Below are 277,305 nucleotides of genomic sequence, written 5' to 3' on the forward strand. Positions count from 1 at the left end.
ATTCTCCACTTCATGTAATGTTTCTGTGAGCCATGAAGGGGCTGTGAACATTTCTATTACAGAGCCTGGATGAAGCTGCCTTCTGAGAAGACGTTCAGAAGGCCTTGTGGCCGCCTTCAGTTCCACTGAAGAAATATGAAGCAACAGCCACCCTGAAATACCAGTTTCTGGATGTTGGAGAATAACCAGGAAAACATCTTTTTGGTACAAAACCAGCTGACAAACAAAAACTGATTATCTGAGCTCAAGTTTATTTATACTTCAGGCTTTTTGAAAGGTCTGTTCAATCTCTCAACTCAGTAAGTGGCTGATTGTCAAAGGATAAGCTTTTGAAGAAAGCCAGTTGGAAGGACATTGAACTCCTTACTTTGTGTGAAAGAAAATTGATTGTTCTGTTGCAGCATGAGATTTTTTGTTGTTGTTGTTGCTGATGTTCTGGAAATTCAGCCAGTTTAAGGTATATTACTTCATTTCAGTTCATGTTGTTAGTAGCTTGCACAAGCTACATTTTAATATATTACAATGTTGTTACCGTTAGATAAGGAGAACATTTTTAGAAAACCTAGAGGCTGGACACCTGGGAACAGGCTGTGCCCTGTTCTCATGACAAAAGCTGACATGTGCTTAGCTTTATCCTTTCCTTTCCTTTCCTTTCCTTTCCTTTCCTTTCCTTTCCTTTCCTTTCCTTTCCTTTCCTTTCCTTATTTATTGAAATACATTTTTGAGTGGACTTTAACTTCAATCTGTAACAGACTTGTTTTGGGAAGTCCTCCTTTAAGCACCTAAGATATTCCACAGATGATTTTAGGCATGTAATGATACCTAGCATTGCTATAAAAAGCATTTCGCGTTAGCAATCTCACTGGTCCAATCTTCTACTGAGTGATTCTTACAATGCAGCTTTTCACGTCACCTGAGATTTGACTTTTAGTTTTTTAACTGAGATTTCCAACTCTATTAGCCTGTGTTTAATTTCTGTTATGTTTAAGATGGCACCTGTTTGTCAGCCAGGGTCTTAGGATTCCAGAGAATTTAACTTTTTCTTGCTTTTCCCTACAGCTCCTTCATTCTTTAATATTTGTATTTTCTGTGTTTTACTTCATATGACTTGTTCAAGAGCAGATACGAAAACAGCTGTTTGCTAACAATCATAGTACTGTGTCTGAGCCTTTTAAGGACCAAATTCCAATCTCAGATACATGCATTTCAGTTCCTTCAAAACCAGTGAAATTGGCTCTCATAGACTCAGGAAAGGCTTTGTTCTAAACAAAGTAGGACAAAATGCCTGCAGCGGGGAAGAATGTTCACTGCTTATTTAGTTACAAAGTGAGGATACCTTAGAGGCTGTTGACCCTGAACACATGCCACTTAAAATCATTTCTTTTGAGGCTTGAGGGTAGGGGTTTGAGCACTGTGCAATTCAATCCAAGCAGAAAGCACAGGGGAAGAAAGTGTCTGGCAGGAAAATAATAGTTACAGAACAAATTTTTGTTTCCTCAATCTTACTCTGTAGGCACCTTGTCTAACCTCTGTAGTGGACAAGAGGCCTTTCATCACTAGTAGGCTTTACCCTCCTTTCTGGACTGATGCATTCTGTGGATCTGGACCATCCCAGGGTTCATACCTGGAAGAGAGAAGCTATCCAAAGCACAGAGCTGCCATATGGGGCTGCACAAACTTCTTTGGACATTTAGGGTGTGAAGAGTAACGATGTATCTGAAATTACATCAAAGGGGGTGGTTGAGACAGATGGAGATTAATTTTTTTCAGACTTCTCATACTGTCTTGTGCAATGCTTATTTGGTTCTCAAGCAGTTCACACTTGGGGTCTGTGCCCATTTTGGAGCTGACCAGGAGCAGAACTGGGGTGGGCACATAGACACTGGGCTTAGAGTCCTGATGCATTGATGTCCTGCTGCACCCACAGGAGAGAAAGCAAGTGTTGTAAAACTTTGAAAACCTGCCATTTTCCTAGCCAGAGTTTCCAGGTAGGTGCCCAAAATGAGAAAGGAATGCAAAATAGGAGCTACTGAGAAAATAGTTCTGTGTGCTGTGACCACAGAGGGGAGCATAGCAGAACCCAGAGAGGCTCTATCTCCTGACTGCCAGTGCCTTGCTGTGCTTGCTACCTTGCATGTGTGATGTGGAAGACATAAAGAAGATCTGCAAGAAATATTAGATAATAAAGCACCAGGAACAGATGGGTACACAGCTGATTTTATGGGACATTCTGAGACAAATTACTTCCAATTGTAAATGAAGTTTGTTAATGTACTTTAGAAACAAAATGTTTTCCCCTAATTTAATTTAGCCCACCAGGAAGAAAGCCAAAGATGTATAGAGTGTACAAATCTATTTCATTATCATGCACTGACTATGAAAATTTAAAAAGTCATTGTTATTAGATTAGGCACCAACATTATAGGATTTTCTCAGGACAAATTTGCTAGAAGCCACTGCTCTCTTAATTACAGCATAAAGTTAGTATATCAGCTTTGCTGTAGCATTACAATTTGATTGACCAGGAGTATCTCAGCAGGGAATTCAGTTTACCTCCTGAAAAAGGAAGCCACTCACCGAGCCAGTCACTCTCTCAAGCTATACACAGATTCACAGGTTGGTAGGGGTTGGAAGGGACCTCTGGAGATCATCTAGTCCAACCCCCCTGCTAGAGCAGGATCACCTAGAGCAGGCTGCGCAGGATTGCATCCAGGCAGGTTTTGAATATCTCCAGAGGAGACTCCACAACCTCTCTGGGCAGCCTGTTCAGTGCTCGGTCACCCTCAAAGTAAAGACTTTTTTTCTCATATTCAGGTGGAACTTCCTGTGTTCCATTTTGTGCCCATTGCCCCTTGTCCTGTTGCTGAGCACCACTGAAAAGAGCCTGGCCCCATCCTCTAGACATCCACCCTTTAGATATTTATAAGCATTGATGAGATCCCCTCTCAGTCTTCTCTTCTCCAGGCTAAACAGACTCAGCTCTCTCACCCTTAATGCACCCCAGGATACCGTTGGCCACGAGGGCACACTGCTGGCTCATGGAGAGCTTGTTGTCCACCAGGACTCCCAGGTCCTTCTCTGCAGCGCTGCTTCCCAGCAGGTCAACCCCTAACCTGGACTGGTGCCTGGAGTTGTTCTTCACTAGGTGCAGGACGCTACACTTGCCCTTACTGAATTTCATATGGTTCCTCTTTACCCAACTCTCCAGCCTGTCCAGGTCTCACCTCATGGCAGCGCAGCCTCCTGGTGTGTCGGCCACTCCTCCCAGTTCTGTATCATCAGCAAACTGGCTGAGGGTACACTCTGTCCCCTCGTCCAGGTCATTGATGAATATGTCGAATAAGACTGGACCAAACACTGACCCTTGGGGCACACCTCTAGCTACAGGCCTCCAACTAGAGTCTGCGCTTCTTATCACAACCCTGTGGGCTCTGCCATTCAGCCAGTTCTCCACCCACCTCACTGTCCACTCATCTGACCCACGCTTCATAAGCTTTCTAACAAGGATGTTATGAGAGGTGATGTCTACCTGAAGTCAAGGTAGACAACAGTGACTGCTCTCCCCTCATCCACCCAACTGGTTATGCCATCACAGAAGGCTATCAGATTGGTCAGGCATGGTTTCCCCATGGTGAATCCATGTTGACCACTCCCAATAACCACCTTCTCCTCCACATGCTCATTGATGACCCCCAGAATGAGCTGTTCCATCACCTTCCCAGGGATGGAAGTGAGACTGACTGGCCAGTAGTTTCCTGGGTTCTCCTTCTTGCCCTTTTTGAAGACCAGAGTAACATCATTGGTTTTCCTCCAGTCTTCAGGCACCTCTCCTGTTCTCCATGACCTTTTGAAGATGATTGAGAGTGGCCTAGCAATAACATCTGCCAGGTCCCTGAGCACTCGTGGGTGCATCTCATCAGGACCCATGGATTTGTGGGTGTGAAGTTTGCCTAGATGTTCTTTAACCCTATTTTACGATCTCTCCCTGTCCTTATCTTGATCCATGAGCCTTTCGTTATGTTTTCTCTTCCCTGTCTAGTTAAGGAAGTGGAGTGACAGAGCGGCTTTGGTGGGCACCTGGCCTCCAGCCAGGGTCAGCCCACCACAATTACATAAAAAAAAAAAAAGTGGAACTTCCTGCAATATCCACAACTTTCCTGATATTGTTTTTCTTTGCCTGTTGCCAAGAGAAGCAAGCACAGACCAGTGAATGTATGAGATGCAACAGTAGGTGTATATGTTTGTGCAGATATGTGGCATATACATCTATAGCTTATATACAACATATGCATGACATATACACTTATACAGATATAACATGCCTAGATGTTCTTTAACCCTATTTTACTCAACCAAGAGAAAGTCTTTCTTTTGCAAGACTTTCTCTCTTACTTCCAGGGTCTGGAATTCCTGAGGGCCGGCCTTAGCAGTAAAGACTGAAGCAAAGAAGGCATTCAGTAACTCTGCCTTGTCTGTATCCTCCATCACCAGAGCACCCACCTCAGTCAGCAGTGGGCCCATATTTTCCCTAGTCTTCCTTTTGCTGCTGCTGTATTTCAAAAAGCCCTTCTTGTTGTCCTTGACATCCCTTGCCCGACTTAATTCCAAGTGTGCCTTAGCCCTCATAGCATCCCTACATTATCTAACTACATCCCTATAGTCCTCCCAAGTGGCCACTCCCTTTTTCCACATTTGATAAACTTCCTTCTTCCCTCTGAGTTTTTCCAGGCACTCCTTGCTGATCCATGCAGGTCTCCCGCCTCCTTTGCTTGATTTCCTATTCTTTGGCATGCACTAATCTTGAGCTCAGAGGAAGTGGTGCTTGAATATTGACCAGCTCTCTTGGGCCCCCCTACCTTCTAGAGCCCTAACCCATGGGATTCTCCCAAGCAGGTCTTTGAAAAAGCCAAAGTTAGCTCTCCTGAAGTCTGGGGTTGTAGTCCTACTTATTGGCCTGCTCCTTCCACACAGGATCCTGAATTCCACCATTTCATGGTCACTGCAGCCAAGGCTGCCCCCAGCCTTCACATCCTCAACTAATCCTTCTTTGTTATTAGTACAAGATCCAGCAGCACACCTCTCCTTCTGGAGTTGTCCACCACCTGTGTCAAAAAGTTGTCATCAGTTGTCTGCAGGAACCTTCTCGACTGTGCAGGCCTGGCTCTGCGATTGCCCTTTTCCACTGCTGCTCTGGGAAGTGGAGTACACTCACCTTGTGTGTGTCAGAGCTGCCTGGCACCTCACACAGCCCGCCCTGCGGGCTCTGCACAGCCTCAGTCAGTGCCAGTGAGTGTCTGTGGGTGTGTGGGGTGGGCCTCTGAAAAGTGCTGACACAGCAGTTCACAGCAGTGGACACCAGCTCAGTGCGTAGTTCATTACGCCTTTGTGCAGCGATAAAAGTACACTGTGCGTGCAGTAATTTGGGTAGAGTAGCATATGCCATTATCAATGCCATGCAGTAATAATAATAATAATAATAATAATAATAATAATAATAATAATAGCCAAGAAGTATTTCTGGTTTTAAGGGTGTGGCAGTCAAACCCGGATTTTTCTGCCTGTGTATGACACAATATATCTGCATATATATCCATGTAGATGATAGTCTACAGAACCATTTCTGTCAGAGGTTTTGAATGACATTACACAGTTACCAGAATTTGGGTCATTTTTCAGCATCTATGTTGTACATTTATTTCATGTACATCTCTACATTAACGTGTATTTATATGGTATCAGTTGCTGTGGTGTATGTATGTATATATACATTCATGCACATACATATGTACATATAAATAGGTATGCATACGTATGTGTGTTATACGCTATTTAAACATCTATTTAAAATAAGTGAACAAGCATTCAACTTAGGCATATTTTAGTACAACAATGTCAACCTTAGCCTGATGAATTTCTGGCTGCTTGGAAAACACTTCTTCTCCCCCGTTAGTGCTTGCTCTGTAGTTGCTGTGCAGGCACTAACTTGGAGAGATTTATTGCAGGAAGGGAGGATGGATGACTGGAGTCTGATCATCCATCCTCTCAGATGGGTCACTGCCATATGCTCGGTCAGAGGTACTCCTCTGCTACAGATGTAGTGTGATTGCTTTTGATGCAAGATATTCTTGGTAACTCTGATGGTCCTTAGGCTTTCCAGATTCAAATGGAACCCATCTGGGAGCAGCCAGGGCTGACGATTTCTGCTCCAAATGGTGGGAGATGACCTATGCTGTGGAGCTGCTGCTCTCTGCTGTACCAGGCAGCGATCTCATCTGCAGATGTGGAGTATTCTTTTGATGAGGCTTTAGTTATACCCTGATGACCAGATGTGAAGGAACACCAGGCTAGCCTCTAAGTCTTCTGAAGCATTTACATTCTGGGTTTTGGTTTGGTTTTTGGGGGTTTTTTTGGTGGGTTTTTTTTTGTTTGTTTGGGTTTTGGTTTTTTTGTGGCTCCATTAAAGGTTTTAATAACATTTTCAGTTTTATACATATTTTACCTATGTGAATTCAAAATGAGAGCAACCCACTTATGTTCAGTGATGTTTCCGTGACCTGTGTAGGACTCTACACCTTGCTCTAAGGCTGTGTAGGTACTGTGCATTTCACAGAAAAGCATACCGAGAAGTTTTCTTGACTGTAACAGATATTTCTAAACTTTAACAGGTAGTATTTCTCATATGCCTCCTGTTGTAAAGACAGGCTCTTAGCTTCTTAACAGTACTTCTTATAGGCCTTGGAGGTGAATGAAAATTGCCACTATAATGTTAGAAATGGCTACAGTGCGACTTTTTATTACCTAACAGTTTGGGACTTAGGACATCTCAACACCTTGGATTTACAGGAAATTATATGTTCCCTGCAGAAGGTGGGAGTGGTTTTTTCCAGTAATTTTTAGGTTTGTAAGAAAGACAAAAAATCTAAGACTGATTCAGGGTACAACCCTGTCTCTCAAGCTTTGTGTATAAAGGAGGAGGAGGAGAAGTATTTCTGTTGTTTAATTGATCCATTGATCCACCTCTGTCTGAAGGTGCCCTGAAGCCTTTATGGCCATAGTGTCCCAGAGCAAATATGGCAATACCATATAGTAAGCACATTTTTTTTTTATTTTTTTTCCCCTTTTCTGGCGTTGCTGTTCTTTGCTTTCGTCAGTAGGTGGCAAACTTCACAAGCCGTAGCTGGCTGGATTGTTTTTATTTTTTTTTTCCAGGCCTTTATACCTCAAATAAAACGGCATGTGCTGGGAAAGCTTTGGACCTCATCCAAATAATATTTGCTTTCTTTCACATGCAAAAAAGGAGCCATTATTGCTCCTAATTCAATCATATTCTTTTCTGGACTGATCTATGAAAAGGATATAGCCGCTGAAATGGAGTATTTTGTTTACTTTCTGTGTGTAGTGCTCTTTGAGATTGTTGAGTAAACAACAGGGAAAATGCCCCTTTTTTGCTATTTAAAAAAGAAACAACTCACATCAACTCCATCCATGAAAGACAGGCCTGGTTTGTTCATACCATAGAACAATCATTAGTTAAAAAAAAGAAAAAGCACTGCCATTTCTTTCTTTATGATAAACATGCCATTTCTTTCTGTATAATAAAGATCCTCTGGAGCTACCATTAGTATCATTATTAAGTGCAGAAAGAGCACTTGGCATCTTCATACCATAGAAACAAGGATGACCTTCAAGAGACTTAAGAGGTCCTTCCAGCACATAACTAAAATCACTCCCATGTTTCAGCATCTGTATAATCTAATTTCAAGTAGTGATACAGAGTAAGTAGCTGAGTGGTACAGAGAGCAGGATCTGCCTTAGGATCCTAGCAGCTTTTCTTTTCACTCATGGGCTAGTGTCATTTCTACTAAGCATCGGTGGGCTTTGCAGAGGAACTGATGTCTCAGGAGACATTTGGAAGGAGACAAAATGAATGTCTGATGCACACGGGCATTAAGAAAAGAGTTTAAAGCATAAAAGGCTGTGGCAGGTTGGCCTGACTCTTATCAGAATCTCTAAATGGGTTTGTTATCACATTTACAGTATAAGACATTGTGCACTTAATTTCCTTATTATTTTGCATAGGTGCTTGTTTTGTAGTGTTTTTCACAGTAGGAAGAGAGTGAAGAAAACTGAAGAAAAAGAAACACAAGGAGCAACACAGATATTGTAGTTAGATATTTAGATTTGAAAAGAACTGGAGAGCTTCAGTAATTGGGAGGACAGTTCAGTTGAAACTGTTGTTGCAGCTGTTACGCTTAGTTTTAATGGTATTGTATTTAGACAAAGAACAAAGCCCCTCTATTCCACATAAAGTATTTTGTGGGAATGTTTCTGGGTCTGTGAAGGAAAGATTGCTTGCTCATTAGCAAGAATGAATGAAGTGTGTTGAGGGGGAAGATCGAAACCATTTTGACTGGTAAGGCACTGTTGTCTGAACTGGAATTTGCTCTTCTGAGTGGTCGCGATGACAAGCTGTGCATCCAGGGGCAGGTCGTTTCATTACTCTGTGCCTCTGTTTATTTGCACTGCCAGCCTTGAGGTCCTGAAACAATAATAACAGTTGAGTTAAAATCTAACATCTGTTTTTCGAGCTGGAGGCCCCAGTCCTGCAAGGTTCATCTAAACTGAGGAAAACACATTGGCTTTCTGTGGGACAACTCTGTTAATCCTCTCCTTACTCTGGGATCAAGTCTTTACTCTCCTTTGCACCTCCTGCCCCACCTCGTATTTCTTCATCCTCGCACCTGCATACTCAGTAAATCTGTTAACATAATCACCAGGTGTGATCATTTTCATGATACAATACCTTGTTTCCTGTTCCTCATTTCTGCTGTCCCTGCACTCTTGCTCTGCATGTTCCCATATAACCTGTTGAGCCTGTCTGAACTTGTATTCCTCTTAATCTTGTTATACCCCAAGGTTTAGGGTGAGAATTCCTCTCCATACTCTGGCCCTGTTGTGTCCTCCTCTTTTTTTCCATGTGCTCTCTGCATGCACCTACCCCCTCATTTTTTCATCTATGACCCCAGTTTGTGATGTGGCAGCCATCTTTCCTGGGGGAAAACTGGATCCTAATAAAGCAAAGCAAAACAGTAGGAGCTCATAGCCTTCCTGAGTAGGCATAGGCATCTTTAACTCAGCCCTGTTGGGGCTAAAATGTGAAACTAAGGCTCATTTCAGTAAGAGAAAAACAGACAAGTCCAGTGTAGCACTGGGAGGAAAATGTGCCCCTCCTAATAAGTAACAGGGGCTCAAAGCACAGCAATGGAGACAAGTTTTCAAATGGTAGTCCTCCAGGTCTGCCTCTGACTGTCCTTACAAGAAAAAAGAAAAAGTTTGAGCTTTATAACTCACCACCTGGGGGGGGGGGGGGGGGGGGGGGGGGGGGAAGTGGAGAGCAAAGGTGGTGCCTGCATATCATGGCTTGTCATATCTGCAAGCATCTGGGACATCAAGCCCGAGGGACACTGTGTCCTTACAGGGTGATCCCTGAAAGGGATCTTCCACAGCCAGGTGTGGAAGAAGAAAGAAGAAGGGGAACCATATCACCCCGACCTGGCTAATGCAGTCAGGTTGTCAGGCAAAATGAAGCAGATACTTAAAGCCATGAGGAAAAGGGACATCAAAACCAGAGAGCTGCAAAAAATGTTGGGAATGAAATTCAGGGAAGAGTGGAAGCAGATTGAGGTGCATGTGCCGAGCTGAGTGCAGGGCGAGAAACTGGTAAGGAGGCATGGCCGTTGTGGAGCTCTTGCAGAGGAGAACCATGTCCCTTGGGAAGCCAAGAGGTAAGTGTCTTGGGAAATACAGTGTGATTTATAGGGTGGAAGGAGATGGTGGGGATGGTGGGAAGGAAAGAGACTGAACATAGCTTAAAATATTTGCCTGAGGGTTTAGCTGAAATGTACTTACCTGGCCATTGATGTCTAACCAAAAGCGGTTGGCTTCTCTCCCTCTACACTCCTTGCAGACACACCCTGAGGCCTGGCCCAGGGTCCCTCTGACATGGCTGAGCCAAGGACGGCACTGAGTGGCAGCACAGCGGCCTACCCGAGCTCCACCATCATCACCACATGTACCCACGCCGGGCTGTGCACGTACACATTGCTGGGCAGTGGGCAGGAGCGAGGGGATCAACCCACCCAGGCTGCACCAGCACCGAAGTCCCATATCCCCTGCTGTAAGGGAGTATCAGGCTCCAAGGGTTTAGGTTTGCCCCTTCTCACATTAAAGCTGCTTGAGAAACCTTAAAAGTCTAAGAAAGGGGAGAGAAAATAAAAGTGTTGTAGCTTCTTCTTGCCTTTGCCATAGAAAGGATGAATTTTTCTCCATCTGCTATCCTAAAACAGGCAAACAGCTGGTCTGAGTCCAGCTCAGACATCTTTGCATGGTTACACAGCCTGGACACCTGTGATCTCTAGCCACACACATACCCTGGGCTTTTAGAAAGCAGCTGATTAATGAGCGCCTGCCTCTTCAGAAAAAGGGCTTTTAAATATTCCTAAAGGGGCAACATGGTGTCAAAAACATCTCAGGAAGAAAAGAATTACTTCTTCCACCATTTCATTTTAACTTCCCAAACAAAAAGTTAAAAAATCAACATGGGTAAATATTCAAGGAAAGTGCAGAATCGCACTGAGGAATTTCATGGGAATATATGGTAGCAATGAAAAGAAGACAGACCATTACCTGCTCTGCTGGCCAAGACAACCAGTACTTCACAAGGGGCTGACACAGCTGGGCCTCCCATCCCCTGTTGCACAGGCTTTGTGTTGACCTTTACAGCTACATCAACAGCACAGTCCCTCCATCTCCCCAGCCTGGGCCAGTCAGCTGAACAAATTGAAGCAATCTGTGCTGCCCTCATAGGTCAGTACCTCCTGCCTTTGCATCCCACCCTGGCTAAACCAGCTTGTTTACTAAATGCAAGAAAGCTTGAGAGAAACAAATGGGTGTTTACTGATGTCCTGTGAAATCTAATGGGCTCCCTGCTGGAGAAAGGAAAAGCTTAGCCAGGCTCCATGGGGGCCGAAGACAAAAATTGCAAGTAGCAATGCAGTAGAGACTTTCTCTGCCTATTTGTGGCCATGTGGTTTGCAGTATGTAATGTCACACACAATTGAAAAATACTGTAATCCACACTGATGCTGTATGATCTTTATGGATTTTGGCACCCGCGCGTTTTATCAAAACAGGTGATCAGGTTAAAAGTACATGTTGTGTTTGACACCTGTGGCTCAGCCTGTGTGCAGAAAATGCCCAATCCAGCAAAACCCACTCTGCTTTATGCCTTTCCTGAAGCTGCATACCAAATTGTCATTTGTGATTTACAGTCCTACTGTGACCATCTTTTCTGACCTGTATGCTTGGAAATGTCAGAAACAACAACGAAGGCAATGATTGTCCTTTTCAGTGGAATTATGAAGAATCAAATTGTTTACAAATTCATGTTTTGGCACAAAAAGGGAAAGTGTTTGTAAAACTTGTAACACTTCTTCCCTCATTTCACTATCTGCTTGGCCTCATGCTTGCACCTACTACACTGTTCTATCAGTATAGCTTTGCAGAAGAAAAAGGGCCTTAAGCAGATGCAATATGAAATCAAACTTTGTCTTCTCTTTTAACTGTCATTTTCTCTAATTGTTTATTTACTTATCCAGTCACTTGGGCTTCAAATTGTTCAAAAATATCTAGGATTTGCATTTTCTCCTGGGGATCAGTGATCTGCGTGAATTAAAAGAACTTCTGGAGCAAGACCCCACTTTGCTGCCAGAATGGCCATATGAATTCCCTATGGACTGGGGTCTTCGCAGGACACAACAGTTAAGCGAGGTTGACAAGAACCTCTTTTCATGGTGCAAAATTGTCCTGGCCTCCAGCCCCCACTTTCAGCTATTGTCTTTTCTTGGGATGGCCTGCAAGTTGCACTGCTGCAGGGGACATTACCTGTGAGTTGAAGTTGAGTGCTGGCAGGAGGAAATGTAGTAGTTACCATACCAGGATGATTCATTGTTAATTGTGGCAATGTAAAAAACAAACATGGAGGTCTAATACCAGCTGTAATTTTGGAGCAATTAAGGTGTGACAGCACCAATGAACTAGACAAAACAAGTAAGAACAGAGTCAAGCTAGGGAAGGTAGCTTAGCCAAGGAGAGTGCATTTCACGTTTCTAGTTTTCTGTCAGGAAAACTTGATCATTGGCTTTTTAAAAACATTGTTTTGGAGGAAGTAGAGAGCCTAATAGTCCAGTTATTCCCTCACCTTCTTCCTCATGTGAAGCATGAGGGGAATGAAATGGAAAAGATTAAAATAGACAGCAAAACATTAGTTCCTCCTTCAGTCTTACCAAAAAATGAGGGAGAAAACCCAGCTTGCTAAGGTCACTCTTGCTAATCTTCTTTTCACAAAAGCAACCTGCCCTGCTAGGTAAATGGATTAGGTCCCTGCAGTTCTTCTGCACAGCACAGCTGAGAATGAAACTTAGCTGAAGCATTTTGTTGCTTTTCTCTGCAGAATCATGAATTTTCCATGAGCTGCATTCAAACAATGCGTTTGAAGACTGTGGACAAATTCTGAGTTTGCGGTGCCCGTTAGGAGGCACCTCTCACACTGCTGCGCAAAGTGGAATGAAAGTTGCATAAAGTTCTGCGTTGAAAGACTATGAAATCCTAAAGTCAGGCAGGGAATTTTACTGCTAGTGAATGCCTATATGTGAGATGAAGGCAAACTGTCGATAATTTCTTGTGATGTTTAGCACATTAGTTCCACCAGTCAGTACATGCAGGCATGGCAGGAACAGCAAATCCTGCATGAAAACAAGTGAAAAGACAGAAAAATAACTTCGTTCTGATTTGTCTGAAATGCAGAGAAGATTAAAATGAGGAGGTACACAGCCCAGTTTGGTTTATTCCATCACTAAGGTACTCCCGTAAGAACTGTTTTCATGATTACACCTTCTCTGCCCCCTCATGGAGTTATGCCTTGGGTGGATTCAGCCCATCATGAATTTTTTTTCGGATTATTTCCCTTGGTTGTTCTGGTGCATCAGTAGACGAGCCGCTGTGAACACCCGAGCCTCTTTCCCTGGATAATCTACATAATTTTCTGTCAGTCCTCAGGAAGTGAGGCACAAGATGCCAGAACATACAATCTCATTTCTACAACAAAAGGCAGCTTCTGGCAAGAGCCGCAGAATCTTTTTTCTAGGGATCAAAAGTGGTGTGCTGATTTTTTTAGATACTGTCCATCCAATCTATAGATCTTGCCTACTGATTTTTTTTCCATCTTGCGTTTTACAGGCACAAAGGTTAGGGTTTACTACAGTGCAGAGATTTTAGGGACTGGAAGAAAACCCCTAGATATGAAAGAATCTGGGAGTTAGAAAACACATGATTGGAGTCAGAATTCTTCCCGCTCTCTATACGCACTGTTTGAACTTGGGCAAGTCAGTGTGCACCTTCCTATTCCTGTCTCTAAATGGGGATAAATGTAATCCATCTGTCGTGTTACTTGTTGAAATATTTTACATGAACTAAAGAGATATTTTCTCGGTTTAGGTTAACCACACCCATGTCTAGGGATCTACTCCTATCCTAAACTTGCTTCACTAAAATCAGAATGAACTACTATATTATTCAAAGCAATTGATTCCTCTGAAAGACACGTAACCTGGTCCTTCTTTTGATGGTGTAAATCCTTCAGAAAAAGTTGCCCAATGTAGAAAATGCAGAACGCAGAAAAGCCCTCATGCTGTGAGGTAATTGTCTTAGGATGAACCAGTTTCCAATTTGCTCTATGGTAATAGAGTAAGAAGAATGATCTCCTTAAGAAGATCCTTCTAGGAAAATGGGCTCCCACCCTTGAACTCATCACCTTTTCCTCTGTTTTACCTCCAGAATTATTTTTTTTTTGTTTTTCTAATAATTTCTTTCTCACTTCAATGCACTAGAAAGGGAAACTGTAGAAAATTACCTGGATTGTTTATGCACTTAGATGCCTCCTCAGGTTCCTGAACTTATTCTTGATTGTATCACTCTTTCCTCCAGATAAATCTTCTGTCCTTGCGGTAACGACGAGTGAGTGTTTTACCCCTTCTGATCATATCTCTGACTCTTGGCGTCAGTGAGGCAGAAAGCACAGGCTCGCTTTGCTTTGCTGAGAACTCCCCTCTGAACTGCTGAGTTGTACTTCAGAAAAACTGCCCACTCTTCCCATCTAATTGCTCCTTTTGACAACTTGTCTTGCAGCCATTGTCTTCTCCGTTTCATCTTCTGGTATCTATTTCTGACCCTAAAATTGACTAGTATGTACAAATCATAGCTCTGCCTTGCTCCCCCTGAAGCTGGTAGCTATGTAAAACAGCTGGTGGCTCAAAGGCAGGAAGAGCAGCCACCGGCTCTGTCCTTTCCAATGCCATACTCCTCGGCATGCCTGCGGCTTGTCATTCAGTGAAGTGGGACGTGTAAATGAGCCATTGTATCGTGGGCTTTACTTGCTCTGTCAGATCAGTTTTCCTCCCAGAAATGTAACATTTACCATCTTTCGTCTTGCTAGACTAGGGAGGGCTTCTAACTTCATCCTTTTTTGTCCTTTGCATTCTTTTTTGCTCCACAGCATATCAAAGTACTGACTGGACCTCAAACATCATCTGTGACTCCTTCACCACCATCATGACCACTCTAGCTTTGTCATTGGCCGTGCTGGCTTCTGCATATGTTGCCTTCGTATCCCCTCTCACCCTAACCGCATTGCTGTACTTTTTATCTCTCATCTTCACCAGTTTTCCTTTTTGCTGCATGAATTTAACCATGTGCCTCAGTTTTAAGGCTCTCCAGCAGTGCTGTTGGCTTTCTGTCAATGCCATCAGCTCCTGAGCAGAGCCTACAGGCTTGCCTGAGTGCCCTTTCATATGTTTTTTCACATAATTGTGTTTGGCTTAATAATGACAATCTTAAGCACAGAACACTCCCCTGCTTTAATCTTTGGTTATTGCTTTCCAAAGGCTCATTGAGGAATACCATCACATATCATTGCCTTCCTTAGTTAACAAACAAATTGAAATCTGGTAAAAAACATTAAGGGAACCCCCATTGTCTTTCTCCGCTTTGAGTACTGAATTGCTCTGTGCTTTTTCAGCTTTTGCTTGGCCTTCTTCTAATCCTTGCTCCCTGACCATTCTGTTTCAGCTTTGGGGCACTGTAAAATATCTGACAACAGAAGTGATGTGTCTGCTGTGTAAGAGGATCCTAGTCTCAGGAGTAGAAAAAAGCTCAAATATTCTCTTTGCAGAGCTTATAAAAACTGTCTGATGCCTTTTTGTGGAGTGTTTTGTATGGAATGTCTGAGGGACTCTCCCCGGCTCCAGACATTTTTAAATCTTTTGCTGTATTGTTTGGTTCATCACTGTGATTTTAACTTTGTATAATTCCTTGGGCTTCAGTCTCACAAGGTACTGATTATTCTGACTCCTGTTCAGACTGTATTTTCTTGGTGCTTGAGTATGGCTTTTTCTTTTCACTACTAATGAGTTACATCACTACATTTTCTTTAAATCCTTCTCCTTTGGTATGTAGATTAAATTAATGACTTTTTATTAATAAAAACATATTATCTTCTTTCATTTTTGTACTATGTGAATTATTTCCTGACTTTTAATGTGTCTTAAATCTTGGTGCTAGTGCAACAGAAAAAAGACCTCTGTACTTGCATGCATCAAATCCTTTTAGTATTTCAGTGGAATTAACCGTGTGGACTAAAAGCTCTAATGTAACCAGAATGTGTTTAAGGACTCAACCCTGCAAAACCCTTTCATTTTATCCTCACTTTAGGGATAGTCATGGGCATGGAGCAGCTTTCAGGTTGGTGCCCCAGTCAGTGAGTCCATTTCACAGGCTTCTAACCCTCAGTTTCACATTCTTGTGGTTTTGATATTTGCTTCTGTATGTCTTTAACACCTTCTCATATCCAAACCTTTCAAGGAAATATGTAAGGGTCTGCAAAAATGAACCCAAATGCTGCTGTATTGAAACACATTTTTGTTGACCTCTTTCACAGGACTGATTCTGCTGCCATTCCTGAGTGCTAAAAAATTGGAAACTGTGTTTGGTGTCCTGAGGTGTGATAACACAGCTGTTTAAACTTGGCCTGGGAGTGTAAGGAGGATAATTTTACTTTTTTATTTCCTCAATAATTATTCTAAATGGGAAGACACTAGGGACAGGAATGTACCATATGAAAGGATATGTGCAATGAGCTACAATCTTATTTTCTAAAAAGTTACCTCCTTACTTACTGTGTCTCACTACTTGCAGAAACTATTTGGAAGGCACCTGGCCAGTCATTTGCAAGCTGAAAGTGTGGCAAAGAATCGCTTTAGCTTTGTAAGCAAATGTAGTTGGTTATAGAGTAAGAATGAATTACTGATTCTTCTGGTGTCCTTTCTCCCATGTCCTCAGTTTCAATAAATATTTTCTGGTTAGTTTTGAATGAGAACACACAACTAGTGACAAAGATAACCACTGAGCTTTACAAGAACCTGTGCTGATAGCAAGGTCCTAGTTTTCAAGTCTTGCTCTTTCTTCTGTGGATGGTGAAGCACTGCAGTGAAAAACATTGGTCTTCCCATTTCACAGGTGGCGAAACTGAGGTACAAGAAGGAATGAGGTGAGCTGGTTAGGACTGACCAGCCACCTTGACATGATTACTTTCTAGTCATGCCTGCACCACAAGCGCTCTGTACCAGCAGAGTACAGGGCAGTCACAGCGAAAAGAAAGGGGGTTCAAGAGCCGAGACTGAACATAACCAGCTTAGAAAAGCTAGGCTGCCCTTGGGTTTTTAGTTTCTTCATGCAATGTAGTATTTACATGTTCTGTAACCTTTCAGATTCACGCCCAAGAATAACGCAGCTTTCCAGCTCCAGTCAGAGCTCAACCACTGCTGTAATCTCCTACGGCTGTGGTGAAGGGAATGGTGTACCTACCATAAACTAGAGAGCCAGCCTATATATTTAGCTAAAATCCCTAGCAAAGCTTCTCCGCTGCCTGCAAGTTGTTCTGTTTCAGCACAATATAAGTGCAAATTCATTAAAAAATGTGAAAAAATCTGGCCTTTTTCACTTTAAATCTTACAGAAAAGGTTGCAAAGTCTTATTCCATGTGTTCCCTGTATGTTCCACAGATTTCATGAACCAGAAACTGCTTTACAAAGGCATGTTCTTTAACAGTTAATTCTGGCCATATTTTTTTAATCAAGCATCTAGCAGAAGACCACACAGCGAGTTAAGCAATGCAATTTAAAGGGTAGTGATCGGGGTCCCCTAAAAACCAGTGAGACCTCAGAAATTAAAGCTGGCTAGAAAAAGGTCTTGGTAGCCCTGAATTGGCAGAGACCTCAGCTCAGGACTAATTCCCCATCTGCCTGCGGATGTAAAATTTGAAACCAGGTGAGCTCATCTTGCTGCTGTGCTGTGATCTTTTTGCACCAGCAACCCAAGTGTGGCATCAAGTGTGTCTCAGCATCAAGGACAGGCCTGGGGCAGTAGCAGGACTAGAAGCCCACGATCAGGGTGGAGGGGGTGCACAGTGGTCAGTGGCAATGACCTGCTCTGGTGTGGCTCCATTTGTTATCTGAATGTTGACTGTGATGCAAAAATTTAATATTTTCATTTATGTTTTAGTGATATCCCAGGTATTTGAGTCTCCTCTTCTGCTATATGTGTTACTGTCTGAGAGAATTGAGGTTAGTACTCTTATAAGCCTTCACTTGCAACAGCCTTTCACCAGCTGTGCTGTTGGTTTGAATATATGCCAAAGTAACATTCTTATTTTAGATATCTTTTAGAAGCTCTGATATGTTTTGTTCAGCTTATTGTGCTTTTTTTTTTTTTTTTAATGGTTAACCCTCATCACTCAGTTTATCTATTAGCTGTGCAATCTCTGCAGGTGCAGAGTAGCAATCAACTCATTGCCAATTTTCTCTGAGAAAATTTAGTATGCCTCCTGTCCTTTGCTGTGGCATTACTGGGCCTTCATGATCCGGTTTCCTCTCTCACTTGGATAACTGATCTGGCTACGCTGTTGGAATTTAAAGCAGAAAAGTACAATTGCAAGCAACTTATTGCTAGTCTGGTTGTAATTTCTCTTGCACTTTGTAGTTATTATTCATGGCTCAATTGTCTGCTCTTTATCCGTTAGTAATAGACATGTATCTTTCAGGTAATGAAACTATTCACAAGGCACCTGGCCAGTCATTTATAAGCTGAAAGGCTGGCAAAAAAAATTTTTAGCTGCCTGAGGAATTTGATTATTGAATTCTCTCTTCCAAAGACCAGAAAAAGTCGCTTTGCAGAAATTCTGTAGAGGAATCAGGAATCCTATACAGGCTTAGAAGGAATGTCACTAAATAGGTTTATATTCCCATAAAGGCCAGTAAATTCTCCACTGGGAGAGGTGTTCTAACAACTGTTTTTAATTTCCCTGGTATGGCTTTCTTCAACACACGTTCTGTAAAAATACTCAGTTTTCCATTGCTGAGTTGCATACTTTGGCGTTGACCTCTGTGGGACTTCTCTCCATCAGTTCTTGTGTCCTTTCTTAGGATTATTTAGACCATTTGAAATAATTATTTTTTAATTAGTAATTCTTCAAAATATATACAGTTATTCATGGAAACGCCTAGAGTCAATGTTACCTTTATAATAAGAAGTCTATTAGGGGTCACTACTTAAAAGGCAGACTTGTACAGATCCTCTTCTGGGAGAAACTGCAAAACTTGTGGTGGTGCATTATGGTATTAATTGGATTGACTTTGCTTCACTTTCAATTCTGGGAAGTTATTGCAAGAAATAACTTTGCAATTGTGGTTTCACAAATCAGCACTTGATATATGAGGTTTTTGTTGAAGCTTTTAACCTGTACACCTTGGTGAAATAAAATGTTTCATTATTATTCATCTTTCTGATTTTGGCCAGTATATTTTACTCTAAATTTGCCATGGAGAAAAAACACGCATCCAGTTGCCACAGTGCAGGATAATGTCTTCGTAAGGTTTGACTGCTTATAGTTGTCTGACCTCCTGCCATTGTGTTGCCTTAACTCCTCCTGGGATCTGACAAGAAAGAGAATATTTACAGCCTATAAGCTCTATATTTAGCCAGGGTTTGTCCTGTTCACCCATCAATTTTTGGTTTCTTGTCAAAATTACATTTTCTATTAAGCAGTCACAACTCAGTCATCCAAGAAGGTTGGCAACATCATCTTGCAGCTTTCACTCCCACAGTTCCCACTGTCTAGAGGTCTTGCTAGTTAGCTAATAAAATACCTTTTGGTCTGCAGAGTGGAGGAGGAGGAGGTCTTGTCGTTATTGTTCTTTCATTAGAGCATGTAGATGTTATTCTTTCACAGATTTTCCCAATTCCAGTGTTAGCTGGGAACTGCTGCCCTCTCTGTGGGAGTTCTCGCTTTGTTCATTGTATATGTCTGGCAATCGCTGCAACTGTACTGTAATCTTGTTTGGATTTGTTCCTCAGCTGATGAAATTTGTGATATATAGTGCAGCTTAGCCTTCCAACAGAGATACTTTTGCAGAAATTTTTATTTGCCCTATCAAAATTCATAGTATCTATAAACCAAGTAAAACACATCAATTCCAAGGTCTGTCACAAATAGGTGCCCTTTTTATGGCAGATACTTTGTGTGCTAATGACTTCAGATGATATGACAACTGGAGTTTTCAAGCAGAAATTTTCAGGAGAACAAGATTTCCAGTGGTAATTTCTTGGTTGTCGCTGAGTAAGCCCCAGATTGGACTTTTGGAGGTATTTCTGCACAACCTGTTATTCATGGCCTGGCCTGTGATACCCATCTGGAAAAGTTCAGAAATATTTAAGGCAATAATATTTATTCTTATTACAAAAATCAGGGTAATTTGAATCTATTTTAGGAAAACTATCAACCTTAACTAGTACTGAGCTCTATTTCAAGCCAAGTCTGGACTTGTCCACAAAACACAGAGCAAGAGTGGGGTGGGGTTGACATTCCAGGAATCTTCTCTTGCAGTTGCTTCCTGCTTCCTTCATGTTTCAGAGAAGCATTGGTCCAATGGCTGCGGCTCTGGCAGATGTACATGTCCTCAGAGAGGTTACATGATGGGTATATAAAAGACATAGTTCTCCGGTTGGTATGCAAAAGCATAACTTTCTGTAGTTATTTTTTTTTAGCTATGATTTTTGTCTATCAGTTTGGTTTTACTTATGATTAATGGATATCTTTTCAAAGTATACAAAACCTAGAGAATGAAGGTAAGCAGATTAACAAGAAATGGAGAAAGAAACTGCTGTTTCTTTCTAAAAGCAGCTTGAAGATGGAGATGATCAGATGAACACTGCCAAGAGCAGCTATATTTTCTGTTTTAAGTAATCCAGCTGCAATTTATTTGATTTTTTTTTTTAATCTTTTAATTTCAGAGAGTAGAGAAGGTTCCTAAGTGATGTGATGGAAAGTTACTGCAACTGGACAATGATATATTTATGTGACTTTGCCTTTTTTTTTTTTTTTTTAACCATCTCCAGATGTAAAATGTCCACATAAAAATGAAAAAAAAAAAATCAAAAAAGGCACAGGCTAAAGCTGTTCCTTCTATATTAGAGTAACCACTGCCACTAATAAAAAAAAGAACTAAATCCCTGTTATTAATGGCTTTATGGAGAACTACTATTTTTTTCTAATTTTCATCCTAAATATAATGGATCTGCATTGGATCTGTGCAGGATCTCCATTCCACGCTTTGCCTCCCACAGTGCCAAAACTGGATGCTGAGGAAAGAGGCTAGAAATAGAGGTGACTACATGACACATCAGCCTTTTTGTTTCCCTTCCTGCCCTCTATGCTGTCCAAGCATTTGATCTTTCCCATTCACATCTTGCTGAGCCAGAACTGGTTTCTGCGTACTTTGTAGCTCAGTGGATTTCTTCTCCATTAAACTGCATGGTGTCCCCTTCAAAGTATAGAAAATGTTACGGTCCATATTGCCCTGTGGAAGCTGTTGCACAGCATAACTACCTGGGCTTGCCAGTTTTACTTGCTGATACCCTGGTTCTTTCTGAAGGTGATAGGGGCTCACCTTTCTTCTTAGATGTATGTCTAGAAAAAACTGATTTTATTAGGATCTGTGCTGGTATATCAATCATTATTTCACCATGTAAAACTGAATTTTGTGTTTGTGTGAAGGGGTATGTGCGTATGATAGACACATCTGCTAGCCATATTTACTGAAGGGAAAGCCCAAAAGAGGGCCTTGTTATCTTTTGCTGAAAACTTTGACAGATTTTACCTGCTGAGTTTGATATTTTCAATAAATGTTACCTAAATTGGACTAAAGTTTTGTTAGGGTAGTGAGCTCCATCCACTGTGTCTTAGCCACTCCTGATTATGAGTTTAGGTCAAGTGCATTGTTTTAGCAATGCTTCTTCCTTTGAGAAGCTCTATTTGATCTGTTTCTTTGAGCAAAAAATGCTAAAGAGGGCAACTGTCAGTATGCTTAAACACTGGTTATGGAGTTACATCGCAGTGGTGTGTTTTCTTAGGGTTGATGCTGGCATGTGAACTAAAACTCCCTTATTGCCTATGCTACTTCTCTCTTCAACATTAGATAGGAGGTGCAGACTGGTTCCTATCTGAGTCTGTTCTCAGGCTGTATATGGACAATTGACAACTACAGATTCAAGCTTATATCTAGCAGCTCCCAAAGGCAATGTGGCCACGTGCTGCTTCTAAACTGACAACCATGGTATGCCTTGGAGTCCTTTTTTCTGGAAGACTTTGGAAGAATTTCCCCATGGATGGGAGTGCAAGGCACACTACAATAACCTTTTTCTTTTTTTTACTTTTTTTTTTTTTTTCTCCATTAGCTGTAATTTTCAGTTTCCAGATACAGTAAGAACTTTTGGGTTTATGTTACCTCTTGCCTGGTAAGATACTGCCTTTCCCTCCATTTGCCCTTCCCCAGGTGGAGCTGCCTGAAGTTTAATATTCCCTTCTCTGACATGCTTTTTCAAGAACTTTTTAAATGTGGAAGCCATATGTTCCATGTCACAGAGAAGACCATTAGCCAAGCCGAGCTGACTGCCAAGTGCCCTGGAGCCTGTGAGGTGCTGTGTCTCTGGAGATATTTTCCTTTTTCATCTTTTCAGTATCTCCCTGCATTTTGCAGGGATCTGGCTGTAACTTACAGCTGCTTTAACAAAGAGGACGTAACACAGCTGGAATTTCATCTTCAGCTGCTCTAGGAATAAATCACATCCTGGGCCCCCTTATCAGCACAACGCCATGAATGCTGTTACTGACACAGAACAAATTGCTTTACCACTGCACCAGACAAGCTGTGGGCAGCAATGTGAACCTGATATGCCCTTGCACAGTTCATGTTTGAAATCTCTCCAGTATGTATATAGATTCATCTGAATGGGGAAGACAAGACAGCCCTTGAGGACAATTTACTACTACTAGGTTGGGTTCACTCTGTAGTGTTATTAATGTTTCGTTTATTTTAAGTTTGGGAAAAAGAGGAATGAAATGCATCGGTTCAGAAGACTTATTTAATCATTCAGAATCATTGAATGTAGAATGTAGTAGGGTGTTTACTCAGGATTTTTTGTTACTAATGAGAAGTCTGTGTCAAATATTTTTAATGGTGATCAATTTTAGTGTTAGAATGGATAGTATTTGTTATTTTCCATTTTAGAAGAAGGTAATTCTGAGTCAGGATGAACTGGACTACTAAAACTCCCTGGCAACATCCCAACTATTTTGTTTCAAGAAAAAAATGCATTTCTGTACAAGTAGAAAGTTACTCTAACCATTTGACAAAGGTAGAAATAGTACTACATAAACCCCTTGGACAGGAGACTCACTGAAGACAATGAGACCCCCACATGAGCAAAGAAGTAGCTTAGCAGCTTTTGATGGCAGAATGTGGCCTTTGTGTTTGCCCCTGAATGGCGGTCTCCTCGGGGCAGGAACGTATCAGCTACTTAAAGGCACATCTCTGGTATTGATACTCTCTGATTTTACAGATTTTGAAATGTCTTCAATACATTTCCCAGTGACGAGTGAGAAGCTTCTGTTGCATTTCTTTTCTCCCCCTTTTAAGCATTAGTGGACTAAAAATGTGATGCATGGACATAAAAAGCAAATCTTTGCATGTGAATGGATTTCTCCATTGGCATGGAAAGCAGCTGTCTCCTCTGGAATTGATGTGAGAAGAGAAGAGAATTCATTGAGGAGAGAAGAGCAGACAATTCATTCCCTGTTCTGCTGCCTTTCTGAAGCTGGGCCCTGTAAGTCAGAGACTGCTGGGGGGGGCATGCCCCAGGAGCTTTGCATTGCCCCAGAAGCTTTGCATTTTTCCAACCCCAGACTCAGATCCAAACTCTGTGACTTGGACCTGTCACTGCTAGGAACCTCTGCTATTTCCATGGAAGACTAAAAAAAAATAATCCTTATGTCTGCATACTAAAAATGTTAATGTTTCAGAAGTGAGACAGCAGTGGATTTAGTAGAAAACCCGCTAGCCGTTATACCAGACTCCTGTTTAACTGTGACAGAGGTTTGAAAAGAGGCACGGTAATCCACGTAAGCCGATGGAGTCTAAGGATCCTCTTGCTGAGAGTGTCTAAGCACCAATATATATTGAATAGTACATGTATTGGCATTCATTACCTATTGAATAGCAGCTTCTGGCAACTCCAAGGTTGCAGCTTTGTCTCTCCATTACCTATGGCTTGCTTTTAATAAATAACAGTTTACGCAGGTATGTGTTCTATATTAACATACCTGTGTTCCTAATTGTATTCTGTAAGTCTGCCAAATATTTACTTGTAGTTAATCACTGTTGACTTCTCTTTCCTTTTAGTATTTCATTAACGTAGGATTAAAGATCAAGCTAATGCTGCCTGCTTAATGTCTAGCTGGGAGCACAGAATGTGGCTCAGGTTAATACATGTTGGGCCTTATTTTAACTTTATTCTATGCACAAAGCTCAGAATAAATATTGTTAAGCCTTATAGAACATGGAATTTTTTAAAGCACTTAAATGCTTGTTCAGGGCAAACCTTTAATTAATAAAGTGCAATGCACTGGAAATGATTAATAAGAGCCTTTACTTGGTATGTTTTCTGGCTATCTTGGGGGCTTAAGCATTTGTCAGAGGAAACACAGGAATTATTTTTTTTTCACTCTCCTAAGTCTCTGTATGCGGAGAGTTACACCAGAGATCCTAACACTCTTTCTTTGCTACTGTTACCAAATGTATGCCTTTGCATCCACCTCTGGAGAAAATGGTGAATGAGCAGCATGGTAAAAATGGCAGAGGGAAGTCATACACTGGACACTTTGGGAAACTGCACGTTCGGTCCCCCTGCGAAAATGCTAGTTTTCACTAAAACAATTGAGGTATATTAAGATATGATCTAAGGGAGACATGTCTGATATTCCATGGTTATCTATGACTTCTGAATAGTCTGGGACACACTATAATTATACTCTGCTAGCTGTCTGTGGTGAGAGAAGGTGTCAGTGCAGTTTGCGTAAATCTAGCTGCCTCTGGCTATGCTAATCATGGAGTAGTTTTATTAGCGCAGGCTAGACAACGTGACTTTTCACAGTTTGATGTTCTGGCAAGGTACGTCATGTAATGTGTTTAGACTTGATTTCTAAGAATATATCTCACAAGAGGTAGATATTGCAACCAGTACAATGTAGAGAGACCACAGTTCTGGAGAGGTCTAGCTATGGCCATCACACCAACTGGGTGTGATTTGGAAAATTGGGAGGACTTTTTTTGTATAACAGGAATGTAATGTTACATTTGCAGGAAATCGATTCAGCAAAATGCAAGGATTAATAGCATTGCTGCAAGTGAAATGTATGTGCTTTTCTGCCTACATCTAGGTTTGTCCCTCTGCTTGTTTTGCTCTAACTTCCAGGGCTATTGTAGAAATAATGAACTGAATCTAATGACTCCTTTAACTCTGGAAAAAAAAATCTGCCAGTGATTTTGAAAAAAAAGAAACAAAACTATGAAGGTACTTTGTTGAATGTTTTTCAAAGGCAAAATATGGTTGGGATGATTAGTCCATGTGAAACTTAAACTGGATATCCTATTAACAAGTGCTTTTTCTTCAAGAAGATACTGTGCATCTGTATTGAATTAACAGAGCTATCCTTCCTATTCTGTGGGAGGAGAGATCCATCCAGTGGTCAGAAATACAAAGGAGGACTATAAAAATGTTTACTTTATCATGTCATGTTATCAACATGTCACTTTATCAACCTACATTCTTCTTGATCCAAAACAAACATCTTCCAGTCAAGTCAGTTTTTGCATGTTCATGAGCAGCCATGCACTGAAAGGAGTTTATGCAGTGAAATCTGAGTGGTAAATATTTGATTGTTTTACATAGGAAACAAAAGCTTTGATGCTATCATTTTAACATCAGTTTGTGGTGGACCACAAAAGAGCTTTCAAATCAGGTTTTTAATTTATTTTTCAGCTTCCCTGGCTTTTAAAAAGAGCTGACCTCTTCTTCTCAATCATCTCTCCATTTTTAAGAGTCTCTTTCATTGTTTTCTTTCTTAAGAAGCATCAGGAGTAGTTGCTCTGCTTTGTGCTTGTTTTAGTGAAGGATTTCCTGGCCCAGGAGAATGCTCACGTGTGTGTTGTCAGCATGTATTCTTTGATAGGAAGACATTTCAAAGTGTTAGCCAAACCATTATTACAAATCAGGGTGAAAAGCTGTTAACAAAAGCTTAAAAAAACCTCCAACAATCTGAAAGGTTCCAAAAGTCTGTTTTTAACATGCTTTACCCCTGGGTATTTAGTTTCTTGACTTTAGTGAGAAAATAATTTTGCCAGTTCCTATGCACCTTAAAGCAATTTGTAGCAGCCAAGACCTGATGTTCTGTCCAAAGAGGAAAAGAATTTCTGCTGCAGTAGAACTCTTTCATCCCCAGTTTTTGTCTCCCTCATATACTTGCATCTTTGCAGAATTCTTTAAAGCAAATCCAAAACCTTCAACTTCCTATTCTTTTTTCACATCCCCCTAAAGGAAATGGGAATGGGAGGACAAGAGCAAAGCAGCAGGGAAAATAAGACTTCAAGCTAAAAAACAAAGTGCTACATTGACATTCCTAGAAAAAATATCCTAGAAAAAATATTCTGGGCTGGCCCCTGACCCCTGAGCTCTCCCTGCTCATGGTGAAAATTATGGGAAACACTTTTCTCATGGGGAAGGGGTAATTTTCTTCCAAAGTAAGCAAATGCTTCAGCAGTGTAACCAGCAAAGGGTTATCAAGCAGTGTTAGCGAAAGAAATGTGTTTCTTTGCAGTAAGTAGTGTTAAGTTTAATTTCCTAAGCAATTAAATTTTTTTACTGTTAAACTGTAAATGATGCAACAGGGGTCAACTCTGTTGACACATGCAGTTATTAGCAGTTTGGTTTTTTAGGGAACATTCCTGTCCTGCTCCTCCCACCACCCCATCTTTCAGAAATACACTTTTCAGTATACTAGCATCTCATTTTAGCAAGGCTGAGAATGACATGCTAATCAGTCATATGGATGGTAACACGGGCCTCCTAATGTTATGAATATATTTGCTACAGGAAGTGAAGAGGGATTGTTCTCATTATAGAATCAAAATATATTGTGCAAAGCCAGCATGAATAGTTATTCTGGCAGTTACTTTGTTTATAGAGGGTGATATACATGCTCCATATCCTGTCATCTCCAGTATTTGGCAGTGCTCTTAGCAAGAACTGGTTTGGTTAATCCAGCAGGATGCACACTTGGGGCCCTTTGCACTGTGGGTGTTCAAGAAGTCATGATCTCAGTTTCTGAAAGGAAAGCTGAAATAGGGGTGGTCCCTTAAAATACATTTAAAGACATTTCTTATATGCAATTTACTTCTGTTTACATGAGGTGCTATCTAGAGGATGCTAAGTATTTAAATATCACCGTTCATTTGTACTTACTGGTAAAAGCTGATTGTAACCATCTGTCATAAAATGGATTCAGAAAGGGATGACCTTTCTGGTTTCTAGTTCTTGCTCACCCGAGTTCAGCCTAGCAAAATAAGGGAGCAGTGGAAACACTGTTGTGTTGCTGGGTCCTGGCCGAAAGCTAGACAGCATCGGGCGGTTCCCTGAACAGGCAGTGCAAAACAAAGGCAGGCATTTCTGTTTGACAGTACTGTGCGGTTGCACCTAATTTTTTAATGCAATTAACAATCCATTTGGCAGGGTTTGTGCCCTGGCAGAATTTCTGCTTTGCTTGCAAAACAAAGTACTGCTAATAATGTTTCTATTGAATTTTCAACAAATTACGAGGCTTGGATCCCCTGATAAACTCTGAGTGGGCTCACTTCATTCCAGTGAGGCTCCATGCGAGTGCGTGGATACCCCAAGACAATGTTAATTCGTTGCAGACTACAGGCTGGACACTTGGCCTGCAGGGTAAGCAGCTGTTTGACTAGTGTTTAAAATGAAGGTAACTGAAGTTTCCTAAACAGAAATATTTTAGTTCTAATGCACATTGCCAGTAAATGGTTTGAAATGTACAGGCTATTAAAATGCTGTCTCTGATCTTGTTGTCAAGTCGCTGTTGCTGTGACACTGTCATCTGAAACCCTTAACACTTGGCGTCAGTAGTTTGGAGATGCCAGATGCTCAGCACCTCTGCAAATCAGTGTATCTCATGATGACATCCAAATGCAGGACTGCAAATTGCCATAGGCATGGGAGTTCCCTGGCCCTGTCTGGTACTGACAAGACTGAGGGGGATTCACTGTGTGAGACTCCTGCAAAGAGGAAGGTGCTGAAAATTGCCAGGAGATGTAATCCTCAGAGACTCCAGAGGATTACATCTATGACTTGTATGAAGACTGGGAACGAGAAAATGTGGGCTGAACATGGTAATACAGAACAGATAGGACATCAGTTTAAGTTAAGAATTGTTCTTATTATAACTTTAGTGAGACCTTCCCCCTCTCCTTTCTGCTTGAAACACAGTAACTTTCTGTTATTGGTACAACTTGTTTGAGCTACTCAAAATAAAAACTCTGAAAATAGAAGTCTAAAATATGTTTTGGCTGATGCTGTTGGTTTATACATAGATTTTTTAAAAAGTGATTAATCTAAAGGGTCTTTCGTCTATTTGATATGATTGTCTCCTCTGTATTCCATCAAAATCTATGAATCCTAAGGGGTAAAGCCTGGTCCTAAAGGATAAAAGTACTCATGTCCTTGTTCACAGCTCTCACTGGCTTCAGTGGAGATGGTCTTCCACTCCAAACCTGACCAGAACTCTGCAGTCTTGTGGCTTGCCCGCATCCCTGCTTATAACATTCCTGTTAAGTCTCTCAGCTGTTCCACATGTAAACCAGGTCAGCTTTGGAAATAAAGGCACAGTATTAGAGACAAAAAATATCAGCATTTTCACTCAGACAATTTCTTTTGTCTGGTATCTTGTTGGTCAGTATTCCACGTAGTGCTGGAGGAAAAAGGGAAAGGCAGGTGGGGGAAGTGAAGGGGATTTTCTGGCCAACACTATGTTAAATACTAATGTACAGTAATTACCAGGTTATTATTGATTCCCTCGTGTACAAATGACCCTTCTCTCCTCCAATAGGTTTTTTTTGGTTCTAAATGCCACACAGTTTTACTTTTTTTTTTTTTCAGAACAGATGTATAAGCAAGCTAGCAGCATATGTAAGTCATTGCCTTCTTCAGCCAGAAGCAGAACACCATATGCTTGCTTGTATGTCTGAGCTAAGTGTTTGAAGGATGAGGTTTAGCTGACACCTTAATTCTCTGTAAAAGTGCTATGGCAGGGCTGTGAATGTAGAGAGCAGGCTTGGTAAAAGGAAACACGCACTGTCAGCTGTTTCCTTACCCTCCCCACCCCAGTCAGACCTATCAGTTCACAGGGGACAGTTTTCCTCTCATACTGGGAAGCCAGACCAGCCCAGGCTGTACCTGAGGAAGGAGTACTGTTTACAGACATTCACAGTGACCAGGTCTGCTAAGGCTGGGATTCCTGCTGGCAGCCTGCTCCTCCACCTCAAGCTCCCCGAGGTCCCACCCAGCTCCCACCAGTTTGTATTTACCACCAGGCTTCAGCTCCTTGTGCGCCCAAAGCTGGTGCACCCACGTCGAGGTCCAGAGTCTTGCACTGTGGTGTTGTATGGCCACATGGTGTGGGGCCAATGCAGGAGAGTAGGTCTGTCCCATGCTGGTTTGTATGAGCTGAGTGCTGCTCTGGCAGCCATGATCTAGCTTTTGCTACGATATGCAAAGTGTCTTCCAACAGTGGCACCCAATGTTTCCTTCTGAAGTCATCGCTGGGGGGGGATGTATGCTACTGATGCATGCATTTGAGCTGAACAGTCAGTAGGAGAAGGATGCTTGAGCAACTTTTGGATGGCTTTTCCAGTAAACTTGTTTCCCATTTAAATGGATCCAACTGGGCAATCTCCTCACTTACAAACACATCTTCCCCCTCCTCAACATAGTAGCCATGCTCAAATGTCTCATGTTGCATGCCTGGAAACACAGAGAAGAGGGGTTTTTTAAAAAAAAAAGGGAGAACTTCTCTTGGGCTATGTTTTCAATCACATTTACTTCAATTACTTTTTTAGAAACCATTTTTTTCTGACTTTTCTTAGGATGAAAGAGCAATTAGCAGAATACAAGAGCCTCAAAGTAGTGAAATTCAGTATGTTATAAAGACCATGAGCCATATCTGTCACCACAGGTAAGAGGCCTTTGATACTGCCTGTGTAATTCCCTTCCATGTAATTACATATGTGACCTGAATCTATGATTTAAAAGGGTCAAACTGCAGTTTTTTGCTAGGTTTTTAATAGGGTTTTTGTTGTTGTCTGCATTGGTTGGTTTTAATAAAGCTACTGGCTGCAAGACTGAATACTTCAGTAACTTCCACTGATGAGGAGTTTGGCTTGTCTTGGTTCAAACTTTGAACATTAGTGAATAGAAGTTTGGTACACTTTATAATGGCGATCCTATGATGCAGATTTAAATTTCTGCTCTTCCCAAGCAATTTCAAGTGCAGCCTACACCCTTGATATTAAAACTTCCTTTTCTCCTTTCTTTTCTTTTCTTGTCTTCTTTTCTTCTCTTTTCTTTTCTCTTTTCTTTTCTTTTCTTTTCTTTTCTTTTCTTTTCTTTTCTTTTCTTTTCTTTTCTTTTCTTTTCTTTTCTTTTCTTTTCTTTTCTTTTCTGTTCTTTTCTTTTCTTTTCTTTTCTTTTCTTTTCTTTTCTTTTCTTTTCTTTTCTTTTCTTTCTTCTCTTCTCTTCTTTTTCAAAAGGGTATTTAACAAAATGTCTTCTTCAGTTTTTGAAGTCTCTTTAAATATCCAGTGATGTTGCTACAGGTGGTGACAGGCAAAACTGTTAGGAAGTGAGAGTTGTCAATTCTGATGTCTGCAGAGGAAAGTATTCTCTCTCCTCAAAACCTATAAACAGTTCCGTTTTATAGAACTTCCATCTCCCTGGGCACTGTCTTTGGTCTGGATGGCTAAAGAGCAAATCGTCCTGGAAATGAACCAACAATCAACCATTGGAAACTCTGTATATGCTCATAATATAATTTTTATTTTTTTTAAAGACTTTAATCATGCCAGAGCAAAGCCATTTCTGTGGATTGGAGTTGCCTGCTTTGAATAAAAGGTCAATTCATGCTGGTTTTCAGTTCTAAACCCTCAGGTGTTTTGACTGAATCCTGAAAACAGCCTGGTGGTTGTCTCAGTTCTTGTGCTGAAGTTGCTGAGGAATACTGAGGCCATCTCCTCTGCTGACCCTGCTTCAGGGCCAGTGACCTCTAAGCAAGAGTGGTCACAAGCTGCTGGGAGGTGGGGACAAATGGATGCCACGGCAGGTCTCAGTGAGTGCTAGTGTAATGCCTCAGCTCATTATATCTGCTTAAAGCAGGGTAAATCCTCTAGGGCAAAGCTCCATGCTGACATGGCCGCACATCAGCGGGTGCCAAGTGAACTCACTCAGCACCAGAAAGGGACTGTTTGCTTGGCATGGTGGTGCCCTGTAGGCAAAGCTTCCTTTGGGCTTGTGGACACAGATACCTCCAAATAACTGAACAGATTTGACCTTTAAGTAGGTTGTTATTTTGAGATCATTCAGTTCGACTCTGGACTCAGTCTGGGAAATGCCCTTTGCAAATGGTGTGAGGGATTGAGACGGGCGATGCAAATTTAGGTCCATACACCCTTTACATTCATAGTTGTGTCCCTGCACACTGCTACTGTTAAGGCTAAGCAGGTCTCTAATCACCCTCTGGTGACACCAGAGGAGATGCTTCCTCTTCTCTCTGTATGGATGGATAGATGAATAGAGTAATTGGATATTTCAGTCTAACACTGACACTTGAGATGTGCCCCCAACCCATCCTGTGAAATCCATACCAAGATGAGGTTGGATGAGACTTTGAGCAACCTGATCTAGTACAAGATGTCCCTGCCCATGGCAGGGGGTTTGGACTCAATGATATTTAAAGGATCGCTCCAAATCAAACCATTCTATGGTTCTATGAATCCATGAGGTTTGCTGGTGACCTTGAAATTTCACAGCTAGTGTAATTTCCGTGATCTAGTGCTCTCGCTATTTGAATCTAACCTTGACCTTTGGGAGGAGAAGGTCAGAAAATGGGAGAATTTTCTTTGTCACGTGTTGTCAATTTTCTGTGCTTCCACAACACCCAGCTCTCTCTGGAAACACCACTGTTTCTGGCCCATACACTGCAGTCCTCAAAAGACTTCCTTTGTGCTTTTTTTACTCAGACCTACTCTGTCTAATTTCAAATTCTGTTTGGACAAACAGAATTGGAAAAGTGAAACACAATTGAAAAGTGAAAAGACACTTCATGCTATCATTCACTGTAAAGAACCTCAGCTGAAATAGGTTGTAAACAAAGTTGATTTGTGTCCTTTAATATTTTTTTTTGTTTGTTTTACTGGACTCACCTTCTGGTGAGTGCAGGAGGAAACTGAATGACTTTTGACTCCTTGTCTAGTTGGAACTCTGAAGAAGAGGAACTAAAAAAAGAAACCAGAACTAGCAATAGATGTTGATTCAATTCAAGGAGAAGTCATCTGAGCATCCAAATTTTAGCACAGAGGTTTAGGAAAACTGAGATATTAGCTAACCACTTTACAAAGTAAAAATCCAGGAATGGCTCAAGTAAGAAACTGATACTGAGAATAAAAACTATGCACTTCCAGAAGAAATGTAAATAGAGCTACATCTAGTAATTTAAAGACTTGGGAAAAAAAAATATTTGAAAAAGGCAATGAAAGAGGAAGAGAAGTAAGAATTAGGATTATTTTAAAAAAACGCAAAAAACCCCAAAAAACCAAAAACCTACCAGCCACAGATGTGACTACATGCTAATTTTTTAGAAAAGTCTCTGTCCTTGTTAATTTGTCTAGGTGTTTTGTGACATGTGTTTTACAATTTCCTTTTCTAGAGATGGAAGATCATGAAGTTAACATACCTCAGAACACTTATTCAAGACCCTTTCTCAGGCATTCAGAAGTTCTTGCTTGAGAACTTTCTCCTTGCATTATCTACTGTCATCCTAAGAGCTACTCTAAAAATAAAAAAAGAGGAAAAAAATGAGTTCTTGCTTCCACTGACCTGACTTAATTGCATTACTTGTGTAATTTCTTATCAAATTCTTGCTGGGTTTTATCTGTCTGTACATCTGTGTCAGGCTGGGAAGAGTTTCTTTGGCCTCAGCAGATCACAGCTCAACACTAACATATGATTCAGTAAGAACACCAAAACAAATGTGTGCCTTGGGCTGTATGAGATAGAGCTCTAGGCCTTACATGGTGCCTGGGTTTCAGGCTCTCCTTTTCTAATGTAGCCTTTGTTCTGCACTCCTCTGCTTTTCTTTGTTGCTTTATCTTTCAGACTTCCCAGGTGACCCATTCTCTCCTACCTGCCTGCTTACTTCCCATCCTTGAGTCTGTGTCTGCCCAGACAACAGCGGATACTGCTTGGGCCATGGCTGGGCTTTGGTGTTAAAGAAAAAAGATCACAGGAATACCTGCATGTGAAGTGGGGATTTTCTGGAGAAGTCTGAACTTCACTTTTCCAGTTGATAATTTCATTCATTGTAAGCAAGGATCAGATCTGGCATTGTTACTATTAAAAAACCCACACCTTCCTAGATTTCCCTCTCTAGGTGCATGTAAGTGGGGCTTCCTGTATCTCAGAAGGCTCCTTCAATATTCTCTAACTGCCATCATAATAATACTGTGGCTGAATGCCAAGATATGAAAATTCTTCAGAAAATAATCTTTTTAGAGGATTATAGCAGATTAAAGCACCATCCTGTGCTTAAAGACTTCAGCATGCCTTCTGAACAGTTAGGGATTGCAATGGTTTCAGAATGTGTTGTCACACTTGTTAAAGCATTGCTGTAAGTAAAAATGTAGACTTCAGAGGGAAGGAAAATTCTTTATGAAGATAACATTCTTGGTTTTCAGTCTGGATGCTGTGTGTAGCACATGCAAGGATAAGCACAGGATAATCCTCAGGGCAGCGAGGAGAGCACTCAGCAAGCTCACTACCCTGGACTTCAGCAGAGCAGACTTTGGCCTCTTCAGGGATCTGCTTGGTAGAATACCATGGGACAAAGCCCTGGCAGGAAGAGGGGCCCAAGACAGCTGGCTAATATTCAAGGGTCACCTCCTCCAAGCTCAGGAGCAATGCATCCCAACAAAGAGGAAGTCAAGCAAAAATACCAAGAGGCTCCCGTGGATGAACAAGGAGATCCTGGGCAAAAAGTCAAACAAAAAAAGGAAGCCTACAGAGGGTGGAAGCAAGGGCAGGTAGCCTGGGAAGAATACAGAGAAACTGTCCAAGCAGCCAGGGAGCAGGTTAGGAAAGCCAAAGCCCTGACAGAAATTAGTCTGGCCAGGGATGTCAAGGACAACAAGAAAAACTTCTATAGGTATGTCAGGGATAAAAGGAGGATAAGAGAAAATGTGGGCCCCCTCTGCAATGAAATGGGTTACCTGGTTACCCAAGATATGGAGAAGGCTGAGGTACTCAACGACTTCTTTGCCTCAGTCTTCACTGGCAAATGCTTGAGCCACCCTGCCCAGGTCACAGAAGGCAGGGACTGGGAGAATGCAGAACCACCCACTGTAGGAGAAGATCAGGTTTGAGAATATCGAAGGAACCTGAAGGTGCACAAGCCCATGGGACCTGATGAGATGCATCTGCGGGTCTTGAGGGAACTGGTGGATGAAGTGGCCAGGCCACTCGCCATCATATCTGAGAAGTCCTGGCAGTCTGGCGAAGTTCTGGCTGACTGGAAGAGGGGGAACATAACCCCCATTTTTAAGAAGGGAAAAAAGGAAGACCCAGGGAACTACAGGCTGGTCAGCCTCACCTCCATGCCTGGCAAGATCACAGAGCAGCCCCTCCTGGAGACTATGCTCAGGCACATGGAAAATGACGAGGTGATTGGTGACAGCCAACACAGTTTTACTAGGGGCAAATCGTGCCTGAAAAACTTGGTGGCCTTCTATGATGGGGTTACAGCGTCTGTGGATAAGGGAAGGGCAACTGACGTCATCTACCTGGACTTGTGCAAGGCATTTGACACTGTCCCGCACAACATCCTTGTCTCTAAATTGGAGAGACATGGATTCGATGGATGGACCACGCAGTGGATAAGGAATTGGCTGGATGGTCACACTCAAAGGGTTGTGGTCAACGACTCAATGTCCAAGTGGAGAACGGTGAGGAGTAGTGTTCCTCAGGGGTCAGTACTGGGACTGGCACTGTTCAACACCTTTGTCGGTGACATGGACAATGGGGTTGAGTGCACCCTCAGCAAGTTTGCTGATGACACCAAGCTGTGTGGTGTGGTTGACATGCAGGAGGGAAAGGATGGCATCCAGAGGGACCTTGACAGGCTGGAGAGGTGGGCCTGTGCGAACTGCATGAAGTTCAACAAGGCCAAGTGCAAGGTCCTGCACGTGGGTTGGCGCAATCCCAAGCATGACTATAGGCTAGGCAAGGAACGGATTGAAAGCAGCCCTGAGGAGAAGGACTTGGGGGTATTGATTGATGAGAAGCTCAGCATGAGCCAGCAGTGTGCGCTTGCAGCCCAGAAAGCCAACCGTGTCCTGGGCTGCATCAAAAGAGGTGTGACCAGCAGGTCGAGGGAGGTGATCCTGCCCCTCTACTTCACTCTCATGAGACCCCACCTGGAGTACTGTGTCCAGCTCTGGGGGCTCCCGTACAAGAGAGACATGGAGCTGTTGCAGAGAGTCCGGAGGAGGGCCATGAAGCTGATCGGAGGGCTGGAGCACCTCTCCTGTGAGGACAGGCTGAGAGAGTTGGGGTTGTTCAGCCTGGAGAAGAGAAGGCTCCGGGGAGATCTAATTGTGGCCTTCCAGTACCTGAAGGGGCCTACAGGAAAGCTGGTGAGGGACTGTTTATCAGGCAGTGTAGTGGCAGGACAAGGGGTAATGGGTTTAAGCTGAAGGAGGGTTGATTTAGATTAGATATTAGAAAGAAATTCTTCCCTGTGACGGTGGTGAGGTACTGGAACAGGTTGCCCAGGGAGGTTGCGGATGCCCCATCCCTGGAAGTGTTTAAGACCAGGTTGGATGAGGCTTTGGGCAATGTGGTCTAGTGGAGGGTGTCCCTGCCCACAGCAGGGGGGTTGGAACTAGATGATCTTTGAGGTCCCTTCCAACCCAAACCATTCTGTGATTCTATGATTCTATGATTTCAGTATGCTATAACGTGTGGGTTTTCTGGAGCTGCTGGTTGAGGTCCGGAGTGGTGTTAGTTATGTGTTAGTCCTACCTGATTATGCTTCCGAGAAGCATTCTGCCTTTGCATAACTTGCAAGTTTCTGTGAAAGTGAAATGAGATGGATAATACTGTTGGGAAAACGTTTTTTTGCTGATCTTTCATAGTCAGTGGCAGTGTGAGCTAAACAAGGAAAGTTGTTTAAACTTTAGAAGCATTAACTGAGATGAAAATCTCAGCTGTGGTTTAAATCCATGTAAGCCAAAATAAAGGCCCTGCCCTCCAAAAGACTCAGTTTTCAAGACTCTGGGTAAAAATGTTCAGAGCCTCCTTAAGTTAACTTTGCTTGATCTCAATTAAAACAACTAAGGAAACTTTTCAGAGTGCACTGATATTATTTTAATGCCAATAAAGTAATATTCCTATAAGCCTTTTGGTTTGTAGTAAATTGGATAGTTAACTATGAGAACAATTCCCTATCTGCATTAACAGATCTGTGTGGTCTGGGGGTTTTGGTGGAATGATTGGGGCAGGAACAACAGACTTTAAAGAAAGGGAGGGAAAACATGGGCATTTTGAACACGCATTTTGAAGCCTAGTTGTTATAGGGAGTGGGCAGATTGCCAACATGCAACAGTACTTCATGTAGGGTTTTTTTTTTTTCGCCTGTGATACCTGACTATGTTTTGAACATATATTCTTTGCCTTTTCTCTCCTGTCCTTCTTGCTGTGAAAAAAATTTGCTTTTTCTATACCTTTTTAGGTACATTAAAGAATAGCCCAGCTCTTTTCAAGCTGGAATCTAGTTATTTGCTCTATTATGACGACTTTGCTGCTTCTCCAATTTCTGTCTCCAGCTGTGCCAAATTCATTACTTTTGTGGTGGTCAAGACCTATTTTTGCCCTCTGTGAGCATACAGGGTGTCTCAGGAAGGGATGGAAAAGGGTTCATCCTGGGCCTCATGTGTGACACCTATGTGACAGAGCAGACTGCCCACCTCGAAAGCTAGAAATGCTGATGGCTGTCTTAGCTGCTGCCAACTATTTCATACTATGCTACCTGAAGATTTGAAAAACCCAAACTGTATCTTTTTACCCTAGATAAGCAATGTACAACAGCAGCCTGGAAGGAAAATTAGATCAATCAATACCTTTACAGATGCTGGAGGCACAAGTACAAATACTCATAACAGTTTCTAGAATTGAAATTCTGTGATGACAAGCATGCCTTTTAATGCTGTAAAGAACATTGCTGTGCAAGAACAGTGGTAGTCTGAGTTTCTCCTCCTACCACATAGTTACGTATCTTTACTCTCCTGATCCAATGAGGGACAGGACAACTCTGATGGTCCCACAGTCCCACAATGCTGGTGGCCATGCACCCAGCAGCAAGGCTTCCTGGAGGGCATGGAGGGCTCTGCTGCCATGTGGCCAGCTCTGCCTAGTCCCTTTCACATCTCTGAAAAGAAAGCCATGGCTACGAAGAGGTGTTTTTATGATTTGCAGTATGTATGCTGATCCTTATGGTTGCACAATTTGAAGAAATCTTAGAAGTGGTGATGTGCTTTAGGTGTATTCAGGCCAAGGACTGCAGGGGCTGCCAAGATGCTGAAGTCCTTAGAGATGGCCATTTAGAGTTCCTCTGCAACAACTGAGGGTCTAGCCCAAGATACAAAGAATTTTGCGAAAAATCAAACTGTTTAAAAATAGAGAGAATAGCGACCAGTATAGATTTTTCAATGAAGCTACTCATTTTACTGAAAATGCTACTCAACTTTGTCTCAAACTTCCATTTCAGACAACATTCTGATTTTTGTATCCGCTTAACATAAAGTGTGCTGCCTTGTTGTTGGGCTTTTTTTTTTAGTTTCCTGAATGCCATTCTTAGCTTTATGTTTAGTGCCTCTTCTGCAGTCAAAAACTTAATAGTTTGTCTTTGTGATCAAGGGCTTTGCTATTACACATATTATGCATGGTTTTTTCCAATGAAGCAGCTAGCAGTGACACAGTGCATTTGATTTTCTGACAGCTGTGCTCCTTGTAAGACATTAATGCATTACAGTTATTTCTTTAAAAGTTGTGTGAGATTAATAAAGACTATAATGCTAACATTTGTTTCATCGCAATACATGGCTTCACTCCCTGGAGTTGTATCCAAACCTAAAGTGGATTATTTTTAGACTCATTGCTTAACATGACATGAGGCTCAGTTAATAGTTATTTCTTTTATTTATCTTCTGTGACGCAATGCTTTGTTTGCTTTCAATTGAAATATCAGACAACTTTTTTCACAAACACATAGTGCATATACTGAGTTACAATTACAAAAATACAGAGAAGATTTTAAAAAATTATGTCAGTTACTGACTAGGGATTCAACATGCACTTGATTTTTATTCCTCATGCCCTTTCCTATTGTATCTGAATACCTAATAGGTGATCACAATTCCCAGCCTTCTTGCCTGCAGGCTGTGCTCCATTTTTCTCATGGAGAAGCCAACGGAACCACACAACAACATTTTCAAATTTGCATTCCTGAGAATTTGAAAAATGTCCTGTACTAAACTATTAGAGTGACTATCTGTGAGACTTAACACTCTTGAAGAGCATTTACATTACTGTAGTTAATATTGGGTTTGGACTAGATGATCTTTGAAGGTCCCTTCCAACCCAAACTGTTCTGTGATTCTGTGATTTTGAACAAATATGGAAAGAGCTCCTAATGAGCCTATCTGCATCAAATGAAGAGAAATGTTAGTTGTGCCAGGATATACGGCATATAATTTCAGAAGAAACTCAACAAAAGCAAGTGATATGTCCTCATTTGATCACACGGGGCTTACTGTGATGATGACTTACGTGCTGTACCAGGCTTCCTGTAATAATCTCAGATGTTAAGGACACAGATATAGACACTTTGGGAGAGGAAAGGTATTTCCTTTGGGAGAGGTTTTGCAGGTATAAGTCAGATTTTGTAGAAATGCTGGTGTTACCCAATGAATGATTCATCTAGATTTACAGCTTTATTAAAAAAAAACACCTTTTATTTGCTGTAACATAGGCAAAAATAGCACTGTGGCTCTCTTTGTCTCCTTTGTTCTTTGCCAGAAGACTACACTATTTTAGAGAGCAATCTTAGTAAATATAAATGAAACATTTTCCATGATACGTGAAATAAATAGCATTGTTATTCTCTATAATATGTTCTAGATGAGAATCTCAGTGTTTTACAAGCATACACCTTGACTCCTTAAGAGCAATCATGCCTTCCTATAGCTTTGAAACAACTTAGGCATCAATGGATCAGATAACATGACTGAAGTGAGTGGAGTTTTCATTTGATAGGAAAACTCATTTGATAGCTGCTTTTCAGGAAGCTGGACTAAAGCTTTTGAGGTGAAACCAGTATCCAGGATTTCTAACTTCAGATGTTATGCTCCGTCTGGCAAGCATTTTGACATACTGGTATGTCTCTGCCATGTTCATGACCTGTTTGAAGTAAGTTGAAGGGCAGCTGTGCTTGTAGAGAGATTCTCCCTGCTACTTAACCAACAAACTAAACCTCTAAATGCAATTTGAGGAAGATAACAGTAATTTTTCTGCTGGTTTGAGGCTTTGCATTAGGGTAAATAGAGGCTTCCTCGTATTCAGTAAGTGGCTGTTGTCAGTGGATTGGATCTGGGTAGCGTCCCACATTCCCTGAAGATTAACAGTGTGCCTTTCTGTCACTTCAGTGGAGGTGTATGCAGGTTAAAACTCCCTTTAGGTTCTTTTTTCAAATAACACAGCAATGTCATGGTTCATAAATTAAGAGGTCAATTGTTTGTCACTGGATCTGAAAATATTTCCCTAAAGGTTAGGCCTCTGAGAGATACTTCAAAATGCTAGCAAGTTTCTATGACAGTGGTCCTTTGAAAAGAATGTTTTCTGATACTTACCAGGGAAGAAACATCAACAGTGTGATGCTTTATCATTTTGGACTCATTAATGTAGAAAGCCTTGCCATGCTCTTTGGAGCGTCTATAGACATTCCTACTGTTGATTACAGGGAGAGTTGAACCTATGTCACATAAAACTCAGCAGCACTGGTAAAATGTAATTTCCAGTCTTCTTCTTTCCCAAGAACGAGAATGGTTTTGTGGAATACAGCCAAAACCAATGCTCTGCACTCACGCAGCTGTACTACCAAATCTCAAGGGCTGCTTTGTCGTGTGCCCATGCTTGTTAAGGGGGTAGGTGTCATCTAAATCCAGATGTCCTGACTGCCAGGCCACAAACCGTGGGGTTCTTTATGAAAATCACCAAAACAACCAAATTACAAGGATATATATATAGGACATGTGTTACAAGGAGTCTGCAGATTGTAATGTCTCTGCATAGGCAACTCTATTCAGTTTGCTACTGCAGCAACTGTTCCAGAGCAGCACTGCTGCTCAAAGACTGTGGGTGAGTGAGGGTTTAACCAAGCAGAGAAGCTTTTTCTGGTCTCTTGTTCTTGGATGAGGCTTTTCAGTGCCTCAGATGTGGTAGACGAAATGGATGTACTCCCTGCAGCAAGGACCATGTCCTCTGTTGTGTTACATACATTAATTGTTTTGTACTGTGAAAACTGAGCATGGTTTTTGCTTGGTTGTACCTGATAACCAACAGATCCTCAGTCTTCTATGAGAGAATTCAGAGGAATATCTTGCGTAGTTCTTGCTTGGTAATGCTCCAGAAAATATTTTTGGATAAAGAGAGGAAATAACCAGCAGACCATTTCACTGTTAATTTCATTATTAACTTCTTGCTTGAAAACTCTAGGTTATTGTGGATGAAGATGACAGGCTGGAACAGCAGCATTACCCTCCTAGTTGTGGTGGCGGTGCACAGTGTTGCAAAGAAACTCTAGCCAGTGGCTCCAGCCACAAGTATGCCATAGTCCCAGATTATCCTTGTTTCTTTTGTAGGAAGTGTGCTGTTTTTCTGATGGCATGGACATGATTATCATGTTCTTATGAACTTGATTGTGGGAATCGCGAGGCAAGTTGCCATGCAAGCCTAGCAGGTTGACAGCCCCTTGCTGGGTCAGCTCTCTGCCAACATATCTACCCTTATTTTCCTGTTCGCTGCCTGACCTTGCATTGCTGATCTTGCATTTTCATGTTTAGGGAGAACATAACTTAGTGCACTCAGTGCCCCTCCCACATTTGAATCTTTATGGACAGAGTATATATAGGTTGGGGTAGGAAAAGAAGGTAGATTTAATACTTCCCCTTTTAAATATGATCTTTCACCCTGTTCTTCTCAGCCTGCATTAGAGGAGTGGACTGCTGCAGCCAGGTACTGTCACTCACAGAATAAAATTTCTGCCATGTAGTAAATGCCTGAGAAATAATTGTCTCTTTTTTCCCCCACAGTTCAGCAGATTTTCCTGTGTCCAGACTTCAGGGATGAGCATGAGTCTTTTGATAGTTCGAGAACCTCATCCTCCTTACAGGAATCTTGACTAAATGTGCAGATGACAGACAATGTGCAGTTCAGGCCATTGCTTATCAATGCAAGTTGAAATGAAAGAGAAGAGCTGGGGGTGTGTGTGTGGGTATGGGTGTGTGTGTGTTCTTGCCTGTTATGTGCCTCAGGTACTTTTTTTTTTTTCCCCAAACAAAAGCCTGGAAAGAAAGGAACTGATTATGACTATACCTTGTTAAAGAAAGCTTACAGAAAACAGTTGACTGATTACCTTCATATCAACAGTCTTGGCTGCATGAGTTTGGCTACTAATTAAGAAGGAATATATACTGTGCTTAAGTTTCAGTCACAGGAAACTGAACTAGTCAATTTCCTGTGTGGACAAACATTGAAATAAGAAGAGTGAGTATATGTACAAAAGGCATATATTCTTTTCAGTGCTCTGGCATTTCTCAAGAAAACTTTGGTGATTTTAGTTTATTCTTTAGATAATGTCACCTTGATAGCTTGCAAAAATTAATTGTAGTTAAGGAGTACAATAAGAAATGAGATGCCAAGTTCATTGCTGGGGTAATAAAACTGGCTTGAAAAGAGCTTCTGCAGTTATGTTATAGATTAATAGGTCAGCGACATTATACTTTGAAATAAGCCGCCACATTTTTAATCAGCCTGTAAGTACAGTTATGTTGATGATCCTAACCAGACCACTGTACAATACAAACAGGCCATTCATCATGGTGAATTAGAAGCTACATTGCAGCAAGCACAAGCACAAACACACAAGCTAACCCACCCACAGCCATGACTCAGAGGAGATAAGCACTTATTCCAAGTTTTTCTGAAACTTGATAAAATCTGAGGATTACTACAGGTCTGAAACCCAGGTCAGTATACCACTCTGATACTAGTATTGTACCTCAAGGAAATTTTTTTTTGCCTTGTGTTTTTTCATAAGCAAATATAGCCCAAATTGTATCATATTACAGATGGTGTAGTTTTGAGTTCATTTTCATTTTTAAGTCATGCCACAGGAACATCTGCTGGCTCTTTTCTTTCATACTATTGACTTCAGTTTTGCATTTCTATAGTGCAGTTTTGCTTCCATATGAAGGCGAAAGTCAGTGTGATTGTTCAAAAAGAGGCAAGAGGAGGCAGCATGCTACAGAATTACAGTCATGCTGGATTTGGCCCCTGCTTGCGGGGAACCTGAGAGTCTGTAGCTCTTCCCCTGCTGTCCCTCCTCCACTTGTAAGAATGCCTTGTGGCTTGGCTGAAAATCTGTTTGTCCCCTACGCTTAAAAATGCTTTTGGTCCCTGTGTTGAGATGGGCATAGGGTAGCCTGTCCCTGCATTGCCACTTTGCAATACAAACTCTGTGCTCTGAAAATGTGGGCTGTTGAGTTTGTTCCTCAGGACACACCAATGAGCCACTGTGGGGTAGCAAATTTTACGAAGACTCCCACTAGCCAGTCAAATCTGCAAATCTGATGTGAATCTCACGACAGAAGGCTGAAGAGATGTCTTGAATTCTACAAGGTGTTAAATAATTGGTGGGATTTGGCCTACACCCTTCCTCTTCCCTGCTGTTCTGAATGGAAAAAATATTTTTTTGAATACTCCTGGATTTTCCTTTGTTGCAACTGTAAGCAGTAAAATGAATATATGTGAATTTGAATATTTAATACTTTAACATGCAACAGGATTCTGAACAGCAGTTGACTGAACATTTCGGCTTGTAAAAAGTATATCACATTTATAAGTAGGCAATATGCATTACTATTAGATTAATGACTGACTTGATTTTAATTTCATCAGCCACCTTGAAACAAGCTTCACTCTTATGGAGGAAATGAATCACGTCTGTATTTCAATAAAGAGTCTTTTTCCCTTCTTATGGGGGAAAACTGATTGTTCTGAAAAGATTTTAGGTCATCTCTTTGTCTATGAATCTTTAACATATAAATGAGAGAGAGAGAGAGAGAGTTAGTTGAAGTAAATATACTAGCAGAAACGGGGAGAAAAAATGAGCAAACCTTATTAACAGGAGCTCAGTTTTCAGTCCAAACAGACTTAACTAGCAGAAGGGGAAAGGAAGATCTGGGGCTGGCTGCCAGAGAAGCATTGCTGAGTGTAAACACTCTAAAGGCATCTCAGAATGCCCTTATCATAGGGAGCTCCAAAGTGTTCGTACTCTGGGACTCTGCAGTCAGAAGTAGTCTTGCAAGCAAAGAGTGTTTATTGTGGATTTTTAGTACAGAGAAAACTACAGCCAAGCTGACCAGACAGACTGGAATTTCATCTATCTCTCCCCCCCACTTCCCCCCTCCCGCCCCGTCTTTCTCTCTGTCGTCCACTCATTGGATTTCTTCCTCTGCCAGCCTTTTAAACCAGGGATTACTGGGTCAGTGACATGCATTATTCCTTTTACTCTAGTATGATCTCATGTTCAACCTCCTGGAGAAACACTGCTACCTGTAAGTATTTGCTTCAAGTTTGTTGTATACACTGAATGCTGTTGTGTTTGTGGTTATAATAGTGTTTAACACCTTGTAATATTCAGTTTGCTGCTGAATGTTGCAGCAAAGAAGTGGGACAGTAATTTTTGTACTCAGGATAGATGAAAGCTCAGTTCTAACTTTGGAGGAAAACAGGCACTGGTTCTTGTCAGCAGTTTAGTAAAAGTTAACTTGGAAGTTAAGGATTCCAAGCAACTTGGTTTATTGTAATGTTCAAGTTGATATAGATTTCTCAAGTATGCTGGCTTGCTTCCATCAGCTCTAACAAAACTTTGTGGTTTTATCTTTTATAAAAGCTTGGAAGCACTAAGCAAGATTTCTTTTCTTAAAATTGTCTTTTTAGTAAGACACACTGGGAGAGAAAAATGTGATTAAAAGCACTGAGAAATATAAAGAATACTTTCAATATTAATACATCTTTAATGTATTTAATTTAGCTGGGAGAACTTGTTTTTTAAATGCATGTTTTAAAGTTGTAGACTTTTATTTTGCAGTAGGGATCTGTGAGAGTTTTCACATTTTCATGTACATTCAGACAGCTGACTTCAACTGAATTAGACAGATGTTCATTGGTCATATGTATGTGTAAATGTTTATATGTGTTTCTGAACACACACATATGTGCTTGCACAATTTTTACATTTCCTGCTGATTTCTGTGAATTTATCTAGAATTAAACTCTAAACCACCACCTTTCAGAGATTAGCTGCTGTCACTCTGTGTTGTGCTGAGACACTTCAACAAATCCTGTAGATAATTATACACAGCTTCTTGAAATGGTTATTAAAAGGGGATTTTGCAAGTTATGTTTTTGCTAGTTTGAGAGTTCTACTAGTTCATCATCTCAGCTAAGTCAGGACTGCACATCACCTTAGGCAAAATGCACCTCTGCCGTTGTCGTGTGTCCAAGGTGTCTGTGGGAGGTATTGGCACTGTAAATCACCACTTGCTTTCACAGTAAAAGAGCACACACATCTGTAGGAGTTGTCCCTTCTCTTTTCTCTTATTTGGGTGTTACTGCTGTCGCCCCACCAGCATTTTCTTCATGATTCTTCCCTAGGGTTTATTTTGCATGCAACACGACTGCACGCAGATCGTTTTGGCCTAGAGAATGAGGTGGTTTGGATCTGGGCATCTTTAGATTTTGAACTTTTTTCCCAGCATAGATCCCTGTTCTGTTAAGAATTAGGCAAGTATAAGGACAAATGATTAAACAAGTCTCTGAACAATGACTATATTTTTTAAATGAAAGTACCTCATACCTGTTCATTCATTAAATTCATTTACTGCTGTCCTTGAAGTATTCCTTTTAATATTAGTCTATGACAATACTAGTTACAGTACAAGTGATCTTAATAATACATGTCTATGATAATATTAGTTACAGTACAACAGGAATGAATTCATTCATGGGGAAAAGAGATGATCACTGACTTCATGAATCTAACAGTGATTCTAGATGGCAACAACAGTATGTGTAGTAAAAACAGCACATATAAAACCAGTATATGCTAGTCAAATAATGATACAATCTGCAATCTGCTTGACTGTACCTGTTGAGCATAAAGGGAGACTGAGCAGATCATTCATCACCCATACTTTAACTTTGCTTCTCTCATTTGTTGAGATTCTGTGGCAGTTGGTTGTGGACCCAGATTGATTTATCTCATGCTAATGGCTGTGTGGACTACAATTACTGCAGCTAGGGTGCCCATGCACAACTTCATGCTTTCACAACTGGCAACACAAGATCCTCAGGGATGATTCAGCTGCCTTTGTGCAGTTGGGTAAAAAAGGCTGAATAGACTACATTTGGGAAGTTGTTAAACCCTCCCTAATGAAATGTGTTATTTCTGTCTCTAGGTGTTATCATTGTGAAGGCTGAAACAGTTATTTAAAGAACTCTAGTAGCTGGCTGTGAAGATAAACAGTAGCTGGGTTGTGTTTGATTTTCTGACAAATGTTATCTAAAACCATTATGTGACTCCATGAGCTAACAGGTTGTTGCACTGTGCAGGCCTGCTGAATGTGTAAGGATATACCTTTATTCATGAAAATTGTTAACAAAAGAGGAACTATGGTTTCAGGGTTTTTTTAATGGATCTAGACTAATTTTGATGAGATGTACAACATCTAAGTAACTTACAGATTCATACATCTAAGCATACATCTAAGTAACTTACAGATTTCACAGAAGAACCTCAGATCACTTTTGATTTGTATGTAAGAAACATCAAACTCCTGGTGGAGACCCCTCACACACCTTTGGAAAACTAAATTTATGTCTGGGCTAAATCTTTCCCTTAGATAGCTACATAAACAGGAAGGAATTGCTTTCTGGAGGCACATCTTCTGCTCCCAGAATATAGCAGTAGTCTTGGCAAAAAGCTCAAACAAGTGTCTGAGTTTTACATATCTAAGGCGCAAAGAGATGAACCAAGCCAGAGTGTTTGTGGGAAAGTGTAAACCATACCATCTACCAGCTGTTAAAATTTAAGCATTCAAAAAAAATCTCTGTGTAGCATGTGCAGCAGATTGCAAGTCTTCTTTTGTTTAGCACTGAGAGGCAGCACACCTCCAGTGAGCTTGTTTTTGTGAAGTCTTTCTTCTCAAAAATTCAAAACCTTTGCCATTGCTCTCGAGGCTCATCAGCTCAAAGCTCAGCCCTCTCCCTCAGACTCAGTTAGCCAGCCAATCAACAGCAGTGCATTAAAAAGTTATTCTAAAACCACCAAAACCAAATTCTGCACTTCAGGTAGGTTTCTGCCTGTTAGGTGGAGTCTGCCAGAGATGGAAGTCCACTGCCATTTCATTGCTCTGTACTTCCATGTAGAGCAGGGTTGTTATCATATACAACTTACTGAATACATGAGCAGATGTGTAATACTATGGAGGGGTGCAATATGTCAGTGGTACTGCATTGCAGCACCACTACTGCAGAAGTATCAGACCTTGCAGTTCATGGTGTAATGAAACAATGTCATTGTTGGACAGCTGGCCACAGGTTCCTTGTCCCTGCCTCCTCACCTTGCTCTTCCTTGTGCAGGAGGCTTTTCCTGATCCTTTTTTATGGGTTTTGACACCGTCACATTTGTGGGTCAGAGATGCATTCAGTCTCTGGTAGAGCTGCTCTGCCATAAGTCAAGCTCATCTAGCACCTCGTGCATGAAATCTGACCATAGCATGGAAAAGCATGGGGGTCCAGAGCTGGCAGCCTTGTGTTGTCATGTTAGGTACTGAACGCAATGCTGTCATTTCTGTCTTCACTCGCCAAAGTTATGGATCAAGGTGAAGCTAACAATTTTGTTGTTGTAACACAAGCATGATGGTCACTGACTAATGCTAGGCTGCTTGCTGAGTTTCACTAGTTTCTTTTCTATCCATTACTAGTTACTTGCTAAAATGAAATGTCTTTTCAGAGTCAATAGTCTTGGGAGATTTCCTCTATCCACTACACTCCCTTCACCCACTCACAGTTTCCATTATTAGGAGTAGTTTTCATTTTTATTTTTGAGTCATTCTCTGGGTGGATTAGGGGAAGCCACACCATTACCCATGTGTTGCTATAGACTGCTTTTAAGAAGACCAGGTCTTATTTCCTCTCTGCAGTGCATATGAATATACTTGAAATAAAAAGGATGGCTAATGACTGTTTTCACTAGTTTTCCCCTAGTTTATATCCCTCCCCCACCCCTTAACTAAGAATATCCAGGATCCCTGTCTCCCTTCTCAAACAGGAAAAAGAGAAAAGAGAAATGAAATATGCTCCTGATCTTTACAATTGTGTCATGCTCTTAGGAGAGTACAAGTATGACATTAAATTACAAAACAATGACAGTAAAAAACTATAGTGGTTTGTGTTAACATTTACACCAAGAAGTAGCCTACTCCCTTTGCCAAAAAGCCAACCTTTTGCTGTACTTGAATAGTTCAAAGAAAATTTTCGGTGGGAATATCCAAACCTTCCCAAAAGTTAATTAATCCTGGAAATGGCAAAGAGGTTGATTCCGTTTGTGTTTCTGCTATGCTGGCTTGACTTTCCCTGCAAACATCTATCCCCTATATCTTTATACTCCCAAAAGGTAGATGGGAAATCAGTGAGTACTGATTCAGGAGGATGAGGGTCATCTGCAGGATAGCAACGTATGGATAGCATCAGTGGAAGAACCTCAGTGGAAGCTGGAGTGTTCTATGGACTTCCTCAGACAGCTGTCACAAAGACAATTATTTCTTTTTCAAAGTAGTTTTTGCATTGCACTCTGTTCCAATTCAGTGTTCGTGTCTGATAGAGAGGATGGCAGTTCCTATTTATGTAATGATCTTAAAGACACATAAAGGGCAACTAAGAGAAAAAAAAAAAAATCACTTCGTCTTTATCTTCTCAACTTCAGTTATATGAGACACTTTTCTGGGCTTAAAAGAGTAGAGGGTAAAGACATTTTCATTGGTGTTTTAAGGAGAAAATATTTACCTTTTCAGAAAATGCAGTTTAGCCATTAGTCTTATCATTATTAAAACAAAAGCCAAGACTTTATTTTATCTGCTTTTGCAGTTGTCTTCAGTAAAACAGGCATCTGCTAACAATGTGGTCTTGATCTCTATCTCAAAATGTAAAGTACTAACAATGTAAGCAGATCTATTTAACACTCAAAAGGGAGCAGTGCATTGTCTTCAAGATGGTCTTTAAGGGGCAACCACAATAAATAACTCCTTTTTGTTAATCTCAGTCTGGGACTATGACCTGCTCTGCCTTTGTAAAAGTATGTTGTGTCATGGTTGAAGGCCCAAGAAACGCTGTCGAAAAGAATAATTCAGTTTTCAGCCTTGCATTAAGCTGCAATACTTGGCATTACAGTGCAATAATGTTTATGGCATTATATTCAGATTTTTCTCCTCTACTACTGTCTGCCTTTGTGTAATGCCGAATATGTTTTCAGTCTTATATTGGCCTGTCAGCATAGGGGGATACTTCTGCACTCAGTTTCCACTACCCAATATCCTAAGCTTGGGTGAATCATAACTTATGACAACATATGACAGTGACAATATCACACTGAAAATGAACATTGAAGTCAGAAATAATCTCAATAAATTGAAACTGTAGTAGGTTTGAATCTGATAATCACACTTAAAATAGCTGTAATATGAAAGAGGGTAAAATGAAGAAAAAGTGGGGGGTTTGGGTTTTTTTCTACCTTATAGTATTCTGCTTTAATATAACAAAGCAGCAAAGGACAACAAAGAAATGTTAATAACCTGGATAATCTGATGTACTTCACATCCTTCATCTGTTTGCCCTGATGAAGAAAGGTCTATTCATTGACCATGCAATAAAACACTTGTTGTTTCCTTACTTTGCTAAAAAGTATACAGGATTTGTCAAAAAGTGCACAAGACTTGCATTCACAGACCAAAACAGAAAGGAAAAAAAGAAGGGAATTGTTACCAACCATTCTTTAACTCAGCAAATACCTTGCTGAACACTTATTTTCTACATGACCTGTAATCTTTGTTTGTAGTGCATTGAAAAAAACATTAAATAACAAACAGTCCAAGGGGTGCATGTGCTAATTGCACATTCTGAAGTGACAACCCCCTAATTTAATACCTCAGGATCCTTTCATTGCCCTGGGTTAAGTTTTAATTGCTGTAATAATATTGATCTTGTTTCCAAGAAATCGTGGAAGGCTGCTATTTGTTTTCTTTAATCCCATCCTCCTAAAAAAAAAAAAAAAAAAAAAAATGTTCTTTCTGTTTCTTGTAAACTTTTCTGGTTTCCATTAAAACAAATCAGTGCAGCTCCTAGCCCACAACAATCACCCTCCATAATCCCCTTCAAGCTTTGCAAAAGAAGAGGGCAATTTTGGATGCAATTGTTCAGTGAAATCTCCCAGGTAACCAGATATTTTGTCACAGATGGAGAAACTCTTAAGGTCTCATTCAAATCCCATCAAAGCCTTTGGATGTCATTGAGACTTGGATCAAGGTCACTAGTGATTACAGATTTTTTAGTCAGGTTTTACGTATTACAGCTGAGAGTTATTGGTGCTGTTTCTGATCTTTTTTCAATTGTTTTGCACTGGTAGATAGCTACATAAATAATTTGGATTAGTCTTTATTTATGTCACATTAGCCCTCCTCAGAATCAGACTCAGGGGTCTGTACCTTTATAACTTCTAAAAAAAGAAGTGATAGAAACCTTCCCATCAATTAATATTTTCATTCTTTGAAGTAAATTTCATTCATGCAGGACTTGTAATGACAAAAAAAAAATAAATTGAAGAACATCTAAAATAGCAGAGCCATTTGACATAGTTTGAGAGACATATCTGAGAGTTTCTACATGTACCTCTGCATGAGTCCTGCACAGATGTACGTTTTCTCCAGAGTCTGCTGTTGGAAAGACATCTAGCTTTCAATAACTCATGGATGCTCTTAGGGACTTAACACAGTTCTCCAGATTCCTGAAGCAATGAACAATTGAAAATTGGGAAGTTTTGTCAGATATTTTGTAATAAAGATTTGTCTACAGCAATGTTTGATTTCCTTTTAGATAGTTTTTCTTTCCTCTTCTGTTTTGGTTTGTGTTTGTGGTTTTTTTTTTATTTTTTGAGTATCTTGACAACCAGTTGTATTTGGTGAGCATGCTAATGTTTGTAATTGGCCGTCGCATCATTTCTAACAAACATGTGCACCAGCAGCCCTGAGGGAAAACTAGTTCTTCTGGCATTTGGAGGAAATTTTTAACAAACCACATCTGAAGTTTTCAGTAACTGTCCCCTGAATTGTCCCCAGTCTGGTCTGTCCCTCTGCTAACTCTTCAGAATCACATCCATGGCCTCTTCAGAGGTCCTTCCCCCCTCTGCCTTCTCCCCTAGGCTCATCTGAAGAGCAGGGCAAGGGTTTGCCAGCAGATGAAGAGCTTCTCAGAGTTCCCCTTGCTGAGTGTCCCTGGCACAATGCCTTGGACAAGTCTTCAGAGTGATGTCAAGGTACAAGAAGAATATGCATTCTCCAAATAAGCAGATGTATAGTCCTTTTCCACGCTCCCAAACCTCAGGGTGAGCTTGGTCAGTCTACCTCTAATTATAGGAAATGAGGTCTCTTTCTTTGTCGCCACATTTTTTATACCAATATGGCTTTATATTGGATCTCATGGGAATTACTGAACCCTGTTCGCAGGGTACAATGCAGTATTTTGCAAAAATACACCAGGTAATTAACTTGAGTCCTGGGAGCCAGATGTCTCTGTCATTTCAGCTTAGAGTCATCGTGTGATTTAGGGTGTAAAAGACCTCTGCAGGTAACTGCTCCCACTCCTTGCTATCCGCACAGCCAGCTTTTATGGCAAGTCCAGCTTCAAAGTTACATCAGGCTGCTCAGGCCCTGATTAGTTTGTTTCTAAATACCTCTGAGAACGGAGACTCCACAGCTCCTCTGGGAAACCCATTCTACTGACTATGCTCACTGTGGCTTTTCTTTTCCTAATATCTAATGTGACTTTTCCTTGTTGCAAATTTTGTGGGTTGCATCTTGTCCCTTCAAGTGTGCACCTCTAGGGTCTCTGTACTCTTCTGTTAGGTATCTAAAAACAGCAATAAGCCCTCTCTTCTTCAGGCTGAACAAACCCAGCTGTCTGGGCCTCTCCTCATAAATCATGTGCTCCATCCACACTGAGAGATAGCAACTAATATGTGATATATCATTGAACTGACATGGCTATTTTGCTTCTGGGAACGAAGCTGGTAGCTTTCTGTGAGCTTGTAGGCACCGGTTCAGGTGTTTTACCATATAGACAAACCCTTAAAAAGTCAATGAGGAAACAGCTCAGTTTAAAAACACTGATTCTCCTAACACACAGTTCATCAACACCGTTATTTCATTAAGCCTCCGAGTATATCTGAAATATTGTGGTGCATTTGGAATTAAATATTGCTTCAGTCATTTGTTCACTCTGGATACACAGGTGACACGCCAAGGAGTATCAGGGATTAATGAGGCTCAGCTGTGATATTAAGGGCAGAGAAGTAAGGAGGCTGTAAGGAAGTCCGAAGCAGCCACAAAATATGGCAGTGGCATCACCAGCAGCTGTCGGGCTGCTGAGAGCAGTGCACTGTCACTGTGGATCAGCGTAAATACCATGTAGCACACACACCACTTTGCTGAAGCAATGGCCTTCTTCACACAGAGCGGGGAATGCATTCACTCCAAAAGTGTTTCATTTTATTGCCATGATGTGCTGAAAGGATTTCTTGTTGTTTAATTTTGCTGTCATTTGATAAGTGCTTGAGAAAGCAAGTTTATACTTCTCAAGATCTTCACTTGGCCACATAAGGACACAGCCCTGCAGCTGTCGGCCCTGCAGCTGACAAGTAGGGGCTCATTGCTGGAACACAGGGGGCAAACACATTTACAGTGATACAGGAACAGTACCTGCAAGCAAGAGCAGTCAAAGCAAGACTGTAATACACAGTGACAGCATGGGACCAATTTTGTAGGAGAGAATGGCTCACTCACCCACCACGAAACTGGCCAAAATGCTTCTGGCTCCCCTTGGAGCCTTTTTTTTCCAAGTTTTTGATTCAGGGTAAGAAGAGGCAGCAAAGAAACCACCGCCTGTGTCTGAGGTTTATACCTGCACTCAGTGCTGGGGTTTATGGGGCAGGAACCAGAACACAGATCAACCTGGGCTTCATCAGAGTCAAAGTGCAGACATCTCTGCACCATCAACTCCGGCAGTGACTGTTGGAGAAAGACAGCTGGATTTCCCTTCTTGTAAGCACATCTGTAAGGTGTAAAGAGAACAATACACTTCCCGACCAGTGCCATTTCTGAACTGGTGATTAGGCTGTCTCTGACCTATAACTTGGTTTCATAGTAGATATCCAGGTGGGAGTGGAGAAAGTCAAAACTGTCCAAGTTTCAATTTTATAATTTCTCATAAGGCACCCAGTGCCCTGTGAATAAAGGCATTTTGCACTGAAAAATCAATGCCCCAGCCTGGTATTATGGAGCACAAAGTTGCTGGCATTGTCATGAGCTGTAAATTACCGGATCTATGCTTCAGAGTCATTGACTGCCTCTTAGCACTTTGACAGGTCTAGTTAGAGTCTAAAATTCTTAATTATTTTCTTCTTATATGAGCCCCTCTATTGCTTAAGAAGCCAGGTCTTCCCTGAAACTGGCTGTGACTTACTCACACATTGCTTCTTCATCAGGGGCTGGAATCAAAGGATTTAAAGTCCATTGCAGTCCCTGTGCCAGGGGCTTCCTGCTGGTCAGGGATCCTGGCATGCCTGAAGACAGAGGAGACATTAGGCAGATCATCTTCTTGAAACATATACCAAGGAAGTTATTTCACTTCCCTCAGCCCTATCTTCAATTTATTCAAGTAAGGAAGTAGGAAGAGGGCACAGCAATAGAGCAGATTTTCACTCAGAATATCTCTCCATGCTTTGGAACTGGTGAAGGAAACACAGATTTGATAAATGCTAGAAATCTGTGCGCTATGCGATAAATGCCAGTTAGATATTCAGGTTAAAATAGTGCACTTGCAAAACATACTTTATCACCTGGAGGCTGAAGTGTAATCTGTTTTCCTCTCCCTCTTTCCAAGTTTTCCTTTATAGGATTGCAGACTGTGTTTCAAAACTGTGAATTTTAGGAGGTGAAGTGCTGCCTCAGATGTGCTCATTTCAATGAAGTGCCATGCATACCCATCCCACTAGAAAGAAACAAAAATTACCAAGTACATTTACATATCTGGATTTTAGTAAAACCTGTCTGTATAAGTAAACTTTTTTAAAAATTAATTGAGATTTTGATTTGTTTCTGAAACATGTAAAAAAGCTTTCCTTTCCCTTTCCTCTGGCTAGAATTCTACATTTTCGCTCATATTTTGTTCAGATTGTTCTGGTCGCATAATTTTAAATTAAAATCAAAAGATTTTCAGTTAAAAAGCTAGAAAACCAGAGTTAAGATTGCGGTCCAGACTACATAGTCAGCATACATCTAACTTGAAACATATGTTAGTCCCAATGTCTTCAATCTTGAATCTGAGCTGAAGTGAGTGGATCTGTCTTGTGTTACTTTAGGAAGTGAATAATTTTAAAGAAATTCTTAACTGCTGTTTGTTGTTCAGTTACATGTAAAACTGGGCAGGTATGTGCATAGAACTGTAGGCTGTTCAGAAGGTCATCCTTCTGGAAACAGTAGAGTGAACACCTGTTAACAATAATGAAGGAAATAAAGACATACATCGATATGGTGTATTATGCATGTTCAGGAAAGCTCACTGTCGGTGGTAGTGTTGCGGTTAAATTACACTCTGCAAATAGGTAGTCAAGGCACTAAAAATTTACAAGAAACTGAAGGAATGTTGATGTTTTACTAGCTTGAAATTACTTATGATCTTTTAAAATTCAATTAAATCAATACCATTGCCTGTTCTTTGAGCCATAGATTCAGTTTACTTTGGAAGGTTGTAGAAATTAGGGTCTCATAAGGATTTCAATAGTACTTGTTCAATGTTAGAAGAACTATGCTTTTCTCATGAGTTATAAACATGAAAGATGAAGATTAACTGTAACTGGGGGCACGAGGGGTTTGTGTACTTTTATTTTCCATATTATCTTTTGTTCCTCATTTCTACTGAATTTACCTCAGAATGATTACTCTTTCTTTTTTTTTTTTTTGTGAAAAAGAAAAAAAATCATCTTTGTTGTGCTTGGCATAGTTACTCGCTGTAGCGGAAAGAGTAGAGAGGCACTGGCAAGGTATTTTAAACTAAAGGTTGAATATTTTCCCCACACATTCAATGGCAAAACAAAAATAGATTTAACCAAAGGCCAGTCTCCCTTTATCCGACTTCCAGATATATTGAATCTGGATGAATGCCTACTCCTACACTTTCAAATTACTTGGATGTTCATATCCTTTTAGTAATATCTACTTGGTCCAGCAGTAAAAAAGGCTGGTAGCAAAGGATCCTACACAGCAAGTGTTTGCATGTGCATACAGATCAAAGGTGCCTGGAATTCATATTGAGGGATAATCCATGGAGGTACATTGGTACATAGCTAATTTTCTGAGCAACTTAATAGCATTCAAAGGTGAAGTTAATCTGCTGCTTGAAATGAACTGCAACTGTAAGAAATGGTGAAAGTTTTTGTGTTTTAGGTTTTTTTCCCACCCAAATAGTTGCTCAATGCCTTATATCAATGCTCTTTCTCTCTCTCTTTTTTTTTTTTTTCCTGCAGGATTAACAAGCCTTAAAAGTACTCTGAGAACACATTCATCATTTTGTCAGCCTTGACCAATGAATTTTATAAAAAGCCAAGGATATTTTGAAAGGCCCCTGTCCAAATTTCAGTCAAGGGGTGCATCTTAATAGATACGTTGTTACCTGCGACTAACATTTTGGTCCTTCATTATATGGTGAAAATCTGCTGGTGGAGAAAGAGACGACTTCTTTTGTTAAGAACATTTTCACTGGTGGAAAAGAGCTGGCATCCCCTCACACTATGAAGCTCTTTGAGAAAAGCTGGTTGTTTCTACTGCTGCCTGTTGTACTAAGAGTTGACTGCTCCTCCTTTATTAGCGTCAACCTTGGTATGAAAGTGATGAAGGGACAGTCTGTCTTCCTGTCAGAAGATGACCTCAAGTTTTCCATCCCCAGAGAGGAGGATGCCTGCAAAATAGAAGTTGTGATTAATGAGCCAATAACACAGAGGGTTGGGACACTGACTCCACAGGTATTTGGGCTCCATTGTGCGGCTCTGAGTGTCCACATGTGCGCATGTGTGGGAGAAACTAGAAAGAGCTGCTTTATTGATTTTTTTTGGGGGGGGGGTGGGGGGGGTGGGGAGGGTAGTGACTAAAAGGCATGAAACTGAATGGCCTGTGAGATTCAGCTTTTTGCTAAAAGTAGCCACCTGACAGAGAACTGCAGACCTGAAATCCAAAAGCTGAGCTCAGTAACATGAGTGCATAAAAGGGAGTTTGGTCAGAGTTTCCTTTCACAAGTGGAGAACGGGCATTTCAAAACTTTCAGTTAGGAGATATCTTCCCGTTTCTCAGCCCCTTGTTTTTCTACCATGAGGTTAAGGCCCCTTGGGTAATGCATAGCCCGCTACAGCATTTTGCATTTTAGTCACGCAGCCACTACTTAGGGAGCAATTAAGAAAAAAACCACCGCATACAATAAGCACATTGTGTACACCATTGTTTGCTCTGCTCTGCAACAGCTAAATTGCTAGCAGATGGCAAATACATAAAAAAAAAGAAATGTTTTCTGTTAAAATTTCAAGCTTGTAGGAATAATGAAATCTATTTCACATATCACCGTTCTACTACTCATTTGCCTCACAAATCTCCCCACCTGAGTCATAGCAAGATAGGAGTTAGAAGTAATTGACATGAAGATGTAACAGTAGTGATAAAAGATGAATGGTTTTAAAATGAACCATAACCACAGAGTTTTTGTCTACTTTTGAAAAGTTTTGCTAATTGTACCATGCAGCATACACTTCTATATGTTTGTGTATGTGTGTATTGTTTTAAACATCCTCTCTGAGGTTTCTGGTGGTCTCTGTGAAGGTGCATGCAGGAGCACCAGTCTCAGTACATTTTTCAAAGCTTCTGGCTTGGTCATCATCATTGTTTTTGCAGACCACTGATGCTGAACCAGCACTCAGAGGAGCAGAGGCACACCAGGGAAAACAGGAGGTGATGAACAGGGCAATGTGTGATCTTCTTTAGAGACTGGCGCCGAGATGTGCAGTGCCTCTGCTGAGACTTCCCCAGGGTTTGATCTCTGTCAGCACAGGGGCTCTGACTGTAGTCCCCCCTCTCCACTTCCCCAGTCTACTTTGGCCCATGAGGAGAAAAAGAGAGACCTAGGTGTCTCCTGGCTGGCAAACCTCTTTTGTAGGTAAGCTGCATGGCTGAGTGTGTGACTTTGGTTTCGATTTCTGCCTCAGCCTCTACATGCAGGACCGAGATATTTTGAAAAAGCCACTTTGTCCTTTGTAACCTGACATGGTTCAAGCACGGGGTCAGAGGCAGTTTGCCATTGACCCCAGGAGATATGTACTCACCATACCTTGTTTTCCAAAATACCTAGGGTCCTTGCCTTTCCCCACTCCCAACCCCACCTCCATTAGGTGCCCATCCTTTCGTGGCCCCGATGTGAGCCCAGGCAGCTCAGCATGGCTCTTGGAGGCTGCAGGCACATCTCATGTGGAGGGGTGATCTCTGCTGGGCAGGTGGCCCTAGGGTACCAGGCTGGAGAGGGGCTCTGGCTGCTGCTGGTGCCCGGGATACTTCCCCTGGACGGCTCCTGGCCTGAGTGCCATCTCATTGGGAAAGGTGCCTTCTCCTCCTCTCTGCAGTCTGGGGAGGTGGGAGTACCAGAGACACACCACCACGCAGGGCCGCCCAGGGAGACTGCTGGTGAGACAGGCAGTCTGGTTATCTCAAGTCATATTTCCTTACTGGGAAAGAAAAAGATGGCATTTTTTAAGTTGAGGGCTTCCGTTTTAAATGACAAAATCCTGAGCCAGACACTGAAAAATGCTGCCTGAGCTTTCACCATTCCTGAAAAAAGGTGCTAGACACTGACCCTCCTGGTGCCACTCATGCTTTTTCTACCAGGAAATTCTGCAGCCAGAACATGTCTCTGGTCTGATCTGTTTTTCTGCCATTAAAGAGAGTAATGTCCTAGGAATGTATGACAATTTAATTATAAACTGTAATTGAAAAGCAGTTGAAGTAGAAAAAAACAAAGCTCGACAGTAATTAGGAAAAGATTTAGATCTCCTTTGTCTTACCCAGCACATTTATAGACAATTAGAGTTGCCTGTTCATATAAAAGGAAAACATATTAGGAAACATAAAACAGATGTTTCTTTTTGCAAAGCAGATTGTGTCTTATACATATATAAAATGACTGCCAGTCAGTGGTAACAGACCTTTGTGGAAAGGTCCTTCATTTTCCATCCCCTTGTTATCAATTGAGAGATGGAACTAATGATATCTTAGAAAGAAAGAAATTAATTCTTTGGTATGATAAACCATCTCCTCTGCTGTAGGCAGTCCCCTCTGATATCAACAAGGGTGCATCATCTGAGCAGTATCTCATTGTCAGGTGCACACCAGACCTACATGTCACCAAAAACTCTCCTGACTTTGAGGGCTCAACACTGATTTACATCGGTGAAGAATCTATCATCTTCAGTCTACAACATTAAACTACTGGAAGCTGTAATATGAGTGGCTTTTGTACACAATGTACTTTTTTTTTTTCTTTAACACACCACCTGACCCCTGTTAATTTTTTTCTTCTTTTTCTGTAACATATCACTTAGGACTGTCTAATTAATTAATCACCCTCCTTTATGTTAGCTTGTACTAAGAAAGAAAAGACACTAAGTAAGAAAAAGACATATTTGATGTTTGTTAAATACTGAAAACAATGAAACATATATTTTTGTCACATTTTAAAACAATAAACAACAGAATAGCCACAACATAGTCAAAACCTTCATCATATGAGAGCAATTTTGTTTTTCACAAACTGTTCTTGTGCTTCCTTTCTAAGCAGTCTCAGAAAAGAAAATCAATCATAATTTCCATAACACCATACGGATTATTCCAAGATTATTTTACCTAATAGGAAGCGTGGTAAATCCATGTATATGTATCTGATAATCAACTAACTCATTACTTTTAATTAAAAAAAAGACTTTGTACAATGTGCTTCTTGATGAAAGTTAAAAGCAGGCAATACATTTTAAAATCACTAGGAATATAGTACTATTACCGTATTACCACATAGCTTGAGCATCTGAGAATAACTTCAGTGGAAGTGGACACTGCCGGTAATAATGAAAGCTGCTGAATTATTTTCCATTATAGAAAGATGCAAGTTCTAATTCTGTGTAATGGCTAGAACGAAACAAAGGTCACTAGTTCTTTTATTTTTTAATGTAAATCCACAAAGTGGTCATAAGGCACTTCAGTTAACTATACATTAACAACTAATTTAGGAATTAAAATATTACTTTATTCTTACACTGAAAGTCAGAGTATCCAAAGACTCTCTGTATGCACTGCGCTTCCAGTCAGTGTTTCAGAACCCCGCTAAAACCCCCCTTCCATTTCACCACCCTCCAAAGTGGCTGGGGAGATGTAGGTAATTCAGGCAAGTCACTTAATTTTCATGATTCTTTTGGTGTATTTTAAGAAATGAATGGTAGTAAGAAATGACCTCTTCTTTCTGCAAAAAGATGTGGTTCGTCAGTCAGCTGCATATGCATATTAATCCTTATTAGTCATGGCCTCATCACGTCTATTAGTGAATGCTGAACAGATTTTACTTTAGTCCATAAAAGAACTAATAATGTGTGAATACTGCCCATAAAAACTGAATCAAAACCACATTTAGTTTCACAGCGAGACACTCAGGAAATGTAATAATTAGCTTTTGCTTTCTTCCTGACAAGAATATGCCTTGTCTCTCTGTAGGTATGAAACATGAGTATCCTCCATCTATGCATGGCCTGAATGGGGGTTCCCTGTTATCACAAGGATAGTATAAACATGGTCTTATCAATGCTAGGAGCTTTCAGCTGTTAAACTCTATAAAGAAAAACAGCTACATGGGAATTGCAATTTGCCAGACTTGCAAATAGGCGTATGCGAGAACATGAAAATCCTATGTCCCAGGATCCAAATCCCTGCTCCCAAGAATGGGTGTGTCAGAACTCTCCGAAGCAATCTTCCTTCCATTTGAGTCAGGCTTTTTTCCTGGTTGCCTTACTTTCACAAGTCAACAAACTGTTAAACTATCTGTCTTAGACAGTTAAACTGTGGCCAGCCATCTTTGCAAATTTGACCTGTATCAGGTGTGTCATAAAAATTAGTCTCTTTTGAATTAACTGGTGGACACAGTACAGAAATTCTGCTTGCTTTTATGATGTGGGATTATGCTGACATTGGGGCTGGGTGTTGGTATGGCACAGAGATGACATCTGATCTGGTAAAAGGCTACTGGTACAAAGTCAGTGTTCCAAAACCATGTAACAAATCTGAGCTAGCAAATTTTCCAACAGAAAAGTTTCGCAGGATCATGTTTTTGTGGTCCAATGGTAGCGGCCATAAGGAAGGACTTACTATATAATCAAGCTATCGCCATAAGCAACTTTAAAAGCTAATAAATCAAACATTACACTGCAGAAACTGCCAGGTTTTCAGTTCCACTGCAGTTCTCATGCTGCATGCAACTGCATCCGTAAGTCCACAGGCTGCAGTGGTAGAGAAGTGTGTGCTCAAACTCTGTTGTGCTGGACGAGGGACTTGGCAGCCTGAAACTATCATCACATTTATATGCCCATTCCCTTGCAGAATGCCAGCAGCCCCACATTAAAGTGGTTGCTCTGGCTGTCACTGGGAGGCCACAGGGCAGGTGAATAACTATTCATAGAAATAAACTACAGATTAAAAATTTCCTTAGTCTGCTGTATTCCTGACGGTCAGAGAGAAGTGGAACAGAAGCGTGAAGTTAACATTCTTGACAGTGTTGTGCTTGTCTATTCTTTCTCCCTCATAGGTTTTTGACTGTCACTTCCTTCCTAATGAAGTCAAATATACCCACAATGGCTGTCCAATTTTAGATGAAGACACAGTCATGCTTAGGCTGTACAGGTAAGCAGCAGTGGGAGACCACCCTTCATTGTTACCAGGAGAACGGCTGCCCTCAGGAAGAGCAAGCAGTCCATTTTTCGTGGTAAAAGCATGTTCTGCTATACGTATCATAACTACTTAGATCAAGTAGCAGCATCATTAGTCAACAAGTGACCATCTATTTAAGGAAACATTTGTCACAATATATTTCAGATACGCTCAAATAATGTGTGTGTTAGTATTAAGAAATATTATGTATTGCTTGTTTATTACAGAAACCCAGTGATTTTTCTTTTTTATTATTGAAAGTGACAACAGAGCTTTCAGAGCCCTGTATGTTCTGTGCTGTCCTGCTGATAGGGACACAGACCCTTGCATATACACAGCCAGTAACCTCTTCTTTCGCACAAACACCCTTTTTACAAGTATGAGGAAGTGGTCAGCAGTGTCTGGCACCTCATGGTCTCTGGCAACCTGGGGTTTGACGGCACACAAGAGAAAGGAGTTCAAGTAATTCGATTTAGAAGGTGAGGCCAATGCCAAACTCACAGAGTGACAGAAGATGGGATGAAGCATAATTAATTTCTTTCTATCACCTCCAGGTTTACAGAAACTGAAACGTTTGTAGAAACATTCACCCTCCATGTGCAGTTACTTGAGCCAGACTGTAACATCATCAAAATGCGCTCCCGTTCCCTGGAGGTCCCTGAGTACTATGGTCTGTCCAGCGTGATTGACAAGAATGTCCTCACTTTTGACTATGACAGGAAGATAAATCTGGATTGCACCATTTCCATAGCCTCTTCGGAAACGCACCTGCCTGCTCGTGGCCAGCTCATCACCAGGGAAGCACAGACAGAGCAGCTCCATGGAAATCGGCCACAGAGCTTCTTCCCTGGCCCTAGTATGATGTGCTTTAGTTGTTTGTATTAGCAGATTCAGTCTGCTGCAGTGGGTTGCTTCAGGCATGCTGGGTAAAAGTGGGTCATGTGAAGTTTAATGAACAGCTTGAGCTATCATGGAAACTGAAAGGGGCATGAAGTTTGTGTGGGTCACAATGCAGATCACAGATCTGGGTCAGTAATGCCCTGACTGGAGTCTGCTTTTGGCTTTTAGACCTGTGGACCAATGTGATGGCTTTGGAGTGCCAAGACTCAGTAGAAACAGCACAGGGAGTTGTTGAAGGCAACACCGACCCAAGAGACCAAGGGCGGTTGGAGTTGGAAGATGTCTGTTGAAAACAAAATCCTGTAGGAAAAGCTAAGTCAGAAAAGAAGTCCTAATTCTCATCACACTGGCTTTTATCAGGGTTGATTTAGCTATGCAGACAAGTTTCCTATGTCGATTTCTGCTCCAGTAACTGTCAGTATTGCTTCTGTTGGGTTACAGACCGCAGACTGGGCCAGCAGTGCAGAAACGGGAGCTGCGTGCTGGGACCGGGAGTCATTCACAACACAAAAATGAGCTGTGAAGAATTTCTGAGGATGGGGATTCGATATCAGCACCTTGACCCTCCCTCGCCTGACACTGATTATATTCCTGTGAGGCTGGATCTCACAGACAGCAGAAGCAAAACTCTGCACAAGGTAGATTTTTACTCAACTTTACAATGTCTGATTGACTTCCTGGTTTTAAAAAAAAATTAAATTCGTTGCTGCCTTTCACGTTTGAAGACAGATAGCGATCCTGAAAGTTTGTTCAGTTCTTACAACGTGTCCATCTGGGCAAGTGAAATGCATTATCCCCATGCCTCTATGCTTGGACCATTATGGCTACAGAGAAACACCTCTGGTTGTTTACTGGCAGGCATAAGTAGTTTACCCTGACAGCAAAATTAATTCTGGCATAATTCCACCTTTTTTACAGAGCATGAGCTGTACTGACTTCAATGTATATAGTAGTTAATAACTTAAGAACTGTGTGAACATAGTTAATAACAATTAATGGCTCGTGCATGTTTCTGTCAAGTAACGTTATTCATTAAACTCACATCAAATTAAACAAGTTGTTTCAGCCCAAAATTAAGGACACAAATAAGACCAGTGAACCAGGCAGATGTTTTCATAAAGTCTAAATATTTACTTTAGGCATTTTCTCATTAAAATCTTTCAATTTTCCTCTTCAAAATAATTATTGCTTTAACATGTACCCCAATTAGCTATGTGAAGGTAATGGCAATTGATTTTTTTGTTGTTTGCTTTGCTTTGTCCATTCACTTTTTTCTTTTTTTTCTTGTTGTAGACTGAGTATGCATGGCTCCCAGTTCAGATTAAAGGTGCTATTCCCAATCAAATACCCAAAGCTGCCCCAATGGCAAAGTTCATCCTGGAAGTAGATCAATTTATTTTAACCCCCCTTACAACTACAACTGTTGATGCTGAAGACAGCGAAACTCCAAAATCCCTGCTTGTATTCAACATTACCAAGCCACCTCTGCATGGCTTCATCACTCATCTGTCTGACCATACAAAAGCTGTTGGCTCCTTCACATGGAAAGATCTCAGTGACATGCTTATTGCTTATCAGCCTCCAAATAACAGCCATACAGAGAGGAGGAATTATGAGGTAACAGTGTAATGTATGAGCATTTGCTGGTTTTCACCTCCTTAAGATTCAGTAAGTTGTAAAAAATGCATTCATTTGTAATGGGTATTTTTCAGGGAAAAAAAAAAAAGAAATGTTAAGAAGTTTCTCTAACCATATGCAATGCAGAAGCAGAGGTAAAACCATTTACCTCTTTTTCTTATGATTTATCAGATTAACTGTCTAACAGAAATCAGGTATTTGTCGCTCCCTACTTAAGAATTTCTTTGCACTGAAAGATTTTTATCCCCTCTGCCTGAGAATATCTACAAAGGATTTTTTGGGTTTGGGGTTTTTGTTTTTTTTTTAAATAATGAAGAGAATAGGAGAATAACACCATTCATAGATCTAACCAAGAGCCTTTGGAAGGATCAGTGGTGCCTCTTCCACATAGCTTTGAACTCTATGTCACGGTACTGATCCCTGTGACCTGTGGACAGGTGACATTTAAAGCCATGAAAGGGCGACCAGTTAATGTCACGATTGCCATTTGACCTTGCACCCTACCTACTGCGGCAATGGTGGTACAAACAGGGACTCCCAACAGTTCCTGCTGGGAGGAGTAAAAGCATGGCACTAACATAGAGAACATGATGCAAACGATGAGAGCAGGCTGGTATCTGCAGGATCTGGAGTAAGTGAGTAAATAAACAGTGCTGATCTATGAGACCAAGGCTGCAGGAATAGGTTTACGTTTTACAGGAACGAAGAGAGCACCACTTCTACCTTTTCCATGTTGGCTGCTAGCGGTGCTTCTCCCTCCAGATCTGCCACAGTGCGCTGACGGTGAATGTCTCCTACTTTGAGTACAGTGTTACTTTATGTTTTCAGTAACTAGTACTGCTAGATATTTTGTGTAATTCAACAGTGTGCCAGCACTCTGAGAAATAAACAATAGTCTTAAAAAGGAGATATAAGAGGAAGATAAATGAATTAAAGGAGTACATAAATATGCTGACAGTTATAAAATAACTGATAGTTATAAAATAACTATCTGATGAGATAGTTATGCAATAACCCAAACAAAACAAAACAGTTGGTACTAAAGTAATGAAACTGAAGAAATAGAGCAAGGTAAGCTGGGGAAAACATGGAATGGAAAGCAGAGGAACAGTAACAGTAACTTTGGCACCTGATGCTGACAAGGCTTGTCTTTTTTTTAACCTTGACTGTCACGGGAATCTCCTTCCTTTCTGTTTCCTTACTAAGAGCATCAGTCATCCTACCAAACTGCCTGCTCCTCAAATGCCTCTTCTCTGCTTTCAGCATTGTTTGATCACAGGTTCAAGTATGTGACAACTCAAGAGTTTCACAATTTGAGAGTCTGACGTTTTCTTTATTTTATTTTTCTGTGCCACTCCATATCTTTTCTTTCTTTTTTTTTTTTGGTCCTATATATGTTAAAAGAATGGGAAATGCCCCTTCCCCTCTTATTACTACTATTAAAGAAGCCTTATGTTAATTGCTGAATTAATGGTGCCCCAAGCAACAGTGGAAATACTTGTCTTTCCCATTAATTTCCACATATTGCAAACTAGCTTTCTCAGAATTCACTGTAAAGAGCACAGAAGGCAGATTCTTAATTTAGTGCAGAACCTCAGAGGCTCTTTTTAGAAGCTAAATTGAGTTTCATTTGTCAACATATTATCAGAAGACTTTAAGATCTCAGGTAAAAACACACTATATGTGTTTTGAGGTACAGCTGGTTTTCGAGCACTTTTTTTTTCAATAACTAGTTTGTCTCTTTTCACAACAGGTGGAATTTGAGGTTCATGACTTCTACTTTGAAAGGAGTTTACCGATCACTGTGCATCTTTCTATCAGAACAACAGATACAAATGCTCCTCGGGTTTCATGGAATACAGGTGTAATCTCTTTTCCTCAGTTTATTTTGCTACAGAGTTTATAACGCTTTGACACAGACACTCGACAAAGCTCTAAAATTCAGATTTACACCTGGAATTTAAGGATCAATAAACTGAGGGAGTGTAAACCTAATTTCCCCCCTTTATTCATTTTAGGGGGAACATGTTATAACAAGTTGAAAAAATCTTAAGTTTTAACTGGAATGAAAAACAAAGAAAAAAGGGAGTTACAGAAAAATAAGGATTTATATATATAGCATTTTCTTCAAGAATGAACTGGACATTAAAAAGTCTAAATAGTAAAGACAAATATATGATGGAATAGGAGTAGTAGGGCAGTGTGTGGAAAAGACCAAGTCTTGTTGGTATTGTTTAAAGTGGAAGTCTGCAAAAAAGAACAACTAGAAAAAAAGGGCATGGTATACCACTAGCCATTTGAAGCCTGGAAACCTTACAGGGTTAAGGCTAATTCAAACAGATTTATAATGCCTGCATTGGAGAGGGGATGGGCTCTCCCATCTAGATTGAAATGTACATTGATATTTAATCTTCAAAAGGCAAAGGTATAAGCTCAAACAAGTTAACAGCACAGAAAGAGCAGTTTCCTCACAGTAGAAGAGGGAAGGAGCTGAGAAGGAGAGGCCTCACGTCTCACAGAGAAGCCTCACCTGAAATGACTGAGTAAAAAGGAGAGATACTGTCCTTTGTCATGAAGATCAATATATATTTTTAAATGCAGACTCAGTAAGGAAGCTAAGTGCCCAGTTTCAGACATTGTGAGATTGCAGTTGCAACGCTCCAGTTTGTGCAGATGTCCAGAAATGTGCCTAGTTGTCTATCAGATAATTGGGAACCAGAATACATTATTTCTCTGAAAAAAATTCCTCCGAGACAGTTGACTAAGGCAAGCATGTCAGAATAAAAGCTGATATCAAGCTTTTGTCTTGAAATGTCTGTCACAGGTAGGTATGTACATGAAATTAAACACGCTTTTTTTCCTGACTGCAAAAACCTTTAGAAAAGTTAGATGCTGACAGCCTTGTATGTTGCAGAAGCTTTGGTGAAACAACACTCTGCTCTTTGCAGGCCTCAACCTCCTGGAAGGGCAATCCCGACCGATCACATGGCAACACTTCCAAATTGTAGACAATGATGACATCCAAAATGTTCGCTTGGTCATAGTTGATGGCTTACAGCATGGGCGGATCACAGTGAGAGGTAAACCACTTCAACCTGAGGGCCTGTAAACATGATCTCTAGTGACGACTGGCTATGATAATGTCACCGTCAGTAAGACGTTGATAGAGTCTGCCGTATGTCATTCCCTGCTGTGGGCTGCCAGCATGAGACACATTCACAAGGGAATGAAGGTGTCGAAGGAAATACCTGGATGCACAGTAAAAAAATTAAAAATTCACAAGCTCATCAAGGAAGTTAGCTGCATCGCTTAGACACTTTTGCAAATAGGGTATTTATGCTGTCCACATCCTTGCATGGGACATACTTGCAAGTCTGGCAATTTGCCCACATGCTATTTTCATTAGAAAATTAAATTGGTTCTTAGCTCCTTCACCAGAGCTAAGAGGTGAATTCAGCCCATGTGAGCTAATGCAGCTAGTAACAGTGTGCAGCAGGCCTGATGCTGCCCTGTCTCACCAAGACTAAATGAGGATGGCCAACTCCCGGAGAGACGGTGCTGCGATGCCACTGCGAAAGAGAAACGCCAGCGTGACCGTATATTGCTCTGTGTCGCTCAAAGGAAACAAGAAAAACCGGGGCAGGAGAATGCATCTTCCGCAGGTTTCCCCTCCGGAGCGAAGAGCAAGACTCGCACCGGGGGAAGCGGTCACGGCCGCGCACCGACGGGCAGAAGCCGGGGCCCGGCTCTGCGCCCTGCGCCGGGCGCCCCGGCCGGCGGGAAGCGGCCGCTGCAGCGGGGGACAGGCTTGCCAGCGAGTTCTGCTCCCTCTGCTGACCGGCTTCCCCTGCTACAACCACGCCAGACGCGGGGATTAAAACAAACGTATTGAAAAATTCAGTACTTAAACTTTTACTTTCTTAACGTACGTTTAACATCCCAAAGCTGAAATGTTAAAGAAATCGGCTATGCTTTCATTGAGCAGGCGTGACCTAGGTGAAATGCAGTCATTATATTTTCACTTCTTACACTTTTGCTCGAAGATGCTAAGGAATGATGAGTGATTTTGATTTGTTGGCAAATAGAGACAACATTTGGATATGGTTGTTATTTACTGGAAGCTTTAAGGTTTATTTCAAAAAGTGGCAATTAAATTAGACTTCTAATTTGTTAGCCTTCTGCATTGTCAATATTACTCAATTGACAATGACTTGACCAAACTTGATAGGTAATTTTGCTTTGCAATCTCATGAGTCAGCACAGTGCTGCACTCTTTGGGGAAACGGTTAGTTAAAAAAAGTGACTCTGCTGTTGGTAGGGTGGAAAGATGCTGCCACTACAACTGCTGGATTTTTTGATAGTTAAATGTATTCATGTAAAATGCAAAGCCTAGAGACATAAAGCAAGTATTTCAAGAAAAGGGGAAGGTCGTATTTGGAATTTAGTGGAAACAGAAACTATTGAGAAGTATGCTTCATCTCAGGAAAACACTGCTAAGGAGTTCAGTGTCTGCACAATCATCCTGTGATGCTACAAGCAGAAACTCTGTGGTGTCAGCAATGTTAGATAGGCTCAGCCCTAGAGATGGTGACAGGGGGGTTGGAGTGGGGGTGGGGGGGGGGTGGGGGGGGTGGGGCCTGTGCAGCCAGCCAGGGAGTGGGCTGCAGGCTGTAGAGCAGCAAACCAGCTGTGCCTGCAGGAGCATGCAGAACCCAGGGCCCATCTCATGGCGGCAGTCCCATCCTTGCATGCAGCCTCCTGGGGTTTCTTAGCCTCCCGTGGGCCAGCCAGTGGTGGATATTTCTTCACCACTGACCATACCTTATTTGCTTTTACGTGTCTGCATAGGCACATGCAAAGGAAACCATCACCACAATTTTTGGCAATTGCCTTTTTTGTCTAGCAAGCACCAACTGACATTCAAACTTCGAAGGAAAGCTCAGGTTTAGCCCTCCAGCTGCACCGTACCTCCAATACTGCTGTCAAATGGTCTGAGTCAGTGGCAGGACTCCCATGAACTCTGGGGAACGGTGAACCAACCCAATGTTTTGAATGCTGTTTTGTTGGGTTTGATAAGGCCAGTACTTGAGCTAAAGGAAAGTCCTGAAAGAAACAGGGAGCTACATGTGGTGGTGTTCCCTGCCTTCTGTCACCTTCAGCAGGTTTCTGTTTGCTGGTGAGGCAGTTATTTCTCCATCCTAAAGTTTCCTTCCTTCAAGTAAGGAGCAAAGGGAGTGGGTGGGTGTCTCTGCTGATGTTACACAGCATGGAAAGCAAAAAAAAAAAAATTTCCTTGGAGACCCAGGGGGAGATCATCTCTTCCAGTACCAGTTTGCAGTTCTCAAAACATTTAACTTGCCTGAATACTTGTGTGTGTGCATAACGTGCCTAGTGAAGCAGAGGTATAAAATTGTGTTATAATAGACAGTAACCTCAATATGCAGAAAAAATCAAGACCCACAAATGTTATTTCTTACTTGCAATGAAATGCTGAGCTGTAATGATAAATCATATTATCTTTGATGCTTAAAATACATGTAAAATGTTCTGTTAAGAAAGTAGAGGTTGAAATTAAAGTAGAAACAGTTGCAGTTAAAAACCCTTGCTATCTCAAGTTATCTTTAGTGCAATGGACATTTGGAGGATTTTCTCTGCAACCATGGTTGTAAATTCTGCATTCTTATTAACTATTCCAACTTCTACAAACTTGTTTCCAGTAGGTGAAGTTACATTTGATTTTTCTGGTTAGAAATGCGTCCTCCTTCTCTCTCCCTTAATAACACTCATATTGGTGGAAGAATTCTCCTCTGGGCTCAGCTGCACGTTTTTGATGTGTTTTCTTCCACTGTTTTGGCAGGAGGGAAAGGATTCATGTTCACAGTCTCTGACATTCAGGCTGGAGTTGTTCACTACCATCATGATGACAGTGATTCTACTAAGGACTTTGTGGTATTTAGGATTTTCGATGGCCTCCACAGTATTCGGCATAAGTTTCCAATCAATATCCTCCCTAAAGATGACAGCCCTCCATTTCTTATCAGCAATATGGTCATTGAAGTTTATGAGGGACAGATGATCCTGATTCAGGGCTCCATGCTCCATGCTTCTGACATGGATTCCAGCGATGATTACATACTATTCAATATTACCAAGCCACCACAGGCTGGAGAAATCATGAAGAAACCAGGACCAAACTTGATAGGTAATGAAACCCATCCACAATAGCATGCTTTCTTCATCCCCTCCTTTTTTAACTACATTAAATGTTACAATTAGACAACTTATTTTGACTCAGGACAAGTCATGGCAAATTTGGACTTCTTTCAGTATAGTGTAAATCCCCATCTTTAATTAATGTTGGTCTCTGCACCAGGATAACTATACCTGTGAACACAATTTATCCCATAATTCTTCCATTCTGAGTCCATTTCCCTACTGTACTTTTCTCCTCCAGAAAAGTTGGGATAATCAGGAGTTATTTCATCTGCAAGGATCCCTGACAACTTCAAAGCTATCAGATGATGCTAATAACACTAAAAGAGGAAGAAAGATCTCCTTCCATTTAACAGATCTCAGAAAGTCCTGTGCAGAGGCTGCTAGTCCTGCAAATTCTTTTTTGTCCTCTGAACAGAGCTTTAGGCTATTTGCTGTGTTGCTTCATTTTTTTGAATGATCTTTAAGTGACATAGAAAAGAAGTTGATGATCTTCAGGATACGTGGAAGACAATGAGATAACATTCCAAAGGGCTTGCCCTAGTTAGGGTGAGAAAGACGACATTATGTTTTACCAGTTACTTACAAGGCTAATGGATAATTTTTATGAATTATTAAAATGATGCACTGTTCAATAGAAGATATATTCTTCAATTCAACAGGGTATTCTGTCAGCAGTTTTCTTCAGAGGGATCTATTTAATGGAATAATTTATTATCATCATTTGGGAGGAGAAATATTTGAAGATTCCCTTGAATTTGTGCTGTGTGATAGCCATGACCCTCCCAATCTCTCAAAGCCACAGGTATGAAACTGAAGCATCTTTGTCAAAGTCCTTTTTTCAAATGTCGAATGATTTTACACCTTCTGACAGACTTTCAAATCAAACTGGTATAGAACTTTTCTGTTTGCCATCACCATGGTCATCAGCACAAATAATGTTCTTCAGAGCTAGCTCTCGTTCTTGCTTTCCATGGGGTAATTCTCTCTGCCTGGCCACAGAGAGACAAGTCCGTTGCAATGACTTTTTCCTACACCGTAAAATGAAATGTTGAAAAGAAATTAGATTTGGAGATGGTACGAACAAACTGAACAGCCCTCCTGAAGTCAACTGAGAAGAGAGTATTTATTTCACCCAGTACTCCAACATACTGAATTTAATTTTGTTTTTAATTTAAAGGGAAATCACTACGATTCATAGGCTTTGCATTTAACTGTGGTATATCTCTATTTCTTGTGTGTTCATGATATGGCATGGCAGCCACATCCTGGATCTCATGTTCCAGTGATACACTTACCTTCTGTGTGTGCACGTTTGTGAACAGCTGCTTGGACACTCTCTTATGGAGAGGAATGGCTGCTGATTTTACTATCTTCCTGATTTCAGGTGATGATGGTGCACATTATCCCTGTGGACGACCAGCTACCAAGAGAAGCCCCAGGTGTGACCCGTCACCTGGTTGTTAAGGAGACTGAGATTGCTCACCTAACAAAGAAACATCTCCATTTCATAGATGTGGAAGAGCAAGACAGGGAACTCACATACACCATAACTACTTCCCCATTTTTCTCTTGCACGCACGGGTAGGTGTGACCTGCCATACCTTTCAGGTGGGCTTGTAAGAGGAGCAGCCGCAGTGGCAGTAGCATGCTTGTGTCTCAGGTTCTTCATCTGTTTGCTTAAAGTGCAGGTGACAATAGCTGGGTGCAGCTCTTCTGTTGACGAATAAGGGTGAGCTAGAGCTGAAACAAGAGAATAATATATAGAGCAATAAAAAAAAAAAAAAAGAAAAAGAAAAAGAGAAGCATAGTTTAGCAAGAAATAAGAAGGAGGAAAGCACCTGAAATCTTTTATTTTCTTTTGTTGGACTTGCATTTTACACTGGCCTGTGGGATCCTGTACAGCCTTGAACACAAGTCACAGCACCTCTCTTAACCGATAGAGTGGGGCTGATCTGGACCTGTCACAGACTGAGAAGATGAGATGCTACAGCTTTTTCTAGGATATATATTATTACCACCGCACTGTGAAAGACTCCTGGTCCTGGACCAGGAACCTGTGGAGCAGAACACAGGCAGAACAGGTTATGGGGGCAATAGGGGTATGGGATGGATAGGTGTAGTAGCAGTTTAAATGTCACTGATGCTCTTTCACCATTTGGTAAATTCATGACAGCATTGGCAACAATTTGCTAAATAGAAAAGTTTAAAATCCAGCCATTGTATGGTTTATCCTGAAGATCAACACTTTCAATTTTGACCTGGAGCAACAGAGGATCAGTACACAGCTGGGGGAAAAGGACATTTAGGCTGTTCCCCTATTCAGTCAAATAGCCACATGGTTATCCAGTTGGCTGGTTACTGCTGTTGGAAAGCTGGCTTGCTGTAAACTGGCTCATTTCAGAAGTTTAGAAGATGCACAATAACGAGAAATAATTTATTTTTCTACATAAAGATAAATGCAGGTGCGTAAGTAATAAGAATGTGATGGACTAGACTTGCAGGTGGTGTAAATGGTATCTGGGGTGTGCAGACACACACAAGTAGCAAACCCAGAGCATTCTTATAAGGTGTGCACTGATTTTTCATAGCCATCCTGAAAAATATTTCTTGTGGTCAGTCTTCTGTGATGATGTTTAAATGAATAACAGGGATAGAAAAAAGAAAACTGCTTTTCCTTTCAATGCAGTTGGGAGTGGGAGGTTAATTTGAAATGCAAGACTGAACTATGTGACTGTTTTTCCCGTTTTTCAGTATTGCTAACTGAAGTGTGACATATGTATTTTTGTACAGCCACTCAGATGCTGGGAAGCTGTTTATGGTGGACACCATCCCCAAGCTGGTCAAGGATCCTGCTGCTCTTGCACTGTGGTCATTTACTCAGGTTTGTTATGTTACCTGACACCATAAGCACTTCTAAACAATTTTTTAAAGTTACAAGCGTACAGCTTCTTTTTGATGGGAAAACAAGAGGTGAAAAATGAAGAGCAGTACTATCATGAGCTCTGCTTAGGAAACTGAAAACTTTGCTAATTCAATTCCAGCTTTTAGAACAAATTTCCATCATGCTTCAGTTCTGCAATATGTAAACACATCTCTCCTGAAACCAGCAGAGGCTGCAGTTGCTTAGGGTAGGCTGAATTTGGCTCCAGCATGATATCAAGAGGAAGGGAAAAATATACAAAATGTGGAAATGAGGCCTTGACAGTTTACTGCTTCTTCTCAGTGTCTCCACCAATAGATATGGTACAGGCTGGAACAGGCCTTTTTCAGGATTTTGTTCAGTTTTCATGCTTCTATAGTTTGACAGGTGTCATGAATATTCATAAAGTACCTTGGTTTAGATCCTGCTGTATGGCTAAGGCTGCATAATGGTGATTGTTGCAGTCCCACAATGAGAGCTCTTAGTCTATAAATCCTTAACTACATGCCTAATATGGGTGTCTGGATGCAAGATTTTGGTGATTATTTTAGTCTCTTTCACTGGCCTGCCCTCATCTGGGGAGGCAGAGTGTTCAGTTTATTCATACTGGTGAGGGCAAATTCAGCTGCAACGGGAGATGTTACACTAAAAGCTATGCTTTGATGAACTGTTTATTTTAAAGTCACAATTAGAAAAGGCTCTGGGACCAGTATTCTTAAAAGGCTTCATCAAGACAGTAAGGCTATTGCCTCTGTTATCACTTATAAACTGCGTCTGTATTTTTTGCTACAGGTTTGAGTATTTGAAACTGTACTTACCTGATTGGTAGCTAAAGATACATTTAATCAAGGTATTGACAGTAGCTAAAGAGTATGTGAAAAGTTTCTGGAATTAACTTTGACAGTTTGGATAACATCTAATCAGGAGATGAGAAAGGTCCCTAATGTCCTGAATTACGGTGACTCATATGATCTCTTCTTACATGTCCCCCTCTTCTTTTTGGCAGCATGCTGTGAACTATATGAAAGTTGCCTACATGCCGCCACTGCAGGACATTGGGCCTGAGCCTCAGCAAGTCCAGTTTATTTTTTCCATCAGCAATCAGCATGGTGGCACTTTGTATGGGATCTGCTTCAATATTACAATTCTTCCTGTGGATAATCAAGCCCCAGAGGTAGGGTGGTGGTGAAGGCGAGAGGGAAGGACTTGGAAATAGCTTTGGGTAGAAACTGAAATGTAGAGAGATGTCCTGATCTGACTGAAATAAAAAATAAACTTTCCATGCGATCAAGGTATCAATGTCTTGCATGTAGCCTGCATTGGGACTGAAGTGCAAGTCAAAGTCTGGTGAGTGTGCAAGGTGATTTTTTGTGCTAAATAAGCTGAGGGCTACCTTCCGTGTCTGAGTGGCTGTACAAAACTACGTATGTCACATCCTGGTGTGGCACGTCACTGCATCCCTCCTCTTTGTGTTGCCTGTTGCCTGTGAAGGCCAGGAGCCTCCATGAAGGGGATCAGGACAGGGCTGCGTGTATTAGGGCCTACTGTTAGTAAATTCCTTAGGTTTTCCTAACACAGCAGAAAAGAGTACAGCCTTCAGCATTTTGGTTTTTAAGGTGCCATATGTCCTCATACCGGAGCAAATTGACATTACCCTCACTGGTGTAAGTTTGGAGGTGCAGTAGAAAAGAGAGTTCAGCATTTCTCCTCCATGCAGGTTTTTACAAGCCATCTGAGAGTGGAAGAGGGTGGCCTGAGCCCTGTCACAGAGGGACACATTCTCATCTCTGACGTGGACACGAAACGGGAGCATCTCCTCCTCCTCCTGCAGAGACAGCCTCAGCATGGGGCGGTGGAGCTGGACGGCATTCCCATGAATGAAGGCGACAGGCTTTCCTGGGGGCACCTGCACACCCTGGCAGTCAGGTTAGAAGAGTGGCTGTCCTTTTGTCTTGCGGTGGCTGAGAATCCCAGTCGGATGAGTGAAAGCCCTGCGGTGAAGTGGTGCAAGGCGCAGAGGCTACAGCTAGCCATGCTCACCATAGCAGGGCTCTGGCAGAGCTGCTCCAGCCAAGATTGCTGGCTGAGCCTCAGGACCACAGTGGTCACGGTGGAAACTGAGCTGCTGTGTGGCCAAGAAGAGGGAGCTAGTGACCATGTCTGATGTAGACAGGTTTCTCGATAAAGGACTGCCCCATGCAGATGAGGCGGCAAATTCTGTATTCAGCCATGCACTTCCTTTGAAGAAGGCAATAGTTGCCAGCTTGCTTCTTTTAAGGAAGCCGTGTGTTTATTAAACTTGGTTAGTTTACGAGAAAATTTGTGTTAACACTGATTAACCTAGAGACAAAAAATTTGCCACTGTTTTTGTGGTGAGAACAAGACTTGACTTTCTCCATACACACAGAATTTGAGCTCCCTGGCTCTGTTTCCGTTAGTCAAAGAGGGCACTTACCACAGCGAGGACACACGTGTTCGGTAGACACTTCACAAGCAGCCAGAAAATAGATGATAAAGCCTCAGTGAAACCTTTTTTCTAGCTGATGTCTGGTTTATCTTGGGGGTTTTCTTCTTGTAGGAGACCCCACAAGCCCTCTGAAAACACTACAATCCAGAATCAGCAGTCTTAGATGGACATGCTTGCACGGGGATTGGCTTTTTATATTGGGAGGGATCCACATTGTCTGGCATGACCAGAAAGCACAGCTTCTTTGTTTGTGTGAAATTTTTTTTTTTTTTTTTTTTTTTTTTACACAGGTATCGGCATGATGGCTCTGAGACACTCACTGATGATGTCCTTTTTGCAGCCACAGATGGCATCCACTTTGTAGAGTTCATTCTGCAGATCAAGGTCAGTGTGTTGCATATGTCTCAGAGCAATTCTGAAGAAGAGTGCGAAACTTGACTTCTGAAACTCTTTGCATTCCCTTGGAAACTGGAAGATAATTGACTTGTTAGGCTTCCATTTGGACCTTAGCTTTCAGGTTTATGTGGCAAATTTGAGAGGATATTTGGCTTGTACTAGCTGAAAGGCATCTGTACTTGCTCCAGCTTGGGTTCTTCTGTCTGGAATTCTTCTCTCTGTACTTAAATATGGAAGTGAGGGTTTTTTTCTCAAGCTATAATTGTCTGGTTTGGTTTACTTTTGTCTTTGGATTTTAAGAGTGACCCTAATTCCACTAGTTTAATTTTGTTCATAGAGAGAGCTCAGCGTACTCTGACACTGACACCGTACTGCTGGTTTGGGCTGGAAAACAATGTATTAGAATAACAGTTTTCCACTGAAATGAAAAATAAAAGATCTTATATTATTTTCCTGATTAGGTGTTGCCTGTGAATGATGAACCACCTGTTATGCGAACAGGCCTTGTTCCCGTGCTCCACTGCCTGGAGGGTGAAGAAGCGGTCCTCTCCTCAAAGTACATTTATGCCACAGACGCAGACAGTGATGACATGAAACTGATGTTTACACTGGCTCGCCAGCCCTACCACGGGGTAGTGAGGAAAGCTGGCATCGCTGTGGATCGTTTCTCCCAAGCTGATGTCATCTCTGGTTTCGTCACGTATAAGCACACTAGTAAGTGAGTTAAGGACAGACTGGAAGGTGGTCAGAGAGTTTTTGGCAGAAAATCTTAACCTGAACCCATATAATCTTTGCAGAAGCTCAGCAGGAACTGCTGAGAAACCACATATGTTGTGATTAGGGAAAGAAGTAAGCTGGCTTCAAAAAAGGGCTGATGATACACAGCTAGCAAATGTTTTAATGTGTTCTCCAAATCCCTGTTCGAACAGAAAATTATGTTAGAACAAGTACATGAAAGCATCATAATCCTGGAGGATCTCTCATTGTTGCTGGTAAAATATCTTGGGCTTTTTTGGCAAAATTACTATTAAATTAGGTACAAAATTGAGTCTTTTTATTTGTTCCAAGACATTAAAAAAAAAAGTTGACCTTCTTCCATAGTCACGTTTACATAAAATAATGTAACACTGTAAATGAGGATGCCAAGTTTTAATAGAAAACTGCTAACAACCTGAGGTACTTCTTGCTTGCCTCTCCAATCTAGATGGATATCCACTTTTGGACAGTTTATAGTTTTTCTGTACTACAGGATAAATGTTGTTCAGAATTTCTTCAAGAGAATCACAGTGCTAAAATGATGTTATTTTGTGGTTTTATCTTTAGAATAAAAAAAATACTTTTTTTTTCCCTTTTTAATTACTCGCAGAAATCAAGGGCTAGTTAACCCCCTTTCCTACTTAATTTTGTCCTTTCATTAACGTTAGGAGTTTTCTTTTCTACATCTCTGATGACAGCCTTAGTCTTTTTTTTTTTTTTTTTTTTTTTTTTCCCCAAAGGCTCTGGTTTTCTGTGTAATTAGTCTGTAATTTTTTGCGAGCATGGAGAATATTTGTGATATTTTCAGGCTTGGCACTGTCTGAAATGAACAGCTGGTATTTGAGAAGAGAAGGAAGTACTTGATTATGGCCACCCATAACAAACTTTTCTTCAGCATCCTAAAGATACCAGAAACATTATTTCAATGGCAGTGTTTTGCAGAAGCAATGAAGGACAGAAGCTGACCTTCAAGGGTGCAGTGCCTCTGTTTTTCATTCCAAATTTAAATGTGCTGCTGCCAGTAGATATCACAAGAGAGGGTGGGAGTCACTGCCTTTCCTTTTCAGGCAGCTTATTAGTAATATCTTGCAGCAATGCAGGACACAGGCTGGCAGAAGTGCTGAGAACTGGAATATACTCAGCCACAGATGCTTCCTGCAAGGGGTGGCAGCTCCCAGTCCTGTGCTGTTATCAGCCCACATTTTGAACATGATTACATATAGGAATAATATGCAGTATAGTAACAAAGCACAATCCTTGTTAGAGTCCATTTGGTAGTGGTAAGGGGCATATGCATTTCTTGGTATGCAAAAATGTTTTCTTCTGGAAGAGCATGGATATTACCAGTTGTCATAGAGAGTATATATACAAAAGAAAGACCTTTCTCTACATTCTTCAAGAGGGAATGCAGAAAAAAACCCTCTCTTTCTGCTCAAATGTACATTTTGCACATGCCTTGGTGCACAAAGAACAGAACAATATGGATTATTAGCAATTTTATTATAATTACAATATAATAACATTGCAATAATAATAACTATTAATAATACTAACTTAGTAATATACTTTTCTATATCCTTTTATTCTAGAATAGAAATAAGTTGGTTAAAATTATTACAAACCACAAACCATATCCCAAAATAAACAGGACTCCCACCAGCCAGAATTAAGAGTTCTAGTAATTTTGCTGTTGTTTTGTTCTTCTGGCTTTGAATACTGCAGACTGTTCTTGCAGGATACAAAATTATTCTTCATGAAGTTTTGGTAAAACATTTATTCTGAACTGCAACATTTTTTCCAGGTGGGGAGATTGGCCTGACTGCTTTCACTGACATCTTAACCTTCATTGTCTCTGATGGTGAGGCTGGCCTAGATGTGAAAGACTGCTGTTATGATGGACCTCTTCCTCCTCCAGTTCCTCTTCATGATCCATTTCCAGTATACGACCTTAACATCACTATACTTCCAGTGGACAACCAGCCTCCATCAATTGCAACCGGTGAAAGCTTCCTCTCACTATAGCATTATGATGTGGGCTATGCAGTACCGTAATGGCTAAAGAGTCAGGGGTTTTGTTTGTTTGTTTGTTTGTTTGTTTAGCATCAGAAAGAGTCAGCTGAAATCAGCATACAGAAGTTTTGATCAGAATTTCCATCTTTTTTTTTTTTCTTTTGCTAGTACAGTGCAGGCACCAAATTCAGCTGCAGGTGCAAGTATGAGTAACTGCTTGTGGCTCTTCAGCTGCATGTTTAAATTATATGTTTAGAGATGAGAGTGCTCAAATCCGCTTTCCTCCATCTATACACGACCATTGCTGCATATGTAAGCTATGTCTGAGTAAAAGTGATTGATATCTTGTCCCTGAACTGAACCTAGGTCCAGACAATGTCAGGTTTACACAATGCAAAAACATAAACATCAATATCTATCTATATTTGCATGTAAAGTATACAACACAAATTTAGACTCTGTCCCTCATATGGAGGGAGAGAATCTTTTATTACCTACATTTAACTGTTAGTGAATAAAGACAAATATAGGCTATATATGTAACCGATCAAATTAAAAGATGTAAAGCCACAATTTCACTAGTACTCATCAGGATCAAAAATACTCAGTTAAAATGGAAATAGTGTTGGTAATGTACATTTAGTCCAACTACAGCCCATTGTGTGAAATTGCCATTTATTTCCTGGGCTTTGGACAAGGTTTGTAGTATACATATTAAAGGTATGCTTTCTGTATGCTTGTCTTTTTCAATGACATGTGTTTGTAAGCATCACTTATCTCAGAGAGTTTTTAAGCATGTGTATGAGTAGTTTTGTAATTTGCAGGCTCTCACCCAAGTAATGTTATGGAAATGAAGCATTGTCCCAGCAGGGAAATTAAGCAGTGATGCATGAAAAATTGTTCATTATGAGCAATTCATAACAGCTCTCATGTAATTAATGTTCTAACAAACAGAGGTAACAACTGATTTTGAGCAGCACATAAGCCATACCTAATAACTTACTAGTAAAATAATTTCATGATCCCTTTCCTCTGTACATGATGGCAAAAGTAGAGTTGATGGTGTAAGCAGAAAAAAAAACCCCAACCCTAAAGCAAAACCCCTCAGTAACTCAGTATTTGTTCTCTTTCCCCCCTTAGTTATTATTTCAATTCTTGTTAACAAAAACAACAGTAAAATGAGCTAAATGAGCTTATCATATTGTTTGTGTGCAGGTGCAAGGTTTGTGGTGGAGGAGGGCTCCTCAGCAGCCCTTACCACCAACCATTTGTTTGCCACTGACCCTGACACCACTGCAGATGACTTAGAGTTTGTTTTGGTTTCTCCTCCCCAGTTTGGTTACATTGAAAATATACTGCCTTCTCCTGGGTTTGAGAAGAGCAACATTGGTATAAGTATTGGTAAGTCTTAACGAGGTATAGTAATCAAGCAGATGACATCCAGAGGGCTTGTGGAGGGCTGCGCGGTGGGCTCCGGCGAAGTAGCTGCAGGTGTGTGCAATAACATCGGCATTATTGAGGAAGGCAGGTGCTGGCAAAGGAAGAGCGATGGGACTGTGTGGGAGGAGTTCAAAGGGAGACTGCAGCTCTGCAAATGTGAAGAACTGGCACTTGAAGTAAACAAGCCAATCCTTGTTTTATGCATTCCAGCTGCAATCTATTAGAAGTGGGGATAGGAGACATTAATCTGCTCTCTCTGTCTCCCCCTTCACCCTCCCATGCAAGACTCATGCGCTTCCCTTCACTGATACTTCTGGCAATTAAATGCTGTAGCTGGGAATTTGAAAAACCTGGGTCCTGTGCTAGTTTCCAAGGCAAAGTTACAAAAGTGAGAAAGATGGTGGTTGACTTTGATCTCTTCCCTTGTCTACCTTCAAACACTGTAAGGCAGTTTCATTCTCAGCAGAACAGACTGTGGTGAGTTCTGTATTTTTACCAGCTTTTACCAGCGTCTCCAGCTGAACACCCAGAATCACTGAGCCTTTTGGTCCTCATTTTCCTGGTCTGTCAGTCAAATAACAATCCATGTCATTACTTCAATCTCAGATCTTTTCCTACCTGTTATTTGGGTGTTATTATTTGTGCTCAGTTCTGCAGACTGAACTGAGAATTATGAAGTTATGCGGTCCCACAAGAAACGGAAGGATGCATTTTTATTTCAGGGGAAGGAAATGTGTCTTGCAGTAATGTGCAGTGTAACTCTTTCAGCCACAAAATGACTGAGAACTTATAAAATCCAAGTTATTTGTTCTTTGAAGAAAGACATAGTTTCAGATTCTTTTATGATACATAAGACCGGAAGGCAGGAAAAGATTGTGCTAACTCATCATCTCTTTAAAATCCCTAGCTTCATTTCAGCTGAAGCACCTGAAAGCCCTGAACATAAACTATGTACAAGCCAGGCACGCGCGAATGGAGCCAACAGCAGATCACTTTGTACTTTATGTCACTGATGGGCTGCATCGCTCAGCAGAGACTCCATTTTTCGTGCTGATCAACCCAACCAATGATGAAGTCCCAGAATTCATAGCAAGGAATATTACTGTAAGAAAAGAATCAAAATGCCTGCCACAGAATTATTTTATACCAGAAAACACTCCTTAATATAAATAAGAACATTGTTCTGACACCTGTTCCTCTGCATCTTTCCCTTACTTTGTGTACTTCAGCCTAGTTCAGGAAACAGCTCAGTTAAATCCCATGTAAACCTGTAAGACACGAGCTTCAGTGGGACTGGAACAGTGCCCAGCTCTGTTTGGTAACTTGCAGTCAAGTAAAAAAAAGGCTCAAATCTTGAAGCAAATGAGTCATCTAGAAAGCAGAAGGGTCTTTATGTTTCTTCCAGTTTCTCAAGAGCTTTTATAATATTTTGGCAGAACTTTTTTATGTTCCTAGCATAGACTCTCCCCTCTTTGAAGACTGCTTTTAATATAAATAATAATTCTGTGACCACCATGCTAGGGCAGCGTAAACTTATCTTACTGTAAAGTAAAAAGTGCATGTATGTGTATAAATTTATTTCCATCCATATTTTTTTTATATATATATATATATGTCTTTAAAGACTTTCTTCTCTGCGCATTCCCTAGCACTTAATATGAAGTTTGCTTACCTAACAGCGTTTCTATTAATTGGGGCAGATACGTACTCCTTATATCACCTTCTCTTTTCATCACTGTAACCATTTACTACTCTATGTCTCTTAACTGTGTTGAAATCAGAAGCTGGTTCAAAAGCTACTGGGAAATGGGTGGAGGAAACAAAGAGATACATTCATACACTAAAATAGCCTATTTATGAAGCCATGTTAAATTCTGTAATTTCTTTTTTTTCTTTCATGTTTAGGTTCATGAGGGTGAGATGAAAGAGCTGGATCTCTCTGTTATCAATGCGGTTGATCTAGATGTGCCTCAAGACCATTTGGTATTTGGGGTTGTGCAGAGGCCTTGGTACGGGTTCCTTATTAATGGACTTCATGGCTATGATATTCTACACTATAAACAGTTAATAAACCACGATCACCACAGCCATGAGCTGTTTGTTCATGACTTTTCCATGGAGCAACTGAAGAATGGTAGGTACAGCATTCTTCTGACGTTGGTTTTTCATTTCTTTAATAAGGCAAGGTGGCACAGTAAGAAACCTTCACCACTTATTTATTCACTTGCCTTCTGTGTATTTCCAAGACAATGTTTAGGAATAGAAGTTAACCTAATGCTAATGCTGTCTATTGATTTTAGGAATTGTCAAGAAAATCACCCTGAGAGGCCTACATGTCTGATTGGTAGTAATATGACTAGGGAGGCCATCTGCCCTGATAAAAAAAAGGAAGTTTGTAACACATCAGCAAACAGATTTCAAAATGTTTGACAGCACCTAGAACAGAGAGAGACTTACTTAAAACCACATTAACTGATCATGGGATTAAATATTGCTCTAAATGATCACAGAATTATGGAACCATAGAATGGTTTGCATTGGAAGGGACCTCAAAGACCATCTAGTTCCCACCCCCCTGCCATGGGCAGGGACACCCTCCACTAGACCAGGTTGCCCAAAGCCCCATCCAACCTAGCCCTGAACACTTCCAGGGATGGGGCAGCCGCAGCTTCTCTGGGCAACCTGTTCCAGTGTCTTGCCACTCTTATTGTAAAATATTTTTTCCTTATGTCCAATGTAAACCTACCCTCTTTCAGTTTAAACCCTTGGCTCTTGTCCTGTCACTACAGGCATTAGTAAAACATCTATATTCATTTTTCCTATAAGCCTCCTTTATATATTGAAAGGCTGCAACATATACCTTTATCATACCTTCATATGCCAGTGATAAAGGTGTGAACTGGGGCTCTATAGCTTAGCAAGATTAGTTAACCTGATAGGGCAAGAGGAAATGGCCTCAAGTTGTGCCAGGGGAGGTTTAGATTGGATATTAGGAAAAATTTCTTCACCAAAAGGGTTATCAATCACTGGAAGAGGCTGCCCGGGGAAGCGGTTGAGTCACCATCCCTGGAGGTATTTAAAAGACAGGTAGATGTGGTGCTTAGGGACATGGTTTAGCGGTGGCCTTGGCAGTGCTGGATTAATGATTGGACTTGATGATCTTAAAGGTCTTTTCCAACCAAAACAATTTTATGATTCTATTCTATGATTCTAACCTGCTTTGCAGCAGCAAAGCTCTTTCAAGTACATGTGTACATGTATTCAAAAAGTACATTTAACACTGCCAAGAATAGGGTGGATTTTTCCAGTTAGTGAAATATGGGATCTATCAATATAAAGAGGGAGATGAATTCAATCCTGTCACTCAGGTTGCAGTTCAGCCCTCAAAACCTGAGGAAAAATTTTTCTTCTCTCTGCCTATCTAATATGAAACTTCAGAAATATCATGTCCCCACCTTCATCAGCCTTCCCAAGTCGTGTTTTTGACTCTCTTCCAATTGCTTGAGTTTTCCCTTTTCCTGTCCACAATGCTGACCAAGCCACCTCCAGCCCAGATCTTCTGATTGTCCATAGTCATAGCCACGAGGTCAGCTGTCCTCTCCAAGGCTTGTTTAAAGCTCCCTGAGGATTATTTAAGGCACAGAAAAGTGTTGCCTGATAGCCTCACCCTTTCTATGGTCCCTGTTAAAATAAATTGGAGAGAGGAGAGGAGAGGAGAGGAAATGCACCTTTTTCAGACCAACAGAGACCCTTTTGTGAAGGAAATCACTTCTTATTCAGGTCAGGCTGGTGTTTTGAGTCAATAGTATGTTGTTAGATTAATGAACAGCAGTAGTTTGCCAAGCTCATCTTTTGGTAGCTGAAAAAAACTTGCTGTGACCAGAGCACATGTGAAGAGGAGATGGAGGAAGGGTGATAGAAGCAGAGTGAAATGATGTGAGAGATTTTGCAGGAGTCAGATTTATTTGTTCTTTCCATTTGTCCATCTTTCCCTCTCTCTTTTTCTTCCTGATCCCCTCCTCCCCCTCTCCTCCCCGCCCCCCCGCCCCCCCCAGGAATGAAGCTGATGTACATGCATGACAATTCGGAAAACCTCACTGACAGCTTTAAAATCCAGCTATCAGATGGGAAACATAAAGTCCTCAGAACCATTTCAGTAAAGGTCATTCCAGTTAATGATGAGAAACCAGTGCTGAGCAAGTAAGCCACATGTTCCTATCTCTGTCAGAGGGATGAGTTCAGACAAAATGATCCCAAAGTGACCAAAACAGCAAATCGGTGACTGATGGGGAGAGTATGCCATAACTAGTCATAGACTAATGTCAATACAGATGTTTCCAGGTAGGTCTTTACCAGCCTGTTTAACAGAAACAGTTTCAGTGAAAGAAGGGCATGCTTTAATGTTGCTCAATATTAAAAGAATAGAGAAAAAGAAGGGGGGGGGGGGGGGACACGGGACGACATGCTTGTTTTGTCTTTCACAACTTACTTCAAGATGTTTACCAAGACCCCTGGTTTTGCAGACCCCTGCTGGCCACTGACCACCATGGTTTTGACTGAGTTACTTTGCTTTCCCCTTCCCTGGGGCAACTGCTGGTCTAAAACACCTCTCTGAAAGCAGCTCTGGATTTTGGCATGAGAGAATCCACAAAGTTGATGCATCTTTGCCTCATGGGGGAAAGCTTTTCAGCTTAAGGATTCTCTTACTTTCTATTACAAAACTCTACTGCTCAGCCATGATCCAGCTTCTGAAAAGGTGCACGCTAACTTCCCTTACAGTTCAAAGCTAGGAGTCATAAATAAATCAGACGTGGTCAGAAATTGCCTGGCAGATCATTTGCAGATAGGCAGCTGGCTGCGAGAGAGCTGAACCTCCTGGACATTTTAACAAGGAGCTCGTCCCCTGGGATCCCCAATTTTTTAGCTGATGACCTGCCCTAGAACATCAGGGCCTTCATCCTCCTGGCTGCTTTCCAGCCCCAGGCAGACAGATGGGGACTTGGGGGCCCGAAGGCTTTGGGGGGATAGCTCTGAACCTCTAAAGTTTGCATTTCAGAAATGACTCGCTGCCTGTTAAGCAGGCTGCCACTAAAGTGGGAATTTCTGATGCCTCAGTATATTCATCCTAGCTTCCAATCAGACCTACATTTCCCATTGCAGTGAATTTTGCATGTTTTGTTTACCATGTAGGGAGCTTCCTGCATTAAAAAATGTTAGTTTTATAGTTGAAAGATTATCAAAAACCCCATAAGGCCAAGAAGAAAGTTCATTTCTAGTTTAAATAAAGCATATAGTTTATGTATTCATATAATGTACTGATAATTACTGATAATTGCCTATTTGTTCCTCACATGGTAAAGCTTGGTATGTCATTTTCCATCCTTTCTCTCTAAAGGATGACGATGGAGTGCAAGAAATCAAGTGTTTTTAGCTTTGTCCAGCTGGATCCAGAAACCGTTGCTGCCTTGGCTGGTGATGTTAGATGTCACCATTTGTCATTCCTGTGATGAACAGTAGCACATAGTGAGCCATCTACTTGCAAAATAGCTGTTTCATTATAAGAAGTAACTGCTTCTTGCCTGTTACTCTTCCACGGAGATGCAGTATGCTGCCAGAGGTTAAGCAGTAGTGCTTTAAGGAAACATGTTCCATGTGGCATGGAAGTGGTTTAGCTGCCACTTTCAGTCACCACGTCTTTGCTTTGGGGTAGGAGCTCCTTTATGCCACTGCAGGGTTTTACAGATGAACATTTGACAATACCTGTAAGCTTTTTTCTCAGCTTTTGATCTGGGGGCACCTTTCTACCCCAGGGACTTTCAGGTCTCATCTCCATTAGCTATGGTCAACAGACTGAAGAATCTGGGATGGGATGTTTCTGGCTAGCAAACAGTGGCTCTTATTCACAGTGATTGCCAAAACCTCAATCTGCCACCTCTTGGATTGCATCCTGTAGCAAGGAGTGCCCTTGGGGAATGTAAGGCCCTCACACATTCCCCTTGAAAGCTTCTCAAGATGATACATGTGGGTGCTAGAAGGACTTAACCAACTAACTGCTATTGGGATTAGACAGCGTTCATGGTGTAGCTAAACGTGTTTATCTTCACTTATTTTTTTGTTTGAATCTTCTCTCCCTGGCTCATACAGTCTTTGGGTCAGAGACCTGGTCTTTTTGTTTGCATAATCCCAGCATGTTTATTGCTTGTATGAGCAAATCATTAAGCTTGCTTGATCTGTCATTAATATGACTTGATACACTTTGTCATATGACTCCATTTTATTTTCTTCTCATTTTGCCAAACATGAAATTTCTATGCCTCATATCCATATCAGTTTGAATATGAAACTTCAGGGAAAAAATATCCACTCTTTCTGAGAATAATAAATGTATTTTCCAAAATCACTAAATAATTGTGACAATGTCTTCTCTGGAAATCTCTGGAAATCTCTGGAAATCAGTTGTCACTCTACTTTGGAGCAGGCATTTGCAGCTTGGCAAAGGAAAAGGCTGTTAAATGAAGAATGTGTCTTTGGCAATTCTTGTAAAAATCTACCTCTCTTTGGCCTTTGAAATAGCATGACTTGCACATGCTCAGTTGCGCCCAGCCAGAGCTTAGCTGCCCAAATGCCTAAGGAGTCTGTCCTTGTCCAACCTGCTCCATGGCCCCTGGTCAGATTAGCTTGAGCAGGTCCCAGCCCTGGAGTGACTGAACATGCTGAATCCTCTCCAACCCCCTTGAAACTTTTGTGTAGTCTAATAATGCTGTTTGTGTGCTACATTACATTGTGAAAATGTAAGACAGCTAACAGCAAAATAATAACACAGGGTGTGCAGAGGCAAACTGGAGGATGATTACTAGTTCAGAATGGAAACAGAGGAGACACGATCTGAGAATCATCCTGGACCAAGACTCTGCATGAATTTCACACAATGTGGGATTTTTTTTCCCCAGAGTGGCCTCAAATTTTATTTGTGGCTAGTGATGGCCATTTCTGCCAAGGAATGAGTAGCCTTAACCTACTTTTCTGAATGAAGAACCCAGGAAAATTCTGCAATAGGGAGCATAGAGAAGAAGCCAGTTAGGTCTTTGTAATGTCTCTTAAAGATTAAGGTGAGCAATGACAGATTCATCATATGAAAGACAGTCTTTTCTCTAATGAACAATCAGTTCATTAGAGTCAGTATTGCTATGGTCTATAGTAGCAGTATCATATAATACAGCCTATTTGTTTACATCATTCTCTTTTTATAAATTGTATGAAGGTAAGCAGAATAAGGCCCAGAGGAAGAAGACAGATGTGGTAAATCCCAGGTTGTTGCAGGTATCTGCTTTGTTGTTTTTCACCATTGTAAGGAGAAGCTGGTCTACCCTATTTGCTTTTTTCTGTTTTGAACTGAAATAGGCACCCTCCTTCCATTCTTTCTGCAGTTGTCACTTCTGTCAGCTTCTGGGTAATCCATATTCCTGGCAGAGAAATTATGTGTTGGAAAGGTTACTTCTCTTCTTTTGTATCAATACATGACTTTCAATTTTTGCAGGAAGGATGATATAGAGGTGAACATGGGTGAAACTCGAATCATTTCTAGTGCTGTTCTGTCAGCGGAAGATAAAGATACCCCCAGGGAGAGAATTTACTACTTATTTGAAAGACTTCCAGAAAATGGTCAGCTTCAGCTCAAGGTTAGCCTTTGTACTTCAACAAAAAGCAGGCATGCAAAGAACTCTCTCTTTTTAGGGTAGAATGAAGATCATCTTCCTTTTCTCCCAAATGTCTGTCATGTTTTGAAGTAGATGGCTATGGCCAGTTTGATTGTTGAAAGAGTGTTTGAACCAAACAATGATGCTGTCCCAGAGGCTTTGACACCAAAGGCCAGATTCTCAACAGGAGGAGAGGGAGGGTGAAAACATGGCAGATCATCTGAGGCGACAATGGAGAGAGATGCTGGGAGAATCAGCCCATGGAGGGGAAAAACCAAGCTGGGAGGGTGTGTGTGGGGAAGTCCTTGATCAAAAAAAAAGTGACAAGCCATTAATTCAGTTACTTCAGGATTCAGAAAGAATGGATGGATATGTGTGTGAAAGAGTGAATAATAAATAATGAGATAGAAGAAAGTATGGGGGGAAGGAAGGGGAAAAAGAAAGAAGATGGAAAGGATATAGCAAGGTGAAAGGCAGAAAATAAGATTAAAAATGGAAGGAAAGATGACTGTCTATTGACCAAAGGTAAGCCACAGGAACAAAGATAGAAAAAATGCCTCTTTTTAATTGCATGCGTATATAAAAGGAAAAGAAAATCAGTTTCTAAGACCTGTGAGCCTGGAAATTATTTTGATGCTGGATCCCTGCAAGAATCTGTGGATCATGTCAGACTTGTGAATTAAAGGGGTCCTGCACACTGGGATGAGAGACAGCTACTGGCTGGAGTCTGAGAGTTTGAACATATAGGGTTACCATGTGTATTTGAGCTGTCCATCCTTGATAACCTTTGCTCCAAAGCTAGTGACACTGTTATTGCAGGCTAAATGTCAAATACACAGTCCAGTATAGGGTACTATGCTACCTTCAGAAAAACTGGAAATTTTATTTGGCGATTCACAGTTTTCCATGAGAAGACCTCTGGGGCTCTAAAATTCTGTGCTTCCATGAAGTTCTCCATAGGCTTATTTGTGATATCCCTTTAGGTATGGTGTCAGATAGAATCAAGAGCAGCTTTGTGAAATCAAAAAATCAAAAGCTGGGTCAGGAACCATTTCATTTTCATCTTGTTGGTGTCCTATTGAAAAGCGTGCAGAAAGGTATTTCCTGGAGTAAAAGTGGCTAAATTCCATTTATTCAATTTTATTCATGATCACTGTATCTTCTCCAGCCTTATAGCTGCTTGGGAACAACTCCAGCTATTTACTGCCCTTCAAAACATAGTATGAGGAAAGAGTCTACAGCTTAAAAGGGCAGATGGGTACCTGCTGCTAACAGTCTTGATAACTGCAAAGAAACACAATTAACTGGGGAAGATGCATGGGAGACTATCTGTTTAATGAAGGATTTTTATTCTTTGTAGGTAGGCCAAGGCTGGATGACTCTCCAAACAGGAATGAAGTGCACTCAGGAAGAACTGGATATGAACCTTGTGAGATATGTCCATACGGGAGCTGTAGGGTCCAAAAACCAAGACAGCTTCACATTTTATCTGTGGGATGGGTACAACAGATCCCCAGCTATGGACTTCTACATAAATATCAAGGACATGGAAAAGGGTAAAGATCTGCTAGACTTGACATTTTACAGTGCCTGTTTCTGAAACAAAGATGATCTGAGTTCATGTCCCAATCCTTCCCTGAACACTATATAGGCCCTTGGCAAGTCTCCCTGGATTTCACTGCTGGCCAGAGCCCTGATGTTCCTGCTGGTGAAGAAATGGCCTGGGATTTGAAAAGGCTCTGCCTAAGGCAATGTGCTACACCTTGCCTCCCAGGACTCCCAGCTACTTTTCAAAGAGAGTTGAAAATATCCTTCTGAAAAAAAGACTTTTCAAGAACAGCTCTGTCTCCCAGGTTTAGTGTCTCTTCCTTTATTGCATTGCTATTAGAAACCTAATAGAAACCTAAATTAGACCAAGTTAACCTAACACTTCTAAGATTGGAACAAGGGTTCAGAGAGGTTGTGCTGTCTCCATCCTTGGCAGTTTTCAAGCCTCGATGGGACAAAGCTCTGATCAGCCTCTTATGGCTGATCTCATGGCTGACCCTGCTTTGAGCTGAAGGTTGGACTAGAGTCATCCTGAAGTCCCTTCCAGCCTGAATTTCCCTATAATCCTACAGTCCTGTGATTCTTCTGCTGGTGATGGCTTGCTTGTGGCTAAATAATGCATGAGAGATCAACTTACAATACGACTATTTTAGTGTTTTTTTTGTCTATCCCACAGGAGACATTGCTGTTTTCATAAAACCTCTTAGAGTGCCAAAAGGGGATCGAGGCTATATTACAACCAATGTCCTCCTTGCACTGGATGGTAGTGACAAGCCAGAGGAGCTCCTCTATGTGATAACCTCCCCACCCCAGTACGGACGAATAGAGTATGTCAGCTACCCTGGCATCCCCATTACAAGCTTCAGTCAAATGGATGTAGCAAGACAGATAGTTTGCTATGTTCACAACACAAAAACAGTCGTTCCTGAAGATACATTCAGGTAAGGCGTAACACCTCACTCCCCAAACTTCTCCCTTTAGATTTCTTGGGTATTTAAAAAAAAAAAAACAACAAACCACAACACAAAACAAACAGAAAAACAAAATACAAGGTATTAAAAACAGGTGGAAGCTCTATGGGAATTGTCAATATTTATATAGCAAAGATATTTCTACTATAATACACATAGTTATGACTGCTTTGGTGATAAACGCATTTTCTAACTGATGCTGAAACTGTAGCCAGAGCCACATTCACTCAATGATACTAGCTTCAATAATATTAGAGCACCCAAACATGCACAGCTGTTAAGATTTAAGTGGGTGAGAAGGACTAGGAACACACTTTGTGGAATTTTTCCTTTGGCTTCTTGCTACAGCTGGATGTATTAAAACTGGTCCATCCAGGTATTAAATAACTGCTTTCTTGCCTAATCTTATTTATCTTATTCATTCAGTTCCACACTTTTTGAAGCCACAAGTAGTTCTTGAACATACTGAAAAACAGTCCACTTACTTACTTACTTACCTATTCTGACACCGCAATAGTTTGGAAATTTGTGCAGACAATTGGATTTGGGGGGGTAAACCTGGTTACTTACAAGCCTAGTTCAGCAGCCTAGTGATATTTAAGTTTGCTTTCACTTGGTTCTGAACCTTCTCCTTAGGCCAACTTAGACTAGGTATACTCCTAAAGTGAATATTTCCTTATTTTCTTCTTTAATGAATTTCCCTTGGTTAAAGAGTGGAATGATGTAATGAGTTATCATCAGGTAAAGACAGAATAGATGTATTGTTGCTCAAAGTCTCAGGGACAGTTTTGTAAAAGAGCAAATTCAGGAAAAAAAGTGCTCAGAAAAAAGGAAAATATTTCTAAAGGAAGAATGCTAACTTCTTGCTATCATTGGCTATTTCCTCAGAAAACAGCTTTTGACAGAAAATGGACTTTCTCTAAAATTCAAATTTTTCACACAAAAATAAAAGCTTGTTGGTTTTTCATTTGTGACTACAAAAAATAAAGGATTTAGCTCCTAAGAGTTGCAATTCAGAAAAGACGCCTTTTTACACTCCCTTCTGACTAGATTCCTGATCTTAATTGCATTTTCCATGATGCGTGATGAAGATTCAAGGACATGTTATGTCATCCAGTTTGAGAGCTTTTTTGCAGGGGAGTCAAGCGAGTGGGTCATGTGTGACATTATCTAGAGTTAAGCCAAAAGTAATTTTTGGACTTTCCTCAGTTGAGACATTTTAAACTATCCCTTCCACTAAATTCAATGTGGTAGAAAGTCTAGTTAAGAGATTTGTCTGATCCACTTGTAATCATGACAGAAAAAGTGAACAAATATTCTCTGGCTTTATGTTTCTCAATTGTGAAACACTATGACCCAAACTGGAATTAGCTTAGACAAGTAAGGTTGCAGTCATGCCAGCCCTAGGTTGGGCAGTGTAGGAGTGGAGTGCATCAGGATGACTTCTACACCACACTAATAAAAGCAGACCAAACAATTCTAGGGAAAGAGTGCATGTGGATAACCCCAATGTCTTCTGTTTCGGCCAATGGATAAGAACCAAACTAGAAAGTCAGCCTTATCAAAGTAATGTTATGATGCTTTAATAAATATTGATATTCAATAACTATTTTAATCACAATAATTCATGCTCCTTGATGTTATCATTTGGAAAAGAATTTGAGTTTGTGTAGACATATAAATATTGTGGCAGAATATTATTATTATTATTATTATTATTTAAACAAGGAATGGTTACGTTAATTATATGGGTAAATGCGGTGGGGGGGAGGGAGATTAACTGATCAGATTTTTACTTTCCACTGAAGTATTTCCTTCAGACATAAATTTGCCTGTATTGTTTGGTGCTGCTGGCCTGGAAGAAAGATTTGGCAGTGCTTGTTTGGACAGATGACTTCAAGTGATTAGCAACCTGACATCAGATGCTGGCAGCAGGATACTAAAAGAACATGCTAATGTCCTCCATTTTGACACGCTGGCTCGATTTTGTAATGAGCTGGCACTATTTATGATTCCATTTTTATCTTCTAAATGCCATGACAGATGGTAGGTCCTACAGCCAACTCTGTTGCCATCAAACTGCAGAAAGCATGAAATGTTGGTAATGGTGAAATCCAACCATGCAACATGTCTTCCTAGCTGTGCCTGAGAGTTGTCCCCTAAATTTCATCAGAGTGAGGAGAATATTGGCTGGTCTCCATTCCTAAGGAAACTATGAAGCAGCCATAAACCAGAAATAAACAACCAAAATCTCCTAAAGTACTGGAAAAAAGGATGTTTTGGACACAGGCAGTTTCATCACCTGTGAAATCAAGTGTGCACAACATTTGCATTGTAAATTTCAGTCTGATGTATATAACAAGGAGGTTTGCTCCTAGCTGGTATTCTGTAGAAGACTGGATGAATCTTCAGTTTCATGAACAGAATTATCTAAGTCTTTCACTTAAATATTGTTTGAGACACCATGTAAATGATTTTACAGGCAATCAAAGAACCATAGAAAACTCACGTCCACTGCAATCTTCCAGACTTTTTGAGAGATGATTAAGATCTTGACTGAACAAGTTTTGCCTTTTTTTTTTTCTCCCTTAGCATAGTATTTATCATCATTATTCTTGTTCTGTATTTGATTTCAGCTAGGTCACTAATAGCACAACCCTTTTACCATTGGCACAATAGCATTAGGTCAGTGCAGACAGATGTCTCTAGGCTCCCAGCTGGGAATACCATCCTCAGTAAACATATTTCTAACTGTTATATAGTCCCTGGTCTGCCTGTGCTCATTCCCATCTGTTTCATGGCATACTGCCAGCTTACAAGTTGATCAAGCCCTAATCATCCAGCATTGGTGAAGGCAGTGAGGAGTTTTAGATGGAGTCTGTGTGACACAGTAAGCTACTCCATGGCCTACTGAAGGTCACTTACATTCAAGGCACAAAACAATAGGCCAGGTTCTGACCCTGTAATTATTTAAATACTTCTTTGAGGTCTGTAGTCAAGAGAGCTAGAGGAGGCAGATAATCTATATGTCAGTAAGTCCTCATTTCACTTACATATGGTAGAAGCATGCTAGGTTGAAAGCAGCCAGCTAGGCTGGCCCTCATGTTGTCTGAAACAACTGTCCTGCGATACTGTCCCATACAAGATCAAGTGCATAAGTGTAACTGTACATGCATTCAAAGCGCTGGGCATGGAAGGGTGGGGGGAAAAGGAACGTCAGGGAATGTGCATAGTCCACCACAAGCTAATTGCTTTTCAAAGCAGACTCTGATCCAGCTCAGGCAGAACAAATCTGGGTGAAAACCACCCTCCAAGATTCTTTTGCATATGCTATGCAGCAAAACCATAGAAACTTCTGTGGAAAGAAAGGTAACTCTTATGTACTATACGGTGATGGGACACAAAGGACTGTGAGACATTTTCAAAGCAACTTTTAGTTTCGTATACCTTCAAGAGTTTTTTTTACAGGAATGATAATGTGGAATATAATTGCTTTCAGAAAAAAAAAATACTTAAAGTAATAATCTTGACAATGAAAGCTAGGATTAATTTTGAAGGGTAAAAGATTGGTTTTCTCTTTATTTTTATCCACAACTAAATTCAATAATAAATTTCTGCAGAACATGCTATCACTTGTACAGCAAATGCCCATACTCAGCTGGTAGGCTTCCAATAGATTTTCTCTCCAGCCTAGGGCACCTTTATCTTTCTGTTGTCTAGGAAAGGAAAATTAACTGTAGAGTATAATCAAATCTTCAGTATAACTAAAAAAATATTACTGCTTCAGAGACAACTATAAGAAACCATGCTGCTGTTAACAGAAATTCCCAGCATGGAATAGGAACTTTGCAGAATGGATCCTTTAATAAACACACAGTATGGACATCTCTATTTTTTAAATTACCCTAGCAACTTGTATAATTCTGCCCAATATCTCCCAAAGAATCGTAGTATGTCAGTGAAACCTTACTTGAGTTTTGTAAAGAAACATAAATCAGTTCCTCTGAATATACAGAAATTTACAGATACGGTTATTACCTAAACAAACCCACAAAGTGAGCTGAGGATGGATCTTTTTCCAGCTTGCTTTTTTAGGTAGTTTTGGGACTATTGGGTACAAAAGCCTTGTAAAAGTGAACAGAAAAAACCCAACATTGTCCAGGCAGACCATGTACTTTACACACCTCTTTCTGTAAGTTGAGACAAAGCCAGAACTTTCACTGGCAGTTGCTACTGCCAGGTAACCAAGTGAAGATACACTTAAGGATGTGTACAAATGTGTATGTATGCCAGAGGGTGCAATAAGCCCCCCCCAGCCAGTCCACAATTTTAGATCTGCTCCATCTGTATCTGAGCTAGAAGGTTAGATCAGCTCTGTTATAACTGCTGAGCCTGATGGGTACTTCCTCAAAGCCATTCCTCTGGCATCTACTCAGATTCCTGCAGATGAATCGTAACTCTTGTTGTATACCTGGCCATCTGCCTTCATGCTATTAAGTTATACATCCACCTCACTCATAGTCTGGGTTTGAGCTCAAACCAGCTCTACTACTTTTGCAGTATCAACACAGGCAAGTCCTGTAGTAAAGGTGTGTATTATCATTTCATTTCAGTACATGGTGAATCAAGAACACATGCTGAAGACTACCTTGCCTCTCTTTGCCAGATTCATCATCAGCAATGGACTGAGGACTAAGCATGGGACATTCATGATCTCCTTGGAGGCAGTCGACCAGGCTTTGCCCACACTATCTAGGAACATGGGGTTAAGATTAGTGGAAGGTGCTATAGCACTCCTTTCTCCTGATGTCCTGCAGCTTTCAGACCCAGACACCGCCAAAGAAAACCTTACCTTCCTCTTGGCTCAGCTTCCCCAACACGGTCATCTCTATTACCGAGGGGCGGTGCTACTGCAGTACAATTTCACCCAGCAAGATGTGGACAACAGGGATGTTGCATACAAGCACCGAGGTGGGGATTCCCAGATTGACAGATTTACATTTGTTGCAACAGACAGGACTAATCAAGGATTCATCGTGAATGGGAGGGTGCAGAACGAGCCAGTGGCATTCACCATTCAGGCAAGTGTGACCACAGGCTACTTAAAAGAGGTATATAGCATGATAAGGTGGAAAATGTAGTAATTTTGATGACAACTGGTACTTGCTGCAGTCTATGATTTAACTGAGGTATTTACCAGCTAAAATGTTCACTTTCTGTGTTCTGTGAATAATTAATCTGGAGAATTAACTACTTGCCACAACGCATTACTCAGGCCAAGAATTTTATAGAGTGCAAAGAGAAGACAGACATCCTGCTTTCTTATATGAATATAAGCAAGTATATAGCTATATACTTAATACTTGCTAAAATATTTTACATGGAAATCTCAACCCTAAAGTTGAGCCCAGCTGTGGGGAGGAATTAACTTCCTCCTGCTCTGCTTTCGCACTTGGTACCTGACCCACTGATTTGCATGTGAGAGATACCAGGATGACTGCTGATTTTCATGTCAAAGAAATCTTGAATTACAGCCACTTCACTCCCACAACTGGATAGCCTGTCTTCCTTCTGGGAGCCTTTGTTGCATGCCTGCTCTGATTCTTCCTTCCTTTACTAGGATCCTTCTGTTCACTTCCCATTTCTCTCATTTTCAGTTTCTTCCCACTGTATCACAGGCTCAGGTGCCTTTGCTATGACTTCTTGTACATATCTCTCAGTATAAAAGCAGGCCTGGTTGCATTGCATGTCGAACTTCTGTATGTTTCAAAACACTGATACTAACGAAGAGGATCCTAACTTTTTCTGATGACAAAGCCTGAAGTTATATGATGAGTGAGGAGTGCTATTTCAGCAGAAGCTGAGATATGGAAACAGCAACAACAGTTGTGGAGTGTTAGAAGAATCATCAGAAGTGGTGAAAGGTGGCACAGATTTGCAGTGACATATTGGCCAGGTCTATGACTGTGATTATCATAATCCTTAGGTTTTCATGCTTGCTATTGTAAAACAGATTTGAGAAATCTTTGCTGGAGTTTTCATTTGCTATGATAAAAACCTTACATCAAAAAGGAGGAGTATGGGGAGTGTGGGACACCAGGGCAGAGGTACACAGAATCCGTGTTCCCCTCCCCGGTGTGTTGTATCCCACTGCATGCAGGAAGCGACTGGGCAATCAGGGCCTGGAAACCTCTCATGGGAAGTAATACTTAACTGGAGATCAACCATCTCCTGGAGTAGACTACGAATCAAAGCGGCTATTGCCATCCTGGGCAGGCAACTATGCTTTTAGCAAAAGTAGGATAGAGAATATCCTGATGCTGCAAAAGGAATATACCTTTGTCTAACTTTGTTTTAGGTGGATCATTTGGACAACATGGCACCAAAAATTATTCATCTCCATTGCTTTTCTGATGTGGAACTGCTGAAGAATGGTAATTACGGGATCTATATTACTGCCAGGTCCCTGAAGGCATCTGACCCCAATACAGAAGATGACAACATAATTTTCAAGATTTTACGAGGCCCTCATTATGGCTACCTGGAAAATATAACAACAGGTGCTGTCTTCTATAATCTCTGCATTTTGGGATGTACCAGACCAGATTCCAAAACCTACCCTGTTAATGTTTGCTTGATAGAGGAAATCAAAATTTCTCAGCAATCTTTGGGCAAGGTTTGAATGTAGTAAGAAAACTTCTACACTAAATCCTGAGTCTTATGCTCATCATGAATCCTCAAAGAGTTGAGATGGTTGTTAATAGCTGCCATTGAGAAACTATATTTGCTTGTGTCAAGAAAAAAAAGTAAATTAATATTGAACTTGGCCATTTGATAAACATGTCATGTGGTCAGAAATTGGCTGGGGCTTATAACGAGCTGGGATGTTGCTGTTTAGCTATAAAACCAGGTTTCTGTAAAATCAAATTTTCTACATGTTGAACGCAAAGAAAAGTTGAAAACAGTCTATATGAGCTATGTGGTTCTTATTAACAAGCTTTTGATTCACCTGAATGTTTCTCTTCTTTCCCAGGTGGATTTATTTGGGAAGGGTTTAGCCAAAAGGATTTAAACAGCAAAATCATACTTTATGTCATCAATCCTTCGCAGGAAGTGAATTCAGACAACATAGAGTTTCAGGTCACAGATGCCAGTGGAAACTCAGCGGTGCCCCAAAGGTATCTCTCACCCTCAGTGGTGTGTGCCACGGTGCACTGTGTGCGCTGCTCCCCGGGGCAAACGAACCCGTGCTGGGCTTGAAGCTGTGCAGGCGTGAACATCGCTATGACCCAAACTGCCATTTCTTTTCTTGAACAGTAGAGAAGGTTTCTTCCCCTCAGGGAGACACAATACAAAGGGCTAGCTCCAGGTTAGACTGGAGCACAGTTCTGAAGGGCCTTCAGGGCCTCACAGAAAAACATAATGGAGTTTCCTCCAAGTGGCAGTTGGGCATTTGGAGATCTGAGATACTGGGTGCTGAGGGACGGGACTGCGGATTCATGTACATGGCCCTGCAGCTGGAGGTCACTCTTGCCCTGTGTCGATGGCAATGCTTTTTTCACAAGCTTGAGATGACAATGGAGGAGATGCCCTCAAACAGTAAAAGCTATGAGAGCCATACTTCTGCAGAAGAGCATTGAAAGAAGGTGGAGGGCACACAGCATCTTCTTTGTCATCCACTGTCAAAATTTCCTTGTGGCATATGATAAACCTAATGTACAAAATTTAGAGACTGGGCTATCATCTGAACTGTGCTTTGATGATGAAGGCCAAAAGCAGGAACAGCTCTACAGCAGGGGCAACATTTCTCTTTTTAGCTCTATTTATTTCCCCTTCTCTTTAGCCCTATTTCTGAAAATAGGGCTAAATGTTCAACCAATTTATTTAATCACAAGTAGTCGAGAAAAATAACGCTACTTTCCTGGGATAAACTAGCTACTCACAAACGAGGACCCATGGTGAGGGAAAAGGGGCAGAGGAGTGCTCTGGAGAGAGGATGGGGACGGAGCAGAACTGGAGACATCGTTTCGGCAGTTACGCGCTGTGCCAAAAGATGTCCCCACACGCAAACGCATCTGAACGCAGCCAGCCTGAGCGCTTCCCCAGCTGCGCTGTGCGGGCTCGCAGCTGTGCTGAGAGTAAAATCACCATGAAAACGCTGCCTCTCCTCGTGGGAAAGAGTGCCTTCTAGTACATAAATAGCAATGCGTAACACAGCTTTACGAAGAGAGCAAAGAGAAAGCACTTTTTGTATGGAAAATATGAGTTTCAGAGAAGTAGAATTTATCTGGACCTCAGAACAAAGGGGAATTTGGCTTTTAAGGAAAAATAATATTTTTAATATTGGACTTAAAAGCTTGTGAGAGGTGTTTTTTTAAAAAAAAAAAAAAAACCCAACAACTTATCACCTAATGGTCACTGGTTCAAAAGACAAGTTTGATTTCCATGTTGAAATTATTAATTTGAATCCCAGCTTTTATCTGAATACTGCTAGACTACATTTGGCACATGCATCCTCTTTAGCTAAAAGAAAGCAAATGAGTTTCTAAATGGGTTGCCCGCACCATCAGTATCACAGGATACAGGAGGAAACTTCCACTGGTGTTAGAGCTAGTCAACCCTGAAAGGTTGTTTTAGAAATGTTAAAATTGTTTTGTAAGTAGCACAGCTCATTTTCCTTCTTTCTGCTCTCTTTCAGCTCTCTCTGGCACACACTAATTTTTATCACAGCTTTTAAAAAAGCAAGATGTTTATTGGCTATCTTGTGCAGCTCACGATCCTCCAAGGTTCGGTCACATCCCCAAACAATTCTAAAATTCAGTGTATGAGACGCCTGGACTCAGCCCCTTCTATGGCTGAAGAGTGCAGTACACAGAGTATTAAAGTAAGAGGAGCGGGGAGAGCACTCACACGGAGGCGGTGAAGTCCTAGTGTGTGCCCTACACGCTAGCGGAGGTTAGAGGATAGATGAAGGAAGGTGGGAAGAAAGGAGGATATTGTAGAGAAAATACCAGGGAGTGAGAGTAAAATAAAACTACAGGGCTAATGTGAAACAGGAAGAAACAGTGATAGCTTCTCTTGGACTATTTGGTGTTATTTATGGATGAACTCTGCTCTTCTCAAAGTTGCTGCAGAACCCCTCTGCTTCTGAAACAAGATTTAGGCTTGCTTTGGGCTAGACCGGGGCTCGACTGGAAGATTTATTAACCGCCTCTCCCTCTTTCTAATCAGCCAAATCACACAAAAGTGTTGATTGGGAAACAAAGACTCAATGTGTGTATCGGCTCCTCACTGAACCTGGGAGCAGCAGGGGGTGGAGGCAGCAGGGGAGGTGGCTCTGCTTCACATGGGCTTTCCTTCCTCTCCCACAGGCTGGAGCTACGGTGGTCTCGGATTGAAATGCAACAGACGGAATACGAAGTGTGTGAGAGCGTGGGGGTGGTGTCTCTGAAAATCACCAGGGCAGGACACTCTGCAGAGTCTGCCTTTATTGCTGTGAAGGTAAAGATAAAAGCCAAGCTCCTAACTGGAAACTTAATAATAAGTAGTGGAGCCCATTAGTTTCTTCCTCAGACTTAAAAGGTATTTCAGTAATCAGCAAGGAGGCCATGCACTTCAAACCAGGCTTACTGGGACATTGGCCTTGCTAGTACCGATAGTTGAAAAATTTCTGACAAAACTTAATGTGTTTTAAGTAGAAATGCTGATTAACCAAAACTGGAATGTTTTGGAGCAGTTTTGATGACTATCTGTGACAGAGCAGGCAGTTTCCTCTGGCAGTTTCCTACTGTGCTCAGAAGCTGGGTTTCCAGGGTTTGCCACTTTAAAATCCAGGCTTTGGGCAACTGGGGCCTTGGGACTTCTCATGTCCCTGCTCAGGCTGGAAGCGCCCAGGAGCTATGAGAGCTTCAACCCCACAGTCACAGCAGCTTCCTCCATTTCTTATACACTCCCCCCAGACCCCACCACCCCTGTCGTGGTTTTACCCCCGCTGGCAGCTGAGCACCACGCAGCCGCTCGTTCACTCCCCCCCCCATCGGGATGGGGGAGAGAATTGGAAAAATTAGAGTGAGAAAACTCGTGGGTTGAGATAAAGACAGTTTAATAGGTAAAGTAAAAGCCGCGCGCACAAGCAAAGCAAAGCAAGGAATTCATTCACCACTTCCCATGGGCAGGCAGGTGTTCAGCCATCTCCAGGACAGCAGGGCTCCATCACGCGTAATGGTTACTTGGGAAGACAAACGCCATTGCTACGAACGCCGCCGCCCCCCCCCCCCCCCCCCCCCCCCCCCTTCCCCCAAGCTCCTTATAAACTGAGCATGACGTCATATGGTATGGAATATCCCTTTGGTCAGTTTGGGTCACCTGTCCTGTCTGTGTCCCCTCCCAACTCCTTGTGCACCCCCAGCCATCCCGCTGGCAGGGCAGTGCAAGAAGCAGAAAAGGCCTTGGCCCTGTGTAAACACTGCTCAACAATAAGTCCATAGAACAAAAACATCTCTATATTATCAATGCTGTCTCCAGCACAAATCCAAAACGTATCCCCACACTAGCTACTATGAAGAAAATCAATCCTCTCAGCTGAAACCAGGACAACCCCACACCCCACCATCAGCCTAGGAAAAAGCCCAAGGAGTCCACTACATTTTCAGTAACAGTCTCTGTCTTATGTTAAAAAAAAAAAAATTAGACTGAAAGCTGCATGTTATAATTTTGTAAAACAGGTTTTGTACAACTTGCCTTCACAAATTTTATCTTTCCTTATAAAGTGGAAATTCCACAATTTTACCAGCTCCCCTTGCTAGAAAAATACTAAAAGTCTCCCTCACAGTTTCTCAGGATTACAGCCCTAACTGGAAACATAGTTTTGATTTTTCTTTCACTGAAGTCAGTGGGAATTTTGCTATTCACTTCATCGAGGGCCATCCCGCCCTATCCTTCAGTGACTCAACTCTGGTAGTCACTTGGCTACAAAGACCAGTGAAATTGAGCCCAGCATTAAGAACACAGTGTGCAAGCTGGTGTCCTCTGCTGGTCTCCTATGAAATTTCAGGGAGTCACTGGAGTGCCCATACTTCATATGTAGAGGTTCATGCCTATCCCAACGAGTCTTTGGGGCTGACAGACAGATCTGTGTGCAAACACTTCTTCCAAGACCTCAGAAAGGGCTAAATGGGCAAACATGCCCAGGCTGCTGTTGCTCTTCCAGGATGCCATGATGTGCCTGTCCGGAAGTCAGGTACGGCTGGGTTCACAGTGAACAGAAGTGCTGTCTGATGCTGTCACGTAGCAATTTGAGAGGAGACAAGGCAAAATTTTAAGACAAGCAAGTTTTTTTGATTATGAGTTTTAAACCATGAGCAAGGACAGAACGACAGTTGCACGTTGCAATGTTTATTCTTTAGGTCTTCATCTCTTTTTTCACCCTAAGCACATGTATGGGTGGGCATGTCTTTTTGAGACCCATGGAGAGGCACACAGTAGCTTCAGCACACAGCAGAATGTAGTGGTTTGGTGAAAGAGGTCACAACATGGCATTTACTGTTTGATTTCTTCTAAGGTCAATGAAATATCTGCTATGCTGGGAAAGGACTTTACAGTGACTCCCTCCAAGCTTCTTCAGTTTGATCCAGGTATGAACCGGTGCACTGAATAATTTTAAAATTAATTAATTGATTTTGAATGTGTAAACTCTCATTTTGGAAAATGAAACCTGTTATGTATCTGTAGTTAGAGGAGCTGAATAGATTAAAGACACTTGATCTCATTTTCTGGAAGTGCAGTGGGCTTCCTTTGTGAATTAGTATCCTTACCACTCAGGATGAGATGGCGTACATCAGTTTAAATATCAAAAGTGCTGAAATGTTGTCTCCTAATCTCCCTCCAGCTAGGCTGGGGAGGACTCACCCTGAGCTGATCTGTGAGATGCTCTAAAGATTTAAGACATAATAGGTAAAGCTCAGGAAGCTGTTCAAATGTAGGCAAAACTGAGTACAACTTAAGTTGTGTAAGGCATTCAAGACCAGAAAGGTGCAAAAGAACCTGAAAATTTTCAGACCTCATCTCTGCTTGCACGGTAATCATAACAGCAGTCTGACCTTGGCTGAGGTTGTAAATAGCAAGAAATTATAGTAACTGTATTATCAAAGGAGCTTGGTTTTTTTGTTGTTGGGGGAGAATGAATAGTAAAATTAAATACAAATGTGAAGATACTGGAAAAAAAGCTTCCTCTGTTCTGCACAATTTATTATTATTATGCTTTGATTATCTCCCTGGGTCTAGGGAAAAAAACAGTCTCGGTGACAGTTTCACAATTTACCATTCAGAAATTCAGCTTCACCTGAAAAACTCATTTTTTCTCATATGAATAGAGTATCTGGGAATGAAAACCCATTTGCTATCATAATCACTTTCTTTGCATACATAAGTCTCAGGTTTTTTGGAACACAGCCTGTTGGCATAGTCCAGGATTTATTTGAGTTTAGAAAATGGGGTCTGCGCAGGCCTCCCAGGATGTTGCCTGCAATGCCAACAGAGACTGCCAGCAGTAAGATTTCAGTGGCAGAAAGTCACAATGACTACAGAGGAGACAAAATTTATAATCTGTGAAAGGCTGAAATAAATGGCATGTATATGATGGTTAAAATTAGTGTAAGTGCTTATCTGTATTTGAAAAACAGATATGGGGAACATAATAAGTCAGTTCCAGCCAAAGCCTGGGGTTTTTTACTTTAGGACTTAAGATTTTTATTTTGGAATAAAAAAAGCATTGCATGCTACAGAAATTATGTAGCTTTGCATCCACGGATGAATTCATATACATCCCTTGGCTATCCCATAGGAAAACTTGTAGCTTTAAGTTCAGAGTCACAAATCTGATTATTTTGGAAATCTGCCACTACAGCCCATCTTGAGAAAGGCAAATTTTATGTAAAGGTGTAGAATGAGCAATTGCTGGTTAGTTTTCAGACGTAGATAAGGGAGGACACCCAGTAAGCAGCAGTGAAAAAAAAACTGTGTGGAAGGGTGGAAATCTGCCCTAATTTCCAGTGTTTCTGGAACACACATGAAACTTCTGAAAGCAATGAGCCTCTCTCTCAGACCCTTCATCTAGCATTAGTTTTTTTTTTTTTTTTTAGTTTTATATTAGGAGATGGAAGAAAGATCTGAGAGATCAGTGTAAAAGAGTCCTTCATACTGTGCTGACCCAGGATTCCAGCTCTTTCCTCTAATGTAATATACAGTCAAGCTTACCACCCTCTGGACTGAAATGGCTAGAGTTTGTTGCAAAGAGATTTTTAGTGCAAGACGCTTTACTAGAATTTTCTTTTTCTGCTGGTCCATGCAGATGCTCCAAGTATGGGACAGTTTGGAGTTGCTGTTATTGTCTTTCTGAATATGGTAGTAAGCCATGTGAAAATTAACTGTGGACGTGGGCAGGAGAGATGCGCACTGTTCCTCTTTTCTTGCCCAGCTTCTCAGTTAAACCAGCTGAGCTCCCTCACACAGTCTTTTTTGGGTGGCTCTCTTCAAAAGTCCTTTGCTTAGGCTTAACCTTAGGGAAGGACCCTCCAAACTATTACATTCAAGGCATCCATTTCTTAGTTCTAGATTCAAGATGTTTGATATTTATTAATTAGTGGTATTTGCTAATTATTTAGTGAGGCTGACAGGTTTGTTTTAAAAACAAACCTCAACTATGCTAATTGAGTGGACTGATTGGCACATGAGACTGCAAACAATAAACTGCAGCACATGAAGACCCTATCCAACTTCATGGGTCTGTTTGTATAGACAGCTTCTCTTAGCTAAATGATTCATACTGGAAAGGAACAAGGAAATAGAGGTTATGCAGTGTCATAAGGATATAGAATTTTTTTTTTTTTACAGTGTTGCACATTTAATCTTTGATATTCATTTTGGATGTTAGCACTGACTTTGCGATGCAGAAACAGTTCACAAGATGTTTTGTTGACAACAATGTGTATGTTGAGATCTGTTTCTGTCCTGCTACCTGCCTCTGACTTTTCCTGAATAAATTTTGCCTTTTGGGTAATAACCAGCCTAGTCCTTTAGCTTGGAATGATCTTTTTCATTCCTGTAATACAAGCCTGAAGTTACCCAGTAAAAGCAAGTTACGAAGTAAAAGTTTTGTAACCAGGTATAAAATCTGCCTAAAAGATTGTACTTCAATCAAACATAGTCTTTGATCCATTTGCAGGTATTTTAAAATAACTGTTCCACCTCTAAAAGTAAGGTTTCAAGATTTAAAGCATATGACACATTTTCTCCTGAAAATTGCAATGGAAGTCCTAAATCTGTGTATTTTAGTGTCATTTTGCACATCTACAAGCAGCTTTTTGTTACAGCATGTGCACTTGAACTGATTCATCATTGCACAGGAACAAATTCGAACTTAATGTTATTTGGCAGAACAGCAGGAGTCCAGTCAGTAGGAGCACAATAGCATACACCAGCTACTCCATTCTAGCTGCAGACATGTTAATTAATATATTTCTTTGACACCCCGATTGATTGAAATAGCACTTAAAGAGTAATTAAAATGTTTATTTCTGTTAGGAATGTCAACCAAGACGTGGAATATAGCAATTACCTATGACGGATTAGAGGAAGATGATGAAGTCTTTGAAGTAGTTCTGAACTCCCCTGTGAATGCTGTTCTTGGCACTCGGACAAAAGCTGTAGTGAAAATTTTGGACTCAAAAGGAGGTATTCTCTTTTGATCTTCATCATTAAGAAGGTGGGACAATCTTGGCTTCGTAGCTACTTATTTTCAAGCACAAGTTGTTCCTAACACTCACCTTCAGATCAAAATGCTTAATTTCTTTTTGGAGAAAACAGGCTTGACGGTTGCAGACCCTTTATTGCCTCACACAGTCACATGCATCCTCTTAGGAAACACAGCATGGAGAAAGCAACAAGTACAAAATGAGAGGGGTGCAAGGAAATAAACCACTTTTCATAACAACATGAGTTCAGTTCTCATTTATTAAAGTGGGAAAAAATGTTCCTAGGTCCATTAGAATTTTTTTCCCCAATTATTGTTTAACAGTTATTACAGACCTCTGAAAAAGATTTATTTTCTTCTCAAAAAAGAAACCTAACAACTAAACCCAGCTCTTAGCAATACATTTTCTAATGCTTAGCAAGCACCATCCACAACATTACAGCACGCAGCAGTGATGATTACAGAGTTTAGGCTTTTATGTCTGCATTATTATTGTGTTTTTCAGTGATCAAATGTGGTGTGCCTAAAATTGTACAAAAAAAGAAGCAACTGCAGAAAAACAGAAATAGCTAGCAAAGCAGCTGAGTTCTCTGAAAGCTGAAGAATGTTTTTTCTTCTGGTGCTTAGTGAAACAATATTTTAAATACCTCTGTTTCAATGAATTAGGCTTCATTTTACAAAAATTCCTTTTAAAATTTCAGATCTGTTTTCTCTTTAACATTCATAATGTGACTGAAGAGTTAATTGACACAACTGCTTTGTAGGAACAATAGTGTCCTGGATTTCTGAAGAGAAAATTGTCTGGGCATGATAGAAATATCACCAACGTTAGTTAAAACTACCTGTCTATCCATGACCAAAAAACCAGCACTCCAAACTTCAATCTATGCATGAAAACAGGTATTGTCAGCAGATGCTTGACTGAAATTCTGATCTGTGGGTAGACAGATGCGTTACGTATAAAAGCACACATATACAGGTAGTAGTTGCAGTCATAATCATAGCAAACCCCACAAATGAGGATGACTGAACAAACAGCAAATCAACCACATCAAGTGATAGAATCATCCAACTTTTAATGACAAGCTGTTTATGTGCCCATGTCAACGTGACCAGTTATCTGCTCATGCAGTTAGAACTGACCATCTGCCATTTTTATTGCTTTCAGGTCAGTGCAGCTATTCCCATTCTTCTGGCCAAAGCAAGCACGACTTCTGGGGGAGAGGCATGCTGTTTCCAGTTTCCTCAGGCTCCTCATCACCTTCCAGGCCTGGCAATACTCCCTTGGAAGGGATCCCACCGCATCCTTCCAAAGGGATGAGAGAGCACGGAGGGGACTCACGGCAGGAGCACAGCTTGGCGAATCGGTCAAGAACCAGGCTGAGAGTGACTGGAAATGGCAGAATAGTAAGAGACTTCTGTAGTGCAGTGATGGACTGATTTGTGAATTTACTGGGATGTGATTTCTTCATTTAGTTGTCATAATTTTCTAGTGATCCTACCTGACCATACAATTACCATAAACTACCTGGGTTTTCTCTGAGTCAGACCTGAGAGCTATTTAAAAATACTGCAAGGAAAAAAAAAAAAAAACCAAACAATAAAAAATTCCTGATTTTGAAGTTCCATGTATGCAAGAGAAGAAGAAAAAGAGTTGGGGAAGGAAACATGCATCAAGTAACTTCAGCAATTAGGCAGCTTCTAATCTTGTCTAAATTATGGGTTAGCTAGAAGGAAGAAGTCACTAGAGCCAGACAAGTGTACAGAAGCTGTGCACCTGGTCCTGAAGTTTAAAAGCTGAAAATACTGTTAGCTTAAACAGGGAACAGCTACTTAAAACTTGCCCATTGATTTTCCTGCTTAAACTACATTGGTTTAGTTAGGTGGTTTAGTAACGCTCCACTATTGTAATCTTAAAAGTTAATGGAACCTGTTTATAAACACACTTGTGTGATTTTTAATGGCTGTGTTCAGAGGTGATTGGTTTCCATTCTGAAAGAGAAAGAATTAAAACCAAGGTATGTTCTGCATAATTTGTAACCTAGGTCTTGTAGTAAATCTTACATAAAGTCTTTTTGTTTCTATAATGCATGAATATGCCCATCTCATTCTGCTTTTCTACCTTTTTCAGGTTCATCCTTCATCTGTATTTAGAAATGGAACTGATGTGGTTTTCAAAGTAAGAGCATTATGAGTATTGCTCAGATATTTCTACGATTTCTTTCTGATTCTGTTCTTTCCAGGCTTTATCACTCTTAATATAACATTATGACCAATACTTTCTTTTTCTATGTATCTTTCTTTTTCTTTGGTGTCACTTTCCTTTGATTTGCAACAAGTTTTTTTTGTTTTGGGTTTTGGGGTTTTTTTTAGTTTATTTAAGAGTTCCTTGTATGTGCTAACCCTCTCTTTTCCGTCTCTGGTTCTCCTTGTGTGTGTGATATGGTAAAACAAAGTATCACGGGATGGTATCACTCAAAGTAGAGAATGACACCTCATCAGCTAAAGCAAACAAGAAGGCTGAAGTGTCAGTAACTAGCCAAGCACAACCACAGATAAATGTCGTCTCCTCTAGGAAGACAGAAATCCCACAAGCTGATAAGGCAGAACTAGCATCTGAACCAAGCTCAAGACATCAGGTATGAAACCTTTTGTTTCATAGGCATTTTCACCATCTGTTTTCAGTCATGCTGTTTTCCAACATGATTTAACACCTCTGAGATCTGCAGCCTAACCCTTCCCACTCCAAAGCTGAGTTTAACCAATACACAGATAAATTAACCAGTCAGCCCTTGAAGAGTTTTCATGGCATTAAGTTTTAATGTAAGACCTATTTAATCTGTTTCATGTAGCTTCTTTGTTTTGTGTAATTATTTTCCTTCAAATGTTCAAGTGACATTTCTCTTTCCAGGACTTTTACTCTTTCCCAAAGGCCTGTACACCAGATTTAAAGGGGCTCTTACATTATGAAGAAAGCACTCAAAAGTTATTTCAGTGTGATGGGATGATATGGAAATTCTGGAATTCCCAAAGCAAGGTAAAAATGTCACCATGAGTATGCATCTAAATCAGAGCACAGAATCACTCAATGGAGAATGAGACTCTCAAGCAAAGGACCTTCCTCTAACAACTATTGACTTGTACAGGGAATAAAGGAGTTGTTCAGAGCCAGGTTAGCTGTCAGCAGAAAAAAGGTTCCTAGAGACACGATGAGGGCTTGATTGCTGGGGTTGCCTTTCCAGCTGCTTCTGGACGAACTACGGGAGCACTGATGTCTTGGTGCTCATGGGGATGTGGGCATGAGACAGTCAGTGAATGAAGGCTGTGACAGAACGAGCAGGAGTTACTAAAATTTGCTCACTTAGGTATTCTGTAAACATACCTCCCTTCCACCACGTAAGATACCATGCTGAATTTTGTTGCACTGCATTTCCTACACAGACTGCAGGAGACAGAAAATGGTGTACAAACTAATGTGATCTCTTAAGATGATTTTTGGAACTCAAACCTCACATCATCTTTAAAGCTGATCATTATAAATTGTAGGCTCCTCTTGCATGCATTTATTTCTTTGCATCTCATAAGCAATGCTGTACCTTTATTGACACACACTAAAGTTTATGTTCAATTTAATTCTGGGGAGGCCACAAGCAGCACCTCCAGCCTTCAGCCTGATTATTAGTGCACTGACCTAGATCACTGTGAGCAGGAGTCTGTTTTGCCTCTTCCTCTTTTATTTCAGGAGGTAAGCACGAAGAAATGTCCCTCCGGATGGAGTCATCACGAGGGCAGCTGCTACTTCCTGGTAGTGAATCACAAGGTCACCTGGAACGGTGCTGCTCGGGCTTGCAGAGAACAGTAAGAGACTTTTCCAAGTGAATGTGTTTGCTGTGTACTGCTGTTGCCCTGAGCTGAATGCTGCTCTCAAGGCCGAGTTCATTCGGATAAGCCCCACTGCAGTTGCCCTGGCACAGCTCCCCCAAAAAATAGAACAAGCCCTGAGATTCAGACCCAGTGGAGGACAGAAATATCATTAGTCTCATAATGTTTCAGGTGGTGATGTGAGCTTATTCACAACATGAATTCTCAAAGCTGTCCATCTGCAGCGAGGATGCTTTCCTAATGGGAGAGTTAGTTTGGGAGAAGAGAAATAGAGCAAAGATAGTCTTTCATCCTCTCTGACCCACCGCTTCCTTGGCTTTACCTTCACTTCATATAGCTACAGTACAATGTTGCCAGCTCCTCTCTGTCTCACCATATTCTTCTGAAGATGAAGCTCTTCAGATTCTGTAACTTGAAAACTTCAATTTAGCAGTAAATTTCTGACGTTTAAGGATAAATAAAAGCTAATAAATAAAAATAATAGTTGTCTCAAAATAGGAGACAAACAGAAAACCCACCAGTCTTGCTCTTTGGAGGCCTGCTTTGGTTTTAGGTGTGATAGCTTAGGACTGGAAGAAATGCTAGCCATGGTATGTTCTGGACCTTGTGTTGAATTGTGAGTACCACATTGAAGACCAAGGTGAATAATAGGAAGGGCTTTAACAGACCTCTCCATTAGTCCATGAAATTGAAACAGCGGAGAGTTTGAGATGAAAAAAAACAGAATATATTCCATAAGTGGTTGAAGGACATGCAGGAAACATGAAACATGGACAAGCATGCATAACAAACCTTGATTCATTCCTGTCAGTTATGCCAGATTATGTTGTCTTGGTAACACACAAAAGGAAAGGTTTGATTCTAATACCTCCCAGCTGATGGAAGTTATTCTTTACTAAAATGCAAGTATTACCTGCTCTTGTGAGCTCTCTACAAATTTCACATTGTTAATTGGTTTACTTAAAATTTCACCTGAAATGGTTTTCTATCACCTGCTTTTATTTTGTTACTTGTCCAAACAAAGCTGTAAGTTGTGAATATTCTATCTTTTTTAATTATTACTATTATTATTATTATTTCTGAAGGCTTCAACATTGAATTGATCCCTTGGGAACATACGTTACTCTGCTGGGAGGTGTTCCCCATTTCCTAGAAGAGTGTGCTCCCGGTGACCCATATAATTTGTAGGTGGTAACTTCTTGCTGAAGGCTGTAGTGTGCAATGTAGATGATAAACTGAATAACAGTAGATTAATAAGAGTGTTAAAAACCTCCACAAAAAGTCAAGGCATATTACTGAATCCACAAGCAAATGTATCTTAGGGCAGCGACGATTCATTTAATGTCAGGCTACCACAGACTAAGGAAGCTTTATCTTGGTAAATGAAGTACTTCTGGCCTCCATCTGGAAACGATCTACAAAAGTACAACCCCAGGCACACACTTAAAAGTGGTACAAGAAGATAACTTAATAAATTTTATTTTGTGCTTTTGCCCAGCTCCCCCTCAGCAATCACCACCACCAACTGTGGTATTTGAGTTATTAAGACTTCTACTGTTGACATTTAAATAGCTGATATATTCAACAAGAAAATAAAATCAGCATAGAGATCAGTCCTCAGTTTTTTAATAGATCAAACAAACATTAGATATTAAATGAAAACCTTAGAATTGACTTTCAGTAAATCTGAAAAAATGTCACTGAAAAATAAGAATCATTTTTATTGCTACAAAAATGGCATTATTTTAACCTTCAATTTTCTTGCTAGACTTTTTCTATTATACAGAAGAGGAAAAAAGCACAAGTGTTGTTAAAGTTGTTTCAGTAACAGTCTCCAACTAACCAGCCTCCTAACCTCTTGGAGAAAACAGTGTTATCCTGAGATGATGGACTTGAGACCAAGCTATACAAAAAAGACATGGATGGGCTGGAAAGGGTTCAAAGAAGGGCCACAAAGATGATGAAAGGACTGGGAAGCCTGCCATATGAGGAAAGGCTGACAGAATCAGGTTTATTCAGCCTTGAGAAAAGAAGGGTTAGGTGTGACCTCGTTGCTATGTTCCAGTACTTAAAGGGTGGCTACAAAGAAGATGGAGACTCTCTTTTTATAGGGTAATGAGTACAAGTTACTCCTGGGGAGACTTTGATTGGACACAAGAGGAAAACTTTTCACAATGAGAACAATCAGCCATTGGAATAATCTCCCCAGGGAAGTGGTGGATTCCCCAACATCGGAGACTTTTAAGCTTCGACTGGACAGGGTGCTGCGCCATCTTGTCTAGACTGTGCTTTTGCATGGTTGGACCAGATGATCCTTGAGGTTCCCTTCCAACCTGGTATTCTATGATTCTATTCCATCAAAGCAACACTACCAGTTTATTGCAGAAGCAAAGACATAACTATATGTACATGGGCTTATGCAAACCTATTTGGGCTTCTATTGAGCTTTGACATACCTTGGATCGATTTGTTCCAGGTGGCATACCAACCTTTTCTTCAGTTTCCATGTACAGTGACAGAAGCAGACACAAAAATGTGCTTGTCTTGATACAAGTTGCTATATGCCTCAGTGATAGTGTGGGTGGAAAAAATCTCAGCTAATTGCTGTGAAAATCTTGCACCATTTCTAACCCTTCTCCAATACATAGGAGGGAAAGGTGGTTTAAGAACTCATTTCTCTATCTTTGTTTTATATGCATGAAGAGGCCCTTGGCAACGTGAAGCGAAGCATCTGGGGGATATTACAGCTGAGTGACCCCACAGCAGCCTGATCTAGCAGCAATTTTGGTGATTTATGTAACAGTTCTTGTTTATCCCATAGTAACATGCCCTCCCCAAGGGTCAGTGCAGCAGGACTCACTTGCACGTGACATGGTTTCACTGCTGCCACTGCAGGAACTCTCCCTGGATAGACAGAACCCACAGTTGCATCTTTTGCTTTGTTAGTCAGATTATACCTTCACCTTCTTGAAGTTGAACATTTAATTACATCTTAAATATGGTCAGATTTCAGATCTTTTACTGCCAGCTTTGTAAGGCAGGGCCCGTTATTTTGTTTGGTGTTTGTACATTAGCAGCAGGTGGCCTCAGTCCTTGGGAATCACAGGCAGAACCACACCTAAAATAATAGGTTAGATCCTTCATGACGGCTCAGTGCAAAGCAGGATAGGCCCTGCTGCCCTCCTCTCCTAATGCTGTGCTAGTTCTCTAAGTGACTGCTTTAACTGATATTATTGCTAGTGACTTCAGCATAGGGATTCAGGTACCTAGAGACTTTCAACTGATGCTCCTGTAAACTCTGCATCATGTCTGCAAGCCTCATCTGAACGTTTTGAATACCACGAGGCATTGTAAGCAACACTAGACACCCGTTTCAAGGCACCAGGATTACTCCCTAGGTGATCAAACAAAAGCCTGGGATAAGCAGAGCCTCTCAGTCACTCCCCACCTTCACCATCAGTACAGGACCTGGATTTACGACAGCAGTTCAAATTAAATGTCCTCCTGTGCTGCGGAGACCTTCATAGCTAGCCAAGTGTGCTTTTCCTGAAGTTAAATTTATTGGAATGGTACAAAACTCCTTTAAATGTATTGGATAATTTAATGTAAACTGAGCAAAGTCTTTGTGCTAAGTGTTTTGCATATAATACTTCAAGGTCAGTGGCTACCCAAAATACTTCCTTTATGCTCTAAGATGATGGATGCTCTTGACTTGATAGTAAAAATTCTGGAGCACACCGGAATAATTTCAAATAATTTAGCACATAATATTTTAGGAATTAGTAAATTAGGAATAATTTAGCACAGAAATTAGTGATGTGTATGGTTTTTGGAGGGGGTTGGGGTTTTTTTGTTTGTTTGTTTTTCAAAAAGGCATTATGACCCCTTCTCTAGAGTCATTTAAATTAGGAAGTTGTAGATTTACATAACTCCATAAATAACATTATCTTGTAATTTCCTGTGTCTGGCGCTCTGCCTAGAGGCACAGTTAGAAATATCATCGTAAATGGTATGTTCCTTCAGGACTGTTCTCATTTCCCTACAATACATCAAAACCCCTGACTAGGTGTAGCAATTAGAACAGTTGTTCTCTCTTCAGTCATGTGTGTGTCTCAGGTTGTATTTAGAAAGCATTCCTATGGATAAAAGATTAGATAACATTATTATCGCACTGCTTTCCTTTCACAGTGCTGAAGTCTCTCCCTGGTACTTGGAGTGAAGTAAAAGTCTGAAACTGTTATTGCTCAGACCACCCCTGTATGTCATAAACAATATAGAAGTTACTGATACACATTGATCCTTTTTGTGTTCACATTTTTTAAAACAATTGAAACAAGACGAATAAGCTATGCTTACTTAAAGTAAGTTCCAGGGCTTTGATTGTCCTGAAGCAGAAGCCAGACAAAATACCCTATTTTTGTTATTCCTCAGCTAGTGGTGATACCACAGCAACTGCTGCCCAAATGTCTTCTTAGCCCTGCATCTGGTCAGTGGCCACCCACAGTCACTGTGAGGAGGAATGGCATCCTGCCTCTGAGTCAGTTGCCCTGGGGGGGACACCCTGAATAAACTGATCCTGCTTTCCTTCACTTTTTGTCTGAGGAAGCAGATGGAGTGCAAAACTTTCCAAGAGCTTTTGTCAGTGTAACAGCTTCGTTCCTGGTTCATTGCAGATTTGGTGGATGGTAGATGGGCTCAGAAGTGTGGAAGCGTGTCAACCTTGGGACATACAGGCACCAACACCATGCACTAAACTTTACCGTGATGAGAAGCACAGTCAAAGCCTCTGTGCTGGCAGCTTACAGTGTGAAGTTTTGGGAGCCTGTGCCATAAGCGGGTGCACGATCCCAACACCTACCAGACAGCTGCTAACCACTTGGTGCTGGTACAGTCTGCCATTTATAAATTCGTGATCAATGTTTCTGAGGCCATTCTGCCACACCTCTACCAGAGGTGCACAGATGTTAATGAGATCCTTTACGCTTTGTTCTCAGGTGGTCTCTGAACTTAGGGGGCCCTTGATGGGACCTATGGTACTGTGTGGTGCTCAGTCTAGGGCAGCCATGATTACGCAGGCTGTGAGGGCTAACACTCAGCTCTCCTGCAGGCCTTGGCAGACCCACCGTGCAAAGCGGAGCAGACGGCGAATACCCTGCCGCTTTGGTTGACTGCAGGGACAATGGAGGAGGCCTTTGCAGCAGGACATTCCCATCAGCATTACAATGAATGTGTTCTGTACCATGCCCCTGTGCGCCTAGATTAAGGAACAGTCCAGATTTTGTGCAGTAGGGACCGTGCAGAATATTGTGGGCTACTACTTTAAATTCCTCCTGATGTAAAATTTGCCTGCTTCCCTATCATCTTGTGTGGCATTCTGATATGGCATCCATGGGATTGGTACTGTTAGAAGAGATAGAAGGCAACAAACAGGAATGGAGCTCCAGGCATGGGTCTCTAACTGGGCAGCAGGCTTGGTGGTGGGCTTGTACTCCAAGATCTGTTCATGGTCTCCACATGGATTCAAGTCTGCCATCCCATTCTTGAGGTCTGGGTGTTGTCCCAGCTCTTAAAGAAGACAGTCTTTATCTCTTTTGGAGCAACACTGATCTGTCTCCATTATCTGGCAACAGTCATGACTTTATCAAAATCCTTATTTGCCATTAACTTATTCTGCTGCTAGAAAAGTTTTTGGCTTTCTTAAAACATGTTTTGATGAGTAGTGTTGTTTGCTTGGGCTCTATCAAGCATCACCCAGGACATCCTGGGAGGCTGAAGGGGCTGGTGTCACTGTTAGACTGACTGGCAGTCAGAAATCTGGGACAACAGAAATGACAGAGGCTTAGCACCAGAGGGAAGGCAACGGCAGGTGTGACAGGTAAAAAGATGATATATCAAGGCAGGCAAAAAGATGGGTAAGTAGGAAAGTGGAGCCACTGATGGCTGGCAAATGTGAAGGATGCCATTGGTCTCTTAATGCTTCAGGATTTAGCCTGATCTCTAAATGAGCACCAGCAGCCAGCTGGTGGTCGCACGCTTAGTACTAGTTGGAAGACTTCACAGCGGCAAGGCCACTCAGTGGCAAGGGTTTGCAAGTCGTCCTTTGGGGTTGGCATAGTTTAAGTACAAACACAGAGCAGAGCTTATGCATTGGCTTCATTCTGAAATAGGCTGGTTAATACACACCGCAACTGCTTTCCAATCTGAACTAAATGCACAGTCATTGCAGACAACCCAACATTACCTCGCAGAACCACAGTACCACTCTAAGCCAGACCCCTAAATTACATCCACTTAGTTCTTTTTTGAAACATGGCCAACATCATAACTGTAGTATTCAAAGATTTGGTTTGGTCAGAACAGCATTTTAAAAAGACACAGTCTGCTCTACTACCAAATGGGTGAAGCTCTATCTTTCAGCAGCTTGGATTTTAGTGCATGCAGATTACTTTTTTAAAGAAAAGTGTGTGTCAACAATTGTGTCAATGGTTTAAAACACAGTTTGTGAGTATGAGGTACACGTTTCCTGTGTACATTTCTTTCAGTTGCCCAGCTGATTTAATTTTTCTGTTAGAAAAATCAGACTGGGACTTCGGTTCCTCTCCAAGTGATCCAGAATTTTAGGACTTTATTCTTTCATGCCAGTAAGTACCAGTTTTCCTGTGAAAAGTTATTGATACGCTTTATATTAGAATCAGTGCCCCTTGTTGATAAGTCGATAGGAGCTGTCTGTCACTCTGTGGAATGCTAATTACTCTGTCCTTTCTCCTTGAGCCTAGATACCTGGGGAGTCTGGCAAGTGCGGCTAATGAACAACACATGCAGTGGCTGTGGGACTTCAGTGGGAGGAAGCCCTTTTGGATAGGCAAGTACAGCGGCTGCCTGGTCCCTCCAAGGGAGGTTCCTGTGCACCTGGGAAAGCAGAAACTGCCACAGCAATTCCAGCCCAGTTTTCAAACCTTGCATTATCCTCAACTTTCTGCTGCTTTTAGTATTTCAGAGCAAGGCATAAACTGAAAGCCATAATCTACCTGGCTAATTTTATAAGTCTTTATCAAAAAAGAAGAGTTTATCATGCCTATCGCTGGATTGTTTTTGAAACCTTGAAATCTTTCTCATTTTAATACTAGCTAGTAAAATTAGTTCTGATGGAGCTCCTACTCTTCTGTTTATCTCACCTTTCTTTTGACTGTTACTTGATTTATCTGTAATTTATCTTTTTACTTCACTTGACTTTATTTTACTTTAAATAAATATTTATGTTACTGCTAACTTAAGGGTGTCATCTTGTATCAGAAATCTTATGAATTAATTAGATGATCAGCTAAAGAAGATTTCATCACATCATTTTAGATTTAGCTGTCTATTTCTTATTCTGCACCTCTGATCTCCTTAGTGTTGTGGTTTAACCTCAGCTGGCAACTAAGCACCACACAGGCTCAGATGGGCCTTCTCTGGACCCCCTGAGCCCTTCCTGGGAATGAGTGCCTGAGCTCATGGACTAGTGCTATTGCTTTCTTCTGACCCCTCTTGTTTCTGCTACACTGTCCATATTTTAGGTTCTATTTTCCAATTGAGAACTGCAATTTTCAGCTCTTAGTAATTTTCTGAGATGGATTTACTAGCTATTCTAAATTAACTTTAAAAACTACAGTTAGTTTGGGATCATGTTTAATTGTATCATGATTCTGTTAACCTGAGAGGAATAAAACCCTCTGATAAGAATAAAGACTACAAGGCCATTTTCTGATGGTCTTGTCAATTTTCTGATCTTGGTTTCTTCTAGAAGACAGGTCATGTCTGGAAATATGCCACCCATGTTGGTCTTAGTAACTCAGAGGCTAAATGAAAAGATGTGTTTTACGTTGTATTAATTAACAAAACCTAATTGTACAACTGTTAATCTCAACAGTGTAAACAAGGTCTACAAAGATCTGCAGGATTTTATTTTCAGAAGGAATCTGAAGGCATCTGAGGCTGTCCAAACTTGAATACAACGTTCTGCATGGAGTCTTAAATATCAGAAGAGAAATTTGGGAGATGACAGACATGCAATAGATAGAAACAGAGAGAACATTTTAGATAGGCAATAATGCAGAGAAGTATATTTTCCCTTATTCATATGGCACTAATTGTGATTCAGATGGCCTTATGAAATATTAAACTGTATTTTACTTGTATTCTTCCAGATGGGTTTTTTCTCTCAGCACAATATTATATGTGTTTTTTTAACAAAGAGATAGAACAACATGTTTGTGTTGGCATCAGGCTCCAGAGATGATAAATATCACTGATTTGGTCTTAACCAATTTCACACAGGCTTGAATGACCAAGTCAATCCTGGACATTGGGAGTGGAATGGAGGAGAACCTGTAACCTACATGAATTGGAGAAGAGGCTCCTACCACTTTCCAAAGAGAGGAAGAAATTGCGTATTGGTGCAGAAGCGAGGAAAATGGCAAGCAACTGACTGCAGGAAGGCCAAATGGAACAGCTATATATGTTCACGAAAGCTGTAAAGCATGGAGGATCCCTGTGAAAGCACGTGGACATTCGTGTTGTTTCAGTCTTATTTATCTGCAGACACGTGAGGGTGTGCAGTTAGAAAAGTGTCCTAATTATCGGCAAGGTTTATTTTATATGCTGCCAGAGATGCAGGTGTGTTGGACTCTAACCAAGGAATAGAGGTCAGTTGCAAAGATTAAGTCCATATTAAGGTTTTGAACTCTCCCCAAATCTATCACTTGCTTGTATGTATTTTTACACCAAAGAGCTAGGCCTAAAGGCTTTTATCACATTTCTGTGTAAAAATACGATTTTATTTTTTTTTAAAGAAAGCAGCACATCAGTTGATTTGCTTCACGCTTAAGGAGGGGTTGTGAATTGGCTGTTGCTTTGATTTATTTGCAGTAGAAACTGTAGTTTTACCCTGCAGTCACAAAAACAGGAAGACTGCCTGGGGTGGAAATGAGGGTAGACTCTGCTGGCTACAAACAGGTCCTCTTGGGTGACAAGGGGAGGGACATTATGTCAGGAGACTGCGGCTTCTTTGGTGGAAGTACAATGTCTTATGAAAATACCAACGGCAAGTTTTAGTGACAGAGGAGCCAAGCCTTGTATTTCTTTTTCTGCCTCCCAAGGCCAGCAGATCCTGGCCTAATGAATCTGCTCACACCGTGCTGCATATTGGTTCACATTCCTACCAAGATTGTTCAATGTGTTTTGGAGTTGCAGAACGGTGCTGTAATTTTTAGTGTAATTAAATAATGGGACCTCTTCAATCTAATGCTACATCAAAGGATGATTTACACAAAAAAATTTAATACTGAAGCTTAATCCTAGAATATTATCTTGGGATATTCAGTGATACATGAACATCAATAGGATTTACATGTGTGTATAAACCAATGTAATCGTGAGACATATTTTGTACTAAAGCAGCTATGGCTTTTGAAAAGTATTAATCTAAGTACTTATTAGGGCTTAGAGGCTTTTAAAAATAATAATTAAAAATCCAGATTTAGTTCTGAGAAAGGCTTAAAAATCAGCATTTAATAGGAAAAAAAAGCTGTCCATAACTTAATTTTAACTAATTTAAATATATGCTGTTGCAGAGTTACCATTTGATAACATTACAGTAAATTAATATTTTGACCCGTCAAAAATCTTGCTTTAAGATCTTCTTACTGCTGGCCTTAAAATAAATGAAAAAAAGAAACAAGTCATAATCTTCCTAAAAAAATATAGTAAAAATTAAAGCTCTTCTCAAACCCTCCCTCTGCCCATGATGAGTGTGTGACAGTTGGCGTGGCACTGGGTAGGCTGAATTTGCCCTGTACCTTACGAACTCTCATCCCTCCCATCTGCCTGCCTGCTGCCAGCAATTGATTCTCCCTTTGCCCCCAATCAGCTCATCTACCCAGCCTCTGCACCGATTGCATCTGTACGCTATTTGCACCAGAGGCACAAAACCTCCCTCTGGGATTCCTCACAGCAATTTCTCAGTCCTGCGAGGGGCGGATGCAGCTGAATCACATCTCCTCTCTGGGCCGAGGGACACCGTTTCCAGAATTATTTATCCCTTCTCCTTGCCTTTGGCATACACAGGTTATTTATCCTTCCTCCTTGCCGGTGACATGTTAAATGAATATGCATGTGACTAGCTGGACAGTCTTTGTATACAGAAGAGAACCTTTCTGAGAGCACTGTTGCAGATAAGCAGAAGTGCATTGCAAAAATACAGAAAAATACTGTGGACAGAACCTCCTCACCCTTATTGTTGGTATCAACAGATACAGACAAAAATATTTCCAGGATTTCTTTTTTTTTTTTTTGGGGGGTGGGGGGTGGGGTGGGTCATGGCAATCTTTATGCCAAGCTTCCAGATACTAACACTTTTGCTTAAGGAATTTTCTAGATCAACATAAATAGGCTAATTGTTTCAACCAAGTACCCTTGAGTGCCCATCTAGACCTGTTTTTATTTCTGATAGTTTTCACAGCAAAAAAAATTAGGATCTAAAAAAGCACTCTTGGGATCTCTTGCTGTTGTGTCGTGATATTGCAGGAAAAATTGACTAAGAGAACTTGGTTAGACATAAACATAAACCTTTATTTTTTAGGGCCTTCTTTTTATAAAAACTGCTTAGTTTATTGGTGCTGTCTTGATAAAGCCTGTTCAGATTATTTAAATACCTCTCTTAATTACTTAATAAATGAATGACATCAACAGAGAGAAAATTCTGACCAATGTGCTTGTTACTTGATCAGTAACTAATAAATGCCTGGTCTAAGACAACAGTGATCTCAGAGGTTTCCTTTTGTGTATCTCATCTGAACTACTTTAAAGTGATTGAAGAGTATGAAGATTTCAGTACACAATAGACTGTTAGTGGTGCAAAGTGTGTATGTTTACTGGTTTCATTAGATCTAAAACAATACACAAATGAAGCTAAAATTCTTATATTGCAATGCAAGGATATTTCTGCCCTGAAAAGGCTGCTGAACTGTTTTTCAATACAATGAACTGTTCCAAACATTTATTCATAAGTTTTAATTGTTCTGTCCTTAAAAATGAAGTATTTTTTCACCGATTTTTACAGCTTTTATTAGAATATCGGAGTTCAAAGAATACAACATACTCAAACCAGGGAAAATACAAGTAAATCACTTTTTCTATTGCCATAGGAAGTTGTCTCTGAGGGGTTTAGTAAAGAAAGGGCCTAAAATCCTGAGAAGTTATTGGGAATTTTTCTGGTTTTCAGTAATTTTGAATTAGACTCTGTGTAAACTCAGGGGAAAACCAGTATTCAGAGGATCAGCAGCAGCAGGGGAATTTCAAGAGGCTGAAAGTAAGAACAAGGAACGTGTAAATTCCTATGGATGCCTCACTTTCTGGATAAACAAGGGATTTATTTCTGTAGAACTATCCACATACCTTTCAAAGCAACAGAACCAAGATGCAGCAGCTCAGTGAAAAGAACCCAGCAGTTAGCCTAGCTTTCTATACAGGGATGGGAAACATGAGCTCTTTTTATGCCTGTTGCTTTTAACCACCATCTTCCCCTGTCAAGTATCTTTTAAATCTGTTGACCAATTTCAAACAAATTTGACAGAGAAGTAGTTGACTCAAAGACAATGAAAAATTATGAAAAAAAAATTATGAAAAAAAAAGTTATGAAAAAAATTGATAGGTAGCTGACCACCGGAGCACTTCTTCCAAACCAAAATACTCTAAAACATTTATGTTGTTATTAACTTCATGGAGATCAAGTTTTTAATCTAAAAAAAACAGAAAAGTTTTCCAGATATCTTTTGTACACACTGAAACCTACTGAATGTTTTAAAGTCTTTATTCGCTCATTCTAAAATTATAAAAATAGCTTTGAGAGAATTATATAATTCAGTGAATACTGTAATTTGACTTTATTTACATCACAAGACTGGTGCTATTGTAATTCTTGTATTCAGAACACAATATATATTGTTATGTTTAACTTTGTAATGTGTGTTAATAATAAAAACTGCAACATATTTTGGTGAATATGCATTTCTTCAGTTTCATAATCTCACAAAAGCTTTTTCTCTAGTGATAGAAAATATAGTGATGGGCATAGTAGAAATGCACTTATAGTTAAGCATAATATATTTCCTGTTTACTCTGTGAAGTTTCTGAATTCTGCTTCTGTTCATGCTCTGCATGAGGCTATTCCTGAATTAATATTATAAGGACATTTGTATCATAAGCAAACCATTTTTAAAAGAGAAAATACTGTTCATTTTAAGAAATAAATTTAAGAAAAGTTACAGATCTGCAAGGAACTATACAAGAGGAAACATGACTTCAAGAAAGATTTCAATTAAAAATTGAATTTTAATATGATTCTTGATTTAAAGGAGAATGTGAAAAAAATGTCATTGTCCCTCAGTAACCTCAGTCATCTTCATGGAAGAGATGCAGAAGTCAGTTCTCCTCTCTTATCACCCGTTAAGAAGATACGCTGCTTGTAATATGAAGTCTGCTACTCTAATTCCATTGCTTAACTACCATCCTCTACATCAGTACACAAGCAATACAAGTTTAGAAGACAAGAACACAACAGGGTTCATTTGTTTATTTTTATAGCATATTAATAACATTTTTTATGTTTTATAACATATTAAAAATGTTTCTTTTTAATAAATATTTTTATTATTTGAGATAATGTATTGTTTTCAGTCAGAAGTAGTCCTAAAGAATAGGAAGCTGAAGTACTGGATATAAACACAGTAAGCAAAAGAATATAATTTTATTCATACAGATGAATTTTTCAGGTAAGTCTAGATATATTTTTACTTTAATAAACACTTATTTGCATCTTCTTTCTTGGATTATGTTACAAACATTTTCTTGGTGTTGTCAAACAACTGGTCTCTCAAATTATTGATGGCAATCTAAGAAAGACGTGTCTTCCTCAAGACTGAAATGTCTCTTTGCCCAGATTCTTCCCTAGCTCACTGTCCCACAGCTTAACAACTTGAAGCAATCATCAAGCACAAACCCAACATAGCTCCTCAGGCTGGGTTTGGAATTAGGCAGTACATATGTGCCAGTACCATTCAGGAGATGCTTCAGGAGGTGGACACCTGTCCAAAACCTACCAGCCTGAGAATTATAATAGAGATAAAACCATCATGTGTACCTACCTACAGCCATGAGAACATGGGCCAATACACATGAAAGGACATTTATCTTAGCCCTGCTGAACACACACTCGAACGTTTTCAAGTGTGAGCATCTACATTTTGGCAGCAGTTTGAAACTTGAGACTGTTCTCAGTTCTGCTGCTACAGCATAGAGGAAAGAAACAGAGAAATGTGAAAAGGAAGGTATAAATGAGTGAAGAAAGAAACAATGCAACAGAGGACTTGAAACTGAATAGCAAAGGGGGGAATTAATGATGTACAGTACCTGAGGTTGAAGGTACAAAACTAGACAGATTTATTGTCTGTTCTGTCATATCATACCTTCTAAAAAGCCTTTTGGTATCATAATTATAACTTTCCCATGAGGCTTGTATGTGAGCTGTTTCCCCGAAACTCAGTAAAACAAAGACCGCAGATGGCTTTCTTTGATAAGTACAATAATTGGAGAATAAACCGCATAGTGCTAATTCATTAGTTCTAAGGTCTTCATATGGGTTCTGTAAAAGATATATCTGTCTAAGATAAGTTTGTCTACATAGGATGTGTTCGGAAAATGATAGGATATTGAATTGGGCCGTAATATATAAAATCCATTTTAATGATTTAATCATCAATCATGCTATGATGAGACTATTTAGCTCAACAGAAGGCAAGTAATTCAAGCACTGCCTAAGAATTATTTTTAGGCATCAATTGGCAGTGTAACTAATTACTCAGTTTATGTCCATAATGACTGAATAAACTTAGGCTCTGAAACAAATTAATAATACCACTTTGCATTTGCATAGCACTTGTCATCTATAGACCTGACAGTTTTAAAAGGATCGGCAAACATTCACGGTGACTATTTCTAGTAAAAACAGAATGTCCCGAACAAATTGCTACTATGAAGGCAAATCAAAGCCTGCTTGAAAGACACCGCTGCATTTAGCCGCAAGATTTAACAAACAAAATACAGTGAAAACATGAGCTGTGCTTATATGAAAGGGTAATCAGGGAGGAAAACAATTTTTTATAAAAGATACAGCATTGCTTTTTGTAGAAATCTGTGAATAGCTGTTATTTGGAACATAATGATTATGTGCCCGGTCCAATCTCTGTTGTCAATTATTAGTCTATGCAGATGATGTCACCGCAAAGAGACTTATAAATACCGACTATTTTTAATTTTGGAATGATCCTCCAAACTCGCTGTCTGAGCTGGGATGCCTGCCCGTAATGTAGGCAGGCTCCTGGCTGAGCTGAGAGGCTGAGCACAGATCTGCTACCTGTGCACAGTGATGCAGGCAGCTGACTCCAAAACAGATTCAGACAATATGTAAATGTAGAACAAAATGCGCCTGGATGTACCAGGTCCCATTTCTTACCAGCTTTGTCTCTTGGAAGGCAGCTTACTACATGAAGGAACACTATTCAACTGGCCTGGCAGAACCAGAGCTGGCATGCTGCTTTCGGCTCTCAGCAGCACTTAGTTAAAACCATCCAAGAAAACCCAGGAACTAGAACTGGCTTGACCTCGAGGAGAAGAGAGCTGTTTTCTGCCTTTGGATTGTGGAGTGGCTTGTGGAGTGACTTGCTGACACTGCTTTGCTTCAGCCTTTGTTCCTACCCTTCTGTAAATAGTACTTTGTGTTTTTACATCTGAAGCCCTCTAAGGCAGGCCTTTTTACTTGCTGTATGTTACGCGATGGAACAGTATATAGCATGAAAGCATGAGAACAGAGAAAAGGCACTTCCTGGCAAAAAAGTGAAAAATAGCTGAAACAGATAAAAGCAAACAGAAAGAACGCTTCTGTTGTGTTGCTATAATGATCCAGATGGAATAATCTTTACAATGTTTTACTTAGCTTTATATTTTTAAATTCTGAAGCAAAGATCTGCAAAAATTTATGTTGCTTCAAACAGTCAAATCTCATGTTTGAAAGACATTGCCAAATGTGTCAGACCCCTCTGTGTCAATATAATACAACATAATACAATATAATACATAGGTCTGAGTATCAACCCAGTCTTGTAACTCTCTGAGTAACTATGATAGAGGAAAAACAGAAGGAAAACTCAAAATGTGATGTCCTTATCTTTGCTGAATAATTTTGAATAACTACTACCAACATGCACCAGATACAAGGAATTTTAGTTGCAAAGGTCAACTGCTTCAGTTCAGCTTTTTTGGCCAAGATAGGATGTGAGGATTCAAATTGAACTTCTAGGCTACTTAATTATCTACCAGCAAATTAATCCTCTTGGTTCATTGTTGCTCAACCCTAATGCTGCACACATGCTGTGTAAATATGATGCAAGAACTTTTTGCATGCCCACCTCACAGCTTATCTTGTTGCAGATGCCAGTATTTTCTATGATGTCACTCCTGATTAATTGTGGGAGAATCTGCCCTCCTAGGGCACACTTGAGACTTCAGGAAGGCACCAAACCAGGGGCAGAATTCAATTGCCTTTGGCTGAAATTACAGAGCAATAAAGCTTGTGCTTGGCAGCTGTGCTTCCCTTAATGAGATCATCCTACTGAGTTCAAATACACTCTAATGTTGGTGTGTGAACCCTGTTCTTGCTGGAGCTTCATGCACTTCTGTCTCAGGATGGGCCTCAAAATTAGAACAAATTTTAACTCAAGTCAATTACGCAGTATGGAAAAGCTCTACATCTCCACTAACTTTGTGCTGAAGTTTTAAGTTGGTGCCTCACAAGGATGTTGCTAGGCAAGCAGTTTAGTTTGACTATCAGGCAATAAACTAACTTCCTGGAAATGAAAGTCAAGTAACTACATGCATACATCTAGTAGAGACCACCTAAATTTTCAAGAATAATGAACAGATTATCTACAAATCTAAGAGTCTATTGATAGACTTTTTCTGGTAGAAACAGGAGTGTGTAAAGATTAGAGTACCTAAATGGCAAATTATCTGAAGCAGAATTTCCTTTTAGTATTTTCAGATTAGGATCAATGTTTGCAATGTTTATTGAAAATACCTTTTCCTTCTTCCAAAACTTTCCTCTACGTGATGTTCTATCAGATTTTCTTACGTGTTTCATAGCATGGTGATTTTGCAAAAGACGCCTCCAGTTTGGGGTCTAGTAGTCTTTAGACACATTTCTGTTGAGACATTGATTTCTAGAATAATAAAATATGTCAGTTCTAACATGTTTTGCTTAAATCCTCGTTTTGTTTACCAGCTTTATAGGATGCCTGTAATGGCTTTTGTGCCTGAACAGGATGTACAGTGTTAGTTAAACTTTGAGAATCTGGGGCATGGAGTTTCTTCACACTGGGACCTTTTATTCTGGCTAGTGATATGTCTGCACTCTAGCAGCTGCAAACCTGCTGTGAAGTTGGTGAAGCAAGGGCTGGTGCTCTCTGCCAGATTCGTCGGGGTGTGTGAGCACCAGTCTACCAGTTTGCAGAGGTGCTGCTGCAGGCCTTGGGTCATATCCCAAATCTGAAAGACTAAAATTAGACTCAACTTTTGAAAACATGGGCTGATTTGATTTCTCCAGATCCAGCTCCATGTTTTAGCAAGCTTGAATCAGCTTGCATTTTCCTGTTGTGATGAAATAACACTCTCTGTTTTGACAGTCTCTGGCTTTGTGGAATGGAAAGTCAAAACAAACAATGAAGACCACATTAAACATGCTAATACACAACCTCAAATGTTTCCTTAATTCCTAGGCCTAAACTAGACAGCTTATCCAAACATTTCCTCCTGTTGATTCTTTCTGTCCCTCACACCATCCTGGGTTACTAGATTTTAGATAGGAACTTCTAATACACATAATTCAGATTGAAAGCAGAGTTTCATTAACACAAACTCCCCTATCATAATTGTAATCTACACTAAATGCATGCAATTAGCCACACCATGGCCTCCCCTGAGCCCTCCCCTCCTCTGCACACAGACAGCAGCCATAAGCTAACTCCAGGCTCTCATATAAAGCTGGCATGCTACGTTCACTGCAATCGCTGCAGGTCTACAGGGTTCACTTTAAAGGATCATGTCACTGCTTCTCCTTCAGCTGTTAATGCTCTCATGTCTTGCAGCCACAGAGCCACAGGGAGATTCACCGCAAAGGAAAAGCGGAAGGCCATTTCAGCACCTTTTCTATCAGGACAAAAATCTGCTTGAAACTCAGAGTTTTCGTAAGCTGGTAGGGGAAAATCTAGTAGGTGTTGAGGAAACCCCGGGAGAACCAAGCTTTTTTGTAGCAATTCCCCAGACGGCACCTGAAAGTGAGAAGCAAGAAGAGAAGAAAATGTCTAGATTTATCCTTCCCAATGCACAACTCCATGCAGACAAAGACCTGAGAACCTGGGCAGCACCCAGAGAGATCTCTCATGTGGAAAACTTCTCTCCATCCCACTATTCCAGCAAGAGACAGTCTGAACCTTCCTACAGAAAAGATGCCAAGAAATTTTGGGACCACTTCATGTTAAAGAAAAATTCAGCATCTGAAGAGGTTGTCCTGCCAATCAAGACCAATGAAATGCACCAAGAAAACTGCAGAACCCTGCCTTTTTCCCAGGTAAGAACAGGTGTCCAAGATCAATAAACATGTCCTTTCCCCTGCCTCCTGTAATCAGCAACTAAAGACACATGGGCTATTTCATTTCCTAAGTCAAAGGCTGCTTCAGAACACTCACACATGATAAGCAGCTGAAAAACATTGCTGAAATAGGCTGAAAAAGCTTTAGTCTGATGAGGCAAACAGCTAAATTGCAGCACTGGATTTTCAGACAGGTGTTTATTCTTTTTATGCAAAGATGTTCTGAGCTAGCCTGAACAAGCAGGGCAGTAGTGAGTAACTACCTATTCAATGAATATACATCTAAACAGTTTGTATACATGAATTATATATATATATATTTACATATATATATATATGCACATATACAAAGAATCCCGGGGCAAGTATTTACAGGAGAAGCTGGTTGTTTTCTTACAGCTAAGCAAGGATTCCTTTCTGCTATATTAATTGGAAGACTGATGCATATATCTAATTCTGCGCTAAAAATGCTAGAGAACTGGTAAATTGTCCCATGCACATTCTGTCATATTGTAACATCAAGACAAACAAACAGTGCAGATAAAAGTGCTGTATTCCTCATAAGGCAACATCTGTTGTCAGTGCTTCTATTATACCAGTCCATCAAGGACCATGATTTTTCACATCCCTCACTAAATTTATTTCACTGGCAGACATACGTAAATATAGATGTGGCCTAGAAACTTGTACTATTTTGGGTTTTGTGCCATGTAATATGGCAAGCTTATTCCAGGATGGCTGCAATTATGCCAATATAAAAGTGCTAACTTCAGTCTAGCTTTTTATGGCTTGCGAGTTGACATAGGCTCTCCTGATACAAGGAACTGTTATTCTTGCAAACCAAGAGATTACAGAACTTCCATTGCACTTTTAAGATTTTAATTTAAACAGATCCTGCTAAAGGACATTATGCTTCTTCCACATGGAGACAAATCTTCAAGGTTACAGTTGAGTGGTTTATGTACAAGAACATTGGGCCAAAATGATGTTTTAAGTCCTGCTTAGCTGTAAGACTGCTTAACTGTGTCAGAAATTTGGAACTCAAAGACCAATTAAAAGGTAAATATGACAAACCCACCTATTGGATATTCTCCATCAGTTTATAAAGGCTCTGACTGAAGCAGATTTTGCCTTTGTTGTTCAATCTAAGAATTGCCCATAGGAGCATTAAAGTTGAAAAAGCTCTTATGTTTTACTGCTTGCTTGACATAAAAAATGAACATGTTTAAAGTAAATGTTCTGGGAAGAAAAAAATATAGTATTTTGGGGTTTTTGTTTTGCCTTCATGCTTTCTAGTGAAGTCCATGGACTACTCATGTACCAGAAACTGCAAACTGCTTTCTGTTTCAGGGTGTTACTCATGAGAGCTGTGAGAAGGTGATGGTGCAAAATAATCTATGTTTTGGAAAATGTAGTTCCTTTCATGTTCCTGGTCCAGAAGATCATCTTTATACCTTTTGTTCTCATTGCTTGCCCAGCAAGTTCTCCATGAAGCGCCTGAATCTCAACTGCACCAGTTCTGTCCCAGTGGTCAAAGAAGTCATGATTGTAGAAGAGTGTAAATGTGAGACTCAGAGGATTAAAAACCCTGTGATTGGATCTCTACTCTCAGACTTGCACACAAATGTACATGAGCACAATTAGCCTCTGTAAAGTACCTCTTAACTCCTTGATCATAAGAATTTGCCAATGAAAAAGAACAAAAACCAAGCTGGTACACAAAAATATTAAAGATGTAGACCTTCTACTTGAACTGCTTCAACAATAACTTTACCTAAAATATAACAGATGTTTCCTTGCAACTGTTAAAGAAATGGAGATGAGATTACTGACCTTATGTGTAGAGTTATTACTTTAATAAGGGAAACCTTAAAAGAATTTTCCACCCTTCCATCCTGTTTCTAGGATGCTAGTAAACAACAGCTGAAGAACTAGCATGATTTATCTGTGCAAAAATCTAATGCATTGGTTGGTTTACACTGCCTTTGCTTGCAGGGATTGCCAGTATAGCTCTACTGGCAATAGAGATGAGGCTTTAGTCTCTTCCTTACAAAAACAAGTCTACTTTTACATCAAGATAGTGGCTGGAGAGTGCAAAATATATATGGATGTAAGGCAGATAGAAAGCTGTGACTGGTTAAAGTAATTCTGATTGCTCCCAGCTGGAGTTCAGTTCCCAGTGAAAACTAATATACCTCACAATTTACACAATTAGTGGTTGCAAAGGATATTTTGCCATAGAAACCACTTACTCTCCTTCTACAGTCTGGCATTTGCTCTACACTTTATTTTTATTGAAAGTGTTACATAGTAGAAGGAGGAGAAAAAAGAAAAAAAAAGGTATAGTCCCATGGAAAACATCATAAATGAATGGATTGTTATTATTATTATTATTATTAAAGTTCACTGTGGAAAGACAATGAATGTTTTCCAGTCTGATGAATTTTAACATTGTCAGTGACTCCACAATAAATTTTAAGTAATGTTCTCAACACCTGAACTAAAGCAGAAAGCATTTGTGTGATAGAAAACCTGCAGAAGGATTTTATCAGCATGGCAATACCTGTAGAGCTTTATAGGAAGAGCTGAGAAACCTCTCTGCTAGAAAAGGTCTGAGTCTAATGCTAGCCAACCCAGCACCAGTGGCTGCCAGTCGAACTGCTGGCTTCTCTGCTCTCTCCAGCTGCTTCTCCCTGGATCTGTCTTGCAGACCTGGCACACCAGACAGTAATCAGCTTCCAGCAACTAGACATCAGCCTATTTCTAACCCAGCTCCTTCAGCCTTCTGGGAATCCGCTTCACTGCTATTGCCAGTCTCTCAGACCTGGGCCCTTGTTATTAAACTATCCACAGGTCTTTTTGGGGGTATTGGAAATCAGTATTGATATAGCTGGTCAGTTAAAGGGTTGGGTAAATGACTCCTTGGATTTGAACTGCACTGTTATCAGAAATGTCTTGATATCCTGTCAAAAAATATGTTCAGCATGGCTTTGGAATGCAAGGCCCATGTTTAATATTTACTGAAAACCACATCTGCATGATATTCTGATACTGGATCTGAACTGCTGCAATAGCTGTTTGTTTCTGCAGGTCACTGGCAGTGAGCAAACTCAAGATTAGTATATAGTTATCTTTCATTAGATATAAACCTGTTTTTAAATAATAAAAATTGTGTACTAAAACTGAACAAAGCCTTCTCTCCATCCCTTTACGCTAAGGACTGATGTGCAAACTGTCTATGGCTGTTTTTATGTTATGGCATGATATATGATGTCATTCCAAGTAACGAGCTATTAAGGTCTTATTGTCCCTGTATGGAATGCAATCAAGGAAATTCTTATTTTAACTTAATATTTATTCTAGCTTTATAATGCTGATCGATATTCTCAGGATGCTAGTGAAATGAACTAGTACTCAGATTCAGAAATTTACCTTCACATGTTAGGCTGCATTAAGCATGGACGAACTCAGGTTATGACCAAAGAAAGAAAAGCTTTTCTAACAGGCAAAGCAGCACCAGCTAGCAACCGTATAGTTCAGAGAACAAAGTAATTCTTTATGGCTTGTGTTTTTTTCAGTAGAGACTCGTCCCCACTGGGCATGTCCAATTACACAGTCAGCCCTAACGACTGGTGCTTTGTTAAAGCACGCTGTATGCAAGTGGAAAGGCTAAGAAATAACTCCCTGCCTTACCATAAGGTTCAAACCTCAGCACCTTATTGAACCTTTGTGAGTTATTGTGTGTTATTATCCATGTTCATTTTTAATCAAGCCCGAGGAAGAAAAGCACACAAAGCATCAAAGTTCCCAACCTTTTTCTTTTTATTGCCAACTTTATTTTTTAATCTGAAAATGCTAAATCTTCTAAGACTTCTAACCACTGATGTTTTTAAGCTTTCTGAATATTTAAGAATGAATGCCTGCATTTTCTTTTTTTTCTTAAATGCAAGTATGTTTTAGGTTTGATACTTGCAGAGAACAGCTTGAAGGTAGGACCCATCTACACTCCCAGTAAGATCACAAGTCAATTAAAAAGAAAAATCTTCCAGTCTAGTAATTTTGATACAACTGACCTAAACTGTGACTTTTGCACATAAGGGTAGCAGAACTGAATCTATATTGTGGACTGTATTCAGCCTAATTTTTAAAGCCCCCTCTGCATGCTGAAGCATTATTGCAGTCAAAGAAGGCTATTCATGTAAGGAGTTTGCAGGACCAGATTCTTAGTGTGAATTTGCACAGCTTAAAAGTAGGTGAAAAGAGGTAATGACAGCTGTAGTAATTGCTAATTAGATTAGTGCTTTAGGTTTTTTTGATGAATGTTAATTAACCCAGCAATGACTGGTTGCATGTAATTAGCACAGTATTCTGCAAAATCAAGAATGTGTTAATTGGATCAGATTTCTCAGCCTTTAAAAATTCCATATTAGGAATAAATTGTGTCCAGGGGCTAATGGGATTTTGCTCTCTCTGCACAGCTATGATGGTCTCTACTAGTATAATGATGTAGGTCAGAAAGGTGAGGGGTGTGATCAATATCACTATATGGATGTTTCCAGTAGTAATACCATTAGAGCAGCAAACCTGCATGACTTTAATTAAGTTGTGTCCATTCAGAGGTTGCATGCTTTCTGTATTGAAAGCTTTTCCATTGTAACTATGCTTACAGTGGCAGTGCTGATAAAGTGATCTCTTCAATTTCAGAGCCCTCCTTGTGCAAACCCATGCTACAGAACAAGACTAAGCCATAGTTTCAGAGCTCTGAAAATTCAGCTCAGTCCCAAGTACAGTTTGTACATTTCTGCCATTTTTTGACCTAATGCCTCTTTTCCAAATGGCTGTGAACTGCCTTGAAAATAATTGAGAGAACTGTTGTTTATTCTAATTGCTTAAGCAAAATAAATCTTCAGTACAGGCTATTCTCTTAAGTAAGGATTTTATGTAACTGGCTTTAATGCCTGTAATTACATCAAACACTAGAGGGTAGCTCTTACTGAATTCTGTGCAACCATATATTTCAGGAAAAAGCCTCTGAAGTTGCACTCAGTACTTCATGCTGTGCTTACCACTTTGCTCACCATTTATGAAATATTCACAGCTAACCTCATGGCTGTCAGCTAACAAGCTTTAGCATGTTTTACTGACAGGTGGCGAATTCTCCTGCAGTACTTTCTCCAAAATGTACTAGCTCCTCGCTGCAACAGCAAGATGATGATTCTCTACTCGGGGAGAAGCCCCCTGCCAGTTGGTACAGCTGCATAATCACATCATGCCTGGGAGCGTGTGCGGTGCAGGAGGGCACACATGAAGATGTGTTGGGTTGAGACTACCGCAGGTCCTCTGTCAGGCAGCTTGCCAGTGGAAAAGGAAACACTGATAGTGAATAACAAATATTTTTCCTGTGCTGTTTTGCTAAATCTAACTCCTTGAATATCTGGTATGCAGCCACCAACTTCAGCTCCCCTGAAATCTCTCCCTGACAGCTATGCACACTCCCTATGGTCAGATGAGAAAGAACAGGGATGAGAAACTCTGTGGTTGGCCTGCTGCAAGAATATTGATTAAAATGTTAATTGTCCACACTGAGAACAAAATCATCCTGTTTACACCGTCTCCCACTCTATGGCACCAGCAAAATGCACTTCAACTTGAAAAACAGAAAATGGACCAGAAGATGATATAATAATAATAATAATAATGATAATAATAATATAAAAATGTCAGGGCCAGCCTTATGCTTCTCTAAGGCCTTTTTGGAGGTCTTTCCATTTTGTTGGTTTAGGGTATTGCTACTACCAGCCATTGAGTCTGATGTTGTGCTCGTGGCTGCAGCCTGCAGTCAGGGTGTTCAAATGCAGCAGGCATGTACCTAAGCTGCCTTTTTGAACAAGGCAGTATCTCAGCTTAATCCTCTGCTGAAGCTGGTTCAAACTCACCTCACACTGCAACAGATACGGAAACATCCAGGCAGTCTGTTGCCCTGCCTGGACTTCAGACAGCAGCTCCTGGAGGGAGAGAGGCCTTAGAAGAGCTAATGCTAGGACATCTGCAGCTGGACTTTATCTGAGCAGAGCTCCTCATAGCACTGAAGTGCCTTGGACGAAAATTAACTCCCTAAATTAGACTACTGCCTGGTCTAGCTGAGACCCATGTAACCTACCTGGGCTGGGGATCGGTAGATTTCACCATGCCTACTATGGAGGCAGACAGGTCAGAAAACATACCTTGCCTTTGATTTTTCTGGTGAGTATGTCAGAGGGAAAACGGAGCCTGAGAGACATATTCCTTTACTTAAACATCTATTGCCTCATCCTCAGTATGTGAAGTTGTGTCTGACAAAACTTCTGGGCCAGAACAAGTTTTGTTTCAGCGCAGCATGTCATTAACACAGACCTCCATCTTCATGACATGAAGAATTTTGCTCCCATTCTAGAGTTAACAAGTGTCTCCTATGTACATCAGTAAGGTTTACAAGGAAGCGAGCAATGCAATGATGCTGCAGGAAAGCAGTGGCAGTAACAAACTGCACAATTTAGAAGGACCCAGGAAGATGAGTACTGTTGAGAAGGCTGATTTCTCAACCCAGGACATACTGGTGCACAGACAGCGCTCCTTCTGCACATTGATCACGGGGCACAATTGGACTTGAAATTAATCCTGGAAAACAGTTTCATGAGGCAAAGGGCTTGTAAGCAGTGCATACCTCTCTCTTGCATGTGCTCTCCATAACAGAGCATCAGCTGTTACTGCACATGGCTTGATTTTAGCGTGCTGATTTAATATTTACAGAGTGCCAATAAAATGTATATGATGACAGCTGGTGGCTCCTGTGGTAATTTATAAACAGCAACAACAACACAACACAGACATCAGAAACTCCAAGAGGAATTCTACACTATTGTGCAATATTCAGCACTGAAGAATGTGGGTATTTTTCTAATTTTTCAGACTTTTAATAATCTTTGTGTAATACACCCATGTTGGACTTTATGTAAAGTCTGTATTATGCAAAGTTAGTATTTCCCCTAGGTATTTTTTTTCCTTCAGAATGGAGTTCACCAGAAAGACTTGTTATCTGTCTATCTGGATTTGATACTCTGGCAGAAGCGTCAGGGAATTTCTATAGTCTGAGCCTTTGCAAATTCAGTTGGGAAGTCCAGCACGATTGCCTGGTTTTCCTCCTGCACTGTGCTTCCCCCAGAGAAATATTAACAAATGGGAGCTGCTGCGCTGATGACTGAGTCAGAACAGAGTACTGCCCTTGTTCTACAACCTATGTTTACTCTGCAAATCTAACACGAGTAGAAAAAAATAAAATACAATCTGCCTGACAAGACTACAGATCTAATGACTGGCCTACTAATGACACTGTACCACTACAGAAATTCAAATAGCTGGTATTTGACTAGAAGATGACATTATTGCCTGATTCTTTTCCATTCTACAAGAAACCTTCATCGATCATACCATCCCTCTTTGTTTATCTTTCCATTTTATTTCCCAGTTCCTTGGTTTCCTTTCCACTCCTTGGTTGGTTTCGGGGGTGGTTTTTTTATCTACATTTGTTCTTCAAATCAGTAGAAAGTTTTCACAAACAGCTTATTATGTCTTTTACATATAGGCAGAAATTCATATGTGAAATTTGTCGTGGAATAGAGGCAGAGGTTGTTTTTTATTACAGCCATTTCAGTGATTCCTGTCCCCATGTTTTTTAATAGTCCAATTAATATACCTATTATTTTCAGTGTTACCTGTTCCTAGGGACATATATATGTTGTTGTTGAGGAAGCACTATCTTCTGATTTACCTGGAACGTGCTTCATTCTCTTTCCAGACAACCTCCAGTTCCTGCTAAGAATATGTATTTTCAGGTCAGAGGAACTTTAGCTTGAAATGTTAACAATTGCCCTGTATAACAGAAGACTGCGGAGACTGAAAAATAAATCAGGACAAGGTCTAAAAGCATTGACAAAAGCTTGAAATCCACTTAAACGCTAAACTAACTAAACTAACTAAAGAGAGTTTGGGTACTCTCTTTTCAGAATAACCATATTATAATTAAGTTTTAGGAAGAATGTTATCAGTAATAAAGAAGAGTTTTCTGTATCAGTGGTGATCACCATATTACTCTTCATCCATTTCATCCATCATTGTGTAGGAAAAATGCTCCAGGGCAAGAGCCCATCAATTTACAGTGGGAACCATGCCACTCAGACAGATGGGGATACCTTTAGGTAGCCAAAAGATCATGTATGTGCATCAGCAATGGGTGCTCAAGGCACGATTCCCAGCTGGGAACACTGAAAATGCTGTCTGTTACAAGCTGTCTGTGGCTCTCAGCCACTGATAATCCCTTGCGGGCCAGAATTATCTTTTAAAAACAAAGATTGGCTTCCATGGCCATGTAAGGGCCCTCTGAGCAAGGGGCACAGCACAGCAGGGGACCCAGGTGTCACAAAAATTTTGCAACTGGCCTGTGCTGACCCAGGAGAGAGGCTAAGATGCAAGTATAGAATTACAAAAGTAATTCTCTATTCATGCGCATGAGGTGTCCCATTCCAACTGGGGCACACCAAATGCGGTTTTACACAGGGTTCCTATACCTTTCAAGCGGTCAGGTACATGATTTGACCACTCAGTACTTAACACACACATATTACTATTTTGAAAAATAACTATAATTGCATGGTGCCATCATCCATCGGCTTCTTTTGTGATCTAGGAGTCCTTGAAGTTGGTCTTGCTACAGTTACTTACCTATGATGCCAGGTAACAGGAGAGTTTCACAGAGCTGTTGGAGGGGCTGGGATGCTGGTGTTGTCTTGGTAGTCCAGGGGCATCCTTTCTTCTTTGTGGATGGCTTTAAGATTCCAAGAAACAAAAGGTTCTTGTCTTTAAGGTGGAAGCTGTCCTTCTCCTTGCAGTGAGCTGGTGCCTTTCAGTTATGCAGACTTAAACTATGATTATGCTGAATACAAGGTAAAATATGTATCTCTTAAGAAAGCTAATACGATTTCATAGTATGAATAAAGTTCATACAATTTCATACTATGAAGATGAATTGGTAAAATAGTTAGGGAATGAGATTCTCCTGACAGGAGCCTGGAGACTGAGGCAGAGACCTTGTCTGCAGTGCTTATGGGTTTGTGCTCTGGGGTTGTTCAGCCTGGAGAAGAGAATGTTCTTGGGAGATCTAATTGTGGCTTACCAGTACCTGAAGGGGCCTACAGGAAAGATGGTGAGGGACTGTTTATCAGGGAGTGTAGGGACAGGACAAGGGGTAATGGGTTTAAGCTGAAGGAGGGTCGGTTTAGATTGGATATTCGGAATAAATTCTTTAGAGTGGCGAGGCACAGGAACAGGTTGCCCAGAGAAGCTGTGGATGCCCCCTCCCTGGAAGCGTTCAAGACCAGGCTGGATGGGGCTTTGGGCAACGTGGTCTAGTGGAGGGTGTCCCTGCCCATGACAGGGGGGTTGGAACTAGATGGGCTTTAAGGTCCCTTCCAGCCCAAACCAGTCTGTGATTTAGTGTTTTGCCAGGAATTGCACAGGGGCACTGCACAGATGGAAAGGACTCGTCTTGACTAGCACCTGCACTCAGGAGCGGGCCTGCGCCAGGCTTCTCCCAACACCGGAGAAAAATGGGTGCGTGCTAAAATGTGGATAAGGCAAACCGGTTTCCAACAGGCTCCTGCCAGGCAGAGACCGCCCGTCCAGCATGGCTCCTCCCGCCTGCGCAGGTAAGGCAAGGTGCAGAAATGTGACATGCCCGCCGTGCGGGTGACTCCAGCAGTACGAGGCAGGACGGCCCGGTTCCCCTGCGGAGCCGGCGAGGCGAACTGGTTGCGGGGTGCTGCGCCAAGCCGACCCCCCCCTCCCCGCCGTTCTCCATCACGGCCTCCGGCCCCCCCCGCCTCCCTTCTGCTCTCAGCGCGCACGCGCGGGCTCCACCGGCGGAAGCGGAAGGTGCCGCTACGGCGGTGGCGGCGGCAGGGGTTGGGAGCGTGCGGGCGCGCGTGCTACCGCCACCGGGGTGGTCCCCGCGGTTGCTATGGAGCGCGGGGGAGAGGGAGGTGCGTGACCGCGGCCCCTCCCTTCTCCTCGTGGCCTCGCCCAACGGTTGGTTTCGCCTCGTGCCCCGGGGAGGGGGGCGGCGGGGGGGAGGGGCTGTGCGGCCATCGGGGCGCCGCCGAGCCGGGGGGGGAGAGTGAGGGGGGGCCTTGGCGAGGGCACCCCCTCAGTGGGTGCCGTGAGGGGCAGCCCTGTGGCCAGGCCTCTGCGGCAGGCTGGGGCCCGAGCGCCGGTCTCGAGTCAGGGACTCGATGGAGGGGCCGCTGCCGCCCTTCCCGCGGCGACCGGATGGATGGAGAGCGCCGGCTGCCCCTCGGGGCGCGGCTGGCGCGGTCCTGGGAAGGCTGACGGGTGGTAGGCTTTCTGCAGGGTGCCTGGGGGCCTCCGTGTCACCAGTCTTGGGCGTCAGCTTTGCCTGTGTTAAATCCGCCTTACCAGTCTTGGGCGTCAGCTTTGCCTGCGTTAACTTTGACTTCAGGAGTGCCATTCTCTGTCTAGAGAGTTGGGGAAGGGAAATCCTCTGCAAACTTAACGAATTAATTATCTCCTTATCTACAAAATAAAGAAATATTGTTGTCATTTTTCTGAGGCTCCACAATGCTGGGTTTTTTTGCTAAATGGTGAGGGCATTTGCTGCTTTTGTGGTGGTAATGGAAAAGTTGCGTGGGTTTTGTTGGCTATGCGCTCCAGCAACACAGCACAAGGAAATACAACGCCCTCTGACCTATCTTAGTTTCACACTTTCGCTTTCCAGCTCCAGTAGTTAGTGAAATGAAACTGTAGGTTTTCATTCCCTTCGCGCTGAGGATCCAAATGGTTATGTGCTTAAGTAGCATATGTTATCTGTCTACGAGTGGCTGTTTGGTCAGCAGTAGGTGAAGATAGTTTTCATGGATTTGCGATCCATGAGGATATAGTGTGTATACATTAATAACAAGCCACATCCCAGTCCAAGCCGGTGTGCCCTCTTTCGTGAATGCAGTCGTTGTTTACAGGTACGCCTTTCAAGATCCTATCTGTAGAAAAGAATTGGGTGGGAATGTCTTGCCAACCTTAACCAACTTGTCAAGAGCCACATAAGAACTGTGTAGTGGTGCCATCTCTGCTAACAACCACCTATTGTATAAACATGTGCAATGTCAGGTACATGGTGTTTTGTCATGGCAGAAATACGCTGCTGCTTGTAATAACTGGTTATCCAGATACTAGTTTTGATAAACAGAAGAGCTGCAAAAGGCACAATGGTAATTCTGTTCTGACACTTGATAACCACATAAGTGACTTCTTGAAAACGTAGTTGAGAGTAATTTAGTTGCTTGGTTCAAGTCCACTTTTTTTTTTTTCTTGGCAAAGTGTATTTTTAGTTTTACATCAGTAATTTTTGGCAGTAATTGTTAAGATTTCAGGAACGTCACAAATCTGAAACTGCAGCTGGATCCACAAATTGACAGAGGCTGTTGCTTGTTATGGCCTTGCCTTGGCTATCACAAATATTATAGCAAATGTATTTCTTGTGTTTCTACTCTCCGTTCCTTTGTCTGTCTAAATTGCTTAGAATACAGCCTTTTTAGAAAGTGGTGTTTTTCTCACTCTAGAACTGTATTTTATAGAGCATAGTATTATTCAGTTTGTGTGGAGTCTTAAAATTGTGTTTCACAGTGATCAATACTATGAATTATTGATCTCCGTCATTCTGGACTTATTTAAGCATTTGTGAAAAAAGTTCTGGAATTCATATTTCACAATTTTTACTTTTCTTACTGAAGTAGAAGTCCAGGGCTAAAGTGAGGCAGAATGTATAGGATCTTGTTTTCTAGTTATGTATCAATCCAACAGCCATAGAAGTGCAAGGAGCAGGACATCACCAGAGCTGGTTGTCATACTTCGTAGGGTGAGAAATTGAGTAGTGCTTGTACTGGGTTTATTTATGAAACAGTCTTTTCTAAGTATGTTTTGGGACAATCATCAGGCAAAGTTGTATACGTTTTCTGAAGTTTGCATTCAAATGAGCCTATTAAAACAATCTGTATTTCATGTTAACCTCTCCGGTTAGTGCAAAGCTTTCTCATTTCTGGGAAGTGACTTTCTGCCTGCCTCACTCATTCTGTGGTCTCATTATAGAGTGGTTGGCACATCAGAAGTCATACTGGAGGTGATTGTAATGAACAAATACTGAGTTTATGATACCATTAATTGAATTGGGCAGAAAGAAAACGGTTAGGAAAAAATGCTGTTCAGGCAGCTTAAGGTAAAAGTATTTTTTGGAAGTGCAAGAGCAATTCTTAATCATGTAGGAAAGACTCAGTCACGTTTTGGCAAATCTGAAGCTTTTCACAGCCACAGCTACCATTTGTTTTCAAATGCTTTGTGTTTGAGATGTTTATTTAGAAAAAAATTGCTATAAATTATGGTAAAAGAGAAGAAAACTACAACACCTCTAACATTAGTGTTGTGTGGTTTATCCTAAATTATTTAGTTGGAAAATTTTCACGGATATAAATCACTTAATTGTTTCTTTTAAACTGATTTGTTGTAAACCTGCTTTTTCCTCTACATGTTGTAGTTCTTATCAGAAATAATGCATCCTAAAGAACAGAATTATTTGAGATCAGTCTTCCTTTCTTTGACATTGTATTTGGAAAAGTAAATATAGATTTTTAAAGTGTCTAAAAAGAGACTAAAAATTCACCTTGTCTGTGAGTTAAATTAGAATCTAGTGCTTCCTACCTAATCATCAGAATGTGCCCGTGTAGGTTTTCATTATTTTGTCCCTCTCCCCACATATATAAATAAGCTACATAAACAAAGAGGGAGAGGGGAGAAAGCTCACTTTACTGGAGGAAGTCAATATATTAACATTGTTTATGCAGTATACTGACGAAAGTATAATGAACAAATATAAAAATTTATTGTTATAATAGGCATGCAGGAAGCAGATGTATCACAATTTGAAGTAACTGAAATGCACTGACAGTAGTTTTATATAGACCTTTTTCTCAACACTTCCATCCTTTTAAATCTATATTAAAATTGTGAAATGGTCTAGAATCAAAATTTGAGGAACGTGAGTTAGAATCGGCATGTCAGTTCAGACATGAGAGGTAAAGGATCTGGCTATCTGTGAATAGCTTGAGAGGAAGCTCTACTCGGTGGGGTGAGATAGGAAGAACAGAATAGAAAGTAGTCTATTATATGCTGCCTTTCAAAGCAGTGATGATGATTGCTTGAGTATTACACTCTTTTCTGTTTCTTTCAGAAAAGATACAGAAGAAGATGGTGAAAAATTTCTTGAGTATGGGACCTTTTTTTGCATAGTTCCAACTTAATTGTGGAACTTAACACCAAAGGTATGGGTTTTGGGGTGTGTATTTGGTTTTGGTTTGGGTTTTTTTAATTATTAAAGTGAATAATGTCATGCAAGCCAAAGTTAGTCATTGAGTTGTAAAAATTCGGGATATATTTCCATCATAGGCATTCTTATTGTTTTCTCCAGAATCTCTCTCACTAGTTATTGCTCACACATTATACTTAGTAGGTCACTCGGAAACAAGTATGTCAGTACTTATCTCTCTGTTTTATTTCTTGAGCTGTTATTTCCCCTTCTGAGGAAGCACTGTGAAGTCATGGAATCTCTGCTGCTCTGGTAAGATGGAAAACAGATGGATTCCTCAGCAGTCAGCAGTGTTTCTAGCTGCCTCTGTTATTTTTGGCCTCTGTGTTTCTGTCAGTCTGCATGATTTCCCCTTAATAAATCCATGCTGACTACTCGCAATCACTTTCTTGTCCTTCATGTGTTTGGAAACAGTTTCCAGGATTATTGGCTCCACCTTCCCAGGGGTCAGGGTGAGGCTAACAGGCCTGTAGTTGCCTGGATCCTCCTCCTTGCCCTTGAAAACAGGGTTGACACTTTCTTGAGTCCTCTGGAACCTCGCCCATCAGCTTAAAACATTCAAGCATAATTGAGAGTAGCTTCACAATAACAGGGCCAGCTCTCTCAGCACTCATGGTGGCATCTCCTCAAGTCCCCTGGAACTGTTATGTCCAGTTTGTTTAAACATTGCTTAATGTGATCCTCCCTTGCTCAGTCTTTATTGCTCCAGGCTATCCCACTGGTCTCAAGGGCCTGGGATTACAGAAAGCAGGTCTTACCTGTAAAGAGCAAGGTGAAGAAGGTGCTTTGACCTTTTTAGTATCTTTTCACCTTTCGCGCCATTCAGCAACAGGCCTACATTTCCTGTAGCCTTCCTTACGCTGCTCATGTACATGTACAAGACTTTTCTTTTGACCTTCATATCCCTCACCAGATTCAACTCCAGGTCGACTTTGGCTTTCCTAACCTCATCCCTATACACCCAAGTGGTGTTTTTGTGTCAAGTGTGTGCACACACTTGATGTGGCCCCACTTCACCTCTGTTTTGTTGATGATCTCTATTGTCCACATCATAGGTCACCACCTCCATCTCCCATCATTCCTAGTTTAAACCTTCCCTCAGCGGGTTCACCAGCCTGTTGGCAAAGGTGCTTTTTCTGCACATAGTGTCAAGTGGATCCTCCCCCCCCCAGTCCTATGCATGTAAAAGCTGAGTTCCAGCTTTTGACGCAAGCTGTAAAATGCAAGCTGGTTCCTTTCTTGTTGGCATGTGGGATCTGTCTGCTCCTCAAGATCTTCCCCTTCACCAGCAGGATGAAGGAGACACCACCTGGTCCCTAGGCCCTGGCCCTCATACTCCAAGCCACATAGTCATGCTTGATGCACTCCTGGTCTCCCCTGGCCATATCCATGGTGCCCATATGGAAGAGCAGCTGAGGGTAATAGTAGACTGCTACCAGCCTCAGTAAGAAGAGCCTGTCCATGCTATCCAGGAGCCAAGCCCCTGGCAAACAGGAAACCTTGCCAGGTGGCAGGTTGGGCTGGCAGAGACACCTCTGTCCCAACAGCAGGGAGTTTCCCACCACTGTTCTTGCCCCATCCTGCCTTCACTGCCACTGGCAGGCACAGCCAGCTTGGGCACAGCCAGCTTGGAGGCTGCATTGGGCAGAGCTCCCTGTCTTTGCCTGCTGCCGGGGCTCAGAACCTGCTCTGGAGATCAGAGCTGCAAGCGGAGCAGGAACCGTCGTCCTGGTGCCGGAGCTCACAAGCGACCAGGCTTTGCCCAGCTCAGCATCTCCATGCCCAGCCTGACAAGCTAAGGCTCTGCCTGCACCTCCTTGGTGCAGTAAGGGTGCAGGTTCCTGTAGCTGCAGGGTCTTGGAGGAGATCTGGTCCATCTCCTTGTCAGCATCCCTGGTGATGTACAGTCTGCTCACCTCCTCCCACAGCTTCTCTGCTCAGTGAGACACATCCTCCAGCTGTGCACGCTTAGAAGAATATAGAATGGTTTTTAGTTCTAAACCTGCTGGTTGCCAAAGATAACTTACAACAGAGGCACAGTAAGAACTGGCAGATTCAGGAGCGTAATATTACATCATTTATATGTCTAGAAACTGTACATATGTGTGTAGTATATTAATACCAGGTATGCAACAGACTATGGTGCATGCATGCTACACAGACTAAAAGTAGAAGAATAGTAAATGTAGGCCCAAATAGTTTTTATGGTTATCATGAACTTAAAAAAAGTTTTAAGGGCACGACAGCTGTATTCAGTATACAACATAGGTTTACAAAACAAGCGTTAGCAAATTTGATGCATTTTTAGGATAAAAATAAGCACTTAATAGCTATACTTGAATAGGCCCTCTTGTACTAGAAGACAGCAAACAAAGGGTTATGATAAAGAGTGCATAGGAGAAGTGTGGAAAAAATTCAGATAGCTTATTTGGGTCTGATTTTGATTAGACATTTAGGCAAAAAAACCCCACCAAGACATTAATGAAATTTGCGGATAATTTTAAGCAGAAAAAATGTGAATTGAAGTGAGAATAGACAAACATGAAACAAGTAAGCAAAACCCCTGGAAGCAGAGATCTCTAACTGATAAACAAGGTAAAATTTCAATGTAACAAGTAGAAGCTAAAAGGAATGGAAGGAAATCCATCTGGAATGTACAAGTTCCCTGAAGCCCAGAAATCAGGGAAAACAGTGGGTAGGAGAGTAGCTTGGGGTTTATGGGTTGCAATATTAAGATGCTTACATGAAGGCAGCCTGCCAAAACAAGTAACAATAGTAATCCTTCCCTTGAAGGTCTTGCTGAATAATGCTTCTGACTTCTAGTGCCTCATTTTTGTGAAGATCAGTTTATGAAGCTCTGAAGTTCACACTGTAGGACTTGGTGGGTTTTCTTCAGTCTAAACTGAAAGGAACCTAGCACGCAACTATCAGAATGGAAACCTTCATGTTTTAAGCGAGTCATGATTAATAGAAAATTTACTATTGTATGATACCTCTTAATGATCTACATGAAAGATTTTAGGGTACTGTGGTTCCTTTCTCTATTGGTTTGCTATAAATGGCATGAAGGAGGTTTTTTTAACCAGAGAAAAATGACAAATTCCTTAGGGAAGCTTGTGGAAATTTTAGCATACAAGCTTTTCAGAAATAATCTTGAAATGTAGTTGGGAGACTGTGATAGGTAGGTGGGATGAATCCTTGTATAACATAAATAATTTCATGTATTTCTTGTTTGCTTTGCAACGTTTCTATTTTGATGGGAGACTTCTTTAATGTTTATATGCTTTGCTGCTGCCAGCTGGCTGACTGTTCCTTGGTTATCTATTACTTAATAGTTTTTTCAGGTACTTGTTTTAGTTGCATCTGGATGATAATGTTACTTTTTAGTGAGATGTAACTAGTTAATGAAATCATAAAATGTTACTCTTCCTCGTACCTGAAAAATGTATGTGAAATGTCTCTAAGTTTTCATTTAAATCCTTAAAGCAATAGCTGACAGACTGGGGGTTTTTTTCCTATTTGAATATATGTGGAACCCTGTAGGTTACTAGTTAATTTACTGTTTTCTTTTTCTTTTTTTTTTTTTTTTCATTATCTCACTAGGATAATCTTTTCTTCCTGGGTCGTGACAGATCATTACCTGTTTGTGTTCAATGGGACGACGAATTCACTTTGTTGTTGACCCTCAGGGCTGGTGCTGCATGGGCTTGATTATCTTCGTCTGGCTGTACAATACTATCTTCATTCCAAAAGTCATCCTTTTTCCTCACTATGAAGAAGGACATATTTCAGCCATGGCAATTTTGTGTAAGTCAATTTAACTTAGCCCTTTTTTCTACTAGTAAAAATAGTATCTTTGGGCAGTAGTTAACATATATGAGAAAGGTCAAGAAAATAAAAAATAAGATGAAGGATAAGGTAAAGGATAAGAGTACTAGGATGCATGCTACATTTTTGTGTTCTAAGAAGTTGAGACACTTTATTCATTTCAGAGGTGTTAGGTAAAACTTGTTTGTGTAGAAACTGGGGAAGAGCATTAATATGGCTTTCCGATCCTGTAGCTAGAACTTGGTGACAGAATTTCATGCCCACAGCTCTTAGTGCTTGTCAGAATTTGGTGTGGAAGTACTGATGGTTGACAAACTGAGTTTGGCCAGTTTTGTCGTATGTGAGCTAATGTGAATTATGCACATAGGTTTTGCTGGGGAAAAGGCATGAATTTTAAGTGGAACGAGCTTTACAGTGAAGATGGACCATTGGGAATGTCCTTTCACATAGAGACTCTGAGGTGTAGAATTATTGGTGCTTGTTTGGTAAAACAGTGGAGGAACTTCCTAAATGCAGTGGTAAGGTCATAGTGGCATCCTGCTGGTGCTATCAAAACAGTGTTCTCTAGTACCTTTTCCTCCTGCTTTTTCAGACTGGGGACTACTTAATATTGTATGCTGTACAGTACCAAAAATATGTCTGGAATTGAATGAGAAGGCTGAGTAATTTCAAACTCAGTGCTGGAGCATCTATATTTTTGATGCAGTGTATAGTAGATATTTTGTACATCTGAAAAAGACTAACAAATGCTTATTTATTTTTTCAGGTTATTACTTCTGCTCATTGTTTTGTATAGCTTCATTACTAAGAGCCTCAGTAGCTGATCCAGGAAAGCTACCTGAAAACCCAAAGATACCAATTACAGGTACATTAAGTTGCTTCCATGTAATTGAAAAAAAATTATTTTATTGTCCTCAAAATAATTAGGAATCAATTCGATTTTGTGAGATTTGACGGAAACCATGAGCTGTCTCTGCTGAAGGATATATTGTGAATGAAATTAAAATTGGTATGTCACTGTCTTTAAATTGTAAATTTCTAGAACTTTCCCTTGTGTAGACTCAAAACTTCTTTTTCAAAACTTGTTCTGCTAGGAAATTTTTCCATGGGAAGATTTTTGTACATTCTAGGCTTTCAAACATATTGCATATACTTCTAACTTGATAATATTTAATAAAAAATGTTTAGAGGTAGTTAGTCATTAAAATTCTACTTTTTCTGATTAAATTTGCAAGATGTTAAAAGTGATGGTAGAAGGTACTCTTCTTCGGGATTTTACCTGTGCATTTTTTACAACTTTTTTTTCAGTGACTTATGTTTGTGTGGGCTGTTAACCAATGAAGTGTGATGCTAATTACATTGTGTTGCTGCAGAATAGCAACTTAACATGTTGAGAATTCCCTTCTGTCCTTATGAATTTATCCCACAATTCCTGTATGGTGTCCAATGCTCCAGAAATTGGAGGAAATTTGAAACCTTGATAATTCTCCACAGAGAAAGCCAATATTTTTATGAACTGTTTGATACTATTAAGGTGTTTTTCTAATGCATAGAGCTTTTACATAGCAGGTTAGAGTGGAGTAGGGCTATTAAACAGCATGAGCTTTGTCATGTTAACAGTAAGTACTTTTTGAATGTAGAAAATGTATCAAATGCAGCAAGGGGTGAATATTTCAGTCTTGTCTTGCAACGTGGTGGATGCCAGGAGTAACATTTTGCACTGACTTCCTGATGTTAGTGACAATCTGGGGTGATGCGTTTAGAAACATGATCTGTTTAGCCTCAGCACTGATGTTACAATGTGCACGAAGGAGGCAGCAGTAGGAAGAAGGGATTCAGATGTGAATTGCAGAAAATCTCATGTCTGTGTTCTTTCTGTTACTGGTAACTGAGCTTTTGACCCAGCAAAATGAAAGGTCTCTCAGACTTGGGTTGTTGCTGCAGGAAGAACAACATGGATTCTGCAACCTGAACTGGAGAATGAAAATCACATTTATGACTGAATGTTCATTTACCTGCAAAATACCAGGATCACTACAAATTCCCTTTGTGCACAAATGTTTCTTTCTCTTTTAAGGGATGCCTTTGAATAGCTCTCCAATCTCTTCATGCTCCATTCATTTCATATGGCAATGATACTTTATAGATACTTCTGAAGATGGAACGCTTGGGCTTGACTGTGACAGTGATTTGGTGTGTGCTATATGAGGGGTTTTGTACTTTCTAAAGTAGCACTTCAATTCTCCGGTATTCTCTAGGTTGACAGGAAGATACATTTTTGCATGGTATAAATTGTATTCAAAAATGAGGTTGGGATGTTTCTGAACTCTGCTGGTAGCTACCCTATTAGGGAGTGACACCTTTGTGACACTGGATTTATAGGAACAGATTGTAAATCAGTTTCCATCTGGCATTATTACTAGTTTAATAATCTCAGATATTGGGTTTCTTTAGTTCCACTGTCCAAATGTTATTTTGCAGCAAGACATGATTAAAGCTGCCAGCAGGTGGCTCAGAAGTGCTGAATTTATTTTGCTTACATAGGGACAATGCTTTACTGAATAAAATTTCAGAATGCCCTCTAAAAATTAAGCTTATTTTTTTTCCACTGGGATTTAAGAAATTTATTTGCATCAAAAAAGTTCTATTTAGGTAGAAACAACCAGTCAAAGTATTTAAGATTCTCCATCATGCACCTATTTTTTTTAAAGACGGAAAACATATACTTCTGTGAATGGAGGTATTAACAGTGTTGGTATGATTTGTTTCCCATGTGAAGATGAAATTTCTGAATATATAATTTGAATTCTCATATTCAAAGGCTTCCCTAATTTGGGTGGCGCAATTTGAGATAATAGCTAAGCTGAGCAATAGCAACTCCTGGTAGTTTCAGCTACTCAGTATGTCTGGAGATCACCTTAAAGAATCTCACATTGGGCATCCAAACATACAAGCCTATCTTCTATCTGTTCTTTGGTTGCCGTATGTGTAAAATTGCATGTTGTGAGAAGTATGTCTTAAAATGCTTTGAGATGGAAGATGCTCCTGAAGCGTTCGTTGTGTGTTTTATTTTGGTTAGCTAGCTTTGACAAATTCGAATAGCAGTGTTTCCTCAGGAGGTTTTGGAATCAATGGGAGGAAGATTGTATGATGGTTGTGTCTAGCAGATACATTTTTTCACAGCAGACATATAAGAAAATAATTGAAATATGTGACAGCTTTTGTGCTGTAATAATTACTCCCTAGAAATACAATAGAAGGAGAGAGGATTTTGGAGAAGAAAACTGGCACAGAGTGCCAGTAGTATCTTCCAGTTTAATTAAGGTGACAATGGCGAAAAAAGTTTTTTATATGCTGCTAACCCTTCGCAGATCGTAGTAAGAATTTTTTTTCTCCTTGAATCACTAGCATATTGATTCACCATGGGTGTGCTGTACTGAGTTTAAACCTCTCAAATCTGTCTTTACTTTTTCACCTAGAAAGAGAATATTGGGAACTATGTAACAAATGCAATATGATGAGACCAAAGCGTTCACACCATTGTAGTCGTTGTGGACATTGTGTGAGGAGGATGGATCACCACTGTCCATGGTAAGACTAGGACATTTGTTCTAAGAATCTACTATTGCTTCAGTGAAGCATTTCAAAGTTCATGATCTTGACTATTGCTCATTTGTCATATTTCTTTCCCAGTAGTGCTTAATCATTTAGGCATGTAGAGCAGGGAAGAAACAGGTTTGAGACTTTCTTATGTCTACAAGTAAAACTGACAGTAAGAACTGTTGCAGTGTAACATCTAATCATAGTCAATCTGTTGTATGCCATATAGTTTTAGAACATTCATATATTTTGTTTAAAGAATTGGAATTTTTACTCCTAAAACTGATCCCAACGTAATTAATTTGCACATGGCAAATTTATTTCATTTGTTGCCATTTAGTTTCTGATGCTGGAAAAAAAAATAGTGAGAAATTAAACAGTATTTGCGTTTCTTGGATTGAAGTAAAAGGTTACCATTTCACTATAGGAGGGGGTGCTCTTTATAATAATAAAATTAGGTCATGGCTTTTAGACAGTTTTTGGGTTTTAGTTTACTGAATGGCTGTGCTGAGTAGAAAATGTTGACTCATACCATGCCCCACTTGTCATAGCCTCTCTGATTTTGTAGTGAAATTGCTTGTTTTACTATTCTCTGACTGGTTTCAGTCAAAATGAACTAATCTGGCTAAAATTCTCTATGTAAACTGGTTTTTAGTACTTTAAAATGAAAATAAACATTCCTGTCAGTAGTTCTGAGGTATCATTTCCAGCAAGACAGCAATGATGAACTGCAGAGGACAGAATTGACAACAGAATCCTCCTATGTTGATTTAGCCATTTTTCAAATACCCTTTTTGTCAATTGTTACTTCAGCAAATAATGCCAGCATAGTGCTTTTGTCATTACGGCTTAGTTTGGTACTGATGTCTGTGCCAATGCCTCATGAAATTGCACCCCAACCACATTTTTTGCATCGATATAACTTATGTGAAGCAGACTAGACCTAGATTTCAAAGGTTTTGAATCTTGTACTTAATATTTCTAGAATCCTTGTAATTCCTTTACTCCTGTTGGAGTATGCAGAAGGAGTTTCTGAACAGAGATGCCTGTTCTGTCTTCTGTGTCTTAGGTTCCTTCCCAGTTCATGCTTATTTGTCATTGGGGTACCCTGTGATCACATTTATTTCAAACCATTCATTTGCATTTCCAGTTTTGGGATGCCACATTGTTCACAATCAGTATTATCTTTAGCAGAAGATAATACGTATTACTGTGGAATTTTGCAGAGTTTTAAAAAATAATTTGGTTACTTGAGTATTACTTAAAATTGTAGTACTATCTTTGCTACATAAAGATACAGAGAAATATGTCTCCTATTCTAAGCAGTAATCTCAGTAATGCATCCTACACTTCAAGTGGCAGTGTAAGGAAACCACTCCTTACAGTAACTGCCATCTCTGACATAGAGACCATCACTTTAAGAATGGTGTGGTTACTCAGTAGTTCTTAAATAAATAGCTCCATAAATAATCAAATTCTCTTATTCACATTATCATAACTACAGTGTTTAAGTCTTTATATTTCTGTCTTTATATATACTTTGTTTCTTTGCAGGATTAATAATTGTGTTGGTGAAGACAATCATTGGCTGTTTTTACAGCTGTGTTTCTACACTCAGATCCTTAGTTCCTATACACTGATACTTGATTTCTGCCATTATTACTACTTTTTGCCTCTGAAAAAAGAAAACTGGGTAAGAATCTGTTTTCTCTACAAAGTGAATAAATATCTAGTAATGCAACATAACTTAATTTGATGTTTAGTTACTACATGTTTCTGCTGGCTTGCTTGTTGACAGTGAAGAGGTTGGAACTAGATGATTTTTAAGGTCCTTTCCAATCCAAACCATTCTATGATTCTATGTGTGTTATCAAGTGAGCAAACTGATTTATGGTAAGTAACAAAATACTCTTCTTAAAGGGTATATGATTTCTATGTGTTAAAAACAGGTTAGTTTTCTTAGGAATCTAGGAAAGGATGACAGAACCAGTTAGGTTCCTTTAGAAGTGATTAGTGAATACTGGGAAGAAGCAAGGAAACTACTTTACGTGTATTCAAATTTCTTTCTGCTTTCTCCAAAGTAAATTTATGCAGAGTATATATTTTCTATCCTAAGTCCCTATTTAAAAATGCTGATATCACCAGAAAAAGAAGAAAAAGCATACTATCATTCTGAAATAAGAAAAATATACATTGGTTTTGAAGCAGTATTTTGTGTTGCTTTGAAAATGTCGTTTGGGTTAAGGGAGAATTAAGTTTGGTTTGTTTTACTTGGACTCTATGCCATTACCATATTTCAACATCTTGTCATTGGGAAAATGCAGTTGAACACTTAAACAGAAAAAATAGACCTACACATTGGAATAGAGTAAAAAATTATGGAATTTCTTCCATTATGGAATTGAAGTTGTAAAGTCTCTGTGGTGCTCATTTATGTCTATTATCTGTAATGTTCAGAATATTCAAGAGGTTTGCTTGAAAGTTGCTGAATGCTTGAAAGTCCTAGAAGAGCAAAGCTGATACTATTTCTTTTGAAGCACATGATATGAGATCTTGCTCATAAAGAAACATAAAAACTTCTACCCAAAATCTGAAATGGACCTTGTATTTGTACTGGACTATAACAAATACAAGCGCACTAAAGAGAAAAACCTAGAAAACAAGTTTAAGATATATTTACAATTAGAAAACATTCCAGATGTCCTAAGTGAAGAGACTAAGACCATCCCAGAAATTAGTAGTGTACTCTAAATTTTGTTGAGATTTTTTCCAAGTACTGAAATGCTGCAGATTTTTTATTCCACATTGATGTGACACCCCAACATACTCTCTGCTGGTGATGTTGCACTGATCTTTCAAGGCTACTGGAGACTGGCCTTTGGTTATGGGTAAGGCAAGGCCCGTTCTCCATTTTGTTGAACAACTGAAGTTCGTTATATGATTTTATATCCTAAAAGGTATAAAATAAGAATATGAAACTTCCTGTAAAATTCTGCTTCTGGAAAAGAATGGGGCATAGCCTTCCCAGCTTCGTATTTGATCCCATATCAGTACGCAGTGGATGTGATGTTCCCAAGAAAGCGTATGTGAAAATGATGTGTCAAAGGAGAGCTGAAAATGTAGGAAGACTGTACTCCTTGGATCATCCAGAATTGATAAAAGGGTTATATTCAAGTTGATATATACCAACTTTTTATTATATGGACTGTACCAAAGTTGAGGATTTTTGCAAATCTTTCTTAAAATAATTTCTATTCTAAAGGAATTTAATTTTTTATTTTTTTAACCTTTATGAATATTTCCATTTAAATGGTTTAAGGGACTCTATAAATATGGAAAAGACAACAATTTGCTGTCTGCTTGGAGCATCTTTCGATAGACACTGCCCTGTAAACTGAGCCAAGCTTATAAAATGGCATAGTCACATTTTTCACTTTCTATCCAGTTTGTTGCAGATGGGCTTTCCGTATTCACCTTTTTTTGACAGGCATTGTGAGATTTGAGGGAGCTATTTTTATTTGTTGTAGCTGCATTCAAGTTAAAAAGTATATGAAATTGCAATCTTTCTGTATTAGTGAAGAAGTCTGTTGTCTAAGTAAAATTTCTTATGAATGTGTTACATTTTGGGTTTTTGGAAAGTTAATGTTTTTGAAAGGTAACTAAATGTAAATGCCTTTGCTTCTAGTTTCAGTAGCTTTGTAAAGTTCTTTGCAATTTCTAGACTCAATTAAACCCACTACATTTCTGGACAGAGTAACCTTATACTTTCTGTATTCTGAAGGCTTCCCGTGCACAGGGTTGACAGGAGGTTCAAGCGCAGAGGCTTCTCAGTGATACTGATCTGAATACTGGATGGGGTATTGCAATGCTTCCAGAAAAAGTGTTATTTTCCAAAGATAAAATCTTTTATGAAATTGGTGGTGCTTCTCTAATAGTGTAGTTTCATGATAGATTATTTCCTTTTTATCATGAGAGTCTGCTGAATGTTGTAACTTACTTTAAGTAACTACACTGTGTCTAGGTAATAAACCCAAGTTGTGTTTGTTAGCCTTGCTTTTTAAAAGCAGTATGAAAGGGAACCAAATTATTTGCCTGGAGATGGTCTGTGCAAGAGAGGAAAAGGGAAATCATATTTATTTCAGACAATTTACAACCTCTAAAGAGGTAATAATAAATAGTTATTAATAATAGTTCAAGAAATTAATACATGTAAAACTTTGTTCTTGATGGTTTAACTGGGCTAATTTCAAGTCTTTTGGAGAGAGGCCTACTTTTCATATCTACTCTTTAGAAGATGTGACAGGTTAGGAGGCAGAATACCTATGCAGTAATTATTTTAACCCGGTTTAATGTAGTTGCCTGAAGGTTCTCATGTTTGGCTGCCTAAATTTACACAGTGTCATAGAAAAAACAGAGTACTTTGTTCTGATTAGTTTTGTTTTGTATTAGCTGGGGGTTTTGGCTTTATCAATTTGCATATGTGGACACTTCAAATGACTCTCTTCCTTTTGAAAAACTGGATCTGTGTTATAGTATATAACATTTTGTGCCCCCAATATGTTTATACTGTATAGAAAAACTTAGTAGGCACAGTAGGTCTGGTCTGTTCCGAGCTTAGTTAAGTCTAGTATTACACTCAGTAGCATTTAGCTTTCTCAGGTTTTTCAGCTGCAGGATCGGGGGGCACACACTGAAGTACAGAAAACTAAGAATAATTTGTCTGGGTGTCTAGTCAATATATCTGCCTGGAAGATGACATCAAAGCCCCATTAAGCTGATTTTTTAAAGTGGTGCTAAGAGTATAATGCCATAGAACTTTGTGCCACAGAATAATTTGTCAGAATTACGTAATTTTGACATCAAATGAACAGGACCAGTGAGAAGATTTGCTTATTATTAGTTAGGTTTTTAGGCAAGCATCCTGCAAGATTCTTTTAGTCTTTGTATCAATTAAAGCTGAAGTACCACAACATTGCAGAGACCACAGTACCTTCTGTCTTTCACGGAAGTGCTATTCTTTGTCAAAATTTTTCCTGTAACCTGCAGCTTACATTGGCTGAATTGACAGGGGCTAGTGTTTAGCACAGATTCAAAAAAATGGATAATTTTTTCTAAACAGCCATCTGGAATTAGCTTACTTCCTGCTCATTAAAAATACTTGTGAATTTTTTGGTGCTATGCCCTCATCTTAATTTTTATTCTTTGGATTTAAAATAGTACATAACACAGAAGCTGTAGAATTAAAATTGCTTTTAATGTATTATGAAATAATAATTTTATCACTGTACTCATTAATGCATTATGAAAATATGAACACTGTATGCATGTTAGTATTTCCTTCTGAATGAAAATTTGTGGGTTTATTTTTAAAGGGTTAAGTAAGAAAAACCTGAACATTTTTAATTACGTAAGGTAAGGGTGATAGCTTTCAAGCCTATGGAGGAAGCTATTTTCGATAGACATACAATCTTTCAGCTTCAGGTCTTACAGCAGAAAATTGCTTCATAGTATTCTTGGCTCTTGGAATTGATATGCTGTCAGAAAGATGGTTTGTGGTTATTGCTTCTGTTTGTCCAGCAGGAGGAGTACAATTACTGCTAGAAATGAAGGAAATGTTAATTAAATTGTCTATGTGAGCTCTTAGCAGAGAAAAAAAAATATATATACTTTGAATAAAACAGCATATGAGTTCCTCTGCTAGCTTTGGTGATTTTCAGAGGCTAGGACTGGAACGTTCTTAATTTTGCATCTTCATTAAAAACATCAAGGTCCGGAAGTCTGTATCTTTTAGGAAGTATTCAGTCTTGTGGATAGTGAGATGAGAAAAATAAATACTAGTCTTCTCATGACTACATAGTTGCTCTCTACATGGCTGTGTTAGCAGAGATTCTAGACACAGCTGCTGAAGTAGAAGCAAAAATAAATGCTTTGGCAGTATATTTTACCTGATTCATAGAAGGCTTTTAATCTTTTCAGCAAAAGAAGTTTTGCTGATACATTCTATTTGCTAGACATGTTTTCTTAGAATGATTGTCATAGCAGAAACTACTGAAGTATAAAAACCTAAACCCCTGTGTGCTGGTTTAGTTGTATTTTGTTGCTGGTTCTGCAGTTATCCCTTGTATATTATGAAAATATTGTTACTTAGTGAATTTTTAAAATATTCTGAGCTCTATTGGTGGAGCGAGGAGGAAACATCATGGAGAGCCTGCTCTATCTGGGACTCAGCTTTCTCAATTCCAAATAAAAGGTGTTGGGAAAGATTCATTAGACTTTGTAAGAAGATTATTTACAGCAATATTTATTTTCATATTATGTATTAACTAATATTAATTAAAATCTGGAAATATGTCTCATGCAAAGTTGATTTGTATTGTAAAGAGAATCTAAAGGAAACCTCTTCTCTTAGGATCATGAAATGACCTACAGGATGTGCAAGTTTTTAAAAAAATGAAAGTACATTAAAATTTTCCTTCTCGCTGCTCTGCAAAACTGACCTAACCCTGCTTTCCTCCTGTATAAATATAAGGGAATGTATATGAATATTGAATTAAGCTTAGAAAGTAAATACATAGTCTGCAGAGAAAAGATGGGAACGGCTGAGGGGATAACATTTTGTTTAAACTTAATGTATTGATAGTGTCATGTGAAGGTTGTATGGCCTTTTCTTAAAATCTGTTCTAGTCTGAAATTATTTCAGAATGCTCATTTTGGATTGAACTCTGTGTAGACAATAATTTTTGGAATCGAGTGCTATTCCCATTTTCACCTTAAACCAAATCAGTCATGAATCAGACTTTGGAAAATTACTCTTTTAGTAGACCTGAAATATTCCTGAATCATAAAGTGCTTTACATAAACATTGGTTGTTATTAATAATAAATATCTCTACAAAAGGGCTTATTAGAATGCAGCTTGTGTTATGTGAATTAATTTTTTTTATTTTTTTTTTTAACATGAGTGAATTTTCTCCCTTGTACCTCTCCACCCTCTTTCTTCCTGCTAAACCTGCAGTGTGTATTTTTTACTTGGCTTTTTTGAATCCGACAGCCTGGCTTTGTTCTGTATTCTACACTGTTTTTATGATAGCCAAGTTGATAGACTGACTTCATCACCAGACTGGAACAGACATCCTGAGGATTTGCAACTGAGAATAGACAAGCAGGTTAGCATGTGTTACATGAGGTATCCCTTCCCCAAGAGAAAGATGAAGTAGCTTAATATATTTTGTTAGTATATTAATTTCTGTGTTTATCATATTTCAGTAAAGAATCAAGATTGAATAAATGAATTCTCGCATTGTAAATGATAATTTTATGAAGGTTGTTTTTCACTTTGTCTCTTCTGGAACATACACAATAGTCCCACATTGGTCCTGCTGAAGGCTCTGTCCTCTGTACAGAATGTGCTATTTTTAAACCAATACTGTAAGCCCTTGAAAATAATAATCCAACATTGCAAATGGCAGTGACCCATTAAAGGTTTTCATGATTTTTTATTGTTGTTAGCAGGGTAAAAACAAAGTTGAATTTGGAACTGGTGGTCATATCATTGATTTTGCTCTTGACCTGGACACATCATTGGTTTTGACCTCTCTCCTGTATGATAGCTATAATAGCTGTTTTCCTAATCCATGGTAAAGATTAGGATCCATGTAGGGATCATCCATAACAGTTGAATCTCACAAATGAAGACATGGCATGTGTTCTGCCATGGGGTTGGAGAGGTCTCATGTGAATTTGTCTCGGAGATTGGCTTTCTGTGGAATGTTTTGGTATTGCCTGTTAAGATAAAGATGCCAGATCTCATGGTTTTTAATCCATTCCTCAACTTACTCAACAGACCTACACTTTGTTTCTTATTTTGTGACAAATTTCTATTGTTCACATTTCTATCCATTTTTATAAGTAGCCAAGAATCTTTGCAGTTTGACTGGATGGATAGAAGTAGTCGCTAAAGGGAACTTAAAACCCTTTAGAATAGGCAACAACACAGGGAGGGTACATCTGAGCTGTGTAGGAAATGCTAACTAGAATGACAAGGGTGGCAATCCATGTGAACTGAAGTTTTGACAGAGCAGTTAGGCTATTTGACAGAGCAGTTAGGCTATGATGTTGACAAATGTAGAGGAGAAAGGGGCTACCAAGGCCACAGGTGTCAGCCTGACCCAACAAAGAAGAAAGCTGCTGTCGTGCCATAAGAGAGAGTTGATGCATTGGTGCATAGGTTATACTTTGTGGCTCCATCTGTGTAGTTCTTTCTCTTAGCACAGTGTGATTTGGGGGAGGGGGGGACAGTCTGTGTCAGTACTTGCACTGCAATTGGTGAGTCCTAAATGGTGTTTGAACAAGAGGATCTGTTCAAAGTACATTGATAGAGGGATTGATTAATTACTGACTAGTCTTCAAGGTTGATTTATTATAGTTTGGGGTTTTGTAGATAGGAAAAATGTTTTTGTCAGTTCTGAGAAGGAATAATAAAACCAAATAGGGTTGAGCTTTTATGTAAAGCAGCAACATCCTAAATATATAATTATTATTGTTATTACTGTGACCTAAATGGATTTTTTAATGTTTGGGTTTTTTTTTCTATTTTCATGGAGTCACAGGTTTCTATTTCAATGCAGAATTGTGAAAGCAGTTCTGTTATTAAAGTCTGATTATCAAAAGCCTCTATTCCTGCATAAACTTTGGTTTTCTCTAGGAAAATGCTATTCTGTTTGTACAGATTGCTAGGTGAGGGTCCAGTGTTGATTGCCTCAGAGACTTTGATTCTCATAGAGTTGTGTAACAGCTGGAGGAAGCACTGGTGATGTCACATCTTCTCAGTAGTAATTCAGCAACCCCCAGTCCTTTGCAGTAGATGCTTTCATCTTTTAGGGAGGGAGTAAGGAAGGAAAGACAGAGTAGTATTCCTTCATCTTCACTTTAGTATGAAAGGTCTTTCCTTTACTGTACCTCTAGTTTTAACATGGGTTAGAAGGGCCAAATGCAAAATGCAACCTGTCTTCTTTACTCTAGGATTTTCTGTGGTCATGTATTGGGTGATGTCTTTTTTTCCTGCTGAAGATGGTGCTCAAGAGAAGCTCTTCTAATAAGAGTATTGGGGGGGATGCTAAGAGCTGTGTTATAAATTTTTTTCTAATGGGGGAGTGTGATGCTGGGTCCAGAATATGACTTCACTGTTGGCACTCTTCTCTTATATCTCACTGTTTTCTGTCAAGTTGAGTTTGAGTACGTTAAAATGTTTCTGAAATAATAAAAAACCATACCTATGAAGATATGAAGAGAAAGTATTTTTCAGCTAGTAGAACTTGTGACTTACCTTGCTTTTCTTTAAAGCTTTTGTGGGCTGGTGGAAACAGGAAAATGATTAGGATGAACGTTTTTATTTTGAGTTAATTTAACTTTGAATTAACTCATTAACTGAGTAAAAATTTTTTTTTTTTTAAAGGAAATGAAGTGTATATTTTCTAGCAGCAAGAAAGGCCAATCCTAACAAGAGCTGGCCTACCAGATCAGAAACGACTGGTGGGGTTTGCTTTTTTATTTTAGCTGCTTAACTAGTGATTTGTACTTGTTCATTAAATACTGACTTTCTTCACAGCTTTAGTAGCCAGTATAAACTTTTTTCCTGGGTTTATAGTTTAAACCTTCATGGAAATAATTTAAATCTAAAATTGGACTTTTTTGCTAAATACAATTTGTTTTTAACTATTCTCTGTTTAATTAAAACATATTATTCCTGAATCTAAGAATTCTTCTTCCTTAAGTCCTACTAGTTGAATGTAAAGAAGGGGAGTTCAAAAGTAGTATTGGTTTTTGGTTTTGTGGTTTTGGGTTTTTTTTTCATTCAGTTCACTTTTATGTTCTGGTTGTAATTTAAAGTTTACTTGAAAGGTTTTAATAGTTTCCTGCTGTGATCTGGCTTTTCTAAGTGGAAAAACAGATGTGTACATTCAAAAGACAGCCTTGAGAACATAATCGTAACTTATAAATAAGAGAATGAGTGTGTTAACTCATTATCAAAGGGTAAGATGGGGTGTGAACTTGCAGTACATCTACAGTAACTGCCATGTACAAATGTTTTCCCGTGATAAAAATAAGGTGTTTTATCCTTTGAAAAAGATCTATAAAATTCTCTTACACTTTTCGTATTTTCTACTGGGTGAGAACAGGCTTTCCAGAGCAGCTAATACAGTAAATTCATATCCTTGTGTACCATGAGGCAACTTATATTATAATCCAAAGTTATAGTAATCCACTTAAGACCAAAATTTTAAAAATGAAGATAAGTTTATGCTGGATAATAGTCAGTGAGACCAATCCAATAGAGATACTTGGATTTTGTAGGTACGATCTTTAAGTCAAGCTAGGAATGTTGTTATTTTTATTACAGAAGAGGTGATGTTAAAATGAAATTTACTGTGGCTGGGAGCCAAGATATAGGAGTCTTATAAATCAGACTGTTTAACAGAATGGTTTTCCTATGTTTTGGAGCCTGTGTGTAGCAATCTGGCACAGCTTGAGATGGAAGATTCAGGAGTAACCCATTTGAGCTCGATCTATTCCCAAACTTTAAATACCTGAATGACGTTTTTTAACAATCTGGCAAAAAAGCCCAACTGTTTACATGTATAAATAAAAGATTACTGGTTTATAATTTTAGCACCTAAATGTATTGATGATTTGCAATGTAGATCAAAAATCCAATATTTGCCTTTAGCTGTACTTCTTCAGGAACAGCTCTTATTTAGTATTTCCACTCAGTTCAAACACTTAAATGAATTTGTAAGTGCTAAAGTCTCTCTCTTCTTTCTGTCTTGTTCTAGGATGTTTTTGTATTTAGGCATGAACTTGCTGTCCTAAGAATATCTGCCTTCATGGGTCTAATAATATTAGGTGGAATAAGTGGACTCTTTTACACTCAGCTAATGGGTATTTTCACTGTAAGTATCTAATTTTAGAAGTATATATTAGTTTTGTTTTCAGTAACATTAATAAAAGCAGAAGGGCAGATCGCATTTAAGGCAAGAACAGAGAAACACTTGCACTATGAGGCAGCTATTTGGTATGTGTTCTGTCAAGACTCTTGTCTCCAAGAAAATCTTAAGAAGCTCTTCTAACAAAGAAATGTCTAATAATTCACCCATCCAGGCAATTTCCTAATTGGTATTAGTAAATATATTGTCCTGGAATTGTGGAGTATACAAGGTATGTATTTGTGAGTTTTGATTTTTGTTTTTATTTTAATCTCTTACATGCCCTGGTCTCAATTATACTTTGTGACGGCAAGACCCACTGATAATTCATACATTCTGAGAACACAGAGTTTTTGTTAAGTATTTTAGTAATTATGCTTACTTTCATATCTCTGCAGTTACAAAACTGTGGAATGGAATAATGTACAATTTACAGTCTAAATGCATATTCTGTATTGAGAGGTACAGAAAAAATCCTCTGCATGGAAAAATTTTCCAGTTAAATTAATATGGTAACATAACAAATGTCTACAAAATATTTATTTATTTTTGTTGCTGTAAGATCCTCTCATGTACATTAGAAGTTAACCACTGCAGTAAATTTTTTAAAGTTATCTTGAGAATCCATAGAAGTGTTTGAAGTACTGCAGTGTTGAACAGAGGGAGTACATTAGTTGGATCTGTACATGTCTGAAAGGGTGTATGATCTGGGCTGCAAAACTTTTAAAGACAATAATATACAAGATTACAGCATCTTTGTGACTACAACTGATTGAGATCTGCCTGAGATTTAGTTCTGGGATTATGAGGGTTTACACAGTATTAACCTTTATAGGTGCATAATGGAAAACCTCCTAACTGTATTATGTAATTCCTTTGTATGGAATAAAGGACAAAAATTACTGTATAGTTTTTCCTTCTTAACATAATAATATTGCTTATTGTTTTTCTTGTATTACCTTTACACAAGTTCACTGCCTTCTGCTCTTTGTGTGACTGTAGCTATGCTGTGTATTATTTTTGCCATCCTCCAGCTGCCCTACCAGACTGCTCTCTGCACTTTCTGTCAACCCCCAGGTCTACAGATTTACCTTTGCGCCCCTTTACTGCGTGCCTGATTTCTGTTTCAAGGTCTTGCTAATAGGTTCTCACCTCCCTGTTTAAATGCTGGCACAAACCTTTGTGTCTGCATGCTCTAGAGTTGGGATTTTTTTCAAACCTGATACTCTGCCTTGCTGGGTATCTAGCTGAAGAGGTGCAGACATCTAAATTATGCTCACCTTTACTCCCAGTAGTGGGAGAGACAGAAACTGAGGGACACTTAGAGTTCAGATGCTGAAACATGGCTGGCTTTTTAGTCTCTGTTAAATGGATATATGAGAAGGAACAAAAAGCTATGTGATTGGTACTGCACTAAACCACAGAAATGGTACAGAAGAAAACAAGGAACAAAAATGAAGTCTACCATTTTGTTCTGTGTGCTGCCAGAAGCTGGACTAAATTGTGGCAGTGGCCATCAGCTTCCATTCAGATACTATTAGTATACATGAAATAAAACCACTCAGACTGAGCCTGATTCTGTCAGATACACCTGAAACTTGGGACATTTCTTTTCTGACACACAATACTAATTATGCTGCCTCTGCAACACGCTTGAATTCCCAGTATATTCTTTCACTGTTGTGAGCCTTAACGCTGTCAGGCGACTACCACCACTGCAAACTCTTACAAAGCGCTGTAAAGCCCCTTTATTCTATGTCAATTGTATAAAACACTGAGAAGTACATCCCATTGCACTTACTGAGCTGGCCACTACCCTGGAACAGATGTGGGCTAATAGCATTTTCAAGTCCAACCTCCTTTTATGTGCTCAAATTGTAATTCTGTGGATCGCTGAGCTGCAGTATGCCTGGATACTGTCTTTTGTCCTCTGTGCCAAACTTGGTGAAACAAACACACCACAGTAATTGAGGATATGGATGGACTATGAGGGGCAGATGCTAGAAAGTAAACATCTTCAGCATTAGGATGTCTCACTGCACCCTGCCTGTAGCAGAGGGGCTATTGTGCTTGCCTCATACGGACAAGGTTTCAGGTTTGGGATTGTTGGGTTGGGATTGCTGGGAAAGTAGAAAGTCTTTACTGGGATCTCCGAACTCTTAATTCATTCACACCATGTGGATGCTGTAGCATTGACTCATTGAAGAACATAGGTCATCTAGTCCATCCCCTGCTCAAAGCATTTCCATACCAGCAGCACAATCACTGCATTCTTTTTCATTCCTTTCTTCCTGGGTATAGAATTGGCAAGAATAAACAATACAGTCATTTTGAGGAAATCTGCTTGGGAACAACTAGTCAGACTTCAAACGAACAAAGCCAAATCTGTTTGGTGAGGTCATGCTTGGTCTGCAAGTTGTGTCAGAAAATCTCTCTATACAAATGGGGTTTGATTGTCAGCATTGTAGTGTGGGGATTTGCTTCCTCCACAAGCACTTACAGCTTTGGCTAGCCAATGGAAAAGGCAGAGGAGAGGGCAGCAGGTGAGTGAGTGGTTTCTCTGCAGGCTTCCCAAAAGCATTCCGATGATGCATAGAATAGGGGAAAAAAAATGGGTATACCCGCTCACAGTGGTGAGCGCACAGCGTGGAAGACATTCAAGTCCTGTAGAAGCAATGAACTGTAATCACTAAAAGACAGTGATGTTCCTACCATGTACTGTGCTGGAATTACTGTTCAGCATCTAACCTTCCTGTATAAGCTAAGCAAATTGTATCTGAAATGAGCTCTTCTTAAAATAATGAATTAATGATACTAATCTTAATTTAGTATAAGGTACACATCAAAATTTATTTCACAGCAGAGCACAATCATTGAAGTGTAATAGGGCAGGCTTGAGGTTAATTTAGAAGAAACTCAAACACCTGAAGGCATGGATATGCACAGTTAAAGCATTCATGTTGTATTAATTGCTGCATAGCTGCTATTGAGAGCATTAATTTCAGTGATTGCTGAAACTGCCCAGAGATGTGTGCAAGAGAGTGGACAAGAGCATAAGCCTTTTGGAAAAGGTGAAGCAGAGCAGCTCTTGCTTGTGCTTGTACAGGAAAATAGATAACAAACATTTTCCTAGTTCATGCTCCATGCTTGTGTTTGCAGTTTAACATCAAACCAAGATTAGTTCCACAGCTGCTGGATAAGAGTTATTTTTAAATAATAGAGACAATCAGCAATGCAGCTCTGTGATCTGAACTTTGACTGATACATACTTTGACTGATAGCATACATATATATATATGCTAAATGAGTCCAGCAAGTTCAGATTTGTTGTTATTTATATTTCAAATGCTGCCAAAATTGTATTTTTCGAAAGAAAAACTCAAGATTTATCAAACTTTGGCTGTTTTGTAGCAAAACTTCCTGATTCTCTAAGAGGTAAACTTGCTTGACTGTCATTATATAGTTTTTCCAGAAACCAAGCCAATAGTTTCTGTCTCATCTAAGTAATGTAAAGCTAAGGCTAACTTTTTCCAGGAATATTGGACGTGCAGATTAAAAAAATCCCCAGTTCTCTGTCTTTCAGTATCTTCTACATACACAGAATGTGCTCTGCTTACTGTCAGTCTCACGGAAGCAAGTTGGGAGAATGAAACTGCAGAGTTGCTCATCCTCCTTTAGCACCATCAGCAATAAGGAACTACGACCTGAAATGGCAACTTTGTGCTTCATTATTTATGGTTAATTTCCACAATCTGATGGCTCTGCTCAAATGTAAATGATTGGAATGTAGCATGGATTATGAAGCCTGATAGGTCCTCTAGGTCAGAGCACTCGTGCTGATTCTTCATATTTACAGAAGTTTATCCTTTTGCCACTGCAGGAAGATAGATAACGTTGAATGTATGGAATTGATTTGCATTACGTGACCTTTGTATACAGCATTTTCATAAGCAGAGTTGCTCTTTACTACAGTTGATGTGAGTGGTAGCTTGAAAGCCATAAGAACAAGCAGAAGTTTGTAATAGGATTTTAAGGGGAAATACTGGTATTTTCTCCTCTTTGATAATTTTTTTCAGAAGTCAAAAAATGTTGTCCAACTGAATATGTAAAGGACAGGATATATCTGATACACTCCAGCATGTTTTTCTGTAACAGAGCAGTAGCTAAAACAGGAAAGCAAAGCAGCACATTATGAAGTGCAGGTGAAATACTCTGCTGTGTGTGCTGGCATTTTCCAAAATTGAGTGGTGATGTGCAGTTGACTGATGTTCTGTGCCTATCATTGCATTAACTCTCATTGGATATTACAGTAGATGCATTATGTAGAAGTTCTTTAAAAAATGCATGTAATCTGCTGTTACCCTGTTTCATGTGTGTTCAACACATATTAAGATACTTGGAAAATATATGCTCTCTGGTAAAAACGAAAACTTTGTAACTTGTGTATGCAAATTTGACTTGTACACAGAGAGTGTTATTAAGGCTGTACTGCTCGACAAGGTGATTAACAGACCAAGTTACCTAACATGCAGTAATTTCTCTGGGTAGGTTTTCCACCTCTCTTACTGTGGTATCACCGTTAGGGTATCATTAGCACAAGGCTATATCTCATCTGAAGGTCCAGGGAGCCAAAGAGCAAGGGAGGTGACTTCCTGCAATGAGAGGAGAACAGCTGGTTGGCAAAAACTGTCCTTAGAGGAACTTTTGACATGATTGTTCTGATGAAGAGGGGAGCAGCTGAGGTGGCCTCTGTATACGGGATTAGTGCTTTCTCCCTAGAAACTAACATATGTGAAACACACTTCTAGCAGAGGGGGCACATGGCTCTTTTCATCCTCCTTCTCCAATTGCTTTCCCCAAGCTCTGTTTGCCTGTACTCTCATTATCATCCTGAATTTTAACACCTCTTCCAGCATGTACCTGAGATTGCCCTTGGAGAACTGTTATTTGGATTCTTTGGAAATAGAGATTTCTCTTTAATAAGTTTTCTGTAATTCAGAAGTCTTAGAAATAGGGAGAAATTTAAGATCCTAATTCAGGAACTCTAGAATCCTAAGAAGAGACTTTCTTAAAATCTCAGCATATCTATTAGTCTTCTTATAATTTTCATGTTTGTAGAGAACTGGGTGGAATAAACCAGTTTCAGCCATGAAGAAAGCACTGTCTGGCATAATTTCCAAAATGATCATGCATTATTATATTGAACCCCTGCATATCTTCCATGCCTAGTGCTTGCTTTTCCAGTCCTCTATCCCCTGTCATTGCTTGTAGTGCAAATTTGAATTTTACATTCCTTAACTGGAAATGAGCTCGTATTCTTAAATTCCCAGGCAGCATGATGTTTTTAATGACTTTGCTGAAGAAGTAAAAGCAAGCTTAGCATAAAACAGTAAGTAAAAAAACAAAACCAAACACAACCAAAAAAGATTGTTGTCAGTTGCATCCTCAAAAAACTAAATGTTCTCCTATTGAGAATAATTTCATTTTTTTTTAAAGTTATTTGTACCCCTTACTTCAGACTGTTTCTAGGTGCTTCTACTCCGCAAGCAATTACTCCTCTTTTGCCTCAACCACTGCAGGATTAGAAGATAGTTCTAGTATACACACTTTCAAACTCCATGAAGGTAGGGAGGTGTTTTTTTTTATTTGGGGGTTTGTCATAAATAGAAAAAAACCCACTCTTTATAGATAAATTATTATTTTGCTCGAGATGATAGTTCCATTTCAGAAAGTTTTAAAATTTTCCACAGAAAACCCATCCAAAACATACACTGTCTTGTGCAACTACTGGCTGTACCTATTAATGACATTGTATTGCAATGGCAAATGCAAAGTTTATCTAGAAAAGAATATTTTCCACTTAACCTAGTAGAAAATCTTGAAGAGCACATATCTGTATTACTCAGTTTTATTTGCAATTACTTTTTTTTTTCTGTAGGTGTCCTCATATCAAATAATAAAATTTCATTGGAAGCTAAATCAAATGGTATCCAGAAACTTGCTTGCTTTCTCAAGACATATTTTCTTGACGTGTTTTTTAAGAAGTCCTCTCTCATTTGATACTTTTACATGTAACAGACACTTGTTTTCCTAAAAAATATATTTATTCATTTATTCATAGGAAAAGGCATAAATTCACCTAGGAAGAAAAAAGTCTCTTTTTATCAACCACAGATTGCTTCTGATTTATGATTGTAGAAGGTAAAAAGCTGTGATTCAGGCTTTTTTAAAAAGGTGGAACTTTCAGGATGCTTGTGTGTATATTAGTACAAGACTAGCCCTGGCATTTGCATTTCTCTCATTCATGTTCCATTTTTTGCTTTAAGAAAGTACTTCTGTATGTATTTCATGTCAGTTCAACAGTTAAATGATGTTAAAACCCAGTTTTTCTGTTTATATAGTAAGATGCTGACATCAGTTATGTTTGATCTACAAGGCATGACTGTGGAACCAGTAATAAATAATATGGCATGCTTTTTTAAACAATGGCTCATCTGATTATTTTTATACTTGTTCCTGTATAGTAAGGTTTTAAATTGCACCAGACACTACTAAGAAGTGTTCAATTTGTTGACCTTTTTTAAGGCTGGTACCTTTTGCATATGTGATGTTTTCTTCTTCTCAAGATCTGTGGTGTTCTTTATTTTGTTGGCTGCCACCTGTCTGAAGCAATCAGCCACTTCTTTCTCTTCCTATGTACAAAAGGAAAATCCCGTCTTCCCATGGATGGTGGAAGGTAACAGGATAATCAGTTCAGCAGTGATCCTCTGATGTCATTGTGGGAGCCCTGTAAAAGCGGATTATCTGTGACCCAGATAAAATAATTAGAAATTACTTGGACACTTACAAATAACCGATCTACTAATCTCATTTCCAAAGTTAAAAAAGGCCTGTCTCTCAACGTAACACTACCAGATGTTTCAGTTAAACAGCATCCTTTGCAGAGACTAATCTGAACCCTAATTTTAAGGGATTACTTTTGATTGTTTTTTATTTCAAACACTAAACGGTTTGTGTTTTCATTTTTCCATATGTTCAAACAAAGTATATAGAATTAAAGACATCTTCTTCATTTTTCCAATATAGTCCATCAGATACGATTTTATGTGATTTTTTGTATGTTAGTATTGCAGATAAAAAGTTTTCATTATAATTATTTAGTAATTGCCTCTCTGGGGCAGAACTATGTAATGGATGGGCTTTTATAAATTTAATAGATACCATGTGGTCTCTGTGCAAGGTAGTGGATGTATTATCATAAACTAAGTGGACAGTGACTTTATTAATTTAATTAATGCTGTCGGGGTTTCCTGTTAATTAACTGTTTGAATGGTGTACAGTGATATGCCAATATCCTGGTGCATCGGTGCTGTGTGAATGTGGTAGAGAGAAATTTCCCTTTATTTGCTTTGGGGAAGATGGAAGGGAAAATAGTTTAACAGCTGGTGTTCAACAGTCTGTCTGGTGCACAATATGATGCCTACCACGTAAATTTTTCCCCTTAGAAGCATTTAAAAATGTTCATATTTGTTAAATGCTATGTTTTATTATTGTTGCAGCTTTTCTCCTTTTCACCTTCAAGTAGCAAACATATTTCACTAGCTATTTTTTGTTGTTCTTGTAAACAGATCCGTCTCCACAAGAAAGTCTTGAGCTTACTAATTCATACATTTTAACTGTTTTGCTTAGTGTGACTGATACGTACAGTGAGCATGTATTAAGGAACATTATTAATTTTGCTCAGGGCTTCTTTTCAAGAGGACAAAAACTTCCTTTTAAGGAAATTGGAAAAAGATGGAAATCGTACAAATTAATTTTATGATATATTTATCCCAAAGGAATATTTTTCAAGCAATTACTTTTCTTTAGGAGTATCATTTCATTTACTAGTATAATGCAAAAATGAAATGCAACCAACAAAAATGCCAGTGAAAAATTTAAAATTTTGTGTAGTCAGTAAGTCAGATAAAATTTTACAAAAGTTGAAATGCAAAATAATTAAAAAGTAAGTACAGTTATTCTAATAATAAAACCAAAGGCTTTTTAATTCTTTGCATATATTTTAGTGTTGATCCATTGCTGTTTTAATATACAGAGTGCCCAAGTGATCTAGTTGTGCTAAAATGCTTTTTGTCTGTAAAAATAAGTATCTCATTATTAAAAATATTTGTAATCATATCTTTAATCAGATAATCTATTAAATACTGGTTTGATTAGTGAAATACTAAGGGCTTTTCCTGTTTTTTCAAACATGGCAGAAATGTAATCAAGGAACTATTAATCCTCATAATTAAGTTTAGTACAGAAGAAATTAGTATTGGAAGGGGAAATCAGGATTCCCAGGCAAACATATTCTTTACCTGGCTATAATAAAATGTAAGATATAAATTAATTGCAGAGGGAGAGCAAAAGGCATATAAAATATAAACCCAAATACCAATTTGAAATTAGAGATGTAACAGAAAATAAATTCATGTTAACTTTGTCTGTCTGTATGTTTCCCATTATTCTTATCCCATTCCTTTTTCCTGTCTCTACCTTTAATCCACCTATAGGTAAATCTCCTATTAGAAGACTGCATAAAGTCCTATAAATTAAATTGTCAGGAATTAGTGATGTCCTGGTCTTTGAATGGGATTTTGTTAACTGTGTAAAGTCTTTTGTATATTTACCTTATTTTTCTCAAATAGACTAGCAATTAAACTGGTTTAACATTTTTAATTGATGTATCCTGACAGTCTTAATCACCTATCTACCATCAAAATCAAATTTTAGTTTATTTTTAAAAAAAAAACTCATTCATGAGCTATTTAAAATGTAATAATAAATTCAAGTGTAAGACACACAAAGTGACAAAAGATCATTTAGATCACTACATGGTGTTCGGTAAAGTGGGAATACTTTTATTGAATTTAATTATTTACAATATTTTTAAGGAAAAAGCTAAGTTGGAAAATTTAGTCAAATTTTATACTGTGCAGAGAGTGAAAAATATTGTGCCAAATCACAAAATATTGTGCCTGTTCATCACTCAAGGAAGAAGTCCTTTTAGAACTCCATTATTTTTCTAAATAGTAAAGGAAGTACCTTTAACCAGTTGAAAATAAGCAACTATAATAATGGTATTTGAGTGTTCTGGTGGCTGAGTACATTTTGTTTGAGTGTTGTGTGTTAAATTTAGCCATCAGACCATTAAAATGGCTTCTGTGTGAGAAAAGTCAACAGCTAGCCTTCCTGAGTATTTTTTGCTTAATATTTTTGTCTTAAGAAGGTACTGGTGTCAAGAAAAATAATACGGTTTGTCATGCTTCTTGCTGTAGCATGCAGCTATCTGTACCTAACACATCATGGATTTTAACTGAAGAGATCTGTTTGTATCAGCTTCTTTGTAGATGTGTTCCTAATTTGTTATCAGATGTTTTCTTTCATTGAATCATTTTCCAATATCTGACAAATACATTGGAAATCTATTTAACTAAATTCATCACAGCATTGAAGAGTGTAGGAGTATTCCCTAGATATAAGATAGTGTAGCTTCATTTTTGATTTTGCATACAATTATCTGGTTTAGGGATTTAAAGTTAAAACTGAACTAGCAATTTTCAGACTGAATCTAATTGTAATTGATAAAATTAATCATATTATTTTATGTGAGAAGTCTAGATTAAGAAAAAAAGGTAAAAAGTGGCCAAATGTAAACCAAAAATGTAATTAATGCCAAAAAGGAAAATTTCTGAAATATGAAGTATTCTTTCTGTGAGATGTTCAGTATTTTATATTCTTCAGTTGCTCACCTGCCATTTACATACACACAATGAAAGGATGTAAGGTAGAAGGAATGAAAAAAATCTATTGTTCAGATAGAGGATATGTTGTCTTGCGCTTTTGGATAACAGCAATGGCTGCAAATCCAGAAAGGCTTGCAGGTTTTGTTTGTTTTTTCTCTTTCTGCTTTATCATACTTGCCTGCTGGTCCTTATATACTGAGTATTTGAAAATACTTTATTAAGAAAGTGTGGTGTAATGCTTACATTCTTCTATTGCAAGTATTAAATAGAGCTGTGTTGATTACACGTCACTTTAAGCAAACAGAAGAAAAATTGAACCAGAGGTTGCGGCTGTGTGCTTTGGAGTTAGTTCTGTAAGTTACAAATTACAGCTTCTCCTTTGGAAAACATGAATCAGTAAGAGGAAAATATTGTTTCCATGTACTTCTTCCATGATAAATTAGTTTATGATGAATCCCATCCTATAGCACAGTTTGTTAAACAGTGCATGTGATCTTTTTTCAAAAAACTTTTTTCAGGCAGTTGGTTATGCTAATTAAAATAGAGATGTGAAAGATATATTCCTCTTAGTAGTTAATGCAGGTGCTTTCATTTGCAAATGAACCTTAAGTTGGTCTGGAGAATTACTTCAGTACTCTTACATATGACTCTCCAGTCTTAGCTGTGGCAGGAGCTTACTTTACTTGGACAAGATGCTCTTGCAGACTTGCAGTAAGTCTTCAAAGCAAAAAAAACCCCAAAACATTGTCATTGCCTCAGCAGAATCTGAACCCTTTGCCCTTTTCTTCTTATTTTAAAGTGATGTGTTGTAAATGATTGCTGTGTTTATTTCCTCTAATTTCTTTTGCCTTTCTCACTGAGGTACGATTTTTTTTTTCCTAGTTGCTTTAAGATGCTTATCAGTGGGTATGTATCTCTGAATAACCAGGTGCAGGAACAATAGTTGTTTCCAATCTGGATGATGACTTTAGGGGTCCAGATGACCCATCATGTGAAATTAATTAGTTGCAGGTTAGTCAATTCCGCCTTGTACGCAATTGTAAATTTTACGGGATTTTTGGAGATGGAGATTACTAGGACTCAATAGATATGCCACGTTTGGTCATACCAAATTATTTTCAACTTTCGGATGAGTGCCAATACTCCAAAAGAATTTAACATCAGCATTAGCTGTGAGTCTGGAGAAAAAAAAAATCTTAGCAGAGTTCTATTTGTATTAATAGTAATCCAAGCTGATAGTAGATGCAGACAGCCAAAGCCTCTTAGGCTGAACACAGTAATACTGTTGTTGTAGCAAAACCTTGGTATACATTAAATGCATAATTAAAACAGATGATATTCTGGTTGAAAGCCATTTGTGAGGTATGTTAATGAACAGAACACCTTGTCGTTCAGAAAAATAATGGTTATTCTGGTCCTCCTGTCTCCAAAAGAAGAAAATTCATCTGTCTGAGAAGAAAGTCATAATAATAGGCTAAAACTCAACTCAACCATGGCCCTCTCCCTTTCCTTTCTCTCCTGTTTCCAGAGGGGCTACCGAGTTTCCTGGGGTACTGTGAAGTTTCACTTTCATGTGAAAAATTGGTTCACTCTCAAATGACCGTTCATTTCAAATGAGCCCAGCTGTTTGGCAGCAGTGTTGGGGGAGGGAAGCTGTGAGGAAAATTTAGTTTCTTAAGTTCAGTCACCAGCACTTGTTAAGCAGCTGAACTTCAGAGAAAGATACTTCCTTCCATTCCCTCCAGCCCTAGTTCACAGCTTTTAAAATGTGGCTATAAAGTTTTTTTAATTCTGAAAAAGTATCCCAGAAGCAAAGGATTCGCTTCTCAGTCCCAATTCCTTTACTGTAAAGCAAAAGTATTCTAAAGTAGATGTTGGCATTTTAATAGAAGAAGAAGGAAGGAAGGGAGGATTTCCTTTGACTTCCTATCCAACTAAAATCCTTAATATGATTTAAAGGTGTGGAAGCTTGACAGTCTTACTGTCATTTTCTGCAGTTCCTGTTTTGGTGCTTTCACTTAGTTCATTAATTTAATGGGTTACATTTTTGAGAGAAGGAAACCCTGATGAGCATCTTCTGGGTCTTGATAACATGTCATGATAACAATTACAAACAAATACAACCCCTGGTTCCAGACCTAGGAATTCCTCCAAAAATCACAAATACAGTATTTTAGGGAGCAGTACAAATGTATTAATGAATAAACAATGTGGAGAAACATAGCAAAAGGCCATATTTAAGGTATTATTTTGTTAGGTTACTTCTGCACCCAAAGCTGTTGTAAGGCTACTTTTGCGAAACGATAGCATACATCTGTGATAGCTAGAAATTGATTATAGTCTGGACTACCATGCTACTATTGTACAAAAAGTCGTTAGCAATCATTGCTTTCAAACATACCAATATTATTTTGTACTATCAGGCAGACAGCTTTGAGTTGACCAGAGGACAATTCCTAGAGCTGAGATATTTTTGCAGTTACAGAAGGAGCTACTGCATCTCATGAAAATGCTGTTACAACTTCACTGAAATGTCGTGGAAGTAATATCTGTGTTTATTTAGTCCTTTTTATTCAGAGAGCTGCCTGTGGTTTTCTGTGGTGTTTGTTCTGACAAGAGTTGGACAAAAAACCAGCCCAAGGAAGCAGGATGTCCTGTGGCTGTGCTGTCAGGTCCTGCCCTAACAAGGAGAATGGCTTGTGTCTTGTAGTGCTTTTCTGCCACCTCTGCCCGGCGAGGGGGAATACGCTAGACAGGCCTGTAAGGAGGAGAGGAGAAGCAGTTTATCTATGGGAATCGTAGGAACAGACAGCATTTACAGTCTGCTGTCTCCAGTCCTGTCCTCTGTCACTGTTGAACAGTTGTTCAAATCCACCTGATGATGGGGCCGGAAGGGTTTATGCAGCCTGCGGTGGGCATGCCTTCTCTGCACAAGCAGGGAAGAACTTGTGCATCCTGGTGAGTTGCTGTGAGAAGAGGGAACTTCTTTCCCATGCCATAGGGCATCAGCTCAGGTTGTGGGCAGAATTAAGATTTTTCTCAGGTAGCATGTGGTAAGGAATCCTGTTCCAAAACTCATCAGAGCTTAGAAGGAGCAAATTTGGCAAGGGGAGTTGAGGCCACCCATGTCTGGTGAAGCAGGGAAGCAGCTTCCTGTACATTATTCCCCACTTATGTTTCACCCTTCCCCTTCAAAGCTTTATGAGAGATGGTGGCAGAATCCCAGCAGTCCCTGCGCTGAACTGGATGCACTGATGGCAGGAACAATCAAAGAACACAGTATGGTTTTATTGCTAGGTAGTGTTTCCATATGACAATGAAGCCTAATTAAACCACAGCCCTTGTGTCTCTGTATGCCTGGGACAATAGAGGCTAGCTCTTGGTTTCATTCAAACACTAGTGTAATCTGACAGGTGCGTTATGTGCATGCCTAAATCAGTGAATAGTAAAGGGAAATAGTAAGGTGTCATGAAAAGGAAATGGAACCATGAGAAATATTTCAATTATTGTATTTTGTCCTCATGAGTGATTTGGGGATAATGAACTATGAATGTGCATTGAAAACGCTAATACTGCTGGAGTTAAAATTGAAGTGATACTCACAAAGGAAACTTTTTTGTTAAATATATAGTACAAAAGTGAGAAAAAAGTACTATTGTTGGTAGTTTTAAAACTTCATTTGGGGATGATCTAAGCTAAAATTGATTTGTTAATTATAAAACTTTGTGACTCATTAATCATGTTCAGTAAAGTATAAATTTAATTTAGTTAGCTGCAGCGGTGCCTTCACTCTGCACATTATTTAAATTTTGTTACACATTAAGAGAATAATTTTGACACTTGGTATTTACCTGCAGAGACTATGGAAACTGATAGTATACTGCTAGCAGTTCTGTTTGCAGTCTAATACTCATGAAGGTAACTATTTTTAAACTTAATAGCTCCAGAACTGTTAATGGTTACATTTTACTAAATTTTACTGTGGACTGAGTGGACTACTCCAGGTCTGGAATGGGTGTTTGTGGAACCTTACACACATTACTTCTAAATGTCCCATGAAGTAATTGTACTATCTGAGTTAATTTTAGCTGTAATAATGCTGTATGTTTTCTTTGACATCCTGTGGTATGTGCTATCATAGTAAAACTACACAGGAGAGTTTCACATCATGTTTGTAAAAATCATTTAATGGACTGAGTAAATTTGTGTGCATAATCTCACAGCTGTTTAAAACTAATATGGCGTATGAGCAATATGTAACCTACTGGACTAATGCCAAAGCAGTGTACACTAAGAATTGATTCCCTGCTTTATTTAGTTGCTTTCATAATGACATTTTAACAGTTAGGAATGTAAATAAATACTATTTCATTGTATTTTCTTTTCTTTGACAGGACACTACAAGTATAGAAAAAATGTCTAACTGTTGTGAAGACATGTAAGTGCTGTAAATTTTCTACATTTATTTTCTGAAAAGCTAAAGGAATAGCTGCTTTTTTTTAATTGTGTGAGAAAGAAAACGAACTGAAAGCACTGTTAGAATTATTTTGCATGGTACCATGCCTTGTACTTCTACCCCTAGCAGCAGCTCAGTAATCTTTTAATGTTGGTTGTACACAAAGTAGCCCCACAGTATTCCCATTCCTTGAAAAGCCAGTGGAGCTATATTTTCTTTCAAAAGTATAGATCAAAAGACAGTTTCTGCTGTGTCTTGACACACATTTCATTGATTCTGAGGTTCTCTTCTGCTTCAAAAGTTGCCTTCGGTTGATTGACGACACAGATAGTTTCTGTTCTCCAAAGTTAAGTCACAGCTGCATGCCGTAATGAAAGAAAAGCTGAATTTGTGATGCTGGGGTACAATTCATCAGAGTCCAGTAATGGATCCCCAGCCAACCTGCATTGTTCTAGCTGACTGAAGTGCACCGTGGGCGTGCTGTCTTTCACTAATAATGCTGTCTTCTGTAGATCGAGGCCCCGAAAGCCATGGCAGCAGATCTTCTCAGAAGTTTTTGGCACTCACTGGAAGATCCTGTGGTTTATTCCTTTCAGGCAGAGGCAACCACTGCGAGTTCCCTACCACTTTGCCAATCACGTCTGAACAGATGGATGGTGGGCACAGATGGGTCCTCCATGCTGGAAGTGCGTTACAGGTTTTATGATAATAGGACTATGACAGTCTTCAAGTCAATTAAAATCCACCCACCAATCGTAAGCATCACAATGTGCCCCAGGCTTTATTTTAATAGTGGTCTTGATTCTGTTCTGAGATTAATACAAGTTGTATGTTTAACTTTAGGCATATTTACTTTCAAATTAGCTTTCCAAGGGGATTTCTTTTGTCTTTGAGGTTAATACCAAAACCAAGTGACTCGAATGCAGTCTTCCTCTATTTGTTTGATACTGGCTCTTTTGATTTTGATTTGGTAGGAAACACTGAAGTTTACATTGATTGTAAGCTTTCCCACTAAGTGTCTTATTCTGCCTTGAATTTTTTTTAGTCTTTTCAGTAGGTCTGTGTAGATAATATTCATGTCTTTTTTCTGCTACATGTGTTTAAATTCCCCAATACTGCCATTTATTTATGATATGCAGTAGTAATCCTGCAGCACCACACTATAAAAGGCAACATTTAAAACTGAAGCAGACTTCTTCCTAAACGTTTCTCAGAGAGGTTTTTATAAATACACGTAAATTTGTGTGTTTATGTAGAGATATCTTACATGTTACAGTTATTGTTCTGCATAGATATGATCTTACTGAAAAATATTCATGTCTTTATGTCAACAGAAGTGATAAAATGTTCCAGGGTAAAATATGCAGACAGAAAGCATGTTTTCCCTATATCCCAAGGATTTCTTTGCAATAATTCAACAAAGAAGTTGTATGGTGCAAATACTAGAATGATTACTTTTTAAAAATAAAGATTTAATTAGTTAGTGTAATGTACCATAAAGAAGAGTATATTGCCAGTAAAGTTATAAATTTTATATTTACTTTTGTTTAGTCATGATTAGCTGGAGTTGGTCTAAGTGTTTATATATGGGAAATATATGTGAAAATATTTTAAAATATTTATACATAAATACTGATATTTGCTATTAGCATGTAAAGTGTACTAACTGATTTAATAGGATACTATGCTGATGAATGATAGCTTGTTGTGGGCCCTTTAAGTATGGAAGTAGTTAACCAAAGAAAGCATCCTTAAGGTTACATCTGATAAAATGATGATGATTCCCAAAGTACTGGCTCAGCTTTGCTGTATCTGGAAAAATTATGTCATTTATTATAGCCCTCTGTATCTATACAAATAGCAGCATGAGATGTTTGTGATTTTTGAAAGTTCTGTGCATTTCTATGAGAAATTCACAGCTTCAGTGTTTTCAGTTATGCTGCTTACTGTGTTTGTTTTCTAGTCTACCAGGATAAGGATCCACCTTAAATGACAGCCATGCAACAGGATAATAAAAGGCACAAAATCAGGATGTAATATACATAGGTTGCGTTTGGAGAGAGTAATAGTTTGTTTGTGAACAGTTCATTCAAAAAGAAGGGCTAGATTTGTCATGAGTGGTATTCATAATGAATTTTTAGATCAGCTCTTTTAAAATCTTTATGGAGTCACTGCCAATGATGGGTGTCCCTTTATTGAATTAACAGATTTTGATGATCCATTGAGAGTTCCAAAAGGTACATCTCAAAAATCACTAGAATTTTAAACTTTTGTAAACTTCTAACATTTGAATCAACTTTAATTTCCCTCTCCTTTTAAAAATAGATGCAATATTTTCTTCATTTAAATTTCAAGCCTAATATTAAGCCATTTTTTCCTGGCATTTTTAGATGTGAGTTTAGACTTTCTTGAAGATGATATTTGCAGCAATATTTAAACAATTGAAAGCTTGAGGAAAGGCTGGAACAGTGCTTGAAATTAAAAAGAATGTGCATATATGTTATAAAGTAATGGCTGTATCTCTCTTTTTTAAAGGAATTCCACTATTATAGTCTCTCTGAAACACACAGGGAAATAATAGCAGTTTTGGTTTCTGTGCCAATATTTAAATGTTTTGAGAGCAAACCAGTAGTTTTTTAAAAGTTTTGCATGCTAATCAGTTATCATAGTTAGCAGATTATACAGTTCTTAAGTTTATTAGGAAAGAGGATCAAGAATTTTACTATTCTTGATACGTTCACTGTGAGGGCATAGAATTCTTCTGTTTTCTAGTATCGTTACAGTTAATTTAACCATGGACAACCACATCTGTAATACAGAATCTGCACAACGGTAGGAACCTTAGTTATAAACAGTGTAGGTAGGTTTTGTACATGATATGCAGTGAAGTAATGGGACCGTTAAATTTTGCCTGCTTTAAGCGGATAAAAATCCAGCAGCAGCCCAAATGTCATAATGTGTTCTGTATTCCAGTATTCTCAAACAAAAGAAGGTACCGAACGTAAGAAACCAATGCTGACGTGGCACAGATTGGGATTAAACGTGCGCTGAATATACTACAGACCGTAGACACAAACGTCCACGACGTGCCGCTGATGCGGGTGGGAGGTGCCCTGTGGGGACGCACGTCGTTTTGGGAGAGTGGGCGGCGGCGCGTCCTCCCTCGCTCTCCACGCGCCCTCTGTCGGCTGTCTTGCGCAACGACAGCGCGCGCTTGGCCCGGAGCAGGGGCGGTGCACGGCTGCCAGCGTCGTTGTGACGCAGCGGGTATAGGGAAGAAGACTCGGGTGGTTTGGGGCGGTGTGTGTACCGTGGGTGAGGCTGGCTTCTCGGTAGTAAAGAACGTTTCAGGTGAGCAGACCCTGCCTCGGGCCTGCCGCAGGTGAGAGTGCAGCATGCCAGGTTTATCTGGGAAATATCAGACCCATTCGACTTCCCTTTCAAACAACCAATTAGAAATTAAAATTTTAAAATCTGTAAATTCCAAAGTGCTTACTTAAATGACCAAAAGAAGAACCTTGAGGCTGAAGTGCATTCATTTAAGTAAAGCATACATTTAAGTAAATGATGTGCATGGAAATCTTGCCAGATTCTCAAATGAAAATGGTAATTTCACAGATTTAACAATTTCTCAAATGTTCTTCTATTTTTGGATTTATTTTTTTTTGTAAATATGTTTTTAATCAGTCTGTCATTCATCCTTAACATTAGGAATCAATATGTAATACGATTAAGGCACCTATTTTAGGTCTTACCCCATTTCTTAGTATGTGGAGGAGAGAAGGGAGAATTCAGAGAGGCTTCATTTTTAGGAGGCACCGAGGTTTACTCTTTGAATGACAGGCCTCTGAAAGTGTAAAAGTAATCAAAATATTTTTCAGAATTCTAGCCAATGACTCATGTTATTAGTTTATTAGAGTAATGTTTTTGACACTGATTGTCAGAGTTGCTCCAGCAGAAAAAGACGAGGTAGAGTTTTATGATCTGATTTGAAATCCTTTAAACCTTGAAATCCTTGAAATCCTTTGAATCCTTAATTTGAAATCCTGCTTCTTTCCCTCCGGCTCTTGTTCATGCTTTTTTATTTTAGTAGAAACTGCATTCTTAAGACTAAATTAGTGCTTGTCATTATTACTAATTTAAAGAATCTTATAGACAGTATTAATGAATTTGATCCTAATATAACATCAGGACTACACGTGCTTTACTGAGCACAGTGGATATTAGCTATGAACTTAACAACATTTGATTTCCTGAGAGGTACAAAGAAAAGTCAAAGCACTAATTAAAAACAACCTGAAAATATTTGAAAATAGCTGGTTTATTTACAGTATGGGGTAGCTCCTGGTAGAACTGAACAATGCTGCTTTGCTATCATAGTATCAGAGATTTGAGATTTCATTTGAAAAATCTTGGTGTCTAAAATAAAAGATTCTGCATTAAATAATGTTTACCATTATTTACCTGAAGGACAGGTTTCATCAAACAGCTGGTAGAGTAGTTGAGATATGCAATCATTTTCAGTCTTGAGGAGGATTCACAAGTAAGAAACTAAGAATGGAGTGGTAGGATAGATTTTGAACTGGGCAGCTTCCTAGTTTTGAATCTAAAGTGGGCTAATGGGAAGGGAAGATTCATAAAAGCACAGAGAAAATGGAGACGGGGCAAAAAGAATTGTTGTGATTCACTACTAAAGTTTACCAAATTAAGTGAGATTGCAAAGAGCAGGAGTTACGCAGTTAAATACACATGCCGTCGTTATATGATGTCTTTCAGTGTTCATCTTACAGTTGTCTAGTTTTATTCAGTAAATGATACTTTGAGGAGATTATGAATTCATGGCAGGCCATTGTATGCCAAGATAAGGATTGTAGGTGGCAAAGACAGGATTTCTGCAGTAATGTGAAAAAGAGTCTTTTTCAAGTCAACTTTGCATTCAGATGAAACATAGGATAATAAGATGAGTTTTCTGGTAACCTGGACTGGTTAGTTAACATAGACCACTTTTTTTTTGTAATGCATTATTTACCGTATTTGGCCAGCCTTCCTGCCGGCAGTACATCACTTATAGCAGAATGTTGCTGTCACATATTTGGGGATGCTGTCATTTAGATGTATTATTTAGCTTGGCTATCTCCACCCTTTCTTTGTCTTCACCACACACTGAATTTTGCTGCAGCTCACAAATAAGAAGCCAATGTCGCTTTGTTGGAACAACCCTATCACAAAGACAAATACTGTTCACTGGCTCTTCTCAATATCCCAACTGGAAATGCCATTGCCTACCTTAAAAATGTTTTCTTTGTGTGGTGTATTTTCTTGATCTTTCTGGACAAAAATCGATGCTTATTCTACATATATTTCCATCAATAATACTGTATTAGCACTTCTAAACTATTCCTAAAATAAAAACTAAGAATACTTTCTGAAGAATAAGAGTTGCATAAAACAATGTGGATCTTAATTAGTACCACCTAGTCCTTCTCATTCAATCCTGTACTTCTACAGTTGTGTTATGTGTGCAAGTATAATAAATTGATTTTTTTTAGCATTGTGTGTAAGAAATACACTTTTATTCATAGTCTTGTAACAGATTGAAAGTTAACTGTCAGAAGACAAAGGTACTGTTCTGGTTGTTGCACTTCAAGAAATTACTAGCTCCTCTGAAACGATTGTTCTTTTCTACCCTCAAAATGAATTGCTGTTAGTGATACCTGATAGCCACTTTGTAGCTCTCTGTTAGCTCTTAACTAGGTTGAATGAGTAGTGGGGACATGGTGTGCTCTTTGAAGTCCTGGTAGGCCTCAACTTACTATCTTCCAACTGCATTGGGTTAGTGGTCAGGTAAGAGGTAAAGGCTCATTTTATCACCCTTTGAGTTTATCCCTTGATGGCCCTTAGATTTTGTGGTGTGCTAACTAGTGTGAATCCTTGAAGGACTTTTGAAACAAGGTCTCAGATCTCTAAAAGCTTACTTTGCACTTTGTTTTAAGCAGTTTTAACTTGCTTCAGTTTGGCTAACTTCATTTTTCTGCTGAGTAGTTGATTCTTGGTGTTAATGACATGATGAAATTTTGTATTTGAAAAAGAGGGAATTAGATTTAAAAATAACCTCAGCTGGTGACTCAGAGGTTGAAGCTGCAGGTAGTGCCTCCCATGACATCAGGATGATAATGACTTCTCATTCGGCTGTGGATCTTTTTTCCAAAGTATTTGCTGTTTGACACGCAGTATTTCAGTAGTATGTATACATACTAGGAAGGGTCAACACAGAGTGCAAATGAGAATGTTCTCAGGAAGCATTTCCTTGACCTAGGAAGAAATTCTGCTTGTGAGCAATTACCATTGTGATTTATGTACGAGATCAGACCTTTCTTGGCTGTACGTGAGGCTCATTTACCCAGAGAAAATCACTTATGTTGTCATGAATTCTCTACCATAGCAAAGTTACTACCTTGAATGAGTTATGTTCATTCCTCTGCTCACTTTCAACTTGGATGGCTCATTTCCTGTCTTCTCATTGAGCACACAGCAGCATAGAATAGTCCTACCTGCAGTCATGTTCATATCATCTTGACCAGAATACACACTGTGACAGAGTAGCCTGGGAAAATGTCAAGATATGGAGCATTGGTTTAATTAAAAAAAAAAAAAAAAAAGTATGTATTTTTGATATGCAGATTCTCTGGTTCCATTTGGGTTTGGATTGAGAGCAAGCAGGCAATTGCTTAAGAGATTTGAAATCTCTTGTGGATTCTATCCACTGAAATACACAAAAAGAAGTTGTCACATCTCTTTATGGGTTTTGAACAAGTGCTGCCTTTTTTTTTTTTCTGTAATAAAACTCAGCTAGAGCTTTTTGTAATCTTAAGCATTATTTTGTATATAATTCAAGTTTTTTTTACCTTGTTGCCCGAGTCAGTTTCTCCTGACCTAAGCCAGTACATGCAATGTTCTAGTGCTGCCACAGGTACATTTAGCAGCTGGAGATCCATGGCTCTTCTGTCAAAAATAATGTTTTTAAAATACTCCCTTTGTGAGATTTGAATTGCCACATACTTGAAATTTTAAGAATAAATCTACTTTCCTATGGATCAGTCTTTATTGATAAACGTAACCGTTTTCAAATGTATGTTCGGAGCTTTTCTTCAGATATTCCTGATTATTTTTACTCATTACTTTATAAACATATGGTTAATAAAACACCAGGTGGGGTGTCATGACAAATCACATTGTCATTCACATTCAGGCTAATTCAGGATTCACATTCGCATTATGGTGTTCAGGATAAAACAACTAATGATATTGATATGGCAATTGAGATACAGATGCAATCTTTTGCTTTACAGTCGTTAAGAAATTACATATGTAAAATACAATACTATAAGTATTTGTCTACAAATTATTAAAAATCTTCGATTAAGTAAATGTACTTATTTGAAAATACACAGGCATTATAAAGTATGATTTCAGTGCTGTTTAAAGTCATTTAAAACAGATGTAATGTGCCGATTTCCTGCTTGGTATGCTGTTTATATCAAAATATAATTACCATTGTTACTACTACAGGGTGTGTCAGGCACCTCATTTTCATGTTGACAATTTTATAAACGTGGTTTTTAAGGTTAATAGTTTTAATAGTTAAGAGCACAGAAAATATTCTGGGAGTTGCCTCCTGCATTAGCAAAGATAAATTTAATTATTTCTCTTAGACAAATATGTTGAATCTAATTCTAAGTTAGTCAAAATATTCAGACTTCAAAACTATCTAAGTGATGGTGAGTGATGCTAGGGATTGCTTTTAGGAAGAACTGGTACTTCTAAATACAGTGTCTGTACTTATGCAACATACTGCATGACTGAATATTTCAGAAAGCCTTGTACTTCAAAAGATTTTTGTACAACTTTCTCACTGGCTGAGCATTTGAACTTCAAGATTCTTTGAAGCACTTGTATCTGTGAGCTGTGTTAGGCCTAGGACTTCAGTTCTGCTGAAATTGCTCAATGGCATCTTGTGTCTTGCCAAACTGCCGCGAAGGGATTAAAGTCAGTTGTTGCAGCAAGGGCCATCTGAGTATCGCCTGTATAACTGTAGAAATAATTCAGATTTACAGTAGAACACGTGCTTTTCGAGCTAGAAAATATGAAACTTAAATTGTAATTTATGTATGTTTCTGGGTGAATAAGTATTTCTGTGCACATTCCCAAGGCTGGTATACAGTAGATCACAGTGCAGTTTATAGATAGAAAATTATCACTCTGTCTCCTTAACAGCTTCAATCTAAGTGCCAGTTAGCAAAATAATATTTATTTTTGTAAATTAGTATTCTGAATTTTGTAGCTCACACATGGGCATATGATTGAGCTTTACTAATTTGTTCTTTGTTTGATCTTGACTGTTTCCAGACAATGCTGAATAATGTTTGTACTGGACTTGTTGAAAATTATGAGGTCTGACACTGGTTATGCCTGAATGGGTAATGTATGAGGTGAATGGATGAGTAATATCAAAACAGAGAAACTTACTCTGGTATTCTTCTAATCAAATCTAAAAGTGCAAGAGTATGTCCAGCTGAGAAACAATGTATTGTCTTCTATGCCTCTTTCTTTATTTTATTCATGTAATAGTTCTGTTTTTTCTTTTGGGATTGATTTAATTTATAGATTACTTTTTTCATTCCTATCAAGATTTCTTATGTACTGTATTTTTTAGAAATCTTATTTTTAAATAAAAATCAAAGTTTCGTTTTCTCTTCTGTATTTCATTTACATTGTTTTAAAGTTGTGTAATATTTTCCAGTCTGTTTTTGGATTTTCCTAATTCTCTTATAAATTACTCTGATCACTCAATATTTTTGATTGTGACAAGATTAAGCTATAATCCCAAATGATTGTTTTGGAAAACTGAACTGTGAAAAATCACTGAAGAGTTAGTGAGGTGTTTATTATCTGAGCTTTGTGTTTGTTTTTAAGAGAACAACTGAGGGTTGGTGGAAGCATCGAAAACTTCCTTTTAGGAGTATCTATTGGTTTAACAGTATTGGTTAAACTTCTTGCCTAAATAACTTATTCATGTGTATGCAGCTATACTGATGCATTAACCCTCCTCCCCATCCCCACCCCTTTTTTTTTTTTGCTGTCTGCTTTTGTTATGTAAGGTAAACACAATCAAATCTCTAAACAGCGCTGATGAGTGGATACAAGCACAGGAGACCCAGGCATCTTCTGGCATATTTATTCCAAGACAGAGTTCACAGTTCTCTGTAACCCCTAGCAGAGCAGAGCTTCTGATGTAGGTATAAACTAGAAGTTACATGAATTGCCATTTTTCAAACTGCAGAAATGGAATTCTTAATTTTTTTTTTTAATCTTTGGCCTGTATGTTTTTATGCAATGCATTAGATCATACATAATTATTCTTGGAACACTTTTTGAGAGAGTTAAATGCATCTGAATCAGCAACTCTTTTGTGTACATGTGAATTTATGTCAGATTTTGATGCAGAGAGGTTTCACACGTTTTGGTCTCTTTCAAATGAGATACTGGATTTAGACATGTAAAAAGAAGTGCAGAAGTGTTAGTGGCCACAGAAAAATGTAGCAGAGAGGAATAAAATAGAAGCTGCTGGGTATGGTGTGAGCAATAGTCTCAGCTGTAGAAGAAGAAAAGGGAAGATTTTAGACACCTGGAAAGAACCACTGCAAGAATAGTGAGCCAAAGAAAAAAGCCAGTGGTTATGCCTGCAAGGAAGTGATTAAAATAGCTGAATTGTGGCACTTCATGAATAAGGGAGCACAAACTACATGATGACGGTTTGTGGCACAGGACTTATGTCTTCTGTTTCAACCAAAGAACCGGATTCTGGTAATAACGGTAATAAAAATCACTTCCATACTGATCCTTCTACAACAGCGTAAAACTGTCCTGTAAAATTCTGTGTTCTGTTTGTATTCCAGAAAAAGCTCTTCTTGCCTGCTGCCAACAATTTCAGTTTCTCTTGTCTGAAATTTCAATGGGTCTCTTTTCCACACACAATAATTTCAAATCTGGTTGATCTCTGCTATGAAATTGATTTAGTTTAGTATTTACAAATTAGATACAACTGACTTGTGTGAGTGTATGCCTTCTTTTTGATGTGTGGAAATGGAGATCTATTCCCACTTGCCCATAAAAATAATTTTAATGTGTACACTGCAGTATTTTTAATGCGCAAAGCTCCTGGAAGTATTTCTGGAAGTGTTTTGTCCTTTTATAAACTGAATGAAACAAAGTATTCAACAGTACTTTGAGTCTATAAATTCATTTTAAGAGGTTGCCAGGTAGTGCAGATGAACAAATGCATGCGAACACTGCTGTAGGCTGACCAATTACCCATATGAGCCGCAATTATATTAGCGTGCAAGGGCAATTGGAGGGAAAATTGGACCCTGTGGACATCCAGCTGAGTAAACAGGCTTGAGGAAGGATGGAGGATGTGTTAGTCTGAATAAAATACAGCTAAGCTAATTTGAAAGAAAACAGGCCAGAATTTGTATTAGTCACAGCACATTCTTTGTATGTCTTCTAGTTTCACAATATTTTTCTCATTAGACTTCCCCTCTCAAAAACATTCCCTTTGCTGCAGGATTAGTTTAAGATCAGACATATGCAGCAATAGGCTTTGTATGGAGTAAGCCAAAAAGCTGTATTTCAGTCACACAGTGCTGAACATAAAATGAACTGGACAGGTGCTGCTGAGGAATAATGACTCTTTCAAGCCCAAGTAATAATTTATCCTCAAATATAACATGATCTTGCTATTTAGGATATGCTTCACAACCTCACTTTTTTATTCCATGAAGCTAGGACTTTCCTGTAGCTGTGGCCAAAATCCCTGCTTCCACAGTCTGTCAGCTGCCATTTGGGTGATAGGCTCCTCTTTTTTTTTTTTTCCCAAGTAGTTTAAGTGCAGACAATGCAGTAATTCGAGCCCTACAAAGGTGAAATTTGATAATTTGTTTTGGTAGCTAATGGATGCTAACCCACTGGGTTAGACCACAGGTCTGGGACTCAGAAGATCTGCCTTCAGTTCTCTGTGATCTCTCGTTGTCTTGGCAAAGACCCCTGGGTGCCCAAGGCAGGAGCCGGGGGGAGCTGCAATGCTGAAGGTGAAAGCTGCGATACCCTGCTCCAGTGCTGCCGTGGGCGCTGCCGCAGCCGGGGACACAGCAGACGAGGCCGTAATCCCATATCGGGTTCCCAGAACTCCCAGGACGTCCAGAGCAATGCGTCCCCACTGCCGCGGGCTGCCCCTGCATGTGGAGCTGCATGCCTGCTTCCCAGCTGCAGGACCTGGATCCTTCCCTGAAGCCTTCAAATGATGCAGCCTAAACAGAGCTGGGGTGCGTGGGCAGGATTCGCCAACTACAGCAGCAGCCATTGCTACATGATGGGTGTACCAAGTAATTGTGCATATATTTGGGCAGAGAATTGCAGCTAGAGCAGTTCTCCAGGGTATTCAGTGCTCTTGCCAGCTATGAGTAGTTCCAGCACATCTTGGATGCTCACAGTTACCGTTCACAAAGTCCCAACTCCCATGGTGTCTTCACTGGAGATTGAAACTCCAGCATTCACAGCTGTAACATCCTTTCCTTGGGACCAGGTAGCAGGTTTTTATTGCATCCAATCTCCACTTCTTTTTTGCCTATATGGTAGATGCAGAGTCGGCCTATGTGTGCTTTCTGCCCCAGAGCTATGCTAAGGATAACATTGTTAAAGGTGATACAAGGTTTGGTGCTGTTGGTTTTTTTTTATTTTCGCAAAATACTCTGACAAATGAGATGCAAAGTTTTGCAAATGAAGCTGAAAATTACAAGTGTTGAAGGTAACTTTGTCCTGTAAGGTTGCAAACTTGATACTTGCTATTATTTGCAATATTGTGACAAATACAAAAGAAATTTAAGGTCAGCAATGCATCATTACAGTTGGAGGAGAAATACATAGCTGTGTAATAAAGACCTTCCAGCTTTAGAGTGAGTGAAAAGACATGATGGAAAAAAATAAAAAGAGATTTATTGTCCCATGTTATGCCAATGAGGGTTTGTCATGTAATAATGCCTCTGCAGTGAGGATAGAGGGAGAAGCAGAGAATCCAAGAAGTTGATCTGTTTAATTCACTTTCTTTTTCTAACGTTATTTCCCGTTAAGACAGGTCACCAAATATCTGCCAGTGATAAAATAATTTTACTTCCTATCCCTGTACTGCCAAAAGGAAGTTAGAAAGACCAGAAAATAAATTTCCTCCTTTTCTCCAGTTCATTAAAAAAATAGTGATTTGTTTCCTGAAGAGAAAGTTGGTTTGAGTATATTGTAACAAGACAATGAGCAATACACTTCCCAGAAAATTTTACACTGCCGTTCTCTGGCAGAAGTGTCTGATGGAAATCAACAAGGGAGAACCAATCAAAAAAAGTACACCTCGGTGACACGGACTTTAACTGAAAATACAAAGATTGTGCTTTTTGCCTTGAGTTAAATATTAAAGTAATATCTGCAAGTCCTGTTGAACAGATGTGAGCTTTCTACATACTGTGGATAAGTTCAAGTTACTATGCTGACATGGATCACATCTCTAGATCAGACTGGTATGCTACTGGTTTGCTAATTCAGGGTTGAGGAGTCTGACTAGGGAGTCTAATACTCATTTTGGCTGGGCTTCCTAAAGACCAAGACTTCTCCAGGCTCTGAGTTGGTACTCAGTAATCTGATGGATCTCTAAATATCTTAGAGAATATTTTTCCACAATATCTGTGAAAATAAGTAGCCAGGTGTACAATTTTGGAAGTGCCATAACTGAAGGATAGATAGCAACTCAAGTGTACCTTACTTACCTCTGGTGAGCTACAAGGGAAACCACGTGAGAGATTTCATCAGCTAAACAATTACAGAAGTATTTCTATCTTGTGGCTTTTTGCATTTTAAAGAATATTTTTTTACCTAATCTGGGGCTGTAAAATTTATACCATCTATACAGAAGCATAAAATTGCAAAATTATATTCTAGGAAGATGGAATCCCACTTTTTAAAGACACTTTGACAGTGCTGTTAATAAAGAGAAATAACCCTATTCTAAAGACAGATATCTCCTGTGTTTTTTTGAATGGCTTTATCTTCTGAGACACACTTCTTGAGGTGTGACTGTAGAAAGAGGAATGTTGGTGAAGGCAGGTACTTTTTTTTAAATTCCTGAAAGTTTATTTTAATATGGAAGTAATAGCTGTCAACCTTCCAGCTTCCTGCACTTCTTTCATTCTTCATGTCTTGTTTTATTTTTAGAATTGATGAATGCCTGAGTAACTGCACAGATATCTGTAATTATGCTTTGTATTTTGCTGTGTTTAAAACAAAACTTTTGAAGCCCAGAAAAAGTTATTTTCAAAAACTGTAATTGCAGAAAATATTTTGAGTAAGTTTTCCCAATCTCTTCACTTCATATAATGTCATTATTGTTCTCCGACAGTAAAATCAGAAATTGTTGGAGTGATTTAAAGAAAAATGCTCTGTAAAACATTTAATGTCTGTTCTGATCGCTAAGTAAAAAGGGAGAGGACTGTTAGGGAAGATAGATCTTGCTTTGAAGAGAAAGGCAGAGCTTTTATCTAAAGCAAGCTTATTGGGCTCCTGCGAAGAGAGGAACAGTGGAAGCCTTTTACCCCCTTACTGGCAACTTTCATGCTAGCCGTAGGTAAAGAATAGAACAGAACAGAAGAGAATATTCTAAAGAGTCATGGGGAGTCTTTGTGTAAGAGAAAATAAAGAACAGTTTGTGTGGGCGGCATATGGGAAGTTTGCTGGTAGGTTTGGCAGGGTCTGGCTGGCAGGTACATGCATCCCACCAGCAGAAAGGTAAACCGCCAGGAAAGAGGGTCCTTCGAGGGGGTAAGGTATGCGCTCAAGCAGCCTGCGACACTAAGGGGTAAACAGGATCACCTCAAATCACTCATCAGCTCTTTTTTTTGAGCAGTTGCGGGAGCAGGGAGCTATCTTGAGTGAGTAATTGTGTAGGATTTCATACTTCTGTATACCAAAAAAATCATTCAAGTAGCATCTAAGTGTGCTGTTCACACAGAGTGGGAACATTGCGATCTCAGACAACAAAAATAAAAGTTTGATTAATGTACTGTGGTAGGTATTTGTTTCTGAGAAGTAGTCTTTCTCCAAGTACTTCATTTATACTCTTTTACTGAAAGAAATGTATCTTCTCTCTCCCGTGCTAGTCGGTTGCATCATAGATCTGTAAGGAGTTGCTATTCTTTGGAGATACGGGGAGGGATGATAAAATATGGAAATCAGTTGTAGTACAGACAACTGGTTTTCTGAGATAACTGTAAAATTTCTACTCTCTCCAGTTGTTTTTTTCTTTGAACAGCTCAGCCTGGTGGACCAGTAACCTAGAGTGCATCTGTTCAGACATCAAAGCCACGTTTGCAATGTCTTGCAGAACTTCTTTCTGGAAATAACTTTTTATAGTCTTTATAGTCACCTGTCACAACAGATGCATAAATATGTTGTAAATTCAAGATCTTAATCAGGCTTATTAAAAAATAGACAATATAATTGCATTCAGCTCCTCTGCAGTCTCCTAGAAGAGTATTCTTGAAGGTGTCAAGAAACTGGAAATCCATCACTTACCTTGAGACCTTGATCCTTCAGTTAGTTTATTCCTTTTTTTCCATTCCCAGTTTTTCACTGTCCTCTTTTGCAACTTGAAATGTTAAGCTTTTTCTTTGAATGTATTGGACTTGTGCTGTTCTTTCTAACTGGAATAATCCTTACAGTCTTGCTGAAGGGCATTACTGAATGAGCAGGTTTGTTGCCATGTGAAAGCATTTGAAAGTAAGTTACAAATACAGACATGATGTTTTGTTAAGAGCTTTGTGGTCAGTGCCACCCACAGAAGTAAAATCCTCTTCCTACTTAAGCTTGATCTGCTGATTATTCACTCAATGATTGTATTAGTCTTTTTTGCTGCAATGTTATTCTAGGATTTTGCCCACTACATTTCTAAATTCAAGGTGTGGTTCCCTAGACTTAGCTGCCTTCTTTGTTCCCATGTGTAACTTTGCATTTAACAAGGCAAATTCTTTTGAATTAGGTCCAGTTTATTAACTGTATCAGCCTTTTCTTTATCACTGTGTGCAGCAAATTTTACCAGCAAATTACTTTTTTTAGAGTGCATTGGTTCATGTGTTTGATGATATGAATCCTAATGCTGCTTTTTATGAGGCCCCATTAGCACTATCGCTGTTCAGTTACGATTCCTTACAGACAGCTACTTTTTGTAATCTGTTTGCCTGGCTTTAAACTACTACTGATACTGAGAAACTATTAGGAGAAGGCATTACAGCGTATCTCTCAAAATATGAGCAGATTAGAACTGTGCAATAATCTTTGTTGCAAATCTTTTATTCTCACCTGAGAATGAAATTACGTCTGTAAATATTTGTATTTATGTTCCCATTTAGATTGGAACAAGTGCTATACTGAATCCTTTCATTTGTGATTAATTGAATCACCTTTTGCTCTTATTTTTCTCAGGATTAAAGTCAGCCCGTGACCACCCAGCATCACTCTACCATTGCTCTTTAATACTGTCACACTTCAGGTTTCCTGGTGCTTTGTTGCTCCTCCGTATCAGCAGGCCAGCAAAATCACCAGCAACTTTTTACAGACTTTTGCTTGAAAATTATTTAGCGTGGCAGCATTTGAACTGTGGTATTAGCATTTGTCTTAGTCACTGATAAACTCTCTGCTCTTTGTCCCAGTGGTCAGCCCTTGGGGTCAGTCCCAAGGGACAGCAGGTTTTGGAGGACCAGCACCAGGTTGCCTAGAAGCAGGGGAAAGTGCAGAGTGATGCCAGTACTTTTTGCTATTACAGATCCCTTAGGGTGACCGGGACAACAGCATGGGGCCAGCAAGTTCAACGCAGCATTTATGGGATACCACTCCTGGATCATCAGCTGGGAGTCAGGCAGGGTAGTGAGAGCACCTAAAATGACACAAGTTGAGATACCAGCATCACTCTTCGCTCCCATTCCTCCTCTGGCCGATGTTAACACCTTGTTGGCTGGGCAGTCCCTGCTCATCTCAGAAATGAATGCAAACTCTCTTATCAAGACCCCTGACAGACCGTGTGCGGTACTTGCATTAAGCACTTTTTATTGTTAATCTTGCTGAGTTACTGCATGCTGAATGCTTTTCAAATACTGTCCCTTCCCTTACATTGAATTATCCAGGTCACAGAAGCCTGGATAATCCACTTCAGAAGAAACAGCGATATCCCACGGGTCAGATATAAGGAATTTGGGCTAACATCCAGGACTTCATAGGCAACTAGCATATGTATATGTATTTTTCAGCTTACGCTGATAAACTGTTGAGATACACTGGTGATGCACATCTGGACATACAAGAAACTGTATTTAGTTTTCTGCCTTTGAGTTTGGATTAAAATAAGAGTGAGCATGCCTTAGGTGGTCATGTTGAGATTTAAATTTATTGTGTTTTCAAATACTGGAGTTTTATGTATATACCTTTAATATAGAAACTATTTGTAGGGAAATTGAAAGTACCTTTCTGCATCCAATTTTGCTACTCTAAACAGTTTCCTATTCAGACCATATTTCTACAAAAAAACCCCCCATAAATCCAGCATGTGTATGTGTGGGGAAGAATTGTGGTTATTCATCACCAACACCAAGGACTGGATATTTTAAGCATATGTCTCTTCACTCACCAGTGGTACAACATCTTCAACAAGCAGAGAGCGTAAGAATTCTTCTGGGCAAGCCTTTAAGGATCAGCTGTTCAGCTTTCCTTCGAGGTATTAAATCCTGGCACTGAAAAATCAGGTTATGGTTTCCCTGTCCTCCTACCTTAATACTCACAACAGCTGAGAATTTTTTTTTTTTTTTTTTTTTTTTACATAGTCAAATGGTCTTGCACCCTGATAACTCTGGGAAAATAGTTTTACAGGGGCAAATACGACAGGTGCTACCTTCATATCCTGGGGTAGGAGAAGCCACAGCAACATGTATGGAGTGGGAAAGGAAATGCAATGCATTTTTCACCAGTCTAAGTGTTCTTTGTTTGGCATCTTGAAGAGTCAGGAACCTCATTTGAGGGATAAAGCGTGGTGGTTTTTTAACCCATTCTTGCTTTCAGGTAGAGGAAGTTGCAGCACTGTCAGCCACAGCACACCGGGCAGGGACGGGGCTGTGTGGAGGAGCCTCTGAGTGGCTGTGTGGCTCTGCGACCCTTCTTCCTTCTTGCTCGCTCTTTCGTACAAACAGAGAGATCTGGCAACATCCTCCAGGCCTTGGAGCAGCATCTCCCTTAGGTGGGAGAGGGCCTTGTAAAGTCAGGGAGATAAAATTTGTCACCACCACAGTAACTACAGAGGAAGCAGTGGGGCTCTGAAGCGTGATGGAGCTGGCTCCTGCACTGATAACGGGGAGGGGGAAGTGGCTCTGTTTGCAGCGGAAGCAGCACAGGTGGGAATTGTTTTCCCTGTAGAACCCTTGGGCACTGGTCTGCTTCCCCAGGTGAGGTACCTGAGGAGGAGTTTCTCTTTTCTCTGGCAGGCTGTAAACTGCTCTTATGCCAAAGGATTTTAAATTTTGTCGCTTGAAACAAGTGCCTGATGTCAGATGAAACTCAAGCACTCTGTGTTTCTGTCATCTTCCAATTAGGCAGCAGCTTGGAAGATATCAGAAGACAAGCAAGAGTTGATAACTCAAGGACTGTAAAATTCCTTCTAAAAGAGCTGCTTTCCTGAAAGATCCACGTACAATTTAAACTATGAAATCCTAACACGTTTTTGTTGATGTTCTACTGAACACCTAGATGGAGAAGTGCTACAGGGTCAATTCAACAACATCTATAGCTTCTCAGAAAAAGATAAAGGAGAAGGGATGTGACCATGTGGGTGTCATACACCTTTTTAATGTGAACTTAGAACTAATTTCACATCTCAGCAGCGTAGTGTCTCCCTGAGTATCTGCTGCATAAACACAACTTTACTTGCAGCTCTCCAGGGTAAAGATATATCTGAACCTCAGTAAGTGAGTGAGAGGAGATGCACACACTGAATTAAATAAAGAATTTTTCAAGTCCTGATTTATGACTGTTCAATGAAATCAGAATGCTATTGAACATCTAATTTTGTGCTGATTAGCTCTAGATGGAAAGTATAAACAATAGGCTTTTTCATTAGAAAATGACTGCCAAAATTGGACTTTTTACCAGAAAATGTTTGTTTGAACACAATGTTTTTCACATTTTTTTAATCAGTGCCGTTTCACTCCATTTTCTCACTGAAAGTGACTTTCTGCTCAGTATTTTTTGAAATCTCAAGTTAGGCACACAGCTCTGCTGTTGGCAAAGCAGTTCTGAAATGACTTTTTTGCAACCCCCAGACTTCAAGTTGCCAAAAATCAATTATTTTCAACAGCACCTGCAACCATGCTTGTGTTATTTCATAAAGTCTTTATGTTCACTATCATTAATGCTCCCTGTCTATTAGTTTGTCTCTGGTGGCATTGCATGGGGCCTGAAAGTCAATACTTAGTACAATGGGATAGGTTTGTCATGTTAAGAACAGGCCACAGTGAAATTTGTTAAAACTTTATGTAAAAACTATTTATAGGTAAAACCAGTGATCTTTTTGCCACTAAGTTCATCTTCAGTTTTCAAGTACTAGCATTTTTGGTGAAAAAAAAAAAAATCATATTCACTCAATCATTTGTAAGTAAGAAAGCTATTGAAAATAATGCATCAGTATCCACTAAGCTTTGAACTGATCCATTCATTTATGAAAGGAGTAACATTTTATCTCTAATCAGTCAAATGTGAAGGGAGATAATGTAATACTATTCAAGTAAGAAATGTATTTATATGAGGAAATCAGTTTATATTTAAAATGAAGAATAACCATAAAGGTGATGAGACATCCAAAACTGGCAGGAATGTCATTACTTCACACAAAGGCTAGAATAGGATCACAGTCCACTCCAGCTGGTGAGGAAGCACGTAGCAAATGTTTCGTCTATTGCAACAGAATTGCTTGAAATTACCTGCCTGAACCCTAAGAACTGGGAAAGAGAGGTTTCAAAATGTGAAGTTTCTTGTCTGTTTCTTTTTTATTTTGACACTTGAAGCAAGAATTCTGACTATACATTTCATCTGAGGGCAAATATATTACCAAAACCTTTCTGTCAGTGATCTTGGCTCTTGTACTGTTCCCTGTATTATGTAAGAAAGAAGAAAGTGCATAATTACAAAAAAAAATTTGATAAATCCTTCCCAAAACATGGCAGAAAGGTATACAGGCCAGCCATATATTCATAGCAAATGTAAAAGTAAATATGGACAGTCATTTAGAGACACAAGAGGCTGAAGATGCCCATCTGGCTTGGTTTAATTTTCCTGAATGAGACATAAAGAGCTGTTCCTCCGAGGTGTGACTCTGAATTCTTTCCAATGTCAAAATGCTCTGCTTCAGAGTGGTAATGAGAGATGCAAGAAGCAGTGCTGCTGTTAGCAAGCCTGCTTGCTAACTCTTTATCTTTTGTGCTACTGTCAGTTCAGATGCTTTTGTTCTGTTAAGCACAACTCCTCGGATCTTCCCTGTGGAATTTGCAAGTTATGAATGGGTGCGTCATGCTGGGATACACAGCCCACTCTTCCCAAGTCTTCCTGCAAATTCCCTACAGAACTGACTTTTTGAAAATTAAACATTTAAAGTCTGACAAAGCTACAGATACTTAAGAGAAGAAGATGTAGCATTGATGGAATTGTTAAACTTCAGTCACAGTCATGTCCCATTGATCAGATTTCCCTCCTGCATGCCTTTTTCTAAGCAACGAAATTACTCTTTGTCTGAATGTACTAGCAAGCCAAATTGATATCTGTAGACTTCAGAGAGTCTTCTCATTAAAATGTAGCTGCTGTTTTCTGAAAAATGAACTCAAAGAGAATTGAAAAGCCAGAGGTTAGTGTTACATCTAAGATGTGTCACTCTCTAGATATCCTATTTTAAATGCTTACAAAAGAATTAGAAAAAAATATCTGTTGCAATTAAAATTAGTGTGTATGTACACTTTTACAGTTTTGGAGAAGTCTGAGCAAAACCACTGCTCTTCCAAATAGATCATGACTTAGGCTGAAAGACAAATGGTATTTAGTCTAAACAATTATCTCAAGAATTGCATCTAATTTGTTTGAGAAAGTCAACGCTGGCAAATTTTCTTATAGTAATTTGTGATTGATTCTGAGTACAGGAAGAAAGAATTAGTTCTTTAGTATGTTGTTTCAGTTCATCAAATTTTAGGAGAAAAATTATGGGAGTGGGTGAAGGAAAAATTTGCTTTCTCATAAAAGATATGCATTAAAAAGTTAATGTATGGCTTAAAAGGGGGTAAAGAGGAAGGTAGTATGACTGTGTCTAGGACAGTACTGGTGAGGCTGTTCTGTTCCTCCCCATTTCCACTTGTCATTATTAGGTCTACTAAAGGTTTTGGCAAATGTATCTTAAATTGACTTTCAGCTCCCTGTGAACTGCTAATTCACCATGTTTGCTGTTTCCTGCAGGTTTGGGGTGTGTAATGTGGCAGCAGAGGATTTGTCAGTTCATTGGATTACTTCATACACTACCCACAGTGTGCTAACATTTATCTGGTAAAATTTGGCCAAAGGAAGACACAGAAACGCATGAATGTGAGAAAAACACAAGCAGGCCAGACCTTGTATGAAATCACAATAGTATAGTACCAGACATTGCTAACGTTCAGCACATACGGATGTGATGAATCTTAATTACATGCTTATAGGCACAGGGATACTGAAAACTACCCAGTCCAGCTAATCCTTGTGTTGGGAAAATTCAACTCTCGCCTCTGGCATGACACAGGTACCTGTGTAGAGGATCCTGCAATTAGTCCTGCACCAACACTCCGAGCAAAATATGTCTGCATTGACCCTTGCCCACTTGGCTTGCCTACCACAGGCTCCAACCTGAGGAATAATGGTCTAAAATCAGCACATCTGTTAGGACAGTGCCAGCCTACCAGCTGCTGACCAGAACTGAGCAGGAGGGAATGTGGTGGCACCCACCCCACTGAAGAGAGGATCATGGCAGGTGCAAACCTTCTAAGAACTGGACAGACACTCTGGCACAAAAAGACCTGCTAAGACATCACGAGCAAAATTCATGTACAGAGATTGCTCCTGTACCTTCTGCATGGGACCAATAGTGGTGATGTACTGGAGGACTGAAGCGGAATTGCCCTTACGCTGAGGAAGGCATATGCTCAGTTCCTGCATAGCACAACCTCTGTGACCGTCTGCACCAGTAAAGACTCACACTGCTGAGAATAATGCTGAACATCTTTTAAAAGCCTCCAGTGCTTCCTGCAGCTAGGAAGTCATCCTGTGCATTAGCATCCATCACAGGGTGGTGCTGAGCCTGGCTCAGCACAGTGCTGAGTGAAGTCAGAAATCTTGCCTGGTGTCTGGAGGGGATTATGATTACTGTCAATGTAAGATAAGGAAGATCCCTTTTGCTGGAAGATTCTGTCAAGAACATCAATCAATCCAGTGGAGTTAACAGGAAATGGAGCTCCTGTATCTTTCATATATGAGATTTTCTTCCAGCCCTGGCCTATTGTCTCCGTTTTCTCACCTCTCTTATGTAATATAACTGGGTGAAATCAATTGCAGCCGTGCAACAATGCCAAACACTACATACAGCTTAACTCTCCCACCTCTGTAGTCTTCTCTTTACAAGCATAACAGGCTTTTGGACTGTGAACTGCAGGAGGATGTGAAAGAGCTTGAAAATGCTCATCGTGGGAAAATCATTAACCATTACTACCTGAGCAGCCAGGTGGAATGAAGATAATCATAAGTCTCAGAGATAAGCTAGTAGCTGCACAAATACCCCTAGGTTATTCTCAGCAACACAGTTACACGATGCCCCCAAACCAAGGAGACCCTATTATCTATGCCTCATGTCTAACTAATAACAAACCCATTTTATGTCATTTCAGCAAAACATTGGAATGAAATACAGAAACTAAATACAAACATTCTTGGAAGAAACCAGCCGGAACAGTGTATTCCCCTTTCTCTGCCTTTTGTATCTTGGGGAGTCTTGTTTCATCAGCTAAAACTGGTGGAGACCATATTCCCTGTGCCAGCTGTGCCCTCTCCAGTCCCTGCCCAGCACTCAAACCAAGTGTGGTGGGGTGATCTTGGCTGGGGGCCAGGTGCCCACCAGAGCCGCTCTGTCACACTCCCCTCATTCACTAGACAAGGGAGAAAAAGTATAAAGAAAAACTTACGGGTTGAGATAAAGACAGGGGGAGATCACTCACTAATTATCGTCACGAGCAAAACAGACTGAACTTATAGGAAAACTCATCTAATTTATTATCAAGCAAAATGGACTAGAGCAATGAGAAATAAAATCAAATCTTAAACAACCTCCCCCCACCCCTCCCTTCTTCCCAGGCTCAACTTCACTCCCGGTTTCAAACCTCCTCCCCACCAGCAGCACAGGGGGACAGGGAATAGGGGTTGTGGTCAGTTCATCACACATTGTCTCTGCTGCTTCTTCATCCTCAGGGGAGGACTCCCCACACTCTTCCCCTGCTCCAACATGGGGTACCTCCCACAGGAGACAGTCCTCCACCAACTTCTCCAACGTGAGTCCTTCCCATGGGCTGCAGTTCTTCACCAACTGCTCCAGCATGGGTCCCTTCCATGGGGTGCAGACCTTCAGGAACAGACTGCTCCAGCATGGGTCCCCCACGGGGTCATAAGTCCTGCCAGCAAACCTGCCCTGGCGTGGGCTCCTCTCTCCACGGGGCCACAGGTCCTGCCAGGAGCCTGCTCCAGCGTGGGCTTCCCACAGGGTCACAGCCTCCTTCAGGTGTCTCCACCTGCTCCAGTGTGGGGTCTTCCCTGGGCTGCAGGTGGAATCTTTGCTCCAGCACCTGGAGCACCTCCTGCCCCTCCTTCTGTATTGACCTTGGTGTCTGCAGTTTCTTACATCTTCTCTCTCTGGCTGCAAAAGCTCCCCTAATGTTATTTCTTTTCCCTCCTTAACTCTGTTATCCCAGAGGTGCTACCACCGTCACTGATTGGCTTGGCCTTGGCCAGCGGCGGGTCCGTCTTGGAGCCGGCTGGCATTGGCTCTATCAGACACAGGGGAAGCTTCTAGCAGCTTCTCACAGAAGCCCCCCCTGTAGCACCCCCGCTACCAAAACCTTGCCATGCAAACCCAATACACCAAGGCACCTGCCATACCCAGTCCTTCTGCCCTGGGAGCATCGGGCATTTGCTGTCAGGGCCTGGAGCTGCAGTTCAGCCACATGGGGTTATCCCTGTCCCTCAGCCACTTGCCCATCATCTTCTTCCCATCCTGGGTATGGTCTGCCATACCAAGAGGTTACCTGGACAATCCCTAGCTAAGGAGCAATGATTGCGAGTCCTGAATCAAGCCCCACTTCTACTTACCCAAGAATAAGTAGTCCTCACACCTAACCAGCTGATATAGAAGAAAAGCAGCCTACTCAACCATGGTGACTATGGATTCAGGGTCAGACCTGCTTGCTTTAGGGAGAGTGACCCCAAAAGCCCACACACAGAATTGCAAAATCAGTAGCAAAGATCTTAAGTAAGTCTATCAAACTGGGAACAAAAGGTTGCCACCTCTGACTGGTTGCAACCAAAGGGAACGCCTGAGTTAAAAGGGAAGTAAAGGCAGTGAAGATCTGGGAGCTAGCCTCCCCTCGTGTCAAACCACCACTTATGCTAAACATAGAAAGATATATCAGGTACAATTAAAGCTGTGAAAGCAAATGCAAAATGGAAGTAAAATATAATAAGGATGTGTCAAAGCAAGAAGAAAATCTCTTAACCTACTAAGATAGTTGATTTCCAAGGCATATGAAATAAAGGAAAACCATCTAGACTTTGCTATAGCATTTAATGTGTCCAGTAATAAACTGAGATGCTGGAGGAGTCAAGAACTGATTAAAGTTTGTGAGATGTACAAGAAATGGGATAGAGCTAGTTGAGAGAGCTGCAGCAATTGTGCCAACTGGTAACTGACATATGTGTGGCGTATGTGCTTTCCGAAGAGGAGAAGTGGCGTGCTTGCCCCAGAGGAAGTGCTGGCTTTGAGGGGCAACAGCATCCCCATCACCCCTGCCCACCTCAGGCGTAGCTGTGGGGGTAGAGTGACACTGCCGTCTTTGGGGACAGTTGTGCAAAATGGAGAGCTGTGCAGCAAAATGGCAAGGAGTTGCTGCTGAGGGCAGCATTTGGCTCCCAAGCCTTTATTGTTTATGATGCCCTAGGACCTAGGAAAGAGGAGCAATCAGCTTTGCTCTTTTTTTTTTTTTTTTTTTTTTGCTTCTGGCCAGATTTGTGGTGAAGTCTGAGGGAAGGGCATTGATTTCCCTAGAGCCTCTGCATGGTACTGTTGTTCATGCCAGCGTGCAGTGAGCACCAAGTAGGTGTTTTGGTGCTGGTGGATAAGGCTGTTTCGGCAGGCCCCCGAACTGGAGATGTGCTGTTAGCAAAGTGCTTGCTCCACATCCAGTTACAAAAGTGCAGTGTATTTGATGAAGCCTATCAGTATGCCCCTCTCTTCAAAGAGGTGAAAAGAATCGATCCCTTCATCTAAGGAGATCGTGAACAAGCAGCATAATGACTTCCATTTATTACGGGGCTTCTTGGCACTGAATCTCAGGGGATACAATTCAGATTTCTATGATTCTTGCATGGATCATAGGGGTGAAATCCAATCCACAACCGAGATGGATGGAGTATTATCCTGTACTGAACACTAATGACCACCCTCTTCATGAAACTGGGCACTTGGTGAATAAAGAACACTTGTGTGAGACACACAAATCTTAAATATCAAACACTTTTTTCTTGCAAGTGGCAAGTGTAACTGCCTCCATCTTTGAATAATGTTTTTCCTTTGGGGAATTTTTTAGAAATAAAAAAAGAAAGTCACATAATGCATTTCACAAACTTTTTTTAAAAAATAAAATTAACATAATTCTAGAATGTTAGTATTTAGACTTATTGTACATTGGTTTGTGCATGAATTATTTCAATGGCAGTAATGCAGCTGAATCATTTTCTGGAGCTGGTTTAGAACCCTCCAGTTTTGGGCATGTCTCCACCACTGGCTGTCTCCTGCCCGAGTTGCAAGTTACCATAGCACACAAGTGCTATACGCAAGCTGCAGCAATTCTGTGGACATACTGAAATTGTATCATTATATCAATATTAGTTTTTCAAGTTAATCTGTCGTATTTTCTCTGAGTTTGGCTGATGTGTACTTTTAAAAACAGTAGTTTTCACTTAACTGTTTTGCCATATCTGCTTTGCTAGTTGGCACTCAGCATTTATTACTTCAAAAAGTTACTTGCAAAAAATAGTTTAGCATTATTTTCTTTCCTTAATGTCATCAGCCTGGGAACAGGGTCTACCAGCCTTTTGGAAGCCAGCTTGTCCACCCCTAGGTGGCACCTGCCACCCTCCGTTTTCTGCCTGTACCAAAAAAAGTGCAGAGCTCAGCCTGGGAGACTACCAGGCACTCGCGATGGGAGCAGAAGGCGGGGGTGTTGGAAAGACACTACCACATCAGCCTTATTTATTACTTTCAGTGAAGCTGTTGCTGTTGGTGGTGATTCTTCCTAGCTAGGGCTGTTTGTGACTTAAATGTGGAGGTCTCCACATCCTGGAGGTACCCTGCCACTTCTGGGGCTCCCTGGAGCTCCAGAAGGGAGGAAGTATGTCTACCCACAAGAAAGTAAGTAAGTGCAAAGGTGGAAGTGTCTGGTTATAAAATGCCCGGTAAAGGAGTTGCTAAGAATGCTGGCTTTCATCACTCCGGCAGTCAGGAAAGATGTTTCTCAGGGAAATGCTACCATGGTTTGATTATTGTAATTTAAAAACAAAACAAAAAGCCCTTACTTGTCTCTTTACTAATGTCAAATGTGAAAAAAATAGGAGGGCTAAGCTAAGTTGATAGCAATTATTCCTCACCACCACCACTGCCACTTTATGACAGAATCATCAAATTTATGTTTTCCAGAGGACATAACTCAGTTGAAAGCAGTGGATTGTCAGGCTTCTGTAGCCACATGCTGGTCCCTTAATAGAAATGAAAAATCCTGGTGCCATAAAGGACCTCTCTGTGTGAGTTTATGTGAACGGGTTCTGTAGGTGCCAATGACTCTGGACAGAAAATATTTACCTGAAAACAGCAGGGGAAAGAGGAAAAGTACAGGCTGAGGGGCAGCATGTCAAAGTCTCCCAAGAGCTGTTAGACTCTGGAAACCAGCAGTATTTTTGGGTTCCCATGAAGGGCAGAAGCAGGGATGTATGTGCACCTGGTGAAAGAAAGGAGCACTGGAGGGGCTTTCCAAACACCTGCCTAAAAGCCTGTGGTGCATCAGTGCAATGTCCCATGTCTGGGGCTCATCTCCCAGCTTCAGCCCAGCAGCGGCCCCTGTGTGTGCAAGGGTGCACGGGCACGTGTGTGAGCACTACAGGAGGCAGTACAGGAACGTGATCTGTGGTTAGCTGTCTGCTAGTAATACCAACCGTTTGCCTCCAGTAATGACTGGGTTAATAAAAAGTTTCCTAGAAAATATGAGCTGGGATCTGTGTCTGCTCACAGGCTTATTGACCATCGTGGAAAGGGAATTACCAGCACTGGAAGGGTCTCTACACACCATGGATAGCCTCTGGACACGAGGCTGTCTCTATCTGCTAGTGAAAAAAATGCTGCTCTAGGCTTACAATAACAAGGGGAGTTTTTCAGAATCACTGTGGGTTGTTTCCTTCCAAAGACAATCACGGACTTTTCCAGTAGCGGACCAAAAAAAAAAAAAAAAAAAAAAAAAAAATTCAAAGTCGTCCCAAAATCTGAACACTGATCTTGTTCTCTGTAATTACTTCAATCTACAGTACTAGTTTGGGTCTCTCTGTGCCAGCACTGCGTATTCTCCAGAGCAGCATACTGTGAGTTCTTTGTTTGAGCCTCTCTATTAGTAGGTATTGGGACCTTATGGAAAGAAACTAATTGATTCCTGAGGGCTCATTATGAGTGGTGGTCTTCACTAGCTCCCTTCTGGATATGAAATGGGAATGTCCCCTTGAGTAGAGTCAAAAACTGAGCCAGCCTGGAGAAAACAAATCTTACAAGAAATGAAACCCTTGGGGGAAAGTCAGGCTGGCAATTATTTTCTTGATATGGTAGGAAGGCAGTTATCTAGAAATGGATTAACTTGCTTGCATCTTATTTCACTTAAATAAGAACCAGATTTTTGTTCTACCAAATTTTATATTTTGATGTCTTCTTTTGTTCCTTTGAAAATGTGGAAAAAGATGTATAGAAAAAAAAAAAAAGAGATCAGTCAAATTCACTTGAAAAATTCACTTAAAAAAATCCAGCTCAATTGAAAAATTTAAGTTATTCCAGTTTTAAAAAAACACCCTTGTACCAAAAATGGAAGTTTGAATAACCTTGAAATGCATTGCTGTTATGTAACAAGCGATACCATATGCTGTCCTCATAAATCTGTCTTTTCCTGAAAGGACAAAAAGATCATCTGAAAAATTTTGCCCGATTACATATTTCTCCATGCATTGTGTATGACTGTATCTTCAAGCAACTTAGGAAATGAGGTCTGTTCCTACATTTTAAAAATCCCATCTGCCAAACAGACATGGCCGGGAGAAAGGCAGACCCCCCAGCCGGCAGGAGAAGGCATGGGAGCAGTACACGTATGGGAAGCATACGCTGACCGCGCCGCAGGCATCGTCGTTTTTCTGGGTGCCAGAAATCCCCATTCTGCCCTCAGCTAATGCAAGAAGGCAACAGGCAGCAACAGAAGGGAGGCTTTTCATTAACTCTGTCTTTCCTGGCTGCACAAAAGTGAATATCTATGTGATGTTTGTGCCTACAGGAAGTGCGTAGTCTTTCTGAAGCTTCAGGAGCTGCGTTCCTCTGGGATGGAGCTGCTCCACTGGTCACAGAGGGCTTGGTAGAAGAGAATGCTGCAAGCTTGGATCTGCTGTGAGCTGGGCAGCTGAGCAGCCTGAGATTTCTCAGCTAGCTATAGTGCGATAAAACTTTTATCCTCTTTTAAGCACAGCGAAGTGGCTCATGATTACCTAAAGTGTGGGCTCCCACTCTCAGCCGTCACAGTGCTGCTGGGGATTTGTGAATTGCCCTAGTAAGGAAGATTAGTGGCTGAAGCATTTGGTCTCTTCACCTGTGGTCAGGATTCAGTGGGTGGGAAACTGCAGAAAATCCACCTCTTACATTAGTCCCAGGTTTCCTTGCACTGGGAGGCAGTGTTAGCTGAAGTTGGGGGTTATATGTGAAAGCAAGCGGTAGCATCCTCCTTGTCCGAGGTTTTTCTCACACCCGCAGCTGACTGCTGTGAGCAGTCCCACCATGGTGGTAAGCCTGTTGGTAAAGGCCATGGGAGAGGGTAAGGCTGGGACCGTTCAGGACATCTGACTGTACACTGCCTACTGGCAACTGGATAAAACTCTGCTGCTGGTGCTCTCCGTTCCGTGTAATGTTTATCACAAAGCCAGGCTGTTTGACAGATCCAGAGTGAGCTAACATCTCCTGTGCACTGTGAGTGTGCTGAGCCATCCCACGACACCTGACCATAGGCAGATGTTCCAATAATCCAACATTTTCTCAGGTTCCTATTTATCATTGTGACCTGGCTGAAATGAAAAAGAAGTAAACATTTTCATTTATGGTGCAAAGCTCTTCTAGAAAGAGAGTTATATAAATTTGGGGGACTGGGATGTCGAGAGTCTCCATTAATTCTATGTCTGGCTTTTTTGATGCTGGCCTCATCAGTGTATTTAAAACAAGAAACTGAGGCAGCAAGCTGACCTCAATGGCACACACGGAGAAGGGAAAACAGTTTTAATTTTTTGATGCACCTGGTGTTGCTACAGAGCTGTTCTGTTGTCAGAGCCCTGGCCTTGCTCAGAGAGTCATTTCTTTAGGTGCTGTCACTGTCTCAGGACCTAATTAAATGGGCTGTGGATGCCAGCTCTGACAGTTCACTGAAGGCGGTAGGTCCATGCCAGACAATCCTACTGCCCACCCCAGCGCAATGGGGTGCTGGCATGGGTGTCCCCATTCATCAGTGGGAGCGGGCTCTCGGCTGCACGAGTGATTAACTCTCTAGGTGATCTTCACGGAAGGGAAAAAGACTGGAGAGAGTGGGAAAAGAGGCAAATGCATGTATAGGAAAGAAGGGATGCAGCAATGAGGAGTCCCAGTGGGGGGCTGTGCGTACCATGGTGTGGTACCTCCGTGTGCCAGTAGTCTTGGATTCTTACCTACAGCTCATGGCGGGTGGGTGCAAGGAGCGTGTCAATTGCAAAGACTTTTCAAGTATAAAATCCAGACCAAAATGTGGAAGATCATAAAGTGAAAACACGATCAGTAGAGAGATGCTAAGCGTGTGAAATGCTTGTTTGCAGTTACTATTTTAATGTGATAATTTTAAAGAGACAATTTCTGAAAGGGGGGGGGCCCTTGCTAAAGAGGGACTTGTAGCTAAAGCACATATAGAATTTGCAATGCAGCAGTAAAACTGATGTCGATCGCTTCAGCCAGGGCTAGCAAATCCTGTTCTTTCTGTATATCCCCTTAAATGTGAGCCAGGGTATATTGATTTCCTCTGTGTGCTTATATAAGTACTTTTCCTTTTCCGCAGCTTAAAATAAAGTCAGAATTATTTGTTCTTCTAAGCCAGCCCTTCCTTCAGGGAATCGCAAATTTTCCATTAGGGGAAAAAAAACCTTACATGGAAAACCTTGCAGGAAGAATGCCTCCTCTCCCTGCTGGCGGTAGGTACAAGAGGCAGATGACCCGAAGCTGTGGAGCAGGAGGGCGCAGTGACTGAAATACTTCCCCGCCCCCTCACCTCCCCCTGCCCAGCTAGATCATCCGGAGCAGAGGAGATCATGAGCATCCCTGGGAAGGGAGGGGGGAAAAGTCTGTGGCACTGAAATCCTAACCGCATTCCCTCCCCGCTCCTCCTGCCGACTAACCAGCCTTCCTATTCCTTGTTAGAGGCTGATTGCAAAGAGTTAAACTGTTTCCATATGTCCAGTGTGAGTTTGTAGCCTTTGGCAACGCCTGCTGCATCCAGCTGCAGCAGCTACCTGTGTGTTCCCTTGGGTGCCTGCCTGTGCGTGTGTGTGTGTGTGCGCGCGTGAGCGTGTAGGTACGCGTGCAAACGCATGTGCACTCGTGACATCTGAACCAGGCCCCCACTGTGTCGCTGAAGCTGGTCTGTACTTGTTGAGGGAGATACTAATTCAGAGCAGTTTCTTTCCCCTCCTTTCCTATGCTCGGAGCTGACCACGAACCATGTCAAACAATATACAACTGAGAAGAATGCAAATAAACTTAAGTCTGCATAGCCCAGCAATGCAGCTAGCCGCCCACTTGTGAGATACTAAACTGGTGTACACATGATACACAAAGAACGCTGGCTAGTTTCACCAATCCCTTCAGACAAAAAGAAAAAAAAAAAGGAAAAAAACCTGATCCTTGTCTTTATATCAGTGAGGTTGGAGTTCTTGCTAATAAAGGAGCTTTTCCCATGATGCAGTGTGATAAGGATTGGCCTACATGTAGCCCAGCAAGCCACTGCTGATGTTTTCTTGATTAGGTGTCTTATCTTCCATTGAGCTGCATCTGATGAAGGTTGCTGACAGCGTAATGGCAGGGAAAGCGTCGGACAGCTCCATAAAATGGCAGCTATGCTATGACATGTCAGCCAGGACCTGGTGGATGGTAAGTTGGTGTGATAACTTTTTTTTTCCCTCCCTGGAAGCTTTTTTTTTTTCTTTTCTGAACTCCTCCTTCACTGTTGCAATGCACGTGCTGCGAAGTTCAGAGTGTGCAAAGTTTCCAGCTCCAGCTCAGTGACTCCGCAGAGCTCCTAAACATCACAGTCAGCTAGATAGGGTTTCTCTGCTGTTGTAGTGGCATGGGCCTTCTTTTTAAAACAGCGGCAAGGACAGCATGGGCTTTTTCTTTCTCCTTTTTCTTCTTCTTCCTCCCTCTCTCTTCTTCTTCTTTTTTTTTTTTTTTTCCCCCACCATGAAACGCAAATTTTGCAGTGCTTGCCAAGCTAGTTGGTCTGAGAATGTGGAGGTGGAAGCAGTCACGGGAAAAAAGAAAGCAGCTTTGTCGTCATGCTCTTGTCTGATTGTTCTTGAGTTGGTCTTAAAAATAGAGCAATCTGCCTCTTTATTCTGTTTCCTCTGAATAATTATTTAGAAAGTGTATTGTATCATGTTGTGAGCAGCCTCCTAATCAGTATGCGATTGTCCCCCACGCTTCCCCTTAATTTGGAGTCCTCCTCCCTTCCAATGAATGCAGTAACTGGAGCAACTACTGATTAATATGCCGCTTGTCATAATTAAATTTAGTTAATGAGGATATGCATATTCAGTCCATTTTTTCTTTGTTTGGACGAGCATGGCTTTTTTGTTCATATTTATACAGCTGCAAATGAAAGCGGGGAGGTGGAAAAAAAAAAAAAAACCTTACAGAGCTCAGGGAAGGGTGGACCCTGAGAGACAACTTTTTTAGTGTTGCCGGGCAAAGGAGCCCAAAACTTTATTTAATTGAAACAGTGGGGCTGGGAGCAAGTGTTTTGGGAACGAAAAGCTTTTCTCCTCAGCAGAGCTATATGAAGTTTTCTCCATATACTGATTTTGTTGCGTGTGGACAATGGTCTCTTGTATGCAATAGCCATGCCATGAAAGGGACCTTCTGCTGGCTAGCATTCCATTATGAATATTAATTTCATTCTTGGGTTGCTTTGTCTGGTCGTGTATTTTTACCCTTTTCATTCCTTCATTGATTGCCTTTGCTTGTTTGTCTGGATAATTATTATGCTTACTGCATGGGCTGCTTTTTCACAATTAGTACAGTGCTGAGACAATAGGCACTTTATTCTTGGGCGGTGGGTCTGGGGAGCACCAGTGGATAGCACGTCCCAGTGCCTGGACAGAAGGCAGCTTTCTGATTATAACTGCCTTCCTACGCTGCTTTGCAAGGACTTCATTATCTTTCCAAAGGTGGATGTTGATACGTGCCTTCAGTGAGGGTTTCATACCTGAAGGGAGTATTTAATTTAAATTATGTTTGCTACTTGTGATTGTTTCTGTACTTTTTGAACACAGGGAAGGAGACTTGTTCTGTCTTTGCTACTTGTTGAACTACTGTGGTATGAACATTCATGTAACTTCTTTAAAAAGAACAGAGGAGGAAAGTAAATGATAAAAAGCTGTTTTGTGAACCTACTTTTTTGCTGGGAGTTGTACTGTATAGTATTATGTTTAGATTCATGTTGAGATCTTTAATCAAACATTTTTATCGTAAGTGTGTACATTATTGAAAAGAGCTGTTAAAGCGATTGACCGATGTTTAGACATAGGCACTATGAAATGTTTGTGTAGCAGATTTCCTTAATATTGCATGTACAAAGGCTTGTGTTTTTCAAGGAGCATGTCTTAAGTTTAATAAAAGTTTCTCTAAGGATAGCTTTCAGTAAGCTGGCATTGCTTCCAAAGGGAAAAAAAAATCAATACTTTCACTCCACGCAGTATTTTATCCTGAATGGTAATCTGTAAAATACGGGTAATGTAAATGTTCACTGTCACAAGTGTGTATTTCATGCACGCTTTAGAAAGGGAGTTTAAAAATGCTTGATTACTAAGTATGGGTGAAAATCAAATTATATTTTAGCTGTGCACTCTATTTTGCATCATATTTCTAAAGTTGCAGTTGTAGAATCAAAGGTATACCCATGTACAATGTGAATTGTGTTCTCTCAAAGGAGAAGTACCTTACACTTCAATGCCATAGTGTACAAAATATTGCCACAGAGTTTATTGTATAATTATTTATAGTAAATTCCTATCAGGAAAAAAACAAGAGAAGCAGACTTCTTTAGTTTTCTGCTTGTGCTTTCCTGAATGATTGTAAACATTGAATTGCAATTGTGGGGAACAGGAAATAGTGTATTAAGATGGTTACTCATAGTTATTAAAAAGTTCATTAACAAATGCTATTATGACAGGCATCATTACAAAACTTGGTGATTTTTCATTATAGATAAGGTATCTATAATTATTTTGCAGCATGGATGTTCAACATCAAATTTAGTTTGGATATTCCTAGAATTATGGCTTCTTTTAGGTTTTTTGGGTGTGTTTGTGGTTTTTTTTTAAAAAAAAAGAAATTACTTTGAAACTATTCTGTGGAAAACAACCTTCTTTCTCTTTAAATTAAGTGGAATGAGTGTTTAGTAGGTAAAGTCTGTGTTATCTACCTATGATATTGTTGTACTACTAGATTATTTCCTATCTTACTGTTTATTTCATTCAGATTCTTTTATTTAGCTACAGTAATAACAAATTCATTTGATAGGGAAAAACAAACAAACAGAAATTACACACTCTGTCCATCTGTGTTCTCTTGAATATGGACGTATTTACTAAAACACAAGAGAGTAAAAGTTTTACTGAGAATGCAATAAACAACTAAGTGCAAAACAAGAGTAAACTTCAATATATTAAATAACAGTAAATATATGGAGAATTGTTAACTGATTTTCTCAGTCTTTTAGAAGTTTGTAATGTGACCATCTTAGTTGTGCATCATCTTATTATTTTTGCATTTAACTTTGTGGTGAGGGAAAGAACATATTCAGAGAAGAGACATAATCTATATATCAAGTATTGTTCAGTGCAGCTGACAAATACTCTAGAATTTTTTTATTGAAAAATCTCCATTTATAAAGTGAGGAGGAATAATAATGAGGGTAATTGAGAGGATGATGATACCCATAGAAACACTAAATATTTTTAATTGTCTCTTCATTAATTTCAAAGGTTTAATTTGGGATTGCAGTCATATCGTGTTTTGTGATTGACTTGCCAGATTTAAAAATTCATCACTTTACAGATTTAAAAATTAAAATCTGAGTAGTTATTTACAAAAGTTTGTGGCATTGTTGTTAGGCTGCTGGGTTTTTCTTGTGGGAAAAATTTCCAAATATTAACATCTCAGGCACCTATTCAAAGCTATTTTGTGAAATGTGTGCCAAAGTTTGAATATATGTTTCTGGTTGTCAGATCATTTGCATGTACATCTATAGAGTGTAAATATATATTCTGAAAAATCTCTTCTTCCTAATCTCAAAACCCTACTTTGTACACATATATACATGCATGTGCAGTAGAGTTAGAGAATCAAAAATAGTCTGTCTATTCAAAACTGTTGGAAAAAACTACTGAAATCACAGGTTCGTGTTAAGAACAATCCAGAGACAACTACGGAGCCCTGATTTATTGCAAATACTGCACATTCCTTTTGCTTAATGGCTTGATCTTATGATCAAAACAATCATAACATAATCTTGGAACAAAAAGTTTGTTGGTACAAAGTTTATTACTTTTCTATTCTACTCTATATTTTCACTTTCAGAAAGATGTTTTTAAGAAGAGAGACTTCACATAATAATAAGGCTGTACTAATAGGGCATGCAATGGAGGTACAAGTAATAATAATTTAGATGCTATATTTCAGCATTAAAAGAATTATTCCAATCCTAAATTTATTAGTAAAGCCAGGTTTTAATGTACTTTTTGGTTTAACACAAATGTTAATCACATTCCAAGGGAGTTGCAGTATGTCAATATTTTGCAGCAGCACATCTGTGCAGTTTTCTAATTTGGATTAAAATGATATTCATAACACAACAACTCCATCAGTTGTTCAGATGTACAGCTTGTTAATGAATCCTTTGTTCTCAATAATGACTTTTAATTAAATGATTTAGAAACAAATGTCAGTATAACTGTGGACATATTGAACATGCTGTGCTTATTCATGGACCTAGAACACAATATCTTAATTCTATAAATTTCAGGGGGAGGAGTGGGTAAAAGGAAGGGTTAGCTCAAGGTTATATTTGTAAGCTGTTGTTCAGTTTTCCTTACTTACACAAAAATTCAAACAGTGTACATAACTATTAACTAATTTATTAACTATGTAATGGTTATTCTGAATGATTAGCCAAAAGATGTCTTTTTTAAGACATACTGTATATGCTTGTGAGACATTATAAGTATTTTGGTTTTAGTTTCTGTTCAGAACTGTTACATTTAAGTCTATAATAAATATTTGGCTCAAATACTATGTATACTTAGTATGTCTCAGAATTAAATTGTTTAAGATCAGAAGGATCTGTCTGGAGAACTGTGAAATTTGAATGCATGCTTGTTTCTAATGTTTAATGTTTTTTATTACAGAACAGGGAAATAATCTTCCTTCATCAGGGAAAAACCTAGAAGTAGCAGGGAATTTAAATGCCAGCAGTATATGCTCGTGTAGAATGAAGGTGCTGGTGTTCATGTTTAACACTTCTTCATTGCCAATTTTTAAAAAAGTGTGTCCTTTAACCAAGAAAAAGCTGTTTGAGCTTATTCGCAAGCACGTATTTTTCTAATTCCTCTGTGTATTTTCCCTTTCAGTCCCTTGCATGTAGCTTTGTATTTCCAGTTAGATTTGCTACTGTGAGGTGTTTAGCAGTTGCAGCACCTTCTGAGCGAAACAGCTTTTCCTGCTTGTGCTTCACACTTGTATCCAAGCAAGAACTCCGCACTGGGAGTCTGGCAGTGCCTCCTTTTGTCTGCTCATTCTGGCAATGTTAACAGTTTCCTTTATGAAGAAAGCCGTACATCAACAATATCATAAACATATGTTTGTGTGTACATGTGCATGTGACTGCATTTCTAAATATATGTGCACTGTGTTGGCTTAAGGCATGATTCAAACTTCACTGAAGTCAGGAGAAAGCAACTATTTAAAGCATGCTTCTACAGCATGTAAAATGCAGTTGTACTTTATATAAGCTGTCTGTAATTTATACAACTCTAGCATTCAAGATGCAAGTAACATTGGCGTTTCATGTACCTGTTCAGTAACAGTTTTCCTTTGTATCTTACTTGAACATGTGCTATGTTGAGGAAATGCACATACCCAGCAAGCTATAGCACCTTGCTGCAGTTGAATCTTCTGTAGGACCTACAGAAATATTATGCAACTCATAATAAAGTTGCTTTTTCTGTTCTAAAGTTATCAGTCTGTTCTTTCACTTTCCTGTTTTTTTTCCAGATACCTGTTTTGTTTGCACCAAAAATTTTTTTATTATGCAAAACCAAGTAATTTTGTAGCTTGAATTTATGATAATTGATCTCTGATGTTATTCGATGATTGTTGAGTCAAAATTCTGAAGAATTCTGAGTTTTCTACACTCTGATACTGATAGATTTAAAATTGTATCAAAACTGTAAACATATTTACTCTTTAAGATATATTTTCAGGCTCCTAGTGTAGATTTACAATCTTAAATAAAGAAACTTCAGTAAACAAATGGAAGACTTAAAGACAGATAGGTGAAGGTTTCAGCAATTTCTTTTTGCAATTTAAATTAGAAATAGAAGTTACTAGTTAAAAAATAGGTGAGAAAGTCACTCCCTTAATACTTGCTAGAAATAAGAGATGACTATGTATTAGCTATAATTGACATGGTGTGTCTCAGATTATAGCATCATGACAAAGACAGTTTAAAGAAGTAAAAGCTGCATCAAAAGCGAATAAAACGGTGTCTTTCAAACCTGTAAACCCAATATGATTAGGAAGTAATTTTTGTCTTCTTTATCAGCTGCTACTGATAACTTTACTACTCTGTACAGTTATAAAATGATACCATTAACTGTCTTAAAAAAATTTACTACAACTGTTCAGAATTCTAAACAAACACAATAAAATATTTTAACAGATCTTGTACCTTGCAATGTCATGTAAAGATTTAAATTCTTCTATCCTTGCACTAGTATGCATGTGCAATTAAAGACCTATTTTGTTAAGCAGAGGTTCAATGTCAAATGTCAAATCTCAAATTGTCACTGTGAAATGTAAATTTCTCAAAGATATTAAATACTGATGGGTGAGATTTTTCTATGTAGCATCCTTTTAAATGATGACTCGCTTCTCAGGGAATCTCACAGAATATTACCTTCTGATGGAAGTGAACTGAATTCTTTGTAACTAAAGGAAAGTGTGCACAGAGAGGTTAGACTAGATGTAAATTTTCCCAATACTCAAGAAAATCTGACATAAGGTTTTTATTTCTTCCATATAATAAAGACTTTTGATTTCTTCCATGTAATAAATTTGATCCAATAAAGTTATGTGGGTTTCCATTTAGGGCAAGCAATCTGTAAAAAAAGCTGTTACCAAAACTTACGGGTCTTGCGAATTGTGGATACAATATACCAGATATGTTCCCCTTAAAAACAGAGGATCAAACTGAATCATTTAATACTGGGCTTTTAAACTAAACAAGTTTAATATTTGAAATGTTTCATCTTCATACTGTGGCACTGCCAAGTTGTCGAATTTAACCAGACATGTTCCATTTGCTCTGACAGACTCGTGTTTGTTCTACCTACCTTTTTCATTCAGGTTTTGAGGAGCTCTGCTTTTATAACACCTTTAAAATTACTTGTTAGTTAACCACAAGAGGATATTCTACAAGAGTCTTTTACTGGAAATAACTAACTATGCTGATTCCATATACGAACGCATTGCTGTGCTACCTCAAAGCAAAAGTTAACATAGTTTCAGAAACCACGAAGATTTATTGCACCACCCTGGAAGGCTGATGAAGTTTTTATCTGTCAGAACATCTCTGCAGGCATGCTGATGTTTCTTAAGCAGAGCTTACTGCCTCGGCTTCCCAGCCACAATATTGTTCCTGCACATGTGTTTGCAAATCAAGGATTTCTCAGTTGCCTCTTTGAGGATACTGGGGGGATGGTGTTTATTTGTTTGTTTTGTTGGTTGGTTTTTTGTCTGCTGCCCACAGTGCCCCTGTGGTTTCTTATTTCATCAGCCATTGCTCTCACAGAACAGTCTTCTCCTTGGCTTCAGGAACAGTCTAGGGCCCTGTCACACTAAGAAAGGAGGATATTCTACAGAAGTCTGCATAAACATATTGTGAAGTTATTTGGCCCGCCAATCAGATTTGTTTTTAAGTGCATTTTCATGGCCCCAATATTAGAAAAAGATATTAAATGGATCCAACCTGATGGCTGACATCTATCCACCCAGCACTCATGGTGGATGCAGCAGCAGCACTGACTTCCACTTACACCTGGTCCTGAACTCCAGTTCTACAGGGGTGTAGCACAGTCCTAAAGCCCATCAATTTTCTGTCCTTGGTACTGATAATTAGCAAGGTCAAGTGGCAGGTGAGGACTCATGAGGCAGAGTCTGAACTCAGTTAGCCATTTGCTTCATTTGAATTATTTTTAAAGTCTTTGGTAGCCATTTCAGTCGATTCCCACCATGATGCCAGTGGGCTTTTCACTTTAAGCCTATCAGTGATGTATATGAGTCCAATTTCATGTTGTTACGTGTCATAAAAATCTGTTATTTTCAACAAAACTAGTTATGAACTGGGAAATTATTCCAGAGGGAAAAACATGAGTTTCATCTAAGGCTGAAACCGCCTTAGATAAGGAGTATTAGCAAGAGAAGGGAGAAGTCGTCCTTTTATTCTTGCTCAGGTAAATTACATTATGGTTAATACTGCTGCCCAAATAATTGGTGCAAAAACTTACATGAGAGCAAAGTGAATGTGTTAATAGTAATGACACGTCAGTTCTGAATTGCTAAAAAGTCTTGCCCAAAGTTAATGTAGTGCAGTGATCTTCAGACCACTTCATCCCGATGGGTTTTTCCATTGTGCTCAAGGTATCTCAATGACAAGTGATAGACAAGAATATAATTAATTGTTAGTGTTCTTTCGCAAATCAATAAGCAAATTGATATATCATTAACCAACAGAATGTCTACACTGAGTAGCATATAACCGTTCAGAATTTCAGTCCATGTAATTGCCTTGTCAATGTCTCTTATCACAGCAGAAATTATAGGGTGTTTTAAACTCTGAAATATTTATTCATTCTTGGAGTGAATAATTTCATTTATTTTTGGCATTTTCGATACAGTATTTGTAAATCTGTATATGTCAAATGATACTGATGTGTAATTAGAATTTTCCTGGTATCTAATCTGAAGATTATCCCCCTCTTTGACTTATTTTAGTGACTATTTCGATTTTCTGTATATATTGTCAACAGCAAAAAAATATCCATACAGATACCCAAATGTGACAAGCATGGAGGGGAAGACACTCATCTGTATTTGCTCTTAGTCAGCTTTCCAAGTAGAAGGCCTGATTTTGTCTTGCTCCACTTTAAACTACTGCATTTTCTAGGACCCAGTGAAGACAGAACTGAAGCTCACCTGTTTCAGACAATGGTATCCTAATAAATACTTTTCCCAAAGCATTTTGGAAGTCACTCAGACTTTTTCTTAAATTATCAAATGAGTTTTATAACATGGTAGCTTTAGTAACATTTTTTGTAGACTTCATATAGTTATTTTTAGATTAATTTCATTTGTGAGGATATAAAATCAGATTTAGAGTGGTCTTTTTCTGCAGTAGTTTGCAATAAGAAATTTGAGAGAGTACAGATGAAAATCTACAACATGCATTATTTACTATAAATAGAAAAGATACCTGCCAGTTTAAATGTTTGGGGTTTTTTGGTTGTTTTTTTTTTTTTTTACTTCATATCTTGCTGCTAAAATTAATTAAAACTATTTAAGCTGACCATTTGAAGGAAGTGAAAGGGAGGTTTTGTTCTGGAGGATATGCAGGTAGGGTTTCTTAATAAATTCCACAACAGTGGCGGTGCCCTTTGGTGTGTGTTTGTATACATCTGATGCTCTGGATAGGCCAACAGCAAGTTGTAATCATAGCACAGGATTTGACACAAGGAAAGACATTGTCCAGAATTATTTTGCTGCTCCTTGGTGTTGTCATTCAAGACACGGATGGTGATTTACCCGCCCTTTACTGTCCTGCACTCTACAGATTGATCCACAATTAACTCGTTACTTGTATCTTGTAATCAGGAGGTCTTGATGCACAATGATGAATGTATCAGAGGCTTTCTTTTCCTATCAGCGTCCTACATTTTTGCCAACAATAATGAGCTGTCACAGTGTGAGTTCTGGAGACGAGATTAGTGCACGGAAGAATGAGTAAACCTGTACACTAGGAGCATAATTAAATCAAGCAGAACATAATAACAAGCACGTTACAGCAGTTTGACACGAAACAGGGACAAACTTGAACGGGCTGCTGAACTGCGTACGTACGCAAAACTGTGCTTCGTTGTTACACTTTAAAGATTAGCAGTCTTGGTGGTACCATGTTCATTATCACCCAACTTTGCATAGCTCGGTTTCCCTCCGTGCACTGTTAACACAGATGATGAAGCATAAGCCCGATGCTCTGTTTTCTACACATGATGCTTTTTGGCAGCGCACTGTTTATATCAGAGCAGAGGGAATTGCAACAGCGCGGTTTTGGAAGCTGGCTTGGAGTGAGCAGGTATGGCTCTAAGGTACGTAATCTGCTTCTGCAGGAGGAGAGGAGAAGCTGGGTGACTGATACTTTTCTAAAAAAAACCCCACTCAGGTTTCTCCCGCGTTCCAGGCAGCAGTGGAAGAGAGAAATTTGAGGTTAGCAGTGGGCCCCAGAGTGGTGATTGCTTTGTAATGGAAAAAATTCAATTACGTGAAATATTAGAGCTGTCTCTCTGCCTTAGCTCTCCTCAATCTATTTAGGGATAGTCAGGGAAAAAAATGAAACTTCTTAACAGATGCCTGGCTGCCTGGGTACAGAGAGGAAAACCATAATTTGTCTGTAATCCCTAATGCAAACAGTTGTTCATTAAGAAACAAAACTAATGTAATCTTGATGATTTGCTTGGATTTCTACTCTATCATGGCGTTTTGTACAGCTGGCAGGCTAATGTAATTTTACTTAGAAACCCAAAGCAATCTGGTACTCAGACAACACCATGTAGATTTAGGTAAATTTGGGGCTCAGATTAGCATAATACTAACTAATCATGAATATCATTTGCATTAATTAGAGTATTGGGGAAAGATTGTTTTTAAATGGAAGAAAATTGAAAGAAAGATTAAGGGCAAGGGCTTACAAACCTAGTTTTGCTTTATGCAAGAATATAACAGATGATTTCTGCTATAATGCCTAATATTTTAATGTGTAAGTATTAATTAGAGTATCAGCAAAAGATTGTTTCTAATTGGAAGAAAACTGAAAGAGAGATTAAGGGCAGAGTTTATGAATCTGCTTTTGCTTGATGCCAGTATGTAGCAGATGATTTCTCCTATAATGCCAAAGAGCTTAATCTGTAAAGGATAGGGTGACTAATACACTACACATTAGAGACTCTACAAGGATTTTTTTCCAAATTAGGTTTATTTCATGCTAAAAGAAAACTAGATGTTGTATGAATATGTCCATGATATTGCTAACAAAATTAAACTAATAGGGTAGAAAAATATTAACTTTGAAGACACATGCTGTGGTCTAAAATGTGATTGACCCTCAATGTTTTAGCATTTGGTATACCTGGTTTCTTAATAATTACTGTATTTGTAGGTAATCTGAGTTCTTTCTTTCTTAAAAAAAAAAAAAGGTTGAATATCTACGCTTTAAACTATACAACAAATATAGTCTAAGGTACTCTTTATTTTAAAGCTATGATCGTGATATGCAACACCTCTCTTCCCTGCATCGCTCTGGCCACTCAAGGCTTTAGGAGTAGATTTTATGGCTATTTTAAATATCAGATCAAGAAAACTTTTACCAGGTACGTCTTACCCTACAAATATTTTCAAGACTTCCCTGTGTGCTAATTATTACTATTTATTACTGCAATACAGTACTGTAGTAAGTACTATTATGGTATAGAATTTCTTCAGTAGCACCGAAGACTTCTTGCTTAGACAGTGCAATTTCAAAGTAATGCCTTGTTAGTCACAGAAATTAAAGAAAAACTGATTTTACTGTGTGTAGTATCAGGTCTAATTTGGAAAAGTGTAGGGATATTATGTAGTGCAGCAGTGTTTTGTGTATCCCTCACATACATTGCCTGTTCTTATAGGACCAATAATTATGACACCTATTCATTTGGAGACATAATCCAAAATTTAAATGAATCTTGTCTCTGGGTTTACTCTAGAACTTCTGTTTCATTTGAGTCCTTTTATGTCATCAGGCATTGAAAAACTTTTATTGATACACTGTCACACTTCTCTCTCCTAGGGGAAAATGCGTTTGCATACATACTGTGTGTGCAAAGAGGGAAGGATGAAAAACACGCAAAAGACTTTGTGTTGTGGACGTAGGATGGAAATCATTCCGGTCTTTCTCAAAGCAACCTGTGAGGCTTTTCAGTGTTTTTAAAGTATGGGCTGAAAAGACTTTGTGCTTCTGTCAGTGATTTGAACTTCTGCATAGGTGTGTTCTGTGAGATAAAAATGTGAGGTCATCAACAGCTGCCTGACAGCTTGAGAGATCTTCTAGCCTTCTCAGGCATCAGGCCACGAGATAGCATCGAATCAGAACAACCTTCAGTGTGATGTGACTGCTTTATGGAAAGCAGTGAAATGAGTTTAACTAGGTCTCATGTTGCTGAGAAAGTGTTCAGGCTACATTCTGAAAACATTTTCATTTTCTCAAGGCTGCTGCTTCTGAAGCTTAAATAGTGTGCACTGCTGTAGGTTAATTTTGCTGTCCAAACAATGCCTCGTGAGAAATCCAACACATCATCCTACCCAAACATTTGTGGATGTGTTTGTAAGTACTGCAGAGTGCTCAGACATTCAGTGGCTGGAGACCCTTTTTCTTCCTTTTCACACAAAGCCTATCTTGATATTGCTAGCATTTAACTTTAAATGAATCTTCCTGTGTATGATGATCTATCATATTAGAGAAACTGGATGCTGTCTGGTGAAATTCAATACATAAATATTTCCCAAAAGCATAACTCAATAAAGAAAGGATAGTTATGTTTAATAATATCATACAGCAGTAGGGCTTGTATTTGAGTCTCCGTTTCTGCAGACAACCCAAACATAGTGATTTTCAAAGAAGTACTTTAGTGATAAGGCTAAATATTCAAGGAAATATCCATTTCAATGGGAAGGAGGATGAGACTGTCTTTTAAGGGAAGCAACGCTTGAGTGCATCTCCTAAGCTCTTTGACTGAAAAGAGAAAATATAATCTGTCATCAGAGAAAACGGGACAGGAATCCACAGTTTTAACTGCACCTATAAAATACTACCCTACATAGTCATTCTAGGAATATCCACAATATGCATGGCAACATAGCATAAAAGGCTTTAAACATAATCAGGCTCTCTCTGTATAAGAAGCAGGTTAATTTTTCATGTGATGAGCTCTACCTCTTGAACTACTGTTTCTTAGACTAACTTATATGGCGTGTTGCAGGGTGTGGTACAGATGCCCCCCACAGCTGAAGAACAAGAACATGCCCTCTAGCCAAGAAATCTGGGCACTAATGCTGAATCTAAATCCATTAGCAGTCCTACTTTGTGCTGAATCATTTCTTAACTGCTAATAAATGCACACTGAACAGCAACTATGAAAGATTCCCCACCTAAAAATAAATAAATAAATAAATAGATAGATAGATAAATAAATGCAGCCCAGGAAGGAGAGGCACAGGAACTCCGAGTTCCTCAAGTACCCCAAAAAGAAAAAGATAGGAAATTTGATTTAAGCAAACTTTAATGTCGATGTTCTGTGGATTAAACTACACAGTAAGAAGCGCTGGACCCCTTACACCAACCCTTACACTGAATAGAAAGGTAATTTGTTCTAAACATGAAAGCTCCAAAAGCAATCCAAGGTGGTGGTCTTATCGGACCTATATCTCTATGTTTGTTTTTGGCTGTGCTGACTAGACAGGAGGCCAACACTGGAAAAGACAGTGGTTAACAATCATGAAATGCTGACTGTACAGAAAGTACTAGTATATAGATTTTGCAAGTATTTTTACACAGGTTGTGGATTGTAAATTGGCTTTCCTGTCTAAATTTCCCAAGACTCAAGTATTTTCTACTTCACATCAGTGAAAAATCAACATTTTTCCATTTTTGTTTATTTACTCCTTAGGACTGGAAAGGGGGGGGGGGGGAAGAGCAGAGAGGCAGAGAGAAGATAGCTCACAGATGGGCGGACAGTAACTTGCATGTTAGGATCATAGCCAGGAAAACATATGACAAAGATTAAATTCCCTGCTCTGCCATTTCCCATACCTGAAATAGATAAACAGTCAGTGAATTCAGTATTACTTTTTCTGCACATGTGTAAGAGTTTTAAGTGGGATCAGAGGCTCACTCCAAGTTGTTTACCCACTGGAACAAAAAAAAAGAAATATAGGAGATACACCTTTCATCTAAGTGAGGGAGAACAAAGCTTGGAAATCGGGTTTTCCCGATTCTCTAGCTATCAAGCTGCTGCTGCTGCTGCTTTTCCTCCCCACCCCTTTCCCCCCTTTTCTCATTTCATGAAAAGTTATATTCTGCCTCTATTTCTGGTTAAAGTTTTATTTAAGCTGTTAATTTTCTATTGAAAGTTTTGATTTTGATTAATTGCCCTTTTTGAGAAAAATATTGCTTCAGCAAGAATTCCCAGCCAGCTCAAATCTGTGCTTGGATGAGAAGTGGGTGAAGTCTTTCATCATTAAGTTAATGTTTAGATTAAAATTATTTACAGTATTAAGTCAAAGTATTTACAGTATTGAGTTGAACAGAGTTCTCTGACTGTGCTGGACACAGTCAGATCTGAAAATGTTTGTGAATGCATAGCACATTTGTTAAGGAGTTGAATTCTTCCCATCCTGGTGTCTAAGAATATTGGATACAAGCAGTAAGAGATGTGGTCAGACAACCACAAGCAACTTTTGAAAAGCACTTTAGGAAGTTACGGCTCCTCACCTGGAAGTTGTATCCTCAGTTTCGATGCAGTAATGGTTTCGATATGTGTGCTCTTTCTGGCAATGCAGTACATTTTCTTGCTTTACTCCAAGCCACCGTTGGGATGAAAGTAGAGCTAGTGTTTCCTAACACAGAGTGTTTTGAACTAGGACTTAATTCACTGTGCTTACACTGGTACAGTCAGTCCTCTTTTGAATACTAATGGGCTCAGCTCTCTCCAAATGGAAGTTGAATATAACAACTGCTTGAAACAATAAATCTTGTTTGAAACAACGGAGGTGAAGGAAGGTTTTGAGAAATGGATAGTATTTATGACTTCACTTTCCAGGAGCTCTCAGGTTTGCTCATTTTATTCTCAGGATATAATTGAGAATAATCCATGCCTATAAATCAACATGCCAGGTGAATCCCACAGTGATAATCTGATAATGGCAATCAGCGCAGCTCCTACACCTTCACCTGATGATTTTTCTTGGAGACAAGCCAGGCACAAAGCTGCGCCAGGGCATTGCTTTGACTCATTCACAGCAACGCACAGGGAGGGATTTACCTGGTGGAAAGAGCTTCCCATGGTGCAGACATCCCCATCCGAGCAAGTGGCCGTAGGCTCCCTGTATAGTTAACAGCTACTTGATCAGTGGAGTTTAGGGAGGGATTTCTCTCTTTAGCAGACATCTGAAGCAGGCTAGCTGAACAGGCGTTGTCTCGCCTGCAGTTTAACTGGGGAAGGAGCTGCCATCATTTTAAGTGTCATTTCATATCATTTTTGTTGGTTATCTGAAAAGAAATTGCATGGTAACTTCAGAAAAATTTCCTCAGAATTCTCTGAGTCTCTTTAGATTGTCACTTTTCTTCTGGTTATTATTCTTAAGAAATGGATTTATTTACTGAGCTGCCTACTGAGTAATTTATATGGGCTCTGCACTGAGGAACATTTCTACAGAAAGTAAATGATTTTGTCTTTAGGAATGTTTGGGAACAAGGTAGTCTTTGTCTGCATTACTTTTATTAAGATTCATGAACAGCCATGTTTCTACATATCTATAAATCTGAATGATGCTTTTTAGTCATGTCCTGTGTCCGACTGCAACTGTTTCACTGCCTAACTGCGTTGCATGTTCTTACAATGTCCCATGTTGTACGGAGTTGAGGCATATGTGAGAAAGAGTACTTTAAAACTGTATTAGTGCATTACACAACAGACTTCAGGAATTCAGTTTTGCGAGAAACTTGAGACCTTAATACAATACACCACTTTGAACTGCCTGCGAGCCAGGGGGAAGACTGTTTTTCAGGAGTACTTCAGGAACTTAATTCTCTAATTAATCTGAAACTTGAACTAACCAACCAGGTGAGTAGCAGCATATGTTTCAATAGGCAAGGCAGTTTGTTATCTATTTCCAACTCGTGCACAGGTCATCAGGAGTAATGAAAAATAAGAGGTTTTTCTTAAGACTGTGAAATTGCCATAAAGTGTTTAGAATATAAATAAAAAGATATTGTTTTGCAAACCTGGTTTTTTAAAATGGTACTTAATTTTATAGAATTTATCATTCTTTTTTCTGTGAATCTCATCTGACACAATTGATCCCTTGGAGGTAAGATGCATTGAAATTAAAAAATGTTTATATTAAGTGAAATTCTAGGAGCAGAGCTTCACTGGCTAAGACACAGTAAGAGAAAATTAGGATTTAATGTCCTCTCAAAAGATTCTACACTACTCAGAGGTCAGGGGAAAGTATACAAGGCCAATTTAAATCAGAATTTTAGGGAATAAAGATTAACAGATAAGGGAACAAATATGCAAAAGGTTTTTTAAGGATAGCTAAATGATGAAGAACAGGTGGAGAATATTCATACAGAGCCCCAAATATAGAAGAACAAGACTTAGTGTGCCATAAGTTTAATTAAAAGGACATCCCAAATGCTTTCAAAGGGGTTTTTTTTTTCTGTTTTATTACAGACCCAGGCTGGAGGAAAGTGCTAAGACATAGGCTCCATGTCTCAGCTTCTTTGAAATGTCTTAAACAAAAGAATAATTAAGTTCACATTAAACACAAAATCCTGTGGGCATCTCAGTAGGAAAATTTCTGAAAATAACTGTTCAATGTTCAAGTAGGCAATCTCTCTGGACAACAGGAGGATAGCAGATGAGAAATTATTTCTGTAGCATTAGACATATTAACTAGCCCAGCATAAGCCTTTTGAGCTTTGACTTCCTTCAGCAAGTGATGATGAACAATTTCCAGTCCAAACCTGTGGCTTTTCAATATAGGAGATGTCAAATAAGTGACAAAGGAATTTGAATCCAAAATGAGAGGCTGAAGAAGCTCTGCACTGTGTGGTGGTTACTAGGTACCTAGATTTGATAACTAGATTTGCTGGTGATGTTGTCAGCTTAGGCAAGACTATAACCATGAAATTTTGAGAAGAGCTGGCTTCCTATATATAGTAGTATAGTGACTTATAGGTGAATAAATACTTTCAGGTGCTCCTTGGAAACAGACACCTTTGTGTATTCTTCAAAGACATTGCAGCAGCAATCTATGCTACCTAGTACAGAAAGGTCAGAATCCATCTTACCATGACATATAGCCTCTGCCTGAAATTTAAATGTTATTATTATCTGTGTAAGTAGTAAATGGTATAATAATAATAATGACAGCTTCAGTGCTGAAAAACTAATTAAAATGTGATATTAATGTGATTTGTTCTACCTCATGTCATTGTTGGCCTGAAATATTTTGCCTTTTGGCATGGTCATATAACATCACCTCACTTTTAGGGGCAGTTGTGCCTCTCCCAGAGCAGAAACTGTCTTCAAGTATTTCTTTGGAGGGAAAAAAAAAAAAGAAAAAAAAAAAGAGATGAAAGTGTGGCCAATGTGTTCTGTTATTGCTTGAGATTCTGCAGTGACCAAATCTAGCATGAGACACGTTGGTTATAAAATTGTTTTTTTTTAAATGTGATAAAATTATTTGGCTGATCTTCATTGCCACTTACTAGAACTGGGTCCAGCAAAAATAAAATTCCTAGTCCACCAAGTTACTAATCATAATAAGCAAGCTTTATCCCTGCTTTAAAAATTTGGTAAGGAAGCCTATTTATTTATTTGTGCTCAGGATAAGATTAAAATCTCTCCTTCTTTTGACTTGTATAAAGGATTCTGGTGAGGATGGGCAGCTGAACATACACAATCACACACGCCGTTCCAGATAAATGGTAGTTTTCTGAGAAACACTTTCAAGTTGGCAACTTTTCATGTCTCTTTTTAAATTATTTTTGAGTGAAAACTGGTGGTCTGGTGTTCTGTGCACAAAAAGTCCCTATCAGTCCTGTTGGTATTATCTCTGGTTATTCTTAGCACTCACTCACAGCCAGAGCTGTTCATAATCATCTCATGACCGGCACTAAGGAGGATTTCCCTTTTTTTTTTTTTTCCCTGCTAACCCTCTAAGTCTCTAAGTCTGCAGGGTGGAAAGGAAGAGCTGCTCTGGTCAGAGAAGCACTGGCTGCTGCTCTCCCTCTGTCACCACAGCAGAAATTATGCAGCCACGCGAGAGTCTGTCAGTTAAAAGAAGAGATTAAAAGGACTCGCATTACTTGGGTTGGCAGGCAGATGAGTGAGAGGGTATATAATGGAAAAATAAATGTTACAAGCTGTAAAGAAGGCAGCTAACTTACGCTCATTGGCAGTGGGACCAGATGATCGTTGTAGGTCCCTTCCAGCTGAACTATTCTACTCTATTATACACAACTAAAGTGGCACTCAGTGAGATGGGATGTATATACAAGAGATACACAAAAATAGTGTTTGACAAACTGTGTGATTGACCCATGAAATTCATTGGTAAAGGATATTATTTGACAAATATTCACAGCTTACTGAGCTTGCTGAGTTTAGTAGTGAAATAAGCAGTAGGATTAAGAATGAGCAGCAACCCTTCAGTTAAGAAAAGTTTCTTTATATAATTATCACACAGTTTAGGTACATTATAATTCTGTGAAACTACATTTATAAGCAGAGGAAGGTTCATCTTGCAAATGGATAGCATGTTCATCCCTCTATTTGATCCACTCTTACAATTCTCATTTTCTAAATTTTGCTTTGTAGTTAACAAGTGTCCTGTGTCCTGCACTTTTTGCTAGCTCTTTTGCTAAGCGTTAACTCTTTTACACTAACAGTTTTCTCATCTTTCAAACAATTAACAAAAGAGACAGAGACAACTTACTCTGAAGCCTGAATACGTAAGGAATAAAGCATCTAACTTAGCAAAACAAAGAAAAATAATTAAAAGTTTGAAAAATAGGATAGTCTTGAAGGTCTTACATCAAAGGCTGGAAAAAGCTGAGGATTTTATATTGCAGCTAATCAACTCTAAACTAGATCCCAAGTCAGAGCTGATGAAATGCTGATCTTTTAGTGACATAATTTATAAGAAAATCTGATTAAATCAGTGTAGTTGTATCAGTGCCAAAGTCTTAAAGAGAACTAAACCCAGCTTCTGCATATCCATACTGCACCAATGTATATGTCAGAGATACAGTTTCAAGATACTGTCCCCTGAGGAAAAATGGTCCTGTACCTCTGAGGAAGCAGTATGGACCCAGAAGGCCAAAGTGCCATGTTCTGCAAACCTCCTCTGCTACAAAAATATTTTACATGTCTGCACCTTGTTTTCTTCAAGTGTGAAATTTGGGGTTACCGTTTTCATGCGGGGACAGGTGGACTGTGTGGCTGGAAACAGTAGAGAGTGGAAAGACCTGAAGAACTAAAACACTGAAACTGTGAAAAGCAGGGTGCTGACTGTGCTGTGTTGGCCTGACGTGAACAAACCTCACTTTTCTTCTAACTTACCTCTCATCTGTGAGCCTGGCACTATGTATATACATGAAGTTACTTTTGGACCTTGCTGCCTTCTCAAACATGCTGAGACCATCCCTTCAGCAAGGAGAGAAGAGCAGTCCGGGTGCATTGTCAGTGGCACTGTGCAGTTTCTTACCATTTAATAATGAGCAGAGGCTTGGGCTCTGTCTCTTTACTGTGTGTGCAGCCTGTGTGACCTCAACTGGAATGGCAGATAGTTCTTCCCAGCAAAGTTTGGTACAGACAACATGTTTTGGTCTCAGTACCACAAGAGGTATACGCAAGGTGCTATTTCAGAATGCTGCCCTGGGGCTGGCACCAGAATTAGGCTGCGGTGTGGTACCTCGCTGGCTGCTCAGTGTATGTGGCATCAGCAGTGATGTACCCTGTCAGTTCAGCTGCAGGACTAGTCACATTTGCTGTCAGAGTGCTTCTGCATTTCACTTGTATTATCCTTATTTGTCTAGAGTTCTCCTGTTCGAGCAATTGCTCCCGCTTTGATGGATAAATGGATAAATTTAATAAAATTGAGTTTTGGGCTACACTGTAAAATTCCACAGTCGCAGCCCTTTATGCATGGAAGGAGAAGGACATTTTATCTTAAATCATGTTTCTTTCTTCTCCTGCTTTATATGTGCATTGCGCAACTTCTTGTCTAATCCAGATAATTAATAAGGGGCCTATTGTTCTAATACCTAATTGTCTGTGAAAAAGAGAAGTATTATTATCCCCCTCTTAAAGGAGAGCCTTGATATTCACAAAGAAATTCCAGTTTTATAACTTCTGCCCTTTCCTCAAGAGTGAAAATTAGAAAGGAATTCCTTTATTAAATACAAACAAAGAAATTTCAGATAATTCAACTGCTATAGCCATCACTAGTTCGCTAGAGAAAAGGCTTCTATTCATATAGGTAGCAAAAAGAAAGCTGAAAGCAACAAAGACAGTATTGACTCAGTTGTATCAAGTGTCCTTAGTTCAGGTATCTGATGACTTATTCCAGGGCCCTTCTGATTTTATCACATAAGTTATCCTATTTTTTTGACTAATGTTTTTTATCAGCATACTAGACAGGATGTAATTATCTTGTCCTTTTTCTCTACACAACAGCACAAGCATATTGTTATTCTGTACATACATGTGAATGAACTGCACGTTGTTTTATTTACTACTAGGAATAACTCCACATATGTCTTTTTGCTGAGCAAATAGCAAAGGGAAAACCTAAACCATTCACAGATAAACAAAAACCATGCCTTGTTTCAGATGTTTGTTTTATGAAATAACGTAGAGGGCACAGCAGATTTTTTGGAATACAATGACTGAAAGAAAATAGGTTCTTATAGACTGTTGGCAGCAACTCCTCTGATTAAGGAAAAACATATGTTTGCACGGCTGATGTCATGTGTAGCTTTTTTATCTATAGAAGAGATATAGATTAGGTAACAGTAACAGGAGCTTGAACACGGCAGTTTGTCAAAATTTCTCAAATCTGGTTTCCCAGCAGAGTTTCTGCTGATTCAAAAAGCATAATGTCACAGTGCATTCCTTTACAGCAGAGCTGCCAGCCAATCTCTGATATAGCACCATTATGCTAAGACTTGTGGTGAGCATACAAAGTCTGCTCTAAAAAAAGCAACAGCCATCAGTGATGGCAACTTACAATTGCTCCCTATTCACTCATTTTGGATGTCTTCATGCATCTGGGCACTAGGTGATTGGTCTCAACTACACGAAGTCTCTGAAGCCATCACTTAGAGCATCCACAGTCAGAAAAGGTATGTAAAAGCCACTCGCCTCTGCTGCGCATCTAGAAAACTGTCAGAACTACAGACAGAGGAAGTAATTCCTCCAGGGCAAAGTCAAAGAAAAACCTGTTTCAGTGCCTATGGTGATATAAGAGGAACAAGTATATCTTGAGGGTGAAAAAGGATCCATAGCAGGAGACCAAGTTCAAGGACCCAGGAAGTTTCTCTCAGTCCTGTTCTCCTAGTAATCTTTCTGCAACTCACCCTTTTTTTAACCCAAATGGGTGTTTAAACAGTATTTCCCAGAGTTTCAGGGAAACAGCCATTTGTTCCTCACTCATCTTCCTGTTTGTTTATTTGCTGATGAGATTATACTCAGTAATTTACCCTTGTCCAATGAGGGCATGAATATACTTTTTTTATAGCAAACCTGTTTGTTCACTTTAGGTGAAATACAGCGAAGTCCTCATCTAGTAGTAAGAACTAAGTGATGCTATATAGCTACTAGTTCCAGTTGGCAAACAAAAAATGAATGTCATTCTTTGTTAATATCTATGAAACAAAAAAACCCCATTGCCCTCGTGTCTCTAGGCAGAGGAGTACTTCCAAAACCTCTGCCTTCACACTGCAGGTCAAGTTAAAAAAATTTCTTTGTGTTGAAACAACTCCTTTTTTAGCATTGATAATCTGTGATCTTTGGTGGGATGACTTAAACTTAGAGATGATAAGATACCACTAAGCTACAAATGCATTTGTTTGCTATTTTCTGCCCCAAAGGGGCAAGGGAGGGAGGAATTGTTCCCAATCTTCTAAAAGTCTTCACTCTCAAATCTCCCTGGATGTGACTGACACAAAATCCTTGACTGAAGTTAATTCAAATCATTACAGAGTTGCTAATCCTATGAACTTTAAATGGAAATTCTTTCAAGTTTAAGGCAGTAGCAACTTCAAGAAACATTGCTGATTTCAAGATTTTTATTTAATATTGGCAAAGTTAACAACACAGTATTGCATCTGGCAGAGCTAGGAAGCGCAGTACTCAGCCATTGCCCTAGCATGCCAAAACGTACCACTGGTTAAAACAGATATTAACTAAGGTAGCAACTTCCACAGTTGCCTCAGAAGTATAGAAATGTCATCTAAAATGACAAGCTGATGACTGGTTGTTGACTTTGTTTCTAATTCCTTTCTGTGAAAGGCAAGTCAGAAACTGCATAGTGTAATTAGGAATTAGAGTCAATCATGACAATGTACGCAGAGACAGTATCATCCCTTTGTTCAGCTGAGTTAGGTAATTGTCTGAGAGACTCTCTAGCCTCAGGGCCTATTATAAACTTGCAGTACTGACTTCTGAAAATTTATGAGAAAGACTCAAAAAAAACCCACAATCTGAGAGGTTTTCTGAAAGTGTGCTTGTTTAGCTGTGTTTAATGCACCTACAAAACTACAGCTTCACTGTTTGGACCATATTCTGTATCATGCTTCCATGTCATCAAGCAGACCTTGATCTCACCCTTCATGTCCTATGTGAATTTATATCTGGTTGTTTCTTTCCATCCCCTATCCATATCATTTCAGCACTGCTGGACCATTTCCCTGCAACTTCTCAGTCTGCCTCCTGCTGCCAAGATTTCTCCCATTTCTTGCCTCCACCCTTCATATCCACCTCCCACACTGATCTCATGCTTTCTCTTCTAGGTCTCTAATGGGTCTCCTGGCCTGCTGTAGTCAGGGTCCTTTGTCATATTTCTTCCTTCTGTAAGTCATCATACTGAACCCAGGTTCCCCTCAAGAAAGCTGTACACCAAATAGCTGTCCTCTTTTCTCAGCACAGCTTTGCTTCGGCCATATCAAAACCAACAGAAAACAGACAATTCTTCCATGCAGCTGAGTTGCTGCTTAGACTTATAGCTGGCAGCATGAAGGTGAAGTTGTACATAACCAGCAGAAAACTTCATGTTTGAAAGTACAAAGCTGAAATTCGTAAGAGACAATTAGCACTTTTTTGTGATTACAATAAAAGTGCAAGCTGGCAGGTACATTGCAACTGCCAAACAGTGAGGAATCAGTGAAGTTTTCTTGGTGGACTACTTGGGACTGATTCAAGACAGGATCAAGACATTAAGGAATGTTCAGGGTCCAAAAGCCTTTAGAAAAGCTGGGAAAAAAAGTTTGGCTGGGAAGTTAGAAGAAACATTTGTCCAGGATAAAGGAAATAAGCTTGACAGGAAAGGAGAATGGGACAAATAGGTCTCAGCTATTTTACTGTGAAAGGTCATAAGTCAAGGTTACAAACATACTTTTGGTTTTTTGCTCATAGCCTTTGTACCCCAGATGTGGTAGATGAATTGCTAAATTATTTTTCCACTGAGAGGGAATCAGAAGTAAAAGTTTCATCTTTCCCTCTGTAAGAACAAATGCCTGTTCTTTGGCTGACACAGAGAGCAAGATGCTAAACTAAGCTCTGCCAACTTAATCAAACATGGAAAGAACACAATTTGCCTGCTGTAAAACAAAAGAAAATAAATAACACCATAGATCCTATCTGGAGATGTCCTCTCACTATACCCCTCTGCTATTTGCTTTGGTTTCTCATTATCCTCTTACTCAGAGGAATGCTTTGCAGCAATGGTTGTATCCAGCCTTCCTGTGCTAGTTACAGAACGGTCCCTATTTCCAACCACAATTGTCAGGCACTTATAATACAGCTGCAAATACTCTCTTGTGGTTGAACTGTAGGAAAGAAGGTATCTGAGGAAAGCAAAAATGTTTCCATTTTAAATGCAAAAGCCTTCTATTTGTGGTTTAGTCAGTTCTGCCTAGATGTTAAAAATTTCATGCTATTACCCAAAAATGAAAGGATTTTTTTTTTTTTTTTTGTATCTCACACAACTTCTTAAGCACCAGCTTAGTCTTTTTCAGTGGCCCTGTGTGTATCATGTCTTCTGTAAAATGCCAAGATGGCTGCAAAACCTGGGTTGCTTCTGGAAATTACATTTCAGTCCTCATTTGTGAATAATCTGTGTGAATATTTCTATTGTATTTATGTGAATAGTTCTATGCTTCTGTGTCTTACCTGAAAGTCCAGAGGATTAGCAACTGCAGAATGCTATGGGATTTGTCAGAGTAAGAGAATCAACATGACTTTTTTATTAGTAGGTTACATCTTTCATAGTACATTTAAATAAAATTACCTTTGAAAAATCCAGACAAGCAGGTTTTTACAAGTAGTAAATGAGAAATATTGTTTTAGTGCTATCATGGTTATCTTAGTCATCTGCTTCTCAAAGATTTACTTCTAGAAACTGATCTGAATTTAGGACTGCAAAGAAATACTACTATTTAAAAATCCGTTTTATGTTTCGTACCAAAAAAACCCCGAACTCCCAACTGGTAAGTAAGGTAGTAACTACTAGTAAATAAAAAGGATGCTTGCAAATACTAGGCAAATGAGTCACTGAGTCATTTTGATACAGTTCTTTGAAGTAAATAGCATATCCTTCACACGAGATGATGGCATCTCTAAAAACTACAATGATTTGACATTTTATGATACTGCTGTACTTATGCTGTATCAGACCATTTTCTGCAGTAGCAATAAAGCCTTTGACCCTTTCACAGAAGTAATTTGTTACCTGCTTATATACATATGCAAATCTGAAGCTGCAGGCATTTGAACATGACTGTGTAGTAAACTGGAAACAAGTAAAGCTTTGGACTTAATCTGCTTTTTTTTTTTTTTTTTCCCCTCTGCCCAGTGGGCAGGCATCTTTGCCTAGAAATTGCTTTGCTATTTCAGGCTCCCAGCAACTGTTTCAGACCTTTCTGAAATCACCCTGCAGGCAATTCCGTTTAACTGGCTCATTGGTATAATCTTGGTATATTATTAGACAGTTAGTAGATCAAACTAACAATCCCAACCTTTCTTCCAACCAGTGTGGCAAACTGCTAGAGGAAAATACTGCCAAGGCTCAGACATTTCTGGGTTTTTGGTTGTAACAGATTGCTGTTCCCAGAGCTGGTGCACAGCCGAGGTCTCTGCAGGGGATGGGCAGGCTGTCAGGAAGAGGAGAAGCTCACATGCCTGTGGATGCAGCAGGCTCTTCTTCATTTCACAACGCAATACTCACGAGGGCTTGTATCCCTACAGATTGTGGGCTTACACGTCCTTCTAAATGCAGTTAAGACTATTGTAGGCTGGCCAAAGCTATATGTATATATACACACAGAAGTGAGCACAAACACATATGAGCATACGAGCAGGCTAATAACCATATGAACTGGCTAACAACCACGACTCTGGAAAAAATGAAAAAAACAGAGTGATAAAAAATATGTCTGTATGCAAAATAGTATTAAAAAACTAGGGATTAGGGATCTTTCTCCGTCCTTTTGGGGGTAGGGCTGCTGAGCACCAGGTACATCTCTGTACAATAAGACATCCACTTCATGAGTTTTAAGACCTAGCACAGGTTTCAGTCTGCCTGTTTTATTTGTAATGAAATGTTAAGTAAATTCAAAGGGAACAGTTGCTTCTCTTGTGAGGCTTTATAGCACCTTAAGATCTTAAACTGTAACAAAATACATTTCAGTCAGCTCAGAATGGAAAGATGCCAGAATGGATCTAAGACACTTCAGCTGAAGGGTAATCCAGCTAGCTGGTGGTTATGTTTCTAATTTCATATGTGGCAGGCTTAAGGCTGCTCTACTTTGTATCAGTTATTCTTAGTACCCCTTGTCCTGTCTGATGGTGTAATGGCATAAGGCAGCCACAACCATACCCCTCTTTGTGCATGTAGTACCATGTACAGTGAAATCAGGGGGAGAAAAAAATATTAGCAATTAATGTCTCATTTGCGTCACATGGCGATACCTCTAGGATGAAAAAATCTCCAGAAAATCAGTGTTATCTAAGTAATTATGTTACTATACCTGCAAGGCAAGCCTCTTCACGTTTGTGATTTTCAGTTAGTCCATCTCTGAAACAGTTATAATGTTAGTTACCTATATATATGCCTTGTGAACACATTCAATTAGAAAGTGCACAGCAACTGTATTACTGGCTTAACTCTCTCAGCAAAATCCTCCTGTGATTCAGGGCAGGTGTGCCAGTACCTGAACTACTATTCTTTCCCTAACACCAGAAATAAGGGGTTTTCTGAAGATGCTTACGGCTGCTGAGTATTTCTCTGCCCTGCAATTCTGGCACCCAATTTGTCCTGTGAAAGCATGGGCACCTGAGTATTCAGGAACAACTCAGATCAGTAAAAATTCATTTTCACCCTCCAGAGCCTCAGCAGCTACCCTATGCAGGTCTGAACTGAGGTGCAGGCTGAGCATTTGAATGCCTGGATCATCTAAGAGCTGTCTTCACAGAGATATTACATATCTCTCTCTATAAAGACAAATATATATGTGCATGTATATATGTGCATATATATATGTATATTTATCTAGGTATATGTAGATCTACAAATATATATACACACATATATGTGTATGTACACGCATGTACATATATGTAAGTGTATACGTATATATATGGATGCATACATAGGTGCATATATGTGCATCTACACATGAGAGAGAGGAAGAGCTTATGCTTCTAAAATCATATATTTGTGACTTAATGTATAACGCCTGTACTGATCCTTGAAGTTCTTTTCATAAAGATGTACAACCCAGCGTGAATGAAGAAACAGAGCTTGCCTTTGTGCATTATGCCCTGCTTGGAGAAACACTGCCCTGTCTATTGCTTGTTACAGTCAGCTGCTCAGAGTTTTTTACATGCCATAAAATGGACACTTCTGGTCCTTGCCCCACAACTTGTGAAATTTTATTTACTAAGTGAGATCTTTGGGAAGATGCTAAGTATTCTTGCATGCTTGCTGCCTAGTTTAATTACTGTGCCTTTGCTTAAATTAATCCAGGTGATTTGTTTCTTGTCATCTAAGTCTCATTAAGAAAAGAATAAATAATTGGAACTTCCTGGGGGTTTTTATTCAGTTTTTATTTTCAGAACTTGTGTACAGGGCCGAGGTGGAGGGAAGGAACCTGGAGCTGGGAGAGATCCAGGTACCCCACCTGTGTTTTTCCAGTAATAAATCACAGAATGGCAGATTCAAGGAGGCTGGAGGGAACAGTGAGTCCCTCAAGGTAGGCTCAGCTGTGGGCTCAGACCAGGCAGCTCAGGGCTTTACCCAGTCGGGATGTGGAACGCCAATGGATGGAGACAGCCCAACCTCCCTGGGCCCCAGCCCCACTGCTGGGCTGTCCTCATGTGGCAAAGACTTCTTATCTCCAGTCTGAGCCTCCCATGTTTCAGCTTATGCTGCTGCTTTTTGGTCTCCCACCACACAAAGCTGTGAAGAACCCAACTGCGTCTCCTCCATCCTCTCCTTGCTGGTGCCAGGAATACTGCTGGGTGCCCCCAAAGTCGTCCCTTCTCCTGGCTGAACCAGCCCCCATCCCACCGCCTCTCCTCCCAGGGCAAGGGTTCCGACCCCGGTGTCTTGGTGGCCTCCCCACACCCTCAGCTTGTGGGTGTTCTTCCTGTATTGTGCTGCCAAAGCCAGACACGGACCATCCATTGAAACCATGACCTTGTTGTCTTCATGCTGTTTAACTCCTATACACTTTAAACAAAATCTTTAACATGCAAAAGTGTGACATGTTGTTCCTTTTTCTCTGTTATCTTTGTTTCATGTGTATATGTTTGTTAGTGTTTCCTCAAATCTTGTCCATCTATTAGCACCAAAGAGTTCATGTGGAGCAATCAGTAAGGCAGAAGTCTTGCAGGACTTAAGGCACAAACTTTAGTTCTGTAGTTTCCTAAATCTGAACACTTTAGGCAGATTCAGAGGTGTCTGAAGATGAATATGCATTTTTCTCTCTGTTGATTCTGTCTGCCACTTCCTAGATATTTCACTCCATCTTTTTGCTTAATTTGTCTGGAGATTGTTCCTTTGAACATTTCCTTCCAAGCACTTGCTTTGTGTGTTTGCCCTGGTAGCAATTTGCCTGTACGGTAAGTCTCATGCTCCAAACAAGTTCTTGAGGGTGATCAAAGTGTGGTCTTGATGACAAAGGATGAATTGAAAAAAGAAAGGAATATCATGACTGAGCCAGAGACTGTAGGCAAATAGAAGCTTTTTTCATATTGTCTGTATATGGGTATGCACAAATTTCACTTGTTTATTTTTGGGGGAAAAAAGAAAAGGGAAAAAAAAAAGCTAAAACATCAAGGAAATGATAAGCAGTTTAGATTCTGGTGTAACCAAGAACTGCTTGATCATATAATTATAGTTGAACTGAGTGGTGTTTTCCACCAGACGAATGGGAAACAAGAAGTAATGTATTAGCATTCTGCAAGTAAAAGTAACAGGACAGATTGTGTTTTAGGAAGGATGTTAACTGTGGTAAGAAGAGAAAACAGGCTTTACACTGATCTTTCAATAGAAAGAGCAAAATAAAGCTGACACAGCCTTTCCTACCCTGGAAAAGAGTCATCTGGTTGATGTAGCTCCCCCATGTTGTACTTCTCATGTCTAGCAGTTCAGCAAATGGGAACTGTCAGGATGCTTCTCTAGTCATCTGTGTGGGAGCTGAGAAGGGTGGAGGGAAAACAAACCAGCGGTCTCTGCGAAGGGGCCTTAAAGCCGCATGCTTTCATGGTCTGCACTTTTAGAGTACTGGGCAACTCTAGCATCAGCTTTAATGGGAACAATGACAGGTAAACTAGTGGGGTAAACTGGAAGAAAGGTAAGGAGGTGTCATCTAGCAGTAATGTTCTTCAGAACTTTCCAATTGGTAAAATGGAATATTTAAAAGAGGCGCTGCCAAGATTTGGTAAACCTCAAAGTAAAGATTTGCAAGAACAACAAAGCCAGCATTTCGCAGTTGCTCAGCATGAAGTTTGGCAGAAGAAAATGAGATCTGAAATGAAACTGTATGTGAAGATTAATAGAATTCTCTGGATCAGATAATTTTCAAGCAAGGAGGAGATAATATTTGGTCCTGTGGATGTTCATGTTATCTTCCTAAATGCTGGTCATTGCTGGAGAGGCTATAAAGATAATATCTATTCATGAGGCAGGCTACGAAAAGCATTTCATAAGATGAAAGACTTTGTAAAAAAACATTGAGAATAGAAGGATACTTCTGTTTTCTATAAAATATTGAAAGACTAGGAGGACTCTCAACTTTTCCAGCAAAATGTCAGCATAAATGAAACTGCTTTAATTTATTTGAGAGCACGATATTACTCTGTGGACACAATCCACAGGCTTCTCAGAGAAATACTTGACCTAACATGAAGGGAGTGTCTATCCTGGAAAGAATATGAAAACGGAAAATGTGATGTTTCCTGTCCAGCAGATGAGATGGTGAAGTGAAATGAGATTCCTCATAGAGTGCATGTGGCACTGTAAATTTTTTTCTTACCACAGAACAAAGGAATGGCCTAATCCTGTGAAAGATTGACTGTGAGGTATTCAGCATTCCTCATCAAGCCACAAAATAATCAGCAAAAAAATAATCGTAGTGAGGTTAAATGGCTAAATGGTCAAATGACAAGGTTAAAATAGTGCTCATAAGAACTATGGGCTGAGCAGATCACATGGATGGTGCAGACTTGTTGCCAAATCTTTACTGGCTGAACAAGAAAAGGCAGATGGAACAAAACAACTAAATAATTAAAAACTAATGTCACAAACACATCTGATTTTGCTTGTCCTGTACTTTAGCATTCTGTTGTAACTATAGGCCTGCCAGCACTTGAAGGAGTGCATGTCTGCACAGCATCTGTAGTGCTTTATTTATAACGTTCATTAGATATTTACCCCAGGTAGATACCCCAAGAGAATGTACAACAAATATTTCTCTGTGTGTCATTTTTTTAGCAGTTTTTCATGGCCTCTGCTCATTAAAACACACACACATGCATGCATGTGTGTGTGAGATGGCACTTCCCTTTCCCAGTGGATGAATACCAGCTTTGTTGAAAAAAATCTGGGCTGACAGATCATTTTCAGCAATTGCAGAATCCTTCTAATATGATTTTCTGGTCTAAGTGGCACAATATTCTCCATTTTAGTACCTGAAAATATAAAAGAACACTGACCCCAGCGTGACATGCTAACCTGTTTGCAAGTGCTATCTACACTTCAATGGATGTCCAAATACGTCTCTGTGTTTGGGTTTATAGACAACAGATATGACATATCTCTGCTAAAAATGTTTTTTCCTTATGACTAGGAAGTTTATATTTCTTGGGATTAGGAAATAAGGCAACCCTTCTGTCTTTTTGGTACTTATTTTCTACAGATAATATTAATTGTTACTAATACAAAAATGTTTATCCTACATAGCACACACACACCAGCTGAGCATAGTCTCCTGGTGCGTGGTGCTGTATTTGAGTAACAGTTTCTGCGTTGCAAAGACTGTACATAGAGAGTGTAGGCAAAGAGTTGCGGACCACCAAAATTCGACAGAAACAGCATGCTGTATGTTTATCTATTTTTTCTCACATATCTATGAGAAAGCAGAAAGTTCAGGTCTCTGTGCCTCCACTAGCTCTCTGCTACCACACCTATGCAATGAGGGAACAGCTTAGTAGTAGAAACAATTAAAAAAAAAATTTAAAAAATCAGTTTTTATGAAGTGTCATGAAGGCCTTTGCTTTGGAGTAGTCATGCTTGTGCAAAAGGACTGTGAGACTTACAAGTCCTTCTGTTTGTTTATGTGATAACTGACATGCATATTTATATATAAGCATATTTCAGCAAGATAATTATGTAGGTTTGTGCTAGTGATTATTCTTTTCATTTTTCAGTTGGTTTGGTTTATCATTCAATTTGACTCCACTTTCAAGTCCTTTGGCTGTATCTTACTTTCGACTAAACAATTTTAACTTAAAAGACTTTTTACTTCAGTCGGTATTTGGAAGAAAAATTTTGTATTTGTCTTCATGGGAAAAACAGTATGTTCTTTTCCTGAAGTCAGCTAATCTACTTTAAATCCTAGAAAAACTAAGAAACTTTTTTTGTTTTCAATCCAAACTAGCAGGTCAGATTAAAAGTTATGGAGATCTGTCAGCCAGCTGATTAAGCGTGCCTTTTCCTGCTAGTATCTGACTTCCAGTTAGAAAACTCAAATTAAGAACATACCTTTTTAAAGACAAAATCAGTTGTTGGAACACAGGCTTGGAAGCAAAGAGCATTTCCTTGCCATATAATGTAATGCAGTGCAGTAATTGCTCAGCTTTCACTGAACCGGGAAGCAGAGTTACTTCATCAGTACGGCACTATGCCTGGCTAACATGGCTATTCTGCTTCTGAAACCAAAGGTAGTATTCCCACATGATTTTGGAGTTGTTATTACACACCTGTTGTCTATAACTGTACTCTGAAAAAAGGGTTCATCTGCTTACAGATTGCCTGTGTCAAATTCCTCAAACTGATTCACAGGGATACCAAGTAGGAAAATCTTAACTTTTCCAAAGCTCTGCCTGAAGCTCCAGCTGGGAGTAGGGTTTATACCTCCAAGTATAATCATGTGTGATCCTAAATCAACAAAAATTCTGGGTAAAATTGTTCCCCCTCATTGGTGATAAAGATATTTCCTCTTATTTCTCTTGTTTTCCATGACACTTCTGTGCTCAGAACAAATGAAATGTGTGCTTTAGAGGCATATTGTGCAGATAGTAAATCAGCAGAATTAAAGTTTCCTCTGCCTAAACATGGCAGAAAAATTGTGGGGTTTATCACTGTGAATATTTTTATTAAAAAAATTAATTTCCATTTTGTGAATTTTTTGCTCTGTAAGTTACCGCCTCCTAGTTACACCTTCTCACAATTTAAACAGATGGTTTTGATTTGTTGCAGTAAGTTCTTCCATAGATGTTACCAGCTGTTCTTACTGATTACAAGTACACAGATATTTTCCTAAAAGTTTTCTTTTTAACATAAGCAATAGGTCTAATGTGAGTATAAATCTGATTTGCAATTAGAAGACAAAAGAGTCTTAGAGTCCCTCAAGTGGTGTCTCATCAGAATTGCAGCAAAATATGAAATGTTGCTTGCAACTCGTAAAGTACAAGCCTTTGCAAGGAACGAAATATTTTGAATGTAAGGGCTGATCAGAAAACCAGATGGTCTAAAATCATGGCTGTTGGCTATGGAATATATTTTCTATTTCTTTTAAATACTGTCATAGTTAGACTTTTCCTGTGCAAAGTTATTAATTCCTCCTTTGGAGGCTGTATTCCGATCTCAGAAGTAATGGTCTGGTTTTACTTATTAGTGGTAGCATATTGTGCTCCAAAACCTTAAATGGAAGTACCCAGGTTTATCCTTACAATTAAGATGTGTTTCAGAATAAATTGAAAAGGGGGTGCATGCTCCTCTTCCTTTAAAAGTAACAACTAACTTGTCTGCATTTTCACACAAGATTCACACTAACGACACGTTAATTTTATAAGACTTTGTGGCATTTCTCTCAGTGAATCATCTACTAACAAGAGAGGTTTTAAAAACTGAACTGTGCCCAGAAGTTGTCCTTTCCTAGTTTTACTGTTGCCTGCTATCTCTTAATAGTAAGTACACTGTATTTCCTACATAAAAGCTAGCAGGTGGGTCTTGGGAAACAGGTCCAAGGGGTGGTGTATTTTTGTTTGGCTGTGCTTTCAGTTTGTCGGTGTTGGCTTAGTACCACCATTTGCCGTTACCTTCTTTATAGCTGAAAGCTGATGCCCTGCGTGTGTGCTCACGGCTATGTGCAAGTGAACAAAAGACTGCCTGACGATGCTGAAACCTTGCCTCTCTGTCACATGCCTTTCTACACCAGAGAGGGTTTCAGATCAAGTTCTGGATATTAAAGGACTTGTGCAATTACCGTCTGGTAGATTTCTTCACCACAGCTGCTATTCTTCCCCTCAAGTCTGTTCTTTCCCTCCTCCTTATTTTAGCATTAATCTCTCTCATAACCCCTCAAATAATTAGTACACAAAAAATAGACTGTGAAGAAATCCAAGTTGCTCTTCAAACAGAGAATCTGAAACACAGATTTCTCCTGTGTCCTTACAAATGCCTTTCCTTCATTTGTACGTCTCATGTTATGAAGCCTCCATGCATGAATTCAGTAACGTAATACAGTTGGATCAGAATTGATACAGTTGTGTTGTTCATATTGCTTTCATTCACTAAAAATTTTGTCTCTGGTCCTCAGAAGAAAAACTACCAAAAGTGACTGATACAGTTTGTCACCTGGGAAGAAATCACTCACAATGATGTCAGCTGTGTCCATGGTTTATTTTAAAATTTTAGGCATGCTAGGCACAGTCACCTCAGTGTTGTAATCTACCTATACAAGACAGAGATCAAAAAAAAAAAAAAAAAAAAAAGAGCTCTTCTGGCTGAAGCTGCTGAAAATTCCCTGAATTCTTTGTGGAGGAGAGATTCAGGAAAACAAGCTCCCCGTCCTCTCACTACATGCTGCATCCCTTGCCCCTCTCCTGGCTAAAGAATCAGCTTTGCCGATTTGGTTCACACCAAAGGCCACATTTCTCTCTGGGATGCGTGTCTGTGTGCAGCTTGCGCTGACACAGACTGAGAACAGGATCTGGCTTTGTGGTCTGGCTTGTACAGCATCTAATTGCAGCCAGGCCCCCACTGTGACCTCAGTGAGACTTAGCTGACAGCTCATGATCCACCTTAAATATGTGCTTTGGAAATGATAAAAAGTAAGCCAAACCAAACCAAACCAATTAAGCCAAGTGTGCATGGGGAGAAATGCAAAGGGAGTTTTCCAGGGGGGCTTTACTAATCTGTGCTGTACTACAGCGCAGACTATTCTTAAAGTCACTTTCATGATGGCTGCATTTACACAATGACATGAACCTTTCTGCTTTGCAACGCTTTTTAATAAGAAAGTTCTGCTACGCAGAGCATTTGGTAGTTAATGTGATTCTTAAACTGTTTCTTCTGCTTCCTAGATAGTAAATAACATGCATTCCAAGACCAAAAATGGGGCTCTATAGCCCCATTAGCAAAACAGTACACTTTTACATAATAGTTAGCAAAAATAAAGTGGATTTTAAGCAATTCTACCCATGTCAAGAATTTATAGGAAGTTGTCTATAATCAGAAAGACAGGAGGTCTCTTAAACTTGAAAAGTTGAAAAGTCTTCTAAAAAAAGGAATCTAATGTATGATTGAGGTGTTCAATTCACATGGTTCTTCTGTACAGTCTGCTGGGGAGGAAGGAAAATCATGTCCAGCCCTTCACAGGATCAGAGTGGCTGACATTCCTGTTGGAACTGCACTGCTTCTTTTTATCTCTGTAATCGTATTTGCCAGGTGTTTGTTGTGGTGGTTCCGTGGAGGCAGTTCTGCCTTTTGGACCACATGTGCCTTTGAAGTGGGAAAGCACTTGGACTGTAATGACAGCCCATGTTACAGTTCTACTGAGCCAAGAGTAGGAATGCATTTATGTGATAGCAATTACTTCAGAGAGACAATCACTGTCTACTGAAGCCCTTAGTAATGCATGGCTTAAGAAGATAATGCAACCTTATTGTCTAACCACATCTTCCTTACAACTGTAAGCAGAAGCCGTTGATAGTATTATAACAAAACTTTGTGTTTTATCTCAGCCACACAATAAAATTTAAACACAAATTCTTTGCAACAACAACCTTACATGGTCATAAAGATTTAAAAACTGATGGGTTGAATTCATTCTCTTCACAATCATCTACCTAAAATGACTGTCTCAGAAAATGTACTTTCAGGTTCACCTTGTATTGCCTTTTTTTTTTTCCTTCTTTTTTTTTTTTCCTTTGGTTTGTTTGTTTCTGCTCTTCTTGTTCCAGACACAAAAAATGTGCAAGCATGTCTACTTCGGTTTTTCCTACTGATACTGCAGGAGAGGACTCCAGCATATTTTCTTAGCAGCATGTTCAGACTAGGGAGAGTGGAACAGCTCCAGACAAAAGGAAACCTGTGCTCTTAACTTTATATTTGATGGACAATGTTATTTATTGCCATAAATTTTGTCATAAACACCTTCAGAAAATAAATATTTTGTCAGAGAATGACTTGAATAATTCAGGGCAAGAAAATCCTAGAGTCCTTAATAAATTTTAGAGGACTTGACATTACTACTGATAACTTAGAATTTTAATCACGGTGTTAGAGTTGTTGCACTGCATATTTTGTTTGTTTCTTTCAGTTTCAAAAGCAGATTTTACAGATGAGCATAGAACCATAAAGTATGGATGGGAGAGATTTAATCAGTGCACACGGGAATGTACTATACCACCAGATTGCAATTATTAGACCATTTCCACTTTCTTAAGAAGATCTTACTCTCAATTATTTGCTAGCAAATAAATGAGTAAACTAATAATAATGCTGGGGTCTTAGTCTTGCTTCCGTAATAGATGGCTCAGAAGAGATCCTTTGTAATTCAGTCTCAATACCATATGTCTCTGTTGACATTAAAGTGCTTAGTTCCAAATGAGTTGGCTTCATTCAAGCATCTTAATTCAAGAGTGGATGATTAGATCTTAAGCTAAAAACCTATTAGGATGTAAGCACTTATGTTGCTGAAAGGTATTAAAGGAACAGCATAGTGTGGTTGCAGATAAATCCTCTATATCTAGTACTGATTGGTTAAACCTTGTTTGATCTTCAAACAGCACTAAAAACTAGTTGAAATGTTCAAAGTTCAATGTCCCATAAGTAAACCTCTGGAATATGTTGTTTGAAAATAAATTTTGATGGCTTTTTGAGAGATGGGGAAGATCAGATATAAGAACTTGACACTCTGTGAACAGAAATAACATAAGATGCTTTAAAGAGCACACAGACACTTTATCTTTTAGAACTGAAAAGTGTGGTGTTTTCACTTTAGTCAATAAAGCATGGCAAGAATAATAAGCAACTCCAAAGAACTTTATTCAGTCACCCCTTGGCATGGTAACTAGTATTTTTTATAACCCTGCAAGCTGTGGATTTTATTTTGTTTTTCATCTGCAGAGCAGTGCAAATTATGTAGTGAACAAAAAAACCCCAATCCTTGTGTTAAGTGAAAAGAATTATTGTATGATTCCTTACTGAATAAAACTCAAATACTGAAAGGAAAAATTGCTATTTTGGGGGACTGATTTATAGCACAATTTGATTCTGTATGTGACCCAGGCCACTGTAAATTTATTTCCCAAATTATGTCTTTTGCCTCCAGCCCTATAACAGAAATAGGAGAAGAAAATTAATATATGAGTAACTTTGAAATCTTACTTAAATACTATTTCATAAAAAAATTTATAACAAATAACAAAAATAATAACTGAATTTCAGAACCAGTCCTGTGATTTGTGGGATATAATTTAGTGACTTGTTTGAATGCCTGGCTTTGGCCATGTTTCCAAAAGGGGTTGCAGGGTAAGATTTTTCAAGAAGTAACTCCTCTGTAATGGTCTGAATAACTATGTGAGTACTCACACTTTGCTAGTGGTCACGTTCCCTGCAGTAATGCAGTATATGTTTAAAAAACTGATGAGTGTGTGTTACTGCCATCTAAAATTAAATTAAACTCCTTCATGATGGATTACTTCTGCATACATATAGGAATCTTTTAGGGACTATAATATAGGGTGAAATATTAAAAAAAAAAAGGTATGAAAAATCAGATTAAAAGTGTGGTGACTTGCTTTGGGTTTATCTTGATGGTGCTCACTTACTGATGGTTCTTTGGCAGTTTCTGTGATGCTGACTTGTCCTCATTCCTTGTTACAAAAATGGCATCCAGGACCCTGGAGAAAATGGTGAACTCGCCACTATTATACACACTGCTGTAATGGAGAAGGGGAAATAGGAGATATCTCTGCAGACTATAGTAAAAACAAGGGAATTTAGGGCATGCCTACATGTGAAAAATGCATCAACTTAAAAAACACTTTTAGAATTGAAACCTGTTGGAGTCGCACAGTCTTCCTGGTGAATGAACAGTGTGCTTTCCTCTTCCCTTCTCTGAAGTTCTCATTTATTAAGCAGAAGTCAGTAAGGGACCTCTGCTGTAGCTGAAAACAAGACAACTTTTATATTTAAGTATAGCAAAAAAAGTCAGAGGTCTGTGCTGCTACAGGACTTGAAATCCGGTTCTCCAGTCTTTTAACTCCATTTCTGTCAGGATGCTGAGTTGCTGCAGGTGAGGGTAACCAAAACCAGCTGTCTCTGTCCCTGTCTCCCTGTCCTTGGCAATGCCACGGTACGCAGACCACAGCACCACTGTCGACCTGTGTTTCTGGAGATACAGTCCTGGAGCTGTGTGCTGCTGCATCACCCAGTGATGAAATCCTGCTTAGGATCCAGCCTGGAAGCCAAACACAGTTTTCTCAAGTTAGCCACTGCATGCAATGCAGAGCTGAGGACTCAGCTTGTATGCGTTGGCTGTAAGGAGGAGACAAATACCTGATCCACCATACCAAAGTCAGGCATCTATGTTTTGGGGCTAACTTGAACAGTTTGAGTGCATTCACAGTGCACAAACACTTCACAACCTATGGCCATGGTGTTCATCCAGCCATAAGGATTACGCAGCTGCATATCATGGACATATGACCTGAGATTCGGACAGGTTGATCACAGTCAGACCAAGAAAGATTTCACCCATCTACCCTAGCAATTCTCTTCATTATTGATCAGGGTTTCAACAAAAAAAGAAGCTCTTTTTGTCCCGTTTTCAGTACCCTTTTGTTCATGTATTTGCTAGGGTCTGGTACAGGACCTAGCCTAACATTGTGCTCCTCAGCTGTGTCACAACAAACCCCTGCATAAATCCTACATCCATCTGTCCCCTTTGGATACATATGCATGAGTAAATGAACTCTATCAAAATCTGCTGCGATGATGAAGTGAGGTAAATTGATACAATAATGTGAACATGCTTCCTTACAGACCTCCTCGTTTTGAGTAATCCTCTGAATATGAAAGAAGTACATGAAATAGGCTAATGGGGAAAGAGAGAGTAATGAGGAGAGAGAAGACTAGGGAGTGAGTAGTAATGCGTGAATTCACATTCCCTGAGACCTGGAAAAGGCAGAGGAATCAAGGCAACTATTCCGTACTCTTTGACAGCAACAGGAGCTGATTGTCATCAACAAAATTAAACCTTAGGAATTAGCTCGTTTCATAACTTCATAAAATGCATATTTTCTGTAGGTTTAAGAAGAACGTCCCTATGGCAATGTGCAGGAATGATAAAGAATTTGCAATCTAAAGGATAGATATTACCTAACCAAAGGGGAAGATCTGAAAAGTGGGGACATCCTCTCCCGGTTCTCACTGAGAACAGCATCCCACTACATTCCAGTTTCTTGAGTGGCAATTCTGCTTGACTAAGGTTTTCATTTCTAACAACTTATTTACTTACGTGAATTTGCCTTGACAACTCTTCGGTCCTCCCTTCTTAGCTGCCTTGGTGCTGCTCTCAGCTCTGCTTCCTCTTGCAGGCACACAGTCAGTGCTACTTTCAGTCCAGGTAGCTGGATTGTGTGGCACTGCAAGCTAAAATCCAACTGAGCATGTAAATTTAGGCTGGAAATCCCCCTATACAGATTGCAGGATAATTTAGTTCCTGTACTGTCCTATACCCTACCCCCTTCACGAAAGGTGCAAACAGATTTCCTCACGGTGAAAGAAATATAAAGCAGTTCTGCTTATAATGACAAAAGAATTTATGAGATGGATATACCACCAAGTCTTGGGGTGCCATGTGCTGATCCTCAGCACTGATGATGCCCTGAAAGTCTGGCAAGCTAAGACTTATGACTGCTTACAGCTGAAGCTGCATAACCCTGTGGCTCCATCCCTTCCACTTGTGGAAACACGAGCAAATTGCTCCACCAGATAGGCGTGCAGAAGACAATGCTCACCCTCCTTTGACAGGAGATAAGAGTTATAATGATCAGCGCACCTCAAAGCTCGTGAAGCTTGCCCCTGGAATAGCTCCTGGGATGTAAGAGCCGAAGGTACAACCTTCCAGTCTGACAGGAGGGTATGAGCTGTGTCAGTTCTGCCCTCACCGGAGTACATCAAGGCTAAAGTTTTATCTCCTTAATGTGTTTTCCAGTACTTCTAGAAAGCCCTCACAATAAACATACACTGATCAAATACCTGCTTTGTTAATGAATGTGTAGCTGAAAACTGCTGTCGAGACATGTTTGGTCTAACAATAGTTAACATGTTAAAAAGGTATCAGACCCTAGCTCAGTTTTGTTAGTTTGACTGACTTGTAAGGAGTTTCAGTTATCCTTCGATGTTTACAAGTCACTGAGCTGAGTGTGAGATGTGTTTTATCTCTTTGCGAAAGTGTGCTTTCTGCACTACCATGCAACAGTAAGTGCACGGAAAATGCTGCCGTACATAAAGCTGAAAAGAGCACCAAGAACAAGTTAAAATGCAGCATAGTGGCAAGGACTGGCAAATCCTGCTTTTAAAAAGGTATTTCTTCTTTTTTCTTCATCAGAAGAGAGAGCATGGTGCTGAACAAACTACGAAATTGCTCAACAGCCATCCTCCCAGTCATGTGGTTTGCAACCGTTTGGATGCCTATGTTAGTCTCCTAGCTTTAGGTGAAACTGTATTGTTGTGTTATGGTAAAAAAAAAAAAAAAAGAGGAACATTATGTATCCAAAATCCTTCCCTTGGATACACCTCAGCTAATTCACTAACAGCAGAACGTCAAATGGGAAGTCGTGCTTACGTGCTGTTTATAGTTAAGAGGAACCTGTGTTTGACAGTAACAGAACATCCTGAGACCTTTCCTATTCTCAGTCTATTTTTGGAGGCACGGGGAACTTTTTCTCCCCTCCCGGGACTTTAGCTGTGCACCCTTGAGGAAAGCTAACAGATTCAGGAACTAAATTAGGGAGAGATGAGTTCATGCTCCACTTCAGGTAAGCCACAATGCTCATTTTGATGATCCAATTTGATTTCCATGTTTTACTTGAGTAGTATGCAAAAATTTTAAAGAGCAAGAATAATTTCAGAAAAAAAATCCCACCCATAAGCATCTTCAGCTGTAGGAATATAATCTGCATGAATACTCAGTGAGATGGAGAATTTTGCAAGAGGATACAAATTACAAAATAAAGGAACAACAGATGACACGTTCACTTGTACCACAAACTGGCAGAATGAAACGCCAGTGTGGGTTTGGGCTGCACACCAGAAACATCGGATAACAGGGTAGGAAATTACATTTACTATATAGACTTTGGAGGTTTGCTGTTTGGAACTAGAAATGCATCTAATTTGTTTGAATGCTGACCTGAGTGCTCTGCTGGCTGAAGCTTGTGCGAAGTGGGGGGGAATGCCAGCTAAGTTTTTTTCTTCATTGACACAGGAGTTGTAACACAACTGTGATTTGATATAAGTAATGCTGATGGTAAGGGAATTTGTAACTTTAAGAATTTTAGCTGTGTCATTTGCTCCCTTCATGCTATAAAAGTCTATATTTAAATAAACATGGTTGCAGATGTGGTCATGCTAGCTTTGAGATTTTGCTGTTCCTGTAAGCAGACGGAGAGTTCTGGCAGAAGAACGCCCAAAGTGTTTCATTAACTCTAGGCCTCTGGCTACCAGAAAAAAACTTGAAAGCTGCAAGAAGGGAAAAGAACAACAGAAAAGAAAAACAAAATCCTTAGGACAGGGAGCACTTTGTTCATGAAGAAAAGTTAAGTGATGTTGGCTAAGGGATAATACTAGACATTTGTATAGTCATTCGTGACTATGTGGGTGCACAGAGCAAAATAAAAGCATCATAGCATGGATGCATTTGAATTGAAAGAAAAATAGGAATCCCAAGGATACTTTTCTGGTCTAGGAATCTTTGTGTATGAGATCACACAGAAAATAAGAGTGGTTGCAATACTAATAGAAATAATATTAACAGAAGTAGAGAAAAAACTTGCTGCTGGCAGAGCTGTCTAATGAATTGCTAAAGAGCCTTTCCAGCCCAGGCATTACTTCTAATGAGCATTAATTGTATTTTCCATCTATACACAGATCAAAATGAAGTTCAGTGCAGAATCTGCCTGAGAAAGGTACCGTAGCCAAATGGCAAACACATACCCAACAGAGAAAACCTTGATTTCTCTATAATCCTGTTATAGTGAAAGTCTAAGCTGCCTCAGAGTACTCTGTGCCAAAGGCTCAGTAAAATGACAGCCCTTTAAGCAGAAAGAGAAGTAGGTTCACCCTTTCCTGGAGCTGTGCATGACATTCCCTCACCCTCCTTGTACATCCTTTGATGGCTTTAGTGTTCACTCTTTATTGGGAGGTGAAAGGTGGACTCTGGTAAAAGCTGCCCCTGCAAGGCAGGAGGTGGGAGATTTGCTGAGGGGCTCACTCATGCAATACAAAGGGCTCTGCAAGGCTCACACAGACAAGCAGGAGGGGTGTTCCTTGCAGGTCAGAGAAGGGGAGCACACCCTGCCTTTGGGAAGTCAGGTGGCTCTCAGTCTGTACAGCTGCACGTCCACATGGAGTGGTAACAACACCGAACCAAAGGCAGTCAGTAATCATTTCAGCAGAGACTGTTTGAATGCCCTGCATGTACATAGCAATAAAGAAACCCTATGCTTTGCAATTGTAAAATGCTGCCTAATCAGGATTGTCTATATGCATCACACCAGAACTTTAGACTGTGCAAATGATGGCACCAGTCCAAAGGAGCAGAGAAGGCCTCCAGATACTGGCCTGAATGGTTTGCGGTACTTAAATGTAACTTCATCTCTCCCCTTCTTTCCTGTTCATTTAAAACACAATCAGAGAGGATGGGAACTGTAAATATTGGGTAAGTTAACTCTGCAATGCAAACTAACAAGCGGGTATACGATGGCATTCGCCTTCTCCTACAAGGGTGTTGGGTGCTGCTGTCTAGACAATGTCAGAGCTCCAGTTGTGCAGTGTTTCTTTAAAGCAGCTTCTCTGATCTGGGTGGTGATTGTGCCTCCTATGAATGCTAACTTTCGTTGAATGTCCTTATTATTGCTACACTAAAAACTCTTCAGTCTTTTATATTTTTAATAGCAAACAGCCTGAAGCCAAATTTTGTCAGCCTGTAATAAATTCTGTTTTATTTTTTTCTGAGAAAAATCATCTATGTGCATGTGTGTGGGGATGGGCTTTCTTGCTTGAAAGCATCCATGAGCAAAACACCAAACACAGAAAATGCTCGTAGAATTCTGTTTCTAATAGTAAAAAACAGTTAAAGAGCCTTTTTCACTTGTACATCCCCAAATGTTTTGCTATGACAAGTGCCTACTGTACAAATGGCAACTACCATTTAAAAATGCTTATTCAAGATCATCCTGCAAACTGGTAACAATTTAAACTAAGTAAGTAGTTTAAAGAGAGTATTAAGCCAATTTTGGGTTTTGACCTAGCACCCAAGTCTTCTCTATCATGTAGTCAGAAGATACATTTGAACTACATGAAGTTATTCTAACAGTCATGGAGATTAAGATTGTCGCTCAAAATTAGATAGAGGTATTGTGTCTCTGATCTTTGAGATTAGAAGAAATACATCCTTTCTGGTGAGAAACACACTGAGAAACAGATACGAATAGAAGTAGGTAGAGTAGAGACTTGATCAGGGTTTTCTGTTTCCTACGTGGATGTCTCGGGCTACTTGTCTATGGGTGCGAAGAGGGCATGCCTGTCTCAGGCTTCTCTGTCAAGTGTTACCCTTGCACAGCTAATTCACTGCAGAGGCAAAAAGCATTATCCTCATGGCCTGATGCTGCATGGCACTCTGCTAAAACACAGGTGAGTAGCCTGGAGGCTAGTCACACTAAATGCTTCCTTATGCTAACAGCAAATGGAAGAGTTCAGACTAGAGACAACCAAAGAGATTCATCTTACAGTAATTAATAATCTAATAAGTAAAGAATCCCATTGGGAAATGAGAGAGAGAGAGAGAGAGAGAGATATTGATAGATTGATTCTGTTTATATCTACTTTAAGTCCTACTTCTTCCTGATCTGGCCATGAACCTGTTGGCTATTTGAAGGAGTGTCTTCTGATTGCTTTTTTTCTTTTGACCAGAGATTGAACCCTCAGAAAGAGAAATGGTCTGTCCAAAACTGACATCTTAACAGAAAAAGTCATTGTTTTGAAAGATTATTACTATTAGACAAAAAATCTCCAAGCAAAAAACAATTTAATTAAAAAAAAAAAAAAGAAACTGCAAATATTTAGAATGTCTTCTCAGGTATGCAGGTGGAAATTTCATAGCTGTTTTCTGAGCCCAAGTAAAGGTAGCAAGGCTGGGCTCAGGGGCAAAGAACCACATGACTGTGCAAATACTGCACAAAGCATGCTCATGTGCACTAACCTTCTTCTGGGAAAAAAAAAAAAAAAAGAAACAGTAATAACATTTTCCTGATAAAAATTACAAAATAAATAAGTAAATGCAAACAATGGCAAGATGCACAGAGACAGGATGGAAAGTAGTACCAGTGCAGTACAATTAATGAAACAATCATTTGTTACCCAGTGGTTACTGCTTGTTATATCATCTCAAATATTTGTGGACTGATCTTAGGCTCCAAACGTTTATGTATGATATTGACGACATTTATTTATTATAACCTGTATCTTATTCTCATGTGTATATAGGTCTAAAATAAAAACAGTATATCAAGTGACTCCAACTTAGCAGAAAATGCACTAGATGATGTTCTAAGCTCTGTACAACAAGATGGAACTAGAAATGCTTTTTTGTTTCTCTGAGACCTAGATTTAAAATAATCACATGAAAAATTTTGATAGGAATCTAGCAAACCTATTTAACTGCTGCAAAAAAATAAGGCACCCCTATGACTTCTATGGGAGGTGATACTGTATAGTAGAATCATACAGGTTACAGAGCTTGCAAGGACCCTGTCTCATCAGAGCTGCAAATATTTTATTGATGATTTGTAAGACAAACCACATTTAAAAAAATCCTTCATCTCCTGAGTATCGTGCTATAAAGCACGTCAAGGAGTCCTGCAGTAATTTTAACTTAATACCCTTATTTGGAAGGGGGATGCCATGGACAGGAACCTGTATCTATAATATTTACCAAACTTCTGTCTTTAGGGGAAATCTGGATGTTCTGAGGAACTCAAACAAAATGGAAGTTGCTGTTGTTACTTCAGGACAGGAAACCAGTAATAACAAGATCCAAAAATTTTAAAAATAAGGTTATTTAATGTCCTAAGTATGGAAATTAAGTAAATATTCTAAGAACTCTACTTCCACAGGTCTACAATAGCAAGAAACTTCAGAGAAGTTACTATCGAATAATTTTTGTTCCAGGTCTGTTCCACGTGGCATGCGTGCATGATGCTGAGCAATGACATCTTCCAAATGCACTCATGCTCACACGTAGGTGACTAGGTGATGGTGCTGTCCTGTTCACTATTAAGGCCTTTTGAGCTGACTTCAGCCCTTATCTACCGCCCTTCTTTCTTTCTGAATCAGAGTTTTCCATGTTTTTCAATGAATATATTTTTAAAACAAAACAACACACCAGAAATTTGCAGTAATGAAGAACACTTGATACACTGTCCTGATAGTGGCTGTTAAATACTAGTGCCCAGTTTCTTTGTCCTGTATAATCAAGGTCTTTGGAGTACTGGGGAGTATCATAGGACTTACCACATCAAAGTATTCGCCCAGAAGTGGCAATCACTGTCCAACTCTTCAGAGATTTCTTTAGAGTTCAAAGGGCTTGGAGGCTGGTGAGGGAGAGAGAAAAAGGACTTCCATACTGTGACTTCTTGTGTCTGACTACATATATGCGATGGCTTTACAGGTAACAGGCACACTGCAATGCACAAGGTGTGCTAGAGGGGATTGTTTTTTCCTTTTTCCTTGATGGAACATTCATCAGCTTATCCTGCTGATACATGCTTTCCAGACAGCTGTGGCATGAGAACTGGAATACTAGGATGGAGGGGGAAGATTGGGAGAGTCCTAGTACCTCCTTTTTTTTCTGTCATTGCTTATTTGTGTAGTTATGCTCAATTTCTGCTAAGGGTAATAGATTTATGAGGCAGCAGCAAACCTAAGCTGAGGGTTAAGTTTTATGTCAGATGTATACCTCTCCAGATCCTGGTTTTCCTTCTTTCAAGCTTGCGACAGCAATGCAGTCCCTTAACACAGGGCTAGGCTGTGCCTGGCAGGATTGGAGATCAGGGAAGCAGCAGCCTTCTGCCCCGTGGAAGGATACAGTGACCCTTGGGCAAAATGCTGTTCTGATCACACCAAGCCATCGGGCCAGGCTGTAGGGTGAGGTACAGCAGTCTGAACCACCATAAGAGCACCCTTTTATTCCATGTGCCCCCAAAAACCATCAGAAAGAGAGACGGAGAGATACCATCTCCTTTCCTCCTGCAGCTTCAGCAGCAGGGAGGACCTCTCCTTGTGCTTGCGGGAGGCACCTGTGCTTTTACCTAAGGCAGAGGCAGTGTGATTCAGTACTGAGGCAGAGCAGAGTCTGTTTAGTAAGTTTGCCTTTTAAAGTCCCAGCTTGATGTTTCTTTCACACAGTCTACTCATGGATTAGTCCTCACCATGCAGACCTTCATCCAGAGTAAATCCACATCTCAGCAGAAGACATTTTAATGGCCTTGTGTATGACAGCCTAGTAAGTCTCTTTGAACGTCTTCCTCCTTCTTCAGAGAGTCAGTGTGGCACTGTACCACTGCACTGGTGATGTTGCTGTGATCTCCAAGGCTATCAGCCAGGCGAGGTTTGCAAAGCAGTTAAGGTTTTTAATTAAATAATAAGTATAACTGTGGGGAGGGTGAGCATGAGGAAAACAGGCTGTATTTTCTGAGCAGGGCTTGATTGCCCCAGACCTTGCCGCATTATTCTTTTTCCTCATGATAATCTTTGTTGCGCAGCTTGATTTCTGTTGGAGCTCTTACTTGAGAGAACTAACAACTGTTTGCTGTTGTACCTATTTGAATGTTGTTTATAGTCTTTTTGTGTCTGAACATCTGACAAAGGGCAGGTGCTTCTCAGCAGTTGCTTCAGTATAACACTAATTGATGGTCTTAATTGATAGATGCTAAGTGCTCACTCCCCTCAGGCTTCATCTATGGCATTTGACCATCTCCTTCCACAGCAGAGAATGCAAATTCTGGAACAGGTGGGTTTTATGTTCTGTGCTTATTGCAGAGGTAAGGAAGAGGATGTCCATCAATAGAAGCACTTACATTAGAATGAATCACACCCGGTTCAACTCAGCAAATGCAGTTTTCAGTTAAGTAGATTTTGTTCTTTTGCCTAAATCTGTCTGTACAGAACACTGCCAGACTTTTACCGTGCCTTTGCCTTCCCCACCATTGATAAAAGAGAAAAAAAAATGTTTTCTCTGAAAAGATTTGGGAAACAGGAGAAGGGTTATTATAACTCTGCTCAGCCTGTTTTTAGGCAATCGCGATAAGCATGGATTATTAAGAGAAAGGAACGTTAAGTCTGGAAGCGATTTTGAGAAGACAGTAACATGTATTACATCTGTTTAGAACCAGCCGCTGCTAAAACTCAGTGTGAACTGTAGGTGGCACCATTTCTATAAAATTTTGGAGAGTACTGGACTAAAAAGTTGTCACTTTAATTCAGTTTTCTGATAGCTTGCCGTGATCGTATAGCGGTTAGTACTCTGCGTTGTGGCCGCAGCAACCTCGGTTCAAATCCGAGTCACGGCAGGGAAAGGTGCATCTTTTGAAAAGATGTAATCAACGGATTGCATATCAAAAATAATCTATTAGTGATGTCTAAGACTAAAATGAGACAGGTCTGTAGCTTTTACAATTTTTTTTTGCTAAAAGAGTATGTGCCACAAGTATTAGTTCAGTAATCCTGTTGCCAAGTGTGATTTTTTTATTATTATTTAAACGTTTATGGATATTTTTATAAACACAGTGGCATAGTGAGCATGTAATTTTTAATCTTTACAGCTACTTAAGATCTGGACTGAGCCATGAAGTCTGTTTGGTTTTGATCTTTCCTAGTTTTTCATGCTAATAAAGCAATCGGTCTGAATTGCTTGGAAATAATGACAGTGGTAGATGTGGAAATCCTGCTTACCTAGGCATGAAATGCTGTTAGCAAAAGGTGTTTGCTGGTGACAGACAAGAGGAACGATCACTTGTCAGTGATTCCAGTGATTCCCTTTGCTTTTGTGGTAGTAACGCTGTGTAACTTCACTGTCCTACCTCACTGAATAATATGAGTGCAGATTCTCAGAATGAAGACTTCTAAAATGACCATATGGATTTTATAAATTAGTTATGGTAACTAATGGCAGTTTGTATAATAAAGGAAAAATTAACAACAAAATTACATAGCTGGTAATGACTATATTAATAAAATATCATAATTATGGAGTTTATCAGATTCTTTGGATGCCACTGAATAAAGTTGCTGGTAGTTGGTTCTTTAATTTGATAAGGAGATAATTCAAGAGCAAGTGCTGTTTTTCTCTCACTCTTCATCCAACAGGACATCAGTCCTCTGCATGACGGAATACATCTCCACCAGGCTCAGAAGGATTCAAGCTTCATGCAACAGGCCTAGCTTTTGCAGAGTGTGAATGACAGGTGTTTTTCTCTCTGCAAAGCAGCAGGAATTTTCCTTACTCTCCTACCCAGTGAGAAAGTGCAATAAATTTTTTTTTGCGCTGCTATCAGCAAAAACCAAAGCCCTGAAAACCTGCAGACATGGGAGGGCACCTCACCTCTGGAGGCTGGAGGCTTAGGTATCCCAGTTTGGTGTAGTAGGCTAGTGATGCCTGGCATCTTACCACTTCCTTCAAGTTCACAAAAGCTCTTTCTGTTGTGTTTTTTTAAAATATATTTGGGTATTCCTCTGATTTGCCTCAGACTTCCTGTCTAAATATCACTCAGCCTTTTAGGAGCATATCAGAGCAATTAGCTCCTGACTTTTTTGATGAGACAGATGTGACTGATTTCCCAAAAGAAAGCAATTTAGAAACATGCACTAATGTTAAAGAGACCGGGATGATCTTTCATACTTTGTCCCTGCTGTAGTTTCTCAGAAATGTCATCTGCTGTGTTAGATTTTATAAACTCCAGAAATACAAAATTAACTCATCACAGATGCTTATATTCTTTAAAGCATCCTAGCGAATGAAGTCCTAGAAAAGAAATCCAAAACTTGCAAAGCCAGAAATTCTGCTCTACTCGTGCATCATCCTCAGGCTGCCGAAACACTCAAGGCTCACCCCTGCTTGACCTCAACCTCCCTGGAACTGGGAAATCTATACCCAGTGTTCATCTGTAGCTAAAGTGTAGAAACACTGTATTACCTTATTGCTACTCATACCAATATTGATGATTTTGAAAAGTTTTGACAGGACACTACACAGAATCAAAATTTCCATTTCATTTCATTTCATTTCATTATGACTTACCTGGAAACAGTGGTGATTCTGTTTGCTTTAGTTTATTTAGGATACCAGTATCTGTATTGCTAGCTCAATGCTAGCAATGAAAGCAAGAATGGTGTAAGCAGATAATCAAATCTTTCTTACCAATTCCCCCTGCAGTTACTTGTTCTCACAAGAGAAGCAAAATTAAAACCCATCTGCATTTTGAAATATAAACATGCAAGTGCAGGTGGCTCTCAGCATTCCATTTCCTGAGAAAGTATTTGTCAATTTTCCTTTCTCATTAGGGAAAAAGAAAACAAAAGCTTTAGTACAAAACAGTGTCCAAGGATAACAGGATTGCAGACTAGGATTTAATCTTGATTTTGAACCTTGAATTGTACAAAGAATTGCTTGTATGTTTCTGAAATATGTGGGTCTTCATTTCTAGCAGACATGTCCAGATAACACTTTTCCAGTTGGAAGCCTTGGTCTAATAAGAATATGTTCAAAATATTAACAAGGATCCAGGTTTACCTAAATCTATTTCCAAAGCTGTGAATTTTTTTTTTAATCTAAGAACAGTTTGAAGGCGAAAGGGAAGAGTTCACTTCAGCAGCCTTCTCTGCCTTTACGCAGCAAGCTGATCTGGTGGGAAATGAAGAATACTGTTCTAAAAATGAGACAGGAAAAGAAAGTGCATGCCTTTCTCGGCAGCTCTTCTGTGTCCTTCTGTGCCTGCCATTGTTCTCGTGCATGGCCTGTTCTGTGTAGAGCACAAAAACTTTCAGACATACAGGTGTCTATCTCCATATCTCCAACATGCCTAATTCACATTTTGGCACTGAAATTAATAGGATGTACCCATTCAGCATCATGGTTGGGAAGAGATTTATTTCTTGTTACTGTATTTTAACATTAGCTTTTAATTAGAGTTTTTAAGCTATGGAGAAAGACACCTAGTTTTTAAGAAGGCAACACTGGACAGAGAGACTTGAAAAACTTTTGAAGTATTAATTGAACCTGGTGTAGATGTCTGTTCTACTTCCTTCATTTTTCAGGAGTGCAGCAGAGTTGGTTGTATCCTGTCTGATGTTCATATCAGGTGTTGAGCAGGATAGAAAGCAGTGGCTGTTTTGAATCTGCAGTCATCAAATCAAATTAATTCTGTTTTTCATTCTCTTTACAGGAGTGCAGCTCATATTAAAACTTTTATAGGTCCCCTCTGAAATCCTTTCAAAGGGCTGTGGTCAAGAAGACTCTTTGAAAGGAGATCTTCTGTGGTAAAGAGAACTCATGAAAGCTTAAATAGCTGGTTGTGCTTTAGCAAAGAATGCCAGGAATTCATTTCACAGGTGGGATGATTTTACCTCTGGAAATTCAGCTCTGAGTTTACAGGGTATTATTGCAGGATGGGTAGTAATTGGGGAAAATTTGGCAGACAGGGAGATTCCTGAGCCTGTTGTGTAAACATAACTGCATAAACAATGTGCGATGCTGCAGTTCTGTAGCTTTTTCCATAATCAGTCTTTGGTCTTTCTTGTTCATAAAGCTCCGGCAGTCACTCACAGCAGTGGAGAGAGCTGCACAGGAACACATGTGAAGACTGTGGTCAATTTTTTAAGTTTTAGACTTGTATCGCTTTGGGTTAACCTTTGGCTCAGGTTTGAATCCCACAACTTTTTGCTCTACATTTCAAACTACTGAGTAGGGCCTGGTTTTACTTCTTCATCAAGAGTTCAGCACAAATCCCAAAACTACCAAATGTCCAAAACTATCTAAACAATATTTTATGTTGCTTTCCTTCCTTCCTTCCTTCCTTCCTTCCTTCCTTCCTTCCTTCCTTCCTTCCTTCCTTCCTTCCTTCCTTCCTTCCTTCCTTCCTTCCTTCCTTCCTTCCTTCCTGGATTTATATCTCTTGATTTATAAAATCCCAAATTTTTATTCTAAAAACTCTATAGATGGGTCCTCTTGATCTGGAATTTCACAAAAGCAAAATCAGCTCTTTGAGTTAGATTCAAATACATCTGATAAATATCTCTTTCAGAAAGCTTTGTGAAAGTTATTCACGTGCTCAATGTGTTACAACTTTTTCCTGCACTCTTTTATAAAGAAAGATTGTATATGTTTTCTCTACATCAAATACAACTCAGAAGTTGACACTTTGTGATATTCCTTTTGAAGGAATATCTTTGCCACAAAGAAACCTCCATCCAAAGGAATCCCAAAACACAATATCTTAAAAATGTTTGAAAACATAGTTATTGATATTCCATGCTAATATAGCAAAAATTTTATCTTATAACACGCTCTGCAATGTTAACATGATCAATGTCTGTGCTACTAAACCAGCACCTATGAGCCTCTTGCACCTGAGAGTTGTGCATGGAGCCAACAACATAGCCACTGCACTATTTTTGGTAATTTCTTTCTTGTGGATCCCTGCATTCCACTTTTGATCTTGTGATTCCACACTCCTGAAATAATTAATTTTTTTTTTTTTTTTTTTGGTCATTCTCTGATATGAGCAGCAAATCTCTTAATTAACTGTCCAGAATTGTTTGGGGCTGGCAGGTCCATCTAAACTCTTTAGTAAAATCCGGCATAGTAGGTTATGTTTATTCTGGGACCTGCACTGTTGCTATTATTCATCATGCAGCTGAAGGCGAGAAGGTGTACTGACCTTTGTACTGGCACAGAAAAGCAAACTTCTTTATGATATAACCATGAAGGCATTTGTATTGAAACCACATGGGGTAAATTAGTGTTCTACTGTAACACTTGAGAGGGAAAAGTCTGAATCATTTAGCTAAAGCAACAGTAAGAAAACTAGCATATCATGGAAAATTCTCTTTAGAAGCACGATTTGAAGATTTTCTGTGTAAGAAATTAACTTGGCTGAAAAACAATTGCGAAAGAAGTGTAGAAGGCCTCATACGAGAAACATGAAGTCTTCCAGAGAGACAAAAGTGTCAATTCCGGACAGAGATGTAAGGTTGATCCGCCAGCTATTGAGCTGCTTTGTTTCACCATATTGTCCTTCCTATTTTTGTTTGCTGAGAAAGGAGTTTAATGGAATTAAATATTCCCTGCTGGTCTTCATAGTTATGCAAGTCCCACTTTAAAAGCAATTCTTTTTCATCTTAATAGTTTCAAGATAGCCTTGCTTCCTTACTGAGCCCTGGACAGACACCTGGAGAAAGTTTGCCAGGAGCTGGGAAGCCTGTGTCTGGACGCCTGAATAGTGTTTGACCTCAGAAGGACATACACTGTCTTCAGTAAGGAAAACTTCTGAGATTCCGGCCTCAACTGTTAGAAACATACAGCCATTTCCCAGAAATGAATACTTGTTACCTTCTCCTTTTTCATCCTCTGCTTTTTCTTTTGACTTGTAGTTGGGCTGTGTGCTTAGGTATGAAAAAATCATTTGGACAAAGTGAGTAGATTTTACTTCAGTCAGCAAGATGTATAGCTATCTAATGATGAAATCAGAATTGGTCGTATTATCTGAAGCTCAGGAATACATTTTTTGGTATCTTCTATTAATAACAAATTAGAAGTAAAGCAGTGTTGCTGCGTGGTTTGATGAGTATATAAAGTGCCTATCTGTAGGCACTTGGGAGTGTTTCTTGACAATTTCTTTCCTTGTGCGTTTCAGCTAACTTCCTTACCTCACCATTCCCTACTGGAAAAGCACTGGTCCCTAACACGTCTCCCAGTCACATTATCCTCTCCTCACAAAAATGGCACTGCATTTCCAGCAGTACCTTGCTTTGACTTTAATCGAATTTCAGACCTAGACATGATGTCTCTCCTTTACTGCAATTGATTACTGCCTCATAAGTGCATCATTCTTGGAACAAAGATACTAAAAAGCCTCACAATAAAGAAATTAATTGCATGTAATTTCATGCATCCTTTGCAGCTCTTTCCTGAAAAATTCTTCTGGAATTTTCTTTTGTGGTGATTCATCCCTGGGGGCAGATCATAGGAAAAAATCAATCTTCACCAGGAGAGAGAAAGGAGATATATTAAAAAACTAACAGAGTGGAGTCAATGAAAATGTTGTCCCAGACAGCCTTAGTACAACATCTGTGTGAACTGCTTGAAATCATACAAAAAGGAGACAAAAATCCTATGGTGCAAAGAGCGTCAATGACCCTATCATGTAGTAATGAGCTATCCGAACTCTTTTGTGCAGTTACTGCTTCCTCTGATCTGTTTTTTCTGTGCTTCAGACGCTGAGTTCAGCAGTTACTGCAGAGTGAGTGAGGGCTTGGGTGGGTCTCATGTCCCCAGTGATGCATCTCCAGCACCAAGCCTCCAAAAGTGAGGACTGAAACAGTTCCCTCTCTCCTGTGCCGTGACTCGGATTTGAACCGAGGTTGCTGCGGCCACAACGCAGAGTACTAACCACTATACGATCACGGCAAGCTACAAAGGATATGTCCAGAGCCTTGTTTTCTGTCCCCTCTAGCAGAGCCGTGCAAGCATTGCCACCTAGCGCGGACTGGCTATAATGTTCCACGTGCTGGCCTCCTCCACAGGGTGACCACTGTTATTGCAGCACACCTGGGCATCCCCCAACCGAAAATGATGCTGCTGATCGAGCAGCGCGTGCAGAAGATAGGCACAAATGTTATGGTGGCAGGAAAATATTCCTGCTCATTTTGACAATTGCAGTCTGGTGTGGAAATCTTTCATTGGCTTCTGTTTGGGCAATGTCTATCTTCAAATATACAATAATTTCGGACTGTGAATCTTCTCTCCTTTTTCAATGCCATGCCTAGTGATGGAGGAAAATCTGATGAATGGACATTCAAAGTTACATAATTATTTCAAAAGCTGTTGAAAAGGAAGCATAAAAGCACATGTTTCCCTCCTGCTGTAAGTCAGACTTGAACCAAGGTTGCCATAGCCACAGTACATAGTACTGGCCACTGGACTGTCATGGCAAGCTGGCACATTGGGACAGGTTTTGAACAGACATGGTAGGAAAATAAGATTTCTAGTAAAATATGAAATGTCGACAGCACTGAGTCATCCAAGAAGGATTTCTGTTGAGGTTTGAGAGTTAATGTTTCAAAACATAGTGTTCATAGTAGAGTTATTCTAATTGTCTTTATTAAACATCTCATATCCACCATTTAGTCTCACTTTTTTAATTCTGTGTTTGACAGCGATAACAAGAAAAGATTGATAATAGCAAGTATCTTCGCAATTTTGTTAATTCGTTAAAAAAGTGGAAGGAATTGGTGGGTACACCAGATGGTTGTGCTGCCATTCAGAGGGACTTCATCAGGCTGGAGAAATGGGCTGATGGGAACTCCATGAAGCTCAACAAGTGGAAGAACCAAACCCTGCACCCAGAGAGGAACAATCCCATGCACCAGCACATGCTGGGGGGTGACCAATGGGAAAGCACCTTGTCAGAGAAGGCCCTAGGAGTTCTGGTGGACACCAAGTTGACCATGAGCCAGCAACGTGCCCTTGTGGCAAAGGCGGCCAAGAGCCTTCTTGGCTTCATCAGGCAGAGCATTGCAGCAGGCCGAGGGAGGTGATCCTTTCTCTGTACTCAGCACTGGTGAGACAAATCTGGCTGCTGGGTCCAGTGCTCGGCTTCCCCATTACAAGAGAGACATGGACATACTGGAGTGGGTCCACTGAAGGGCCACTAAGGTGATCAGGGGCTTTGGGCTTGGAAAGAGTGAGAGAGCTGGGACATTTTGGGCTCAAGCAGAGTAGGCTTAGGGGAGGATTCTATAAATATGCATAAATACCAGATGGGAAAGTAAAGAAGATGGAGTCCTTTCTGTTGTATGCAGTGACAGGACAGAAGGCAATGGGCACCAATTGAAATAAAGGAAATTCCTTTTAAATCTAAGACAAACTAATTTACAGTGAGAGTGGTCGAACACAGGACCAGGTTGCCCAGAGATGATGTGGAGTCTCCATCCTTGGAAATCTTCAAGCTCAGCTGGATGTGATCTGGGTCAACCAGCTGTGGCTGACTCTGCTTAAACCATGGTGGGACTGGAGACTTTCAGAGGGGCTGACCAGCCTCAGTGATTCTGGTTCTCAGGAAAGCAAAAAACCCCAACCCAGGCCTGTCAACCGAAATAAAATGTCAGTGCTTGCAAATATCTTTTTTAACATTTATATAATGTATAGCTGTGCTTAATAGCACAGGCAGTTGAGCAGAGGGAGTCCGTGAGTGCCAAGAAACGGTATACTGAAAACTTGATGACCTTCCCTGTCAACATCCGCAAAGCCTGTGTGAGCCGGAGGAGTAAGCAATAGCTAGAGTTTGAGCATCTTAACTGGTACAAAAAAATCTAGGACAATTTTAAGTGTCTTCTCCTATGTTCTGACAAAGGCTTTGTAACATGAATCTTCCTCAGTCCATGCATGTGTTACACTTTTGCTGGGAGTTAGAGGTGCCAAGTCATGCATATGAATGGTTAAATGTATAGATTAGTAAGATTGTATGGAATTTTCTAGCTTCTCTGTTTTGCCAAGGTGAATGAATACAGATTACACCGTTTCAGCCAAACTGCCTGTAATCATGAAAAAAGGAACTGGTTAATTTTTCTTCTACTAACCATGAATAAATAAAAAGATGTCAGTTTGCCAGTCTATTCAGACTATGCTCTTTTTTCTTTCCTTTCTTTAATAACTCCACCCAATGTGGTTGGTTGTATGTGCTGCATAATAATAGGAATATCCACAATTGTGCTGAAAATTAATTCTGTTTCTAGAAGTTTATCTTGTCCCAGTATTGGCAATGCCTTGCATTTGATCCAAAGGTCCAAATTATTTTAATAGTGCACAAGGCCACATTTCTGCACCTAAAGACGTATGTACAGGTTTTTTGCATTGATTTGTAAGATTCTCTGTGCTGAATGAAAACTTTTACCTCTGCAGTACTTGCTTACAGTCTCATCTTGATTAAATGCCTACCTGCTTCATATTTAAGGCCTGCTGCAGCCCAGTAATCTATTTGTCTGTTGTTTCTACCCTCTGTTCTTCTCTTTTGTTGAAACCAAACCATATTATTGTCAGAGAACCCAATGCAAAGCTACTAATTGCATGATACTGTATGTCATTCAAGAAAAAGAGTGATTTTTGAAACATTTTAAATTCAAAGGCATGTTTGTGACATTAGTAAGTATGCCTCTGCCTTTGATTCCGCTTGTGCATTTGTAACTGTTAAACCTGACTAGTTGCTGTTGGCACCAAGGGAAAAACTTTTTGCATTAGACTGTGTCAGCATGTCTGAACACAAAACATGAGCCTCTGGAGATTCTTTGATTTGATATGGTGTTAGTTATGTTTCTTTAATTGACTGTGGTTGCTAAAATTTAGCTAAGAGCTTGATTAATTTGGAAACTGGGAATCTTGACCTAGTGGTACTGAATACAAGTTGGTCTCCTTGAAATAATCCTGGCACACTGTGTTTCCAGTATTTCCGCCATTTAAAAATGATCCAATAAGCAGTGGTTGGGCCTAACTTGGTAGCAGAAGCAGAAGAAACTTAGCTGTGCTCACTAGTGTTGGTAAGGTCATTAGAGTAGACAATGGCAACGTCAAGGGAGAGTTCCAGAATAAGACAAAACCCAGAGGCAAGTGGATTTGAACTAAAGGCACGTCATCTTTTTTGTGTTCAAGGTTTTGGCTATTTGGGAACAGCAATACCTCTCAAGTGTACAAGCATCCTAACTCACAGTGGTAGAGCAGACCTCTGCCCCAAGACATCTGAGAGGCCACTTCTAGCACAATTTTCGGTATTGCAGGGAATGTTAGTGCTGCAGTTGAGACTACCGTATTGCTTCCAGTAAAATCCTGATGTCCTGTCATCTGTCTTCCTCTTATGTTACTGCCTTTCTTTCTTTGTATATCATGACTTACACTGGATTGAATTTCTGTTCCTGTGTAATTATGTCAACATAACAGAACCCATGGATACATGTGATGGGTTATTTCCCTCTTGAATGATGACATAACATCTAGCAAAATAGCCCCAGAGTAAGAGGCTTTTTTTCTGGGCTATGGTAAGGATCCAGAAGAGCTAACTCAGCTGCTAAGGCCTGTGCACTTTTTTGGAAAAAAACAAACAAACAAACCCAAGAGAACCTCTCTGAAATGTGTGTGTTTCAAAGCAAACTCTTCGGTTTATCAGTTCCATTGCAATCATCCTGATGACATGGCACCATTAAATGATCCTGAAAAGTCCTTGTGGTTAAACTAAACACTTACAACACAGTATTATCTTTGCAACTGGGTTAAACGTAGTCATTGAGTCTCTTATTATACTCATTTTTTTGTTGTCTGAATTATTATGTGTGGACAGATTATATGAGACTTCAATGCAATCTGCAGAATGCTTAGGATATGTATGCAATGTAATATTAGACAGTAAAAATATTTGGTTTTGAAATGTATTAGTGTATTTTCAATAGAGTTTTTAAAAAAACATCCTTTATCAAAACCTGATGTTGATGATGGACATCTCACTATTTAAAATCACTTTTTAAATTAATTTCTCAACTTATGTTAGTTCTGGCTTAATGTAAAAGCCAGGGAATGTTTTTTACTTAGACATGTATTTTCACAGTATCTAAACAATACACTGGATAATAAACCTGCCTTTAAGTAAATCTAGCTGGCAAATGAAACATATGCGAGCCTGAGGAAATCTGTAAAGCATCATATGACCCTGTTCAGTTGGAATTCTTCTGGTGCATAAACTTGCCTCACATAACGTTGAGAAGAAACCAGAAGGGAACAGTGACAGTGACTGAAAGCTAACACTGATCCCATCCAGCTGTGTTTCAGTCTGTCTGGCACACATATGTCAAAACTTGTCTTCATTCATGACCAGTATTTGTTTTGCTTTTTATTTTTGAAAGTTCTTCTAGCTCCAAGTCAGTTTACAGGTGATATATCCCTCCATAATTGGCATGTCAGACCAGAACAGACCATTGTTTGGAGGCTCCTGGCTTGAAATCCTACCTTTTATACCCAGATCCGATGTCAATGCATGGAAGCTACAGTCAAGGCTATCTATTTAAATGAACAGCAAAGTCCCACTTCCACTATTGTCAGACTTTTGGGTGTTACAGTGCAGAGGAGCCAAGCAAATGTAGACTGCTTGGCTGTCCAGACAATACTGTGCTGCATCTCTTCAGAAGAACCAATTCAATCAAATAACTAAGGCAATGGCGGAAAAAATTTTGTGGTAGCTACATTTAACTTGATTTACTGCTTGTTCTATGGAAAGGATAACTGTGAGGCAAAAATGCAAAGGAAATGTTCCCACACCTCTTTTATGCAATGCTTGATGTTGTATGTGGAGGACTGACAAATATTCAGGCAGCTGTAATTATGGAATACTCATCAGGTCATTCCAATCACATAACCAAATTGTATCTGATCATGGATGGTATTTAAGCATCTTTCAAATTAGGAAAAAGATTTCAAAACCAATTTTTAAAATAGCAAATTATTGATTAAAAGAAAAATTATTTGAGAATGCATTAAACTCTCAGAAACTCAGCTTTCACAAAACAAGGCATACGTGACACCCAGAACAGTTTTTAATAAGGTTTAGGTTTTGTCAATGGAAATAAACAGATCTCTCTGACTTGTTGTTCCAATATGAAGATTTCTCTCAACAGAACTATGTAACAAGGAAAGAAATGACCTTTCAGTTGCACTTCTGCAGCCAAACAGCTTGTTATCTTCACCTTTGCCTAGGCAGCATAGTCGCCCTTAGCGTCAAACAGCAACCATTAATCCCTCCTCTTTCTACTGCATGCATCCCAAGTTCCTGTGCTTCTTCAGTTCAAAAGCTATTGTTAGTTTCCTGAAATCTTCATCATAACGACTAGATGTACCACTTCCTTTAATACATGAATAGTCATTAGCAGCATAGCATAATCCTAGCAATATATTGCTGCTATCCCATGCCTAGCAAACACCAGAGGTGTGTGGATCAGAAGTGGTACTGCTCTTTGCCAGGGAGTCTGCTTTGCTGCCCTGATGGATATTTATGATAAAGCCATACCATATCTGTGTTTGCCTAGCATCGCCAGCTCATAGCACTTGTGGCTGGAGTTCACAAATATTGTTGTTACAGGTTAGCATTTATCTTCTGCTATCAGGCTGTGCTCAGGGCTGTTGCAGGAAAAATGCTACCAATGCCACACACAGGAGGACAAAAATATTTTTATAAGGAAACTCACAGAGATTTGTTTTTGTCTGTTTAAAGACTCCTTTCTGCTGCTGGCTGTAGAGTCTGATTTCCAGTATAAAATGATGTTATGACACAATTAACAAGAGACTAATAAAAGATAAGATGGTCCATAAGCAGTTCAGTTATGTGGACTGTTGTGCAAATTGATCAAATCTTTGTGTAAGTTTGCTGAAACTTGAAGTGGTGCTTCAGCTTCTGTAAAGGTACTTTCAAGTTTCTTCTCTGACCCTTTTCAGGGATATTGACAGTCCTATTACCAATGTATTTTCAGAGAAAGTTGATGGTACCACCAGAACCACTGCAACCCAGAACATCCCTTGTTCAAGTCCACCTGCACCATCTATACAGTACTACTCTTTCTGTTGTTTGGCTATCAAAAAGTCTTGTTTCCTTTCTGTCTTCAATGTTTCCTTCAGATTTTAAAATGTTTTATTGCTGAAAACACCCTCACAAGCGTAGTGGGTGGTATATTATAAATGTATCACAAGTTCATTCTGTATGATGCTGACAACACAAACTTAAGTCTAGTAAAATATTATTACTATCAATGAGGTAACAGCAGTGTACCAGTGGGCCCATGAGAGTTCAAATCCATTTCCCTGTTGATATTGTCCCACTGGCAATTGGCAGATGTTGACTACACACATGCCAATGCTTGCCATGCTTCTCTGAGGCTTTCTGGATTGCAATGGGAAGACACTGTAATTCTGGTGGTTTTATGTACCATCTTATATCTCTGGGGATAGCTTTTGTCAATTCAGTTGTGACCCTTATATTGGCTGCACTGAGAGTTCCCTAAGCACCAGCTCAACTACCTATGCTATAAACCCTACATAAATGCATTTTCTATTCTTAGTAATAAACCAGCAGATTTTAAAACTTATTCTCATGTCAGTTAATTAGTGTTAAAATAAGGGGGTTCAGATTATTATAGTCAGATTTTGTTGTGCTAATTACCTCTTGAATATGCATGTGGGATTAGGAAAGTGCTGCTCAGGGGATGACAAAATGAGAGCTACTGTTAGTAGAGCTCCTTTAAACTCTGGAGCTGGCAGAACTTTCTACTGCTTTCAGTCCTAAATTTAGAAAGACATTACACTCCATGATAAGGTCTTTTATTGTATCTATTTAATGCAAAACAATCAAACATCCCTCCCACCCAAACCCCACACATATATTGTTAAAAAAATTCTCGATTATCTTATTTAATATGCTACATGCAGATAAAAGTGGTTAAGTTCCCATATTCATGATGTTTTGTTACACTGCAAAATTGCAGAGTATAAAAATTATCTGGCTTAGATTTGCATGGTAATTAAGATTTACCTGGCAGGAGTTCATAAGGAACAGGCACAATAATGTCAAACTTCTGGCTTCCTTGAGAAATCTAATCCATGACCCCCTGCTCTGCATTTGACTGGTCAGAAAGAGATTTTCTTATGCTGAATAAACATTTTTAGAGAATATCTACTTTTAAAAAAGCTCAAACAATTGGTTGGTTGATATCTGTGAAATAACCAAATGTTAAGCAATTACCAGGTTAAAAATCAGTCCAGGAGCTGGATAATATCATAATCTAAACCTCAGAACTGAATTAAGGACATTGATTAATACCATCTGATCCTGGAGATTGACTCACGCTATTAAAATCTTTTCAGCGGCTATTAAATGATTGTGTAAACAGAGAATTATTATTTAATAGTGATTTCACTAGTTATGTTTCAATTTTGAGTATTTGAAAGATTCAGATTATTCACTGATATGATCTGATTTGTTTCACTGATCATCTGCCCTTAATAGGTACTTTTTTGGCAAAAAGTATTCATACTGGGACCAAAAGAAAAGTGACAAGGTTTTCTCTGTAAGCAGGAATGCTGTTTACCAAATCTTTCCTCACCACATTCCTCCAACTTTTTCCCTTTTTGATGTATATCAGAATCAGATAAAACATGTGATGGCAGGGGAGAGCTTTTATAAGGTTTGGGGCTGTAAAGTGATTGCAGTTTCACGTGCTGTTCTGTTTGCAATTTACTGCTGCCACCTCTCATCTGTTAATCACTGCTACATCCACCAGAGGTTGTAACCAGTTCACATCTACCAGCATAACCAGCCATGTGTTCACCCTCTAAGGGGGCTCTCAGGATGATACATGTTCACTAAACATCCTTCATGGCAGGAAAGAGTGATTATGAGTGAGATGTAAAAACTGATGATGGAGGATGGTGACAGGGTACAATATAACCTAGCTCAGTTGTGCTAGAACATCATGGTTGATACCTCACCTGTCTGTAATATGAAAGGGATTGGGAAAATTTGCCGTAGGCTTGCATCAGCTGACAACAGTAGACATGTCATTCAATCTACATATAATTAGGTTTTCCACCTGCAAAACACCTCTCAAAGGCACTGCAAAAAATTTAATTTGTTAATGTTGGCAAATCCCTGTTTCTCAGAAGAGATAGCACAGTGTTTATGATATCTAAGTATTAAAGTATATCAATGATACATCTTTGTCATTTCAAAATCAGATATATTCCTAAGGATAATTTTAAAACTCCTTTTAGGATGCATTAGTAGCAATTACAGCTATAGGTTCCTGATATTTATTCAATCAAGTAATTACCAAACAAATTATTACAAAAGCTGTCTTAAATGAATATTACCTGAAAAGGCTGAAGTAACCCTGAGGCAATTAATTTCTCCTTCTGCAATAACCAGGACCATTGAATGTTTATCAAACATGACCTTTTCTTCTGTCATTTTGCCATTCACTGTCAGTGGTGTCAGTCTACAGTGCATTCATTGCTGTGGTATTTTGTGAGGAGAGCAAAGCACTGAGAGCCCAGAAACCTGACTTCTGTTCTCTGTTTTCTCCTAGTCCTCAGCAAGACATCTAACTATAACTCCCTATTTTTCATATCTGTAAAATCCAGACAACAAAGTAAAATAATCATGTCTGATAGAAAAATGCTTTGCAAATCATGAATGAAACACATGAAAGAAAGTCATCCACAGGAGATGTGTAATTTTAACACCAGTATGCATAACACTGTCCCAAATGTGGCTCCAACTCAAATGCCTAACAGCAGTTTCAACAATGATAATTGGTTGGAAGTATTTAAAGCCTTTATAAGTATTAACCAATACAGTTTCATAGTTTTTCTGAGACATCGTTGCCCTATACAAATAAGTTGAAGCAGAAAGAGGTAATTGCCATGCCTGTCATGACATAAATTGTTACAATGATTCAAATGACAGAATTGATCCTGATTTTAGACTTCACTTTGACTACATTATTATTATTGTCAAACACAGAGTATGGGGTGCTTTTTTGTATGACTAGATTACACAAATGTGCTTACACCTCGTTATGCACCATGAAAACCATTCCAAATGATTTATCTGTTAAGAATTAATAACTTGTTTCACGTAATTTTGACTTACTACGTCTAGTTAGGTAATATCTTTTCCCCAAAAACCTTGAACAATATTTAAGTGTGCATTTTCGCCGGGTAAAACCAGCTCCCTCTGCTGGATCTGCAGAAAAGAGTATGGATCTGCCCAGCTCCTGGGGCTTTGCCATTCCTTTTAGGAAACTGGATTTTCTCATTGATCTTGCTTGTTAAAAGCACTGCTTGAAGGACAAGGAGTCAAAGCTTTACCTGCAAGGAGTGTTGAACCACTGATGAAGACTCTTGGATCCAAAGGGATAAAGAGGCTTATCCTCAGACTAGTGTTTTTCACTAGTCATTAGAAAGCCATCCCTTTCTGTGAAAAGAAACTAAATATTTGGATGGTAAAGGAAACTATGGTATGCCTCTTTCAACCCTGAAGAGCTTAATTCGCTGCCTGCTATACCTCACATCTGTCTTTCCTGTGACAGCAGAAAAATTGCTCAGCCCTCTCTTTCAAAAGCATGAGACCAGTCTAAAAATAATGGGATTTTATATCACGCCATTAAGACACTAAGAGAGCATGTTTTGGAGGGGCTGTGCAGAAGGGGAGAACAAACAGATAACTATTTTTTGGGGTGCTCGTTTCTTAATGAAAACTGAGATTATATAATCATAATTTAATTAGTAAATTATTTATTAATTGTCATTATATCATTATTATTATTACATAATCCTCAGTCTCCAACAGTTGCTTAAGGAAAACCACCAAAAGTCATGAAAATCAGAATTAAACAACGACAACAGTACAATTCATAAAATCTGCAACAAAGTCCTCATTTTTCAAAGTTTGGTACGAAACAAAAATCAACTATGGCAAAATGTGCCCTTCCTAAATACTGTTTGGCCTTCTGATCGTTGCTTTCCTTGGACTCAGCGTATGTGAACTGCTGTGTATGAACCAAGGAGTTTCTCACATGTTTCTGTTCCAAGTCGCAAAGTTTCACAGATGTTTGTAACATTCTGTCCTTACCAGGAACTGTGACCAATTAAGCCTAGAAAGCTCCCTTGGACAGATCAGCTTGTCTCCAAAACAGACAGAAAGCATGTTCCATATTAAACGGTGTTATTTTGCACGTCTAATTTAAGACCCTCTGGGAACTGGTTTTCATAAATCCCACTGCATCTCACTCCTCTTCCCTGCCTCTTTTAGCAGCTTAATACCTGATTGTTACATACCTAAACCTTTTTGGGTTCTATTCATGTGGCTTAAATTTTGATCTGCAATATGCATGTGCTGAAGAAGGAACAAAAATGAAAGTGAAGAAGGAACAAAACTGTCTTTCCACATAACTGTGGGAACTCTTTGCTCTGTTACATGGTTATAGGAGGATTGTGTGCTTCAACATAGTTAGTGTTTCAATCTGCTTTTTCGTATCTAAATGTACACTGCTAATTACTGTAGAAAAGAGCTATTCTTAAACAGGATGGGATTAATAGACTATGCCACAAGTTCCTATGGGAAAAAGTTGCTCAGAATTACAGAATCACAGGATCAGACTGGCTGAGGTTGGAAGGAACCTCTGCAGGTCATCTTGTCCAGCCTGCCCTGCGCAGGCAGGGCCACCTCGAGCAGGTTGCCCAGGACCATGTCCACATGGTTTTTGAATATCTCCAGGAACGGAGACTCTACAACCTCTATGGAAAATCTGTGCCCATGCTTGGTCACCCTCACAGTGAAAAGGTGTTTTTTAATGTTCAGACAGACCCTCCTGTGTTTCAGCTTGTCCTGTCACTGGACACCACCGGAAAGAGCCTGGCTCCATCCTCTTTGCACCCTTTTACATTGATAAGACTGGAAATGTTTTCTCTGACAGCATTAGATGGTGAAAGCCCTAGTAAAAACATTACTATGTCTGCTACTGGAATTTTTTTTGTGGTATCCACCAGACAACTTATCACCAGAATTAGGTAAATCAGAACTAGCTTTTTTAACTCTAAAGCAATTCTTACTGCCACCACTGAAAAGGCACTAGAGTTAATGCAGGAGACGTCCCAGAACAGCTTGGGGTTAGCATACCTGCAGTAAAGGATGGTGAAGTGATCATCTGTTGGAAGCAGGTACTTCTACACATATAGTGAGATGCCTCCTTTATTAGATCTAGCATTAGCATGCTATGACCAGCCTTTCTTTCAATAGATTGACAATTCTAACCCAAAAAGCAGACTCAAACAAAGAAATAACATTTTAGGGAAGCAAAGAAAGTAACAAATTTAAGCATATGCTTGGATTCAGTTCCTTAAGAGTCTGGAAGCTAGAAAAGTTTGCTTTTTATTTACAATCAAAAGATTCATAATCAAAAAATTTGCAAGCAAAAGATTGCTTTAAACACTTCTAGTCCCAGACTGATTCCTGCACAATGTCACAAGTATCCAGCAACAGATTTCACACTGCTGACCACTACCTTAGGAGCCTCGTGTTCCAGAAAGTTTTCCACCTACTATATGGTTTGTTTATACTGTCTGTACCTCACAAATCTGACTATAAGTATACTACAGGAGATTGCTCTGAAGGCCTCATTAAGCTGACTTAAAAAGTATCCACTGCTCTCCTCTTGTCTATATGGGATATTGAAGGCAATCTAGTTGGTCAGGTATGATTTGTCCTTGCCAAATCAATGCTTCCAATCACTTTATTCTCCTCCAGTCATCTGGACGTGGCTTCCAGGAGGATTCACTTCATAATCTTACTGTGGCTCAATATAAGGCTGACCAGCCTGACATTCCCTAGATCTACCTTCTTGCTCTTTGAAGATGGTACAGAATGTCTCACAGGGACATTAGCCAGCTCCCACAACATCCTGAGATGCATTCTGTCTGGTCCTCCTCTACTCTGGGTAATGCTTCATTCCCCAAAGCCTTGGTAGTAGGCTTAGGGACCTAGGAGACCTGAAGACAAACACAACCAGTAAAAAATCAAGGCAAAGTCACTGAGTGTCTTAGCCTTTTCCATGGAAGAACTTATTTGGGTCTTTCATGTCACTTGGTAATTTCAACTCCTGCTAAGTCTGGGCTTTCCTAACTCCATCCTTTTCTGTAACTCATAAAGTTCTTAGAGCTTTGGCCTGTATTGCATAACTCCTAAAAAAAAGAAGGGACCTCAAAGACCATCTAGTTCCAACCCCCCTGCCATAGGCAGGGACACCCTCCACTAGACCAGGTTACCCAAAGCCCCATCCAGCCTGGCCTTGAACACTTCCAGGGAGGGGGCAGCCACAGCTTCTCTGGGCAACCTGTGCCAGTGCTTCACTACCCTCATAGTGAAAAATTTCTTCCTAGTATCTAATCTAAATCTACCCTCCATCAGCTTTAGGCCATTACCCCCGTCCTATCACTACATATCCTTGTAAATAGTCCCTCTCCAACTTTTTTGTAGGTCCCCTTTAGGGACTGGAAGGGCTGACCCGTTCTTCCTTTCATGCTGGTAACACAAAAAGGTGAAACAAACTATTCAGTACACGGTTCCAAGGTCCAAGGCTACTGCTCAATGTCTCTCAATCCATCCTACATTGCACCTCACATTAACTGCACTTGTCTGCTGAATCAGAACTTACATAATAAAAATGCATATTCCTGTACCTCAAATAAACATAATTTGACAGAATTCAAAGAAACTCTGAAACAATAAACTTTATTAATATTCCCTCAATTTTATCTTCTGTGTTATGCAGCTGAGCAAGAGCCATTCTACAATGCTGGTCCCTCAGCAGCATTGTACAGCCCTACTGAAAAATCGTTTATAAATCACAGTGTCAGCTGTAGGTGGCATTGCATGATACTATGCATGTTTTTTGTATTCAGATTTCTTCTTTTCTAGATAGCATGGATAGCCTCTAACCTTTCTACAACTCATGTCTGTGACAGGCAGCTGAGGACGTTTGTCTGAGAATGTAATAAAACAACACATAAGCAGAAGCTTCTTCAAAGTTATGGGAAGTTCTGTTTGAAACATACCAGGCCTTGCAGGTGAATATATTTTACTCTGTTTTTTCATCAAAATCTGATGCAGAAAATTCAATGCTCAATTTCAAAGAACAAATATGGGACATGGAGACATAAATGTAGTATTCCAGCTAAGCCACATGAACCAGGAATCCAGAAATCCTGTAATTGCTTGAAGTCCGTCTCCTGTACCAGTGTCACACATGGAAACACACACATTGCCGTCATATTTGGAGCTTCAGGGACAGTGTCCTCTTTGAGATTTTCAACCTCTTTTAAATTTCTGCTGTACATAATGTAAAAGACTGACAGTAGTTTTTCTGTTGTCAGCTCAGAAGAGAAGTGGTCTGTAACTGACAGGTCTTTATGTCCTTACCCAGATGTTCGTCTTGATGTAAAGCTACCCATTATGCATTTGTCCATAAAGGGGAAGGGGTGTTTTTAACTTTTAATACTGGAGAAGTAAAATGTTTAGAAATCTGCTACACACATTACTATCACTTTTCTATGTGCTCAGTTAAAAAAAACATAGATGAGGAACATTTAGAACAAGCTTTTCAATGAAGCCTGTTTTCTCTCAACATACTGAATACCATAAATGTTGGATCTGGAAACTATTACAACATTTTTAGCAGCTGAAAAGTAATCATAATGAGATCTTGCAAACAATGAACTCTATTCTCCCTCTGACATACAGAAGGATTTACGGACATATTATTGCCTGTGCATTCAAAGAAAAATCCCTTATGCATAGGCACAATAGGATGCAAATATCCACTGAGTTCTTCCACAATTACAGCGCTAGTTTCACCCATTTATGTTTTTTTTTTTATTATTATTATTATTCTAACAGTAGATGGCAACATTTAGTTGAAACTTGGCAAACTTTTCTGAGCTTTACAGAGTCATTTCAGTCCTGATTTTACTCATGAGACTTAGAGATACAGAAAAATAACATATAGCAGCATATAATTAGAAACTGTAAATTAACTAAATTGTTTAATTATCTATATAAATTAATATAGCAATTACCTTATTTTCTTCCAGATTCTAGCTTGCCCAGGATAGTTTTTGAATGAAAGCCAGCTGTGCTCTGACAGTTTGTCTGGCAATTTGGAAACATGTGAATGTCCTAAGGGTTAAGCCTTCCTTATACAAAATCGTAACTGGAGAAAAGAGGCAGGTTCATTTCTTAAAGGGTTATCAATAAAGCTTTTCCTGAACTGCACAGCTTGTATTCAATTCTGAACTGCTGGCATCTTGGGAAGTTTGGATCAAGCTTTTAAGTGTAGGCATTTAAAATTCTCTGACTTGTACTATATCTGTTTCCCCTGATAGATGCTCAGTGAATATTCCTGTTTAATCCTGAAGTTAATGAGAATTCTGTTGTTGACTTGATGTGAACAGGAACGTCCCCTGTAACACTAAAACATAGAACTGCTCTTGGTTTTTAAGGTCACAGTAAACCTGAAATGTCTTAACACTTTAGAGCTTGTCTTGTAACAGATGTCCACATGCCTCCAGTGCAGGCTCAGGCATAAGGTGAAGCAGTATGTCTCCACTCTCCCAAGATGGGCAAGTATCCACATCCTGGGCTGTATTCTAGTCTTTGGATACACACTGAAGTAATGTCTGGCCTTGGCAGAGGAGGCCAAGGGTTTAGGAAAGGAAATGCCAGCTGCTTGGAGCTCTAGATATGCTAGTCAAAGTAAGGCGCTGTGTGTGTTTAATTACAATAGGTAGCACTTCCTGAGATAAAGACTTACCTCATGGACTTGTTCAAGCAAAATATTTTCTTCCAGTTTTAATTCTTTTAAATATTAAATACAGACCTTTGTGTAACATACATCTCTCTGTGTGTGACTCCTTGTCTGGATCTGCCTTGAAATCTTGGGCTTCAGCTTCTCAGCAACAACAAGAAAGACCATGTAGTCAAGGAACATTCACCAAATTCTTCAGCTTACATTACAGTGAAAGTAAAAAGCAGATCAGCAGGTATCTTAACGTGCATGGCTTTGAGAACCTGTCTGACCAAGGCACGGTATTCTCCATGGATAGTGCATCAATCATTCAGAGAGACTAAGGCATTATTCCTGGCTTTTAGAAGCACAGCCTGGGCCTTGTGCTGTTGTGCAGACAAGTACAGAAAGAATGTCATTTGAGAGGGAGAGTGGGAGCTGAGTGAAGAGAGGGGGCCCTTGTATGGGGAAGAGAAAAAAAAGGAGAAAGGAAGAAGGCCCAGATGCTGGAAAGCAAGATGCTTTTTAAGCTGCCAAGGGTTTAACAAAAGCAATCATGAGGTTATCCAAGAGGGAGTGAGCTTCTTATCATAAATACACAGATGATTTCATGGGCATGCTCTGGATCTCACCACACTTCTATGCGTATCCTATTAAGTGGTGCTTGGTCTCCGACTTTCTTGTAGAAGGATCTCTCCTGCAGAACTTCACCGGAGGCTGCACATTCCGCAAGGCATTCACATGGATGTGGAAGAGTTCAGCAAATGTCCTGTATATCTATAGCTACCAAACTTTTTTCTGATAATGGAATGAAAGATAGATAGAGTATTAAGAAATGGAGCATTTTGGAATTGTAAAATCTAGTAAATGTAAGGCAGCCTCTGTATTCTTCTCAGATACACTGAGATTAAGTAATCTCTAAAGAGGTGTTTAGTCAGAGGAAGACAGGAGCTTCTAGAGATAGAGGTGAATAGATCAGGATTTAGTAACTGAGGCTGTGCTTCAATTGTGACTCCAGAATTCCTTTGAATTCACCTCCCTGCAAGGAAATCCAGTGCAGCTGCTTGAAAAACCTCTGACTGTGGAGTAAGTGAGAAAAGGAAGCTGCTAAAACTTTGGCTGGCTGCTAGGACTGGTTTTGTATCAAGAGCAGGATAATGTCCCAGCACAAAAGACACAGAGATTTAAAAGCTGAAAAGCAAGACAAATCAGGAGATTCAGAGTCACTCGACTTACGAAACAACTTGCATTACACTTACAAAATGTTAAGCCAACGTAGATTTCTATGTACAAAATAAAGAAGTCTGTAGGTGATTGAACGATCCTGGAAGGAATTAGTCAGGAAGGACAGGCACATATTTTCAGTAATCTCTCCTAAAATAGCAACGCATTTAGGCAGTAATTGCCTACTAGCAGTGTGTGCCATTTGACAAAGCTGGAGGACGCAAACATAGCCAACCCAAGAGGTTAAATGGGGGAGTTGGAGCATAACGTTTCATACACTGCAGCTTGAAAATAACACGGGTAAAAAAGGGCCTCTGATTTGGTGCTGTCTTTTCTGGAATGTATAGTGCAACTGGAGCTAAATTTTGGGAGCGTGCCCAGTTTCAGATGTCTAAAGCCTCTGTTGAAAGCAGTGGAGACTATACACTGCCAAAGTTTTATGTACGCAACTGCAGATTGATTGCCTAATGGCAGTGGTGGGCTTTGATCACGAGCGTCTGGAGAGAGAAGTCTGAGTAGGCACCCTTTTCCTCTTTTTTCCCTTTATTCTTCTAACTCCTAATTCTACTGTTTTTCTATGTTTTCCACCTGTATTTTCTGCCAGCCTTTCACTGGTACCTGAGATATAAAAGTTCCTCTCCACACATATTTCTTTTCTTTAATGGCTTGTTAGTTGACTGTGTAAGAGGAGTTAACTGAAGAAGGTGCAAGGGTATGCAATTGCTCCAAAACTTTGTCTATTTTGGGCTTTATGGGTGAGAGAAACAGATGAAGATAATTTCCTCTCATTCTCTGTTTCTTATTAGAAAATCATGAAGAATTCTTAGGTACAGAACATCCAAGCGGGATCATCATCTCTATGCAAGGGAAAATTCTTTCCTTACAGTTTGGTCAATGTGTGAGTCAGAGTCACATAAAAGATGTAATAAACTGCTGCTTCTCGCAATTAGAGGTTTTGTCCTGATGGCAAATTAAAATTTAAGTCCAGTAGAATTAGGTGAGAAATCTTGCAGATTCCCAGCTAACTATATATTGTGATTCCTCTTGGCAGCTCCCAGGACTCAGAAAATTGCTTTTATTGGCCCCTACTTTCCATTTTATGTACGCTTCTGGAATTGTGCAAAATGACAGCAAACTGCCATGACTATATCCTTAGTCTATATTCATTGCTTACTTCCTTCTCTAAATGAAAAGAAGGGCGACACATCAATTTTTATACCTTTTTACTGAAAAAAAGAGTAGCGCTCTTGATACTTACATACCTAATAGACGGGATGAAATGACAAAGAAATGCCTGATGATATAGGCTCTGTTTTTAGTAAAAAATCTTGCATGGTCAAAGAATTAAGACTTTTTTTTTTTTTTTTTTAAATTGTCCTTGCCCTAAAATCACCCTATTCATTTTTCTTTATAACTGCAGTTTTGGGGAATCATCTCAGAAGCTTCCAACTCCACTACAAAGACAGATGTTTGAACGATCCCCTCCTGCTCAGTATCAGCTGTTCAGCAGAGCTTGCCTCAGAAATAAAGGACCAGTTACCTCCTAATTCTGGCTGCCTTTTCAGGAATGATACAGGGATTTTTTTTAATAACAAAGGTACCTTCTTTGTTCTGGGAGTCAGCTAGAAAGCCTCCAGCAAGCACAGATTCAGTTCACCATCAATAGAATTTGCTGTGGGTCCTTGGTCTTAAACTTTACTTACAGGCCAATTATACAACCAGTAAAATTTTTATGAAGGCATCGTGGAGCTCATCACCCTGAGTCCCCCATGAATTATGCATGTCTCCCTTTCAGGCATGAGGGATTCACTTATTTGATTAGCAGCAGGAGATCAGGCCACTTGAGAAAGACTGTAGGTAGCCTCACGCTCTGTTCTGCTGCAGGTACAGAGTGAGGTAGTGAAGTGTTCAAAGACAAACAGTCTTGAAGGCTATGCTGTCACATCGTTTTACTCATAAGTCAGTGTCCTTGGGTGTGGATGTGAAGAGGATCTAAAGAAATGGAGAACTCCCCAAACCAGGTGAGGATATAGTGTCAGTATGTTCTTCAGGGTTGTCATGTGATTTTCCCTAAATAGGCTTCACAAGGCATCCCCAGCACATAAAAGAAAGCTATATAGCTGTTTTCCTTTCCTTTGGTCCCTGGGTTACCATTGCAGGAGAGGTTCTCTTCCTCCAGAATCTAAAAGCTTTCTAAGAGGTGAACCCCACAGCGAAAAATAAAAATTAAACTTGACTTTGCATATTAGGGCCTTGACTGGGGAAGGGAGCAGGAGAACATTCCCTATAAATGAACTCCCAGTTTAACAAAATCATAAAAGCCCCATAAAAGATTAAGTATAGAAAATAATGGCAGTCGAAAAATATGGTAACAAAACACAGTAAATCATCCTTGGAGGGAACCCGTTTCATTTTCATGAATTAGGATGACCTCTGCATACTTCACCAAAGTTCTTATTTTACCAGTCCTGAACTCATAAAAGAGGGTATATTTCATCCCAGGGGTAATGTTAAGATACTGTGAGTTAAGTCCAGAAATATGTGCTGAACATCCCCCCGTTACCAGACTGGGTGGAGCCTCGTGCATAGGACTAAGACTTCAGTAACCCTTTCAAAACCTTCCTCCTCTCACAGCTCCCCTTGCTGCTACGCCTTGGTCTGGGGAATTTGTCCTTGTGATGAGGTGACGGCCTTTGCAGCGACCGGGCTTGCTGGGGTCTCTGGCAGAGATCTTCATTCACACTTGATATTGCCCCTTATGTATTCAACAGTCATCAGTGGACTAGAGGCACCATTGCTCATGCGTAGGTCACAAAGGGAAGGAAAGTAACATAAAAAAATGTAAGGCATACTGTGTCCATATGTAGCACTAGGAGGGCTATGGTAACATGGGGTGGCATCCAGCTCTGATAAATTACACCAAAATCTAATCTGGCTTCTCTAACAGCAGTATCCTAAGAGCCACCATTGCCCCACCTGTCACTTCTAAACATGCCGTATGTGCTTCACTTCCCACAGGCGCAGGACAAATTCCCAGACAGCTACTCTGTCTGGAAATCTTATGGAAGGACGTATTCAAATGGCAAGGAAAGAAAATGTCATCTCCTTCTCCCCATCATGATTAAAGCTGTACTTGAACCATAACACCATGGCTCTCTTCAACCTTGCTTTCAAGACAGGACAAATCTAAGTGCTTCATCCTGCCTTGTTAGGTCTCATTTTCTCTTACTCTTGAAGATGTCTCTTTATTTTGCTCATTTTTATGTCAAACAAAGACTTTGTTTAGACTTCAGTCTAAATTTATGCTATTCTGTACTAAGTGGAGCACTGTATTTCATTTCATGACTATGGCAGGAGCTGATGCTCTTCATTTTGGTGGGTTGCACAGCCCTGCCAACCTCATCTGCCTACAGCATAGCAGAGATCAGAAGTTGCACACTCTGTCCCTCGCGGAGGTGATGGCATCCTGGTGTTAGCTTCTCTATTTCGTAAAATGGGATGACACTGGCAACCTGGCTGCCTTTGAAGATTTAATTTCATGGCTGAGGTAGATAGTAACAGTGATGACTTATAAACAGCCAATTGATGTTAGATTTGAGCTGGTTAAGAAGTCGGTTTGGGAGGGGGAGTGAAAAATCCTCAGCAAACAATGATATCTCTTCATGATGAGATGGTGTTTGGGAGCACATGGCGCAAAGCTTAGACTGCAAGAAACTGACAGCTCTGTGGAAAAGCTGCGCATAAGCACCTCCGCAGGCATCAAGCTTGCTGGCAAACCTGCCAGGATGATTCCGTATAATGTTATTTTTCAGTTTGCTTAATGAAGAAGCAGCATGCAGTGATATTGGTAAACTGTTTTAGGCACTCACCACACCTCAGAAAATTAAGAACTGAGGTGAATTCTGGAACCTTAATACAGGCTTGTGTCTGCAAGTATTATTGTGCAGTACTTAGGAGACCTGAAGTAGAACAAGACTTTATTTCAAGCAGGGCACATAATCTTAGTTGGCATCTTTTACCTTTGCTTCCCTTCCGTAACGTGAGGCTAATGATCCCTTCACTTCCATGGGGTTTGTGCGCACGTAAGCAATGCCATGTTTGCCATGCCCTTGTGCACTCTGATGAAAAGGTGGATGATGCGCCCTGTGGAAGCGGTTGGGCAGAGGATGTGTCTCCTGGGTTGGGGTCAGGCCAGCGTTTGAGGGACAGCACAGGGAGATGCCGGCAGTGGGAGTGGGACCAGCCGGTTCTCACCATTGACTCACACGTGGAGCAGGCTGGGGGTGCAGATGGGTGCCCTGGGCCTCCTCAGCGATGGAGAGGGCCTCCTCGCCCCAGAGGAGAGCTAGGGTGGGCACAGGAGGGCGACGCGGGGCTGAAGGGGCAGAACCGAGACACGTCCCCACGGTCAGCACCCGGCCCCAGAGCCACCACCACGCTCCCTTGGGGAGGTGCTGTGGCCTGGGAGGGGGGGACGGGAGGAACCTGGGCCCCACACCCAGGAGGCTGGACCCAGACCTGCAAGAGAGGAGGGCAGACGGGCAGGGCGGGTCCAACAGGCAGGAGGCCGAGCCCCACAGCCCGCGGGCAGCCCAGCCGGCGGGCCGAGCCCCACAGCCAGGAGCCTGGCCCCACACCGCCAGCCGGCTCTGCCGGGGCCGCGAAGGCCCGCGGGCGACGCTAGGGGGCGCGCGGGGGCCGCGGTGCTCTGCGCGGCCGCGCATGTGCCGGCCCGGGGCTTCGCCGTGCCAGCGCCGGCCGCGGTGGGGCCTGGGGCAGCGTGGGGCGGCCGGAGTGGCCCCGGGGAAGCCGTGCTCTGCCACAGGGGCGGGAGCGCTCCCCCCCCACCCCCGCCCGGTGTCACTGGGGGGGCGGCTCTGACCAAATTAAACGGCTTTTGCAGAGGGGTGAAAGCCTCGGGCGTCCTAAAAATAATCCCGGCCGGGACCGGGCCGGCGGTCTCATCGGTGCGCGGAGCGAGGGAAGGCGGCAGCTGGGTTTTGGGGTGGAGGCGAGGAGGGGTGCCCTGCAGACCCCCCGGGGAGCGACCGCCGGCCGCCTGCTGCCGGCCTCGCTGGAAAACCGGTGCCGCTCTTCCAACCGGCTCCGTCAGCGGGGTTTTTAAATCCATCTGCGTTTAAGAATAAATGAGTAAAAACCACGACATGGTCGGTAAAGGACAGGGAAGGCTGCGCCGCTGCCCTGCAGGAGCCGCCGGCGGGGAACGCCGACCTGCGCTCCGTGGGGTGCCCGGGGAGGGGCGGGAGGCGCAGGGCACGGCCCGGGCAGGTGCAGGGGCAGTGGGGCAGGTCGGCCGCGGTAACCGCAGAAGTGCCGCCGACCTTTGCGGGAGGCGGTCGGTAAGGTCTCGGGAAAATCCCCCCGTGCCCTCGAGGCGGAGGCTGTGTGTGCGCCGAAAGATGTGCGCGGGGGTGTGCGGGGGCGAGGAGGTGCGGGGGGGGGGGAGGGGGGGGTGTCCGTCGCCTTGGCAAAACCCGGCCGCTTTCAGC

The 277,305-nt window shown here is 39.9% G+C and overlaps 3 protein-coding genes and 2 non-coding genes across 17 annotated transcripts; 4 read left to right on the top strand and 1 right to left on the bottom strand.

The window, feature by feature from the left end:
• The first annotated feature begins 43,451 nt into the window (after nucleotides 1-43,451).
• FREM1 (FRAS1 related extracellular matrix 1) lies at nucleotides 43,452-124,754 on the top strand. 9 transcript variants are annotated; one of them, XR_012833008.1, is made up of 38 exons: nucleotides 43,452-43,787; nucleotides 55,088-55,582; nucleotides 60,439-60,533; nucleotides 61,115-61,416; nucleotides 61,902-62,098; nucleotides 62,754-63,077; nucleotides 64,852-64,960; nucleotides 66,047-66,178; nucleotides 68,956-69,300; nucleotides 69,974-70,116; nucleotides 70,699-70,895; nucleotides 72,105-72,195; nucleotides 73,241-73,408; nucleotides 73,952-74,160; nucleotides 74,992-75,085; nucleotides 75,559-75,811; nucleotides 77,655-77,852; nucleotides 79,079-79,264; nucleotides 80,211-80,407; nucleotides 81,209-81,437; nucleotides 83,359-83,503; nucleotides 86,841-86,982; nucleotides 88,361-88,556; nucleotides 89,225-89,489; nucleotides 94,186-94,600; nucleotides 95,878-96,079; nucleotides 96,553-96,697; nucleotides 98,891-99,020; nucleotides 101,080-101,152; nucleotides 104,100-104,249; nucleotides 105,437-105,675; nucleotides 106,400-106,447; nucleotides 106,725-106,907; nucleotides 107,180-107,305; nucleotides 108,011-108,126; nucleotides 114,927-115,012; nucleotides 116,467-117,754; nucleotides 124,744-124,754. XR_012833008.1 is itself a non-coding variant. In XM_075740160.1 (37 exons), the coding sequence occupies exons 2-37, from the start codon at nucleotides 55,352-55,354 to the stop codon at nucleotides 116,664-116,666; spliced, it is 6,561 nt and encodes a 2,186-aa protein (XP_075596275.1). In that variant the 5' UTR covers nucleotides 43,452-43,787; nucleotides 55,088-55,351; the 3' UTR covers nucleotides 116,667-117,852. The 9 variants fall into 9 exon arrangements, 6 of the variants coding, with proteins under 6 accessions (XP_075596275.1, XP_075596276.1, XP_075596277.1 ...); XM_075740160.1 differs by lacking the exon at nucleotides 124,744-124,754 and having other exon boundaries at nucleotides 116,467-117,852; XM_075740161.1 differs by lacking the exon at nucleotides 124,744-124,754 and having other exon boundaries at nucleotides 114,922-115,012; nucleotides 116,467-116,604.
• Nucleotides 124,755-125,338: 584 nt separating this feature from the next.
• On the top strand, nucleotides 125,339-127,531 carry CER1 (cerberus 1, DAN family BMP antagonist). Its single transcript, XM_010311499.1, has 2 exons — nucleotides 125,339-125,866; nucleotides 127,238-127,531. The coding sequence occupies exons 1-2, from the start codon at nucleotides 125,339-125,341 to the stop codon at nucleotides 127,529-127,531; spliced, it is 822 nt and encodes a 273-aa protein (XP_010309801.1).
• Nucleotides 127,532-135,836: 8,305 nt separating this feature from the next.
• On the top strand, nucleotides 135,837-174,509 carry ZDHHC21 (zDHHC palmitoyltransferase 21). 5 transcript variants are annotated; one of them, XM_075739648.1, is made up of 9 exons: nucleotides 135,849-136,006; nucleotides 139,215-139,305; nucleotides 142,953-143,156; nucleotides 143,944-144,042; nucleotides 146,657-146,768; nucleotides 148,332-148,470; nucleotides 157,609-157,725; nucleotides 171,941-171,984; nucleotides 172,515-174,509. In XM_075739648.1, the coding sequence occupies exons 3-9, from the start codon at nucleotides 143,003-143,005 to the stop codon at nucleotides 172,645-172,647; spliced, it is 798 nt and encodes a 265-aa protein (XP_075595763.1). In that variant the 5' UTR covers nucleotides 135,849-136,006; nucleotides 139,215-139,305; nucleotides 142,953-143,002; the 3' UTR covers nucleotides 172,648-174,509. The 5 variants fall into 5 exon arrangements, with proteins under 5 accessions (XP_075595764.1, XP_075595763.1, XP_075595767.1 ...); XM_075739650.1 differs by lacking the exon at nucleotides 135,849-136,006 and adding an exon at nucleotides 137,083-137,101; XM_075739649.1 differs by lacking the exon at nucleotides 139,215-139,305 and having other exon boundaries at nucleotides 135,837-136,006.
• Nucleotides 174,510-249,429: 74,920 nt separating this feature from the next.
• On the top strand, nucleotides 249,430-249,501 carry TRNAH-GUG (transfer RNA histidin (anticodon GUG)). Its single transcript has one exon. It is a non-coding gene; the product is annotated as a tRNA-His (tRNA).
• Nucleotides 249,502-255,542: 6,041 nt separating this feature from the next.
• TRNAH-GUG (transfer RNA histidin (anticodon GUG)) lies at nucleotides 255,543-255,614 on the bottom strand. The gene has a single exon. It is a non-coding gene; the product is annotated as a tRNA-His (tRNA).
• Between the last annotated feature and the right edge of the window lie 21,691 nt (nucleotides 255,615-277,305).

The sequence above is a fragment of the Balearica regulorum genome, chromosome Z, assembly GCF_011004875.1.
Source record: "Balearica regulorum gibbericeps isolate bBalReg1 chromosome Z, bBalReg1.pri, whole genome shotgun sequence".
NCBI classification, from domain to species: domain Eukaryota; kingdom Metazoa; phylum Chordata; class Aves; order Gruiformes; family Gruidae; genus Balearica; species Balearica regulorum.

What these genes read in the sequence shown, in the direction of transcription:
- FREM1 (XM_075740160.1), top strand. Translation starts at nt 55,352, where the DNA reads ATGAAGCTCTTTGAGAAAAGCTGGTTGTTTCTACTGCTGCCTGTTGTA. An exon ending in TCGGGTTTCATGGAATACAG is followed by an intron (nt 64,961 to 66,046) that starts GTGTAATCTCTT and finishes TGCTCTTTGCAG; the next exon opens with GCCTCAACCTCCTGGAAGGG. An exon ending in GCTTCTTCAGTTTGATCCAG is followed by an intron (nt 101,153 to 104,099) that starts GTATGAACCGGT and finishes TATTTCTGTTAG; the next exon opens with GAATGTCAACCAAGACGTGG.
- CER1 (XM_010311499.1), top strand. Translation starts at nt 125,339, where the DNA reads ATGTCACTGCTTCTCCTTCAGCTGTTAATGCTCTCATGTCTTGCAGCC. An exon ending in GAACCCTGCCTTTTTCCCAG is followed by an intron (nt 125,867 to 127,237) that starts GTAAGAACAGGT and finishes TTTCTGTTTCAG; the next exon opens with GGTGTTACTCATGAGAGCTG.
- ZDHHC21 (XM_075739649.1), top strand. Translation starts at nt 143,003, where the DNA reads ATGGGACGACGAATTCACTTTGTTGTTGACCCTCAGGGCTGGTGCTGC. An exon ending in ATGGATCACCACTGTCCATG is followed by an intron (nt 146,769 to 148,331) that starts GTAAGACTAGGA and finishes GTTTCTTTGCAG; the next exon opens with GATTAATAATTGTGTTGGTG. An exon ending in CTCTGAAAAAAGAAAACTGG is followed by an intron (nt 148,471 to 157,608) that starts GTAAGAATCTGT and finishes GTCTTGTTCTAG; the next exon opens with GATGTTTTTGTATTTAGGCA.